General features: G+C 40.8%; 2 protein-coding genes, 3 long non-coding RNA genes and 1 pseudogene across 33 annotated transcripts; 2 read left to right on the forward strand and 4 right to left on the reverse strand.

The window, feature by feature from the left end:
• The first annotated feature begins 6,931 nt into the window (after positions 1-6,931).
• E230029C05Rik (RIKEN cDNA E230029C05 gene) lies at positions 6,932-26,844 on the forward strand. Of its 2 annotated transcripts, none has more exons than NR_110364.1 (6): positions 6,932-7,000; positions 14,652-14,790; positions 15,722-15,843; positions 18,503-18,622; positions 18,852-18,904; positions 26,468-26,844. It is a non-coding gene; the product is annotated as an RIKEN cDNA E230029C05 gene (long non-coding RNA). The 2 variants fall into 2 exon arrangements; NR_110365.1 differs by having other exon boundaries at positions 14,751-14,790; positions 15,722-15,847; positions 26,436-26,844.
• Positions 26,845-33,147: 6,303 nt separating this feature from the next.
• On the reverse strand, positions 33,148-40,903 carry Gm32164. Of its 4 annotated transcripts, none has more exons than XR_003946828.1 (4): positions 40,817-40,903; positions 40,137-40,293; positions 35,501-35,599; positions 33,148-33,758 (listed from the first exon to the last, which is right to left on the reverse strand). It is a non-coding gene; the product is annotated as a predicted gene, 32164 (long non-coding RNA). The 4 variants fall into 4 exon arrangements; XR_003946829.1 differs by having other exon boundaries at positions 40,137-40,197; positions 40,817-40,886; XR_001778213.2 differs by lacking the exon at positions 40,817-40,903 and having other exon boundaries at positions 40,137-40,700.
• On the reverse strand, positions 84,989-85,859 carry Gm5341 (predicted pseudogene 5341; annotated as a pseudogene).
• Positions 102,609-107,709, reverse strand: 2310010J17Rik (RIKEN cDNA 2310010J17 gene). Of its 2 annotated transcripts, NR_046006.1 has the most exons (4): positions 107,149-107,247; positions 105,370-105,429; positions 104,701-104,817; positions 102,609-102,805 (listed from the first exon to the last, which is right to left on the reverse strand). It is a non-coding gene; the product is annotated as an RIKEN cDNA 2310010J17 gene (long non-coding RNA). The 2 variants fall into 2 exon arrangements; NR_046007.1 differs by lacking the exons at positions 105,370-105,429; positions 107,149-107,247 and adding an exon at positions 107,645-107,709.
• A 255-nt stretch (positions 107,710-107,964) lies between these two features.
• Picalm (phosphatidylinositol binding clathrin assembly protein) lies at positions 107,965-187,220 on the forward strand. Of its 21 annotated transcripts, none has more exons than XM_006507596.4 (22): positions 107,965-108,475; positions 138,221-138,363; positions 139,033-139,108; positions 143,287-143,389; positions 146,955-147,048; positions 148,352-148,463; positions 150,007-150,113; positions 150,807-150,848; positions 152,221-152,306; positions 154,052-154,175; positions 154,432-154,568; positions 155,273-155,376; positions 160,013-160,141; positions 166,923-167,030; positions 168,914-169,045; positions 169,132-169,162; positions 169,427-169,526; positions 172,046-172,069; positions 173,428-173,487; positions 174,689-174,793; positions 183,933-184,034; positions 185,356-187,216. In XM_006507596.4, exons 1-21 carry the CDS (start codon positions 108,346-108,348, stop codon positions 184,023-184,025), a joined length of 2,040 nt encoding a protein of 679 aa, XP_006507659.1. In that variant the 5' UTR covers positions 107,965-108,345; the 3' UTR covers positions 184,026-184,034; positions 185,356-187,216. The 21 variants fall into 21 exon arrangements, with proteins under 21 accessions (XP_006507659.1, XP_006507662.1, XP_006507665.1 ...); XM_006507594.4 differs by having other exon boundaries at positions 107,967-108,475; positions 159,992-160,141; XM_006507595.4 differs by having other exon boundaries at positions 107,968-108,475; positions 159,992-160,141; positions 168,929-169,045.
• A 14,052-nt stretch (positions 187,221-201,272) lies between these two features.
• Positions 201,273-243,205, reverse strand: Ccdc83 (coiled-coil domain containing 83). Of its 4 annotated transcripts, none has more exons than XM_006508277.4 (11): positions 242,971-243,073; positions 237,203-237,319; positions 228,256-228,340; positions 224,790-224,952; positions 221,810-221,977; positions 218,019-218,110; positions 214,651-214,719; positions 207,564-207,685; positions 206,132-206,211; positions 204,373-204,560; positions 201,273-201,856 (listed from the first exon to the last, which is right to left on the reverse strand). In XM_006508277.4, the coding sequence occupies exons 2-11, from the start codon at positions 237,295-237,297 to the stop codon at positions 201,692-201,694; spliced, it is 1,227 nt and encodes a 408-aa protein (XP_006508340.1). In that variant the 5' UTR covers positions 237,298-237,319; positions 242,971-243,073; the 3' UTR covers positions 201,273-201,691. The 4 variants fall into 4 exon arrangements, 3 of the variants coding, with proteins under 3 accessions (XP_006508340.1, NP_899116.1, NP_083532.1); NM_183293.1 differs by lacking the exon at positions 242,971-243,073 and adding an exon at positions 243,097-243,205 and having other exon boundaries at positions 201,651-201,856; NR_111924.1 differs by lacking the exons at positions 201,273-201,856; positions 204,373-204,560; positions 206,132-206,211; positions 207,564-207,685; positions 242,971-243,073 and adding exons at positions 213,534-214,276; positions 243,097-243,205 and having other exon boundaries at positions 218,019-218,105.
• Positions 243,206-243,793: the final 588 nt, after the last annotated feature.

Here is a 243,793-nt window from a genome sequence, read left to right on the forward strand (position 1 = left end):
TAGCTACCTTCAGACATTCCAGAAGAGGGAGTCAGATCTCATTACGGATGGTTGTGAGCCACCATGTGGTTGCTGGAATTTGAACTCAGGACCTTCAGAAGAGCAGTCAGTGCTCTTAACTGCTGAGCCATCTCTCTTGTTTCGCTCAGCCCAAAACAAGAATCTTAAGTATATATATATCTGTGTGTGTGTGTGTGTAGATGCCATGGTGAAAAAATTATTACTTTGCATGCTAACCTAAATGGAACAAAGAATATATTCTAGGCATCTTACACCTAGTCTACCTTTAACTGGTTACATCTTAGTGTCAGTCTTTTCTTTACCAGCCATAATGTATTTTATTTCATTATTATTTTCTTTTGATAGGGTCTCACTATATAACTGGCCTGGAGCTAACTATGTAGACTAGGCTGACCTCCAACTCAGAGAGATTTGCCCCCTGGCCAATGCTCAGATCTAATGCATGTGTCCATCCAGTGAGTTTGATCCCATTCAGTCTTATATTTTGTCTAATGTTTGTTTATATACCAAATAGTCCAGATTAAATTATAGACAGCTCAAGATAATTATTGGTGTAGGATTTATTATCAGGTGATGAGCCTTCATTTTGGATATTCAAGGCTGGAGTTCAAAGGAAGGGTTAAATTGGTTCTGATCTTTGGGAAATTCAATGGAGAATATTATGACTAGATTAGATAGTGTGGCAACTTTGTCATGTCTGAACTCAGGAGGCAGACAGGCCTGGGCTACCCTATGTGTCTAATAACTCCAGACTGTGTGACTGGGCATGCTAACTCTGAGTCAAATGTTTGCAGGCCTGTATCCTGCTGGGAGATGGGAGCGCAGGCTGACTTGGAGCTGAGGCTGCAGATATTCTCGGAGGCCTCAAGGGCTTGCTGCAAGGGGGGGGGGGGGCGGAGGGGGGAGGAAGGGTGGGGCTTCCCCTGTTACTGTAACTCTACACAGATTTCTGGGAAACCTGCAATAACACAAATTTTAGGGACCAGTCTCTCAGCACTGACGACAAAAACAAACAGGGTGGAACTAACACAGCAGGAGATGAGCTTAGGCAGGAGGAAGTAGAAAGAAAAAAGAGGAAGTGGCTAGAACAAAGGAAGACAAAAGGGTAGGTTTTGTACTGCCGACTTTTATTTAAATAGAAGGTAGACAAATGAAATATTTTAAGGCTGGCTCTGCAGGAAGATAAGAATGGAATGAATGTTTTTAAAGAAACAATCCAAGAATAGAGTTAGCATGTGTTCCCCTGAGACTCATTTTTCTATTTTGCCTTGGTAAACACGACCACTCTCTGTTCAAGCCTGTGCTAGGGACATGGAAAGGGCTGGCAGAGTTCCTGATCTCAAAGTATGCTCAATGCAACAGTACAGACAGCACACACGGACACACGGACTGGCTGTGAACAGGAAATGCTGATGATGCAGTAGCTAGCGGACAGAGGAGGATCTCAAGGACTATTCACCGTGTTAAGTAAAGGTGACTTCCCAGTGCATTCCATGGGCTTTGTCATTTGAGCCTCCTGATAGTATAGGTACCATTTTATTATGCTTAATCTTCAGACATGAAAACTGAGGCTTAGAGGCTGGAGAGATGGCTCAGTGGTTAAGAGCACTGCCTGCTCTCCCAGAGATCCTAAGTTCAATTCCCAGCAACCACATGGTGGCTCACAACCATCTATACAGGGATCTGATGCCCTCTTCTGGCATGCATATATACATAAATGCATAAAATATTCATAAACATAAAGTAAATAAATAAATTTTTAAGCAAAACATAAAACAAGCTTTCACTGAAGTAAATTATGCAAGAGCATACCTATGTGATGAGATGGAAGTTTCATCACAGGAAAACCTGTGGTAGGGTTGGGAATGTAGCTCAGTGGGTAGGGTGGTCACCTAATGGGCACTAAGCCTGTGTTTGAGCTCTTGTACTTCATAAAACCAACTGGAGCAGCAAGCCAGGGGGTCAGTTCTTCTACTTAGCAGTCCTTACCCCTAGGCAGTCTGACTAATTCTTTCTGAATCTCAGCTGCTGCTTTTGCAACCTAAGTGTGCTATCTTGGTTATGGTGCTATCATGAAGAATCATATATATGAAGTTTTTGCACAGGTAGAAAGGAGTGGGGTCTCAGGTAAATGGTAGTTGGTTGTTGCTCTAAGCTCTAGACCTACTAGGAACCTGAGTAAGAAGTCTACACTTCCTTCTCTCTCTGACTTGAGTTGTGAAAGACGGTTCTGGCACAATATGGTGTTAATCTACTGGGCAAGAATAAGATCACCACCACATTTTTGAGCCAAATTTGAAATCAAACTTCATTAAATACTGGTCAGGACCATGGATGTTGCCAGGTCCACACCTGGGTTTCCCAGGGTGTGGCCCCAAATTACTTCAGCCAGGAGTTTATATAAAGGTAAACCTCACAAGGCCTTGTCCAAAAAGGGGCAAGCATACATCCTGACATACTTCCTTCTTACAATACCTCCTGCTTACGTGTGATCAAGTACATCTTGTGCAGTTGGGGCAATCAAGCTTCTTTACAAAATCAAAAACATGTGGTTTGTTATCTTACACAAACAATCGCCCTCAGCACTTTGGGAAGTTCTCATCAGTCCTTGGACAAGTGGGGCTTACAGGCCAGAGCAGTGGTTCTCAGTCTTTTTAATGCTGTGACCCCTTCATACCATTCCTCATGTGGTTATCCTCAACCATAACATGGTTTTCATTGCTACTTCACAAACTGTAATTTCGCTACAGTTATGAATTGTAATGTAAATATCTGATATGTAGATGGTCCTCTGCGGACTTCTGTGAAAGGGTCATTTGCCTTACAAAGGGGTTGGGACCACAGGTTGAATGCCAGTGCGCTAGAGGCATTTTTGTCTTGTAAATCTCTTAAGCACATCAATGAAACTTAAAACAGAACTTTAGTCATCACAATGAGTTGGTGAAAGATAAGACTAGGAGCAGAAAGACTGGGTCAGAGGTTATAGCAATGTGGCAAGCAGCGTCTAGAAAGATTATCCGTCTCATATCAGCTCTTTCCTTTTGGTAAAAGTCTCTAATACACAAGGATCATTCTCCGTAGCTATTCTTGCATCAGCAGCTCAGTCAACAACACCCCCCACCACTACCACCACCACACACACACTTTCTTAACCCTGTGCTGCTCTTCAGGCTGTCCCAGACATTTTGAACCATGAGGGTCAACAATGTTAGAGACAAGTCACATTTGATGTAGATACTTTAGAGCAATGGTTCTCGTGACCTCTTCATGGGGCAAATGACCCATACTCAGGGGTGGCCTGAGACCATCAGAAAACACAGAGAGCTAGATTACATTTTATAACATTCACAAAATTACAGTTCTGAAGTAGCGACATAAGTAATGTTATGGTTGAAGGTCACCACACCATGAGGAACTGTGCTAAAGAGTCACAGCATTAGGAAGGTTGAGAACCACTGCTTAAGAGAAAGGCCAGGAAAATCCCATTTCTGTCTGTACAGTTGCCATGAAGGCTGCCCTTCCACACTGAGTATACCTTCATTCTATGTACATATTCACCCTGTTCATTTTTATTTTGTTTTCTTTTTCTTTTTTCTTTATTTTCCTTCCTAAAGTGACAATACAACTCTAATGCATGCTTCAGTTAATGAAAACACAAATAAAACTCATATAGTAGGCTTTGGAGAAGAACCCATATACCGTTAGGGACATTTGGTGTAAGGGAGAGTTTGGAATGATTTTCTGGCTTGAAGAGATGGGGCCCACATTGCTGTCATCATAAAGGCAGAGCATATGGAAAAAAAAAAAAAAAAAGGGAGGCCTAAGGGGAAACACTGGACTTGAAGTACCCAGAGGAGTTCCTGTGGAGATGTTCAGTAAATTAGATAGTTGGAACTGGGTCTCAGGGAGGAAATTCTGAGCTTGAGATAAATATATGAAAGCGTCTGGAATTTCCCTAGAATCAGTACTTCCTCAGAAAGAGCAGGATCACAGAGGATGTCGAAATATTAAGAAGTCAGGAATGGAATTCTAAAGAATACCAATGCCAAAGAAGGAAGTGATGGGAAAAATCTCAAAGGAAAGGAGAAGGTTTGGCCAGGGAGGGAGAAGCAAAACCCGAATGAAGCAGGTGTCGGAGAAGGATGTGTCTCTAGACAGTTCAACATCCTTCGCAGCAGACCCTCTTCATCCACAGCTAGCCATCCAGTAGAACTGACCCATTCATGTGCACCCAGGGAATCTCTTGCAACTTCTTCACCTGTTTTTTTCCTTTGATCCCTGGATCTTCCTGTACCTCCTGGATTATTTGGCTCAGTGACTCAACTGGGCTATCTGATGGCCGTTAAATGTTGTAAGTCTCCCACAGCGAAAGAAAGACAAATCAAAGCAACCTACAGGTCTTTTATACAATACACCTGCATTATTAGTGCTCACAATAAGGAGGCAAAGCCTTATGTTAACAGAGGCTCCAGGGATAGAGGCGGGCACCAACGCTACTGGTGGCATCTTAAGTACAGACCACTTTTGTGCAGAGTAATCAGAGAAGCCGTATCAAACCTGGGTATCCGTTGTTTGCTTTGGAACCTACATCAAGGAAAGAGACTAAGAGCAGAAAGCAGTAAATGGGAATAATTCAGCTCCTATGGTTTATAACAGTTTGAAACTGGACAGTATCCAAAGCCCCAGCTTTAAAGCTACGATTAAACAACGGCACACCAACTGACTCAGAACACTTTGTAACCAAAAAAACCCAAAAAACAAAAAAACCCGATAATCATGTGGACATGGAAATACAACTGTGAAATAAAATGAAGCAAAAATTAAAAAATGGAATCACACCAAATCCTGTCAACAGTGTGCAGAAACTGGAATTTGTAAGCTTTCTTAGTAGGATGTAAAATGGTGACATTATCCTGGGAAACATCATGGTATTTGGTGCAGCTATGCCATTTCTATGCATAAATGCAAGTTGAAAACTACAACTCCACAAAAAACCGATATACAAACATTCATAGCAATATTTCTAAACATAATAAAAGATAACAACCCACACGCCCACTAACTGATGAGTGAGTGGAGAAATGTAAGACATGTCTCATACATATATTACATGCATCACATCCGAACACGGATGAACTTTGAAAGCATCATTATGTTTAGTAAAAAAGCAGTCATGAAGAAACATATACACATACAATATACATATTAACATATAATTATATACTATATATAAACACATAAATATATATTAATACATAACTATATATTATGTGTATGTAGGTATATACCCATTAATATTAAGTGCCCAGAATGGGGACAATTTTTAGGGATGTAAAGTGTACTAGTGGTTGCTTATGGTTGGGCATAGAAGTGAGTATGGGACAATTGGCTGGGAGTAACAGCTAAAAGATCTTTGGCTTCTTTTTGTGGTGATAGTTGTACAACTCTGATATGATGTGCTGAAAATGATGGGAGCACAGGCTTCAAGTGGGCAAGACTGCAGAGCATGTGAGTTACCCCAGTATATTCCTCACCTTACAAACTTTAAAAATCATTGCATTGTACATTTGTAAGCGGTGTAAAATACACACACACACACACACACACACACACACACACATATATGTATATATATATATATATATATTTTTTTTTTTTTTTTTTTTTTTTTTTTGAGCCAGAGGCTTGCTAAGTCACCCAGGCTTGCCTCAAACTCACTATGTCACTCATGCTGACATGGAAATTTTGGAGATCCTCTTGCCTGTCTCCCTAGTGCTGGGATTACCAACATGTCCCAGCAGTGCTGGCTCAATGGGTAGATGCCCTCTTCTTTCTTGGTGCTGGAGTTTGTGCCACCAAGCCTGGCTGATAAAGCTATTTTTAAGAAACCAAAGCATGCGGGGTACAGGGTCAGGCAGATCTCTGTGAGTTTGAGACTAGTCTAGTCTACAAAGCAAGTTCTAGGACAGCCAGGGCTACACAGAGAAACCCTGTCTCACAAACCAAAAAGAAAGACAGACAGACATACACACAGACAGAAAAGAAAGGAAGAAAGAAAGGAAGAAAGAAAAACACAACCTGGCTGTTGCTTTGAATGCATCTGTATTATTATTGTTGTTATTGTTATTATTATTATTATTTGTAAAATAATGAAGGCTGAAAGCGACTGAACATCAGGTGAGATATAAGAGCAGTGCATAAAATTTGGAGTTCAGAAACCTGGTTCCGTTCCTCATCTTTTTCTTTTTCTTTTTTTTTTTTTTTTTTTTTGGTTTTTCGAGACAGGGTTTCTCTGTATAGCCCTGGCTGTCCTGGAACTCACTTTGTAGACCAGGCTGGCCTCGAACTCAAGAGATTCACCTGCCTCTGCCTCCCGAGTGCTGGGATTAAAGGCGTGCGCCACCACGCCCGGCTTCCTCATCTTTTTCAAAAGAAATATTTTTATATTTATTTGTATGCAAAGGTGCATGCATGCCATAGCATGCCTGTTGAGGTCAGAGAACAAAGTTCAGAAGTTCATGATGCAGGTCCCAAGCATCAAACTCAGGTCATTAGGCTTAGCAAGCACCTTTATCCACGGACCCATCTCACCCGTTCACCGTTCCTCTTGCCACTGCTCACTGACCGTTTCATACTATTTTCCCATTTGCAAAGCAGGAAAATTAGCTCTACCTTACATGGGTGCTTCTGGGCACAGAATGTTTAATGGGCTCATTTTCTTGTCTTTTAGGGTTGTTTAAGCCTGAGGTTAAAACAGCATGGTGATAAAGTCCACTAATGTATGAAAGGGATTTGAAAGTTAAGTCTTCTATAGAAGATAAGCTAACATGGGTCTCAGTCACGGCTGTGTATCAGGAAGTAAAACCAGCCGAGCCTTGACCTTTAAAAGGAAGCACTACCCCTTTGTCCAAGTGCCTTATAACATGTCTTTATAACTGGCTGTGTAAGAATGAAGAAAAGCTGTCCATCTTCTGAGAAGGTATGCTGCTTATAAAGGGAATGTGCAGGTTTGGGTTGGGGGACTGGGAAGGAGGCTGACATAAAGGATCAAAGGTGTGTGGTGCCAAGTTACCATAGCAACGTGTTCTGCTGCTCCGCGCGGCTTGCAGTCTTGGGCTTGCCCCCAGATGGATGAGGCGCTTGGCAAACGCCAGAACCAAGCTTCTCTGCATGAAATTATTTTCTCCATATGCAGCTAAGAGAGGCAGATACCCTTTCCCACAAATGATGTGCAAAAGGAAGAGCCTGGGTTTTTACAAAGCAACTTCCTCTCCTTTCTTAGAATGAGACCAGAGAGTCCACGTCTCCCTCCAATGCCTGGGATGTGAAGTACTCAGTAGATAGCTGGGTCAGGAGCAAATGATCAGAATTTACGCAGACGGCCAGAGTGGCAGGGAGCATCATGGCTTATTGGCAAGAAGCGGCTCCTAAATTATATCAAGGACTCTCGGAAAGGAGAACTCAATTCACACGGCACACACTTCACTGTCTGTTGCAAGCCACACAGTGTGTTTATGTCTGGATCTGGCCTTTATTAAATTTCTTCAGCCTGTGGCACATTCCCCTCAGATATTGTGTTTATTATTCAGACAGGGCAGGGAGCTGCTCCCCACCCGTGCCCCTCAATCTTCTGTCCTGCACATATCTCAGATGTTGTAGGGACAGCGTGTGACAATGTCTGCTTAGTGGACATTCCGTTCTCAACCTTTCCGAGATCCTGATGGAAAAGGGGGCCTGCCCTGGCCAGCATCTGGGCACGTCATCTTTTCCTTATAAAGAGCAGAGACAACCTTCCTGGAGCCGGGGCAGCTGTTTTTGTAATCAGTCTCGTAGGATTGAAAAGCATCGCTTCAACCCAGGAGTGGGGCTCTCAGTTCTACCTCTGGGGACGGTGTTGAGGGGGTCTCATTGCTCACGAAACCTCTGTCTGCTTCTCCTTCTCTACAATAGTCTTGCATTTTTGGCACATCCTCTGGGACTCTGCTTTCCTGGAAGACATTTTCTTTCTGTAACTCCTCTGCCGCTTCATCAAACCTCTCGCCAAAGTGGGGAAGAGAATCATCCCCCACCCCGCAGATTATGTGAACTGCCTCAGCCTGCAAGTGGCCAACATGCTGGCAGTACCAGGAACTCTCCCCAGTTAATCCCCACAGTGGCTCTGGGAGGCGAATATTTTTCATTCCTGTTTTATCTTTGAGGAATCAGGTCTTAGGGAGATCATATTAGCAGTCCCTGGCTGGGCTATTATTTAAGTGCAGGTTCTGAGTATACACATACAGCTAAAATAGCCAAAAGCAGCAGGCTCAGTCATTAAGTTTTGCCATTGTCAAAACTTGGGGGGAGCAAAGGAAGACACAAACAGAACCCTAATAACTCTGAGGTCCTAATAATGCTAATTTTAGACCTTAACTGTAATAGCATATGTGCTGTGGTTGGTGGCAACAGGAAAGGACAGAACAGGAAATACCATGACCCAGATTCTGGCTAATGAGAAAGATTAACAAATACCAGAGCCAGCTCTGCTTTCTATGCAATCCTTCAAGACCTAGCTCCCTGTGCAAGCTCTTCCGAGAAACTGTATGATTTCTAGAAGCAATCCTTTGCTCTGTGCCTCCACTGTCTTTTGCCGCAGCCTGGTTACAGCTCTTCCTCAGCACAGGGTTAGTATGACTTTTCCTGGTTGGCTGAGCATCTTGAGCATCTCATGTCTTTGTACCCAAGACCTCGAAGACTGCCTAGCAAAGTCTCAAGTCAGTGTTGATGGTCAATAAATTGTTCCCGTTTCCTACTCTGAGTTTCCTGGTTTTCATCAGTATCTCACTTCCTTTACATCCTGTCTTGGGTGGGACTGGCATTCTTATTAGCTGCTTAGCCTATGAGCTCCCTTCTCGAATCTTGGAAAACTAGTATTTTATGACACAGGATGAGAGACTATGTCTTCTGTCTTCCACTTGTGGAAATTGGAAGAGGCCAGTCACTCTCCTGCATCACCGGCAGCTAGACCACTAGACCCAATCTCACCAAAGACCTCACGATTGGAGTGGAATGACCTAAAACTCTTGGAAAGCTTAGAATGTGTGCTAGCGGTGATACTGATGTGCACAGCACAGAGAAGTGTGAGGAGTGTTCCAACTACTGTGTTTCTGTGGTGTGATCTTGCCTGTGCCTCCTGGTCTGTATTCAAACATACTGTCTTTTCTGAGAACCTCATCATAAGCCCCCAATTGGCCCCTATTTTGATTTCAGTACCCAGAATTAATTTCTGGGTTTTGGTTGTTTTTTGTTTTTTCTTTTTAATTTTGTTTTGGTTGGTTGGTTTTGTTTTGGTTTGGTTTGGTTTTTGTTTTGTTTTGTTTTTTTTTGTTTTGTTTTTTTATTTGCAACTAAAGGCTTGTCTGATATATTTGGTTGACCCCGAAATACTTGGTCTTAGATAATGGGATCCAAAGGTCAACTCATAACTTACTCCTGGTACAAATCCAAAACAGATACATGGAATGACCAAGTCCTTTGCTGCACTTTTATCTTTTCCCACTCAGTCTCAAACCCCTAACTGCTGCAGGTGAGGCAGGCAATAAAACAAGGTTTGAAGACTGAGAAAGTAAAGTTTAGAAAATCCAAACAATCTCTCTGCAGCCTCCATGCTAATGGGAGAGGCCTCCAAACTGCCTAATTTCCAAATCTCCTGAATTTACCCTAAGGCTTTCCATAGCAAAATAATACTAAATGATTAATTTGTATTGACTTAATAAATCTATCCACAAATATTCAGTAGCCACCCATTATGTATCAGTCATTCATCAGGATAACAAACCCTACTGTGTTTTTGAGAAAGTACTCTATGATTATTGTGATAGTCAATCTCAATTGTCAAGATCTAGAATCACCTGAGAGACCAGCTGCTAGGCATGATGTGAAGGATTTCCTTGACTAGATTCATTCAGGTGAGAAGATCCACCCACTGTGAAACTGGTTTGCAAGAGTACTTTAGAAGAGTTTGGAGAAGTAGACTACAAGAAACCTAAAACTCTGTGAGCAGAGATTTATAGGCGTCTCCTACAAATCTCAGAAGCTCAGAATACCAGAATGCTATTAGAAATGTGGACCTTCTTAGGTCTAGGGAGATGACATAGAGGTTAGAGCACTGACTTCTCTTCTAGAGGAAGTGGGCTCATAACTGTCTGTAACTCCAATCCCAGGGAATCCAATACCTTCCATGGGCACCAGGTGTGCAAATGGTACACATACAAACATGAAACCAAAATACGGCAACACATAAGGAGGAGGAGGAGGAAGAGGAGGAAGAGGAGGAAGAGGAGGAGGAGAAGATGTGGACAGTAGAGATTGCACTTAGTAAAGATTCAGTCGAGACAAATTTCTGGAGGGAATTGAACTACAGGCCACGAACTTGTCTCTACTTTGTCGATGTCCTGAAACTTAATGGTAAACTAAGTTAAAAAGTGTCAGACCAATTTAATAGGAGGAATTCCATAAGAGAAGAGTATTCAAGATGTGGCACGGTTATTATTGGATGCTTTTAGCCAGATTTACAGCAAGACTCGGGAGCAAAACATATAGAAAAGTTTGAAAGAAATGTGTTTTCACTGGAAAAGGAAGCAGTTGAAATAAAGGTGTGGTATTACAGAGGTTAGTGCCTTTAAAGATACCAAGAAAAAGAAGAGGAATAGAAGGAAAATACCACTTTGCATGAGAAAATAGAAAAGATACTTTGAAGGCATGCCAGGGATTGGATAGATCCCAACCACCAGAAATTTCAGGGTGTAAAGTTGTAAGATTATGAACTCATTTGAAAGAGAGACCTTTGGGGTAGATTGCTCTCACAGGGTCATAGAGGGAAATGCTTTACTGATCTTAGCTGCCTAGGGGGGCAAAAGCAGAATGCTATGACACTGGATATGAAGTGTCCTTAGGAAGGGCTCATATAGTAAAAAAAAGGTTGCTTGAACACACTGGTAATGATAGTACTCAAGGTGGTGGCAGGAGAGTCACAGGGTTAAGTCCAGCTTTTCTCACTATCCCTACTTGCAAAGTAATGGCTGGTCCCCATTTTGGGATGTTCTGAAAACTAAAGGAGGTGAGCCCCAGCTGGCGGAAGTAGGTCCTTGGCGATATATCCCTGCACCCTTCCTGCCTGTCTCTCCTTACCATGTGAAGTGCTGCTCTACAATGCCCTCCCCATACTGCTGGAATGATGATGGAAGTCATCAATAGAAAAACCAAGCTAGACTGTGTGTAGCCAAATATACTGTCTGCCTTGCTCCTTGCATGTGGCCAGGGTCTTATCACAGCCTGTGGCCTACACCCCCAAATGCTGAGGACAGCTTAGTGAGAACACCTGGGGACCCTACCTGAACACCCTGCATGGCTTTTGTGCCAGAAAACTGAGAATGCCAAAGTCAACATCATGAAACCCAGTCCTGAAACCACAATTCCAACAAGCCTTGTCAAGAAATGGCCTGGCTGCTTCTCCTGCTGGAAATAACTCAAAGCTTATTCTTCTCTGCCTCATGTTCCTAGTTTCTGACTGGATTCTTTTCTTTTCTTTTTTTTTCTTTCTGGGATCACCTCCAAAGTAAACTACCTACACTTAACTTGTGTTCTCACGATCTGCTCCCAGGGATCCCAACAAGATGAACTTTCTCAAGGTGAACTTGGGAAAATTACTCAGATAAAGTCCTGCAAAATAAAGATATTACTTTTCTCCCAGAGACAAAATCACGCGACAGCTCAGCCTAACTGCTGACATAGAGTCAGTCCGGCGCTGAGCCCTGGTGTATGCGGGGCACTTCTGTTTCACTTCTTGTTCCACAGAGAAGCTCCTGTGACCCAGTTTCATCTCTAGTCCAGCCTCATGCCCAGTGGTCTCACCACCCTTCCTGTCTGACTCCACACCAGATGCTACCTCTTATTTTAGCCCTGCTCACCGTGACGTTTGTCACATCTCTGAAAGTGACCATCCTCTCACACATAGGTGATGCAGCACATGACAGTCTCGTTGCCTCCATACAGATCTTTCTCTTGCCTGTCAAGCCTCCCCACTCAGGTTCCCCTCTTCTGCAAGGCTTTCCTGTTCTCCCTCCTTTGTCTTTCCTGTCTAGACACACAAGTACACACAGAAGGCACGCAGGGAGGACACCTAACCCAGGGGTTTTCCTCTTTAACTGTGCATCACCTAGGACCATAATTATGTGCTTCCTTTCTCCCTCAGGAGAATGAGAACATCTGTGATTAAAGGTGTGCACCACCAAGCCCGAGAACATCTGTCTACAGCACATATCTTACTTCTTTCTGTACTTCCGGCACATATCTTAGCAGCCACTTTTTTTTTTCTTTAGAAATTTAAAGATTTATTTATGTACTTATTTTATGTATGTGAGTACACTGTCACTCTTCTCAGTCACACCAGAAGAGGGCATCAGATCCCATTATGCATCTACCATGTGGCTGCTGGGGAATTGAATCTTGAACCTCTGGAAGAGCAGTCAGTGTTCTTAACCACTGAGCCATCTCTCTAGCCCCATCAGCCAACTTTTAAAAATGTAAAAACATTTCTTATCCAAGCAGTGATGGTACACTCCTTTAATCGTAGCACTCAGGAGGCAGAGGCAGGCAAATCTCTGAGTTCCAGGTCAGCCTGGTCTATAGAGTGAGTTTCGGGACAGCCAGGGCAACACAGAAAAACCTTGTCTCAGAAAACAAACAAACAAACGAATAAAATGTAAAATTACTTTTGAAAAGTAAACAAGTTTTAAAAACACCATTGAGCCAGAAGAATCGTCCCTATTTTCCATTGAGCAAACAGAATCAGCTTTAACTGATTCTATTCAATTTAATGTAACTTATAGGTGGTAAATGAGGAACTCAGAACTGACCGTTTGACTACAAAGCAGGACATTTCTTCCACAGCAACTTAGCTGTGAGAACTGTGTGCCAAAGATGCTCACCTCGATCTCACATCCTCTTCTAAGAAAATAAATTCTGTGTATAACCTTAGAGGGAAGATAGCTTTCCATCCAAAATGGCCTAGTCTCCAGTCATGGTTGATAGTTGAAGAGGAAGTCAAGTAAGGACTTACTTGAGAATCCACAGAGAGGATCAGTTGGCCAAGAGCTCTGATCCTCTAAGGGGACAGAGACTAGGGTCACTGAGCCTGATATCCTGGATTTTCTGCTTGTAGGCCATGTGATTTGATAAGCACTAAGAATGGATCAAGGGGCTGGTGGTATAGCTCAGCGGCTAAAAGAACGTTTTGCTCTTATAGAAGACCTGGGTTAGGTTACTGAAACCCACATGGTACCTCACAACCGTCCATAACGCTAGTTTCAGGAGATCCAACGACCTCTAGGGGAAAGAGCAGGCATAACACATGATGCAGGCAAACACTCAAACACAAAAAGGAAATCTTTTTGTGTTTAATAGAGTGTAGGCTGGGCGTGGTGGCACATGCCTTTAATCCCAGAACTTGGGAGGCAGAGGCAGGCGGATTTCTGAGTTTGAGGCCAGCCTGGTCTCCAGAGTGAGTTCCAGGACAGCCAGGACTACACAGAGAAACCCTGTCTCAAAACACCAAAAAAAAAAAAAAAAAAAAAAAGAGTGGATCTAATATGAAGAACACAGACGAGGCACCAGGCTGAGTGGGAAATAGAAAGAAAGAAGGAGGGAGACAGAATGTGAGAGCAAGAGGTGAGTGGGGAGGGAAAGAAAGGCCAACTTTAGCTTTTGATAATTTCCATTGACTGTTGATCCTTAATTCTTAATAAAACGCTTCCTTTTCAGCTAATTCGGCTCATTTTTCTGTCCCACATCTATATAGAGCTGTGAGTCTCACGTGTTAGCATATTCCTAAGTGTGATTTCATGTTCACAATACATTTCCTCATATTCTACCTGCAATGAAGGTAACTGCCTATGGATGTCACAGGTTGGTTTCTTTGGAAGCAGATACTGAGGGAAATGGGATTGGTATATGTTAGGGATCAATCTATGTGAAGAAAGAAGGAAGGAAGTGGAATGGAGAAAGGAGAAAGTCAAACTTCATATAGGGTCCGAGAGAGCCGTCTCTCAGGCAAGGGCTCTGGAGCCCATGCTGTCCTCCAGAGCATCCCAACTGCATCTTTTTACTCAGCCACTGGACAGATGCTGGGGGAATCCCACAGTCTGGGAGAAACTGAGTCTCTGCAGCTAAGAGCAAGCAGAGGAACTAGAACTGAAGGCTCTCTTCGGGCCACACTCCTTATGTTTGGACAGCAAAGCCTTCCTAGAGGGACATCCCTGTTTACCTCCTTGACTGTGCCACCACGTTAACAGGGTACCATGATTTTTTTATACTGAGCATTTCATCTAGACACCTAGTATGTCTGCTGAAGGTCACATAGCAGATTTGTTGCCGAGCCACACACTAAACAAAACAGTCCTACTTTTCAATTAAGATCTTGATCTGAAGTGATCCAAGAGGCCAGGAAAGGCCTTATCTCCTGCTCCTTCTGGTCCACTTCAGCCTCTCTCTTTGGTTTTTGGAGAAAGTATTTTCCTACACAGTACATGAGGTCTGTTAGTAATAAATCAGTTTATTCACTCTCTGGAACTGCTTTCTCTATGTCCTTTGTCAAGCCCACTTCTCCACCAAGGTGCTCAGTTTTAGGAGTGGAGAACAGGGGCCACGGAAAATACATTGCTCCCCAGCTCCCAGCTCTCTTTACTTTCTCCCAGGAAGCAGCATGTGCCATCCTTCTGTCAGAAAACACCAAAGGTAAGAAATCCTGGTCACATTTGTGTTAGTCAAGGTCCTCCAGGCTTGTGTGTGTGTGTGGGGGGGGGGGGGGGGAAACAGAGACAGATAAGGAGAGACAGATAAAGAGAGACAAGGGGAAGGGTTTTCTTTTTTGTTTGATTTGTTTGTTTGTTTGTTTTTTACTGTATTTACTGGATGTTTTGCCTGGAGGTATGTCTGTATACCAGATGTGTGCCTGTGCCAGAGGGCATCGGATCACTCAAGATTAGAGTTACAACCAGTTGTCAGCCACCATGTGGGTGCTGGAAATTGAACCCAGGTCCCCTGAAATCAGTGCTCTTACCCACTGATATCTCTCCATCTCGTAGAATCAACTTGGACTTAGGCTGAGAATGTTAGACTCTGCAGGATAGCTGCAGGCCCAGGAGAGAACCGTGCTGCAGTTCGAGTCTCCAAGTCATCTGCTGAGGTTCTCTCGTGCTCAGGGGCAGCTAGTGTTTTGTTCTCTTCAGGCTTTCAATTGATTGAGTAAGGCCACTACATTATGATCTGCTTTTATTCCTAATCTGCTAATACAAATGTTAATTGACTCCAAAATGTTCTCAAAAAAAAAATATCAAGCATCATGTTTGAGCAAATATCTGGGCCCCGTGACTTAGAAAAGCTGACATTAAATTAACCATTGTAATAGTGTAAGTTGAATATATATATATTTTTTACAACCTCAGTTTACAGCAGTATTCCAAAGTAGTTGTGTGAGTGCCAGTTGCCGGAAGACCCACTGCACAGAAGGCCTGCATGGTAGTGAGCCTCACAATAGATCAGCATCAAAGTAGAGGAAAGAAATTCCAGAAAAGATGCAAAAACCACCAGGCAGACAGAAACATTAGAGTTAGAAGACGTGTTTGGCAAACACAGACTTAGCCTTAATGATTTCCTTCTGTTTCAGAGATGAAGAAATGAGAAATCCAGAAACCAAAGACCTTGCTCTTTTGTCAAACAGACTTGGTAGAGCAGAGTTGCAAAATCAGACCTTTGGGGGCTTGCGTGTTTCTCCTCTTACTCCCTGGTGTAGGTAACTGAGGCTCTGGCTTCCGCTGGGAGTGGGGGTGGGGGTGGGACAGTGACCCTTGCTGATATTTTGAAGTTCTAGATCCTTGAATTCATCTCATGAATGGCTTTGGACTTACAGACACCCCCCCCCCCCCAGTATATAGTCCTTGTACCATGTTTCTTTCCTTAGTAGGTCTGCTCAAGCTCTCTTAGACTGGTATGGAGTGAGCGAATCTTCTCTGGAAACAGTATTAGTTGCTTTGCATCACTGCAGTTACCATGCTGGTAGAAACAACTTAAGAGAGGAGGAGCTAGCTTTGACTCACAGTTTCTGAGGCTTTTCAGACTAGCATAGCAGGGACAGCATGAAAGAATGGCTCCCTCTGTGGCAGCGGGAGCTCACAGGACATTGGGCTGGGGGACAGAGAGAATGCTGATGCTTCTGAAATTCGGCCCTTAGTAACTTCGGCCTGCCAGGCCCCAATGGCATTCTCAGCTGAGGAACAAACATTGAAGTCATGAACCTGTAGGGACATTTCAGATTCAAAGCACAATAAAAAAAAACCAACTAGATAAGTTTTAATGTGTGAGAGACAGAGAGACAAAAAAATTGAGGAATCACATCCTGTGTAGGTATAGAAAAAAAAATTCTTTTTTGAGACAAGGTCTCACTAGGTAGACCAGGCTAGCCTTGAACTCAGAGATCCACCTGCCTTTACCTCTCAGATTCTGGTAAAGATGTTTTTAAAGAAAACTTGAAATTCTTATTGTAATTACAAACCATTTCCTAAGGTTTGTTTTATACATTCAGAGATTTGCATCATAGGAAAGAGTTATTTAAACTAAGTCTGTGCTTCTAAGGGGAACACGTATTGATTAGGTGACAAAACTGTATCCTGCTTGAATATAACAGAAGCGTTAGCAGAGCCTGTCTGTGGTTCCTGTGTTTTGAGGTCCCTTACAGATAGATCTGAGACAGAGACCAGCTGAGTAACCTCTCTTGGGTCCATCCTAGCTCTCAAAAGCTCCCTCTATGTGTGTCTTGAGCTGACCCAATAGCTCTGCAGCAGGGTCCCCATTGGTCACCCTCTATGGTCCCTGGATCACATGCAGGTAATAAATAACTACCCTATGTTCTTTCTTCTTTCCTGCCCCAGATTCTCTGGTCCACTTGAACCATGCCTCTTTCAAGCAGAGATTTGCTCTGTATCAGCCAACTCTCTGCAAATCAGCTGACTAATGATTTTCTATCTTTATTATAAAACAACCTAGAAAAGTTTGTAGTTTACTGAGAATCCCTCTGAGTCATATCTCAGAAAAAAAGTCCTCCACGAGCCATTCTATATGATTTTGGGTCAGAGGAGCCGCCTCTTCATTCCTAAAAGCAGCTGGCTTTTAATACCGTGGCTCTGGACCAGGAGACGGGTAGACACTCGGGCTTCCAAGGCATTGTAGAGGAGCAGTCGATGTTTGGCATGTCACTTTTGTCAGCGATTTGGTCATCCCTGTAAAGAGAAGATTATAACAACTCTGTGTGTGTATGTGTGCATGTGTGTACACACTCAGCACCCTTTGCCCCCGGGGTTGTCTACAAATCAATGAGATCATCTAAGTGAAATACTGTGTCTACTCAATCGTAAGTTCCCTTTATAACCGGATTACACTTTCCATGAGTCATCTCGTACGTCAGTTCTTGGCATAGCTGTCGTTAATCCTACCATGGTTTCTCTTTTTTCTCCTTTCTCGTTTCCTGGCAAATGATCAAGTTGGTCATATGCACATCTCCCTATGCCATATTTAATACCTTTTTGGTTCCAGTTAGGTATATAAGCTCCCCCCCCCCATCACTAGGGAGACTAGAACTCCCTCCCTCACTAGGAATCAATCAGAATGTCTTCCAGTTGACAGCTGGATATCTGACAAGTGACACACTATTGTTCAATCTCTGTGCAGTCATGGGGAAAAACCAAAGGATGAACTGAGAATCCAGAATTGTGTGCTCCAGACTCCCACTGCCGTTGATATCTAAGGGGGCTCCAGGCTGTGTCTTTAAAAAAATGTTGTCTTTGAAACCCACTCCTTCCCAAATTTCTTCCCAATTTAAAAAAAAAAAATCACCGATTTCAATTTGGGCCGATCACATAAATGTACCCAAAGGGGTATGGGTGACCTGTGAGTGGCCACCTCTCCCCCAAGAAAATTGTTTCTTCTTCCTCAGCAGTCAAGCCATTAAAAAAAAAAAAGGAAAATTCTATTCAAGCCAAGGAGTGGGAGTGGTCTACCTTTAAAAGTACTATGTTAAAGAGCAGGTCTCTTCTGACCTAGACTTGAAAGATAACTAAGTTATACAAGTCCAGGTTGAAGGAAGTACATTAAGATATGAATAGGGGCCAGGGAAACCTTTAATCCCAGCACTCAGAAGGCAAAGGCAAGTGGAGCTTTGTGAGTTCAAAGCCAGCCTGGTCTACATAGTGCACAGGTTACACTGTGAGACCCTGTCTCAAGCCAACCCTCTTCCTAAAAGTTGGGAGGTGGAGTTCATCACAGCTCTGGTGAACTTTGTATACCCTGATGGTCTGAATCACTTTTTTCACTCTGTACCCTCTCACCCGTCTCGTTTTCATAACTGACCTTCTGCCTAATTCTACTCTTCTCTCACACTTCCCTGCCTGGACAGAAGCCCTGCCTTGAACTTCAGGCTGCCTGGCTTGGATCCTGATGCTGCTTTGCTGACACAATCCATTCTCCCAGGGAACACCCAGAGTTCCACTCCAGCCCTGGCAACGCTGCAGCAGAGGTAGCCTCATTAGCTCCACATTTGCCCTGCCTCACCTCTCCCCCTCTTCCCTAGAGGCTCTAGTGCTGAGGTTCCACCAGGTTTCATCCCTAAACCCATCCCAAGTCAAACAAGACACAGATAAGCCTAATCTCGGGCTCATTTTCCTTATTTGTAGCATTGAGAGGTTGTAGTAGGTGACTTCTAAAGTAGCTCCCTTCCAACACTAACATTCTTTGTCTCTAAGTAGGCCAACTGTACGGAAAGTCTACATTGGCTCGGAACAATTGAGGCTGGGAGAGGGTGAGTCGGACTCAGCAAAATGTCAAGCTAACTGTGCAGCCAGGAGCTTAGACAGCAGCATGTCACTCGGCAGACAGCGGCTACAGACTCCTGCAAGAGATTAGCCCGCCCAGACATCAATGGACAAGATGCTGCCGTATCCAGCTTATTAGCCACATTCAGTCAAGGAATTAGCAAATGTCATTTTGTCTTTCCAAAGGAATGAGGATTCTTTTATGACCTAAAGCTATTTAGTATGGTGACTGTAACTCTGCCTTTTCCCCTGGCTGATGTCGGGGTTTTAGAGTGCAGTGTTATATCTCATTAGTAAAGTGCCTGATTCCTCACTGCTCAGGGACTAGTTCCTGAGCATCCAGTCTTACTCCTAAGCCCTTCCTAAATTCTTTTCAGATGCTTCTCAGGTTGTGCAAAACTAAGAACTCAGGACCTTGGAGGGATATGCTTGAACCCCATGGTTATTTCCTAGTTACGATTATCAGAGCCTTGAATTGCCCAGCTGTGAATGAGATAGCAAAGCCAGACTGTAGAGTTACCCCCAGGATGAGGCGACTAATACACAAAAGCTTCCCCCAAATGGGAACCCCCCCAAAGCCTTCCTGCCTTGTAAAAAATCCCTCTTGGAACATTTTTTCTTGCTTATTTGACCTTTTGCTCTCATTCTTACATAAGCCTGCAGAGCCCTGTGGGTCTACACAACTTCCTGCTTCAAGACCAGACCTACAGCACGCCGAGTCAGCATTAGCTCTTCCTGGAGTGGAGTGAACATTCTTTTTTTTTCTTTCCCTCCTTTCAGTCTTTCTTTTCCAGTCCATGCATGCGCACATATGCATGCCTCTGTGCTTATGTTAATGTGGAGGTCAGAGGACAACTTAATAGAAGTCAGCTCTTTCCTTCCAGCATGTGGGGCTCAGGGATCCAATTCAGGCCAGCAAACTTGGCAGCAAGCTCATTTATATACCCGCTGAGCTGTCTTTCTAGTCCCGTGGTGTTCTCTCTGTCTCTGTCTCTGTCTCTGTCTCTGTCTCTCTCTCTCTCTCTCTCTCTCTCTCTCTCTCTCTCTCTCGTGTGTGTGTGTGTATGTGTGTGTGTGTGTGTGCACATATGTAGAGGCCAGATGTCAGTCTCTGGTATTGATCCTCCGGCACCATTTTATTTTTCTTGTTTGTGCTCTGTTTTGCAAGAGACATGGTCTCTCACTGGCCTGAAAGTTACTATTTGGGCCTGACTGGCCAGTGAGCCCAAGCAATCCACCTCTCTCCCTGTCCCCAGTACTGATCACAATCGCAGGCAGCCATGCCTGTCATTTTAAATGGGTCCTAGGTGCAAACTGAGGCAAGCATTTTACCGACTTAACCATTTCCTCTGGCCTTTTCTTTTTCCTTGGTGTGACCACAGAGGCCCAGCTGAAGGTGCAGACAGCTCCTGGGTCTGTTCGGCACAGTATACATTTCAGTTTGGTACCATGAGTCAGCATTGCCTAAGAGCCAGTGAGGAAGGGATGAGACAGACACCGTAAGATGACGGCAAGCTGCTGAGCTGGCAACTAGCTGTGGGTTAACAGTCCCGGTTAGATCTTTACGAGATTCTAGCAGCAGGGACCATAAGACCTTAGGGAATCACTTAGCACTACCCTTTAGTACACAGATGGAGAAATGGAGGCAGCTCAGCGGAAAGGCCAGCAACTGCCCCCAAAGGTGGAACTCTAAATTCTAGGTCCTCATTTGTTTATACTATCTTATGATAAAATATTCATTATTCAGACCCAGCACACTGAGGCCAGGCATGGAAGTGACCTCTTAGGATCTCAACACTTGGCAGGTGGAGTCAGGAAGATCAGGAAATCAAGCCAACCTTGCCCACATATTAAGTTCAAGGCCAGCCTCTGCTACAAGGGACCCTATCTTAAGAAACAGAACAGAATAAAACAAAGAACTCAAACAACAGGAAACATCCCGCACATGTGGGCACTTACCAAATTTCATTATTGAATACCAGTGTGGAGATGCCGGTAAAAGGCTTTCTGCACACACAGTGTCATCCATGCATTAGTTATCATGTCCCATAAGGGAGGTACCAGATGGTAGAGGGTATGGACATTATGCTGGGATGTGGGTTCTGTTTTGTAGGCAATGCTAAGCCATCCCAGGTTTCAGACAAGAGGTCTGACATGGTCCACTTTAAAGAGCTCTTTCTGGTAGCAGAGAGAAGGGTAGACTGAAAGCTGTTGGATTGGATACCTGAAGATGTGCAAGTTTTCAGAGTAGTCCTGGCAACACAGGGCGGTGGTCATGTCAAAAATGTATTGTTTAAACAAATTGCTTTATTATATTGTGTGTGCATATATGATGTGTGAGAGTGAGGCACATTTATGTGGCGGTCAGGAACAACTTCTGGAAACTGATTTCTCCTTCGTTTTGAGCTCTGGAGCAGAACTCGAGGCACAATTCTCAGAGATAAGCAATTTTTCCTGCTGAGCCATCCTGACAGACCAGGCAATTTCTTAATTGCCACAGCCTTTGAACCTTTGGTAGTTTACTCAAGGTTACAGACGCAGCGAGTCCTCAGGATCTGTAAGCAGAAGGAGAAGTGGAGTTGAGGACAGCAGTAGGCTGGGCCTTTGGACAGACCAAGGACAACTTCTTAGGATGTTGGACTCCTGCCTACGATCCCAGAGTAATCGAGCTGGCTTCACTTGCGATAAAACATGGATTCCATGGTCACTGTCCTGGGAGGAACACATTCTGCTAAGAGCAACTAAAAGTCTCGAATAAACACTGAAAATTTGACTAAACAAGACATTTTTTCCCAGCATAGTGCAGCAAAGATCATATTTCAGGACACACAGAAAGATTATCATGTGGGAGATTTCACACATGTCTATCCCAAACAGCATTTTGTCTTAAAAACATTATTTTACTGTTGATTTCCCGAGTCACTTTAAGTCAATCCACTTAACCATTTTAGTTTCATCTGCAAAATAAATAGGCATAGATCATATGGTTTCTAAAGGCCCCATCAGTTCTAAAATAAGCACAGAGACAATATATAATTACATATTGTATTATTATGGCAGTAAGTTACACCCCTGCTATTTCTGAAGATGCCTTAAAAGCTCCCATGATTCTTAAGGACTCTTGCCTCACATCTGGCTTCCATCTGAGACTCTGATGTGTGAGCGCTCATCCAGTGGACTGTCCAGTGAAGCATATCTGGGAAGAGACAGTTGACAAACAGAAAGCTGGGATGAGGATTTGAGACACGTTGGCCCCTTGTACTTTTTAGACCAAATTCATCTCTTTACTCTGAACCATCTCATTTGTTTAATTATCTTGTCAATTTTTTTTTTTTCGAGGCATGGTTTTTGGCCCTACGTTCATCAGTTTGGCAATGTACTGAGACTGGATTAGAAAAGACCCTTGTCATGAGTGACACTTCCAGCCTGGCCCTGACATGAGCTCCCATCTTCTTCCCCACTGTTTGCTTCAGTGTCCTCTAACACAGCTGGCTCTGGGATGGTTCCATATTTTTCCTTCTCTTTCTTTCTAAAAATTATTTAAATATTTATTTCATTTTAAGCGTCTCTGTGTCTCTGTGTCTCTGTATCTCTCTGTATCTCTCTTTGTCTCTCTGTCCCTGTCTCTCTATGTGTGTGCATGCATGCACTCGCATGTGTCCACTGAGGCCTGCATAGGGCGTTGGACTCACTGGAGCTTGAGTTACAGGCCGTTGTAAGCTGCTTGATATGGGTGCTGGTAACTGAACTGTGGTCCTCTGGAAGAGCAAGTGCTCCTACTGATCCTCCTCCCCTGCCTCCATGTTCAGCCTTTTCCATCAATGTGTAGAATACAAACCTGGGTCTTCATGCATGTGCAGTAACCCACTAACCCATCTCCCGAGATTCCCTCCAGTTCTTGAGTCAGGAGGATTTGTACCTTGTCATTTTTATATTTCCTTTTGGGTTTAGAACATAGCCCACAAAATTTGGCAAGTTTTGAAAAACTTAGCTCCATATTCTTTCCTCCTTTTTGGTTATCCACAAGGTGACTTGAGCTATAAAATAGTGATTACATAGATTAAAATATCCTATTATAACTAAATGACAAATCAGGTATTAGTGTACAGTTGGTGGCATGCTTGAGTCCAGAACTCACTAGGTTGCTCAGCCTTTAGATTACATTGTCTTTACTTCCCACAGTCAGGGATCAGCCTGGCTCTGGCGAGCCACACACCATGATGGCTAAGGTCATTCTGGAGCACAGCTCACTCTGCAGGGAGCCTCTCTCATGACCCATAGACAAACCAGTGAGCAAACACGAACTAGGAGAAAACATTTGGTATCAGGTCCGCAGGACAAGGTTCAGCTGTAGTCATTTCTTTGGGTCAAGTTCAAATTCAAATCCACTTCTGAAATATTTCCAAAGCTATTTCTTACATCTCTGCAGAGACACTTCTTTGGTTTGTATTCATGGAGCTAGGCCAAATTGCAGTTTACCCAACACTGTGATTCATTTATTTGTTTCCTATAGACTGTTTGACTTTTCCCATATTTGGCCTTGGCTGAGGACTCCTAGCATATGGTATACATGGTGAGGCAATCAGACTTCTTAGGATTTTCGATCTTAGTATAAAAAATTAGATTGAAGGTCAGTTCTAATAATAAACCAGAGACTAGTCATTTCTTTTCAGTGAGTATTAACTTTAATTTACTTCTCTTTAGTGATTTCTACTGCATTAATGTTGAGGCAAAATTCGGGTCAAGTAGCACATCAATAGTACTTAGTGCATGAATAAGACTCACACAAAGTAGCACAAACCCAAAGAAAAGGACTTAGAGAAATGAGGACAGAAAGGGCCCAAGCAATTAAAGCCTGAGATGTGTCTCTTTGCTGTTCTCTGAAAGAAAGTCTTTCTCATGATTAACTCAAGACCTAGGTACTTTATGACAAGACTTCCTGGAAGGATGCATCACACGCACACACACACACGCACACATGTGCACACACACACTATCCAAGATAGGGATCCCACAATAGATCAAAGTACAGATACCATCAAACTCCAACTTCCAGTGAGTGCTATTGGGGTGGCTTAAAGGAATGTGAGTGAGGGGTTACTTACGGGAGAAGAAATGACTCAAAGACACCTGCACCACCAAAGGCCACCCCAGCATGGGTGACAGCTCACAAAAGTTGGGGACCTGGAACACAGCTTACAGGTACCTGAACAGGTTGAAGCTTGTTCCTTCCAAGTGGGATCAGTTGAGCTAAGCCTCTTCCAGGTAGTGCTATCATCTTGGCTTCTTTCCAGCAGCTGGGCTTGTCAGAGTTTTCTTTGCAGCTTGCGATATCCGAAAGTGACTCTCTGTAGGCTTTCATGCTTTCTTTGAGTGGGTGGGGGGGCTGGTGAATCTGGTCAGTTTCAGAGACTTCCTGGAGCTCTTGTTTACCTTCTGTCTTAAAGTGCTTCCCTGGAAGATGGAGCTCCATTCAAAAACTGCTACACAGAACCAGGCTGAGCAAGCCCAGGCCTTTCCTGTTGAGCAGCAGCAGAACTCTGAGCAGTTGGCTCTCCATTGGTCCCTTCTGCATGGCAGACTTACCTCTAGAATAATGTTCTTTTGATAAGAGCTTGTTCCAAAGGCTTCTGTCCATTCTTTTACAAATTCATTCATTCGTCAAATACTAACTGATGTCACCAAGTGTAGGAACTAGAGAAGAAAAATGAATAGGCCACAGAGATTCTTGTCAGATGGAAAGGCCAAAATAGAGAGATGGTTAAAATTCCACGTAGGACAAGTATCATGACAGAGCTTCATTAATGAGACTGCTAAAAGTTAGGTGGCAACAGAGACAGGAATGTCACCATAAAGAGAGTACGTGCTCAGGGGAAAAATGGTGACAGTTGTGTGCCTCACTGAAGATAAGGAGAAGAAAAACAGTTGTTGAACATAGATACTCTCATAGGACAAACACCTTAAACTATGTGATAGTCACAATGTGGAGAGAACATGGCACTCCCATTTCATTGTGTAAAAGCTATTCGAAACTGAGCCCACACATTAATAAGAGACAGGGAGATGAATGACAGTGAACTGGGAACCTGGGCACTGCCCAGGAGGCGCTGCCATGATTTCTCACTGTTGGGGAATCCTTGAGATCAGAAATGGGGTACCTTGAAGCAGAAACTAACAGAGGAGATGAGATAATGGTAGACCAATGCCACCTACTTGTTAATTTAGGGGAGAGGAGGACTGGATTTTAGTGTCATAGCCAGAGGAAAGTCATACTTTAGGCTGGGTGTAGCAATGGAAACAGACAGAGTATGAGTCCAGCTTTAGGAGTGCAAAGATGGCTCTGCTGAATTCTAATCACTGCCCCCCTGCCCTACAAACCCAGAGAGTGTACAGTGTTGGTTTAGTTTCAGGTTCCCCTGTGCCCTCTCTGACATTCAGAGTTTAGCACGGGCTCTCTGCTTCAGGTTGCTCCAACCATCTCTATCCTCGTCCAAGCTCCTGTAGTAGTAGGCACGCCCCTCTTGTTGGATTAACATTCACACCACCAGGCCTTGTCCACCAATTTTATGGCTGAATTTATTCATGAATCCTCTGAGGGCAGAATTGTCTTCCATCTCTCATGAAATCCACCAGAGACTAGACTCAAGCTCTGTCAGTATGTCCCATGGGGGGTGGGGGTGGGGATGGATGAATGACTGTCTCCAATTAAAGCTTTCATTCTCCTTGTGAATACAGACCTCAGGACGAGGACATGCAGAAAAAGTGCTGAGTGTTCTTTAAAGCAGTAGCAAACCATGGGTTTGGGTGAGTCTTGGGCTAACCCAAGTCTAACTGACCCTTTGTAGCTTTATCTTCCTGCTTATACATCCCAGTTGCTCTATACAACTTCTACACAATAGTCAGGCTTCAGAGACGTACATAAAGGAGCAAGTTAGCCAAGTTCAGTCTGAGAGCCAGGTCTAGCCGTCTTCTAGATCACTGTCTGACTTCTGAATTAAGGAATTATTTAGATAGGTTGCTTATTTCCACAGGTTCAAGGCTCCTGGCCTCCAGTCTTTCTGTTTTATACCCGTCCTACACTCAGTTATTTTCTTGGAAAAAAAAAAATTCCTGTATATGGTGTCATATAACTGGTAATCTCAGCACTTTGGAGGGAGGCTGAAACCAGTGGACTGCCAAGAGTTCAAGACTAGCCTGGGCACACACACACGCACACGCTCACATGCACATGTTCACACACACACTTTCACACGCACAGTGAATTCCTGTCTCAAAACAAAATGCACATGCACAGGCATGCACGTATGCACCCACATCAATCACGCTGTTGTTTGTTTGTCTGCCCAGCCCCCTTGTTGCCTCCAGAGCAAAGCCTGACTCTTGAGCAGGCAGGCTAGGTCCTCTGGGAACATCTTTGGCTGATCAGAGTCCATCATGTTAGTGATATGCAGCTGCTCCTTGCCCCTCCCCCCACAACGAGCTTTCATTCTTCTGTGCGTTTTCTTCATGCTCTTAAAGGTATCACAGCAATTTCCCCACATCCATTCCAGCTGGTGATTTCCTGCTTGGTCGTCTTTTAAAACCCAGCCATCTGAATCCGAGAGTTGCTTCTTCAGCAAGGCCTCCCCTGACTCCTTCAGATGTCTAAGCACCACCCCTACTCTTCTGCTGCAGCATCTCCACTTGCTTTTGTCCTTCATCTCCCTGAAATTATTTGCTTACTCATCCATCCATGTCAGTTGCAAAAGCATGACTTCCTCTAGTCCAAAGGCCATTCATGTTCAATATGTTAGCACTCGGAGCGTCTCCAGTGGTTGTTTCAAACAAGGCAAATGAGTTCAGTTGAACTTTATATGTTCTGCCCTCCGACTGTGACTGTTATTTACTTCCCTCCAAACAAAATGTAATAATAAAATGACTAACTGAACACTGCCCTTTATATTTGGTAATATCATGTGGGGTTTTTTTTTTTTTTTTGGTGTCTGACTTGCAAACCAGGCGTTCCTCTCAGTTTCTTTACAGATAAGAGAATTAGGACTGGATTGGGTAGATATCTTTTTTAAAAAATTTATCTTTAGATTTATTTTATTTTATACATATGAATGTTTGGCTGTCATATACATGTGTGCTTCATGAGTGTCCTTGGTGCCAGTGAAGGCCAGAAGAGGGCCTTGGATCCTGTGAAACTGGAGTTACAGATGGTTTTGAGACACCATGTGGGCACTGGGCATCAAGTCTGGGTCCTCCGCAAGAACAGCAAATGCTCTAAACCACGGAGCCAACTTCCTGCTCTAGCAGTATCTTTCCTAAGCATAGTAGGTGGGAGAGCAGTGTTTAAGCACAAGCTTCTCAAACATCCAAGCCAATGGCCTGCCATAATACCTGGACCTACCAGGTTCTTGCCTGGTGAATGTCTGCAAACGTCATCGAGTAGGACTGTGAAATTCAGGATTGTCTTTGGCCTGAGCACCTCCACTGCTCACCTGGGAACCCTTGGACAGCTCAATTTAATTATATTGGTTGGTACACACAAAGACAGAGCCCAGATCTTCTTGCTGGCAGGAAGCTCGTATCTTCTAGCCCACAAGAACCATCACTCTATTTCCGGGGATCAGATTGGGATTCTTCTTACAGTTCCTGGTTTTGTCCTGCTATCCAGGCAATAGCAGTCTCCTCCATGGCTCACTGGAGAATGTGAAACTGTTGGCTCCTGGAATGTTTTTCTAGTTCCTGAGTCCTCAAGGTGAAAGGTCTCTCGAAGGGATGAGAACAGACCAAATTTACCCAACTCCACATGGCGTCAGGCAGCCCTGAGCCACATTCCATTATGGCCCACAGAGCAGCTGAGGCTTACCCCATGTCTGACTCCTCGGAATAGCGGCCGTCCAAGGGCAGAGGTCTCTAGCCTCACTGTGCAGCTGTAGAATGGAAAACTCCTGTGGCAGATCTCCTTTCGGGCTGGAGACGGTGCAGGAACTTACAGAGTTTCCATTTCTCATGTTTCTGCACCTGCTGCTGAGCTTTCAGCCTACGATAGAGAAGAGAGGCTCACAGAAGGCTGTGTGCTCTTGCCCTGAAAGGAGGGACATAGGAGACAGCCAGAAGAGGAAAAGAATATGTTTATGCTTGGGAACACCAACTCTGTGATAGGCATTTTAAATACGCCTTCTCAGGCCGGGGTCAAAGCAATCGGTAAGTGATTGCCTAGAAAACAACAACAAAACTCCTCCCCACGTCCCCCAACCACAAAGGCAGGCATGGTGGCACAGATGTATAATCTCAGTGCTGGAGAAAAAGAGATAGGACAATCCCTGAGGCTCTTGGGCCAGTGAGTTCAGTAGCGAGTTCCAGGCCAGTGAGAGACCCTATCTCAAAAGCATGAAGCAGAGGGCCAGAGAGATGGTCCAATGGTTGAGCATACTTGCTGCTCCTGAGAAGGACCACAGTTCAATACCCCACACCCATCACAATTTCCTATAAGTCCCGCTCCAGGAATCCTACACACACACACACACACACACACACACACACACACGGCTACACATGTATACAGACAGACACACAACAGGCAGGTGGTAGGGGTGCATGTCTTTAATCCCAGCACACCGAGACAGAGGCATGTGGGTCTCTGTGAGTTCACGGCCATCCTGGATTACATAGTTTACACAGAGAGGCCTTGTCTCAATAAAACAAAAGAGCAAACAAACAAACAAACAAGAAACACCACCTTTTTATTTGATCACCATAAAAACCATTTTTCTCATTTTAAAGTTATGAAAACTGAAGCAGTCTCCAGGCACAAAAGTGTATTTCCTTTCATCAACCAACAGAACAATATAAAGCACTGAGCTTGGTCCCAAGCATCAGTGACAGGGACACAGCTTGTAGATGAGACGGAACACAGCCATACAGGTAGGGTCTGAGACTGTGGCATCTTGTCCCACGTGCCTCTACTGTAATCAGGAATTACTCTTGGAGCTGAAACATATAATGTTGGGGAAAGGAAGCAGCTTGGGGGCTGGAGCGATGGCTCAGAGGTTATGAACACTGGGTTCTCTTCCAGAGAACTCAGGTTTGATTCTCAGCACCCACACAGCAGCTAACAACTGTCTATAACTTCAGTACCAGGAGATCCACTATCTTTTTCTGGCCTTTTTGGGCACCAGGTATGCACATGATACACAGACAGACATGGAGGCAAAATATGAAGTTTCACCAGCATGGCTGCTTAAACATGTCGTGATCAAGGATGACCCCAACAGACATGTAACATGGATGGGGCAAATCTCATAAGGTCTCAACTCTAGACAAAGCACTAGAGGCAAGTAAGGAATGCTGGGACCAGGAGAAACAGTCTTCCCCAGGGAAGAGCATGCTGACTGGTTACCTAATGTCAAATGGACACTCCTGAAATCATATACATGCAACTAACATTATACAGACAGAGATTGTTGTATTTATGAATTTAGAAATATGTACATATCAAAAATTAAAGACAAAGAGGTCACGAATTTGAGAGAGAGTAAGGCGTGGAGGTGTTTTGGTGTTTTGTCTACATGTATGTCTGCACACTTGAAGAGGGCAGAAGACCCCGTTGTAGATGGTTATCAGCCACTGTGTGAGTGCTGGGAATTGAACTCAGGACTTCAGAAGAGCAGCTAGTGTTTCTAACCGTTCAACTCTCTAGCTCCATAGATGGGTCAGTCCTTACTCAGTATCTCTTCCATGGAACTCTGCTCATGACTGGGTAACACTGATCTCTCAGTTTTTCTCCAAGCTAAGGGAAGAGCAGTTGATTAGCAGAAGGAGCATAGAGTAGGAATTGGGTTTGAGTCTTGATTTTATCAGTTACCAACGGTGAGCTATGCACACAAGGCAATATGTCTCAGCGACCCATTCTGTGACTACTCACCTCTTGGTGTTGCCGGAGGAGTAGATGAGAGCACAGAAATGGGAATGTTTTCTCAATCCCAACGCTCTGCACTGATGAGAGCTATTTATCCAACAACATATTGTGGTTACTTGCTATGGATCAATCAGGCGTGTGCCAGGTGGCCAGGGCACAAAAGCAGTGGAAATATGATCTCCCTTAGCTGCTAGTGTGATGAGATAAACAAGTAAATGGGTAATTACACCATGTGTGAGTGCCCTATGGGAGGAGCAGGATACACAAAGTACAGAGAGCAGGTACTATGTTGCTTATGTATTGTTGCAAAACAGATTACCACCAAAACTTTGCAGCAAAAAAAAAAAAAAAAACCTTACATCATTTATGAATATGAGTCATTTGAGAATGGACAGGCTGGATAGTTATGGCTTATGACCTGTCATGTAAGTCAAGCTACTGCCTTTACAAACTAGACTTCGGGACTGGAGGGATGGCTCAGTGGTTAGGAGCACTGACTGTTCTTCCAGAGGACCTGTGTTCAATTCTCAGCACCCGCATGGCAGCTCACAATCATCTGTAATTCCAGTGTTAGAAAACTCTGATACCTTCGTGTGTCCGCTACGGGCACTGTACTCATGTGAGTACAGACGTACATGCAGGCAAAACAACACATATAAAATAAAAATAAATAAAATCTCAAAAACCAAACAAATTAAACTAGGCATAGGAAATGTATATGCTACTTCACTCTAGTGGCTGTCTATAGAGGCTTCCATTACTCTCTAAATGAGCTTCATCAACAATTTCACTCAAAATGTGCCTCTCTTTCAAAATCTGAGAGAACACACACACACACACACACACACACATACACACACACACACACACACACCGGATAGGAAATATCTATCACATCTCCCATTCCCCAAATTACCTAGTGTTGGGCAACACTGGCATGGCACACGGTGGGAAATTACCAGAAGGTGTGAGAACCAGGAGAAGGGATCATTCTGAGCCCTCGCTGTCTCCAGTACTTAATCCCCCGGGAGCAAGAAGGAGCCAGGAGAAGTTTCCTGAAACTTAGTCTTGGGTAGCATTTTGCTGCTTCTCATAGTTTCTTCTAGATGCTAGACTAGAAAAGAGAGAACTTTGTAAATTCAAATTATTCTGCTGTTCAGCAGAAATGATGCTGTAGATAAGCTAGAGCATGCTTAGAGCTAGAGCATTTCCCGAGTGCCTACACCTGGGAAAATTAGATCCCACTTGGCCTGATGTGGTTTTTCAAGTCGACCCTGCTTGGAGATGGCCACGGATAACTGCTATCTACCTCTATAGTGTACTGCTCCAAGTGGGCAGAGAACATGTCTGTTGGATAGACACCTCTGTGTATAGTATCTGACATACTCCCTAGTGTCATGCCTAAGTGTTTAACAAAATGAAAGAGACTTAAAGGAAACTCAATGAATTCAGGGAACACAGAAAATGTCATAGGGTCAAGACACAATTAATATCTAAAACATGAATATCACACACACATATTAATAAATGAATAGATGAGAATAGTCATTTCTTTTTCATTTGTGTGTGTGTGTGTGTTATCTTCCCTGGACAATACCTCCTTCCTTCTCCTCTCTTTCCAGGGCTTTCTGTCTACAGCACCAGCACTGACCATTTTGAATCAGTCTGAACAGCGTGGGTGGCAGACATGTGGATAAACTTTGACTCTCTTTTCTTTAGACTGCTCTTGGACCCTCAGTCTTCTGTTTGGACTTATCACCACACAGTGCTCCTAGATGTCAAGATACTTTCAAAACAAGAGGCCATGCCCAGGTCCACTTTATCCTGGCCATATCTACAATTAGCACCCCCACCAGAGCCATCTCAGATTTTCAGAGTGCAGTGAAGTGTGTTACAGCTTCATTGTGGCAGTGCTGTCCCCCTCAGACCCCACAGTCAGAAGGGGGATTTCTCTAAACCTTCCGAGATGCTCCCCCACCCAGAGGGGACCTCCATCAGTGTCTCCACCAGGCCCTCCAGTGGCTTTGTTTTCTACTTTCTGCCTTTTTGATGGAAAGGAATACAGTTGAGTGGCTTAGATTATGGGCTTTGTGGTTAGAGCCCTTCATTCCCTCAGCTACTTGGGCAAATTACTTATAATAAGTTATTTATGTCACAGGGTTATTGTTAGAGTTGAATCCTCAACTGCAAATGGCTTAGAACGGAGTCTGCAAATAGCACACACTTGCTAATGCTAGAGAGCAAACCAGGTTCATTTGGTCCGTCCTCTGTGTAGGGAGAGAGTGCGGGTGATGTGTTTCGATGGATGGAGAAAGAAATTCGAATTCACTGAACAGGGGACGAAGAGGGCTGAGAATGCTACTTCTCTGCACTCATGTGCTTCTACCCAGACTAAAGAGTCAAATGTAGGGGGAAAGAAACTTGCTCTACGTCATACAGCTATGACCATGTCGTTTCCTTGTTCCCCACAACACTCTGGGGCCCATTACAGCATTTGATTATTCAGTTGGCCCGCTCTGTGATGAATCCATACATTTACCTTTATTATATGATATTTATAATATATATTACATATTTATATATTATATAATAAAAGATATATATTATATCTAATATATACTTAATATATGTATTTCTCACACTTAGGACTCAAACTCTTTGTATGTTTAGTTCTTACCTCCTCCCATTCCCTTTACTGGCCTTAAGATGTTCTGAGCCCCGTTCCAGCTTCTTTTCCACTCAGCAGTCCCTCCTACCCCACCCCCAGCCTAGTTTCCTGGTAAGCTCTTTTTCTCATCTCTGGTCTTATTCCCCTCCTCCTCTCAGGTCTCAGTCATTCCATTTCCAGAGCCTGGCCTACCCTTGTTCGGGAACTGTATGTGCTAGCCTCAGCAGGATTGTTATCAGAGGCCCAGGCTACCTCTGCTGCACATCGGGCTGCAGGCAAGGAGCAGAAGGGGAAATGGGCAGTCCCGCAGGCAGACAAACAGTTCCTCAGTCTGGTGAGCACAGATGGTGTTTGGAGAGTCACTGCCATGCACTGAGAGGTCAGGAGAGTAAAAGCTGGAAGGCTCTCAGTCTGCAGCATGTTTAAAACCCACCAGAAACACTGGGTTTAAGACAGGTAAGGTGTTAGGGAGATTCAGTCCTCATAGGATCTATAGCTGCTAAGGGACTTTATTGTTTTTTACCGACAGGGCATGACCTAGACTGAACTTACCGGGTCTGTTCCGTTGGCTCACTGAAACATTAGCTCAGTGGAAATCTTGCCACCTGTCTCCTCCAGATGAGCTACAGAAATCAGCTCATCAAGTTTCACACACACATACCAAAAAAAAAAAAAAAAAAAAAAAATCGCACTGTTAATTGAGATCTTATTGTTTTAGAGATCAATTGAAGGAGAACTGACAATTTTTCAATACTGACATTCCATCCAAGAGTATGATTTATGTCTGCAGTCATTTTACGAAATATTGATCATGTTTACTATTATTTTGTATGTGTGCAGCAGCTCTGGGCTTGCGGAAGATTGGAAGATATCTCTATCTTTACATGGATGCTAGGGATGGAACTCAGGCTGTCAGTGGGTAGAGCTGCTTGCTCTACCCACTGATCCGCCTCTCCCAGCCTTCTGTATTATTTCCTGTTGGTTAGGGAAGCCAAGGTTTGATTTTTTTTTTAGCCCTAGGTTTAAGTACTTTTTTTTGCACAGTATGAATTTTTCAGTTCATATTTGTGCCAGCTTATTCCTCCCCAATACTTGCCGCGTTTTCCTCGTTTGGGGTCGATTACAGATTGATACTTTGTTTTCCACATGGGGCACTAAAACTTAATCAACAACTGTGCATCCAAATGTCTCTCTCCTCAGCACTGTTCCATGTGCGCAGTATCTTCCCTCTAGAATTTTGTGAGTGCTTGCTCCAGCAGCATAGATCCTAACATTGGAAGGAAAACAATTCTTAGGAGAAACTCTATGGGAGGCAAACGCTTTGAATCCTCAGGTTAGAAAATGATCATATTTTGCTATCTTCTTTGAATATCACTGTGGCCAGCAGAGTACATAGCTCAAAACCCCAAATTACTTTCTTTTTTTGGGACATAGATATATATGGCTCAGTGATTAAGAACACTGGTCACTCTTTTTTTTTTTAAAGATTTATTTATTTATTTTATGTATGGGAGTACACTGTGGCTGTACAGATGGTTTTGAGTCTTCATGTGGTTGCTGGGAATTGAAATATTTGTTTTAGGACCTCTGCTCACTCTGGTTGTCTCCGTGTGCTTTGGTCAACTCTGTTTTTGCTCAGTTCCTGCTCGCTCTGGCCCAAAGATTTATTTATTTATTATTATACGCTGCAGCTGTCTTTGGATGTACCAGAAGAAGACATCAGATCTCATTATGGGTGGTTGTGAGATTTGAATTCAGGACCTTCGCAAGAGCAGTCAGTACTCTTACCCGCTGAGCCATCTCGCCAGCCCTGAGCACTGGACACTCTTACAGAGGAACCTGGATTCTGTTCCCAGCACCCACATGGGAACATCACAGAGGACTTAATGCCCTCTTCTGACCTCTACAGACACCAGGAAATGTACATTGTACACACACATACACACACACACACACACACACACACACACACACACACACACCAAACTTCCACGCATAAAATAAATAATCTTAGAACAATTTTTAAAGATATTTTTCAAATTCATGTCTCATTACTACCTTCATTCAGTTATGTGAAAAATCAATCTCATTTTTCTTTTTGGTAATGTGTCTCTCTTTTCTGGATGTGTCCAAAGCTTTCTCTTTCTTAGCTTTGAAATGCCCCTAGGATTTATCTGAGAAAGGATTTTCAAGAGTTTGTCTTACCTGATATTGGGCAGGTCCGAGGGAAGCCCTGGGCCTCCTTTGGGTTGGAGTATTTTTTCCCATTACCACTCTTTGAGCCTCCTCCCTAACAGGGTTTGCTTTGCTCAGGGTACTTCCTTCAGACGGTGGCCTTTTAATGCATGCTTTGTGACTCTGCATTGTCTACTAGGGTTGTCTCAAGCAGATGCCACAGAAACAGCTCATTGAACTGGATGGTTTCAACATCACAAATGTGTTTTCTCAGAGGCTAAGAAGTCAAGTGCTATGGTGCCGACCCAGTCACTCACTGGCAGAAGTTTCTTGCTTCCAGCAATGCTTCCTTCTGGCCATATCCTCACCTAGCATGGAAAAACCAAACCAAAACCAAACCAAACTGTTTTCCCTTCCTCCTCCCCTTGTTGGATTGGACTCTACCCTAAGATCTCATTTAAGTTTTATAAACTCCACACAGCTCCTACCTCCAAATATGACATGCTACGTATATGTGTGCATGTTTTTCTGTGCATGTGTGCATGTGCATTGCTTCATCATACAAATAGAGGTATATTTGCGGCATAATTCAAAGCACTGTTATTTTTTCACATTTTTCATTTTTCCAAATTTTTTTAACTTAGTGTTTGAATCACTCCTCTCGACACCCCCCACTTGTCCTGTTAGTCACCCTCTACTTTGTTAAGTTTTACTGTTTTACTTTTCATCTCCTTTTTTTCTTTATCTGTTCTTTTCCGTATCAACTTGCACAATATCGAGTGCATCTTTAAGGATGGTTGCTTCTTACAGCAAATTGTCTCTTCAATTACCCACCTTTCCTCTGGGCTTAGCTTCCAAAGTGCTCATCTGTGTTCCTGTTGCAACAGTCGGGTTTCCTCAGATGTCTCGTAGTTCTTGGCTTCCTATCCCTACCTATGTTTGAAGGTATATTAATTAGTGGGTATACTACTCAAGTTCGCAACCCCAATGTTGAGATATTTATTTCCCTCCGGGATCCTCTGGTGAATGGAAAGTCAGTGTGGATCCTGTAAGTAGGACATCTTCTCTGTAAGATGCACATGGGCTAGAAGGCAAGCTTGAGGACCACTGTCCTCTCCACTCCTGGCCTTTACTTATGAAGCTGCAGCTTACTTAGATGATGAGTGTGATAGGCACAGCTCTTCCACCCACCTCCCCACCGTCTCTGAGTGTAGGAGAGCCAGGCTCACAGCCAATCCTCTTCCTCTTTGTTCTCAGGCACTTACATCCCAGCAGTTGCCTCACTACAGTCTTATCAATTCTTTCCCACATATGGCACATGCATGCACACACATGCACCAAAGCTCTCTGAGGTGGAGGATGGGGGAGCTGAACCTATTGCTCAGAAGGCTGTATAATACTAATGATCCTCATGATAGAGTCATGACTACTAGTCTCTGTTTTGAAAAAATGGAAAGAAACAAACGCCATCCCATTTAGTAGATGAGAGACCCAAGGTTCAGGTAGGTTAAGAGCACAGACACAAAGAAGTAGAGTAGACTCTAACACCCTTGCTCTCCTGTTTACATGACCATTCACTGTTTCCATATTTGTTTCCTCTCTTCCTGAGTGTGTTTATCATTACTTCTTTCATTAACATGTAAGTCATTGGGTGGGGTGGGGTTTTCTTGGCTGCAGACTCTTGCTTCTATTTAGCTACCCCACAATGTTCCACAAGCAGCAATCGGGTTAAAATTTGTAGACCAACTAGGTGGTGCAGTTAACTACAATTATGCTCTTATCTATAGATAATTACATATTGGAGTAGTATAAGTATTTTATTTGTTCCCTTTAAAATTTTTATTACGTCCACTAAATTAAAGATCTGGGAGAAAAATCAAGTCAGGTTGCAACTCAAAATGAAAAGTGGAGGAAAGTTCAAAGGTCAGCTGCTGGCTGGAGTTCTTCCAAACCCCAGGCAGTAAGTCTGCACAGAGACAGGAGACAATGACGCACTCTCTGCTCTCATGTTAGCTTCTGGTTCTCTACTGGCTCAGAGAAGACAACTCTCTCAAAGAGACAGAGTCATGGCTGACGTTCATAAAGATGGCACAACCCGGGGTTTATTCTTTCTGGTCCCACTTGGTTTATTCCTGCACTTTCACAACAAATACTCATTGTGTGTCTATGATACTGGTTCTCAACATGGCTGTCTAATAAAACTACTTAGGGAAGCCTTCCAAAATATCATTAGCTGCTTTCACCCCTGGAGTAATGGAACCTTGATCCTTTAAAGCTCCTCAAGTAATTACGACACACAAGATGAAAGGCACTCATCCTTGACATATGATGTCTTGTGCTAGCAAATGGGACACAAAAAGTAAGCCTGGCTTTTATTGAGGGCATACTATGTTCCAGGCACCGAGCAAAATCTTACATAAATGCACACATTTAACCCCTCAACATCCCTAGAAGTGAGACCGAGGAAGGATAGCTAGCTTGTCCAGATTGTCAACACATCTGGCAGAATGTGGTCTCCAGGACAACACTCACTGTTCTGTGGTTGGCTATAACCATCGTCCAATAAACAGTGACCTGACAGGAGAGAGGTGTCGGGAGAAGCGAGAAGTGATGGGGCAGGGCAGGAAGTAGGAGGAAGTGCTTCAATCGACCCAAACTGAGACCCAAACTGAGTGCCTCAGGCTCAGGCTTCTCACTCGGCTGTCTTCCTCCCAACGCCTTCCTATTGAAAATGCTGGAATGCCCACAATCTTCCTACCATTTCAACTGGAAGGCTGAAGTCATGCACAATTACTCATGCGAATCTCAGGACAGTGTGTTCTTTTGTATGCCTCTCATTCACATATATAAAGCTTCACTCTGTTGTCTTTTTTAAAAAAGTCTTTGTTGAAGAAACAATTTACAAATGTGCCAAACACACATTGGCTCCCCACCCTCCTCTCTCATCCCTCACTTGCCTGGGACACTAGAAAACAAGTCCCTAGCTTGCCCTGGGCGTGTGCCCGACTGCCAACTAGGCCCAGAATGGAAACTACCGTGCACTTCACACTACTGCTGGCCAAGTTCTGGCCCTAAGCTTAAGTTTGAGGTTAACCTCAAGGAGTGTTTAGCCACACCTGCAATCCCCTGTGCCTGGCCTCAGAGGCAAGCACAGACTTTGTGTGGGGGAAAGGGAAATGGTGTGATGCTGTTAATTGACTGTGGGAGGAGAGAGGAAGTCCTCTCCAGACACCAAAAGTTCCAATGAAGAACTTTATAAAAAGCAGCCTTTGTACCAGCCAGCCACATGATTCAGGCTGGCCTCCACTGGGCTTGGAGTAAAAATAACAGTTCTGGTGGTGGGCAGGGTCTTTGCATCCCCAGTGGGCACCTCAGAAGGCTGTTCGGCTGGGGAAGAGGACCTCGGGAATGTAGACAGGATTGGCAGCCCTTCCCAGAGCCTTCAGGAAACCCCACCAAGCTGCCGGGAGCTGGCATGCTTACTGGGACCGGTGAGCTGAGGAGTGAGTCTGTCCAGTAGACTCAGGACGAGAAGTCCAAACCTCTGAGGCCTGATGAGGAACTGCTTGATAGAAACTGGCATAATCTCCCTCCAGCAGGTCTGTCTCCCACCCAGTGCTTATCACAGTAGGGGCTGTTTCTCACTTTGTACATGGTACTATCTTAAACACAGAGAAGGAAGCGTCACCTCCCCAGCTGCGGGTGATCTGGAGGCTTGACTGCTGCGGGACTGAATTGAAATCTCCCCAGTCTGGGAGATTCAGTCTAATAAGGTGCTGTTGGTAAGAGTTTGTGTCCTGTGGGAACTGCTTCTGTTCATAGGCAGACGGGCAGTTGAGCCGTTTGGCTGAGACCTTAGGCAAGAGGGTGCAGACTTTGCTCGTTGACCAGCCTAGAGGGAGGAGACAGGCAATGCATTTCGATCTTAGAACTGAGGACTGAGGACTTTAGAATATGAACGCTGAAGTGTGGCGTTTACTCTTAGAAGTTCTGTCTACGGTGTATGCCTTACTTCATGGAGACGGAGACAGATTCCCAAGGCGAGGTTGCCAGAACCAGGAAGACAGGGCACTAGGGTTTCCAAGCAGGCAAGTTTCCCAGTCTCTTGCTCCAATAACATTTCTACATCTGGGCAGACAGGAGGGAATTTCCACCATTCTAGCATCAGATACTCAGGATCCCTGGCAATGCTCACCCTTCCCTTTCTTGCTTGATGTCAGTAAAGGATTTCTCGTCTATAGACTCCTGATGCATCAGAGTTGAAAAGATTTTAGAAGCTATGGAGATGGATTCTGATAGAAAACGAAACTGAACCAGGGAAATGATGGACCCAAGAGCCTGTGATTTCTAGGGTTGAAATCAAGTCCTCAGACAATACTTTTGGGTTTTTCCTCCATACAACCCCAAACTGTTTGTGACCTCTGTATAGCAGAGGCCTCTTCCCATTCCTACTTCTATTTCCTATCTCACTCTTGAACTGTACCTTATTCTTGCTCAGCTGACTTTCTTAGAAGTTTTTTACTATTTGGTATTTTAACCCAAACCAAAGACAAACAAAAAGAAAGAAAGAAGTCATTGCAACTGGAGGTTCCCAGAGAGATGAGAATGGGTTGAAAAATGTCCTAAATTCTTTAGTACTTGCCCTCAAAGCTGTACGCACCATTGGCACGAGCATCCCCAAAGGCTGCATTTTAATAAGCATCAGGGTGAACCAAAGGCACACTAACATTTCAGTAGTACTGCTTTAGAGAGAGGCTGGGCTGAATTCTTCCCTCTTCATGCCACCGAGTCTTCTGCCATCCCCTTCTTGTCCCTTCCATCCCATTTCTGCCTCTCCTTGACACATAGGGTCCTGATGAGGGGAAAGGGTGCTTTGTAAAAGAGGACTCGAAGTGGAAAATTTGAAGAAAAAATAAAATAAAGCCAACTTAAAAGATCTTCTGCAGCTCCGATGTCGTGTTGTTAATGTTGAAATATAAACATCTGCTCTGTTTATATTGGCTGGCTTCTGAAATGATCATCGTTGGTTATATTTAGGAATGCAACGGCTTGGAAAGCATGCGAAAAAACTCCGAGAACAAAAATATTTTTCCTCTTAACTTTCTGGAAAATCTGGTTGGCCCCCCCTGCCCCCCAATTCCCCAAACACATCTTTTCCTTACATTCTCTCTCTGTCTCTCTAACTCTGCCTCTCTCTGTCTGTCTCTGTCTCTCTGCCTGTCTCTGTCTCCCTTTCTGATCCATCGTGACACCTTTCTTTCAGTTACCTCTCTCTATCTTTCATTTTGTTTACATTTTTTTTTTTTAACAGCAGGGTTTTAAACCTGATGGTTTTGTTACAGAAAGTTTAGGAGTTAGCAAAGTGAATGAAAGCATAATGTGGGTCGGAGGTCAGAAAGGAAGCAAAGAACAGTCATCTTTCCACCAACAATAAAAATAACTGTAAGCATCATATAAAATCATCTCCTACCTTTTATTAATGTTTTTACATTGACGGGATGATTAAGAACATGGTGACTAGCATCGATTTCCTTTTGAATGAAATTGCAAATTATTAACTTCTTTCCATCAGCGACCACACCTCAACAGCACGATAGTCCATAGATGGACATTTAAATTCTTAAGACCTTTCACAGTAAAAAAAACAATGCTATAATCCTTGATAGCTCTTTCGTCTTAAAGAGTTATTGAATTAAACCAATCACATGAGTGCATCATTACACTTGTGGAAAGGGAAGATGTTGGCAAGTCCTTTGGGACCACCACTGGCTGCCCTGCTTTTCCTCTCTCTTCCTGCCCCTCTCTCTTCTACCTCAGCCCAGGGGATCAACTTTGACAGGCATGCATGTCGTTCAAAGTACCGCATTAGATGCTAGGAGGATTGCAGGAGGGGAGATGGTCACTACCCTGGGTTGATACAAGGACCACCCGTGGGCCAGGCACTGTGCTGCCTGGTGCAGCTTAAGGTTAAGGAAATGGAAGGAAGTCTCAGCTCCTGCCGAGAGACCATCCCTTTGCTCCACTCTCACCAGGGTTAGTTGCCTCCTGGTCTGTAATCTCTCCTTTTCAAACCGTCCAGTTTACTCCTGATTAAATAATCTCAAGGGACCACTTTAAACTATTTCTTAATCTATGGTCTAATGTACTCACTGCTCCTCCTGATCTGCCCACTCCGTGTTCCCTTATCCTTCAGCTGCTCGGGCGTTTATCTCCCCATCCTGTATCTACTGAGCGCACAGTACGGATAGGTCCTTCTAACCCTTTCTCTAACTCTTAGCTCTAGGACTCCTTTCCTGTTTCCACGCCTGCAGCGGATGCTACCTTGTTGTCATTATGCATTTGTTTTAGTTTCATGGCCTATTCCCCACTATACAGTACATTCCTAAAACACAGAGCCCTTATATTTTCTAGCCCTGCATTCTCAGCAGCCAACATAGTCCCGGGCACACAGTTGATGCTCAGTTAATGTTTGTTCTTTTGTTCAACAAAGAGAATGGGTAAATTAGTTTTCCAAAAGTCTCATGCAGGTCTCACACTAGTTTTCAGGACTGGAGGTTAATTCTCACCTAGAAAGAGAGAAGCAACTGCATCAAAGAGCTGGAGCAGCCCCCCCCCCCCCGCCCCAGATAACACTTTTACTAGGTTCTGAAAGTAGAAAAGCCAGGAATCTAACTGTTCTAAGACCTCTGACTCTACATTTAAACCAGTCTATGACTCTCTTTTCAAGGTAAGGCTAGAGAAAAGCTTAATAAAAGAGAAAGACAATTTTTTAGAAAGTTTGTGTGTTTGTTCATGTGTGCATGTATGTGCCTATGTGCATATATGTGTACATGTGTGTATACGCATGTATGTGTATATGTGTTTGCATGTGTATATGCATATGCATGTGTGCATGTGTGTTGAGCTTGCAGGTGTGTATGCATGTTTGCATGTGCGTGGGTTTGAAGTTGACGTTAAGTGTCATGAAGCTTTCCCATCATTTTCCTCTTTATTTGCTGCGGTGGTAGGGTCTCTTGGTGTGGGAACTGGCTTTCTAGCAAGCCTAGCTAGCCATCTTGTTCTGAAGGGCCCATCTCTGCCTCTGGAGTGCTGGATTTCCAAGGTGCCTGGCTTTTTCTGTGGGCACTGGTGAACAGAATTCAAGCCCTCACTCTTGCAGGGACAAGCACTTAATTCACTGAACCTCCTCCCAACCGGATGAATATATATATATATTTTGAAACACAGTCTCCCTACATATCCCTGGATGTCCCAAACTCACTATGTAGTCCAGGCGGGCCTCAAACTCACCTGCCTCTACCTCCCTAGTGCTTGCATTAAAGACACATGACACCACACTGGCTTAAGGAAGCTAATTTTAAAAAGTATCACATATATATGTGAATTTGTCAATTTTATTCACTAGGAACTAGAAGTTTGTTGCTGCTGCTGCTGTTGCTCTTTTTGAGGAGGCAAAAATCACAGTTATACAGGACCACAATCCTACAAGATAGCCTGAAACCCAAGTTATCTGAAGCTCACAGATGCCATCTTGCCTCAACTTCTACATTAATAGGACTATAGGCATATGCCACCATGTCTAGTCAGGACACGCAAGTTTTCAAGGCTCAAATCCAATCACATTGTCCCTTTTCTTAATTTCTTTTCAGTGCTGTTCTGTTAAAATTTTTCAGTTGGTCCATAAAGGCCCTGCTTGGCCTCAAATTGGCTCATCTATGTAGTTCCTTGTAGCCCTGAGGTGCTTTGGACATTCCTTTGCTCTTCAAGGGTCCCCACTTCTTTATCAATGCTGCTTAGAACACCGTGTGGTGTAACCCATATCCGACACTATGTTCCTACCCACATCACCTGATCAATTCCTTGCTTCAGGTCCCCGCTTGGTTATCACTCCTTTGGGAGACCTACTCTGAGCCTCCTGCTAGATCAGGCTACTCCATTTATATTGCATAGAATTATATTTTCACTTTCTTTCCCTTTTTTTGGTTCTCTGTATATATGTGTCTCTGCTAGGCTGTATGTCCACCACATGCACACAGGTACCCAAGGAGGCCAGAAGCAGGTGTTGGGCCTCAGCTAGTTACAGGTGTTCGCAGGCTGCCTGTTTGCTTTCCCTTCTTCGTCTCCTATCAGGAGAGTATAATCTCTCAGGGGACAGGATGTGGGTCACCTGTTCACCACTTTACTGTATTTTCTACATTATTTTATTTAGCTTTGCAATTCTGTGACATACATATCCTCACTCCTACTTGGACAGATGAGAAACCGATACTCTGATAGAACCAATAATCCGAGCGTAGGTCCTACCTGCTTAAAGAGATAGAAATGAGTTTATTTGGGTTTTGATTCCCAGACTGTCAAGTCCTGCTTTTACCATTTACTCATTTTATTATTTGATGTGAATCTCCTCATCTATACTTATTTTGTCTACTTTACAATATTTTTGAGAAGACCATGTCAAACACTAGACAGGAATGAGATAGATACCTTGTAGAACACAATGAGCTCTAAATTAAGTGAGACAGATGGTGATTTCTGTCAGACCCAAGGAACGGGCCCTGCTTATCTGGTGTGTCAGCTCTGCACATCTGTTTCTTGAGTAAACTTGTCGGTTTTGGGGGAGTTAACCCAGATGTCCAAGTATGTTACCTTGCAGAGGTCGACACCTCAGAACTTAGGTTAACAATGAACAATAAATTCTGTAACGTGGATAGCATCTATTTTCTATATAATTGTAAATAACGACACTAGATGATGTGTAATGATGTGTTAGTAACCAGCCCTCAGTCCTTGCTCTACAAGGAACAGGTAAAATGTTTAATTACGTGTAGTTAAAAATTAGCGTTAATGTCTGAGAGCTCAGAGTTGGAGTCAGCTGGATTTTAGTCCAGTTCTCCCAGATTTATGTCTACTGACAGGGAGAAAATGAACAAGTTGTTCAATGTCTCTAAACCTCATCTCTACATGTACAATATACCCAGCCCCTAGCCTCGTACAAGGATTAAGACAAAACCCACCGGTGTCTGGTGCACTGGGAACCCTCAGTACTTGTGGGTCATTGTTGAAACACTCTGGTCTGCGATTCTTCTTGGCTTTTTGATCCCTCCACACCCACTTTTTTCTAAGCATCTTCCACCCCAGTCAGAGAGGTCCTTTCAAGATGGCAAACTGGAACAGCTGGGAGGAAACTCCATCTTTCTGCATTTGCTCCAAGCGAGCCAAGCTGGGACAAGGGGGAGCTTTCTGGCATGCCCTCTGCATAGTAACTCCCACCACATTCCTATTTGTGAAGAACATCAAGTTTTTCTATCTACATGTGAACAACTACATGTCTTCAGAGAGGCACGCTAAGAATGGAATTATTCTATGTTCCCTGGCAGTGGACAAAAGGATGTGTGATTTCTAACCATAGTGGAAAGTGGATTTTTGTTTTGCCTTTGCAATGCTAGCAACACTTTGACTACATAAATTGATAAGATTCATTATTCATCGTAAAAAAGAAGGCCTTGAGCTGCTGCGATGGCTCACTGGGTAAAAGGTGCTTGCTAACAGGTTTGATGTCCTAAGTTCAATCGATCCCGAGTGATAGAGAGAACTAACTCTGCAGAGCTGTCCTCTGACCTCCACTTGTACTTTCTATTGACCACAAAAAACAGACAGACAGATGGACAGTTGTTTTTCCTCGAAGGGAAGGCCTTTCTGTAATTTTGCACAAGGAGCCAGACATCCAAGCTATAGTGTTATATTCTGTTTTGCATACATGTATCTTTGTTTTCATTTTGACTTGGAAAATGCTGGGGATTGAACCTAGACCGTATATTTTTCTTTCCTTTTCCTTCCTCCCTTCCTTCCTTCCTTCCTTCCTTCCTTCCTTCCTTCCTTCCTTCCTTCCTTCCTTCCTTTCTTTCTCTCTCTCTCTCTCTCTCTCTCTTTCTTTCTTTCTTTCTCTCTTTCTTTCTTTCTTTCTTTCTTTCTAGCATAGAATAGAGTTTATTCGGGGCATGGGGAGGGGAGTCAAGAGGGTAGTAGAAGCAGAGAAAAGCAGAGAGAGAGAGAAGGGGGAGGAAGAGGAGTAGAGAGTAGAGAAGTAGAGGCTGGCCATGAGCACGTGGAGGGAGGGGGGATGAGAGGACAGAGCAGGAGCAGGAAATTGAGCAAGAGAACAAGAGCCTGTATATTTTTTCTTAAAAACTATTTATTGAATCACTAGTGCTCTGCTCTGTGCAGAGGAATCTAATAACAAAATAAGTTGTCTCCCCTTTATAGAATTTACAAACCTCTATAGAGGACAACAGATGAGGACACAGTTAATGGATGAGACCCCACAAGCGAGGCGATGGGTTAAGAGAGTAAAAAGGCCAGAAGCTCTCTCATCACCACACTGGTCCTGAATCTTCGCAGTTAAATTGCTTTGAATGAGCCTCTTGCCCACTCTGAAGCAGCAAGCCACACACAAGCCAGACAGTGACGCGTTTACCTAGCAGATTACTGTGATGATTAACTGAGAGAATATAAAGCACCAAGTATAATGCTACGCTAATTGTACAAACCACTCGCCACTAGGGAAACCTTTAAGGGGCTGGCGAGATAGCCCAGTCAGTAAAGCACTTGCCACGCTAGCATGAGCACTTGAGTTTGGAGCCCCAGCACCCTCATAAAAAGATGGGGGTGTTGATCCACACATGTAATCTCAGCACAGAGAGAGTAGAGACAGGAAGACTCTTGGTGCTTGCTGGCCAGGCAGCCCAGCTTAGTCAGTGAATTCTCGATTCACTGAGAGACCCTGTCACAAAAATAAATTGCAGGATGATTGACTGAGGAAGACACCCAATGTTGGCCTCTGCCCTCTGCAGACCAGCATATGCATGTGCACACACACACAAACATGTACAAACATATACTCACACACAAATAAAAGTAAATTTGAAAAAGAAGTAAATATCATTAAGATCAAAACACACAGGTACACACACACAAACATAAACACAAAAACAAAACAAAAACAACCCTCCCTAAACCAAAACAAAAAAAGATCAACACATAAAGATACAGGCAATGTTAAGAAGTCTCTTCTGCATAGCGTGGGACCGGGAGGCTTACTAAAAGTGATCTTACATGTCATTCTTGCATGTTGAATGAGGAACATCTTTTCAGATAAGTCACTCTGCTTTACTGGAAAATGTAGGGTGCTTCCTGCTAAATACTTGCACACTTCTGACACAGATGGTGACATCTGTGGCCACTTCCCTCCCCCAGTCAAACACTAGGTGGTAGTTTCATGCTCTCCCCACCCAAGAGCCTGGATTGTCTGACACTGAAGAGAAACAGGAAGAATGGTGGTTTCAACCTAGAAAGGAGACTATGTAGTTTACAGTAAATAACTTCCATTTCTTGACAGACAGAGACAGAGACACAGAGAGAGACAGAGAGAGAGCTGTGCTGTGAGATGATAAGGAAGCCAAGACCCAGCTCTGGGAAAAGCTGAAAGCATCCTTGATGTTACATGCTGATTCTGTTTCCACAGCATCCTGAGCAAGATTTGAAACAATGGCTCTGGCAGACAGACAAAAGAAGGGAGCTTGGCGCTGTTCCCATAAATGCTACTGGGTCCTTTCCTCAGTGAAGTTGCTGCTCTGCAGTGGAATCTCACACTCAGCTTAAGAAAGTCAAGTGATACAGATTTGAGCCATCAATCATACTGTGGAAGCTAACTCAACTACCCAGAACTTGATTTATGGGAAAGAAAGGGTTTCCAAGACAACTTGAAACCATGGTTGATGTAATGGTTATTATGCCCCTGAAATACCAATATAGCCTTTCATCTTTTTCTGAAAGTATTATTCTCATAAGGAAATTATAACACCTAAAGGCTTCAGTGTCATTCCTATTGTTTCATTTGTCTCTGTATAATAATTATACTAGTGGGTGCCATTTTTTAATTCCTAGCTTAAGTCACAGAGACTTGACTCTAGGGCACTCCTCCACTTCTGTTCAAACTGTACAGCCCTCAGAATGTTGCTCATATTTAAGTTGTAGGCTATGTGCTCCATAAAGTTAGAGATCTCTTAATCAGGGTTGTGTTCCACCAGAAATCCAGAAGAGTGTCCAAGACACGATAGGCATCCAATCAATGCTTGGATTAACAACATTCATTATCCCTCTCAATACAATCATCCTGAAAGATCAATCTAATCAGCTCCAGTTCTGTGAATAATAAAGTTGGTCTCCTTGTTTCAAAGCTACACAAAATTATGCTGCAAAGGTAGAAAGAGTGGCTGGATAGTCACATGGGACCCAGATTTAGCATGAGAGACTCAGGGAAGTAGCCTTGGTTATGTGGAGGTTCTTTTCTTACTTCCATAGAGTTCGTGTTGCAGGGGGAGTATAGCTCTATTGTCACTTGGCTAAAGGAGGAGAGGGGGATTCAGCAGAGATGTTCAGAGATTGATGAGAGACACCAGCATCTTGGTACATCCTGTGCCCATCCAGTCCAGAAGAGAATGTCTTGTTCTGTAGAAGCCCAAAGAGCAGACTATCTGTGTGGCCTTTCCATGCCCCGTATCCTCTCTGGCTGTCATTTGGAACCGCCATTTGATATTAAAATAACGTCTTATGGATGATATCAATTATAGAGATGAGAATATGGTTGAAGTCAAGCATGTGACATAGGCCTTCAGGCCCGGCACTCAAGAGGCTTTGACTGGACCATCATGAGTTCAAGGTCAGCCTGGGATGAACTCTATCTCAAAAACAAAACAAACTAAGATAGAGATAAATTAAGGGAGATATCTAATGTTGATTTGGCCTTCATGTACACATGCATACATGTGCATGTATACCTGCACATACTTGTGAACATATATTTGAACACACACACACACACACACACACACACACACACACACACACACACACTTCCCCCAACCAAATGACCAAAGATTGTAGATTGAACTAGTTAGCAGCAATGGAAATAGAAGAGAATGCCTTCAAAACTATTTCAAAGGAGGAAGAGGAAGAAGAGGAGGAGGAGGAGGAAGAGGAACAGGACAAAGAAAGAGTAAGATAGCATGCATAGCTGGCTGGGGATGAGAAAGAGGAAAGGTACTTAGGGGTAACTCCAGATTTTTGAGGTTACCCCTACATCTGAAGCTGGGTAGAGGCAACCATCTTCAGTGAAATGGGAACCAGGCCAGAAGAGTGGCTAGGGAGGAAGCTACTGAACATCATCCGAACTCTGAAAGCTCACACACTCAGAACCCCCTGGCCTTTTGGTACATCCTACCTCTTCACACCCCTGAGCACAAACCATTGCTTAAGAGCAGTGGGTGAACTAGGTGGCTTCGAATGTGACAATGTATGCTTCCTGCTGCTAGAGTAACTCAATTCTAAATCCTGGTGTCTACATTGTTTCTTCTTAGTTGCTAAGGCGACTCAAGAAAGGCAAAGAGGGGATCAGGGACCCACAAATATAAGATTATGAAGGAAAAGAAAAGGACCAGGGAACACTTCAAGATTAGAAGCTAGTTTCCTGCCAGAGCTTCGCTTCATTTCATATAACTCGCCCACACTCTCTCCAGTTTCCAAAGACCAACTGCAGGCTCTTCTCCTGTGTCAGCCTCCAGTTCTTGGTGCTGAATAAAAAGAACTAAAAGAAGGGCGATAAGGACCAGGGGGTAGCTAGGAGCACCCAGCCGAGCAGTCAAGTGAGAGAATAACAGGCCAGGAGTCCATGAGCTATAGAACAGAGCTCCCAGCACGCCCGAGCTCTTACTCTCAGCTCAGGCTGATTGAAGCGCCGCAGGCCTGGTGTAGAGCTGACCTCTGTAGCAGCCTACTTGAGTATGGTGAGTAAATGCCATCTTATGTTGTCTTCCGGATGCTGCTGAGCAGAAAAGAGCTGTTCTTTGTACGACAAGAGCAGAGACCCAGAAGAGACAAAGGAGGGGAGAGGAAACGCAGAGTGTAAGAATTCTCTTTCCTCTTTAGGAATACATTCTATTGTTTCGGTTCATTTGTTTGTTTCTCGATACAAAAGGCAATATGGTCACAAAACAGTAGAAAAATCTGAGAAATACAGAGAATTAGAATGAGGGATTAATTATAACCCCACTAATCTGACTTGACCTTTGGTACTTTGATACTTATTGGGTATTGGGTCATGCACAATCTCAGACCTGTAACAATCCCAAAGAGTTAGGACAGTATATCTTTTCTCTTTAATTAATAAAGGAACTGACAGTTACAGGGGTTGACATTTGACTGAAAGCCCACATCTGGCTAGTGGCAGAGCCTAGGTTTGGACAAGGCTAGGTATTCTAGTTTTTGTTTTTTCAAACTCACAATGCATATCTGGTTATTTATCTTGGTGTCAAGAAGAGCCACTTCAGTAAACAACCTCAGTTTTCCAATGGGAAGTAATTCAAAGAAAAAAGAAACTAAAAAGATGTCTCAGGGGCTGGAGAGATGCTCAACGACTAAAAGCACTGGCTGCTTGCTCTTCCAGAGGTTCTGAGTTCAATTCCCAGCAACCACATGGTGGCTCACAACCATCCGTAATGGGATCTGATGCCCTCTTCTGGTGTGTCTGAAGCCAGCTACAGTGTACTCATATAGATGAAATAAATAAATCTTTTAAAAAAATGTCTGAAAAATCCCATGTTTAAATCTTGTCATATTTCTCACAATTTTGTAAACTCATCCATTGCAAAAGCGCTGTTTTAACTTTTTTTTTTCTTTCTGACAAACCGGAACAGAGAGTGACTTCCCTTCTTGTCACTCCACCAGAGGCTTTCTTTGTGACTCCCCGAGACAGGCAGCACTTGTGTCTGTCCTTAGTCTCTTCCCCCCGTTGTCTCTCTTTGAAGTAACACGCTTCCATATTTACACTATGGAAATGCTGTGACCCTCAAACCAGGCCCACAAACGACCGCTTAAAAAGCGAACCAGTGGAGCTGCAGAGATGGCTCAATATTTCAGAATACTTACTGGCTCCTCTTCCAGAGGATCTGTATTTGATTTCCAGCATCTACAAGGTGGCTCATAACCATCTGCAATGCCAGATCCAGGGATCCAGTGTCTTTTTCTGGCATCCCTGAACACATGCATGGGGTATACATACATACATACACACACACACACACACACACACACACACACACACACACACACACACACACACAAAACACCCATACACATAAAATAAAGCAAATACTAAAAATTAATGTAATTAAAAATCTTACCCCAATTCTAAGTTTCACCATCTCTCAGTCCTCTAACTACTGCCTCATTCTTAAATTTCCCATCTGATCATCACTTCATTTGAATTATGGAGAGATTCTGTACAGAACACTTGACCTTCTATAAACTGAAATTTTAATGGCTTTTATTCATAACATGAACATCGAAATATTATCAGCATGAAAATTACCTAAACATAGTGTTGTATAGCAAGTACCCGACTCCAACTACCTAGTTGTTAAAACAGAATATCTTTTACTTACTCTTTGACACTTTCAGTTTGTAAATGGTGCATCTTTATCATATGTGTCCCAGTTTCCCGCTCCCACTGCCCGCATTAAACCCATAAGGTGCCCCCTCCTCACTTTTTGTTCTCACTGACCCTTCTTTTTCGTTAGTAACTCTCTGTCCAACTGGTGTGGCCTGTTGGGATGTTGGCTGACGTCACTGACTTGATGTTGTGCATGTCATGATAGCTGCAGGGAGTTCCTGGGTACGATGGTCGAGTCATGTCCCAGAGTCAACCCTTCACAGCACTCCTCCTTCTCCTCTAGCTCTAATATTCTTTTCACCTCCCTTCTATAGTGCTTCTTGAGCCTCGGAGGCTTGACATAGATGTCCTGAACATTCAGTAGACACTTACTCTTAGCAATTGACCACTTATGAGTCCCAGTATAAACTGCTGCTCACTACAGAGACAAACTTTTCTGGCCAAGGTTGAGGGAATCACTAATCTATGGGTGTAAGATAAATATTTATAAGACAATTTGACAACATGTGGTTTAGCAAAACAACAATAGTAGGTCCTTCTCTTGGGCTTATTGCCAAGCCATGGGATTTTGAGCAGGTTGACAGCACTTGCCCTGAATTCCTTCCTGTGGATCAGGCCTCAAATCTAAAAGCAGTGAGGTGTTACCCCTATAACTCTCATGCCACTAACACACCAGTAGCCACATCTTGCCTGGTGGCTAGTATTTTATCCTGCAGGGTTGGCTACAGGAATATCACTGAAGTCTTTTCTATCCCCTGCAGCCTGCACAACACCCTTCACAGGCACGGTAAAATCTAGTTAACAAGTAGAAAGCTTTCTGGTCAGTTCCACTTTGATTTCTTTGCCCTATAACCAAAGTGTCCCACTACTCAGTTTTGCTCTTTATCTAGTCTTGTCTTGTTGGCCTTAGACACTTAGTAACTGGCCTTGACTCTTCTCAATAACTCTCCGGTTAATACCAGGTTTTCCTTGATAATAGAAACGTTTAGAACCAAGCCACCTCCAATTCTACATTTAGCATTCCCTGTATGACTTTGTGTTTGGTTTCCTTCTGTACAAAGCGGGGAGATGATACTATTTTTATGGAAGTTGTAAAGTCAAGATAATAGTTAGCAAACTTTTAGAACATATTCTGGTACATTGGAAGCATATAGCTGTTAGCTATGGGAGTCTTTGCTTATTGGGTCACTTCAAGGACAGGAATGAAAGTATATTACTATACATTTGTTTTAGATTTTAATGACTTTCCTAATTTGTTTACTGGTATTTTAGAACATTTCTTTTTTTTATTGTACATATCCTGTAAGGTACTCACAAACTCTACATTGAATAGTTTGCTTGGAACCCTAATGACATAACAACCGTTTTTACACTGACACCTCTCTACGCGTACATGCACACACAAGCACATGCTGGAGTTAGGGCCTACATAGAACTAGGTAACTGGTGTACTGTTAAAGCCAGACTCCCGGGCCTATTTTTTGGGGGGTAGATTTTTGGACAGTAACTTTTATGTAATATAGTTGATTTATTTTATAAATGTTTTTATTCTACTCATTTTCCATGTCCAATTGCTGTCTGCAAGTTTCGAACTTTATTTCCCGTGTGATAATCAGCCACAGTCCAGACTGTCTTGTAAGGAGTTTAGTTAGAGAGCAGTGTAAAGACTGTCTTGATAAAAGGATCTTGAGGCCAGGGAGGTTAGATTAGAGACTAGTAAAATAACCCATACTGAGAGTCTTGTCTATATGTGGGACAAGAAGAGACACGTGTGTGAATAATCTTAGGTCGACTGAAGAATGGAGTGGCATAAGAAATGGAGGGGAAAGATCAGATTTTTCCCATGGGTGTGGAGATGGTAAATCCACTAAGAAAGACCACTTTCTCTATTGTTTTCTAAATACAGAAGGGTTTCAAACTGTTCAAGGAGCAGCAAGAAAAATACATTGTGAAAACTCAGAATATAAGACAAGCCTCTTTTAGTTCACAATACAATCTGTGTATGCCCAAAATTTTCACACCTGAACCTAAAATTGAACAGAACTGGAATCATTAAAAAAAGAAGGCCACACAGGGCTAGTAATCGTATTCACTGAGGCTCTATTGGAGATGGTAATCAAACATGTTTAAATGTTACCTTCCAAGCAGTGGCTGCAAGTTGCTAAGTTTGTGGGCAGAACAGTCTTTCCTCTCTACAAAAGCAGAGCTCTGAAAGTGCCAAGCAAGGCCACAAGTGCTCCAACTACATCCTTTCCAAGATGCTAATGCTTTCTGCTTTCACTCAAAATTCTCAAAGCCTCTTCAGTGGGCAAAGAACAGGACAGAATAGCTGGCCTGGTCTAAGATGGCATGGGCAGCCAACCATGCAAAAAGGAGTGGTTGAGGCCACCCGCCCAGAAACAGCACACTCTCACTAAACCACACTTCTTTCCTCCCTCCGCCCAAATACTCCAGCTGGCACAGGGAGGGGCAGTTTCTGAGCCATCAGCATACAGCCTTCCTTGGTTGCATCTGGCTGCCCTGTTACCACACTTTCCAAGTTAGAATTCTAGATGTGTAACAAACAGATTTCTAGAAAGGAATCCATAGTGTGTAGTTGTTGAGGTGAAAGTACATCACTTGAAAGACTGATTCAACAAGTACTTAGGCATCACCATTTAAATGTCAGGTACCATTTTAGGTACTGGCAGACAGAGTGGTGAAGAGCAGAGGGATGTGTTATATAATAGGAATAGGTGTCATAAATAGTATGTTAGCATTTTAACATTAGCTCTAGTAAGTTATATTTATAACTCAAGGGGAGCACGGTCAGGCAGATAATTACATTGCAGGTCTTTGACATCTACTTGAATTCCAGCCATAAGAAAAGGACCAACTGGAGCTAGCTTGGCATCACTGACACAGCCTTTATCCTAGTGGGAAGGCATGGCTCCCTTTTCTGAGCTGCCCTGAACTTCTTTTGATCCTTTGAAGACCATTCCATCTTCTACAGTGTTACGATTATTTACTTATGTCTTGTCAGACTTTGTAGATTCCTTCAAAGCAAGCTGCCTTTGCTCATTGTCCAGTCCATCTCCTGATGCTGCCCCCATCTCTCCTTTCAAATTCTTCCACACACTTATTTGCTAGTTCCTGTATTTTCTGGCTTGTGCTCCTACATGCAGGTCCCTTGGATAGGATACTTTGCTCTTTATTGTCTGGAAGAGCTATGGCTCTTCTTGGAAGAATCAACTCAGAAGGAATCTAAATTAGGCCCTCTAACTTCCCTGTGCAATGTGTAATCATATGCTCCTGTCCTTGCAGGAGTCTAAGCTTATCTATTAGCTCATTGACCCCACCCACACCCCAATCATCTTGTGGGTCAAAAAGCTCTAAGACCAAGTATTCATTTTCTCATCTATAGCCTTGGGATATTGCACCTTTGTCTGAAAAAGTATCTCAGAAAAAGTGCATAGAGAAATTGATATGCCTTCTTCTGAACCAGGCAAGAGATAGCTACATGAATCAGAAGTTCTTTGGTTTTACACATATATATATCAACCACTACAACAAGATCCTTCTTTTGTCCTTGATAGAGGTTTTTCTGGTACTTAGTCTTTGGCTCAAAGGCTTTGTGACTTGTTAGAAGCCAAGCAGTGGATAGAGGCCAAGATGAAGAGCATGCACACCCACACGGATGTTCCCTGACCCACACTAGGGTTACACCTTGATCAAACCATCCCAAGATGAATATAACCAGGAAGTACGTTTAATGCATCTAACTTATTGAACAAATGTTTTATAGACAAATGGGGTGCAAAACCCATAAAACAGAATATCCCAAAATGCCACACACAACACAGTATGTTGTAGAGCAGCGGCTCTCAGCCTGTGGGTTGCGACTCTTTTGGGGATGGAGTGACACTTTCACACGGGTGTTATATCAGATATCCTGCATATCAGATGTTTAATACATTGTAATTTGTAGTGTAATGTAGGTGAGACAATGGTGATGACAAAGACTACGCTTAGTTATGCATACCTCTGGCTTCCTATCTAAATCTAAACAGTGTATTAGTGCTCCCAAGGCAGAAGATTGGTTCTTCCTGATGTGGTCACATTGAAGGAATTGCCTTATTTTGCTTCCCCTATTATTTGTTTGTTTTGTTGGTTGTTTGAGGATGGGTGGCCCAATCCTGGCTTGTTAGAGTGTTATAATGGCTCAGAGTCGAACCCAATTATTCCTATAACAATATCATGTAATTCAATTAACCCATCATCCCGTTGGACCAAGAATGTCACTCAGTGGCAGACTGTTTACTTAGCATGTATGAGACCCCGGGTTAGAGCCTCAAGCTCTGGAAAGAAACCAATACTTTTAGCTGCTGCTTCTCCAAATTGTACTGCCTTTCTCCAAGCCTGTCTTTGTTAAGAAATGGACAGTTTGAGAATTGAAGCCTGCATGACATAAGGGGTAAAGGTGGTCTGTAAATACCCTCAGAAGTCTTTCTATGCTGAAGCCAAAATCAGCCCCCACACAGTAGGTGACGTTTTACTTTATGGACTCTGAGGTTTATTTTTCTATTTTTACTCTCTCTCCCCAGACACCACATTACTAACACTGCCCACTGATGATGATGATGACGACGATGATATTATTTTTAAGTTTATTTGTTCACTTTATATCCCAATCACAGCCTCCCTCTCCTCTAAGCCCTCCCTTCACACAGCCCCTTCCCCTATCTCTCCCTTCCCTTCTCTTATGAGACAGGGGAGGCCCTCCGTGTACCAACTCACCCTGGCACAAGTCACTGCAGGACAGGGCATACCCTCTCTCACTAAGACCTGACAAGGCAGCCCAGTTATGGGAACAGGATCTATAGGCAGGCAACAGGGACAGTCCCTGCTCTAGGCATTGGACAACCCATCATGAAGACTAAGATGCACCTCTGCTACATATGTGCAGGGACCTATGCCCACTGACTATGCTGAGCTCTGTGTACTCAGTGAAACACTACAGTAGACACTATACCTTGGCTCCGTGTCTCTGTTCCCCTATTTCTGTTGTTTCTTTGTGTTGTGAGATGAGGTCTGACTGTACTGCTGGCTAGCTAGTGATCCTCCTGCCTCTGCCTCCTGGGTGCTGGGATTTCAGTTGTGTGCAACCACACCTTTGGATTACTGTTCTCTTTTAAGCGAAGATAGTGAGGTATAGCCTGCAAAGGATAAAACATTAGAACCAGATCAGTCTGGGGTTCAGCTGCTCAACTGGAATCTCGGTTTCCATCATCTGCTACCATAGCAAGATAGTACCTACTGCTTTACAGACCTTCCAACTGCATGTATCATCTCCCAGAAGCCATGGCACACCCTCCTGCAGCCCATCCCTCTTTAGGCCAAGGTGATAAGAATCCCTCCTCTCCCTTCTAGCAACTGCAAAATAAGTTCATGGTTCTACCTAGTGCCTGCCTCCCAACTCTTTGGCATGTTAGCTAGACCAGGCTAGGCCACATGGTGTGGAACATCCCTTACTCCCTGAAAACCTTTCAGTCAGAAGCTCCCATCTTACAGTACTGAAGGATCCCTCCCCTATGAGCACACTATGCTGCCTCTGTGTGATGCTGTTGTTCCTAGTATTCGTGGAGTTGAATGCTCTCTCTTCTTTCAAGCTCTTACTGAACCGTCCACTGTACAATGTCCCAACTCCCCTAATTCTCTCCTGCTTCAGGGCTTTGTCATGGCTGGCTATGGTCACGAGCCTATAACTCTTCTAACAAAGTTCTTCCACAGGGTAATGTCACATCAGCTCCTTCTTATGAACATGCAGACATTTCCAACAATGTCACATCTCCTTGTCATCCTTGATCCTCTTTCCAGCCAGGACCACGAGTTATTCTTCCTTTTATCTTGTGATGCTGATATGAAGCAGACAGCAGATACGTGCCATGTGCTACTCCACTTTATACACCGCCATCATGAAATGGGAAACATTTGTATTAAAAGGGAATCCACGGCCTGTCAAGTTCTGTGTCAGCACACACATAGCCAGTGGGACCCACTTTCTGCTTCTCTGCTACAGGAGCAGGAACAATATCTTACCTCTTTAGGGTCTTTCCTGACCCTCAAGTGCTTCACAATTGTCATCATAGCTCTCTGATAAGCCACTGTCACTAGATTATAGAAAATAATGTCTATGCACCACTCTGGTGTGAGTATCACTTGCAGCTATAAATGAAGAGACCCAGAACCTACAGAAGCTTCAGAAGGAAGAGAACTAAATTGAAAGCAGAGTTGAAAATAGACTTAGGTAGTCTCTGACTTTTAATTAATTAATTAATTAATTATTATGGGTAGCCATATGCTACTGTGCATGAGTGAAGGTCAGAAAATAACTTGGTGTTCTTGGCTTCTGTCTACTTTTATACAGGTCCTAGGGATTAACTTGGGACAGCAGGCTGTCTAACAAGTGATACAGAGATATCTCCCCTGTCCCAGTCCCTGCCTTTGGATGATTTAATTCTTTTGATTAAATTGGATGATTTTAATTCTTCTTGTAAAAGTGGCACAAACCCAGTGGAAAACATACTTTACCTTCTGTTTGTTGATTGAGTTGGTTATGTAGCCCAGGCTAGTCAAGTGCTAGGCTGGCCCCAAAGTCATGGCAATCTTCCTGCCTCACTTTCAGTAGTGCTGAGATCATAGGCCACATTTCACATTTTGAAATTTGATCCTCTCCTAGGCTAACAATAAGTTATAGGCTACTCTTTCTAGATGCCTGGGCCCGGGCTCCCAATTAGCCATGGGATTATGCTGGTAAGCAACAGAGTTTTTACCACAGTGGTTTCAGCCTTCTAAGTGATGTGACCCTTCAATACAAATTCTCATGTTTTGGTGACCCCTAACTATAAAATTATTTCATTCCTAGTTCATAACTATAATTTTACTACTGCTATAAATTGTAATTTATATCCTGCACAGGCATCTTGAAGTCTTAAATCTTAACTGGAGGCAAGCTCTCCCTCTGGCTGGTATTAGGACCTCAGCCTTCTCCTTCTCCCAGCATGAAATATCTGGGGGCATTAACATTTCTCTAGCACTATTGTTTCAACAGTTTGAAAGCTAACGGAGCGGCACATATGTCCCTTTAGAATTTAGAATTTCAAATTCCTGCCAGGACAGTCATAATACCTTGCATGTCCTGACCTTACATCGTGGCATTGTTCACTGAACACTACTTATTGGCATGACCCTGTCTGTACACTGGCAAAGTTTGGACAAGGTATTTACATTTGACACCATGATAGTTCAATACTGAGTTTTTCTAAGTAAAGAAAATTTCTAAGAAATGGCTATTAAGAATCACTCTGAAAAACATATAGTCACTAAAATGTGTACTACTTTAAAAGAAAAACAAGAGCAAAGTCCGAAGGTTCGTCTCTATTATGAACCCATTTCTTTTTTTTTTCTTTCTTTCTTTCTTTCTTTTTTCTTTTTCTTTTTCTTTTTTTTTTTTTTGTTTTTTTTTTTGTTTTTGTTTTTGAGACAGGGTTTCTCTGTGTAGCCCTGGCTGTCCTGGAACTAACTCACTCTCTAGACCAGGCTAGCCTCGAACTCACCTGCCTCTGCTTCCCAAGTGCTGGGATTAAAGGCGTGTGCCACTACCACCTGGCTGTGCACCCATTTCTAAGTTAAGCTGCAAATATTTCTATAATCTGGAGCCAACTTTCACTTGTTCAGTTCTCAGATCTCAGAGATGCTCAGTTGTGCAGATTAAAATGTCGCTTCTCTGCAGAAGAGGTGATCCTTTGCAAAGTCTCCACACATCCATGTTTTGTAAGGGTCAAAGAACTGTGGGATACTCAGTCCTTCTATGGTTTTCACAGCACTGGGGTGTCTTGTGTGTGTCCTTAAAGGAGGTGTGTCTTATCAGGCCTAGCAAACCTGGCAAGCTTCGCTCTTCATAACGGATGAGCACTGTGGAGCCTAAGGCTTTGCCATAGGCTGTTTTATGGTGAGAAAGTTGTATGCTATCTTTTTACAGCTCATTTCTTTGGGTCTCAGTTTTCACATTAGAAACACGGATATGTACCTGCATGTGTGTCACAGGCTGGCATGAGCTGAGTGACAGCACTCTGCAAAGCCATAGAACACTACACAAATGACTTTACAGCTCCCCTCCCCCTCTCCACTTGCTTCTCTCTCTATCAGTCCACAGTCAGCACCTACTTTATCTCTCCGGGTTCGTTTTCTTTAACTCAGAGACCAGGGGGATGAATTAAATGACCTCTTAATTCCCTTTCATTTCTACTCTAACCTAAAGCCATATTAGGAAATAGGGTTTTCATGAAACCAGGAACAGTTTGGATTACTAATGAAAGTTACGGATAGGAGCCAAGAAGACAGGTGTGGGGAAACACCCGCAAGAAGCAAAGGCCAGGAGAGGTTCTGGCTCTTGCAGGAGAACTGAGCGCTTTCCCTGCTGGGTGGCTCAGATGAAATAGTCACTTCCTAAGCGAACCCGTCACATTCCTTAGTGTACTCTGATCTCTTTTCACATGTTTCACAAAGGTTTGTCTCCCAGAGTGTTTTAAAACATTGCTCTTTCCATATCAGGATCAATCTGTTACAACTAAAAATGCAGGTTTGCTTAAAGACGCTGAGACAAGGTCACCCTACAGAAGAGTTTTGTTAGGTCATGGGGCCCTGAAGGAGAGAGCAGCAGCTCATCTTCCTCAAAGGAGCCTCTCTGGGGGAGATTATCCCCATGCATAGTGTGACAGAAGCCAGGAACTGCAGAGGCAGTTCTCAGAATATTAGGAAAGATTCTGCATCATAGCCATATATAACTGCAGTGGGACTCTGAAGGACACACACACTCCTTTAAATTTAAATCCAGAGAGCAGAGTGCATTCTGAGTCTTACATTTAAAAAAAAAAGATTTAATTGGTTAGTTTATGTGTACTAGTGTTTTGTCTGTCTGTCTATATGTGCCCCACATGCATGCCTGGTGTCCTTGAAAGTCAGAGAGGGCATCAGGTCCCCTGGAACTACACTTACAGATAGCTGTGAGCCAGGATGTAGGTGCTGGGAATTGAACCTAGGTCATCTACAAGAGCAACAAGTGCTCTTAACCTCTTAGATGTTTCAGGGAACTTAGGAAAGCCGCATATCACATCACCTAGCCAGCAGTCATGGAGACAAGCGCTGGGCGGGAAGACAGTTCAATGTTGCCGTTGTCCTAGGCAGCAGGGTGGGGATCTCAGGGTACCATCTCTGCCAAGTCCTGAATATGAGTGACAGGCACAGCATCGCACCTGTCAGTCCTTTGTCCTAACAGACAGACTACAGGGGAGAGCCATGGGCCAGTTTCTTGGGGACAGAAAAGTGGCCAAAGTGTCTGCGACCTAGCACACTCAATCCTTAGAGATGCCTGAGAAAGTATTTACATAGCAACTGTTGACAAGCTGCTTGCTACCCACACACTTCACTATGGAACATGCATCACCCCCACACATCCTTTTACCTCTCTTGGAGTGTTACCTGAGTTATGTTCTAAAGCACTAGGGTGCTACATAGATCCCCCTCCCACCCTTTTCTCACGTGTTCCACGTTCATAGTGATGTGTGTACGTTTGTTGATTATTAGGTCGCATGCTGCTGTCCCTCTGAGAAAAAATGCTCTTGTTTCTAGTGTGACAGAAATGGGTAAGAAGGCTCACCTGACAGGCAAGAGGGCAGATGAGTCAAGTGGACAGGAGTTGAGAGAAACTTGCTTCTCTCCCTCCTCCACACTCCTACTTGAGCATCTAAGGAGGGGCAGTAGACATCTAAACACAGAACCTACACCATATCTCTGAAGTTTTACTAGAAAGGAGAAAAGATATTGGTAGCTGGGCATGTCTGATGTCCAACAGGTGGATATAGGGCTCAAACAGAAAGCAAATGTGCTACTTATAGAACTTTCTCATCCACACATTGTCAGCCCACAACAGTAAAATAACTTACAAAAGAATGTATGACAGATCACTTTCTCATAACTACAGAGGCCCGAGGAGCACTTAGGTGTCTAGATACTCAGTACATTTTATCAAGACCTAGGAATGTAGTTGAATGTGGTGACACACATCTGTAATGCAGCACTTGGCAGGGTGAGGTAGGCAGATTGTGATGAGATCAAGGCTAGCCTGGGCTACAGAGTAAGACTTTGTTCCAAGCAAACAAACTAACTAACTAACAAACTACGAATCCTCAAATGGAGTTTCTTGTGTTAGCTTTAATTATCTTGGAGAAATTCCAAGTTTCCTGCCCCTGTGAACTTATTCAAACTTTTCTCTTGCTTGGTCTGAATGAATTGTTATATTGACCTTGTCATCCATCCCTGAAATTTGCTCTGCCTTTCTTTGTCATGTCTATTAATGACCCCCCTCCCACGTGTGTGTGTATGTGATGTGTGTGTATGATGTGTGTGTATGTGTGTGTGTGTGTGATGTGTGTATGTGTGTGTGATGTGTGTGTGTGTGTGTGATGTGTGTGTGTGTGTGTGTGTGTGTGTATGTGTGTGTGTGTGTGTGTGATGTGATGTGTGTACTGGCATTATGTGAACAGCAGAAGATGTCTCTCAGGTATCAGTTCTCTCTTTGTAACTTTATGTGGGTCCCTGGTATTGAACTCAGGTCATCAGCCTTGTGTGGCAAAGCACTTTGATCTGCCAAATCATCTCTCCAGCCTTACCGTGTGTTAAACTTTGATACACTCTTCATTTCCAGAATTCCTGTTCTGCTCTTTTTTTTTTTTTTTAAAGCCTGCCTTAGTCACTGTTATATTGCTGTGAAAAGACACCACAACCACAACAATTCATATAAAAAGCATTTAGCTGGGGACTTACTATAGTTCTGGAGGCTTAGTCCATTATCATCGTGGCAGGGAACAGAATGGCAGGCAGGCATAGTGCTGAGGCAGTAGTTGGGGGCTATATCCTGATCTGTAGATGAGAGTCTGAGCTTGGCATAGGCTTTTGAAACCTCAAAGCCCACCCTCAGTGGCACACTTCCTCCAACAGGGTCATACATCCTAATCCTTCTCAAATAGTGCCACTCCCTGGTGAGGAAGCATCAAGTGTATGGGTCTGTGAGAGGTACTCTTATTCAAACCTCAACAGAGTCAGATATTTTCTTGCTCATTTTTTTTTCTTTCTGGAACATGGTTTCTTTGCGTAGCTGTGGCTGTCCTGGAACTCACTGTGTATGTAGACGGGGCTTGCCTTGAACTCAGAGCTCTGCCTGCCTCTGCCTCTTGAGTGCTGGGATTAAAGGCGTGCACCACCACTGCCCGGCTCCTTTGTTCAGGGTTTTCTTCTATGTTTTGAATTTCTTTTCTAAGTTACTGTCTCATGCATTTAGATAACTTTCTTGTCTAGATCTTGAATTGATTTCCTAACTTTATTAGTGTCTTCTTAAGTCCTGTGTATAGGTATTCTTTTAAACGTAGGGCTTTTGAGTCTTCTTCTGGCATTTCATCTATCTATTAATCGGGGTTTACAGTGCTATGTGGTAGTCAGCTTGTGGGTGTGTCCTAGCTTGTGGGTGTATCCTAGTGGGTTGCTTCACAGCTGTGTGTGCGTTTGCACATCTGTTGGGAAGCATGAGTCCTCCTGGCGCTTAGTGGCTTTTTTCCTCTCACATTTTGTCAGTGTTCACTAGGGAGCCCTGGCTGGCCTGGAACTCACTCATGCTCCCACTCCTTTTGCTTGTTTTAGTTTATGCGAGTCCCTCTGGTGACTTATCGTCAGTGGATCTGTGTTTCCTCTCAGGAGAGGCGACTTGCAGACACAATGATTTGACAGCAAATCTATACAGTCCCTGTATAGACTTGCTGCAGACACTTCTGGATTTCACTGGTGTCCTCAGTAAGATTCAGGGATGGCAGCAGCCATGCGGGGACTGTAGTTTACAGTTCTTCTTAAAGCAAAGGTATTGATAGTTATGTAGTTAAATGAAGAGAGATTGGCAAAGGGGAAAAGAAAACGAATGAGTTTACACTGGCTAGGGGCATGAGAAGTAGAAAAACATCTTGTATAGTGCAGAGAAAAAAAACACACACCACAAAACATAAAAGCCCATGCCAGAGGAGACACAAAAAATGAGCACTTATAATGTACAAAGGTGCAAAGAAATATGTAAAACTAAAACAATCAGGAAAAATCAAAGAAAGGATTTATGAAGTCAGTCAGAATTCCTTCCTTGTTGGATTGTTTCCTCTCTCTGGATGGCCTTTTGTCTCAGGCCTCCCAGGTTGGGGGAAGATCCAGATAACACAGTCAGTGTGTCCTGCCAGATGAGAAGGATTCTTGTGACCAAAGCCTATTTTCTGCCAGAATTCCCCAGTCTGAGGCTCTCTGCTTGCAAATTACAACCTCATCTTTGGTATTTGGGGATCATTCTTTCCAACCAAGGGCTGTGTTTAGAAGGGCTGTGGAGGGCATGTAGGCCCTTTTTTCACTACAGTCAGAATATTGTGCCAAGTTTGTCAGCACACTTCCCATGATCCCATACAACAGTGTGTGTGTGTGTGTGTGTGTGTGTGTGTGTGTGTGTGTGTGTTTATGGGTGTATGCGGAGTGCCTATGTGTATGTGTTTATATGTGTTTGTAGTATGTCTCTGTATGTGTGAGCATGAAGGATGCCTTCTCTAGCAAATGTTTTCTCATGTCAGCTTCAGGGTCCTGTGCTACGTTTCTGCCTTACGCGTCTCCTTGGGCACACAGATCCAGCCTCTGGGTGCTTGGACATAGGGGGCCTTCTCTCTCTGGCACTTGCCTCTCAGTTACTGCTAACACTGGCTGGCACAGCGGCACAGTACAATGTGGTGCAGGCAGCTCGGCTGCTCCTGTGCAGAGAAATTCCTTCTCAGACTCATTTCTGTCTTCTCTAGTCTTTCACTTATGTGAATAGGACCTTTGAAAACAAGGGACAATATCTCATGTGGCTTTTAATGGCCCGGAACTTATGTAGCAAAGGGTGACCTTGAACTCCTGAACCTCCTGCCTTCACCTTCTCAGTGCTGGAACTCAACCTGATTTACTTATTATCATTATTATTATTATTATAAATCTTGTCTTCCAATTGTACTAACCATGGCTACTCATCTGCCATTTTGCCTGGAAGTCTGCATAAACATTTCTTTTCATTGCCATTTTTATTGTAAACACAGGACCCCATGCTGTGCTCCAGGCTGGTTTAGTGATCTCTATATAGCCTAAGGTGATTTCAAAATCTGGCCATCCTCCTGTTTCAACCTCCCAAGTGTTAGGATTACAGGCACACACCTCCAGGTCCTGCAGTCAATTAGTCTTTGTAATTCCTTGTGTCTAAAATCCTGCCTCACTCACTTCCTACACAAAGTTAGCATTAAAGTTTGTTCATTGTTTATTCAGCCAGAGAATATTTTCCAACATCTTCCACTATAAATTTACTGTGTGTGCTACTTAGCAATGTTAACCACAGAGAAATTATTAACAAGAATTTCAATTCAAAACAAGCAATAGACTTTTTAGATTCCCTAAGTGCAACACTTTGTAAGTTTATCCCTTCTGTGTGCTTCTCCAAGCAGCTGAACAATTTGGATAGAGTTCAACATAGTAAGCAAAAATCATGGCAGACTCTTCAAGAATCAAGAAAGATCCTATTGTATTCCCAGCGTGTGTTTTTCAGAGGGGGACAAGTTTTCAAGAAGAATGGAACCAAAGTGTTCCCTGTGTAAACACTGCATGCACAGAAAATGAATCTGCCGGTCCATTTCCTTATCTTCCCACCAGTTAGTTACAGAAGATGGAGACACGGAACAGGGGAGGCGAAAGGTTTTATCCACTTGTGTCCACACCACTTTGGAGACACGATCTCACTTAATCTGACCAGCATCCCTATTTCATGTCACAGTCACATTTGACAGGTGACAAAACTAAGTCTGAGAGGAGTCATGCGACTCACCCAAGATCACAGACCAGAAAATAGACCTAGACCCAAACTCAGGGCTTACTAATCTCAAGTTGTATCATTTGTCTGCTGTGCTATGGTACCTTTCTACAATGTCTTTACAAAATTTCAAAGCAGCTGAGAAAAATGAGTTAGATAAAACCAAAAGTTTTAAGTTTCATGTAGCATGGTGTAATAAAAACAGAAGACTGGACCAGGTGGTGGGAAAGATGTGTTCTACTGTGCTGTGATGTGATCTGCTACATGACACCAGCCAAGTCACACCGTGAGAGCATCATAAAGATCACCTGTCCCTATCTAATCCCTACCCTCCACAGTTTCTCTCTCTCTCTCTCTCTCTCTCTCTCTCTCTCTCTCTCTCTCTCTCTCTCTGTCTATGTGTGTCTGTGTGTGGTATATATCTTCACGTGTACATGTATGTTTGTCGTTGTGCATGCACAAGGAAGCCGAGATAAATTTTTGGGACAGGACCATTCCCTGAGTCCAGAGCCCACAGATTTGTTCCCATTTCAGCCAGGCTGGTTGGTCAGGAATTTCCAATGCTCTATGTCTCTCTGTCTCCCCAGTACTGAATTACAGATGTGCACTTTTAATGTGCTCTTGCCTTTTAATGTGGGTGACAGAGCTCTGTACTTAGGTCCTCATGTTTATACAGCAATCACTCAGCTTAATGAGCCACCTCTCCAGCCCCACTCTGCACCTTTTGAGACTCTGTTTAAGCTACTTGCCTACTATCAGACACAAGCCAAATAGGTGAGTAAACCCATTTAGGACTGCTTCTCCTGGGTCTCATCTCCCCTCCATGTGTGTTGCTCTTCCCTTTATAAATGCAGACCTCAAAAACAAGTGTAGTCCACTTAGATTATAATAGGCAGACACAGAGCATTTTATTTCGATCTCTTAGTCTATAATTGTAAAATATGAGTGTACTGGCTAGTTTTGTGTGAACTTGACACAGCTGGGGTTATCACAGAGAAAGGAGCTTCAGTTGAGGAAATGCCTCCATGAGATCCAACTCTAAGGCATTTTCTCAATTAGTGATCAAGGAGGAAAGGCCCCTTGTGGGTGGGACCATCTCTGGGCTGGTAGTCTTGGGTTCTATAAGAAAGCAGGCTGAGCAAGCCAGGGTAGGCAAGCCAGTAAAGAACATTCCTCCATGGCCTCTGCATCAGCTCCTGCTTTCTGACCTGCTTGAGTTCCAGTCCTGACTTCCTTGGTGATGAACAGCTTGAGTTCCAGTCCTGACTTCCTTGGTGATGAACAGCAGTATGGAAGTATAAGCCGAATAAACCCTTTCCTCCCCAACTTGCTTCTTGGTCATGATGTTTGTGCAGGAATAGAAACCCTGACTAAGGCAAATTGGTACCAGCAGAGTGGGGTATTCCTGTGACAACCTGACCATGTTTTGGGGAGGTCTGTGGAAGGACTTTGGAACTTTGGGCTTAAAGATCCATTCGTTGTTAAGAGCTCTGTCAGATGTTTTGTAGGAGCTTGGAAGATAATGTTGAGAACAGTGCAGAAGATGGAGGCCTGGCTTGTGAAATTTCAGAGGGAAAATTAAAGACTCTTTTCAGGGCCATTGCTGTTTTGATTGTGAAGATTCTGTAGTTCTGGTTAGCTGGGGCTGAAGAATCAGCTGTGATTAACAAGATACCAGAACTACTAAAGCAAAAACTTTGCATTACTGGGACTATTGATGCTGGTTAGCTGGAGCTAAGAAATTAGCGGTGATTAAGAAGAGACCAGCATCATTGAGGTGACATCTTCTGGGAAGTGTTTTCTGAGAGCACAGTGGCTGTGTTCCAGATATAGCCAAAGTTGTACCTTGTGCTGTGGCTGGACTTGGTAATGTGTAAGGGTCACCCAGGTGGTACTGGTTTTGAAGGCATGAAGGAGTTGAGCAGAGCAACTGAGGCTTGGCACTGTGAGAGGCCATGGAAGGCCATTGGTGAAAGTGCAGCCTCAGTTGCAATTGATGGCCCAGGACTGAAGGGGTCATGCAGTGTTTTGGAGATGCCAGTACCATGAGATGACCACCAAGAGCAGCAGCAGCAGTGGAGTACAGGCATCTGGAGCCTAGAGGATGACGCGTGTGCTACAAAGGGCATGGCTGAAGAAGTGACCCAAGCCCTTGGAGGAGCCCAGAAGATCGTAAGTTGGATCCCAGACATTGGACGGTTGGAGATTGACTTTTGCTTTTGATTGTGACTGTGCCCTGATATTTTCCCTCTTGAAGGAAGAAACTGTTTTAGTGGAGCCCACAGTTAAGAGACTTTTAATTGTAAAAAGACTTTGGATTTTAAAAGAGATGGATATTTTAAAGAGATTGAAAATTTAAGAATATGTAAAGACTGTGGGACTTTTAAAGTTGTTTAGATCTTGGGGATGAATAAGAATGTAAGGGTTGAGGCTTACTAGTGATGTGTTTGTGTGTCAAGTTGACAAGGGGTCAATTGTACTGGCTAGTTTTGTGTGAACTTGACACAGCTGGGGTTATCACAGAGAAAGGAGCTTCAGTTGAGGAAATGCCTCCATGAGATCCAACTCTAAGGCATTTTCTCAATTAGTGATCAAGGGGGAAAGGCCCCTTGTGGGTGGGACCATCTCTGGGCTGGTAGTCTTGGGTTCTATAAGAGAGCAGGCTGAGCAAGCCAGAGGAAGCAAGCCAGTAAGGAACATCCCTCCATGGCCTCTGCATCAGCTCCTGCTTCCTGACCTGCTTGAGTTCCAGTCCTGACTTCCTTGGTGATGAACAGCAGTATGGAAGTGTAAGCCGAATAAACCCTTTCCTCCCCAACTTGCTTCTTGGTCATGATGTTTGTGCGGGAATAGAGACCCTGACTAAGACAATGAGCAATCTCAGAGATACTGTGAGAGCAAGATTATAAAGCTCTCGAGTCTCTGTGTGGTTGTGCAGGTGTGTGTAATACAAGGAGCAGAGAAGATGAAGGGAGAGGGGAGAGGAGTTAGGCAGTAGAAAGAGGAGAGAGAGATTATAAATAAATCCACAGCCTAGGAGAAGGGCTTGAGGTACAAAATAGGAAAGTCATCAGTATACTGTAAAGTCATAGAAGTGGAGAAGCTTACTCAGTGTGGAAGTAGCTGAGGCCCAGAGTCAAATCTCAAGGCACTGATACACACTAAGAGCCAACAAAGGAGACTTTCTGCATGCTTGTGTGCATCCTGACTCTGTGAGAGGAGAAGGGGGAGGCAACCTACTCCAAATGTATATGACCTTAGAACCTTTGGCCACATAGCATCTTACAGGGCTGCGTTTGTAAGGAAAACACTCTGGGAAATCCTTTTCATTCCTTTCTAGCTCTCCTCCACTGTGGCAAAACAGATGAGCTTCTTAGGCAGCAGTTCTCAGCCTGTGGGTCATGATCCCTTTGGGGACGGGATGACCCTTCCACAGGGCTCACCTATCAGATATCCTGCATAACAGATATTTGCATTATGATTAATACCGGTAGCACAATTACAGCTATGAAGTAGCAATGAAAAGAATTTTATGGTGGGGGTCACCACAACATGAGGAACTGTACTAAAGGGTTGCAGAATTAGGAAGGTTGAGAACCACTTGTGTAAGGAGACCTAAGCAGTCTTTTCTCTGTAGATAAATGTTCCCACAAAGCCCATTCACTTCTAAGTGAAATGCTGCCTTCATGACCTAGCCCAAAACCCAGGAAGCAGGCATAGGCCAATGGTAGTGAGAACGGTTCCTTTACAGCCTTGCTGAGCATAACTTCACAGTGGCAAGCTTTTGCCAGTCTCCATATTTGCCATAGATATTTGGGTGGTGGAGGAAGGCTGATGCTCCCAAGACAGAGAAATAGTTGACCTCTTTTTTTGTTGTTGTTGTTTTTTTTTTTTTTTTTTTCTGTAACTTTTCGGATACTGACATATGAGTATGCCTACCTGCACATACTATTACCAGAACACCTTTGATTACTGTAAGGAGTTTATATTGATTTTACCCCTCTGCCCCCAATTTTCTAGTGAGAAGTTGTTTAGTTTTAAGTGCTAGAAACTACTCAGAAGTCTGTAAGTAAAAAAACCACATATCAAGGAATTATTGAAAGGGCACTCATCTGGTGCTAGGAGGTTACTGGGATCTGAGGCAGCTTTAGGAATCTCTCTCTCTCTCTCTCTCTCTCTCTCTCTCTCTCTCTCTGCCTCTCTCTCTTTCTCGTGTGTGTGTGTTAAAACCTCTTATTTGTGTAGTTATCTTGAACTTAAATAAATAACGTGTCTTTATCCTTTAAGCCTCCCTACTCTGTCCAAGCTTGGCCAATACCGCTACCATAGCAAGAAGTCATCACTGCCCTGCCCCCTCATTTACCACAGTACCCTTAGGAAGAATCCTTCTGCCCCTACCCCTCGAGGACCTGCCAGAGCCATCCACAAACACAAAGGTAAACACAAACACATCAATCATCACTTCTCAGATAAACTACTTACTGTGAGACTGTCTTAACCATTGTCATTAAAACCTTGGCCCCTAAATTCCCTTCTCACAGATCAACTAAGAGAATTTTTCTATCCTAGGTTTTTTGTTATTCCAGATGAATTTGCAGATTGGCCTTTCTAATTCTTTGAGGAATTGAGTTGGAATTTTGATGGAGAATTTTTCTTTTTCAAATGGTCTTATGTCAGAACTTTTCAAGAAGATTCCCCCTGCACATTGCTACGTCTCTGAGATCAAATCTCATCTTCCTTACGTTCATCCCTGGTTACTCAGCTGTAGACACAAAGGTTCCTTTCTCTTTCTCCAACACGTCAGACTTCTTCCTGCCAAGGCTTTGGACTTGCCACTTCCAGCAAATCTTGGCAACATCACGGCTTAAAGGCTTCACAATCCACATCAGTATTTGAAATGATCAAGTTTTCTTGTTAATCACATGTGGTGGAAATTCTACAAGGCCAGGGCTGACATTCTAGCTATCTTGTCCATCTTTTATTGAGGTTTCCTCATATCAAGCACATTACAGGTGCTCAATAAATATTTGTTGCACACATGAAGAGGCTTTAAAAGTTATATAGTGAAGAAAATTATACACATTACCTTAACACAGCACTACCAAATTATTTAAAACACATGACCCTACCCACCACTGTACAGTACCTTTATCCTTCTGGGAATAAATCCTAGAATTTACTGTGTGATTTATGCTGATATTTAGAGGGGCTGATACTTAAAGCTTACCGGTTTTAAATTTTTAAATTTGCAGCTGGGCAGTGGTGGCGCATGCCTTTAATCCCAGCACTGGAAAGGCAGAGGCAGGCGGATTTCTGAGTTCAAGGCCAGCCTGGTCTATAGAGTGAGTTCCAGGACAGCCAGGGCTACACAGAGAAACCCTGTCTCAAAAAAACAAAAAACAAAAACCAACCAAACAAACAAACAAACAAAAAGTTCTTTGTGAGTTCTGTATTAGGAGAGTACTTGTTTTTAAAGTTCTTAAAAAATTTTTTCCCGTTTGAGATATGGGTTCAAGAATTTAAGCTAGTGGCTTAAGATGGTGGGGCTCAGAGCAGGCAGAGGTCCTGGTGGGAGGAGGCGTCCTGACAGGACTCAGGGGAAATGAAGGGGTGTGGCTGCCCAAGGCTGAAGAGCTCACTGCCCAGCAAAACTTTCCTGTTTCCACTGTGATTTTTAGAAGCAGAAACCTACAGTTGGGAACATGGCTATTTTTATACTCTGTATGTTTTCTGTAATTATTTCTTTTCTGTTTCCCCTCATGTTTAGTAAAAGCTGTTCTTGAAAATACCAGCCAGGTTTGTCAAGGGAAAACATTTCTGTCCATGCAGGAGTTTTTAAAGGAGACCCACACAGACTTGAGAGAGGGTTGGGTGGGTGACAGAGTGACTTGGAGATTTTGAGACAGTCCCCGAAGTAGAGAAGAAAGTCAAGCCATACATTCAGGGAGTGGTTGGTCTTTCTAAAGTGGGAGACACTTAAGACTGATTCAATTTGTTTCTGCTGGGTTAAAACATTGAGAGGTTATGTGTTGCATCTTAATTAGTCAAGGTTACTCTACGAAACCACACAAATATACTCTACTTAGCTACACAAGCCAGTTCAAGTCAGTTTTCTAGTCACTTGAAAAACTCTAAGTAAACAAGATAAAAAGAATCTGGGTTTCTCAGAAATAACATTTAAAAATATAAAGAAACAGGGTTTCACAATGATCTGAAACATATGTAAAGAATACATACGAAGCATTGTACGTGAAATTGGAATGTTCTGAATTTGGGTCTCAGAATTTCTTCCTGCACGAGTGCACTAATGCTGGCAGCCAGAAATGGCTTTGGATCAGCTCTTGTTTTATTCTCTCAAGCATCATTTTAGGGAGGTGTCCTAAGCCTCAGGATTACTAAAACCTAGGGGAATAACCCAGATGGAAGGGCATCAGAAGAGCGGGTTGTGGCTTTTCTTCATTAGGTGAGAGGGAGAGAGTAAGAAAAGGGGGAGGGGAGAGGCACAGATATACACAGAGACAGACAGGGAGCGAGAGGCAGACAGGACGCATCCAGGGAATGAAACCCAGGGGAGATACAGAAAGAACAGGTCAGAAAAAGATGGAATGAAACCTGAGATTCTGGGCAGTGGTCTACAGGGAGCTGTCAATATAACGTACAATTTGATACAAGTTTGTTTGCCAAAAGAAGCTTTGCAACTAAATGAAGTTATCAGTATATCATACTCAGTGAAATGTACTGGCTACTGACTGGAAAATCTACTGATACAACTACTTCATAGTGGTCATTCCTGTGTTTGATCAGCTGAAAAGCACTAGAGGATTATATTAACTTTGGTAATGTTAAAAATTAAAAGGTTTATATAAACATTGACCATGTTGAAAAGTAAAGGGTATGTATTAACCTAGACAGTGTTAAAGAGTAAATGAATAGCTTTTTCCTTATTTGAGACCAAGGTTCTATTATAGCCCATGCTGGCTTCAAATTGATTCTCTCCTGAACTCAGATTACAGCTGTGTACCATGATGCTCAGCAGGGCTAAGCTCCTGCTGCCTCTGCAACAATAGCTAAGGCAAGAGTGTCGTGTGTGTGTGTGTGTGTGTGTGTGTGTGTGTGTGTGTGTCTGTATGTGTGTCTGTGTGTGTGTGTCTGTATGTGTGTCTGTGTGTGTGTGTGTGTGTGTGTGTGTGTGTGTAGCAGCAGCACAGCATCTTGCTTGCAAGAATATAATTTCGTTGAATGTCACCACAGAAGCATGTTGGCACATTGCTTCCTGAACCTTCCCTCCCCAGTGTAAGATCGCCATAGTTAGATAGGGAGCACCAGAAGGCATTAGAATGGGAGAAAGGGTGCATGAACGAAAGGAGCTGGTTCCTAGGAAGTGAGGGAGAAGGATAAGGAGGTCAAGGTCAGCCTTGACCACAAATCCTATATGAAGTCAGCCTAGGCAGCATGAGAGCCTGCTTCAAAAATTCCAAAATAAAATAAGATAAAAATAAAGAAAGGAAGGCAGGTATGTGCCACGTGCCTAACATCCCAGTAGTCTCAGAAAGTTAAAATTGCAGGATGACTTTGAGGCTAGCCTATGCTGCGTGCTTCCTGTCTCAGAGGGGGAGAGGTGAGGAAGTGAGGGAGACAGAGTTGTTCTTGCTTCAGATAAAAATTCCAATTCACTTGAAACAGTCATAATATTTGGGTTCAGATCATGAATAGTTCTAACATATCCAAATATTTAAAATGTTTCATGTGCATTGGCATTAAATTAGTACAGGATAAAGATACTGTTTAGTAGCAATCTACAAAAATATATTTCTTCAGCATCCTCACTTCATAGTCCACTTCGGAAGTCTGTGATGTCGCATCTTTCAGAGGCCTGGAAACTAGGCAGAAGGGTAAGAAATCTGACAATACTATCAACATTTTCAATCCTGAATAGTGTTAATATAATAATAAGAGTTAGTCCCTTATTCTAGGGATTTCCATTTGAAAGGCTTGCTGTTCTTCACTTTCCTTGCCTAATGCTTTATTAATTTTCATTTCCTAAGGCTGCATGCATGACTTGAATTCAAATAAAATCAAATGCTTTTCCACATATCTGAATTTACAATTTAACTCTTTTAGTAGACAGAAATATGTTTTTCCAGGAGTCTGACACAGAAGCCTTAGTTGGAGTTCCTATTGTTGTGATAAAAACACCAGGATCAAAAGCAGCTCGGGGAGGAAGGAGCTGTATTTCAGTCTGTAGCTCTCAGGTCAGAGCCCATCATTTAAGGAAATCAGGACAGGAACTCAAGGCAGGAAACTGGAGGCAGGAACTAGAGCAGAGGCCCGGGAGGAGTGCTGAATGCTAGCTTATTCACATGGTTTGCTCAGTCTGCATTCTTGTAGCATCTAGGACTACAGCTCAGCGATGGCACCGCCCACAGTGAGCCAGATCAGCCAAAAATGCACTTCAGACTTACCCACGAGACAATCTGGTTGGGGGCATTCTCTCAGTTGAGGTTCCCTCTTCTAAAATGACCATAGATTGGGGCAAGTTGACATTAAGCTAGCTAACACATACAGTAACCGTGTCCAGGCAACCACATGAGTGTTCTCATCCCCTCATCCCCTCTCCCCTTTTGTGGTTCTCTCTCTGTCTCTCTCTGTCTCTGTCTCTATCTGTCTCTGTCTCTCTCTGTCTCTGTCTCTCTCTGTCTCTGTCTCTCTCTCTCTCCAGAAGTTGGTGTCCAGTGTTTTTCCTAATTGGTCTTTACCCCCTACCTGCCAGAGGGCAGTCACCACTTATTTTGAAAGGGAGATGCATTATAGAAACCTTGGCAGGACTAGAGCTTTTCAAATGCAGATATTCAAATGTCAATGTCCCAGCTCTAATAAAAACACAATTATTATCTGATGAGACCTTGATCCCGGAGCTCACTTATTCAGCCATCCCAGCTAGCCGGCTAACTCCGGTGAACTTCCTCATGTCTCCAGCTTCTCTCTCAGTGCTAGGATCAAAGGCCCCCGACCGAGGCTGTGTCCAGCTCTGTAGCTTGTTCTGTGGTCACTGACAGGATCATGTTCAGGTCCTCATAAGTGTGGCAAGTACTTTACAGGTCCTTCTTCCCAGCCCTTGTATTTATTCCTTAGTGACAAAGAAACATGGATGCTTGAAATCTCAGAAACATCTAGAAAGGAAATCAACAATGCAAAATGGGCAATTGTTTTTTCTGGAGCAGGAGGTACGTGTGAGATGGAGTGTCCTTCTATATTAAGAATGTGTTAATATATCTTCAAGAAGAGTACAGAGCATTTCTTTCCAAAGCACTTTTTTTCTCTGATCTGGGATCATATTTATGGAATATACCATCCTTAGACCAAAGTGTTCTATAAAACAAAAATGTTATCTGAAGCCAGTTTTTTTTTCCCCAAAGAAAGCCCCAAAATGAAATAAATGGCTAGAGTGAAGATTTTGGGAATGTTTGAACAAGTTCTCATGTTCTGATGTCATTGTAGGAAAATCCCAGCACTGTGGCACAGGGCGGGTGCTTGTTTCTGGTTCCATTGCAAAACATGACAGTCTTGACTAGACTTAATCCAAGTGGACATAATTATGCAGCCCAGTTCCACATCATTAGAGAGAGTTGACGCCTCTGCCAGGATTCTGCCAACACTGTTTCTAGCCAGACATCCATTAGTAAATACTGCAGTCTTAAAATACGGCTTGGCTTCTGTGGCTGGGTTGTCTGCATAATGAAAACTAGGTCCAGACTTTTAGAAGGATCATCTTGGATACACAGAGAAATCCCTGCCGGTGAGGCAGTTGGGAATTTGGCATAAGCTTGGCTCACATCTGTAATCCCAACAATTGGTAGCTGAGGCAGGAGAAGTGGCTGTCAGACTGAGGCCAGCACAGGCTACATCATGAGTCTCACGTGAGCCTGGGCTTCAGAACGAGATCTTAATTTAAAATAAATAACTAAATAGAGATAAACTTGTTGTATATAGAGTGTAATTTTGGCAATGGTCTTTTGATTCTGTTTTTCAATGAAGTGCTTTTAGTTGAAAATTTGTCTTTTCTGTTCTTTGACAATGCTAAGTACAGAGGTAACTAGATCTCTAGTTTTTTGTCTTATTTAATGTTGCATTTTACTTTTTTTTTTTACAGAAAGAAACATAAATTAATATACTACCTCTCTTCAAACCAAATACTTGTTCTTTTTATATGGTGTTTCTAAAATATTGAAAGGTTTTGATTGAAAGTCACATTGTAAATAATTATAATGCTTGAGGCATTCTCTAAAGCCATGAACCCTTTAGTTAGTAGCTACTTCCAATTTTAAGAGCATGTCACCTTAGATTCTTGCTTCTGGTCCTTGCCAGTCCTGTGAGATGGGAAAGGTACACGGAAGAAAGCTGAAGGTCAGAGAACAGCTTGACCAGGACCACAGGCAAATTAGATGGTTTTCACTGGCAGCCTGGACCACAGGCAAATGAGATGGCTTTCACTGGCAGCCTGGGATTCTGTGACAGCCCCCTCTTGTTGCTTTCTGTTGAATGAGGAGAAAGTGACAGGTGGGCAGGTGAATCCCAAACACAGCTACCTGCCAACAAGGTCTGTGATTCAGTCTGGCTCTAGAACCCTCTGAGTGATAGCTGCCTTTGCCTCGAACAAAAGGAAAGGAAAGGAAACAAAACAAAACAAAACACATTCAGCCTAAATGTACTGCCCATGAGCAGGTAGTGAGAAGGCTCCGTCTCAGCAGCAAGCTGTGTGATCAGAAGTTACAAGACTGTTTTATAAACACGGAGTACCCAACGCGGCTACAAACCTCTTTGCTTCTGGGTGAGGAATGGCAGATTAATGAGGACAATAAGTTTCTCATAACAGCTCCAAAGTAGTGATGATCTTGATAGGCATTTGTAAGCAATGCGACTTTGGATTTGTCATGCACATCTCCTGCCTGGGCAGATCCCCAGGTACCTAAACCACTTCTTTTCTTCCAAATCCATCTCAGCAGCCCCACTGAGAATTTTCTAGACCACTTGGCCCCAGAAAAGCTGAGAATTCAAAGAGACAGGGACTGGAGGTCACTTTCTGAGTCACCGGGAGAGCTAACATTAAGAGCCGATTTCTTGCCCATGGCTTGCTTGAGGTAATCAAAGGAAAATACTTGGAGAATGAGGACATGTATGACATGCTTATCAAATATGCAGATGATTAAAGACTGAATGCTAACTTAACTCTGTGTTTAGGTAAGTTGTGCAAACTCCTTGGGCATTTACAAATGTTTTGGAGAAACAAGATAGTTGTTCTAACCTTTTTTTTTTTTTTTCAAAGCCAGAGATGGAACACAAGACCACTCACATGTTGTGTAAGCATGCTACCCCTGAGCTACAATCCCACCACAAGGCAGCTGATCAAAACCAGGTTTTTCCAATTTCGTTTCTTCTTTTACTCCTTTTTGCTTTTTTTCCTCTTTCTTATAAGTAAGTCTTAATGTTGCAAACATTTGTTCAAAAGAACACTTTTGGTGTTATAAACTTAGCTGATAAAAGTTTAGCTGCATACAATCCCATGTACTGCTTGTTGGCTCTCACCTCTTCTACTGGGTTCCTGGATGCAGCCTAAGAATCAACAGATCAGGCAATCTAAAAACTTCTTCCTGTTTGCAAAGCCACTGTTGATTGTAAGAATTAGCTCTTTGAACCACCTATAGTAGGCTGTCACACGACAGCCTTAGAATGACTAGGGATATGGCTTCATAGAAGTCCTTGCCTTTAACGCTTAGCATTGACCAAACAAATAAAAACCTACACAAGACCAACAAAAAATCCCAACCAACCAGAATAAAACAAACAACAGCAAACATAGAACCCAAACCAACCAAGCCTCAGAGTTGGAGATCTGGGTGGATCCTGCTCCATAGACTAATTACTTATGTCACTTACAGTTGCTTCATCCCTCTGTTACCTTATGTATAAAAATGGAGGAAGTAACCTTTGTCAGGCAAGAACGTTTTGCAAGCTGTAGAAGACTAGATGAATGTACAGTATCATTAGCATTCTCTCCTGTGCTCCTTGTCCTTCGCTGCGAAGAGATGGCTTTATCTTTAGAATGACTCAGAGTAACAAGTGGGTTGAACTACTCTTTGGCAAGCTTGTTTGGACTTAGAGGTGATACTTATCACATTTGGACTTCATCTTTCCTGTGAGACAGGGTAGACGGCATGGGCTATTAACATAAGTGATTAAACTATGGAAACACCATTTAAAGGGAAGAACTGTCCCCCATAATGTGGCCTTAGTAATGACCCAGCCATAATCTCTTCTCCAGAAAGCCCAGTCTTAATAATAACTATTGTTATTATTGGGTGCACATTAAATGCTAGATACTCTTTTTTATATGGTCTATCTCAACATCACAAAGGCTATCTGCAATGATGTTATTTATATTTTATAGTGAGAAATGACCTAAAGAAGTAGAGTGAGTTTTCTTTTATTCTTTTTTAGGGGATAAGTAATTTGCTGGTGTACTTACCATGGTCCCTGAAAGAGCCTGAGCTCTAAATTCAAACCTCCGAACTAGTTAGATCTGTATCTCCCAGCGGAAGGAAATTCTTTTCCTCCAACACATTGCGAGGGCACTATGCCCCATTCTTCATCATCGTCAGTCTCATCCCTCCATTTTTATTTCTTCCTCCATTTAAAAACACTTCACTAATCTTCATAAAACTCAGAAGGAGAAAGCGTGGGTTACTCAGGGATCCTTCCTCCCCCTAACCCTCCTCCTTTGCCTTCCATCAATAGTCTCCACTCAAGGGATCTCAGGGGACAGAGCAGTCTCTTCCTTTGGGGAGCGAGTCCTGTAACTAATACATCTCTGTCAGGAAGATTTTCCTCCTCTGCTTGTCTCCATCTTCGGTTTTGCATGGTTTTGCATTTGGCCCTTCTTTCTATTGGCTGACTGCTCCAGCTCTTCAGATCACGCTGCCCAGGCTCTCGGCAGTGCTCCTGCCGAGCTGCCGCAGCCACAGTAACATTCTTATTAGCATCTGGAAGATGCTTTCCACAGTGGACCATGGAAACCCTGGGCTGGGCTGAGCTCTAAATGGATAGTGAGAGAGCAGTCGGGGGGGAGGAGAGATGTGTGCACTAATCTTGAAACCTGCTTAGTCAGCAAATGACGGACTCTGGCTTGAACACTTCTCTTAGTTGCCCTTCCAATAGCAGCAGAGGTGTTTGCTGTCCAGCTTGGGGCGTTTCATTCAATTCATTTCGTTCAAGGCCGAGCTCTAACATCAGTGCCCAGGTCAAAGAAATAGTTGGAAGGTGCTGTGCCGCTGCAAGAGAAGACAGAACAGTAAAAAAGAGAGCAAGCAGTCTCTGGGATATGAAACACTTAATTTCTACCCTTATCTCACTTTTTAGCACGGCTATATGCCTTTGGTAAGTTTTAAATATCCCAATGTTCATCTTACTCACTGTGATGTGGAGAAATAACACTTACCATGGGAATTTCTGTACAAATTAAAGGCACTGGCCAGATGCACTCCACCCATAAGAAGGACTAGTTTTTGATGTTCCAAATCAACCCCCCACAACTCATTTTCTCCTAACCATGTGTCTCTAGACAGCTTGTCCTTTCCTCTTACTCCTTTCATCTTATGGTGCTACAAACCGTCCCAGTGCCTTCTCAAACTCTAGATCTGTATCAGCAGCTGCTGCTGCTCCCGTTTCCCACTGCCTAGAAAGCAAAGCTGCGTTTTAGCTTTAAGATCTACATCAACATTGATTTTGCCCTCCAGTGCTCACTTCGAGATGAACTTAGCATTGGCATGCTGAAATAAATGTGGATACTAATCTACTTTCTATTTTTTATAGCCTCTTATACAAATGTTGACAATTTCTGACCTGAATCATCTGCATGGGTCTGGTGATAAGCGCTTCATATAGAAACAAACCCCAAATTGAGCAAAACATTTCATTGAAATGCATCTCAGGTTTTTGCACGCAACCATTATCAGGGCACTGCTTGCTTGTCTCTTAGTTGACATCTATTCATTTAACAAATATGCATTGACAATCCATTTTACAATGGCCTTGGATGAACTGGGATGCACTGGTCAACAAGGCAGTCATGGGGTCACTGGAACAAATTCTCATTCTCATGTAGCTTACACTGTAGTGAGAAAAACAATAAACAGGCAAACATGTAGACAAAGAAAATAAATTCAAACAATGTCTTCAGTAGGAAAAAAAAACAGAGCTCCTTAATACTGACTAGAGAGAGTCTTTTGTTTATTTTTATATTTATTTTAATTTGCAAATAAAATCTGCATTTTTTTGAAGTCTAATGATCAGTGGAAGAAGAGGAAGGCTCCTCCAAGAAGCTGCTAATGAGCCAAGATGTGAACCATGGAGCGACAACCCTAAGGGCAATCCTTTTAAGGAGAGGGAGTAGCAGTCCAAAGGTTCTGGTGTGAAGGAGCTTCGGCAGGAAAAGAACACAACATGGCTGAGTCCACCTAAGCTAGAAAGTGAGACTGCAGAGATAGCCAGACGGAGATCATATAAAGTTTTATTGGGTATGGCAAAACTTGTTCTAATTATAGTGAGAGACTATGGACAGAGTTGGAGTGAGCAAGGAAGAGATTAGGACTTGGTGTGTGCATCATGCACAGATCCCTGTGCATGGTCATGTTTGTGTGAGTGCAGGTATGTGTGTGAGTCAGAGATCAGCCTCAGCAGCTATACAAGGTCTTGTACTGGGACCTGGAGATTCCAAATTAGGCCAGGCTTAGATATCCAGGAAACCCTAGGGATTTTTTTTCCATCTCTGCTTTCCTAGCTTTGGAGATTACAAACACACAGTGTACCCAGTTTTTATAGGTGCTAGGAATTAAACTTGGGACATCATATTGTACTCTACTACCTTCCTAGATCCCCATTTTTGTCTTTAAAAGATAGTGATTGAGCTGATGAGCTGGTGAACTGGCTCAGAGCTGGTAAAGGTGCTCTCTACCAAACCTCATGACATTAGTTCCACATGGTAAAAGGAAAAAACTGACGGACTCCCACTAACTGTCCTGTTATCTGAATAAACACAGTGTGGCACATGTAAGCCCCCACCCCACGTGCATGTACACACAACATAAGTTAATAAAGACAGTTTGCAGGGTGTGATACAAGTTCTTATTTTGTGGACCAGGCTGGCCTTGAAGTCACAGAGATCTGTCTGTCTCTGCCTCTTGACTGCTAAGTTTAGAGGTGTGAGCCACCATGAGTGGCAAGTACATGCAAAAAAGACTGTATCTTTAGATGGAGCATGGAAGCACGTGGAAACTCGTTTTTGTAGAAGTCCAGGTGAGTGACAGGTGAGTGGCTTTGGCGTATGTGATGATGATGGTGCTGATGCTGGAATTCACAATTTATTTTGGAAGGGCTGGTGATCAATTGGATTTGGGGAACCAAACAGATTGGAAGCCAGAATGAGTTTTCTTGTGACTATTTTAATGTAAATGTCCGTGGGTAAGTGACGCCATTTACAGAGATAAGAAAGGATTACAGGATTAAGACATGTTTAAGGGGTTTGATGCCTGTTTTGGTTGTGCTACCCATACAAACCTATGAAAGCCCCACATCAAGTTATAAAAGGCCGAGTTGCTTGTCTATTTCGGGGCCCTGCTACTCTTGCTCATGCTGTGCAGCCCAGTAGTTGGCTAAATAAGGGATCTGTAAGAAAAGGAAGCAGACATAGTTGCCAACTGAAATGCCTTTGTAATCATGTGTGACATTTCCTGAGAGCTAAATCCTAGACTGGAGCCCACCGTGGGCATTCCTTGGACATCTACATTACACATTACGATGTGTCTAGACACTTGTGGCTTACAGAGGAAGCAATTTCTCAGAACAGTTACATTTGTCTACAAAACACTTCCAAACTACATATTTCTATCTGTAGATCCACTTGACATAAATAGATAGTATGAAAGGCTGGAAATCTAGATGGAAAACGTTTCTCAGATGTAGACACATTTCAGATGCAAGTTCACAGATTTATAGCCCTTAGATGGAGACGACCTAAAAACAATTGATTTAGCAAGAACACAAATGCCTAAAATTATAGCAGTGTGGGGAAGGGGTTTTCTACTCAGAAAAAAATGGCCTTTCCTTCCCATCTGCAGCATTCTTCTCTGTGTATTTGTTTCCTCAAAAGCTGTTAAATATGGATGAAATTTATTAGAATAAATTTGCATATATATGTATATGTATGTGTGTGTATATATATATATATATATATATATATATATATAAACTTGCTTTCAAGTGTAAGTGACCTGGATATTTAGACAACAAAACGTTCAATAGAAAGACTTAACAGAAAGCGTAGTCATAAAAGATTTATTAAGGGCTGGAGGAATGGCTCAGCAGGTAAAAGCAGTGACTGCTCTTCCAGAGGTTCAGAGTTCAATTCTCAGCAACCACGTGGTGGCTCACAACCATCTGTAGTGGGATCTGATTGCCCTCTTCTGGTGTGTCTGAAGATAGTGACAGTGTACTCATATACATATAATAGATAAATAAATCTTTTTAAAATATTTATTAAATATGTATTTAAAATATATAATTAAATATTAGAAACTGGGCATAGAAGTACATGCCTATAATCCCTGAATTCTAAGAGTAGAGGCAGGAGAACGGAGAGTTTGAGTTTACCTTGAACCAAGCTATACCAAGCCAATATCAGATACATAGTGAGAACTTGCCTGAGTAAATAAATGAATTAAAGTCTAAAATTCATAGAGGATTATGTTAAATATGAAGCTTGAAGCTGGGCATGGTGGTTCATGCCTGGAATCTCAACATTCAAGGAGCTGAGACAGCAAAATCATGAGTTCCAAGCTAGCCTGGGCTACAATTCAAGGTCAGTCTAAATTAACTAGTAAAACCAATCCTTAAAGGTGGGGTATGATAGTACATGCCCTTAATCCCAGAACTCGAGAGGCAGAGGTAGGTGAATCTCTGTGAGTTCTAGGCCAGCCTTACTGACAAAATAGGTTCCAGGTCAGCCAGGGCTACATAGTGAGACTGTCTCAAAAGAAACAAAAAGGCAAAAGAGAAAAAGCTAGTTGTGTCTGTAAGAAAAATAATATTCTTCTGAGTTCAAATTGCTATCTTTGAAGAAGTAATTTCATTTTTTTGAAAACAAGTTTAATGAGATTTATTTTCTTTTTTGAGGCAAGGTCTCACTGTATATTCTTTTTTTTTTTTTAATTAGGTATTGTCCTCGTTTACATTTCCAATGCTATCCCAAAAGTCCCCCATACCCACCTCCCCACTCCCCTACCCACCCACTCCCCCTTTTTGGCCCTGGCGTTCCCCTGTACTGGGGCATATAAAGTTTGCAAGTCCAAAGGGCCTCTCTTTCCAGTGATGGCTGACTAGGCCATCTTTTGATACATATGCAGCTAGAGACAAGAGCTCCGGGGTACTGCTTAGTTCATAATGTTGTTCCACCTATAGGGTTGCAGTTCCCTTTAGCTCCTTGGGTACTTTCTCTAGCTCCTCCATTGGGGGCCGTGTGACCCATCCAATAGCTGACCGTGAGCATCCACTTCTGTGTTTGCTAGGCCCCGGCATAGTCTCACAAGAGACAGCTATATCTGGGTCCTTACAGCAAAATCTTGCTAGTGTATGCAATGGTGTCAGCGTTTGGAAGCTGATTATGGGATGGATCCCTGGATATGGCAATCACTCAATGGTCCATCCTTTCGTCACAGCTCCAAATTTTGTCTCTGTAACTCCTTCCATGGGTGTTTTGTTCCCATTTCTAGGAAAGGGCAAAGTGTCCACACTTTGGTCTTCACTCTTTTTGAGTTTCATGCGTTTAGCAAATTGTATCTTATATCTTGTGTATCCTAAGTTTCTGGGCTAATATCCACTTATCAGTGAGTACATATTGTGCGAGTTCTTTGTGATTGGGTTACCTCACTCAGGATGATGCCCTCCAGGTCCATCCATTTGCCTAGGAATTTCATAAATTCATTCTTTTTAATAGCTGAGTAGTACTGCATTGTGTAAATGTACCACATTTTCTGTATCCATTCCTCTGTTGAGGGGCATCTGGGTTCTTTCCAGCTTCTGGCTATTATAAACAAGGCTGCTATGAACATAGTGGACTCACTGTATATTCTTGACTGGCCTAGAACTCACCATGTAGACCAGGCTGGCCTCATACTATAGAGATCTGCCTATGTCTGCCACCCAAGTGCTGGGTTCAAAACCCTGTGCCACCACACCAGCCTCACTCTTTTGTTTATAAAAATTCCATGTGGTAACCATGGCTAAAGCCTGCCTCTTCTATATGAAGCCTTTGGTGCAGGTTTAACAGAATGCTCTGCGAATTTCTGATCAGGAGATTCTGATCTGATTCTTTCCAGAGGTTGGAGATCAGGTGAGCTAGAGGTCTTGGAGATGGCATCAAAGGTGGCCTTATTGGAGTCACCCATGTGATTGTGCTGTCCCTGGCTGAAGTGTAGCTATCATCTACAGCAGCAGTGCCCCCGTAGATAGGGAAGGAGCACACAGCATAGGCCAGTGATTTCTCAGTACAGAACAATGTGGGGGGGCTTGCTGATCTTCTTCCTCCAGTAGCATTTCTGCCTTGAGACAATAGAGATGTTGATCAAGATGGTGGCCCTCAGATGGCACGGGCTACCCGATTAACATCCAGAGAGTCAACAAATGCCTTGAACCTGGGCTCTTCATCATTGTGAATCATGTTCTGAACTGACATGATAGTTAAAACTTCATTCTCAGTGATACCTCCAGAGAAATAATCTCAGACTCCTCGATGGGTAGGGAAAACACATCTCCTGCAGAGACTCAATCTGACGCATTGATCAGCCAGCCCTATTCACTGAATACTGAACTCACTGGGGATGCTATTCACTGAATTCAGCTTTGCCTTTACCGCCTCTGTCTGGCCCAGGCAGATTGTTCTAAACCTTGTGCCGCTCTCACTGCACCTAAGTCATCTGCCATCCAGTGTCTTCTCAAGGGAGTTTTCTATTTTTAACCAAAAGAAAGTTCTTCCCAACAAAATAACGTCTACCTCGACACTAGCAGAAAAATTAATTACAACCTTTCATCTAGTTTGTGACCATCTTTAGAATATTTTTTATGACTTTTCATTTCTCACTTGGAGTATTTTATCATCAACCTACCTGTTTAACTTATTTTATCTATTCATTAATCTTTTGTGAAAAGCTGAAATGTATCTGCTGAAATTCTGCCTCCTCAGCATTGCCACCCCTTCCCCATTATTTCTGAGAGGCAAGATTTGGCAACATAGAGAAGAAAATAAAGAGTGCAGTACAATGAGCCACCAAGATGCTCTATGGGAGGCAGCACAAACTCGACAGTATGAATTCAATCCCCGTGTTCCACTATGAAGGAGGAGAACCAGATTCTGAAGGTTGTGCTCTGACCATACATGCACTGTGGTACTTAAGCGCATGTGCAAACACACACACACACTCTCTCTCTCTCTCTCTCTCTCTCTCTCTCTCTCTCTCTCTCACGTTTTTATTGCCATGACAAAACATCATGTCCAAAATGACTTACAAAAGAAAGCGTTTAATTTGGGGTTCACTGTTCCAGATGAGTAGAGTCTATGACCATCATGGAAGGAGCATGGCATAAGGCAAGCAGGCAGGCAGGCATTGTACTGAAGTAGCTGAGAGCTTATATCACAAGCATGAGGCAGAGTGTGAGTAAGCAAACTGGGTTTTTGAAACCTAAAGCACACACCCAGGGACAAATTCCTTCCTCAAGGCCATACCTCCTAAACCTTCCCTGACAACTCTATCAACTTCAACCCAAGCATTTAAATACATAAGCCTATGAGGGCCATCTCCATTCAAATCACCACACACACTAATAAAATGTGTATTTTATGTATTTTTTTCCTTCTAGGCAGGGTATTGCTACATATCTTTGGCTGTACTGGAACTCACTGGAACTAGGTTGAATAAATGTTTTTTAATTTAATTAAAGAACCACACCATCAGCAACAGTACACTGAGCATAGCCTTTGGAGGCATGTGATTGGGATCCATTAAACTTTCCTCATAGCCCAGCTATTCAACAATTCAGACTTTGCTATTATTTCTCAAGCTTTCTTAAAGAGACCCTCCCTCCCTCCCTTCCTTCCTTCTATCCTTCCTTCCTTCCTTCCTCCCTCCCTCCCTCCCTTCTTTCCTTTTTTCCTTCTTTCCTTCTTCCTTCTTTCTTCCCTCCCTCCCTCCCTCCCTCCCTCCCTCCCTCCCTCCCTCCCTCCCTCCCTCCCTCCCTCCCTCCCTTCTTTCTTTCTTTCTTTCTTTCTTTCTTTCTTTCTTTCTTTCTTTCTTTCTTTCTTTCTTTCTCTCTTTCTCTCTTTCTCTCTTTCTCTCTTTCAAGAGGGTTTCTTTGTGTAGACCAGACTGGCCTCAAACTCAGAGATTCACCTGCCTCTGCCTCCCAAGTGCTGGGATTAAAGGCGTGTGCCACCACCACGAAGATAGATAGTTCTTATGTAATTCTTTAAAAATTGTTTCTCTGCGTGTTCTTCAGACAAGCTAAATCAGAAAGGTTTAAAGGTCAAGGAAGTTAATTTTTAATAAACATTTCTTGTGATTTATATGATCACAAAGTTGTGAAGACAGTAATACAGGTCATCAATACTATGATACTCTGTAAGTAAAAATCATAATGGCGTGCAGTATCTTCATAACTTAATTTTAGTATACATAGGTTTGTTATGATCTTAGACAAGCCAGTTGTGCTGATATATATTCATATATATGTATATATACGTATATATATATACACATATATATATTTAACTAGGCAAAGAATTTTATTAACCTTTTCCAAACTTTATTCCCAGGCTTCTTCAGCTTAATTTGCTGCAAAGAATGAATTAAGTATAAGTGAAAACTGGAAAGAGCTGCAGTGTCCAGGGGGCTTGGGCTTAAAAATATTAGAGATCTAGATTTTATCAGATCCATAATAAACCAAAAAAAAATTTTTAAAGCAGTCATGATATAAAGTAGCAGCTCCTGTAACTTCTGCAAGTATCACCTTCTTCAGAAGTTGCTTCAGTTCAGTTTGCCTCATTCTCAGAAGCCTCATCAAAGTTTTCCCCCAGACCTGGAACTTCATCCTCCTCCTCCTGTCCAGTTGTAGCAAGTGGTGCTTTTCGGTCCACAGATTGTTTGGGCAGAGCTTTAGCCCGGCTCCTTAAACAAGTCAGACCGTCTGCATCAAGCTGGTTTAGGAAGCTGGGAAGCATTGTTGTCCGCTGCTTCGTCTCAGCGTGGCCTGTAATGGTGAAGGTGTTTGCTGCCAGAGACGCCTGAACTTTAGGATTGTTAAGATGGATCTCTGTTCCTTGGTTTGTAAACATGTTCACTTCTTCAGTACCAGTGATATTGTTTACTCCTAACTTCTCTAAGGAGAACTGCAGTTTCTTACCGTCTGCTGTGGCTGTTCTCTGAACCACCTTCTTCTTTCTACGAGCAGTTCCTTTCCCACCAATGCGCACTTGTGCCTGCAGTTTGGCGAGTTTTTCCTGGTTCATGATCGGTTCTTTCATCTTGTCGGAGTGGAAAAGGGGCCGCGCAGGGAACTAAGGTTCAAGCTCAGGGGGTCTCGGCTGACCAGCTGAGATAAGGAACACACACGTGGGGACGCAAGATGGCAGCTAGAGGGAGCGCTGATTTATAATTTGTCACTTTAACACAAGCCAGGGACATCTGGGAATGAAAGGTCCAGCTTTAGCTTGGAGAGGGGTTTCTGAGGAAGGGGTGTTTGGGAGCAGCAGAAGAAATGACTCAAAGTCACTCATAGAAACAAGCTGACAGTCATGTTCTGCTGAGACAGCTCTCTGCTAGAGACAGCTCTTCAGTTGCTAGAAAAAAATTCTAAAAGCTCTCTGGATAGCTCATAGGTTTTCCGGGGCCGGGGGGTGGGGGTGGGGGCAAGAAAACTTGTTAGAAAAAATTCTTTGATTTTCTGACAAAAGTCAGAAAGCCTGACAAATTCTTAAATAGAAATTATATATATATATATATATATATATATATATATATATACACACACACACACACACACACACACACACACACACACACACAGCTATTTCTTGCATACCCAAAACCCAGTCTTTTATTTACATATCAGTCCAATCATTTAACCAGGTTGCCTTTTGATCATCCCATGAATCATCATTACCACTTGACTCTTAAAAGAAGATAGCAAGTACATATTTTTTAAAAAACATGGCAAATGAATTCAGAGATCCGCCTGGCTTTGTAAGCACAAACAATAAGTTTATCTGGGTGGAATCTTGCCCTGTAATCACCACTTCCTAAAACTCCTTCCTTAATATCTTTCTGACAAGCTGGTTCATAGTGCAGTTGCCTCTGATCTTTTAGGTCCATGAAGCCCCTCATATAATTCATATTGCATCATTATATTTTGCATAGTTGAGAAATCTTGTTTATATATTTTTGAACTCATGTTTTCAGAGTTCTTTCCCACAGCCTTAAGGGCTGTTCTGATGGTCTCAGCATCACAGAAACACATTCTTGCTTCCTGGAGTCATGTTGTTCCTAATTATCATGGCGTCATTATCCTTAACAGGGAGAACATTCCCTGAAAGAGGAACATGAAACTATGCATGCTATTATACAAACACGCCTCATGCTTAGCAACTGTCAACACTTGTGGAGGCCCATACCCTGCTAGTTCTGCTTCGGGGGTGGGAATTTTGTCCTGCTGTCCCTTCTGCATGGGCATTCAGGACTTCGAATAGGAAGACAGAATCTCTGCTGTAAAAATTACTCCATCAGATTGGCCTGTTGGCAAGTCTGTGGGGGAATTTTCCTAATTAATGATTGATATGGGAGGCCCCAGCCCACTGTGGGCAATACTACCCTGGGCAGATAGTCCTGAGTTATATCAGATATCAGGCTAAGCAAGCTGAGTGTGGGTGGAAGCCTGTAAACAACGTTGTTGTGTGACTTTGAAGGGGTCCTTCAGGTGTCATATAGGGAAGTGAACCATGTGAAAAGGAAAGATAAGGATAAAAACCCAGTGCAAATTGACTTCATCAACCTGGATCAGACTTCAGGGAGGCTAATAACAAGCTGTTTATTCCCAATGTATTTAAGCCCAGTATAATGTGGAAAAAAAATTTCTTGATGTAATAAAATCCTCATTGCACAAGGAAGCATAATTACACTGAAACTCAACTAAGGGTACATGTCATTTCTTCCAAGAAGATGGGTCCTAGAGATGCACCTAAAAGCCTAAGGACCCAAGGTCTGGCATGATCTTGGTCATACAGATAGCAAGGTCATTTAGGCTATTAGCCACCCATGATCTTGGTTTTGGGAGTTTTGGGGAGCCTCTGGCTATAACGGTCATTTATATTACTAGTCATCTCTGATCCTGGTTGTAGGAGCTTGTTATGGCCTGGCCCAACAGACAATGCAGATCACCAGACTGTTAATCACTTCCAGTTCTCAGCTTTCTGGATGGAAGAACAGGTTTTTCCATCTTTCTCACCGGAAAGACAATCCTGTGTGCTTAATAGTCTTGGTTTGTCTGGAGATCTTTGGCCATAAGGACCTTCCTGTTATGCTCTCAACATGGCTTCTGCTTCTTGTGCCCCCAGGTTCCTGCCCTGTTAGAGTTCCCTGACTTCCTTGATGATGAATTGTAAGCTATAAGGTGAATAAACCCCTTCCTCCACAAGTTGATGTTGGTCATGGTCTTTATCACAGTAATAGAAACCTAAGTAAGACAACAGTAGAATATTTTAATTGGAATTCATACTAATCTTTTTTCTGTAGGTTTTATTAAAATGTCAAGTTTAATTCTGATTAGTGAATAAGAACTCTTTGGGAGCATTAACTGGCTTAGTATCAGCAGAATAAGGGCATCAAGTATTGTAAACATTTTAGTAATGTACAGTGCTACATACATGTTTATTATAATAATTATTAGGCATAATAATTATAGCTATAATGGTATAACCTTCAAGATCTGACTTGTGTGTTAACTAGCACACTGCATTTTAGTATACTGCTAGAGAATTTTTCTGAGCTTCATGGAAACAAAGCCTAAATATTATGTAAAAACAGCACAAAAATCTATTCTTGGTTGAATCCAAATTGTGATTTCTTTTCTCAGATTGACTTTTACCTGATTGAATGTTTTAGGTCATATTTTATGTTCTTGCAGATCTTGGTGCTTTTTCAGGTATCCAGACATGTATTTTGTGTTTAATGTCAGGATGACAATGTCAATGGTTGTAATGTACTTAGTACATAGTGTGTGGTAGGACCTTGAAGGAATGAGGAGTATATGAGACTTAAGAAAGGTAGATATATGCCGGGTGTGGTGGCACACGCCTTTAATCTCAGCACTTGGAAGGCAGAGGCAGGTGGATTTCTGAGTTCGAGGCCAGCCTGGTCTACAGAGTGAGTTCCAGGACAGTCAAGGCTACACAGAGAAACCCTGTCTCGAAAAATTAAAAAAAAAAAAAAAAGGTAGCTATATCTGTGGAACACCCACGGTTCTCTTCAAATGAATGACTACCATGAGGAATTTACTGGGCTCCTTAAAGGAACCATCGACTGTTCCAGTGGCTTGCACACAACTGACATTGAGTTCACTTGTTTTCAACTTTGCCTCTGAGCCCTGCAGTCAGCTGGCAGGGTGGCAATAGTGGGGGATGAATAGACACATTTCTGTTTAGAAGAGCTAAGCAAGTTAGGTGTGATGGATGAGGCTTATGGCCCCAGTAGTGAGGAGGCTGAGGCAGGAGGACCACCTACTATAGACTGAGCATGAGCTTTGAAGCAAGATTAGAGCCAATTGTTTTCTAATTCTGTTATAAATCTTTTATTTGGGGGGATGGATAAATGCATAAAAATGTTTTCGATAATAAAGTGTAAAATCAAATGTGCAGCTCTATAGCTTACATTCTGAATGGTTATTCTAGCTGTATAGAAGTTCATTGAGATTTATAGAGTTTGAGTCTGGTTTAAGTTTGGTGTATGATTTTCTTATTTGCAAGTTCTTTTTATTTGATTTATTTATTTATTTTTATTTTTATTTTTTTGAGACAGGGTTTCTCTGTATAGCCCTGGCTGTCCTGGAACTCACTTGTAGACCAGGCTGGCATCAAACTCAGAAATCCACTTGCCTCTGCCTCCCAAGTGCTGGGATTAAAGGCATGTGCCACCACTGCCAAGCTTGGTAGAACTTTCAATTCATAATTTCCTATTATTCTAAGAAGTCTTTCTACTAGGCAATGGTGGTGCATGCCTTTAATTCCAGGATTAGGAGGGCAAAAACAGGCAGATCTCTGGATTCAAGGCTAGCCTGGTATACAAAACAAGATCTAGGACAGTCAGGTACACAGAGAAATGCTGTGCAAAACAACAACCACAACTACAACAACAACAACAAAAAGTTGTCTCTCTAAGGAATGCTAAAAATTCTTCATAAGGATGTCCTTTCATGTAAGGATAGAATCTCCTGGATTACTCAATTGTCTTCAAGAAATTAGGGCGAGTACCTGTACACCCCAAACACCTAGGTGACATCAATACTTTTCTGGATATACCAACAAAGAATTCTCACTGCTTAGTTTTCAATAAGAATACCATGAATATTAAGTACTATGAGTTTTAAATGCTTTTTAATATGAGAGGCACTGCATGGTGGTTGGAAAGTCACTGGCTTGGAAACTTGGAACACAGAGTTGGAGTCCTGGTTTACAAAAGTCTAATAGCAATTATTGTCTTAGTCTTCTAGTGTTTGGAAAGGAATCATACTTTAGTTCTCTTTGGGTGCCTACAACCTGACACCCATTTTATACTCAGTTTATGCATATTTAATCAGCTCTCAATTTGAGGCAGCTTGCAATCTTTCCAGACTTCACGTTTTTCCTTATAAAACAGAGTAGTTATCTTCTGCTGTCATTTCCAGCTCTGACACTCTGACTGCATGATCTATATATCCTGAAGCCAGCTTCCCTAAGCAATCTGTCTTGTCTGGGTCATTGAGAAATGGCATAGCATTCTTGCTTTCTTGTAAGGAGCGTCTTCATTTCTGAGTCATTCTTACTGAAAGCACTTCCAAAGAGCCTGGAGCAGTACTGTATATTTAGTGGAGAACAAGTTAAAGAATTACCCATCCAATATTTGCAGAATATTTCAGAATTCCCTACTCTATAAAAGCTGCTAAGTATTCCACATAGTTTCTTATTTAAAAAAAAAAACCTTATTTTTTTTGGGGGGGGGGATATCCCCTTGGAGACAGGTGTGAGAGGAATAGGATGAAGAACTGTGGGAGGGCAGATGGGGAGGGGGGCAAAGACTGGTCTGTAAAAAAAAAATAACAGTAATAAAACATTAAAAAAATAAACCTAACAAACCAAATTTAAAAAATAGAGAGTGAGAAACTATGGGAATTTTTAAAAAAGGATTATATCCAAAGTGATTCTATTAAATCAACTATTTATGCACACACACACACACACACACACACACACACACACACACCTTATTTTCATTTTATGTGTTCAGATGTTTTGCCTGATGTATGTCTGTGTACCAAATCTGTGCCTGGTACCTGAGGAGGCCAGAAAAGGTTATTGGATCTTCTGTAACTGGAATTGTTTGGAACTGGAGTTGTGAGCCACCATGTGGGTGCTGAGAATTGAACCCTGGTCTTCTGGCAGAGCAGCAAGAGCACTGAGCACTTTTTCTAGCCCTTGTGGAGTTTCTTAGGGATATCTTAGGGATATCTTTCATCTCAAGGAATCTGTTATCAGTCTGTTTAAACAGACTTTGCTACACGTCAACAAATTTGTTTGATAAGAAGAATTTAGATGACTTGGTCAATCTTTGATTGCCTTTAAATCCTCGGGAGGTCTGTCCATTTGTAACACACTATCTTAGGACTACTATTTCAGTGATGAAACGCCATGAACAACAACAACAAAAAAAAAAAACCTTGGGGAGGAAACTTGGGGCTTACTTGTTTTACATTTCCACACAGCTGTCCATCATAAATGAAGTCAGCACAAGAACTCAAACAGGGAAGGAACCCGGAGGCAGGAGCAGATGCAGAGGCCATGGAGTGCTGTGCACTGGTTTTCCTACAACCTGATCTTATGGGAGAATTTTCTCAATTGAGGTCAATTTTCTCAATTGAGGTCAAATCTTCAATATGTCATGTTGACACAAAACTGGCCAGCAAGCGCACTGTAGCTTTTCTTTACCCATTCTTACATGAAAGAGCTTTGCTTGAAGAACAATGAAAGGATCAGAATGATGATGTCAACTTTTAAAGGCTAGAAGTGGTGGGAATTTGATGTTTGTTGTCAGAGGCCTCAGTAGTTGTGTAAAATGAGGAGAGTGGGTGAAAATTCTAATTAGATGGGAGTTGGAGTTCTTTTCCTGGAAAATTCAATCATTTTAACTAGTAACAAATACACCTTTGTTCTTACATGTTAATCGTACTGAGTAACTTTATTAAAAGTATTGGCCCTTGTCTTAATAATCTGCCCGAGACTAAATTAAAAAAATAATTGACTAATTTCTTTGGCAAAGATTTCACAGCAGCCTAAGATTGACTCTGTCATGTGGTTATTAGTAATCACTCTTATGTAAGTCTACAATGAAGAAGCAAGTGGGGAAAAAAGAAATACAAAATATATAGTTTAAGTCAGAAAGGAGCCTCTCCCTTCCCTGGGATCTGGGACTTTCTAGTGGCTGCCTTAGTTCCCCATTTCCCTCTACTACATGTTTCTATTCAATTTCCTGATCTTCTGTACTTCTTTCCTGTCCCTTCCAATACCTGCTTCTGCTCCCCTTTTCCCCCTCCCCCTCCTCTCTCCCTCCATGGTTCCTCTCTCCCTTTAGCTCCTGTAATTATTTTGTTCCCCATTCTATGTAGGATTGAAGCATCTACACTTTGGTCTTTCTTTTTTTTAAAGCCGCATATGGTTTGTGGATTATATCATGGGTATTCTGAGCTTTTGGGCTAAAATCCACTTATCAGTACATACCTTGTGTGTTCTTTTGTGTCTGAGTTACCTCACTCAGGATGATATTTTCTAGTTCCTTCCATTTGTCTAGGAATTTCATGAAATCATTGTTTTTAATGGATGAGTAGTACTCCATTGTGTAAATGTACCACAATTTTTGTATCCATTCTTCTGTTGAGAGACATCTGGGTTGTTCCCAGTTTCTGGCTATTATAAACGAGGCTGCTATAAACATAGTGGAGCATGTGTCCTTGTTGTATGTTGGAGCATCTTTTGGGTATATGCCCAGTAGTGGTGGTATATCTGGGTCTTCAGGTAGAACTCTGTCCAATTTTCTGAGGAAATGCCAGATTGATTTCCAAAGTAGTTTTACCAGCTTACAGTCCCACCAGCAATGGAGTGTTGTTCTTTCTCCACATCCTTGACAGCATCTGCTGTCGCCTGAGTTTTTGATCTTAGCCATTCTGACTGGTGTGAGGTGGAATCTCAAGGTCATTTTGATTAGCATTTGGCCATGCAAATCACTAAGGATGATGACTAAGGATGTTGAACATTTCTTTCTGTGCTTCTCAGCCATTCAAGATTCCTCAGTTGTGAAGTCTTTGTTTAGCTCTGTACCTGATTTTTAAATACGGTTATTTGGTTCTCTGGAGTCGAACTTCTTGAGTTCTTGCTATATGTTGGATATTAGCCTTCTATTGGATGTAGGGTGGGTAAAGATCTTTTCCCAATCTGTGGGTTGCCATTTTGTCTGACTGACAGTGTCTTTTGTCCTTACAGAAGCTTTTCAATTTTATGAGATCCCATTTGTCAAATGTTGATCTTAAAGCATTAGCCATTGGTGTTCTGTTCAGGAAAATTTCCCCTGGGCCAATGTGTGTCAGTCAATGGCTTTAGCCAAAATACCCAACAAAGAGGAGATACAAGCTGTAGAGACCACCTCCAATAGTTAGGCACAGCTCCCAGTTGAGGTATGGGGCCATCCACGAATCTCAAATTTTTAAACCCAGAAATGATCCTGTCCAAAGGAAAGAAAGGAACAAAAAAATAGAACAGAGACTGAAGGATAGGCCATCCAGAGACCACCTCACATAAGGATCCATCCCATCTTCAGACACCAACCTCCTACACTATTGCTGATGCCAAGAAGTGCTTGCTGACAGGAGCCTGATATGGTTGTTCCCTAAGAGGTTCTACCAGCACCTGACCAATACAAATGCAGATATTTACAGCCAACCATTGGACTGAGCCCGGGAGCCCTAATGGAAGAGCTAGGGGAAGGACTGAAGGAGCTGAAGGAGACTGCAACCCTGTAAGAAGAACAATAGCAACTAACTGGACCACCCAGAGCTCCCAGGGACTAAACCACCAATCAAAGAGTATACAGGGAGGGACCCAGGACTCCAGCTACATTTGTAGCAGAGGATGGTCTTATCTGACATCAATGGGAGGGGAGGGAGGCTTGATGCCCCAGTGTAGGGGGATGCTAGAGGGGTGAAGTGGGAGTGAGTGAATAAGCAAAGGGGATGGGGAGAAGGGGATGGGATGGGGAGTTGGTGGAGAGGTAACATTGAAGGGGGATATCATTTGAAATGTAAACAAATACAATGATTAATTTTTTAAAAAAAGAAGGAAAGGAGCAGCAGGAAATTTAATGTTGGAATCAAAGCTTGTGTTAAAAGAGATAAGATTGAAGAGAGAATGGTCATAAATGGAATAAAATAAGGGGTGCCCTCAGGGGATAACCCCACCCAGAGAAACCTCCAACTTAAGAAAAATAAAAACAGACCAAGGAGTTTTATGCTCCTAAAAAGCAACAGCAAAAAAAAAAAAAAAAAAAAAAAAAAAAAAAAAAAAAACTGCCATGGCTATGAGCCAAGGGTGCCAGGGTACACCCCAATTTTGTAGTTAACCTTGGCAGTGTTGTCCTTGTGAGTCTGGATTTACAAGTCATGAATAATATAAGAATAAAGGGGCTGTTTGAATATTCCTCCAAGACTAAGGGGAACCACTCAGGCCATGCATGCGGCAAGGAAATGCCTGCACGGAGGCCCTGAAACACCATCGGGTAAAGCTGTGAATGTGAAGCCTGGATTGCATTGGAGACCCCAAGATGTTAAAGTGCCAGAGCTGTGAAATATCTGCCAAAAAGAGCTGCATAGAAGGAACGGAACCAGCCCAAGAGAGAGATGTGTGATGCAAGCAACCAAGCGGGAAGGGCAGAGCCATCTATGCTCTTTAATATCAGACATGGAACTATATAATTGCTCTGCTGAGTTTCAGTCTTGCTTTGATCCAGTATTTCTTCATGCTGTTGTCCCCATTCCTCCCTTTGGAATGGCGATGTGTTTTCTGTGCCATTGTATGTTGGAAGAATGTGATCTGCTTTTTGATTTTGCAGGAAGTTTCAATTAACAAATTGCTCTGAGTCTCAGAGGAGACTGGACTTTTAAACGCCCGAGATTATGAAAGACTGGAAACTTTTGAGGTTGGACTAAATGCACTTTGCATTATGATATGGCCATGAGTCTCTGTGGCCAGGGAGTGGAATGTGGTGGTTTGAGTAAGGATGGCCCCCATAAGCCCATTTGCTTAAATACTTAGTTCCCAATTGATGAAATCCTTTGAAAAGGATTAGAGGCCTTGTTGGATGAGGTATGTCACTGGGGATAGACGTTGAGGTTTCAAAAGGCTTCTGGAATTCTAAGTGTTCGGTCTCAGTCTCATAGCTGTAGATCAAGTTGTGAACTCTCTAGTGTTCCTTTGCTTGGTCATTGCCTTAGGAGAATTTTATTGCTTGAAGAGACACCATGACCATGACAACTCTTTCTTATAAAGGAAAACCTTTAACTGGGACTGGCTTACATTCTCATCACGGTAGGAAACATGGCAGCATGCAGACAGACATGGTGCTAGAAGGAGCTGAGAGTATCTGGATCTGCACGCAGTAGGAAGATTATGCCCCACTGGATGTGGCTTGAGCTTCTGAGACCTCAAAACACACTTCCTCATGACACACCTCCTCCAACAAAGCCACACCTCTCCCAGGGCATGTCTACTAATAGTGCCCCTCCCTATGGGGGCCATTTTTTAAATTCAAACCACCACAGTCATCATGAATTTTAATCCTATGAAACTGTATGCCAAATTAAACACTTTTAAAAAACAAGTTGCCTTGGTTATGGTGTTTTATCACAGCAATAGAAAATTAACTAATAGAAAAGCCATAGCTTTACTGTCTAGACTACACTTCAAGTCTTTTGACCTTGAACCAGTACTTTTTGTATTATAGCATACTACAGATTAAGGACAAATGACAAAATATACATCAACATATCTTGGAGACCTGAGTTGTTAGTGGATAGGAGAGTCATATGCATTCTGGCACCTGTTGTGGGTTGCCCTGGTGCTGTTTGTATTTTGATGTTAATTCGGTTTCCTCAAGAGGGGCTGCTCCTCCACAAGGAATAGATCCTGTACTCGGGTGATCTCACTGAACCTTCTCTCCATTCTGACTGGCCAAATAAAGGCTGGAGCCGATGATTGAGCAGTGGAAAGAAAAGGAGGTCTCAGAGAGGAGGAGGAGGTAGAAGGAAGATGGATTCGAACCACATAGCCAGGAGAAGTTACAAGTAGCAAGGGGTCTCATAGCTGGGGAATGAATTAGTATAATGATAGATCTGCCCAATCTAGGCATATAGCTTATAAATATAATAACTGAGTTGTGTGTTTTTTTATACGGGCTTATTGGGATAAGACATTACTGCAACAGGCACCCAAGGATATGAATTGGCAACTCTGTACATTTCCTCCACTAATCCCACCAGTCCTGATCACTGTCTGAATAATGTACTTGTTCCACTGGGGAACATTTCTGCATACTCTTTCATGTTCTATTTTAGTAATATCAATTTGCTAATCGTGAAGACAAAATTACTATATTAGATCATAAAGAAAGCCTGCCTTTGGTTTTGTTGGTTTTGTTCCTATTGCTAGTTAAAAGGTTAAAAACCTTTTAGTATGCCTTATAAGATTGCACTTAGCCCAAACGCTTAATGTGTAAGAAAGCTTAAATATAGGCTTGTCTTGTATTAAAATAATGCAGTTTTAGTTAATGTAATAAATTAACCAGTTTGCAGTCTGAGGTTGAAAGTTACATTTGCTTTGTTGAACTCTTTGGTACTCTTAAGAAAGCACCCTAGGATCCTTTTTAAAATGCACAATCAATGAACGCTGTGAAATACAGAAAAAGTGTTTAACCTAATTTGATAGGAAAGAGCTCAAATTACCTAATTCTTCATTTTGGAAGAATATAAGCATAAAATTTGAGAAAATGTTACTACACTCATGAACTACAATAAATTCACAACGTTCTTATCCTCAAAGAAGTTGTCTCGATGTCGTTGGCTTCTAGAAGGCACAGAGAATTAGGAGAATTTGGCCTGAGTAGAAGAGGGAGATGATTAGTGAAATAAGTTCAGATTGTCCTCTTTTGCTTACCCCAGAGAATAAGCCATGAAAATCCTAATAGAGCTTCTACCTCCTGGGAATAGGTAGGTATCTAATAAGGAAGATAGACATTACATATAACCATGTTTTTGTGTGTGCGTGCTTGTGTGTATACGCCCAAAGATGAGAAAATTAGTGGTGTTCTTCAATTGCAGTTGACCTTGTTTGACAGGCTCTCTCATTGGCCTGGGTTCACCAAGTATCTTAATCTAGGTCACCAGAAGAACTCTGCCTGTCTCTGCCTCCAAAGAGCTAGGATTATAAGCACCACTAAGTACTGAGACTCCAACTTAGGTCCTTGTGCTTGCAAGGCAAGCCCTTCCTTCACCAACCGAGCTAACACTCCAGCCTCAGTAATCATGTTTTAAGATGTAAACTCATTTTTCTTTAATATAAATAGAATGAGTATTGTAGTTTACGGCCAGGAGACGGAAGTCACCAAAGATACAAACTATCTATTCAGTTGTTTTGCCATTCTCAGAATGTAGCTGTTACCTAATTTTCTCAGATCATTGTTTATACTTTAGTCATTATTAGGTAACACCAAATTCAGTTCACCCACCATTCATGCCAATTGAATAAGACTTTCCAGCCCAAATGAATGACAGAGATGCACAGAGTGCGATCATCGACCACATCACACTGCTATAATTGTTCTACTTTGCAGTGTGTGGTGCTGTGTGCTTGTAGTCCCAGATGCATGGGAGAGTAAGATGAGAAAGCCGTTTGATCCTAGTAATTTAGATCAGCCTGGCTGACAGAAAGGTCTTTTCTCAAGGGGAAATATCCTGTGGGTCTAGGGAGATAGAGCAGTGGTTGAAATGCTTGCCACACAACTATGAAGTCCTACGTTCAATGGAGTAATCTCAGCATTAGAGAGATAACAGAAGGAGCTCTGGACCTGTTGGCCAGCTAATCTAGTCAAATTGGTATGCTCCATGGTCAGTGCAAATTAAAGAATGAGACTGGATGACTCACAGTCGTCTTTCTGTGTTAAAATTTTAAACAAGTTTTCATATACTGTACATGAGCCACACTATCACCTCCTTTCTAAAACTTGTGTCAAGGACAGTTTCATGAATCCTAGCAGAATGTCTTCAACCAAACACGTTATTTGACTAACACACAGTAGTAATAGTTAATCTCATACTCCCTTATTATTACAGTTTTAGTATTTCAGACTGTCTTTCTGTTTTGTTCTCTCGAAAGCATAGACTGTCCTTTAGCACATCAATTGATATAATTTGATGTGCTGTATTTGACATCTTTTTTGGGTTCACATTTTTTCTCATGCCAATTTCTGCATTTTTCATTTCCCACAGAATCGGGACAAACTGTACATCCCCTGCAGTGACCAGGGAAGATTTGGCTAAATGTCAACTATGTTAATTGGTATAGAGAAAACAACGGCCTTATTTTTATCTGATTAAAAATCCCCACAAGCATTCCCTTATAAACTAAAGCCATGTCGGTGCAAAGTGACTTAATTATAAGTCTGGCAGATGTACCCTTCCTGCCCCTCCTTTACTGTAGCATATAGAAATGTTACTGTTTCCTGGCAACTTCCAGAATCGCAAATTTTAACTCTATTTTTGGAAGCTTATAATTTGGTACTCAAAACTTTTTTTTGAATTATCAATTAGAATAAAAATGAACTTATTTTAAAATATTTAAACAATTGATGTACTGATTAACATATAGAATTTTACATAAAAGGCAGGCTGAGAGCCTGGGGCTAATGGCTCAGTGTGTTAAGTGCTTGCTGTCCATGCTTGAGGACCGGAGTTCAGATCCCAAATACTCATATATGAAAACTAGGTGTGGCAGCCTGTGTCTTTAATCCCTGTGCTGGGGAGGCAGAGACAAGCGGACCCAGGGGCTTGTTGACTAGCCAATCTAGACACCCTATCTTAAAAAAAATAAGTGAAAGGGGAGGATATATATATATCAACCTCTGGCCTCACAGACACACACACACACACACACACACACACACACACACACACACACACACCACACCACACCAACCAGTCTGAGATACTTTATTCTACTGTTAAAAAGTCTACATCTTTTTTTAAAGCCCCAGGTTGAACAGGTTACATAATGTAATTGCTTCAGTTAATTTGGGTGTAGGAGGTGTAGGTGTAAAAGAGTAAAAGGTAATGAACTTTGATAAATTTATATGAGCAATAAGACGGTATCAGGTAAAACTTAGTTTGTACCAGAGTAGCTGTAGTCTCAGTGTTTGTTCAAAATTATATGCTGCCTCTTTAAGGTTGGGATTTCCCACGACTGTTCTGTCTTTAGCTTGCTCTCAGTTAACCTTCATAATTTCATGACTTCACCACTCATAGGCATGCTTGCGTTGTCTGACACACTAGTATCTTCAGTGGAAACCAAATGAGACTCCTTTGTTATCTCAGAGAGCTAGATCCATTTGGATGCCTGATAACCAATTAAATATCAGTATGCAAAGACTTCCAATTTCCATTTCAGCTTGGATGTACCATAGAAGTTACTACTTTATTGTAACAGATAGAATGCTAAATAAATGAGAAAAATCACTTAAGTAAAAGTTAAACAAATAAAAACGTCAACAACATATTTTGGATCAGTTAAAACAGTGAAGTCAGAGGGCAAATCAAGTAATAGTCTTCTATACAGAAACAGAAGAAACACAACCAAAAGAACGAATATACATTAAAAGGAGATTATCAGATTGGTTTCTATGAAATAGTTTGGGTAATCCAACGGTGGCTATGTTCACACTGCAGAGACTGAGAATCTGGTAGCTGCCCAATTTGTTGGGGGGGGGGAGGGGTGTCTCAGAAGTCGTAGCCTGGTACTGAAGGCCTGGGGGGTTCCAAGAGAACATCTGGAGTCTAGTATCAGTGGAGCAGAAGTAGCTAGACAGGCAGAACAGTGAGAATTTTCAGAGTAGGGAAACTATTCTGTGTACTATAAGATTCAGGTTATCATATACTCATCAAAATCTATAGAATGTGCACCACCAAGAGTGGAGCCTAATGCAAACTCTGCGTGTTGGGTAATAATGATATATCAGTGACATTTATTGTCAACATGCATATGTTGTCACAGTGGGGGAGGTTGTACAAGTGTGGGGGTACTTTTCCCCCATATAGGAAACCAGCGTTTCTTGCTCAAATTTTCTGTGAACCTAAAATGTCTTTAAAAAATCAATACAGTTTACTTGATGGGATAGACATGGGGAGCCAAAGAGGAGATGGAAAAGGGTAGGTATAATCTTCATATATTTTATTAGTGTATGAAATTACCAAAGAATTTGAAAACACGTTAATGATGGTCATGGTGGGTCACAGCTGTAATTCCAGCACTTAAGAAATACAGATAGGAATACTGTTAAAATGAGTTTCAGGCCAGCCTGGGCTATGGGGTGAGAGCCAGTGTTAATAATCTAAAAGGTAAATAAGTAAAGTTTTAATAGGTGATATTGCATGTCATGGGTGATACAAAACTGATGCATTTTGCAAATTATTAGTGTATGCTTCATTTCTTACCCTCTCTTCTTTCAGTCAATATTCTCTGCAGTCTAAAACAAGTATCATAGTGTTCTGATACACAATTAATCCAGATTTGTAGTGTTATTTGATAAGCTGCAATTGTACATTTTTTTCATGGTAGTCATCTTAACTTCTCTAAGTATCAGGCTTTCTTGTTCTTTTGGTTGGATGCTCATTTGTAAATCATCCAATGTAACATTGACTGTGCGGCATTTCTGACTGAGAAGCATACATCTGGTAACATGTTACATTATCTGTCTAGAGAGCAAGATGAAATAAGACCTTAAAAGGCATTTCAAAGCCATAACCCTATATTAAAAAGAAAGACAATAAAACTATGTGCTATAACCTATCTAAACCTTAAAAAAAAAAAGAAAGAAAGAAAAGAAAAGAAAAAGGAATCAAGGACATGTATATTTTCTCTTTTTAAAATCTGGGTAGCCATCATTTAACCTTACCAGAACCTGAAGGATTAGCCCCATGTCTAGCCAGTGTCAAGGTTACAGTCTCAGGAACACCCTGAGTTAAGGGCAACAGGGTCTATTAGCAAAGAAGGGGATTATTCCAGAGGAAGGGGATAAAATAGCCAAGATGATAGACAAGCAAGAGCAAGAGGCTAAGTATGCAAGAAGAATGTGATGCTCTGTGGGGTCTTGTTCCAACATTCTTCCATGGGAAGAACCCTCTTCATACAGTCATCACCAATAGTTCCCACTGGGCAGGTATCTATTCATATTATCTGAGTTCTCAACATGCCATATAAAGTCCTTAATATACTGGCAATATCCCTGAGGTCAACTCCTAAGATTCTATTTCTTCTTTTTCTTCTCTGGCCACACTAGTCTTCTATAATGTAAACAAGTTCAATTTGTTCTTAGCTGAAACTCTACTTATTTATTGTTCCCTTTATATGAAGTGATCATTCCTTCCCTTCCCCCAATACCTTTCCCTCTTTTGTACCCTTTTTTGCTCTTTCAGTTTTTGACAAAAACTCATTCTTTAGATGGCCTCAAACTCTTGGCAATATTCCTGCTTTTGCCTTCATGGTGGGGTTATAAGCTTGAGCCACCACAATGGGCATTCAAGTCAAGGATCACCTTAGGAAAGCTTCAAATTGGAGTCCTATTCTTCTATTTGTGTTTTAACAGATAGTATATATTTGTTGGACAACATAATGGGGTTCACTGATCCTTCTCTACACATACTGACCATGCTCACTGCTGACTACTGCTCCAATCCTCTCTGCATTTGTTTTGTAAGTGATGGACACTTGGCTGGGTATAGATGGAACCTTAGTGTACATTTTGATTTGTGCTTCTATGATGGCTAAGGATGTTAACACATTTATTTCAAATTTGTACTTTGAGAACTATGTGCTAAATTCATTTGCCAAGTTATTGATTGTACAATTTGTTACTAGTGTTTAACTAGTGATTCCTTATGTAGTCTAGATATTAATTCCACACTTGATGTACAGTTGACAAAGATCTCCCCATCTGTTAGTAATCTCTTTATTCTACTAATCAATGTAATGTGTGATGCAGAAGATTTTAAACGTGATGTGATGCCGCTGTCAATCTTGGTATTCTTTCTTGAGCAACTGAAGTACTTTTTGGTACTTGCCTGTAGGTACCTATGTGTTTTATGTGTTTTATTGCTGTGACAGAATAGCCGACAAAAGACCTTAAAGCAGGAGGGCTTTATTTGGGCTATAGTTTCATCTGCCACTGAGTCTATCACTGCAGGAACATGATGGCGACAGGAACTAGAGGCAGCTGGTCACATTGTATCCACAGTCAGGAAGCAGAGCCATGAACGCTGTTGCCATGCCCCCTTTCTGTTTTATTCAGGCAGAGACAGACCCCAGACCATGGAACCTGGCTCACATTTAGAATAGTCTTCCCCACTTCAATTAACCAATCCTAGAAACTCTTCACAGACGTGATCAGAGAATTATTTCCATGGTGATTTTAAATCTTGTCAAGTTGACAGTCAAGATTAAGTATCACAACTAGGAAAAAGCATAACCAAGGAAGACCTCTATAATAAAAACCTTTAAAGCAATGAAGAAAAAAAACTGAAGACACTAGAAGATAGATAAAAAACTCCCACGTTCTGAATTGGCAGAATTAATACTGTAAAAGCGATTCAATGAAATCTCCACCATAATTCACTGCATTATTCACAGGAAGAAGAAAAAGAAAAACCCTAAAAATCATATAAAGCACAAGGGATCCGAATAACCAAACTACAATGCAGCAAGACCAGCAGAAGCTTTGGAGCTCAAGCTAGATTACAGAGCCGAGCGTCAGACATTTTAGATAGCGGTTTGAAAGATTTCAGTCATTCTTTTTTTATTTTTATGGAAAATAGATTTCTCTCTCATACAAGTCACTCTTTAACAAAGCAAATACACTACTCTAGGTGTTCCTGGTCACACAGCTCTCCTAGGAAGCGCGTCTCCAATGACTCGTTTGTCAACCCCAGGTGTCTTCCACGTTGTGGTTTCAACTTCATAATTCTCTGAAGTCTTATTCATCTGGAAGTAGGAAAAGAATGTTGAACACATGTTAGAGGTTTTCAGGGCTCACTGCCCAAACCATCATCATTTTCTGTCTGTGTTCTTGGACAGACATCAGGCATTTGGCCCCAGCTAATCACGACGGTGGCCAGGAAACAGTCTAACTGTGTGCTTAAGGGAAGAAAGAAACCATTTGGTCATCAGATGTTTGTATCCTTGAAGTCATGAAGCTGGTTCAGAGTGAAGGAGATAATGCATGTTACATGCTTGGCACAGAACAAGTAATCAACACTCGAATGTTATTATTACCATCACAAATATGAATGCCGAGAGCTTGAATTAGTCTCCTTCAATTGAACCACAGTCCTTGCTGGAGTTCTCTGTTACAAAGAAAAGTAGGTTATATAAGGCAATCTCTTACTCATTTGGCTGCATCATTAAGTAGAAGCAGCAGCTAAAGATAAGGGAGGAATGAGTTGCTGGATGTTCAGATCAACACAGTGCCACAGGGTTCTGATTTAGACAACAATGTCTGAGGAGAGTGAGAACAGGGAAGAAGTAGACTCTCCTTGCACCTCGAGATAGGTTTAAATGAAGTAGCAACTACACAAAACCTGGTCATTTCTTTCCACGGTCTTTTCCGTTCACTCTCTTTTTGACACAGGGTCTATGCAGGTCAGACTGACCTTGAGCTCTTAATTCCCAAGCTCTGGAATTACAGGCAAGTGCCACCATGCCAGGCCCACTTTCTTACTTTTAAGTCATAGACATTATCAGGAGCCTCAGGTCAAGCACACATTTTAATTCCCACTTATTTTCTCCTCTCTTCCTACTTCAAGATTTTTTTAAGGTCTAAGAACAGGCCAGGGATGATGGTACATGTCTGTAATCTTAACACTAAGAAGTCTGGAGCTAGAGGAACATGAGTTTGTGGCTAGCCTGGGCTAAATAGTAAGTTTAAGGCCATGTTGGGCTACAGAATAAGAGCTTATCTCAAAATAAGATCACAAAACATGGAAGCCTACAAATACAATCCTATCCTACCAGAGTCTAAGAATAGAAACCATGCTTATCGTGTACATTATAATATTATAATATCCAACACGACCTAGAATGCTGTCTACAGAGAAGATCTATTTGTTGAGTGAATTTAATTTATATTGTCAGTTGCTTCAATTATTGACTAAATGGTCTATATATAGTAATAGAAAAAAAATGAGTTCCTAAATCTTGTTTCTGACACTTAGAATCTGTGGAACTTAGGGAGGTTACTTTATTGGGCTTGTTTGTATTGCTGTATTAGATAAGTACAATACGTTTTGCAATTATTATAAGAATTACATGAAAAAGTTTTGTTGTATTTGTAGTTGATAGAAGGCATTAAACACTGTTTATTCTTCCTCCTGGACTCCAGGACTCTCTCCAACACACAAACACACACACACACACACACACACACACATTTATATTTAGTGGGGACTAACATATGCTATTTACACAGTTTGGGGACTGTTCATTGTAAATCAAACTTGCCTTCAAGTTGGACTGAAATAGAGAACTGATAGTTTGTACAGAACTATTGAGTTCATCATTAGACCAGGATAGAGCATTTAAATTTGTGCCTGACCCACAGTAAATGTTCAATACATAGTTTTTGAAAGAATGGATTAATAAAATACTGAGTAAGGATGATGCCTCAGACAGATATTATAGGATAATTATACAATGGACACAATATATTAATAGAAACTCGGGAAGATTTTATCAAATGGAAGATTTGCAGTGATGGTCTATTTAAATAAGTTGTGTTTTCATTCATGCACCCAACTATCATTACGCTGTAAATTTGATGTAACGAGGATATGTATCAGTTGCTTTTTTTATCACTAAGACAAAATACCCGACTGAAGTACCTCATAAAAGGACTGTCGTTCCTGGTTTCAGCATGTCTCAGCCCATTCATCAGTAGTGGGGAGATACGTAGAGTGGCACTGTGTTCGTGGGAACATGTAGCAGAGCTCGTAACATGACTGATCAAACAGAAAGCACACAGCAGGACCAGAAGGAGTAGGTTAGGTTATAACCCTCAAAGGAATACCTCCTAGGGCCTACCTCCATCATACAGGCCCCATAACCTCCCAAAATAGTACTACCAATTCAGGACCAGGTATTTATTTATTTTAAAAAGTTTATAATTTAAAAATTATTTATAGGGACCCATGTGTCTGTGTGTGTGTGTGTGTGTGTATATATATATATATATATATATATATATATATATATATATATATATGCATTTGTCTTCAAAGGCCAGGAGAGAACACTACATCCCCTGGAGCTGGAATTTGAGATGGCTATGATTTAACCCAGTTCCTGGGAACTGAACTCAGGTTCGCAGCAAGAACAGCAAATGTTCTTAACACTGGGCCCTCTCTACAGCCCCAGGAATAGGCACATGATTCTGTAGGAGGCAGTCTAGATTGAAACCACAAGCCTCTCTTTTTTCCCTCCCCATGTTAGTGCAGTAAAGCAATTGAAGAAGTAAATACAGAATACAATCAGTAGCAAAAGGAGATTCATACCCATTAGGATGTACACCAAAATGGTATTTCTAAGTGTAGTAGGCAGCATACAGTAGGAAACTAGAAAGAGATGAGGTCCAGTAAGTAGTTAGGTCAGGGGTAGATCCTAAAGAGTCCTGTTTCCATGGCACAGAGACCTGAAGCTTCTAGGACAGTGACAGTGGAGCTTGCTTTACTTTTTGTTGCTATAGCAGAAGACTGCAGATTGGATAATTTTTGTTTGTTTTTTGAGACACGGTATCCTTACATAGCCCTGGCTCTCCTGAAACTATGTTCAGGCTGGCTTCAACCTCACAGAGACCCACCTGTCTCTGCCTTCTAAGCACTGGACTTAAAGGTGCATTATCACCACCATAACCACCACCATCACCCCCATCAACACTACCACCACCACCACCATCACCACCATCATCACCACCTCCATTACCACTACCCATTACCATCACCATCACAACTACCACCACAACCAGCACCAGCTCTGACTGGGTAACTTTTTTGTTTTTGTTTTTCAAGACAGGGTTTCTCTGTGTAGATCAGGCTGGCCTCAAATTCAGAGATCAGCCTTCCTCTGCCTCCCAAGTGTTATAATTAAAGGCAAGTGCTGCTGCCACCACAACCCACAGAACTGGTTAATTTTTAATAAGCATACATTGATCAATTCTGGAGGCTAGGAGGTCCCCGAAATCAAGAGCTTGGTTATTTTAGAGCACAAGGCAAAGAGAAAGAGAAAAGAGTAGGAACTTCAAATACTTTTATAGTTAGTATTAATCCGTGTATGATTTAAATGCTTCCCATTAGGCCACATCTTAACACTCTTGAGGATTAAAATTCAACATATTAATTGGTGGTATGGGGGTAGGGCATGGGTGGGCACATTGTGGAGACACAATCTTTAGAGAGTTACTAGACAATTTTAGTGCAAAAACAATCCCACTATAGGTTCAGAAAATATTAACTGGATAGTTGGTTAAACAATGATAAAGAAATTAGCTAAGAAATTAGTAGAATAGTTTGAGAATAAAAGAAATTATAATGGATTAAAACTTGCACACACATGTGGGTCACGTGAACATGCATACATGAGTACACACCACAGACAAAAACCAACCAAACAAAAATTCCCGGTCATTCCACTGCCTGATAAACACAGGGTACCAAATTACAAATGGAATGCAGATGCACCAAAGGGAGTTTTACAGTTTTGTGAATTCTCAAGCTGGTGTGACAAGAATGAAACCTGCAGCCTTAATAAGAATTGTGAGTTCTTGCCAAAATCACCGTGCTTCAGAATGGCGTGTGAGATAGAAAGGGAATGTGAAGAGACCACAGAATTCCTCATACCACACACAATTTTAAACATCTATTAGCTTTTCATCCGTTGAGAGTTAACAGATTTAAGCGCAATATTCTAGATTTGGTTGGCAGATGGTGTACACAGATTTTGAGTACGCTCGAATCTCATTTGAAACTAGCAAGATTACATAGAACCATGATGGTAACTTAACATTCACAGAGAATTTAAAATTTATCCCTAACTCTTGAGTTAAATGTGGAGCACTAGTAACATTTAAAAAGGCTTTGTTCATAGATCTTCTGGATTTCATAGATCTAAGTCTCGGGATGTAATACTGGTCTAAAATGCCTACAGGGCAGAGTCAATATCTTTCCATGGAAATCTGGCTCACACAAGAGGAGAAAAGAGGCCAAAGGGAAGAAAGGCTAAACCAGGGGAGATCGCAGGTACTGATGTCTGACTCTGAATGGGACTTCTCCTTTTACCGAGCTGTCTCACTTCCTTCTATGGTGTGGACCTTTAATCTCGCTGGTTGTCAGCCTTGTAGGGTCAAGTTAATCACTGTTGACATCACCCTACTACTTCCCTTTTCAAATTCCACTGAAGCTATGTGTTTCCTGTCGTATTTGACACCGCAGAGAATGAATACCGGGCTGGCTTCTATCTAAATTTAGACTGGCAGGAACGTGGCGACTCTTAGTAAGTCGAGATAAACAAAACTAGGTGACGTTTCCAACACTCTCAAAGAAGACGAGGGGGTGAAAAAAAAAAAAAAAGCCCCAAAGCCCTGTTACTAAAAGGGAGAGCGGGGTGCATTTGAAGAGGCCTGTGTGTAGGCTCAGAAAGAGACTGGCTGGAGCCGTTTTCTTTAAGGCAGGAGGAGGGCCGTGGGGTCGGCGCCAAATTGAGCGAGGCGAAGCCCCGGAGCCCAGGCACCTCCAGTTCGGGGTGAAAACTACGCACAGGCAGCAGCTGCCTCACCTCTTTGTCAAGCCCACGGCGTCAGCCTCTGACACGAGGGCGGGCGTCCTCGCCTCCGGGGTGAAAGAGGGGCGCAGCGGGCCGCCCCTCCCCCCCGCCCCCCTACGACACGCGGGGCCCTGCCTCGGGCGACCTGTTGGCAGGGCGCGTCACGTGACGCGGCGGGCCGCGCCGTCCCCCGCGGGCGGGCCTCCTGTTGCGCCCGCCGGGCGGGTTCCACCACGTAGCGCGCGGGCGCCGCCCCGCTCTTCCCTCGCCGGAGCGAGGGAGGGGGGCGCGCCGGAGAGGAAAGGGAAGGGAGAAGGGGCGGGAGGAAGCGAGCAGGGGGCGGAACCCGAGTCACGTGACCTAGGGGCAGCCCGGAAAGCTCCGAGGAGGAGCCTGGCGCCGCCATTTTCCTGCAGCTGCCTGGCCCTCTTACCCGGTCGGGCTCCAGCTGACCAGGGAAGGGGTGGGCCGAGGCTGAGGCGCGGGACCCGGGAGTGGCCCCGACTTGGTGTGGGAGCCCGCCGGGGGAACACGCGAGCCGGGGCTCTCGGAGCGGGTGGCGGCGCGCGGCCCTGAGCCCCGCCCCAGGCCGGCAGGCGGGCGGGGAGCCGGTGGGGGTAGGGGGTGCGGTGGGGGGTGGGGACCCTCGGGCGCTTGGGGGTCCCAGGCCCCGCCGGCTGCGGAGCGGAAGGGGTGGCGGACGAGCCGCAGAGATGTCTGGCCAGAGCCTGACGGACCGAATCACCGCGGCCCAGCACAGTGTCACTGGCTCCGCGGTATCTAAGACAGTATGCAAGGCCACGACCCACGAGATCATGGGCCCCAAGAAAAAGCACCTGGACTGTGAGTGAAGACCCCCCGCATCCTCTCCCGACCCCTCTCCATCGTCCTCCTCTCTCTCTTGGGCTGCCTCTTCCCTCCCTGCGTCTTATCTGCACGATGGCTCCTGTGCCTGGTCGAGCTGTGTGTTCTTTTCTGCTCCCATCACACCTGCCTTTAACGGCCTCTGCTCTTCTCTCAAAAGAGAGAAAAAAAATGTGACAATCCATTGCGCCCCCAGAGATCCCCTGAGACCCTCGCCTCCTAGCCCCCGGCACCACCAAGCCCATCGCGCTCCACCAACTTGCCTCCCACCCAGCTCCTCACTCAGACTCCTCTCCCAGCTACTGCAGCCCCTTTTGCCCTTCCATCCCACCCGTCCCGTACCTCCTAGCAGCCGTCCGCTCAGTGATTCCCCGGCTAATGTCTCCAGGACTCAGGCTCACCGCCCCATTGTTCCATTAGCTTTTTAAAATTCCCTTTCCTTTCTTTTTTTTTTTTTTTTTTTTTTTCGTATTTCCGTACTAACTCTGCTTGGTGGGACCAGATTTCTGTCACTTCTCAGCTCTTGAAGTGTTTTTCCCCTCCTCCCATTTCTTTGTGGTTTCCTTTTCTACCTTTCTATCTACCTTTTCGGTCATCTTTGCCATTCTAGCTTCCGTTAAGTTCCTTTGACTTCTTGTCACCTCCTTCTTTCAATACTATGCCCAGTTACTCGGCTTTTATTCCATTTACGCTTGTGGGGAGTAGAAACAAAGGGATTCAGTGTGGTGTGGGGAAGGCTTTGTGGGAAGTTACTATTTTTATTTGCCATCATTATATTGTCTGAGTTTTGAAGTTGTGTGTTGTGCATGTTCTACCCCCCCCCCCCTTTTGTAATCCATATGAGGATATGGATAAGGGCTTTGCTGGTTTTGGTATCAGTTCCTGGAACTGTTAACATTGGTGGTTTGAATTTAGAAGCTTGAGTGTGATGTGTAGCGGTTCGAAATGGATCAATATATTTAAGTACAAATAATCAGGTTTGGAAACGTTTTAATTTATGCTAGCTGTATTTTGGATAACTATCTTGCTTAAGCGGCATAATGTAACTCCAGCATAAACTTAGGTACAGTTAATAGAGCGGACTCCTCCCAGTTGCTTTCTAACCTAGGAGCCACCTGTAAAACCACCTCCTTTTTCTTGTTGCTCCTTTGCCCTAGGGTACAAAGCTCAGTGGATCACTCAGTCCTTGAGTCAGTGGAATGTTTCAGGAAAAAATAGGGATATAGCAAGGATAGTAAATTCTCTTTTTAAATGACTCCCGGACACATTAGCCAAACTGACTTTCATCATACATGAAAGTTGCTTTGCCCTGTGAAGCAAGAGCGAGCTTGTCCTGAAAGGGAATTCGCTGTAAGGAATCTTGTTTCTCACTTGGACTTTGGCTGTGAGGTTTGCACTTGAAGAAAAAAAAAATACGGCGGTGTGAATTCTAAGACCCACTGGTCATGAAGTGCTGTTAGAACAAGTTGTTGCCACAGACAAAACCCATTATTCGTTGCGATTTGTTCCCTGGCTGTGGACGTTTCATAGAAGCCATCCTTTGGTTGGCTGTGGTACTTAGACAGGCTGCTTTTTAACTGACCCGATGTAGGAAAGTGGAAGGGATATTTAAATGGTGACTCCACTATAAACATTCTGTAGGGGATTGTGAATAAATTATAAATGGGTTTTGAAAAATATATACTTGGAGAGATGCTTTTGTTTACATTCTTTTGAAAGACTACCCATGGGATTCTTTTTTCCATGGTTCCGATTCCAGACTTGTGTCAAATTTGTCTGTGTAGCCCAAGCTGGCCTTGAACTTGGGACAGAGACCATAGTTCTTCCTCAGCCCTCCACAATGCTGGGTTGGTTCTGTGGTACAAAACCCTACTCTACTGTTTTTGTGTCAGTGCTGTTTGTGGGTTTTCATTTGTTTTTGTTGGTGTGAAGGGGGCGGAAGATACTTGGTAATCTGTGAAATGTTCTTTAACTCAAAGTGGTAAATCGCAGCAGAAACAGCATTGAAATGTTCTTTATAAGGGCTTCTCCAGCTGCAGCAATGCTTATCGAGAAGTGTTGCTAGAATGGGGGAGAACGTAGAAGATAGGTTGTTGGTTCTTTTTTTTTTTTTCTTCCTTTTTTCCCTTTTTTAGGTTAGAAGCAAAGGTGGTTTTTATCTAGTTAGTGACCTTTGTCAATATTATAGATTGGAACTAGTTGGTATTTAAGGATAACCTAACTTTTTCTCTGCTGTCTACAAACTCCCATACTTGTAGAGCTTGAGTATACTTGGTAATGTTTTTTAATATATGTTTAATATGTTTTTTAATATTAAAAATAAGGTGCCTCTTGTCTTTTTCTTAATGAGGTTTTTAAACGAACAATGATACTATTTTTCTTCTATTGTAAGCTGTTTTTCTCTAATACTTTAGAAAAATCTCATTGATGAATGGGTTCCAACCCTCCCTTCACACTTCAGCATGTTTTGAAAAGTTACCTAGAGACAAGTTTTGGTGTTAATCTCAGGCTATATGTAATAGAGAAATGCATCATTTCAAGTAATTTTTGCTCCTTTGAATAATTTTTGGCTCTTTAAGAATTTTTCTTAGTTTTGAAAGTTAGTTTTCTTATGCCTTTTAATATCTTCAACTACTAACGTCTCCTTCTTTGAACTGAGTAAGAAACAATTTCATCTTTAAAATGGTAGCATTTAACAAAAATATGCCTAGTAATTTGTCTCTCTCATCAATCCTTTAGCATGTGGAAGTGGCTTTTGTGTACTTCTGACAAGATTTTTCCATATTAGGAAGTGATTATTGTCCATAAATTTTGAGTCAATTCATATTACATTTAATGCTTACTGAAGACTTTTTGCTTATAAGTATTAATGCGTAACAGTATTTTAATGTTCCTACTGTTAAACTTGACAGATTTTCATTTAAATTCAGGCTTCTAATGGCCATTTATAATCAAGATAGAAGAGCACAACCCTTAAAATTTCAGATACAGCTATCTTCCCACCCAGATCCATAGCTGTTCAGATCCTTTGTATAAAGTGTATAGTGTTAGCACACAATCTACACACCCTCCCATATATCTTAAAAGCATTTCCACATTACTTTATACCTGTATGATGTAAATGCTCTGTAAACAGTTGTAGTGTATTGTCCAGGGAACAATGACAATAAAATGAGTAATTGAGATGTTTTTGATCTGATGTTGTGGGACCCATGTAAACAGAGGGCCAACTGTACTACCTGTATTAAAAGAAGAGAGCTGACATTCATCCTTTGTAGCGAGCTGTTCTGTTTGTAGTTAACCAAATGAATTCTAAAACGCTTTTTAAAAAGTGATTATATTTAAGGAGTGCTTTAATAACACAGTTGGTCACGCTGGGCACGCCTTTAATCCCAGCACTCTGGAGGCAGAGGCAGGCGGATTTCTGAGTTCAAGGCCAGCCTGGTCTACAGAGTGAGTTCCAGGACAGCCAGGGCTATACAGAGAAATCCTGTCTTGAAAAACCAACAAAACAAGACAAAACAAAAAACATAGTTGGTCAATCATGTTTTCTTAAGTTTGCTGTATATCTCTCTTATGTGGATAATTTTGGAAAGCATCTTTTAGTTTAAAGGTGAGAAATGAAACACTTCATGGTGACTAGGCTATTTTCTCATGTTTTGAACGCTTAGGTTGGCCTGGAAAACTATGTATCCTGTGTTGGCCTTGAACCCACAGTCTTGCCTGAGATGGGATTGATGACAAGCATGTACCTCCATGACTGCTTGCAGAACATTTTCATGAAATACATTGATATCTGAAAATACTTTGTAAAAATTTTAGTTATCAAAATTGATTTAATTTACAATAAAAGGGATCGAGTCTAGGGCCTTATACATGCTGGGCAAATGTTCTACCACTGAGTTATATACTCAGCTCTTTTCTTTCTTTCTTTTTTTTCTTGAGACAGGATGGTCTTGAATTTTCTCTGTATCAAGACCTTGAACTTGATTCTGCCTTAGCTTTCTGTGTATTATGACCATAGGCCTGTGGCACCAGGCCCAGTGTTTTGCTGTAGTTTAAAAGTGTTTACTTTGATATTGACCATTATTTAGAATAGTAAAATGAAAGTTTACAATAATTCATAGAAAGTTGCACATTTATTTAGCTTCAAAGTGCTTAAGTTCACTTTTGTTTGTTTGTTTTTAGAAATCAAACAAGAAATAAAGCCTAAACGTTTCTTGGGGAGGAGTCCTTAGACTCCTGCTCCTTTGGTGGTTAAAGCGGCATTTCCGTTACTTTGTGTTCTGTTTCATTGTGTTCCTAGTTGAAGTGCTTTATATATTTCTTTAGAGAATTGGAATTTTGAGTATGACCTTTTAGAATTTTCTATGTTCATTATGTATATTGTTCTTTTCATGAAGAATTGTTCACTTTGTTTTGACTAGTGAATTTATTTAAAAACACATCCTGTCGTGCATTTGATATGTGTTTCATTCTGGATTTGTCCACCCTTTAGGTGGGTGGTAGGGTTCATGAACCGAAACTTTTGCATTAAAAATTAAATTTAGAGTTGTGATTTGCTGGATTTTTTTTGTCGTCATGCTAAGGATTTCTCATATATTTGTATGTAGTTGGTGGATAGTTTTTGGGCTTATGCCTTGTTTTTTTTATTCTTATTATTTTGAAACAGGGTCTCAGGTAGACCAGGCTAGCCTCAAGCTCACAATGTAAACTGGTGATGACCTTAACCTTCTAGTCCTCCTGCCTGTACTTCTCAAGTGCTAGGATTATGGGCATGTGCCACCATGACCTTAACTGATTTTCTTTTTTTGATGAATATTTTGGGTTTATTGTATGCTGGAGACATTTACATTTATTAACTACTATTTTGCTTTTAATAACTTAATGTGAGAGGCTTTGTTTCTGTACAAGCTCTCAGCCAGGAAGTGGTAGACTGGACATTGAGCTCAAGTCTAGGATTAGAGTATGCTAAGGTTTCAGTGACTTTTTACATAATTTTCTATCCCAGGAAATGAGTATTTCTTAGAGCACTATTCAGTTCATAGGGTCAAAGATTTCTCATATAGTTACATATTCCCACATGTCTTTTATTATCAAAAACTCTATTTAAATAAAGTGCTACTTGTGTATAAATGATAAACCTATTTTAATACATCACCCAAAGGAAGCAGTAACATTAGGATTCATTTTTGCTTTTGTACATTCTATAGGTTTGGGCAAATATCTGCATATATCCACTATTACATCGTCATAAAAAGTTAATTTGACTGTCCTGAAAAGTTTTGTGGTTTTCCAAAACCCCTTGAAGCCTCTGATCTTTTCTGTCTTCTCAGCTTTCCTGGTTTCAGAAGCCTTGTGATTGGATCTTCCATACACTAGTCTGTAACATTCCTAAAAGTCAGATTGTTTTCTTACTGCATTTTAAGAGGTGATTTTTGTTTTTGTTATTTGTATATTTTGGATAGTTGACTTTTCTCACATCTTTTCCAAATACTGTATCTGTGTCTAGTCTTTTTTGTCACTTGACAGTGTCTTCCAGAAAGCAGAAAACTTTAGTTTCAATGTAGTCTAGAGCAGCAGTTCTCACCTGTGGGTTGTGACCCCTTTAGGGGTTTGAATGATTTTCCCATAGGGGTCACATATCAGATATCCAGTATATCAGATATTTACATTATAATTAGTAACAGTATCAAAATTACAGTTATGAAGTAGTAATGAAGTAATTTATGGTTGGAGGTTACCACACCATGAGGAACTGTATTAAAGGGTTGTATGCAGCTTTAGAAAGGTTGGGAACCATTGGTCTAGACCATCACTCCTTGGATTATTCCTTTAGTGTTGTTTCTAAAATGTAATCACCAAACCCAAAGTCATTTGGATTACTCCCCATATTGTCTTCCCAAAACCTTGTTTTGTATTTTCCATCTGGTTTTGTAATAGTTTTGTGCATATTTCTGTGAAAGGTGTAAGGCCTGTGTCATTCAGTGGGCTCCTTTACATAGGTATGTTCACCTTTTCTCATTGCATAGACCTGGGCTCCTTTGTTAGCACCGATTCTTCAGGTATGAGCCAAGGACACCTGTGAATATCTATAACCTTCAGCAGGTTTGTGAGGTCAAAATTGAGTATCCATATTTTAAGGTACAACTTCCCTTCCCTATTCTGAGTTTCCCAGAAGCTTTGTGCTGTGTGATTATTGCAACAGGTTGAGTGTATTAGCAAACCATAAGAGCTTGACTCTTGTGGCTGGTGAGATCACTCAGCAGGTGAGAGCACTGACTGCTCTTCGGAAGGTCCTGAGTTCAAATCCCAGCAACCACATGGTGGCTCACAACCACCTGTAATGAGATCTGACGCCCTCTTCTGGTGTGTTTGAAGGCAGCTACAGTGTACTTATGTAGAATAATAAATCTTTGGGCTGGAGCAAGCAGGAACTGAGTGAGCGGAGTCAACTGGAGCGAGCAGAGGTCCTAAAAATTCAATTCCCAGCAACCACATGAAGGCTCTCAACCTTGAAGCTACAGTATACTCACATACAACCTGTACACAGCTACAGTGTACTTATACATAAAAGAAATACATAAATTTTTAAAGAAAAAAAAAAAAGAACTTGACCCTCTGTCAAAGACTTACAGAAACCAGTCTCTTCTGGTGCTGTTCTTCTAGATTTTAAATATAATTTTCATAAAACCTGTTAATACAATGAGTAGAGTTTGTTGTTTCTAAATGAATAAATTTAAAACTCAGTTTTAAGTTCTGACAGTAAATACTGACAGAAATCTCATAAAAAAATGTTGTTTAGAGTCCCAGTTTTTATGAGTTAAAGTACCAAGACTAAAAGACATACTTCTGGGAAGGCTATTAGGGAGGAGTAAAGGTTATTTCAGGAGGAACTTGATGTGCAAAAGATTTTTTAAAAAGATTTGTTATTTTTATTTATGTATGTCTGGGTCTGAATATAAATGCAGTGCCACAGAGGCCAGAGGCTTTGATTTCCTATTGAAGTCATGGTAATTGTAAGATGTCTGGAACTCTTACTGCTCTGAAAGAGCAATAAGCACTTTCTTTTTTTCTTTTAATTTTTTTTAATTAGGTATTTTCTTCATTTACGTTTCCAGTGCTATCTCAAAAGTCCCCCATACCCTCCCACCCCATACCCTCCCACCCCACTCCCACTTCTTGGCCCTGGTGTTCCCCTATACTGAGGCATATAAAGTCTGCAAGACCATTGGGCCTCTCTTTCCAGTGATGGCCGACTAGGCCATCTTCTGATACATATGCAGCTAGAGACACGAGCTCTGGGGTATTGGTTAGTTCATAATGTTGTTGCCCCTACAGGGTTGCAGATCCTTTCAGCTCCTTGGGTACTTTCTCTAGCTCCTCCAGTGGGGGCCCTGTGATCCATCCAATAGCTAACTAGCACTTTCTTTTTTAAAAACTATTTTACCACATATATTTTTTTTGTGGAATCTAAGCTCAGAATCTCATGTAAATGTTTCACCAAGTAAGCACTCTTAATCACTGAGCCAGCCATCTCTCCAACACATTTACTACCATTTATAAAACTTATGTTAGGGCAGACATAATTGTGTGGTTTATTTGAAAAGTTTTCTTTGTAGACTAGGGATTTCTGTTTCATTTTTGTGTCTTGGCTTTTTTGTATCCCTTCAGTAACATACTCAGCAGCTCTCTGAGTGTTCAGTAAATAGCGAGTGAGCATATATTTTCCTTTATAGATCAGACTAAATCATGAAAAGTCTGAGGAAACAGCAGAGAGATCTGTTTCAACACTCTGAGAGCGTTTCCTTATGACAGTTTACTTGTAGTAAAGTCAATTGTAGTTCTCTGATGGAACATCATTAAGACACTGTAACATCCTGCTGTGGGTTTCTTTGACCTCAGAAGCCCTTAAGAGAATTGTTTTAGTTTAGTTGTTGGTTGATGATGACAGAGTAACACTGTAGTTAGGAAAACTTTGATTATGACCGTTCAGTTTGAAGGCGGTATTAAAATGCATATCTTGAAGGCTGTTCTTGAAAGTAGAAGTGCAATTCTAACTATAAATAAAGTAGGACCTGATGTTTGAGTCTCTTCAAGGAGGTACTGATCACATTGGCCTCCAAGGTAACAACTATGTGGCAATGTCTCATCTATCTGCCTACCTATTAATTTATTTGATATAACAAAGGAGAAATAAACAGTTGTCAGATAGAAATGAAATAATTGTTTTAGAGTGAAATTTGAGGTAAGGATTAGGAGAGGTAGTGATGTTAGTAAAAATATCACTCTATCTGTAACCTTAAGTGTTTGCCAGGGATTGATGAAAAGTTTTCTCTGAAATCTGGGAATTCTAATCTTAGAAATGTGCTAGAAACTGTAGCAACAACTTATTACTTGAAAGAGTTGTAGGGGCCAAATATTCCTCAAGAATAGTTCTTCCAAGGAGTAGGTGAAGAAGAGAGGCATGTTTTGCAGTTGACTTTCCTTTCTACAGATCGCAGGTTTGCTTTGCAGGCGTCTTCACAGGATATGGTCAGTTGTTCTATTTTAGTGTATACTTGTATTGATTATGGATCTTACGTGACTATAATGGCAGTGTGTGTGTGTGTGTGTGTGTGTGGGTGGGTGGGTGGGTGGGTGGGTGGGAGAGAGAGAGAGAGAGAGAGAGAGAGAGAGAGAAAGATGGGGTGGGGAGAGAGGAATTAGATATAGTACTTCAAATAGTAGGGAATGTTTATATAGAGTATTGATAAAATTTTGATATACTTCAGGTATTTATTTAAAAAAATTTCATTTACTCATTAAGTAATTTAAAGTTATGTTTATATATAAATAGTTCTAAGGTGGCATGAAGGGGATTGTGAAGCAGTATGCTTCCCCCCAACCCCCACACCGTATGTATATATTTATGTTTCAGATATTGTATTTACGCATTTTAAGTTGAGAGAGAATTTTGTAACGGTTAAATTGAGACACAGTTCACATTGCCTACTGCTTACTGTTTCAAAGTGTTCAGTGGTGTGTGCTGTGTATTCATGATATGTAGGTGCCCATCACTATTATCTAGCTCTACAACATTTTCCATTCCCCTACTAAAAAAAATGTTAATAGTCATTCCAAGTTTCTTCAGCCCTCCCACAGCCAGGAATCTGTGTGTCTGCTCTAGGCATTTCATGTTAGTCACATCATAGTGTATGATCGCTTTGAAGGCTCATCCGTGCTATAGTAGTGACAGATTAAGAGAATCTAAAGAAGGTTGAAGGTCTTTTCTTTTCTTTTTTTTTTTTTTAAACTACCTTTTGTGCTCAACATAAAGTCCAGTTATACTACCTCAGTGTAATATGGAAATAGAATTTTTTTATGTTAACCTATAGTACTGGTTATAGTTTTTTGATGGATGAATGGAAATTATTTGTCTCAAGCATTCTATTCTCTCAGTTGGATGGATCACTTGATCAGTATGTTTTTAGATTGAGTTATGTTTTTTTTTAATTGCCTGGAGGTAAAACATCAATAAATAATGGTTTTGGTCATACAGAAATGTCTTGTACTGCCCTCTAATGATAACTTTTCATATCAAGGTTTGTTTTTGTTTTTTAGTAGTTCTTGTAATTATATGTATGGAAAGGATCCCCGTGTATCTTCTTTAAACATGTGAAATGTTTAAAATGCAGCATGGGACAAATAAGCAATAAAAGATGCTGACTGGGTCAAGTCAGGGTGAGGGTTTCCCTGAAGTAATAGTCAGTAGTGCTTTCGGATCTTACGAAATGAAGAGAGAGATTGCTAAAAGTAATAGTGTTTGCTCTGTTAATGATTTGTTTAAACAGTTTCTTTTCAGACTCAAGTACATTTTTTTTTCTTTTTTTTTTTCCATTTTTTATTAGGTATTTAGCTCATTTACATTTCCAATGCTATACCAAAAGTCCCCCATACCCACCCACCCCCACTCCCCTTAAGTACATTTTTATTCTGCTTTGAGAGTAAAGGAATGATGGAAACAGGGAAATAAATATTTGGATTTAGTTCATGGAAAACTAGGGCAGTTTGACACAAAAGTATTTATTCCAGAGTCTGCCTTTTGCTGGTGTATTTGATTTTAAACAGTTTGTCAGTAAAGTCCTTCAGCTTTCCTGCTTTCTAGGATTATGGGCTTATCTAGTTGTTAAAAATGGATTCTAGATAGTCACTGGTTTTAAATTTTTGGTTCTTTCCAATAGTTTGTATCTTGTGGTAGGATATAAGACTTTATTTACTAAATGCTTGTGTGCTGTGATATAAAGTATTAGTAAAAACATTTAAAGTGTAAAAGTACTAGAAGAACTGAAGGCTAGACCCTCAATATGCTGCTGTGAGTGGTGGTGGGAGTCTTCTGACTGCCTCAGCTGTATCCTTCCTCTCCTGATCTCCATGCTGGCTTAGAAGGCAGACTTGTGGGTTCATCCTTGAATGAGAGTATTTTTCCTGAAGAAGGGTCAGATGACAAAATGAGACTTATTTAGTGGCATTTTAATGAAAGTTTCTAGAAACGTTGATACTGAAAGAAAAAAGTTTTCTTTTGTGCACCGTTTTACTGTATCCTAGGCTGACCTGGAACCCAGCAGTCTTTCTCACCTCTTGGGATTACAGGTGTGAACTACTGCGCCTACCTTTGAGTTAATATTGAGCAGGACTTATGCCAGTCTTGAATAGAATGGGGGTGATCAAGGTTTAGGAAAGAGCATAGCAATGTGACTTTTTCCTTACCTTAAAAGGACCACGAGTGCTAAACAGTCAAGTAATTGAGGTACATGCATATAATTTGTGTGTGAAATTTCAAAGTAAGAGGTAGGAATTAAATCTAAAGGAGGTTGGTGACACACAGAGGAGGGGACCAGAACTTAAAGGATATATAGTGATTTTGCAGAAGGATAGAAAGTTCTTTTTAAACTAGCATATGCAGTGACATGAAGGTAAGAAAGAGCTTTATAGTGCTGGGGGAGGGTGGTAACTTACCTGGTACAAAGTCCTGGGTTTGGAGAAGTTGCTAGATGAGGCTGGATAGGAGCCCTTAAAGGTCTTGTTACTTTGGTAGGCTTTGTCTTCAACCTTCACTTCACAGACCTTCATCTTAGAGCGCCTCTCCCTTTACTGTTATTAGATGCCAGTGCCATGAAGCCAGGGAATGCTTTTGGGGGGCCTCTAAATTTATGAATGGATATAAACTCAATAGATGATAGTAAATTTTAAAGATTTTAGGAGGTTTTCTTTGATTTGATTTAACTATTTAGATACATTTGTAAACGGTCAGTCATTCTTAATGTTTTAAGAGCTGAGTCTAACAAATGAGGCTTATAGTTTGGTAGGAGTTAATAAACTTCTTAGTAATTATATATTGACTGTCTACTATTTATATGCCCAGGTTACTCTGTGGAGATTATTGGCAAATCTAGAAGTGAAATTGCTGACTGGGTCCTTAATATAGTAAGGAAAATGACATATACACATAATAGTATTACCAGGCAATCAAAGATAGATACTAATTCAGTGATACTTAGAATCAGAGGGGAGGCATTGCTTTTAATAGGTGAGGCAACTGGGCCTTCAGTGATGAGTAATGAGGAACAATAGGAATTCCGTGCAGCAGAAAAGAAGGTATAGACATGTAGGTAGGAAAACTGCAGCAGTGTTTATGTTAACAGGTGCTTTGTTGAGAAGTGGGATTCTAAGGGTCAAAATATAGCTGAAGTCATTGACTTAAGGCCAGATTGTGGAAGGAGTTGAATTTTAACAACACACTTTTCGTCAGAGGTTATTGCTCAGGAGTTTTGGTCAGATTGCACTGTTGTTGGAGCTACTGTGTCTTCTCTTTTGCCAGTCTGAAGATGGGAGCAGAAGGCTTTGCTTGCTTTGAAAGCTAAATGTTATCTTCTACTTTTGCTTACTACAAGTGTAAGCTACTAGATTGTGACCTCGAGCCTTCGTTTTTTGTTTCTTTGAGACAGAACTATGTAGCTGAAGTTGGCCTGCTAATTTTTATATTTAGCCCAGTCTGGCCTCAGACTCCTGAATATTGGAATTATAGGTGGCTCCTCTAAGCTAGACTATTTCGTTTTTAGACAGAGTTTTTCACTGTTTGCCCAAGCGGGTCTCAAATTTGGGATTTCCCCTTCCTCAGCCTTCCAACTGGTAGAATAACTATCACAACTCTGGGCCAGACTTTTAAATTTTGAGTAGTTCCAATGTCTGTATTTATATAGTATTATTTTATTACATTATTGTACTATAAACTATCATTTAAATTTTTATGTTACTTTATTACTATAGATTATTATTAATAATACAGTGATAAGTACTCAGGTTTGAGGGGTATTTGTCTTTCAGGTGAATGGGATCATTGAAGAAGAACAACAAAAGGCTTAATATCTATCTAATTTTGACCTAAATGTAGATCCCTCCCTTTCTTCCTTCTGGTTTGGTTTTTTTTTTTTTTTTTTTTTTTTTTTTTGACTAGGTTTTAGTATGTAGCCCACATACCTGTTTCCTGAGTGCTGAGTTTAAAGGCATGTACCACTATGTCAAGCTAAAAGTTTGTTAAAAGTTTAAGAAAACTTCAATATTACACAGAGTTGGATGAAATTAATTTAGTTAGGATACAGTGTACACAGAGTTGGAGAATAACTTAGATTTGGGTTGTTATTTCTTGTGTTTTGCATTGACATGTAGTAGCATATTTATAAAAACCTCTAAAAAATCTGTTTAATAATCTTGTTCTGGTTTATAAAGGTGGCACATGCCTTTAATCCCAGCGCCCAGGAGGCAGAGGCAGTCAGATTTTTAGGAGTTCAAGGCCATCCTGGTCTAGAGGTCCAGGACATTGACAGCTATATAGTTAGACCTTGTCTCAACTCCTCACTCTTAAAAAAGGAAAGAATATGTGGACATTTATCCATTTAATTTGCTTATCTTGCAGTGCTGGGGTTTGAACCCAGAGCCTCATTGCATACTAGGCAAGCATTCCTACTTCCATGATATATCCCTAGCCTTAACTTTTTTATTTTTGGTCAGAGTACATTTACTTTCAGATGATAATAAAGAACCTTGCCTGGGAGTCTGGAGAAACCCCTTATCTAGCTCACAGAAAACTTTCAGAGACTGGGGAATAGAGGACTTCCCAACAAATAATGATTTCTATAAGTATGTAAAGTTCTATTTGGGAATAGCAACTTCAAGAGGGAACTCACCTTGTGGAGTATTGGTGCTAGCCTTCTCTCTGCATGACCTTAGAAAATCAGCTTGCTTGTTTTCTAAATTGCCTTTTTCTCTGCTATTCTGTGATGCTAAATTTGTGCTCCTTTAGCTTTTCGTTATTGGCTTTGGCAATTACCATCATAACCTTTGAAAACTACAGTCAAGAAACTGTTTGTCTACTTAGCTCTTCCTTTATTTCCCACAAGTTTTCAGTCCCATGTACTAATATATTATTACTTAAAAAAACAATGAGAGCTTGTATGTCATGCAGCTGTTGACATTCTTTTATGTGATTTTGTTTTTAGGAAAAAATGGCTAACAAAATGTGAAATTTCTTGTACCTTTATTGAAAATATGTAACGAATATAAATATATATGATAAAAGGCTTCCGATCAGTCTCTTCAAATATATGTCATGTTTGCTTTCAAAGTTTTCACTTCAGGTTTGTCACAGGATCTCTTTATTTGTGCATTAGGTTGGAAGCCTTTGTTCAGTGAAGCACAGCTGTCTAGGTGGGACACACTTGAGCAGCCATGAGTAGCAACTGCAATAAGGTTGCTCCCCATGCTTCTACTGGAAGAGTTTTATTTTTATTTTATACTCATGGCACCTATTCCTGAAAATAGGGACTGTTTTGTTTGCTTCTGTATCTCTTGAACTGAGAATATTAATGCCTGTTGTATAAAAGTAATTTTTGTGAATTTTTTTGAGATTAATGCCTGTTGTATAAAAGTATTTTTTGTAAATTTTTTTTTTTTGTTGTTTTGTTTTTCGAGACAGGGTTTCTCTGTTTAGCCCTGGCTGTCCTGGATTTAATGTGTTTTATGTTGCACTTTGGTTTTGATAAAGGTCCTCATGTAGTTGAGGCTAACATTGAACCCCTCATCTTCCTGGTTTTGCATCTTGAATGTTGCTATTACAGGAGTGCTCTACTACATCTGCTTTTAATGTGCCTTTGATGACGACAGTGGGTTTAGTGTACTAGGCTAGTGAACCTTTCGGTGAACAGTTTTTAAGTGTTAACTTGTTCTTGAATAAAATTAATGTTTTAATGTTGAAAACATTTAATGTGATATTGATCTTAAGTTGGTTCACTTGTCAGTTCAGAGAACTTATACCAGAATTAGTTTAGTTTTTAATTAGGAAAAGGTAAAGGGTGTTAGTAGCAGTGCTCGTAACTATTTTCCTAGACGAGGTGAGGTGCAGTAAGTAATTTTCCTGTATTTTTGGCTTTATCATAATAGAACAGTTGAGAATGTTATCAGAAGTGTCATTAACCAGTTACTCTGTACTGTTTCTAAGAAAGTAACATCTTAGAATAGTTAAATGATGAATTATAGGTTCTTGCCATAGCCTTATTTTATGTTTCATTTTGCTTAACACAACTATAGGAATATTACATTTTTTACTATTAAGAATTTTTAGTTGCTTGTTGAAAGGACTGCTGCTTTTGTGTGTGTGTTTATACATTTTCTTCTTAATGGTAGAATTCTACAGTAGATCAGGGCTGCATTTAGAAAGTATGTAATTGTATGTATAGGTTTGGACTGAAATCTCTGTGTAGCTGGGATAACTGCTAGTAGAAGATGAAAGGAGTTTGTGTTTACTTGCAGTGAATGATTTACTAGTTCTTGTGAGACTCCCATGCTGCCTGTGGTGTTAAGAAGTAAATTGTACAGCTAGGTTAGTTGATTTGGTATTTCCCCTTCCCTTTGGTTTTTGTTTGTTTTTGGTCCTCTAAGTGATTGACAATTAAATAGAAAACTTACTGGTATAGTTTGTATAATCTTTAATCATGTTCAGTTTGTAGTTATACTTAGAAAATTTGCCTTTTAACATTTGCTTGCTTCCAGTTTGTTTTTAGATTACATCTTTGGGAAGGAAGGGGAGGAATTTGGTAGCATTTCTGTGAGGTTAGTAGAATAGGAAACTGATTTCAAATGGTAGTTGCTAATGTTATTTCAGGTGAGCAGCCTACGGGGATTTGGGCTTTTATTTATAAGGCCAGTGAGTACACTGGACGTTACTTTCCTTTTCTTTTTTCTTGAGATGGAGTCTCATGTCGTTCAGGTTTGCTCATTTGGGGCTTGAGACACAGTCTTACAATGTAGACCATGCTGGTCTGGAACTCACTGTGTAACACAGGTGACCTTCAACTCTTTGGCAGTGTTCCCTACTCAGCAGCCTAAGCCCTAGGATTGCAGGTTTGTGCTCGCATTTCTGGCCAAAACTAATAAAAAGAAGAAACTAAATGGCTGAGATAGCTGAAACACAATGATCAAGAATGAATTTAGAATTTATTTCTAGATCCTTTACTCATTTGTTAGGTTACAGACCTGTTACATCGTAGTACAGTCGTGTCCCATGGAGCTGAATGACATGTGCTTGAGAGAGCCAGGAAACCCTAAGCTGAACTTTAAGAGTGGAGAAATTATGTCTTCATTACTACTGAAGCAGAGATGGAGTAGCACTTAGGACAAACTATTAAGAGAGTGAAGCTCACTAGTGAGACTCCAAAGACTGCTTGCTAACAGGGACAGATGAACTTTAAAGGATGATGTAATAGGAAGGTCTAAAAATAGACAGTTTCTCACTTGCCAGTCATAGTCATTCTAAAAGGTGGTGTCCAACAGCAGCAGTGAAAAGATAAGCTGGTTCATGTGCTCCAGTGTCTGTTAAGTTTAAGGAAGGCTCAACTAGAAAAGTAATATTTCCCGTAGTAGCATATTAGTTGAGCATAAGATTTATTTGAGGATTCTTTGATAAAATTACACTGGAAGTTAAATATTGACATTGTAAAACGACAGTAGAAAGGTAGTTAAAGTTTTTTAAAGGTGGCTAGCTCTCTGTACTACTTAAGGTTTACATTATTTCCTCATGATAAGCCAACAAAAACCATAATATCCTTTCAGAAATTTAACAGACTTTTCAAATATCATCCATAGATTGAATTTAGTTTTTGAAACTATCATGTGACATCTATTTGGTTACAGATACTTAAATGAAAGAAACAACTGCTTTTAGTCTTGAGGTTTTTATTATTAGCATTACTGCAGTTGTTAACTGTGGTTGGTACACATGTGAGCCAAATTAAAGTACAGTGAGGCATTAAGTATGATGTATTCTTAAGCTATCTTCCTTTCCTCTCTCCCTCCTTCCTTCCCTCCTTCTCTCTCTCCTCTCTTCCCTCCCTCTCCTCCCAGCCTCCTTACCTACCGTCCCTCACTCTTTCCTTCCCTCCTCTCTCTTTACCTCCTCTTACTCCTTCCTCCCCTCCCCTCCCTTCTTCTTTCCTTCCCGTTCCTCCTTTCTTGACCGAGCCTTATTATGTTGTCCTGGCTAGCATATGCTCACTCTGTAGACCAGAGTGGCTATTATAGATACTTGCCTGCTCTGCCTCTCAAGGGCTGGAATTAAGGTGTGTCCCTGTTCCCTGCACTTATTTTCATATTTTTTCAGTAGCAGAAGCATGCTTATGAAGATTCCTTGTATTGAGGTATACTTGACGCCTACGAGCCCATAATTAACAGTCGATGGGTAAAATGCTACTGTCTTTCAAATTTTAATAGAAGAAGTCATCTAATACTGCTTTTAAAAACATATTAAGTCCTGTAATTTCTTATTCTAGTATATTGGGTTGATGGGTTGATAGTTTTTACATAGTGAATTGAATAAATAACATTATTTTCAGTGATCAAATTTTATTTGTATATATTTTGAAATAGTGTGGTGTCCTTCCTCCCACACAAACTATTTTTGGAGGGTAATGTTTGAAGATCTCTTGTAGCCCAGGCTACCTTTGAATTTGTTTTGTAACTAAACCTGGCTTCCAACTTTTTGATCCTTCTGCCTCCACTTTCAGAGTGCTGGTATTACAGATGTGCACCATTGTCTAGTTTATGTGGTGCTAGAGTTTGAAGCCAGAGCTTTGTGCATAATAAATAAAGGTAGTTTTGCTTTCTTAGTGGTCTTCGTGCCTGTTTGCCACAGGATAGTAATGCTTGATGAAGTGTTTTAAGTGGGTGATGTTGATTTTGACTCACTTAAGGTTCACTAAATGTGTGGCAAATACTGAGATTCTACTGTTTGTATTTACAGTTTGAAATCTAGAGGCATTGTAAAATCATGTAGAGAAGATACAGTTCAGGGTCATTTATTTCACTTTGGCAAAGATGGGATGCCTCCATACTAACTGCTCTATGAAGTTGACTTTCATAGGCACGGCCCACTAGTACGTGCTGAGATAGCTTTATCTACTTTTTATCTAGGACTCTCTTCATTACTGTCATGTGAAAATAAAAACCTCCTCCAGATAAACCCCATCTCTGTACTATGTAACTAGCAAATACTGCCAGCTGCCTGTATTTGTTTCTCTCCACTATTCCATAAACTCCTGATTATCTCCCCATACCCATGTATACTACACTGAGGTGGAGGTTTTGTTTGTTAACTCTTCTGTAGTCCTAAGAAATTGGTCAGTTATTCCATATTGTGAATATATTATATGTAGAATAAACGGGATTTCTGTTTCTTCTGAGGTTTGCAAAGCTTTTGGGAGGTAGACCATAAAGATTTTCCTTTTCCTAGTTGGACTGGGGTTGGGGGTATGGACTGGTGTTTGTGTTTTCTCAGTGAGGAAGATAGGCAGAGAATTGAATTAATCCAGTATTCTTTCTGAATAGGCAAAATAAATCATTAGATGTGGGAAGTCCTGTGAATTTCTGCTTACCTTGGCTTGGTGGTTAAAAAATAACAGTGACCTGGGCACAGGGAAGAAGCCTTCACTGGCTCTGCTCGTTCTGCTTGGAACTCAAAAGTGGAGAGGTGGGCTTGGCTTCACCTCTGAACCCAAATATATTTATATCATCATATCAGCACATCTACTAGATACAGTGTTCACATTGTGCAACATAAATTCCAGAAATGCAGTTAACAGAGAAGAATGCCTCTGACTTATTAAAATAAAACAGTCTGTGTATAGTTTCTTGTGGGTTTTGTTGTATATTTCAGGCTGGTTTGGAACCTGCAATAATCCTACTTCTGCCCAACAAGTGTTTATGGTCTTTTTTTTTTTTAAGGTGTAAAAATTTTTGGACATAAATATAAAAAATTCTAATATTTCCAACTCCCCAAAGACCTAACGTTGATTTTTCTGAGAAGAAATGGGACTTTGTTGAAGATAAATTAGATGGTTTTCCAAGAGTACGTGAGACATAAGGTGAAATCTCCTGATGAGATGAAAGGACCCAGTGGCTAGAAGAGAAGAATCATGTAAGTGCTTTAGGAAGGCTAGTGAAACCCCACAACGCAGCACTCCAAGACAGAACTACAAACAACCCAGGGCGGGTTGGTGGTGCATCAGCTCCTTAGCTACTTGTGATCTTTCTCTAGGTTAAGTGATAACTAAGGTGACATAATTTTTATCCAAATTGGCTCACTTGTAAGTGAAAAGGTAGCACGGGGACAGGTAGAAACCAGGACACTTGGTTATTCACACTTTAGAACATGGTTTTCTCTAAATTGACCCAATTTCAACGAACATATTCAGGTGCTTTTTAAAATTTTACAGTAATCTGCTCTGCAGAGATTCTCAAACTTGGCTTCCCTTTTATTGTTCTTGGTGGGATTTGGAGAATTCTTTTAATTTATTTTTTCTATATGATACACCCTGGACTTACAGATTTAGTGGAGGTAAGGATAGTACTCATAATATATGTTTTAATGGGATATTTTTATTGTATATGTTTTGAGAATTTTATACAATGTATTTGAATCATATTACTGTCCTCCAACTTCCTCTCTAATTCCTCCCAGATTCATTCCTACCTCTCTACCCACCCCCAACCTCATGTCTTCTCTTTCTTTTAAATAACCAAACGAGTCCAGTTTGTGCTGCCCATAAACTTCTGGGTGTGGGCATCTCCTGGAGACTGGTCATCATACAAGGGGTTAATAATATATTGCCTAGGAGTTGGTTTTTGTAAATTCTTGTTTTTATATGGGACTGCTTTTTAGAATACTGAGAATTAGTATCTCTGTCATCAGGTAGAGTAATTTGGTGAGATTTTAGAATATAAACTTTGTAATTTGGCATATAAAATTTGAATTTCATACTGCTTGATACTTAAAATGTTTTCTTTCCTATAGGACAGATTGTAATTCTGAAACTTCAAATCTTCAAAGAAGAGAGGAAAACACCTTTTGTTTTATCATGGATTTATTATTATCCTCTGATCTTATGTTAATGCTTTCATTTTGGTTTTCTTATTCCATTTAAATAAATATTTTTAAATTCTTAAATTAGGTGATGGGTTTTTATTCTATTAACATTTTGATTTTGCATTTTCTGATAAATTGAAAACTAGCATAGAAATCTTTTGAGGCAATACTTGTAAAAAATAATGTTTCTGTGTATTTCTTATTTGTAATTTGTGTCAGGGTATGTAGGTTTGGAAATCATTACTCTAAAGGACAATGAAAATAGAGCCCTAACCTCCAAGTTAAAGAGCCTGAACTCTTCTTGCCAGTGTCTGCCACCCAGTGGTAGGCGTGCAGAGTCCAGCAGAACACAGAGGAGAAAGAAGCTCTGTGTCAAGAGTGCTCACACAGTCATCAGAGGCAATTTGATAGTGTGAGGATTGGGGCTCTGACTTGAGCCTATAGTCAATACTTGATACTTGATATTTTGAAAGTATATATTATTCTATATAGCGTCTTCATAACAAACCTTAGCTTTTGTTGTAAGATTTTTTTTAATTTATGATAGATTAGTAGGTGAAAAAAAGACCAACAAAATAATAGATAATTTTAAGAGACAGTAAGTTAACCTGATTTGAAGAAATAGTTTTTTATTTCAATTTTAAAAGGAAAGGCAATTACAAAATGGCTTTCCATTAACTTAAATAATTTATCTTTACTTTTACATTGAAGTATGAAGTTCTATAGATTTGTCTGTGCCTAGCTGTGATCGGCCAGCTCTTAGTGTATAATATCTCAGGGTGGCTTTTTGTACCTTTTCTCCATGTAGACATATCTTTAACTATTCCTATTTGACTTTTTCTGCTCAAAATGAAAGGGAGATCAGTTATTTCTCAGCTAGCTAGACATCTTTTTTGGGAGCACTTCTTGTCCTAGTATTGAGACACAGGCTTTGTGATTACAGTGTTTGATACTGTGTCACTGTAGTGACTCTGGGAATGTGGAGTATTGTAAACATGACACAATGATTGCGAAGTTGTTAACAGGGTTCTTTCAGATCATCACTGCACCAGACCTTAGACTACTTAGATAGAATATTGCTACTTTCTGCACACATCTTCATTTATTGAATTGTTGGAGATTGAATGCAGGGAGGGCTTCACGTGTACGAGGCAAGCAACCACTCTGACTATACTGCAACCCTCATACATTAATTTCTCCTTCAGGACATATTGTGTTTGATGCTGGTAACACAGTGGAGAAGATAGTGCTGCTCTGGTAAGATCAGAGGAAGTCACATATACTCCACTAATTTTAATGAAATGTGTTCAAGTGCTACAGTTGTGATGAAGGGAAAACACCCTGATAACCTCTTGCTCCTGGATTCTGTTTGAGCCCCATACATTTAGATGCCAATGACTATAATGCCAGACTTTATTTTTTAAAAACGTCATTTAGAGAGAAATTATAAATTCTTTACTTTGTAGACATAGCTGTTTGCTATTAAGCTCATGCATTCTCTCTCTCTCTCTCTCTCTCTCTCTCTCTCTCTCTCTCTCTCTCTCTCTCTCTCTCTCTCACACACACACACACACACACACACACACACACACACACAATGTAATTGAAAATTCCTGGGGCACAACCATCATTCTTCTAACATTGAGATTTTTTTCTTTAATCCTCATGTATGGCCTCAGTCTCTTCAAGGTAACTAATTTTATTGCCTTAAAGAAAGTTTCTGTGATCCTTACTACTTGGAGTTTTGTAGTGTATTTCCAGAAATATTTACTGCTCCTGCATTCAGTCTTTAAAATTATTTTTCTAGAATAATTTTCTTTAAGTTGCCTTTATTATATTCTAAAAGCTGGAACTTGCATTGATGGAGGTCTTTTTTTTAAAAAGACCTTCTTTTTAAAAAGACAAAGTAAACCAGGTAAGAGAATTTGCAGAGATTTCACAGCAGTTTTTCTTTTTTTTTGGGGGGGGGCGGGGGAAGGTTACTTCTATATAGTAACAACAATTAGTTAAAAGGGTTGAGAAAGTTTATTAATTAGGATAAATATAGTATCTTGTGATGCATATGTAGAATTACTTTTTTTGGTTTTTTCAAGACAGGGTTTCTCTGTATAGCCCTGGCTGTCCTGGAACTCACTCTGTAGACCAGGCTGGCCTGGAACTCAGAAATCCGCCTGCCTCTGCCTCTCAAGTGCTGGGATTAAAGGCGAGCGCCACCACCGCCTAGCTGTAGAATTATTTCTTAATGTTTCTTTTCCTGTTCATTTTGTGAACACAGTGACAGAAATAGCATACCAACTTTATGCTAACAGACTGGTCCTCTGCCTAGGATTGACAGAACTACCTTAGTTTAATTTTGGTATTTAGAGATTCCTTAGGGCTTCCATTGAGAAAACTGAATTAAGTCCAATACTTAGCTAGTCATTGAATAGTATACTTGAGATTCTGTGCTGATAACTTGCTTGGCACTGGATCTTTATGCAGTTCTGGCCGTCCTGTAGCTTGCTCTAGACCAGACGGGCTTCAGATGCATCTGCCGCTGCCTTCTGCATCCTGGGATTAAAGGCATGCACCATGACATTGGACTAAATTCTAAGCTCTTAAACAATGGAAATAACAATGCTGCCTTTGCCTCACAGGCTGTTTCCTGTTAAGCTTGTTGTTCTTTTGGCCATTGGACTTAAGTTTCAAAGAGTCTTGTCTAAGTAGTACAGCATTGCTATGTATGTGTGACTGAGGAGTGCTTGTCATAGTCCCAGAATCACACAGGTACTGGCATAGCTTTTTTGTATATCAACCCGACCCACTGTGCCAAAACTATAGAGGTCAGTACTTTTGTGTCTCTGTATTTGGGCAAATACAGTGTGTGCCAGCAAATACAGAACTAAAGTATGCACTCTTACTTTAAGTATGCATATGAGTCTGTTTCTTCTCTGTGGCTTTTGCTCAACAGTAGGTAACTATTTCTTCCTAGTCAGCTTTTACTTTGTCATGTTTTTAATAGTCTCGCATTATACCTTTTAGCCAACTAATTCTGAATTATTAGGCATGTCCACTTATAGTGTGAGTTAGGATCTTTACCTTCCTGGGTTGTTTTTTTTTTTTTTTTTTCCTTTCCCCTGAGTCATCTGATTATTTTGTCTTTTAATACCTCAGATAGTCCTTTTCCATCTCAGGTTAGCTCAGTCACTACCCTGTAATGGGCACTGTATATTTTACCTTTTCAAAAAGCTGTTTCCCTGTTACTACCCTAAAGTCTGTTTGGTAGATGTTAAATTTCTTTCCTAAGGTACAAGTATGACTCTATAAGTACTGTTTTTGCGTTTGAGACAGGTCTCATGTGTAGTCGGGGTTCTCCTTGATCTTCTGTCTAGCTCAGGCTAGCCTCAAGTAATAAACCTCCTGTTCTGGTGGCCAGAGTAATTGAGTTACACGTGTGTGACATCATGCCAGACTTTTAACAAGTATACATTTGAATCTTTTTTTTTTCTTTTTTTTTTCCATTTTTTATTAGGTATTTAGCTCATTTACATTTCCAATGCTATACCACAAGTCCCCCATACCCACCCACCCCCACTCCCCTACCCACCCACTCCCCCTTTTTGGCCCTGGCATTCCCCTGTACTGGGGCATACAAAGTTTACGTGTCCAATGGGCCTCTCTTTCCAGTGATGGCCGATTAGGCCATCTTTTGTTACATATGCAGCTAGAGTCAAGAGCTCCGGGGTACTGGTTAGTTCATAATGTTGTTCCACCTATAGGGTTGCAGATCCCTTTAGCTCCTTGGGTTCTTTCTCTAGCTCCTCCATTGGGAGCCATCCATTAGCTGACTGAGCATCCACTTCTGTGTTTGCTAGGCCCCGGCATAGTCTCACAAGAGATAGCTACATCTGGGTCCTTTCAATAAAATCTTGCTAGGGTATGCAATGGTGTCAGCGTTTGGATGCTGATTATGGGGTGGATCCCTGGATATGGCAGTCTCTACATGGTCCATCCTTTCATCTCAGCTCCAAACTTTGTCTCTGTAACTCCTTCCATGGGTGTTTTGTTCCCAATTCTAAGGAGGGGCATAGTGTCCACACTTCAGTCTTCATTCTTCTTGAGTTTCATGTGTTTAGCAAATTGTACCTTATATCTTAATGGAAGTTTTATAAAAATACAGCCTTATGTTCTTGTATGAAATTCCCAGCTTTAAACATAATGTTTTAGCAGTTACACCTTTGTGACCCCTTACAAAGAGAGGAAGAAACAATCATTTGACGCTTAAGACTAGGGTAGATGACTTTGGTTTAAGTCTGGTTGCAGCTACCATATTCACTAAATACATGTATTTTCTTGCTATGTGATAAAACGTTCTGCTACTTTGTGCCAGAACCTCTGAAGCTGTCTTCTTACCCACAAGTGACTATTGCTGAGCATTGCTCCATTTACTTGTACTCCATCCATGAAAAGACCCAAGGTTTTGAGATATGAAGTGCTGTTTAATTGACCACTTGATTTTTCTCCTAGCAACAAACAGAAACCTGAAGTAACAAAGATGTTGTCTTTTTTTTAATTAGATATTTTCTTCATTTACATTTCAAATGCTATCCTTCAAGCCCCCGTACCCTCCCCCCACCCTGCTCCCCAGCCCACCCACTCCCACTTCTTGGCCCTGGCATTCCCCTGTACTGAGTCATATAAAGTTTGCACGACCAATGGGCCTTTCTTTCCAATGATGGCCGACTAGGCCATCTTTTGATACATATGCAGCTAGAGACACGAGCTCCGGGGTACTGGTTAGTTCATATTGTTGTTCCACCTATAGGATTGCAGACCCCTTTAGCTCCTTGAGTACTTTCTCTAGCTCCTTCATTAGGGGCCCTGTGATCCATCCAATAGATGACTGTGAGCATCCATTTTGATGTTGTCTTTCAAACAACTCTTGTGAAAGAGATAATTTGCTTAATGATTATTTTAATACCACTCCTAAAAAGTTTATGTTTTTGGTGAAGCTTATATGTGTTAGAAAAATCCTGTTTGCCAGAAGTCTACTGAGTGGCCATTTTTACATGGGAATTTGAGACCTTTGCATTTCAGTTTCGGATGCCACTGATTGGCATTACTTAGCTGCTATACATACTGTATATGTGGATACTAAATGTTTTTGCTTAAGTTTCTGAAGTTGTTGAAGTTGGTTTAACTATAGAGGTTTACTTATGGTTATAAGATAAACCATTTGGTGACTGTTAAAATTTTTTTGTACATTCTAAAAAAATTTCCTATGGATACAGGCTGTTGTGTTTATCCTATTTTTCTTATTATGTTTATTATTACTTATTCACAATTTAGGACTTGCTTTAAATTGGACAGTTGCTTCTGGGTATGATGATACAAACCTGGTACTTAGGATGCTGAGGCAAGACTGAGTTTAAGGTTCACCTGAGTTTAAGGTTTCCCTGTCTTTTAAAGTACTTGGGCATCCTTTTTTATAAGTTTTTAAGTGTCTTTATCCTTTACAACGATTTAGTTCTAGACATGAATCTGTCACATAGTAGTGAGTCCTGTGACCTCTTTACCTTTCAGAAAGAGCCATGTGTATATAAATAGAAATAATATCTGGTTTCTCAGATTCTAATTCTAGTTACATAGTTGTTGAGAGGATATATTAATAATAAAAGCAGGAACATTTTGTTTGGTGGCTGAGGTTCCCAGTAACTGTGTAAGGGCAGTGATGCTCACTGTTGTGAGTGTTCTTCCTGACACTAAACTCTAGAAAGTCTCATTATTTAGTTTGGGGTTTGGGAATTGTTAATAAAATGTTGATGAAGAACTTTAGTGTTTATATTCTCGAGGTAAGTAATTATTAAACATTTTGACATGTGCATGTCAACTTCGTAACAGAGTTTTTGCTTTTAAGAAATAATGTCTCCTGGTTGGTCATGGTTGACAAATGCCTTTAATTTCAACACTTGGGAGGCAGAGGAAGGTATATTTCTGGGATTTTCAGGTCAGCCTGATTTACATAGTAAATTCTATACCAGCCAGGGGCACACATACACAGCCACTCACTTTATCCTGGATTCAGAGTGGGACAAGTAATAGCCATTGAAATTCTTGTAAATGAAAGTTTTATTTAGAAGTTTGCTTTTGATTAGTTACATGTGGGAAAAAAGCATTTTCCTTTCAACATTGTAAGCATTTTAAGTTGCTATTATGGTAGAATTTTCACACATAGGAAAAATTACCTTCATGAAGAGAGCGACTGGCTGAATTAAAGAAGTGTGGGGAAATACACACAGCAGAGTTCATACAGTTTCTTACCCTAGTAATATTTGTGTAACGGTAGTTTGGCATTTGGTTTGGTCTAGTACATAGTCCTATCCTGAATTCATTTTTCTTGTTGTATGTGAAGCCTCCGGAGTTACCCATTTTTTTCCTTTGATTGTTTCTAACCTAACCAGAGTTCTTAAGGGTTTAGATGTCCTTTAACTTGAGATTTGAAAATTGCACATTATGGATTTGGGTTTGTTTTTCAAAATTTTAAGACGAGCAAATAGTTGTAGCATGCTGATTTAGTATAGCTAAGAGAAACCATTTTTGATGGATGGATTTATCCTCATTTGCTTCATTATGTGCCTCTTCCTCTTTTCTCCCTTTCCTCTCTCCCTACTTTTTTATTTTGGGGGATAGGGTCTCACTAGCTCAGACTGGTCTTAACTTCTCTTTGTACCCAGCCTAGGCATTGTGGTAGACTCCTGCCTGTACTGCGGTGCGCAGCTGGGTGCTTTAAGTGTAACCTATGCACTCAGCATAGGCCTGTAATTCCCAGTGCTTGGGAGACAGGCAGGAAGTTGGAATTTCAGGGAGGTCCGGGGCCAAATAGGTACATATGTCTTCAAAAAGGAATGTGAAAAAAATACATATCAAAATGAATAGTTTATTTAAGAAATAGTAATGACCATTGTATGTGTGGCATTGTTTCAGGCCTCTGAGGAAATAGTGGAGAACAAAACAACTCTGTGCACACATAAACTAAGTTTGGAGACAGACAGTAAGATGAGCTAAGTAGTAACAAGTACACAATGGAGTAGCTAATGATGGCGTAGTTAACCAAAGTACCCTAAGGATTTGTGAATACAAATTGATATTCAAAGACGAGTCTCTGGTACATGTGACATTTCAGCAAAGATCTATAGGAAGAAAGTGAGAACGCAAGTATTAGGAGAAAGCATCCAGTTAGAAGGAACAGCACTGTCAGAAACATCTGAGGTAAAACAGTGTTTGGCATTTGTGAAGTGTTGTAAAGGAAGATATTGGGATGACTAAAATATGTGCAGGGGGAAAGCAGAGTGTAAGGGGCACAGTATAATGTAAGTAGTGTCTATGCGTATACATGTACATGTAACTCAGTGTTTTTGCACACCCATTGTGTACTTGTGTATAGTGTAGTTGAACCTGGAATGCATTCTACTGAAAAACTAGGCTTTTTGTTTAACCTTATCTATTTATCTTGATGGATAAAGAAATGTAGCACCTTTTATGGTGATTAGTAGAACAAAATGATTTGGAAATCAATACAGTTTAGAAGAAAGTTCTGTAATATAGAATTATTATGTAGCAGTTTCAGTGACTTTGTAGATTAGTTTGTAGAAGGGAAATCTTCATTTAAAAACATAATGTTTTCAATAATGATCTTGAATGGAAAGATTCAGGTATGAAATAGCAAACTATACCACACAACATTGCAATGATGTTCTGTTGGAGGGTCAGTAAGATGCAAGAAGAAAGATAGCAGAGGTTCAGCGACTTGTCCCATGCTGTCGGTAAGGACAGTATTTAGGCTGGATAGTGATAGATAGTGTTGCTTTGTAGAACACTCTTCTGGGAGGTATTGTGGGGTAGGTGAGATCCCAAGTCAGCTATTACCAAAAATAAAGGAACTGATCTGATTAGTGTTTTGAACCCTTGACAGTCCTGTTTGTTTGTTTGTTTGTTTTCTGAGGCGTCTCACAGTATGGCCTTGACTGGCCTTATGTTCACTATAACACGTGCCAAGTGGCAATTCTCTTGCCCCACTGCTTGGATTACAGCATGTACTGCTGTGCCCAGTTCAAGGTGGGTGTTTTGGAGATTTAGGAGGCATGATGAGAAAGCTTTGGTTAATGATATATAGAATGTATTTCTGTACTAACATGTAGAGAGAAGTAGGAGGAACACTGTTTTGGCAGTTTGATGGCAGGTTCAGCTTTGGAAGTACATGCCAAAGAGGTTGGGGAAATGGCTCAGTTGGTAAAGTGATTGCTGTACTAGGATGAGGGCCTGAATTTGGATCCCTAGCACTCATGTAAACCACCGGGCACAGGGGCCAGCACCTTTTATCCCAGTCTGTCTCAAAAAACATGGAGAGCAATAGCTAAGAGACACCTGGCATTGATCTCTGGCCTATGTGTATGCGCACATGTATGCACATTGTACACATATGCTCATATATCCACATGAGTATGTACTCAAATCACATATAACACCAAACAAAAAAATTAACGGTATTTTTAGGGAGTGGTTTTCTGTACTCTAGAACTTCAGTAATTTTCTTAAGATATCTTCTGGAAGGGTAAGAAGAAAAGTCTAGGGCTGTAAAGCCGAGTGGGAAGTAAGAGTTTAGTTGCTTACAACTAAGAATCAGGTCAGACTAGGAAGATCATGATTCAGAGCCAGCCTGGCGATAGGGACACCCAGTTTTTAAACAAAAAAGTAACAACTTTGCCCTCTTCAGATTTTATTTGGAATAAAGCAAGCAGCAGACATCCAAGCCAGTAGAACTTTAGCTATAAAGTAGTATGAAGATTCAAAGATGGTAGATTGGACTCCTTCCCTTTTTAAAATTTTGTCAATACATCCCCAAGTTAAATTTATTGTTTTGTTACAATTGATCCGAATTTTGAAAGCTTTTGTTATTCTGATGTTGTATGTACTTTTTATTACAATGTTTGGTGCTTTATTCTTAAAGCAGTATTGGCTTAAATCAGGGTTAGGGTTAGGGTTAGCTACTTGTCTAAATTCAGTTGCTTAGCAAATGTTACCAGCTGGATCTACTAAAGCAAGTATTTTAAAGTTTATTGCAAGTATATAACTATTCTTAGTTATATTGTCATTTCTTGTAAGGAGTCAAGGCCAAGTTAGGTTTTCTGAATTTCTATTTAGTCATTTTCAACGAAACAGTAAAAGTGAAAACATTACTAATTTTGTTATAATCATAATAACTGATATGTTTGTACATCATATTTGATACACATGTTGAAAGTAAAAGATGTCTAGATCTACCTCTCTAGTCTCTAGATTGGATCATAGTTTGGATTTCCTATATTGAATTTACCACTAAAATTTTTAAAGCAGATTGTAAGTAAAATTCGGAGGTCTGCTAATTTTCTTTCTTTCTTTCTTTTTTCAGTCAAACAGTTGTGTGCTAGACTATTTGACTATTTTATAATAATGCCTTTGGGTTTGAACTAAATCAGACTGGAATTTAGGCCAGGCTTGGTGGCACATGCCTTAATCTCAGCACACAGGCAGGTGAATTCTCTGTGAGTTGGAGGCCAGCCTGGTCTACATAGTGAGTTCCAGGATAGCCATAGCTACATAGAGAGATCCTGCCTCAAAATCAAAGAAAGGAAAGCAAGGAAGGGAGGAAGGAAGGAGAGAAAAATCGATAGAGACCCTATCTCAAAATAAATAAGTAAATAAGGTTGGAATTTAGATATATCTTTAGCAGTATTAATAACTTTTAATTTGGTAACTTAAATCTGATTTCAGTTTTGTTTGTCAGAATTAGCTAGTGGATCTTCTAACCAGTGGGTCTGAGTTAACTAGGAGAATTGAGGGGGACAAGAGTGAGCCATAGTTTACATAAGCTAAGATTTCCCCTGTCACAGACTTGTCACTGCTCCTTTCCTGTTAGTGCAGACATTCCTACAAGTGGCCGGCCTACTTCCTGCTCAAGCATCTTTATGTGTAATTTCTTTTGAAAGGTGTGTGTGTGTGTGTGTGTGTGTGTGTGTGTGTGTGTGTGTTTAGGTCCCCCACACCTTCTGGGTCCTGAGTATTGATTGATCTTTGGTCATCAGTCTTGGTAACAAGTACCTACTGAGCCATCTTGCCAACCCTCTTGGAAGAGTTTTAAAAGTTTGTCCAAACTATTACTCTACTTACATTTTTTATAGTTATTACTCTTCAAATCTGGCACTAGTAGTAAATTACAACCGAAGAATAAACTAATCTTTCTTTTTAAATTACAGACTTAATTCAGTGTACAAATGAGATGAATGTGAACATCCCACAGTTGGCGGACAGTTTGTTTGAAAGAACTACTAACAGTAGTTGGGTGGTGGTCTTCAAATCACTCATTACAACTCATCATTTGATGGTGTATGGAAATGAGGTAAGAATAACTTTTTAAAAAGTTTTATTATTGTGTGGGATGAATGGTTGGGCTTCAGGGGTCAAATTCAAGTCACCAAGCTTGCAGGCTAAGCATCTTTACACACTGAGACATCTTGCCAGCCTAGGAAAAACTTAGGAAGGTGTATCGTTGTGATTACTGATTAACTTTGATGATAACTCCTTCAGCTGAATGTCTATAAAAGGGTAAGTTCAGCCGGTGAAGCCGCTTGCTGCCGAGCCTGAGATCTCAGTTTGATCTTTAGACCCTACATGGTGGAAGAATGGAACTCATTTCTAAAAGTTGTCCTCTGACCTCCAGTATGTGCCATACAAAAACAGAATAGATAGAGTACTTTGGAAGTGCAGATATGACCTGATTATACTTAATCCGTGTCCCACTATGCTATATAGTAAAGACAGTTCTTGATTGTAGTTAAGTGCTTAATTCATTTAATTATCTTGACTTTAGTATTGTAGTTGATCATTAAGTTGTAATAAATGTCTACTAGTAAAAACTATTACGTTTCTATGTTTGGTAACTAATGAGAGTGAGGATGGAAGATTGCAATACGCTTAGTGAAATAAGTTAACCAGTACTTTCCTCCTACTTTCAGATTATGTTTGTAAGATGACAGCACCATGACTTATTGTAAGTTTTGTTTTCCAGCGTTTCATTCAGTATTTGGCTTCAAGAAACACATTGTTTAACTTAAGCAATTTTTTGGATAAAAGTGGATTGCAAGGTAAAGACAATTTATTCTTTTTCTAGAAAATCAAGAGTAGCCCCACATAATGATTATTGCAGCATTCAGCTATATTAACATATTGATGCTTCACATCACTGTTCAGTGAGTCTTTTGATTTGAAATTCAGATTTCAAACCTAGCACCCAATCTGAAAGACAATACAGGGTAGTTATTTTCAAATATGGATTCTGGAACTCGACTGCCTGGACTTGAATTTACTCTTTACCACTTAACAACTATATAGACTTGATCAAGTTTACTTTACCTCTGTGTTGCTGTCTGTAAAATTAGGAATGATGATAGTCCCTGCTCAGTTGTTGTTATGTGGCCTAATGTAGTTAGTAACTAACCCTAATGTGTTCAGAATAATGCCTGCCACATAGGAAACACTAAACAAATACTGCCTTAATTTCTATTGCCGCTTTTTCATTTTGTTTTATTGTAAGAAATATAGTTGACATTATACATTATAGGGACAAAGTTGAGTCCAGTGGTAATGACATAGCATGTCTGTTGCTGTTTAAATTAACTTTACAAGGTTTTTAAAATTGTATATATTCCTTATCTGTGTTACTGTGTTACATAAGAACACTTTACCCAAGTATAGATTGTGAATTGAGCACTCCAATCAAATAACTCCTGTGCTTCTCTTTTTAACAGTTTCCCTTTTCACTTTGAATCTTGTCACTTTGAATTGTCATGTTTCGGTTACAGATGTCGTGTTCTTCTGTCTAAATGGGGTCCGTTGTATTTAGTTCCAAAATTAGGCCATTAATATTATAGACTGTCACAGCTGGGAAGGACCACATAAAGGATTGCAAAGCTATTTGGAAACATTAACAGTGAGGTTAAGTCTGGGAAATATTTCAGAGAAGGTGAGACCTACTGTGCGGGGCTTTGAGAGGTGGAAGAGATTACTTACTTTAGCACAATTGTACAAATGTCCAAGGTGTGAAGGGACATGAAGTAGTTAAGGCTGATAGGAAGAATGGTTATGAACTTGATGTATGCACGGCACACTGGAGAACATGTAGTTGTACACAGTTCTTAAGAAGCTACTTAAAGCCAAATCACACATAGAAGAATTTGGTGGGGTTAAATTTTATAATGTAGTAGGAAAACTGGCAAAGGCTTTCTTGTGTCTTTGGGGAAGAGAGGGAAGTATGTATTATAAGGAAAGGAGTAGCCTAAGGTGAACTTGGAGTAGAGTACACTGATTTTGTTTGTTTGTTTGTTTGTTTGTTTGTTTGTTTTGAAGCTATCGAGATTATTCTAGTTATACTTCTGTCCTAGTAGCAAGTTAGTGAGGGCTTGGCCATGGTTCTTACAAAGGCAGAAATGATAGAATTGAATGTAGTTAGTGCAGTGCTTGATTCCTTTACTAAGTGGAAGTGACTTTGCATGAACACATGCACTGCTGTGAATGAATCTCTGTAAGTGCAGAGGACCCAGTGATACAGAATTTGATTAATTGATAATAGTTAATTTTAAAAGACTTACTTATTTATGTGTATCTGCATGTTTGTATGCACACATATGTGCAGGTTTCCTTGGTAGCCAGAAGAGGGCAGAGGGTATCAGATCCATGAAGCTGGAGGTGATTGTGAGCCACTAAATATGAGTGCTGGAAACTTGTGGTCCTAAGAACAGCAAGTAATCCTAACCTCTGAGCCATCTCTCTAACCCCTCATATTCAATTTATTTTAATAGTAGAAACATATTAAGAGGGAAAATCATCAATAAACCCCTTTTGCGATAAAAATATTAAAACAGATTGATAGGAAGATAGAAACTACTTGCTTGTCATATTCTCCCCTTATTTTTTGTTGCTTTTGTTTTTGTTTTTATTTTTGATGCATGGTCTCTGTAGCTCAGGCTGACTTGGACATCATTCATGGCAGTCCTGTGCTTTGCCTCCCATGCTTGGGGATTATAGCCGTGACCCATCACATCTACTTTGCTTGCAGATCTTTTTATTGCTGCTCTTAAACTTTTACTTTTAAGTCTTGGGGGGGGGCTATCTAGTTTTTTGTTTGTTTGTTTGGATTTTGGTCTCAGTTACTAATTTTCATTTCTTTAAGTTAAAAATTAAATTTCCTTTAATTTTTTAACTTGTATTTTGATTTGATGTGTAATGGGTTTTGCCTGATTGTGAGACTTTTCTGTACCACATGCTTGCAGCTACCTTGTAGGTGCTGGGGTTCTTAGCCACTGAGCCATTTCTCTAAACCTGGAGGTTAAGTAGATTGAGTGTTACAAAATTTTAGCGTTTTATTCCTTTTACAAAGAGGTAGATGAGTTATAGAACATATTCTTGGTGAGATGGCCAAGTAGGTAAAGGTGTTTTTTGCCAAACCCAACCGCCAGTTTGATTCCCAGACCCACATGATGAAAAGAAGAGTTCCACAAGTTATCCTTTGGTCTTCACATGCATACAGTGGCCAGGAATCTCTCTCTTATCTATATGTTTTTAAAACATATATTTTAGCTGGGTGGTGGCGGCACATCCTTTGTTCCCAGCAGTTGGGAGGCAGAAACAGCCGGATCTCCGAGTTTGAGGACAGCCAGGGCTACACAGAAACCAATAAAGTGTCTGCATATATGTATGTGTGAGGGTCAGATCTTAGAGTTGTAGACAGTTGCGATGATCTGCCATGTGGATACAAGGATTTGAACCTGGGTCCTCTGGAAGAGCGGGTGGTGCTTTTAATTTATGAACCATCTCTCCAGCCCCTAAAGGTTTTTTTTTTTTTTAACAATAAGATTAAATAATAGTTAACATGTAGTCACTGAGGTTTTTGCAAAGTAATTTTTTATCAGTGATGGTACTGTGTCTTGTTAGACCCTGTTATCTGATATAAAAACTTTAAACTAGTCAGTAGGGTGGACCTGCTTTATAACTAGTAGCTACCAGTTATACCTGGAAAGAATATTGGAGCATGAAAAGTTAGAGTATTTTTAAATAAGTTGATTGAGGCTTAAAGAGCTAGGGATATTTTCCCTTTCAAGATAAGAAAAACTAGTGGGGAACAACGTGAACAAACCAAGGAGTGTGTGTGTACTTTATATTATGTTAACAGGTATGAGACTGGGTAGTGGCTGTAATTCCTCTTTTTCCCCCCCTTATCTCTTTTGTTCTGATTTTTACTAGGCAGCTGGGTAAGCATTTGCAAATTGATAAGTATTAATGCCAAATCTTAGTTTTATGTGTGTATATCTGTGTGTGAGTGTATATGTATGTTATAAAGTGTAAGATCAAGTCAAATCTGCTTGGTGAAGCCAAATTAAAAGAAACCCATTCATTTTTCATTGAGGAGCAAAAATTTATAGACCTTTGACCCAGTCAATAGCTAAAATATAAGGTTTCTGGTATCTTAAAAAGCAATACCGATGAGATTTTATGTTGTTGCGGCTGCTGCTGCTGAAGCACTGTTCAGAGTAATTTACATTACTTTACAAGGTTTTATTGAAAATATTTAAAAACTGTTTTGGTTGTTCCCTCAGCATACATATTGCTGTTTTATTGGACGGTGCTTTTATATTTCTTTCAAGATTGGCACATATGAGATACACTTGTCCTAAATATTATGCAGCTACAGGTTTTACAAGTATAACAATAGCAATTTCATTTGATTTGAGGGAATTTATGGTTCTATTATTTGTGCTTGAGTTCTGAGATATGCCTTCCCCCCCCCCCCCCACACACACACACACACACAATTTTTAACCTAAAACCAGAGTTTCTCTTTAGTCCTGGCTGTCCTGGAATTTACTCTATAGACCAGGGTGACCTTGAAACTCAGAGATCTGAATGCCTATGCCTCCCAAGTGTTAGAATTAAAAGGTGTGTACCACCACTTCCTGGTGAGTTCTGAGATTCTGGCTGTGAAAGAAACATTTTTATAACTCCTGAAAAGTAATGAATAGGCACATGTGTCAGAAGAAGCAAAATAGACTTATTTTTAGACTCATAGCTGGAATTTTAAGGGAAAAGATTTTAAAGCTGCATATGATATACCTGACTTTAAAAATTTTGAAGAATTTAGTGTGGAACTTATTAGTTATTTAATTTGTATCACTGAATGTAATTGGGATATCATATTTTTGCTATTAAATAATAAAGTTTTATAGATAACCTTTGGATTTTAATCATTTATGAAAGCTTTCTTTTACAGGATATGATATGTCTACATTTATTAGACGGTATAGTAGATACTTAAATGAAAAAGCAGTTTCATACAGACAAGTTGCATTCGATTTCACAAAAGTGAAGAGAGGGTGAGTTAAGTTTTCATTTCTAATTCAAATATCAAATGGTGTAAAACAGGAATTTTTACCTTGTGAACTACAGAACTTTATTCAGTTTTACAAACTTTATTTTGTTTGAAGAAATGCCATATATACTTTCTGTAGTAAGATTTTTAAAAGTTAAATTATCTTTATAACAACTTTATTGTTATAATTCTCATGATTAAAATTCATTTTTTTAAACTAAACACTTTTTAGTATGTTTACAAATTTATGTGACATAACCCTACTTATGCTTTCATTTCCTATAATCTCTTCCTTTAGCCCCAATATCTGTCCTGTACTCTACTCAGTTAATTATGTTTACCTTCTGGTTACTTTGAAATTCTATACGAGTTTTAGGATCAACATATCAGTTTTGGTAGAAAAACAGCCAAGAATTTTAATTAGTTTGTTTGGTTACAGGCAGGGTGTAACTCATGTTTTCCTAGCTGATCTTGAATTCTCAAGAGATCTGTCTGCCTACTAAGGCCTAGCTTGGCTTTCTAATAAACATAGGATATCTTGCTTGTTCATTCCTTCCCTTTTTTTTTTGTAGCCAGTTGTGGTAACACATGCTTATCATCCAAGGATTGAGAAAAGGCATGGAAACCACAAGTTCTCCCTCCCCTCCCCTCCCCTCCCCTCCCTTCCCCTCCCCATTATCTTTCTTTCTGTTCACCTATCTGTCCTCCCTCTCTCCTTTCTGAAGAAAAGGTTCCATCATAGTACAGGTATTGAATGAGAAAGTATGGATGCAACAGATACTTTAATTGCATTGTGTGGCAGTTTTGATGGTTGTCTTAAATAGGCCAAAGGTGCCACCAATATGCATCATGGTTTTCCCATTGCTGCCTGTCATCAGCTCTGGAAAAGGTGCTGAAGAACATCCTGGCTTCCTTTAGTGCTCACAGTGCAGCTTATGACAGAACCCAACTTGGTGTAGTTTAAGTGGCTAGGCTGTGATGCCTGTTAGTGATCCACTTATGTTGCTCCCCCTTCTCTCCCCCCTAGCCCCCATAGCAAAACCTAGGCAAAGCTAGACAGAAACCAAAGGGTCCTTGTGGCACAGGGGAAAGCATGGGCTCACTTTCAGAGCACTTATTCAGGAGCATAGCGCTGAGTACTGCAGGCCCTTTGGATCATAGGCCCTCCCATTGGGAACATGGAGCCATATGGAGGTAGATAGCTTTGGACGTGACTTTAGCTCCAAGGCCAGGTCCCATAGTGTCAACATCTTTTTTCAAAAATTATTTATCATCATGTGTGTGCATGGAGAGGTGGGAGCACTTGTGTGGAGATCAGAAGACAGTTTCAAGGAATTGGGTCTCTTTTTCTACCCTTATGTGTGTGCTGAGGATTGAAATTAGGTAACCTTTCCCAGACATCATGCATATAAAGGGTGAGTTTAATTTTATTGCATTCTGAGTATTGATCATCTTAGCACAAGAACTAATCACACAGATAATGTGACCAGTACTTTGATCTCTGTAGTGTCTTCTGCAGCTTTTTTCCCCGCAGGCTGAATTATGATAGCTCAGGAAAGAGCCAAAGGAGCAGTAAGTGTGAGCCATGTGCAGACAGACATTCCTGGTGAATGCCCTTCCAGGAAACTGCCCTGCAGCTTCCACATCTTAGAGATCTAGACACTTGCTGGGTGTGGGCGTCAGCTTGCTCTTTAAATTATAAAATAGTTACTGAAGTAGTTTTTGAGACAGGCTTTCTCTGGGTAGCCTTGGGTGTCCTGAAACTCACTCTGTCAACCAGACTGGCCTTAAACCCAGAGATCTGCCTGCCTCTGCCCACTGTGCCACCATCTGGCCTGCAGTGGAAATCTTAAAAATATAGACATATACAAGGTGAATAAAAAATGAAATAAAGTCTTTTTCTATAAACTTTCTTTCAATCATGGAGAGTTGATGGTTTTACCAAACTAACTTCTACAGATTTCATGTTACATATGTAGACAGTCTGTACAAGATTGCAGTAGAGAGGTTCGTATCAGGAGTCTACTTTCTTACTTCCCTGTTCAATAAACTGTTTTCTATGTGGACTATTCCTGAATCATTTTGAGAGTTAATGATCTGAGAGTATGGGATGGTAGGTGTTGCGGCCGACCAGCAGCTCACAACGAACGGTTCAACTGAGATGGCAACTCAGGCTGCAAGAGAGGAACTAGACGGGCGGAAGAAAGAACGGAGCCAAGTCAAAGTCACTCTGATCAAAGCTCCATTTTTACTGTTCCGACACTCAGTTATGAAGGAAGGGGGAAGGGACCCGATTCCCGCCAAATAATCTCGGGGTCCAGTAGCAGGGTGAGCACGTGTGTGGCTCCAAACAGCAAAGCAGCAGGGTCCAGCAGTGGGCGTGGCAGAACGAATGAGCAGGAAGCTCCACCCCTGAGCAAGCAGGTTTCAGGCTGGGGAAGGGGAATCTACAGGTAGGCTAGGTCACAGAAGTAGAGGGAGGTTTGAAGGTGCTTTGGAGTTCTGTAGAAAAGACTAAGGATTTGTGGACTTCTTTACTACCTATGTGAAGTAGATAATCATGAATTTATGTGTCTGCCAGCTTGCGTAGTATAGTATTTAAAAACCAAAGGATTTATTGTACATAAAAGACTAATACTGACTCATTGACTATATCTCCTGTGTGGGGTTTTTTTTTTTTTTTATTTTTTAATTTGTATATGTATGGATGTGAGTGAATTATTTTTTCACCCAGGATTGTGAATTTGCTAGGAGACTGACTGCAAGGGAGAAAGGTGTAAGAAAATTGTTTGCAAAAGAATGTCTACGATAGTAACAATTTTGACCTTTTTCATTTGGGGGCTAAGAGGCTGCTCACTTTTAAGATAAAGAAGTTGAGTTGTTCATTTAGATGTTGAGCTAAACAAAGAAGACTGAGACAACATTCAAGACATCTGTGATGGAGAAATGTCCAGAAAGTAAAAAATGACATCAGCAAGAAGGGATTAGATGAAAAATGATGGTTCTAGGAAGAAAGTATGATAACTGAAAATGAGGACAAGTTGCAAAGAGGAATTGTGTCCTCTCAGATTCCAGCAGTGTGTTTGTTACCTGAGAGAAAACAATGTTGAACATTTGATGGGTACATTATCTAAAAGCTAATCAAAACTGGCTGATGCAGACAGTATTTGTTTCATTAAACTCTGTGGAATCCCCATAAGGCAATATGGTTACTTTTTGAAACTAGTTGACAGTGTTCTTAGTATGGCTTAAATTAGAGTGACTTGATAAAAATTATATTTTGTAAAACTGATTTTCTTTCAAAAGTCTTTGATATTTGACTCAAATATTGTTCCGCCCTTCCCTCCTGTTGGGGATTGTGTTTAGGATATGTGTTAGACAAGCACTCGGCTGCTGAGTTACCATGCTAGAACATTTTTATCGTATAATTTTATCTATTGTTATTGTTGTGTGAGCGCCATTATGCATGTGCTATGGTGTGTGTGGAGTTCATCATAGTCTTGTTATTTATGTAGAGAACCAAATGGGAGATTTAATAAGGAATTGCTTATGATTTGTTTTCTTAATAGAGCTGATGGAGTTATGAGAACAATGAACACAGAAAAACTCTTAAAAACTGTACCAATTATCCAAAATCAAATGGATGCACTTCTTGATTTTAATGTAAGTTGATATGTTTTTGTAATTCAAGATTTCTAAACATTAGATAATCATAACTGGTTAGCTCTAGCCTCAGGTTTTCATAGTTTTGTCCATTTTATAATACTCTTTGGTTAACAGTATGGATTTTCTCTAGTGCTAAAATTTAGGTTATACAGACTAAAGCAAGCAAGTGATGGGTAAAGTGCTTAATTGAAACTTCAGAGGAGTTTCAGATTAAAAGTGTAAGGATTTCTTTGGCCTTCTTAATGTTTCACTTATGCTTGGTAGGACTCAAAGCATGATAAGCATTTAGAAAGAAGGAGGTTCAAATCTCATTTTTGATAGATTGCTATGTATTGCACAGTGACATTGCATCCCCTGGATTTTTAAAATGATGTTATTTGGGTAGTAAGCGTTGACTGGAAAGTGTCAGACTATAGTGACTAGTGACTTGAGAATCCTTACCATTTTTCTATTTTTTATATAGTCGAAAAGTTTTTTTGTGTGTGTTATGTGAAAATTTTATGAAATTAAAATTTCAGTGTCTACAATAGCACTAGTGGTACAAGACTCTGTTCTTGGTTGGTTTGTATACTGCTCTGACTGTTTTTGTGTTACATTGGTAGTTTTTGACTAACTACAGAAGAGAACATAATTCCCAGTGCCTAAAAGTCTGCCCACTCATAAACAAAGAAGAAAAGCACTTGGTTAAAGACTGTGGCCCTGGAAGACACAGAAAGCTGTTGTGTTTATTAGTATTATTTTGGCTCTATGGATGTGCAGAAGGTTTTTCACTTAATACATTGTTTGGGCTCTCTGTAAAATTATCTACTTGTTTTAGTGTCTGTATATAGAAAAATTTACTGGATCTTACTTAGAGGTTCTTAGCTTTTCTAGCCAGACACCCTAAATAGGTGTTTATATATATGTGTGCGTGTATGTGCCCTTTGTGAACTTAGAGCATTGTAATAAAGTTATAATTAAGAGACTTGAGATGTTAAACTTGAAAGTTAAAAGATAAATGACATTTTTATTTGCAGTCATAATTGTAAACTAGAAGGAATGTTTAAAGGATGTTTTTGCTGTTTGCTTGCTTCTGGATTTTCTTACTTAAGAGTTCTACAGTGTTTGCATGTAATTCTGAAGGTGAGAAATCAGGCAACTCCCGTATTGGAAAACTTACTTGTAATGTATCTCATAAGGGAAAGTAAGCCCCCTTTTCCTAACGAGCTGACGTGCTTTCATTGAATTTTAGAGAAGAATCATTTTGTTAGTGTCATTTAAAATATGAAATGAGCTAATCTTATTTACCATTTTTCCCTAGGTTAATAGTAATGAACTTACAAATGGGGTAATAAATGCTGCCTTCATGCTCCTCTTCAAAGATGCCATTAGACTATTTGCAGCATACAATGAAGGAATTATTAATTTATTGGGTAAGTACTAAAATATTATTGATAACTTTTCTTATTTCATGTTGTACGGATTAGTGATACTGATAGTAGTTGCTTAAACTGCTGTGAAGTCCACTATGACTCACGTTCATTCTGAAAATTTATTTGAAAAAATATTTTTTACCTCTATACACACACACACACACACACACACACACACAACCACACGTGAATAAATTCTCATTTTTATAAATGGAATATTTTAGCTAGTTATACCTTATTTTTTGATATAATAGTATTTTTTTGGATTGTTTGTAGTTTTTAGAAATACTTAAAATCTGTAAAGTTAGATGGGAAAAGCCTTTTATTTTCTTTTTCTCAGAAAAAGTGTATTTCCTCAGTATGTCTTCTACAGTAAACCTTATGAAAGTAGTATATGTGTGTGTGTGTGTGTGTGTATATATATATAATTTTTTCTCCACAATTTGAGGTACATGTGTGTGGTCCTGGGTAGTAAGTCTGGGGTTTCTTGAATGTTGAGATTGTGCTTTGGCACTGAGCTGTATGCTTAGTCCCTAAACTTAATTTTGAAGTTAGGAATTTTTTTAAAGCCAGGCACTATTGGGGGGACTTTTTACTTTGGGGGAGTTTTACAATTTGTGATATTGTCTTACATGCCAAGATGTATTTGAAATTGTTTTGTGTAGAAATGCTTCTTTTAAAGATTCCACTTGTTTAATTTTTATGTTTATTAATGGGTTTGTTTGTGTGGCTCTCCGTGTGTGTTCAGGTGTTTGTGGAGGGTAGCTGCATCTCCTGGAGCTGGAGGGTCAGATAGTTGTGAGCTGCTTGACATGGGTGCTGGGAACTGAACTCTGGTCCTCCCAAAGAGCAGCGAGTGCTCTTAACCTCTAAGCTACTTCTTCAGCTCCTCCCCACCTCTTTTTTAAATTTTTAAAAATTTTTATTGAGGTTTTCAAGGACTAGAAAAGGAATAATAAAAAGTGCCAAGTTATTATCAGATGCCGAGTGTATTTACTCTAGTATGCCCCTCCTCTTAGACAGTTTATTTATTTAAATGTGGTTTTCATAGACTGAGACAAGACAAATATATAGAGGGGTAATTTATAACTGAACAAATAAGGCTGTGGAAGTGATAGCCTTTGACTTCATGATTGATAAATGTGGTGCTCCATATTTCTGTATACAAATTAAGGGAGCTTTTGAAGTAACATTGGATAAAGTTGAAATTTTAGAATGTTAATACTGGTATAGTAAAATATTTATAAACAGATTTTAGTGTTTTAAGTGTTGTATTCTGTGTGTTTACTTGCAAATATATACTTGGAGAATTGTGAGCAAAGCAGTATTGTGAATAAAATAGTAATGTGAATACCTTCAAGCAGTTTTTCTCCTTTTAACGTTCTAGGACCTCAGTTCTAATTTGCTTTAAGTATCCAAACTAATAGCACAAATTTTTGTTGTAGAGTAAGTCCTTTGAGAAAATTTCAATCTTTTTCCTGTCTCAGGAAACTTTTAGTTTTTTTTAATGTAAATAAGAATATTTTCATATTTCTTTGGGCAGAAAAATATTTTGATATGAAAAAGAACCAGTGCAAAGAAGGTCTTGACATCTATAAGAAGTTTCTGACTAGGATGACAAGAATCTCAGAGTTTCTGAAAGTTGCAGAGGTAAGCTATCTTCAGAGGCTATAGACTTTTTAAAAATATGTATGGATTTTGAAGAAATCATTAAGATTTTTTGTATGCTGGTGACAGTGATGGCTTTGTTTAGAATTAGCCATTCAGTTTTGATGGCTTACTCTGTTGGTGCTGGTCAGAACTGCTCAGTGTCAGCCTAAGCGCTTCCTCCAGACAAGCCTGCAGCTGGAGCTGCATACTTCAGTGTTCATAGTGTAGTTCACAATACATAATACATACATGAATTAAAATTCATTTCTTACTATGAGAAGGTTATATGGTAATCTAATTTTATAAATCCTTAAAAGTGTTTGTTTTGAAGGTGGTACAGAAGGCAGTTGTGTTTGTAGGCATCCTGTCTGTTAGCAGAGACAGTTCATAAAGATTTCCCCCTTCCTTTATCCTCTGTCCATCGTTACTAGAATTACCCCTCTTCAGGATATTTTGATCACTTATATAGTTTTTCTTAAATTTTTTTATTATTTAAATGCATTTTATACATCAAACATAGTAATAACATTGAGTATTTTGATAATCAAATAATACATAAAAATTTGTTCAACTTTTATATTCGTATCCTTTCATACCCTAAAAATATCATTATGAACATTTAATACTATCCAGAAGAGGTAGCATTCATATTATTATAATTTCATGTGTTAAATGTAGCATTTCTTTTTGCAGCAAGTTGGAATTGACAGAGGAGATATTCCAGATCTTTCACAGGTGAGTAGATTGATAAAGCATGAAGTCACTGTCATGTGTGCTGCAGTGCCAAGATGACCAGTGCTATAGCAACACCTCTTAAGAGTCGTGTGCTTTTCCTTCTGTATTTTAACATTGCAATGCATTATTGAAGAGGGTTGGTTGTTTTTTCATTGTGACACAATGAATGAATGGTCAATTGATCTCTTCTCTGGTGGGTCTTTCCAAGTGCTATCCAGTTGCACCATGGAAAAGCTCACCCCTGCATGTGTAATAAATGACCCATGCAAATTGTATCTCTGAAATTTTCTATCCAGCTTTCAGGCAGTCTCACTTAGAGTCTCAACTTTCCTAATAGATTCTCACTAGTTATATAGCCCTAAGGATGGGCCTTAAGAACCTTCTAATATTTATGAGTCTTGCACGTTTTCCTTCTCCCTTCAGGAGGGAATTATTTAGTTTTGAAAGTACTCATGCACTCCTTAGGGTACTCTTAAACACACAAATACATATTTAAATCTATATTCCACATATGGCAGATAATATGGTATTTGAGTCTTGCATGTTTTAGCTTGATCGTTTCTACTTACATCTATTCTACTAGTAGTATCATTTCTTTTCACTACAATTCAGTAAAATTTCACTATGTATGTATACTATTTGTTTCTTAATCCATTCACATACTGATGGAGATCTAGACATTATAGTAATTGTTAGTAGTTAGAACTAAGCATGGCTGAGCAAGTCTCTCTGGTATGTTTATTTAGTATCATAGGTGGGTCATTTGGTAGTTTTATTATTATAAAATATTTTGTTTTATTTATATGTGTTATGTGAATATATAGCCTGTGTGTGCAGGGAGGCCAGAAAAGGGTGCTGAATCCCCTGGAGATATGTGGGCAGCATTTGTGACTGCAGGCAAACATACACCACAACACATTTCTGGAAGTCAGAGGACTACTTTCAATTCTCTATTCTTACTGCAAGTGACATTACCCCCTGAAGAACTAGTTTTCAAGCCCTGAAATCCATTATCTAATATGCAAATTAAAATAAGTATGTGCTATATTGTTAATAATATGTTTTTACTAAAATTTTATACGTATTAAATATTTAGAAACTTTAGGTTTTTATAAGTTTCTTAGGCTTTATGGTTATCTTTAGTTCTTAACATTTTTGGTGATGATTATTAGTAACTTCAACTAGTTTGTGTTCCAGTAATAGTAGTTGTAATATAATAATAAAAGATTATAATTTTGGTAGCTAAAAAATGCCCACCAGTAATTAGTACATGAGGAGTATGTATTTCTGATTTCTTATGTGAGATGACATTTGATTTATCTTGTTAAGTAGGGTAATAGTTATGAAATTCTTAATATTTGTGTTATTTCAGGCCCCCAGCAGTCTTCTTGATGCTTTAGAACAACATTTAGCTTCCTTGGAAGGAAAGAAAATCAAAGATTCCACAGCTGCAAGCAGGTATATATTTATATATTTGTATTTTTTAACAGTTGAAGATGGGAGTTATTTTTTCAGAAGGAGTAGATAAAACCAGCTGAAGTTCAAACTGTAGTTTCTCTATCTTGACTTGGTTATCTGTTAGATAGGTTTAAGTAATATGAGTGTCACTGTCACTAGTAATTAGTTACATTAGAATTAGTAACAGGATTCCATGGGGTTAATTTTAGTTCTTGGTTTAGTTCTTGATATCAGTAAGTATTGACATTTTAAGATGATATAAAAGATAATTTTGTATTAACTTGCTCAACTTTTATAATATCCTTGCGGTAGATGCACTAGTAATACCAGGATTCAAGCCTTGAATGCCTGGTATATTTTAATTTTTGTGCCTTTTGATGGGATTGATTATTGTCATGTTCTATTTTAATCAGTTCAACTTTTGGGCTAATTCCCCAGTTTATCTATCGAATTAGCAATAATAGAAATTATCTCTTGATCCTTTAATAAAATTTTTTGTTTGGGTGTAGTAATTGAATAATTACCCTTTTATGAAGATTTTTCCTCTTTATTTAAAATAATAAAATAATATATGAAATAGACAGTAAGGCTTCCTTTGGTTCTTTTTTATTTTTAATTCATATTGTGTTGATTTCTCCCTTTTTTAGTAATAGATTTTAAGCAATGTCAGGTACAGTGACTCTTCTCTATAATCCCAGAATGTGGAAAGTTGAGTTAGGAGGAAGTCAATGAATTTTGTGTTTACTTTGGGCTGTATATAGTAAGCTAAGGCCGGTCTGCCCTCCATTTCCCCTTCCCCAATTCCAAAGGGGAAAGTCCACTAATGAGTTGTTAAATAATACTTTGTGCAAGATTTTTATTTTATAGTAGGTTCTTAGAAGTAGTATAGTCACCAAATGTTTGACTAGTTCATTATAGGACAGTAATGAAAACAATCTAGACACATGCCTTAGGACTTATCTTGATGTGGTTAGCATCTTTATTTCTGTCATAATTACATGGCTTCCATTGAGTCAAGGTGCAGTTCTTTCCCCTAGAATTTAATGTTGGTTCATGGCTTAGTATGGATGAATGCTTACAAAGTGGGAATGTGAGATGTAATCAACTGTGCGTGTGTAATAGGTTTGAAAAGAGGATGCTGGCTTGTCAAAATAGCAGCCAGTACATAGAAAGAGGGTGCCACACAGACTGATGACTGAATGGAAGTCAGTATTCCTTTTCAAGGGACCTGGCATCCATTGGGGAATAGGTTTTGTGAGTGTTATTGTAGACAGCTCCTATGCCAATTAACACCCTGGCTCTTGACAGGTCTACCACACGAACACACCAAAACTTGAGCACCAGCAATGAGTCATCCTCTTCTAGGCTTGCTTGTGTGGTAGACCTGTCAAGAGCTGACTCTGAGAAACTAAATCAGTTTTGTTGTTGTTTTTGTATTAGGACTCTTCTAGGAATGTGAAGTCTCTTTCCTGTTGCTTCTTTGTCTTGGGAGAAGCTGTGTGTTCAGTGCTGTACACTTTTACTAGAGTCTGATATTTAACTCCGAAAGCCACACATTTGCATTTTAGTTCACATTGTTAAAATTGTTGACTTTTCTAGGTCATTGAGTAGAAGGGTCTATCTGAAGTACTAATTTTAAGTCCATATACTTGTTTTAGTTTGTCAAAAGTAGGGTCACTTCATTTTATGTTCTAGATATGAAGTGCTTAGCATGAAGCCAAATTACTTTTATCCCCTTATCCTAGGGCTACAACACTTTCCAATGCAGTCTCTTCTTTGGCAAGCACTGGCCTATCTCTGACCAAAGTGGATGAAAGGGAAAAACAGGCAGCATTAGAGGAAGAACAGGCTCGTTTAAAAGCATTAAAGGTAAGTAAGTATGGGCATTTTGTTTGGAAGAACAAGTAGGGGATCATTATATAAATGAACCTCTTAGGTTTTAAATGTGTTAGTAGTCCTACAGGCTGAAACTCAGTTTATTTTTCATACTTACATGGGATGCTTGGTGAAAAGTCAGGGAGTACCCTTCAGCTTTTAAAGCAGACTTAGAAGATGTCCATTTTCAGAGTCTGAACCAAAACAGATCTGGTTTTCGATTCCTTATGCTTAGTTCCTTTTTCAACAGGAACAGCGTCTAAAAGAACTTGCAAAGAAACCGCATACCTCTCTAACAACTGCAGCCTCTCCGGTGTCCACCTCAGCAGGGGGAATAATGACTGCACCAGCCATTGACATATTTTCTACCCCTAGTTCTTCTAACAGGTACAACAGGCAATAAGGATGTCTGAGTATTTAGTGTAAGATAGTCTTCAAATTATATGTTTATAGGTTCTGTGAGTTTGCTTTGATTTATGATTTTGTATTCACAAATTAATACTAAAGGTGTAAAATAACACAATTGGTATACTATCTAAATATAAATGAATAAGGTTAGGGTTATATTTTGTATGCTTGGGAATTAGAATATGGCTAAATTGCTAATTATTAATTAGAATATAATATAATGAAATGGATATTTTTATTGAGGGGTACTTATTAAGTCTTTCCAGAAAAGTTGACTCAAATTCAATAGAAATTTAAGACGTGATGCTCAAATATTTTTCTGGGCCTCTTTAGAATTAGGTTAAACGAGGAACATGGCACTGTTAGCTGGCTACAATTGTTCTTTTTAGGCTTATAGTGACTCTTTTCACTTTCAAAAAAAATTTTTTTTTAATTTGCCCTTTTATGACTTATGTATAGACTATACACATGAGATTATGGTTTGTTATTCATATCATGCACGTAACAGCAAACTGATTACAAGTAAACTAGTTAACTTGGCCTAAGTTTATTTTATTCATAATAAACTTTTACATTTTTTATTTTATGTTATGTTATTTTTTTGAGGTGGAGGGGGGCAGGTGACAAACTAATATAGCAAACTTCATCTAGAAATAAAATTGATTTTCAAAATCTTTCCCTAGCACATCTAAGCTGCCAAATGACCTGCTTGACTTGCAGCAGCCAACCTTTCACCCGTCTGTCCACGCCATGTCGGCTGCTCCTCAGGGAGCGAGTACATGGGGAGGTGAGTGTCACTGTCTTCTGGGTACTGTGTGGGCAGCTTCCCTTGCAGTAAGCAGCTTTCTTTCTGGTAGAGGTTTTGCTTATACTTGATGCATGGGAATTTGAGAAATAATAAAATGACAGTAAACTGATTTTTATCTCCTGATGAAAATTTATGATAAGTGAAATACTAAATTCATAGTTAATTATGGAATAAGGTTTAATGAAGATGAAATTAAATATAAGAGTAAGAGCCACTTTCTTACGGATGAGGTCACGCCTGTAATGCGGATGTTAAGTGTACAGTAGTTACTGTGTTTGCGGTAGGAAACATTTCATAGTGGGCAATATGATAAGGCTCTAGTAAAACGCACATTGTTATCAACCGGTGAAGCATAGTGTGGCCAGAGATCACATGGTAATTCTTGTATTTTTTTAAATTGTATTTTACTTTTATTTATTTATATAATTAACTTATTTTATGTTAAATGTTGGTTAGACTTGTAACAGGAATGTCCTTCAGTAGGTTTTTAGTTCTAAGATGATCATGGTTTAACACCTTTAAAGCAGATTGGTAATGTATGTCTATTATACAGCTTTAGTTGATTTAACATCATCACCTTTGCATGGTTTTGTTGTGTGTGTATTTATATACACATATATATGTATGTATATATGTATATGTGTATTATGTGTATTATATAGTCACCAAAAATTGCTGGAAAGAGATTATCAGAAAAATGATACTAAGAAGAAAACTATAAAATATGTTGAAATTTGTATTTGCTTTCATATAACATTTGAATTATTAAATTTTTACAGCACATGAAATAGATTTTCATCTTTAATCATTTGAATTAACAATATAGTTTGGATGCTTCTTTCCTTTCTCCCTCTCCCTTACCATCCTCTCCAAGGCTCCTTTGTGTTTTTCTTTTTTTGGTGTGGTATTTTTGTGAGTATTGAATCCAGGGCATTGCACACACTAGGCAAATGCTCTGCCATTGAGCTTCATCACCAGCCCAAAGACGCTGTTTTGTATACAAGAATCTAAGCTCGGTGAAGGCAAGGGTTATCTATCATAGAGAACATTTTGTGATGGTTGTTGTGGGGGCTTGCTTGTGTGTCAAGATGCACATGTGGAGGTCAGAGAACGACTTTGTGGTATCATTTCTTTCCATTGACCTTATGTAGGTTCTAAGGATCCAACTCAGGTCTCTACTCTGAGCTCTGTTGTTTTCTCACACTGTAGCCCAAGCTGGTCTCAAACTCGTGGCAGTCCTTCTGCCTCAGCCTCTAAGTGTTAGGATAGTAGGGTTGGAACCATCACGCCCAGCTCTAGAGTACTTCTTGTTATATGTAGCTATAAATATAAATGAGGCAGAAGCAGGTAGATCCTTTGTAAAATTGAGGCCAGCTTGGTCTACAAAAAAAGACTCTGTCTCAAAACAAACAAAATGGAACTAACTCAGTCTGAAGAGGAGGAATAAAAATCTCAGTTTCTTTTCCAAAACCTTAGTTACATGTAAGAAAAGGGATGTAGTCTTTACTATAATTCCTTTAATTTACACAGAATTAAATCCCTACCTTCTCATAAAAATATTTAACTTCTGAATTGGTAATAGTTTCGGTGTTTTGGTTTATGCATGACGAAGTAGCTGAAGTATTTAAAGGACTTCAGTCAGTACAGGAAATTGTTGAGTTATTGTTCATATCCTTGATGTTCAGGTTAGGATTTGTTTTCGTTTTTTAATTGAGGCCAATTTACAATAAAAAATCTTACATATAAGAAAATTTCATAAATAGTAAAAAGACAAAACAAAACTTTTTCTGGTTTTTTTTCCCCCCAATAATGTGACTGCAGCCCAGACCCTCAAGCATAGCAGGCAAATGCTTTACCACTGAGTTGAAGTTTGAAGCTTGCCTGGGTAACATGAGGCCTTGTTTAAGACAAAAGTAAATATAATGGACAAGATTATTTTTCCAAAGTTTTAAGGGTGCTAGGGACATCCCTCAAGTCCTTGCTGCTGAGAAAGCCAGAGGTGGCAAATTTGGGTCCTTGGAACCCATGTAAATGTCAGGTAGTTATGGAGCCCTACTGGTCATATTTCAGAGTTTAGATGCTAACTGGAAACACCATCTTATGAGTAAGCTTGCTAGACTGACTAGCAAACCTAGCCTGGAGAGATTAAAGGGACAGGTGTCTGCTTCAGGCTGCTATGCTATGGACTCACAAGTGCACTTCATACACACGAGAGAAAGGTGAAGACAGTCTTGAGATTTGCCAGTCTAGGAGCTGCTTTAAGTTAGGATAGCCAGAATATCATCATATTTAATAGTTTGCACTTACACTATTTTGTCTACTGATTAGCACTGCCTAGATTAATAGGACAAATGCTCGATATTGTCTGAATGGTCAGCCATGAGTGCATATGCACATTTTTGCGTATTCTCTATTATTTGCTCAGCAAAGTAAAATGCACTTTAAAACTATACATCAGGCATACTTTTAATCCGAGCATTTGGAAGGCAGAAGCACACAGATCTGTGAGTTTGAGGCCAGCCTGATCTACAGAGTGAGTTTTACGTTGACCAGGGCTACACAGAGAAACCCTGTCTCAAAAAACAACAAACCTCTACATCATCAAGTATTTTCAAAGGATACTTCCAACTCTGTTAGTCAGCTCTAAACCCAGATGTCCTTATTATACAAGGGACTAACTACAATGGGGAGACAGCATTAATATAAGCACCAGTGCTTACTTACCAAACCAGGCTCTCTGATATGGTTAGTGGAAATGAAAACCAGGCCAGGCTGGAGGGCTCTCAACAACACTAAGGCTGTGACAGGTTTATTCTAAGCAGTCAGACCTTTATACACTTACAAAAACAGACTGTAATGGTGGCTGCTATGATATAATGGTGGTTGCAGTCTAGACAGGGTGTGCAGCATATAAAACTAGCATATATAAATCTAATCTAACTAGCATATAAATATAATATATATTTATATATATTTTTATGTATTTATATAATATATATTTATAAATATAATAATCTAACTAGCATATAAAACTAGCATATATAAATCTAATCGTTCAGCCAAACTGATACATACTTCCCTGACTTCTAAGGGACACAGAATCAAAGGTGGTTTGAATGCTTTACTGCCTAAAGGAGTGCCTTGGTTTCTCAGGAACTAAAAGCACACAGAGCCACAGGAGCCATGGACTCTAACCTGAAAAATCTATATCACATGCCTTTCAAGGCAGCTAGTCCAGGCCATCTGCATGAGTCTGCACATTGCATTGTGGCTTTCCTACCAAAGTCAACTTCATGTATCTATCTGACTGGTTGATTTCTGAATTGTTTTTTTTGTTACTTTGCCATCTCCCCCTCCCCCCACTGCTGCATGCATGAGAAGGATGTTAAAGTATCATTTAAGTTTGAGTAGTTAATTACTATATTTTGGGTTTCAAAATGATTTTTAGTGTGAGTTGATAATCTATAGGAATATTTACTTCCTGGATAAGTACTTAGGATAAAAAAATTAAAAATGTTATTTAAAGATGCTTTGTAATTAAACCTGTAACTGTTATTTTCTTGTGTGTGTGTTTTCTGAATTTTTAAGTCGTTACATTTAGAGTTAATAAATGCTTGCCTTGATTTGATTGACTCTTGATTTGATTGAAGTGTACCTGTTATAGTGGTATCTAGCTGGCCCTTAGTTCTTTGTGTGGTTATTGTTGATTTTTGTAGTCTTAAAGCAGCAATAGATTAAAGAGGTGGCTTTTTGAAGGTATAGATAGAACCATCTTCTTGATTTTAGTTGTTGCAAAGAAAAGTATGATGCTATATATTTGCTATTCTTCTTTTTTTCTTTTTTCCTTTAGTTAACTGTTTAAATCTTAAGAAAAGGCTTTCATCACTAGAACAGCTATCTTAAATGAGGCATAGGAACAGGAAATATCTAATTCAAGAATAACTTTAGATCGAAAATTTGAAGGAGAAAAGCTTGTTAGTTATATGATGGGAACATCTGTTATCCTGTAGGACATTTAAAGTTGTCCCCAGACTGGAAAGTCTTCTTTGTTCTTAGTTGTAAGTAGGTCCTTTCCCTTTCATTAAATCTTTTATTCATTTTATTTTAGTTTCTTGACTGTTGAACTTAAGCAGGAGTTTTACAAATGTTAGAATCAGTTTCTTACCTTAATTTGAAGTGACTTTTTATATTTCTGCAAATTTACTCATACTACACCTTTACCAATGTTTATTTCAATGATTGGAGTAAACAGATTAAGCCATTAAAACCAGTGTTCTCAGCTAGAGCAGGTGCAAGGTGAGTGGCCCTTATATTTTGGTGGTTATTCTCTTATTTAACTATGTGACTATTGACTTTCTCACGTGGGAGAGGACGCCTGTAATGTTCTGCTGTGATTGTTAATGGAGACAATTCTTCCCTAAGGGTTTCTGTGTGCTAGATACAAGTCTTTCATCTTAGTGATTACGATATATATTTGTGTGCAAAATTAATAATAATATAACTACTACTTTTCACTTTGCATCTTTTGACTAATGACAATACTAATATATTACTTCCTTTCTTCATTTTGCTGTAATTCACTGGGACTGCACAGATCCTTTCTCTGCTACTCTAGATGCTGTTGAGGATGCCATTCCAAGCTTAAACCCTTTCCTCACAAAAAGTAGTGGTGATGTTCACCTGCCCATTGCTTCAGATGTATCCACTTTTACTACTAGGACACCTACTCATGAGATGTTTGTTGGTAAAGTACCATTTAACCTTTTCTTCCCCATTCAAGTCTGTGCTGAGGTTTGGGGTCTGTTTGTTTGTTTGTTTGTTTGTTTGTTTATGTGTTAGTTAGATTTAAAGTCCCGCAATAATTACTTTGGATTTTAACATCAGATTTTTAAATTAATTGAAATGATCATATCCTAAGATTCTTCAAATACTCCTGGTTATATTCACTGTAGGATTTAGGAAACAGATTTCTTTGAGTGTATTTTCTGTGTCTTGTTGTCTGCTATAGTTTAATATCTTGTGTAGTATCCTGTTAATTAGTTCACAGAATTAATTTAAAAAGTAGCATCTACATTTATATGTTTATATGTGTTTGTATTTTTACTTTTGTATACTGGAAGGAGAGGAGTTATTAAAACTATTGCAAATCATAATTCCATATTGCCCTAAATGATACCTATCCTTAGTCCCCTTTGTAAGGGTATCTCTTCATTACTTGTCTGAAAAAAGAAAAAAGTATGAGTGACATTTAAGTGACAAATTAGAAAAATGATTGGACTAACCCATTGTTGTAGTATATGAAAAGCCAAATTTACTTGAGTTAATTAGGAAGTAGTAAGTTTTAAAGTAAGAAAAAAAATGTTACAATTTTTGTCTAGGTCTGCTTTATCTGATTTGTTTTAATTCCTTTGGTTCCTCCATCCCCAGTTCTTCCTTTTCTCTTTCTTCTTGTGTCCCTTGCTTATGTGCCTTGTCAGAATTTTCTTGGTACTCAAGCTTACCCTAATACTGCTCTTTTTTTTTTTTTAAACATAGTGTCTTTTTTTATTATTATTAGATATTTTCTTTATTTACATTTCAAATGTTATCTCCTTTCCTAGTTTCCCCTCCGAAAATCCTCTATCTCCTCCTCCCTCCCCCTGCTCCCCAACCCACCCACTCCCATTCCCAGTCCTGGCATTCCCCTATACTAGGGCATAGAACCTTCACAGGATCTAGGGCCTCTCCTCTCATTGGTGACCATCTAGGTCATCCTCATCTACATATACAGCTAGAGCCACATGTCCCACTATGTGTTTTCTTTGATTGGTGCTTTAGTTCCAAGGAGCTCTGGGGTACTGGTTAGTTCATATTGATGTTCCTCCTATGGGGCTTCAGAACCCTTCAGCTCCTTGGGTACTTTCTCTAGCTCCTTCATTGGGGGACCTTATGCTCTTATATGTCATGAGCCTTCTATTGTTGTTGACTTACTTTGTTGATTATTACATAAGAGAAGTTTCTGTTTTTCTCCCTGTAAAGTAAGTTTTCATAACCTCCTTTCCTTCTCCATGATGTAGGTCTTACTGTGTATCTTTGGCTGTTTTGGAAAACTCAGTATGTAGACCAGGCTATCCTTGAACTCATGGAGATCTGCCTGCCTCTACCTCCTAAGTACTGAGTTTAAAAATGTATTCTTCCACAGCTGACTTAATTTTCATAAACTTGTTAAGAATAAATAGGCCTGCTCCCCTATCTCTTCACCCTCCCTTCATCTCCCCTGACCTACTCTGGTACTGAAGATTTAACCTAAGAACTTGGGCACTCTCTGCAGATTATACCACTGAGCTATATCTCAGTCCTTACTTGATTTTTTAAAATTGCATCCCCTCCCTTTCTATTCTTATTTTCCTTATTTTTCTTTTAGTACATTATGATTTTATAAGTAGATACCTTATTATACCTTTTAATCTGTACTTAGATATTTTCATGAGTATATTTTACCTTTAATATTACTGGCTTGTAGAATTTAAAGCTCTATGTATTCATTGATTTCTTTTCAACTATGGTGGGGGTTTCTTATTTATTCATTTGTGTGTATGTGTATTTCTGTGTGTGAGTATATGTAGCATGTGTAGGTGATTGCTCTTGATAGCCGTAAAAGAGGATTAGTTATCCTGGAGGCAATAGTGATCCACTTGATTTGGATGCTGGGAATTGAATTCTGATCCTCTGGAAGAGCTGCAAATACTCTTAACCATTGATTCATCTTTGCAGCTCTTCCAGTTTTTTTTTTGTTTGTTTGTTTGTTTTGTTTTTTTGCCAGTGTACTACAATTAAAAATAAGCCCAGATAATTTTGTATATTTATGCACAGTACTTGATTCCCTTAAATTGTCATTAAATATATATATACATATACATACATGCATAGTCTGGGAATGGTTGGTGTATGCCTTTAATCCCAGCACTTGGGAAGCAGAGAGGTGGATCTCTACTATTGCGGCCAGGGTGGTCTATACAGCAAGAACGTGTCTCAAAGAAAAAAACAAAGCAATAAATGTATATATACAGCACAAATGACATCTTAAAAGGGAATTAATGAGGACATTTGATAGGAAAATGTTTGGACTCCTGCAAATTTTTGTTTGAATTCAAGTTCTACTTTAAACATTTAGTCTTTGTGAGTCTATGAAAGTTGATATATTCTTGTGGAACAGTCAGGAGTTTATATGAGAATGCTTAATACCTAACACTATGCCAAACATTTATAAATATTACAAAACTATCATGAAAAGCAATCTTGTATATTTCTTACCTAAGTTATTTAAGCATCTTTAAGACTGATTATTTGCATTGCTTTTATTTGTAGAATTGTTGAGTCATTTGTGTTGGGGGTCCAGAAGTAGCAACAAAAGTTCAAGTTCATAAAAATGATTTACTTTTAGTTAATAAAAACTGGAAAGGATAAATGGCTCAGCAGTGAAGAGCACTTGCTACTTTCCCAGGTGACTTGATCCAGTTTCCAGCACCCATATGGTATCTCACATACGGTTGTAAGGATCCAGTGCCCTCTTCTGTCTTCCAGGGACACAAGTCAGGCAGGCATTCATTGCACGCACATGCAAGCAAAGCACCCATACATGTAAAACAAGTAAATATATATATTTTTTTCTCCTGTTTATATAAAGTGAATACACACACACACTCTGTGTGTGTGTGTGTGTGTGTGTGTGTGTGTGTGTGTGTGTGTGTGTAGGATAGACCTCAATAGTATTCTGGTATCAACTAACTGGATATTCAAGTGTTAATAAGTCTTTGGCCTTAGATGAAATTGTTTAATCTATTCAGTTTGCCAACCCAGCCAGTTTCTCTTTTAAATTTTTTGTTTGTTTGTTTGTTTGTTTGTTTTTAGTGTTTGTGTGTAGGTGTGTGGGTGTTGCAGTCATTAATTAACCTCTCCTCAAATTGCCTCAGTGTAGTATGGCATAGATTCCTCACTACCTACTCCACAATGTTCTGGGTTCTGAAGACACACACACACACACACCATTATATTTTAGCCTTAAACAGCTCAGTAGCTGGGCCACTCTCAAACCTACATGCTGCCAACACCTCCCCTCTGATACTCCTGAGTTATTACTTACTAAAATCTATATTCCATCTGCCCTAGACCTAATTGGGTCTTTTCCCACTCTTATATGATTGGTATGCCCTCTCTTCTGTACCTCTCAGGCTTGGACCTTATTTCTTTCCTAGCATGGCGGTTGTTTTTCCTTCTTCCTCTCCTAATCCCCTTGCTCGCAAATCCTAAAGTCCTACCTCTGTCTCCCTGCCCAGCCATTGTCCACTGGCAACTTTATTAACCAGTCAGAACCAACTGGGAGCAGAGACCCTTCATATCTTATGTTGATTCTCCGGCAATTTTGGGAACCCAATTAAGTTAATACAAGAGTTAGACAAAATCTAGCCCAGGTGTGGGTGTATGTGTGTAAGCACCACAGCTTACATGTGGAAGTCAGGGGACAACTTGTTGCAGTTAGTGTACTCATTCCACCATGTGGGTTCTGGGATTGAACTAAGGTCATTAGGCTTGATGCTTTTACCAATTGAACTGTCTTGCTGGCCTGATTTCAAAGATGTTGGGATGCTTTTCTGTCCCAGTGCTAGTTATTTTGTGTCTCAGTTCATTTATTATGTCTTTATGAGATTGGCCAGAAATACTGTCTGTCGATTGGTGCCAACCAAGAACAGTTTTCTCTGGGTCTTAGGAAAAGTAGGAGTAGATTTTCTCTTTCCCTTCCCTCTTTTCCTTCCCTTCTTTCCCTTCCTCTATCTCTTCCTCCTTCCTTTTCTTCTCTCCTCTCTGTCTCCTTTCCTCTTTCCCTTTAAAGTGTATCTTTTGAAGTAGTGCTATTAGTTGGATTTGTTGTTGCTTGCTTATTGTTTGTTTAAGTAGGGTTTCACCATGTGGCCCAGATTGGCCCCAGATACAGATGCCTCCTGCTTCTACTCTCTGAAGGTGTTTTTGTTCTTACAGTTTTCCCCAGTGTTATCTACCTATATGTGTATACGATGTGTTTGTGTGGTGTGTGTGTGCTATGTCCTGACATGGAGGTTAGAAGATAGCTTTGTGGAGTTGGTTGTCTTTTATCTGGTATGGAGTTCTGGTGATTGGTCTACCTACTCCTGAGATTTCCGTGGCATGCTCAGCCATCTTGTTGGCTCAACCTTAAGGTTTTGTATTTCTGTTTTAAGTAGCTTTTAAAATTTAAAAGTTGATAATCCTGATAAGTGACTGAAAAAAAAAGTGACAGGAGAGTGTTAGACTAATCATATTTACTGAAATAGTAAACAAAATCTGTACCTTGAATGCATGTGTGTTTGTGTTTGCATGTGTGTGTACATGCACAGTGGTATACAGAAAGGATGATTACCTTAGAAATATGTTGCTTGCGTCCCCAGACATTACAAATTATTTGAAATTACATTTTTGTCTATGTAGGATTAAAAGAAAAAAAACCCCAACTTGAGGTACATGTTTTGGATTACATTTTTCCTTTTTAGCCTTTCTTTTTGCACTTGCAGCTAATTATTTTTTAATTATTCAATTAATCACCTTAAAGACTTCAGAAGATGGTTTCCCTATAATAGGAAATAATGGAGTTGTTCTAAGATTGCTATAAAGGGTAGAAAGAGGGCATTTGTACTATGTATTTGTTCTTCATCCTGAGACCAGTGTTTCTGATGTAAAAGTAATTTAAGGGTTAGAACAAGGTCAAACTTTAAACATTCTTAAAACCTATGGATCTTAAATACTCATAACTCCAGATACTAGTTTAAAGTAGGGTCACTATTATGCATACCACTTTGTAAGGAATGGTGTCACAAACCATTGCTGGGGCTGAAGAGCTGAGATAGCTGAAGGGTCGAGCACTGGCTGCCTTTCCAGAGGACCCAGGTTCAATTCTCAGCATCACATGGCAGGTTCACAGTTGTTTGTAACTTTTAGTTCCAGGGAGATCTGATGCCCTTTTTTGCTCTACAGGATCCTGCCTGTGTAAGGGGCACATAAGCTCACACAGTCAGTCACACACGCACATGTGCACACCACACACACGAGAAAGAGTGAAAAACAAAAACTTATTCTTGGGGATTTGAAGTGAGGTTTTGAAGATGGATCTCCTCTCTAGGAGGAAGAGAATCTGTGTAGAACTTCAGAAATTCCCTTGTTGATATAAATGATAACCTCATAAAATCAGGTGCTTTTATTTATGTGTTTTCATTCTGACTTGATAGAACCTAGGAAGCAAGAGATTTTAGAAGCAAGTGACTACCACCTCATATATATCGTAAGACTCTCTTTTTGTGATCCTTTGCAAACTATTTACCTAAATAGTTTCAGTGATTCAAAGTTCCTCAAGTCATGCAACAGACCTAACATTTTTAGATGTTTTTAAATTATTTTTAGCTTCTGCAATTTTACACACTGAACTTTAGAAAAATATAACCTGAGAATTAAAGCATTTATGTTAACTCAGCCTTAGCAGGCCTCAGAGACTCAATCTTGGTACTTGTTATGTTAACACTATTAGCTCCAGAATAAAATAAGAAAGAGTAAGGGTGTCTTGTATGGGTGTGTGTTTCAGGCTAGTTCTAGACTAATTAGCATACTTGGCCCCTTACTCGTCATTCCTAGTGTTAAAAATGTTAAGTTGAATTGAAAGAGTGGATGGGAGTTGAAAGAAGAAAATCATTTTTCTTTAGTGTTTTTAAAACAGGCAGAAACATTTGTGAGATTGCAATTTTTAGAATCCTAGCAGTTCTCAGATTTATCTTACACCATGTAATTTCTCAGCCAGTGATATGGCTCAGTGGGTTAAAGGTGCTGTCTGCCAAGCAGTGAGACCTGAATTTGTATCCCAAACTCACATGGTGGAGGAAAGGAACTAACACTCAGAAGTTGACTTCTGACTTCCACACATACACTGTAGCACATGCATGCCCACAAGCATATACCCAGGCACACACAAAAAACTTTTTTTTTAATGTGTGACAGTTGGGGTGAAGTAGGGAAAGGGAAAGTAGGTAGGAGAAATTCAGAGTACAGAAGGTCGTAGGTAGAGAGACAGCGTGGGGTTTTAGATGACTTCAAGTTTTAAGAAATTATCAGATGCAAAATTAAGATAAAATATAAGAATAGGTTTCATTTATGTAATGAAGTAAAGTCAGGAATAAATGTATGTTGTTTATTCTGAGTTTTTTTAGTGGGTGATTTTAATGGAAATGTAGCTGGTGTTGATGGTTCATACCTTTAATCTTCACACTTGGGCTGAGGATCACTTGGACAACAATGTGATAGTATATCTTAAAAAACAGGAATGTGATATAATGAAGAGAACTTTTGCTTTAGAACTAGGTTTCTTGTTAAGCAATGTATTACTTTCCCATTCTATTCCCATTCTTAAAGATAACTTACAGTTACTCTGTAACTGATGAGACAGTGAGTGGAGAACTGAACATGTGTGTGTTGTGTTTGCTTCCTCTTAGGATTCAGTCCTTCTCCAGTTGCACAGCCACATTCTTCAGCTGGCCTTAATGTTGACTTTGAATCTGTGTTTGGAAATAAATCTACGAATGTTGCTGTAGATTCTGGTGGTAAGAGGAGAGTTTTTGTTGTTTTTATTTAAAATATGATAGGTGACATGTTAATGTCGATCCTCTATAGGAAACATGCTGCTTTTAACATTTATAAATTAGAGAAATTGATCTTCTTCCCCCAAATCACTTGATGAGAACTTAAAAGAGTATTAATTTTACCTTTTTCTTGGTAGCATTTTAGAGTTTAGGGGAACTTTTGTTTGTTCCACTATATAATAAGAAAACAATTTCTTGGTAAAGTGCTAAATTGTTAGTGACTATTTGGAAAGTACTATAGCTTTTGGTCATGACAGTTTTTCTTCTACTGAAATGAACAGTGACCAGTTGGTCTTACAGTGTGTGAGATTATTTTTAAACTGAAGACATAGTGCGTGGTACCTGGTTTATTTAGATAGTTTCTATATAACTTAAGTAGAGTATGTTAAAGGGTTTATGGCTACAGGCTTTAAAAAGTCATTTTAGTACTGATTATTATTAAGGTGCACCTACTAATTTATATTTTGAAAACTATAAAACTCTAGAATGAGGATTGTACTTTATGCTTCTTGTTAGCTTGAAGTTTATAAAGTACACATGTTCTAATTTTATTCCTACACGGAGATGATCACTGACTTTGACTAACAATTACATTTTAACTTTAAAACATGTTGGGGTATTTTTAGTTACATAATGTTTAATTAGTTATCCAAAAAGTAAGAAGCAAGCTTGTTTGGACTAGGAATTTATTTAGTGTATACGAATAGGTTTTGTATTTGAAAGCTCATTTGCATGTGCATGTAGGCCCATTTTGGAGGTTGGAAAAGAGGGCATTGGATTCCCTAGAACTAGAGTTATAGGCAGTTGTAAGCCACCGTGTGTATAAATGGAACTAAGCCTGGCTCCTCTGACAGAGCAACCAGTGCTCTTAACCACTGGTCCAGCTCCCCAGCCTCTGACGTAGGTTCTTAAATTCCCAAATATGAGAAGTGTGAGAAGCTCTCTAATATATGCCTTCTAGGGCTTGTGAGATAGCTCGGTGCTAAGGGCACTCACTTATCTGCAAAGCCTTAGAACCTTAGTTCAAGCCCCAGGATTCACATTGGAGAGAATCAACTCCTACGGATTTTCTTTTGAAACAGACAGACAGACAGACAGACAGACAGACAGACAGACAGACAGACAGACACACACGCACACACACTTTTAGAAGAACGGTTTGTTGTGACTGAAGCATGTTGGCATATACCTTTACTTCCACCACTAGGAAAGCAAAGATTGGTGGATCTCTGTGAAGTTGACGTCAGCCTGGTCTACGTAGACATTCTGGCCCAGTTAGCGCTGTGCAGTAAGGACCTGTCAAAAACGATTTTTAGTTGTTATTTTTTAAGTTAAAAGATTTAATTTTTTTAAATTATGTGTCTGGAGGTGGGTAGGTATGTACACATGAGTGCAGGTACCTGCAGAGGCCAGAGACACTGGACACCCTGGGCTCAAGTTACAGGTGCTTCCCACCTGACATGCGTACTGAGAACTGCTCAGCCATTTCTTCAGCTCCAATATAAGACATTATAAAATATTCTTTCTCAACATAAAAAAGGACTTTATCCTAAAGTGTTTAGAAAAAATTTGCTGGAATAGGGAGAGACGTCCCCCTCCCCTTTTATAGCGCTTTATTATCACCCCCTTAAATTTGGGTATAATTTTGTTATTAAATTTTAGACACACAGTTTCTGTTAAGTTCAGTTAAAGGTGGCAGATTTTTCTTTCCACGTGAGGGCATTTCCCATGTCCTGGGAAAACTTGCAGTGAGCAAACAAGGAGAGAAGGGAGAGAATTCCTTTAGAAAGCCGTAGCCCGTGAGGTTCCTTACGCGTCCCATTTCATCTGTTTGTAACTTTAAGGCTTTGATGAACTAGGTGGACTTCTCAAACCAACAGTGGCCTCCCAGAACCAGAGTCTTCCTGTTGCCAAACTTCCGCCTAACAAATTAGTGTCTGACGACTTGGATTCATCTTTAGCCAACCTTGTGGGCAGTAAGTAGTCCTTTGAGTCTCCAGTCATTTTTAAGCTTAAATTGTTAAAATGAGTCTAGTTTGTAAAGACTTTTCTCTTTTCCTAGATCTTGGCATTGGAAATGGAACCACTAAGAAGTAAGTGCCTTTTTTTTCATTTTTTTATTAGATATTTTCTTCATTTACATTTCAAATGCTATCCTGAAAGTCCCCTATACCCTCCTCCCACCCTGCTCCCCTACCCACCCACTAAGAAGTGTCTTGTTTGTATTACTTAAATATCATATAGAACCTATTCTGACTTTCACTTCAGAAGTACATATAGAGATGTCACCTTGGTACAATAAATGTTCAGTATGTTCATACAGTTCAGAAACATTGTATGTTTATGTTTATTTAAAGTGATGTAAGTTGGAGTCAACCAGGTGAAAAGAAGTTAACTGGAGGATCTAACTGGCAACCAAAGGTTGCACCAACAACTGCCTGGAGCGCTGCAACAATGGTGAGTTGGGGAAGCTTATATATACCTGAATGTTTTAACTAAATGTATAACAAATATAACATAGTAGACATAAGTGGAAACATTATTACTAAGTTTTATTTAGTACTTCATTGTTTCTTTAAAGATGATTGACTGTCTTTGTCAGGCACATTTTTAACTCCTAACATGTATTTAAAATGATTCCATGATAGATATCAATCTAATGAATAATGTGTGGCTGTGGTAGCAGCTATTATTTTCTCCCACTTAGTACATGCACAGTTACTAAGAAGTGCAACAGTATTGCAGAGTTCTTGAGTAATGGGATGTATTCTTAGTATTGTTGCTCTCAAATTTATTATTTATTTTTTGTAACCTTAAGTCCTATATCCTTTAGACCTGATGATGAGTAAACAAGTTATTTTCTTAGGTCTTCTAAGTATTATATAGTTCCTCATTATTTGTGGCCATTCAATACTTGATTTAAGTCCCCCTGATAACTGAATTAGTGAGTCATTGCTAGGGAAAACATTCATTTGTATATTTTATATTGTAATTTCACATCCTGAAAAAAGCCTCATTCTAAGCCAGACATACTGGTGCATGGCCTATAATTTCAAAAATTGCAGGGACAACCTCTAATTTATTCCATCTTACTGAGGAAGGAACTGTTGCATGTTACAATTTATATACCTCTGCACATGTGCATGAAAGTACTGTGAATACTGAATTTGGGGATTATAAAGTTTACTAACAGCAAGCAGATAATTGTGTGCTAGTTAAGTAGCAGCTAGAACCAAAGAGATTATATTGATGTTCTTAATTACTGTATTAATTGTATTGTGGCCCAGAATAGCTTATGGCTACTTTCCTGTCTTTTCCTGCTTTATCTTAATCTGCCAAGTTTCTTCTCTCTCAGTTAGGGAAAAACATACTCCTTTCTTTCAGTGGGGATGATAACAGGGTTTTGATCACTTAGGTATATATAGTATAGCTTCCCCAACTGTTAATAGGAAGCTCCATTGTGCTTAATAAAGTCCCTTATGAAACATTACTGTTTGGGTTGCTTATATGATATGCTAAAATTGTGGGCTGAGGCTAAATCTGTGTAAAAGTTTTGACTTTTTTTTTTCTTTTTTAAGATTTATTTATTTAAGTAGGTGAGTGCACTGCAGCTGTCTTCAGACACACCAGATGGTTGTGAGCCACCCTGTGGTTGCTGGGAGTTGAACTTAGGATGTCTAAAAGACCAGTCTGTACTCTTAACTGCCCTTGACTACTTTTTATAAAATGAAAGACTCAAGTTTAATTTTGTTGTTTTGAGGATGCAGGTGTGAGCCTGTGCAAAACTTATGTGATATACCCCATACTGATTCTGAATTTACTAAGTGGTCCAGATCAGCTTCAAATGTACCATCCTTCTCCCTTGGCCTCCCAAGTGCTGGAATTTCAGGTTTCTAACATGTCTAGCTTCATAGTTTAGGTTTTTACATACAAACACAGCATATACAGTAAGTGTAAGAGTACAGTACTCTCTCAGGAGAGTTGGAGTACATATATCACTTTGAAGTACAATGTTATCTGTGCTGCTGTTTTAGAGCCCCTTATGAAAAGCAGTTAAACAGCTGATTTAAGTTGAAACCTGATTCTGAATGTAGTGTTTTTCCTTTATAACATACTTCAGTGACTAAAACTGCTGGCAGCAGTTAAGTTAGTGGGCTTTCTGACTGCAGATAGGATTATTCATTAAAAATGTCTGTGTGATGCTGTAAGTACTACAACTAATATGAAGTCACAGTGGGTATTTGTGTATTTAATCTTAAGTCAGTATTCATCCGAAAGCTTTCGATAATATTTACCTTAAGATTGACTACTAGAATGTAGTAAACACCTAACCATCTAGCATTGTATGTAAGTTGTCAAAATAACAGTGTATTATATATGTTAGTATGGGTCATCTCTTATGATATCTTACTTAAGATATTTGTGTGTATATGATAGTTTATTTTTTGATGACTAACGTGTGGGGCCTGTGATGTGACTCACTAAGAATAAACTGCTGCTTATGGTGTTTTGTTTTTTTTTATATTTCTAACCTTTTGATTAATTCTTAAACACTGTCAAGGTTTTTAATTTTTTAAATTGTAAATAAATACACTTATTTTATCAAAATATTTGTTATGCCACAACCTCTTTTCAATGATGGTCCTGCCCTGGTGGTAGACATGTGGTGTCATGTTATTTTGAGGATGCCCTTGAATTTTCCTTACTAATGTCACTATGTATTTTGTTTTAAATACATTTGTAAATAGTAAAGCATTGCATATATAAAGGGGGGGGTAGCTAAAAGTCCCTTCCCCTTATCAACCTTGATAGTGTTTTGGTAATAGATGTTCTTTTATTAGATATAGAAAATACCCAGAGTTTTAGGTAGTGAATGTACATGTAAACTAAAATGCTCTCTGTGTATTTTGTTGTGTAAGTACTTGCTCTAATCCAGTGTTATTGCATTATGTAATTGTTCTCCCTGGGAAAAACAGAATGGCATGCATTTTCCACAATACGTAAGTGACCAAAAACTAGCCTCTTTTTTTTTTTTTTTTTTGCAATAAATTGGCATGCTATTAACCACCGCTGCAGCAGAATCTCATAACCTTCCAGCTATTCTTTGTTTCCACATCAGATTTTCAGTGTGCCAGAAATTATTCCTAGCATCTACTGATTTTCATGGGTGTGTTGCAGAATTGATTCTCATGGTGGCATGGGAAATACCAATTTTTCTTTCTTGCTTAATATTCCGCCATTTGCTGCCAGATGGCTGGGTGTCTGTGTGTGTATCTGTGCTGCCACCGTGCACTTGATGACTTTTGAATGAAGGGAATTGTTGATTGTGGTAATGTTTAAAATAACAATTGCATGTAATCTTCCAGGCTTCTGCTGTACTTGGCAGTTTGTCTTACTGCTCTTGTAGATCTTGGTTTTGAAGTAGGGAGAGACCAATACGCCCTACATGCTCACCTAAATACTAAACTTCACTCTTTAGTGTTATTTTTAAAGTTATGCTTTATTTAACCTCATGCATATGTTAAAACTGTTGTATAATTTCATGTTTTCAAACATACTTTAGCTGTGTTGGTCTTTCACCTGTATTCAGTTTTAGCTTTTTATGAGAGAGGGAATATTGTTAAGACAGCAGCCATACCTAAAATATTATGTTTCTAGTATGTTTACAAGTCATCAATAAAAGAAGTAGGAAACGGGGGTCCTCACTAATATATAACTTAGAACATGCTTGTTCCTCTTAAGTAATTGATAGTTTTGGAACAAATTAGAAAGCTAACATGTAGCTACTTATGTGAAAGCTGTGATCATAGGAGTAGTCACTCGAGGTCTTCCTGTGGTTTTTTTGAACATCAGGTTCCTAATTGATGTAGAATCATAAGGTTTTTCTTTTCCCTTCTAGTACTAAAGAAACATATTAAGAAACAGTCCATATTATGTTCTTCTTGATAAACATTTTTTATGAAAATGATGGGCTTTAAAGTTTGGAACTTTTGGATATTTTTAAATACCTGAAGACTTTTTAATTTGTTTTCTTATTTGGTGGAGCTATGGATAGGACAAGCACTCTGTCTCAGTCTTTGAAAGCTATATGCTATAAAGTATGTTATGGTCTTAGACTGTGGTCGAGTCTAAGCTTAAGTGGGTTTTTTTTTTTTTTTTCCTTTTGACAATTTTGCTTTTCTGCTAATTTTGAGATTTTCCTCACTGAGTGTTAATTCATAGTTACCAGTAATCATAAATGTCACTTAATCATAGCTGTCTTAGCAATTGGTTTTAAAATAGAAATCTGACAGTCCTTTAAAATCATGAGGTGCAGGAATTAACATTTCCTGTTTTATTTTTTCTTTTGCCGTATCAGGCGCCCCCTGTAATGGCCTATCCTGCTACTACACCAACGGGCATGATAGGATATGGAATTGTAAGTATATTTCTAAATATAATTTTTGGAAAGTAGAGTAATTTATTCTTAACATGATTTATTTCAACCTTAGTGTTTTTTTTAAAGTAGTGCCCTATAGCTTAAGAACCTAACCATTGCTTCCATAAGTATCTTTTAGAATATTTGTTGTAAAATAGGAATTATGATTGGTGTGCCCAGTGTTAATAATTTGTTTTTCGACTCATAACTTTGCTGTATATGTTGTTTTTCATTACAAAATGACTTAAATGTTAATGTTAGCTTCAAGCTATTTTGTTACAAGTAGTGAGGTGATACCACCTTAGTACTGTGGAATTGAATAATTGAGTTAATTAGGGGTAAATTTAGTGTGGTATAGGCCAGAATGATTTTCCTCTGACAGTGACTGTTGGAGTACAAAACCAGTCTTTGAACCATTCACCATTCCCACAATGTATATTCTGTTACCATCAGTGACATGAGGTTGATCTCTGAACTCCACACTTGTATTTGCACCTACCTATACATACACATGTATGTATACACACATACAATCAGCCATCATTTATGATCGTTTACATAGTGACATAAAACTTGATTTGATACTCAAAGCAATTGGGTTGCTTTGAGTATGTTACTGTTTAGCTGTAGAGCCTACAGGCTTTCTCTGTATGTGGACCCTGAGGACTTGGGTACTTGGGAAACCTTTCTCTGCCATTATCTTCTCCCCTTCCTCTTCTCCCATCCACCCCCTTTTTTTTTCTTTTTGGTCAGAAATATTTTTGTTTTACTATAATACAGTTTAAGTTTGGCAAACCCACTGGATAGGAAAGCTAGGCTTTATTTGCTACTTTTTTGTTTGTTTTGTTTTTGAGACAGGATTTCTCTGTGTAGCTTAACTAGCTATCCTTGAATTTGTTCTGTAGACCATTCTAGCCTCGAGCTCTAGAGATCCACCTGCCTCTGCCTCCTGAGTGCTGGGGTTAAAGGTGTGCTGCCACCACCACCTGTCTATTTTCTACTTTTTAAGAGTGAACTCTATATGAAAGTAGTACTTCTTTTAAAAGTACATATTACTCTTACTTGCATGCAGAATAATTTGTCCTTATTGTCTGAGCAAAGGTACTCTTAACCTTGCATTCCTGTTAGTTAGCCTTGTTTACTTCCTCCAGAATAATGAATATGTAAACCAGAATTTCTTAATTTTATTCTATCTTTTTAGCCTCCTCAGATGGGAAGTGTACCTGTAATGACACAACCAACCTTAATATACAGCCAGCCTGTCATGAGACCACCAAACCCCTTTGGCCCTGTATCAGGAGCACAGGTACTAATGATGTGCATAACTGTTGCAATATGCTGAGTTGGAAGGGCTCTATAACATTATCAATTTCTCTCATTCAAGAAAGACGTCAAACTTTGCTTTTTGTCATGGATATTACTTAGTACTTGCTTTTTTATCTTCCTGGTTCAAGTACTTTTCAGAATATTGATTAGTTCCAGAGACGTGACAAGTAGATTATAGGTTTTATAGGTGGGAACTTCTTATAACTTCATGCTTATGGCTGAGGATCCTTGTTTCTTTATAATCCTTGCATTTAGACCCTCAATGCATCAGAGCTTTGCCTTGCCTCAGAGCATCAGATCATACTTAATGGCTTGGTATTTGCTTTAAGTGTTGCTTTGGAGATGTTCACAGACTCTTAGAAAGCCTACAAAAAGTTTGATTGTTATTTGTTCATTAGGTAAGTTTTTTTCACTAAAAATTATGGTAAAAGCAAACAAACAAACAAACAAAAGGGACAAAGCATTAGGACGGCCATGCTGACTTAGGTTCTTTAAAGGAGACTTCTTATACTCTCCTGTCCTGAGAGTTAGGTTAAATGTTCTTATATTATACTCTCCTGTCCTGAGAGTTAGGTTAAATGTACTTATATTATACTCTCCTGTCCTGAGAGTTAGGTTAAATGTTCTTAATTTTATTCTTTTGGGGTTGGGGAGGGCACATTAGAGCAGTCTGGATTTTGTTTATTATATGCTATTTGATAGGGCCCTTATGAAGTACAGGGTAACTTATCCTTCTATGTGGCTCTGCTCGTTACATATAATTATTAATGTATACCTTGGTTTCCTAGATGGTTTTCAAAGTCAAAAGGTTGGTAGACTATAAATTTGAAGCTTATTTGAAAACAATATTCAGCAGTTAACTTGTATTTCTTTTCCATTTCCATACCTAGTAGGCTTAGGAGGATATATAGTGTTATAAAGATAGTGTATGTTCAATTTGAATCTAGTCTCTATTTGATACGTAGCAGTGAATAGGAGACCATTTCATATTTGATCTTTTTGGGTATTAAAATCATTGATTAATGTTCTTAAATATGCTGAACATAAGCTTTGCTACTGAGCTACATCCCAGTCAAGTCCCACTGCCTTCCTTTGTTTTGGTGCATGTTCATCATTCAGTACCTTTTAGAGATTGTCACTTGTTTATCTTACTTATAAAAGGGAGTATTAAGGTCTTGGTTTTGCATTTTCCCAGATGTTTATGTAGAAAAAGCTGGGTCCTCATAGGTTTGTTTTTGTTTTGTTTTCTTTCTTTCTTTCTTTCTTTCTTTCTTTCTTTCTTTCTTTCTTTCTTTCTTTCTTTCTTTCTTTCTTTCTTTCTTTCTTTCTGTGCTTGTTCATGAGTTTGTTAATTTGTTGAGAATGGGGTTTTATATTCTGTTTTAATTTGAACTTTAAATACACTTTCCTGATCTTTTATATAGAGTGTTCACTGATGAAGAGTAGCTTGTAAGTTCCTTGTTTGCCATGTATAAGTATTATGTCACTTAAGCAGGAAGACAGTTAAACCTAGTATTCGTCTTCTTTTCAAAGATGCTGTGATAGGAATGAAGTTTTTAATGGGTCTTTACATGGTGATGGCTTTAGAGGTTGTTGAAGCTTTTTGATGATGGCAAAGGTTGGTATGCTTGCCACATTCTCTCCACTTGTATATATGTTAAAGCACAAAATTAAATGAGTGTTTTCATTTAAAAAATAAGATTATTTTAAGAGTTTCCTTGGTTCATTAACTAGGCTTCTTTTTTTAATGGAGTACTGCTAGTTTTGTCTAGGGAGGATATGTGTTTTTATTGTGTTGGCAGTGGACATTTTTATGCAAGTCTGACATCATTTAGGTGTCTGAAAGGAAACTGACTTGTGAATGCAGTTTCTGCAATAAATAAGCACTGCTGCCTTTAGATGCTGGCTTAATTCAAGTCCTGAGAATGCGTGGGGCTAATGACTTTCTTGTAGGAAGCAATGACACTTTGCTTTTAGGCTTCATGTGGGGTTTTTAAATTCATTTTCTGGTGTCTTGGCTTCCAACCAATCTTGGATGTTGATAGTGATAGTTCTCAACTGATTTGTCTAGCAGAATCTTCATGAATAATGTTGTTTGGATTTTCAGCAGTACTTTATGCTCATTTATCTTTTCCTACTTATTATTATATAATATTATGAGAAAATTTACTTTGGGAATCAGATTTGGTACCATAAATGAAAAATTGATTCTGTAGCCCTTATTATATACCAGTTAATCATATAAAAAAATATTAGGAGTCTCATCTCTAACCTCTGTTGCTAATAAAACAAGTGTAGCGGAAGGCCTTACTTTCTAGGTTTTCTTTTTTAAAACCTTTATTTCTTGTCTTGTAGCCAGAAAGCATTAATAAAGTCTTGGGTGGCCAAAGTTTTACAATGTCGTCATAGTGAACTTCAGAAGCTCTGAGTGTATAGAAAGTGTGAGACTACATTTGTTTTATAGTGTATGCTAGAAAAGTTTGTAACTTTTTTTCCAAACCTTACTTTCAATGATGGTTCTTAAACGCTTTAACCTCCCTTGTAGCCCACCACCCACCAGAGGTAGTGGGAAAGGAAGGATATGGGGAAGTGAGTGGGCCTGTTTAGAAACATTCTTTGGAGCAGCTCCCGTCTGTGCTGTCTGGAAATTGGCAGTTCAGTTCACAGGTTAGCAGCAGTAGATCAATCCATTCCCAAACATTTCGTGGATCTGCCCGCAGTCTAGTTCGGTAGATTCGGGTCAGCAACAGCGGTGACACGACTTAGCAGACACAGCCAGACCTTGTCACAAGCCTGAGCTTGTCAGTGGGAGAGACCAGCAGGAACATCAGGAGAAGTTCTGTGTTGTGCCTCTCAGGAAAGTGAAGATCAGCTAAGATGTGATCTTTACAGCATTGCATGGCTAACTGTACCAGCAGGCCAAGCTCTGTCATTCTGTATACCCTCCAAACATCATGTATCTTCTGTGTGCCTTGCCTCAGCAGGGATCTTGCTTCAGCACATGCATTCAGTCAATCTAGAGTCCTCAAGTCCCAACAAAGGGAGCTTAATGTTAGCAAAGAATTCTTCATTACACATCCTTTCACATGTTTCTTTAGCCATCCTCTCTCCTGTGTCTGTTTCAGTGAAATGTTCCTTCAGGAGTCTACCTTAGTCTTTCACCTGTATCCATTTATTCTTTCATATGTTTGCCTCAGCAAAACACTATCCAACTGCTTTCCAAAGAACGCTTAAGTTACCACTTCAAAAGTTCCTTTGAAAGTTTCATAATCTCATTTAAAATATATTGTATTATGTCCGGGTATATTGCCTGAGTGTCTATCCATGTTCCTGCCTGATGCTTACAAAGGCCCAAAGAGGGCACCAGATCCCTGGAACTAGAGTTACACAGGTGTGAGTCATCATGTACGATGCCAAGCTGAGAATCTAACCGCAGTCCTCAGGAAGAACAGCAAGTGCTGGTTAACATTGAGCAATCACTTCAGCTCTGATAGCACTTAAACTTCTTTCTATAAGTTAAATATCATGATAGAATTGAGTTGAAATAAATAGGAATTTAAATTTAATTTTAAGAACCAAAAAGTTAACAGCCTTAGAGCCCGAAATATGTGCATTAAGAGTCTATTAGTTTCCAAGGGCAGCAGTAACAAAATATGGCAAGCTCTGTGGATTAATACAGCAGCAGAGTATTTACTTTCTGTCCCAGAGGCTGGAATTCTGAAGCTGTCCTCACATGGTGTCCTCTAGAAGAGTACTTATCCTTGCCTCTTGCTTCTCATAGAGGCAACCAAAGAATGGGACTGCCTTTAATAGAAAACTAATGGCATACAACACAGTATAGTATGTGTGTATTCCCATCTAGTAAGTAGATTTGGATGTGCCACTAGTGATCTGGCTGTGCTCTAAACACCCTGAGACAACTTACGGTTTCTGAGGCTGATTCTCTGGGATCTTGGAATAGTACTGTCTGTTATCGCTAAATATTTCTTGATGACATCAGCTTTAAGAGGATGTGTTTTATTAGTGTTACTATATAAAACACACAAGCTGAGTAATGTGCAGTGAATTGAAATTCGTTTCAATGGGAAATCCAGTGTCAGGCTGCCAGCATGTAGCTAAAGCTTTCTTGGTGCAGTAGAAGGGCAGTGATCATGAACACACAGCCTGAGGGAAGTTCCTATAATAATGAATGAACACACTGGTGTGTGTGTGTGTGTGTGTGTGTGTGTGTGTTCACGTAGAAAATGGTTGGTTGATTTAGGTGCTGAGAATACAGTCCAGTGGTCCAGCACTTGCCTAGCACTCTTAATTGTGAAAGGAAGGAAAGAAGAGAGGGTTAGACAGAAGGAATGGGTAGAACTATTAGTATCAGAATGTAGAACTCTTAAATTCCAACTACATGAACTAGACAAAAGGGCAATGGGTTCATTATTATAGAACTGGATTTGTTCTGTGTGTTCATGGTTTCTCCCCCCCCCCCCCCCAAACCCAACAACAGTTAATTACTTTCTGTTCCAGAGGGGTAAGGGGTGTGTGTATGTGAGAGAGACAGACAGACAGACAGGCAGGTGTCATGCACTGAAACAGCAGCAAAGCATATAACCTTTCATATTTCTATAGGTTGGATTAGTATGTTTCTACACTAATAAACATTAGGTGTAAAAGTAAATTTAAGATGTTAAATTTTAAAATTAGAGACGTTCTAATTTTCTCTTATCTGAATTTGGAGGCAAGTCTGTACAAAGGATTTTATCAACAAACACATTTTAATACATTTTGGAATGATCATAATATGTAAGTCCCTGGTGATAACTGAATAAGTGGTAAAATAATGTTGCCTTCACCTGAGGAACCTTAAGGTGAGTGCCATTTGGAAGCACAAATGAATGAGTGGTAAAGTGAGCTTCTCTAAGAGGGATCATGGTACAGATACAGCAGACAACCAAGAGCTACACAGATGCAGGGGCTTCTGACGAGAGCCTCCGTATGCATAGGGGAATGTGTGATGGTCAGTGCTAAGTAGTGAATGAGCTCATTTGAATTCCTGATTTCTGCCAGGCAGGATGCAGAGTATTTACAGCCACTCAACCTTTATGACTACCATTTACCATAAACATTGGGTTTCAGGTATTAAGGGCTTAAGTGCTCTAGATCCCAGATTATAAATGAGGCTGAATCCAGTTCAATTTGTCTTTCTATAAATACCTGGTGAGTCATTCCAGAAGAAGCAAGGCCCAGTTTTCTCTTGAGTTCCTGTCTGTGTTTGTAGAAAAGTCTGTTTTTTTAGAAAAGAGTCTATAAGATTGACTCTTACTATCCAGTCCTTTGAGTTACTGGAGAGTGTAAATGTAAAGATATAAGGAAGTATTTCCTTAGTTATAGGCATCTATATTTTTGTTTTTGTTAATGTTTTGGTTTTAATTTTGAGAAGGGGTCTCAAAATAGCCTACTCAGTTTATTTCGTACCTTAAACTTCTGATCTTCTTGCCTTGATTATAGGCCAGTGTTGATGAACCCAGATTTTCCCTAAGAACTTAAGAACAAAGCTACTAATAATGTCTTAGAAATTTTATTTTCATAAACTTTTTTTGTGGTGCTGGACATGGAACCCAGAGTCTCCTTCAGGCTAAGTTTTCTGTCCCTGAGCTATAGCTCTCTTAGTTATTTGTAGATTCTGAGACAGTTCCACTAAGTGTCTTGATCTGGCCTGAAAATTAGAATTCTTGGGAGACTCTCTGGTTTACAAACTAGTCCCTCAGCTTCTCATAAGGCTGTTGGAGCCTGGCTCGCTGAGCCTACTGCTAGTTTCTTGTTCTAACCTGCAGTTTTTAATTTGGTAGTAAACAAGAATAAGGAAACAACTATTTTTATTTTGTGAAGTTTAATTTGTCAACTTCTTGAAGTATATTATCAAGTGCGTTTTAAAATATTTTTCTTTTGTTAATTTGTGATTTCACTATTCAGTCTCTACTGAGCGCAGTATAACCAAAACAGGAAAAGATAAACCAGACAGCTCTGCTCTAAAGCAAAGAGCTTTCTGGAAATGTTGATGGTTTTCTCATTTTTGCATGTATTTTTATTAAAATGTATTGTGCATATGTGTGCATGGGGACGGATATATGCTGGGGCAGATGTATGGAAGGCAGAGGATCTCCTGAGGACAGCCTGGGGACATTGGTTTTCTCTGCACCTGCGCATGCAGCATTCTGGGGTCAGTGCGCTTTCCGGGCACACAGCGGTGCTTTCTACTGCGAAGCCGCCTCACCGTTCCTGCTCCTCCACAGTGATGCGCGTGCGTGGCAGGAGGATTTCAGCCAGCAGCTACCACCATTGATTACTCATAAATCTCAGTAGTTTTCTGCATATGATGTTCTTTGCAGTATTTCATTTTCCTGTTCTTTAAAAAAAGTATGTCTGTGTTAGATCAGTAAGGAGGTATCTTTAATTATGAAATAAGTCACTTTGATTTGAGCTGACTCATGACTATATTAACTCTTAGTACTGGAACCTCAAGTTAGAGATTGTTATTGGAAATGTGGATTGAGACATTTTCTGTTGTAATTTTGTTTGTTACACATTTTTGTGATGGTATATTTGTAATAGTTAATTATTTTATACCAGTTTATAAATTTGATTTTATGATGAATTTGACAAGTTGAGTTTTTAAAAAATTCCTTTTCCTCCAATATATTAACTTTGCGGTTTTGGTGTTCCTGGGCAATTTTAAGCTAGGTTCTTTAATTTACTCAAAAAAAAAAAAAAGATAAATAAAAGAGGGTCATCACTTTATCTTTGGTGACTTCTTCAGACTTGAAATCATGCTGCATCTTAACCACCTTGAGTGTTCTTGCCCCTCCATCCCTTTTCTTCCTGCTTTCTTTGAGTGGTAATGTGGGCAGCATGTCCTGTTCTGTCCTTCCTTATTCCCCCTCCATCTGACTACCTTCCTACCAGTGCAGGCTTTGTTTATGCTTTTTGCTGGTGAAGGGAAAGGATGGGAGTAGGTGCTTATAACCACTGGGCATTCCAGGCCCTGGAGTAGTACAGTAGCCAGGCTGCTCTGGGACGTGGTTTTGCCTGTTTCAGCAGGATAAGGCTAAGAAACATAGTGTGGAGATAGATACTGATACTGAGTTTTGTTTTTTGACTGGTGGCCTCAAACATTTAATTTTCTGCGTATACATATAAGACAGCTGTGTGTCTTTAAGACTTTGAAAGACTAGAAGGAGTTTTGGATAAGACAATATCCAAGGTAGATTGACCCCTTTCAATGCCGAGTGTAAAACTCTAGGACTCCTGGCAGCATGCTCATGTTTTAAGAATGATGGTGTCCCTTTTGTGTTCTTCGGGGACATTTTCTTCTGATGCTATCAGGTCTTCAAACTGCTACCCACCTGAAAACATGATTTAAGGAGACATTTTAGTATAGGGCCCTTGTAAGAAAGTGTCATTTAGATACAGTGTAAAATGAACAGGTTGGTTTGTAAGTGAAGTTAAGAGTGGAAGGAAATACTAAAGTTTGCCCCACATCTCAATGATTAATGAGTATTTGAAACCCTTGCCTTCTGAACAGTCATCTGTCCATGGTCCCAGGAAGAAGGCTGGGGCATCTTTCCAGCTAGGTTCTACTTTACGCTGCCCTTAGAGTGGCGGGTATTGTAACACATTGCCCTGTCCTCCTGTCTATAGCTGCGTGTACAAGTCCATTATCCTTCTATTGTCTCTTCTTACTGTCTTTGAACACGTATTTCTAAAACAGTATGTGGATTGGGAAACAATCTTGGTGACCAGAATAACAAAAGATGATTTTCAGATTTGTAAGTTGGTTATAATGCCCTGAATGGCAAATTACTTACACTGGTGAGATAGTATTTTTTGAAACTCATTGCCTAATCATTCTTTATGGTGTTTTTCTTTAAAACAAAGCAAAACAGAAGCAAAGAAGCAAACGTAAAAGCAAAACTTAAAAAGCGATGAAATAGGCTGTAGTGATCATACCTTTAATCCCAGAACTTGGGAAGCAGAGGCAAGCAAATCTCTTGTGTTTGAGGCTAACCTGGTCTACAGAGTGAGTTCCAGGACATGCAGGGCAACACAGAGTAACCGTGTTTTGAAAAACCAGGGTGGGAAGCGGGGGGACAGTAATTTTTAAACCAGCAAAGAGATTTTCATTTTGTGACTTCAAATTATTCATCTGATTTAAGGGTTGGGAATATGAATTGAAGTTGTTTTACTTAATTTTAATTTAATGCTTTACTAAATATCCCTAAACACAATTCTTTTCATAATGACTCTGTAATTGCAAACTCCTCTATGATCCTATAGTGAGGGAGAAACAGAATAAAACTTTTTTTCAAACTAAAAGTTGCTTATGTTGAGTTTTAAATGCTTGTAGATCAGCTTGGTGAAACACTTGGACATGTGCACAAGTAACATCTTAATTATTCAGAAAAACTCTTGTCTTTGGTAGTAAAGATAGTGTTACTTGGTGCAGTGGTCAGTTTCCTCTTCAAAGTAAAAGAAGGGGCAAATTCTGAAAGCATGATGAATAAGTATTTTCAGACTGGAAACAAAGCAGAGGCCTGTTTCCCTTATTCAGAGATTTCTTCGCTTAGTTCCCATTGTGTGGGCCCCTGCCGCAGGGTAGAGACCCAAGGGCAGGACTTTGTGCCCAGTGGGAAGAAGGCAGGAAGGAATATTGCATTTGGAAATGTGGGATCCGAACAGAAGTCAGTTTGGACTGACTGTGGACAGATGTCTGAAAACAGGAAACTAGCTTCAATTTGTTTTTTCAGATCACAGTTATGCATCCTTTCTCCTGTACTCCCTCTCCTCCCTGATGCTGACAGTCTTGACTTAAGTCAGTGTATATCAGCTTTTACAGATAAAGACTTTCATTTCATGTTTCAGAGGCATGCATTCGTTCTCTGGAAAACCATGCCATTGAATATCTTTTAACTTGACATGCAGTAGCATTTTTTTAAAACCCATTTTCTACAGAGGCTACTTTTATATTTACTAAAGGTGACAAAACCCCTCTTCCTTCATTACACTTTCTGCTCTCATGTTCTGTCATTCTGAGATCTTTTTCTTCCCTGTCTCTGTCTTCTTTCCCCCAGCTGTCGGCAGCATCCAGCCCCTCCAGGCACAGTCCTCACAGAGCTGCAGGAAAGGACCCCTTTGCAGAGCTCTCTCTGGAGGACTTCTTATAAGTCACTTAGGTATTGCTGCGTGTGGGGGCGATGGGGATGTGGATACTTAAGCCAAGATTGCCAACACTGAAACCATGCACCTTCTCCTTTGTTTATTTAAAGGAGTCTGCATTCCTTCTGCACCTCAGCTGCCTCCTCCTCTTCTGTTCTTTATGTGGAGAATAAAAACAGTTTGAGATAGGACAAAAGAAGAAACCACCTTGGAACATAGCTTTAACATAGTTAAAATCAGTGAGAGGGGGGACCATCTTAACACAAGCATCCACTGCTCACAGCCACTGGGTGTGGTCAAATATCACCCTTAAAAATAAGGTGTTTGTCATTCTTACAAGAACTGTAGAAAATGCCTGCCCCACTTTTACATCTTGGTTAGAAGTAGCTTAAGTTTTAAAGAGTTGAATTTTATGTGTTCCCTTTGTTCAAGATAGTAACTTTTAAAAATTATTTATTTATTTATTTGATTTTTTTGTTTGTTTGTTTGTTTGGTTTGGTTTTACTTTAGTTTAGTTTTGTTTTGTTTTGTTTTATTTTGTTTTAGACAGGGTCTGTATGTAGTACTGACTGTCCTAGAACTCATTCTGTAGATCAGGCTAGCCTCAAACTCACAAGAGATCTACCTACCTCTGCTTCCCAGCTACAACTTGGTTTTTACTTAAGGGCAGGAGAATACCTAACCCTTTGACTACAAGGATATGATCTACACCACATTTATCTTCTGGGAGACAGTTTAATTTGTTCTTCTTGATGCCCCAGGCCCAGGGTACATTTACCATCTAGGTCTTTGGCAGTTTGACTCTTACTTGGCAGGTACATCCACCTCAGATTTAGCTGCCTCAGGTTAAGCAGTTGAAGATAAATGAGCGAGGCATTTTTTGAGTGAACAGTGACTCCTGACTGAAAAGTTTCTTTATAAATTCCTCAGATTTTTCATTGTATTAGCAAAGAGTTGAATCAGTGCAATGTTACTTTTTACTTTATTCTCTAATTATGTATTTGGAAATAATTTATATTTTGCTTTCCCGGATAAGTTACATAGGACATTTGTGCTTATGCGTAAATATTTTTAACTTAAAAAAAAGTTTATTGGTCTTCTCCCCTCATCTTCACTATTTCTTGCTTTTTAGTAGCTAGGAAAATAATTAGAATACCTACCATATGCTGCACTGATTAAGTTCCGCCATATTGGGAGCTGGTGGTACTTTGGTGCCATCGGAGTCTGTCATAAGCATGTTATCTCTGGGCTGGTTAAATGGTAAAGGCATAGAGTGTTTTTATCTGTGAGAATAATGCGGTGAATTAACTAATTTATACTATGACTTTCTTTCTCCAGATACAGTTTATGTAACTAGATGGAAGAGAATGGAATTACTCCAAGAATACAAGTGCACAGGCGGCAACTCCTTACTTCCAGCAAAATTGAAACTGCTGTCTCTGAAACTCTTCCTCCATTAGAGCGCTCCAGTAACCCATGAAGGCCCACAGCGGGATGGGACTAGTTTATAGGAGAGCGTTGTCAATACCACTTATAAAGCCAAGAATTGCCATGATTTAAGACTAAGATCTGTCTTTTTGGTGACTAACACTTCAGTTCTTTCAACTCCTATTAATACCCATAATCAGTAACCTACCAAGAAAAGCCCGTATTTGGAAAGTGTGGAGTTTGTGTTGGAAAAGCTGCCTGGAGAGAAGAGTTGTGTCCTTTACCATAGCAACAGGATTCATTGGGGGATCAAAATCATAATTTTAAATTATGCATTATATTTCTTTTCTCCACTCCTCACATATACAGAAACCATAATTGAAGTTAACTTTTCTTTTTAAAAAAAATTTATATTCAGTTTGCAGTAGACATTCCTTAAGTATTTGTATTTATTTATGATTATCAATTTTACATAACATTAATATTATATCAGACCTCCTTAAGAAAATGAGTATGGATGTTCACAGTATGTTTGATTTTTATCCACAAGAATGAATCTGATTCAGAATGCTTTTCAGCTGACATACAGAGCACTAAATACTTTACGGCAAATCCATAGGTCTGAATCTCTTAAGAATTCTCAGTCTCTCTGGGATGTAGGGCGCATTATAAATGCATTAATCCTTATAGTCAATCCTGTGCCTAGGATTTTGCAAGGGAACAGTTCACTGACTAGGAAAAGCACTACATTTAAAACTCAGCATTAGTGCATTGGGAAGGATCTTTACTGCTTTGTGCTTGGCATGTCGTTATTTTCCATTTGACATTAGGGCCTTTCCAAATGAATGTGAGGAGTTGCTTTCACTTCAAGACTGTCCTTCTTTTCAGTAAAACTTTAGGAGATGTTATGGGGAAAGGGAGGGAACAGAAATCCTTGAACTTTTTATTTGGCGTGTGCCATGTTATGATCATGTACCTTTTCAATAAGGGGAGATAGTATCTTTAAAGTCAATGTCTAGCCAAGAGTTTAGTTAATGAAGAATTAAACTGCACTGTTGATCGGTGCTTTCTGTAAATACATCTTATCGCTTGGGTTGAGAGGGGCCTTAAGAAGGACAGTTCATTGTAGGAAAGCAATTCTGTACATGAGTTAAGCATACTTGTTGCATTGTCTCTGCAGATTCTATTTTTGTTTACAATATTAAAATGTATGTTAGCAAATGGGTGGATTTTCAAATAAAATGCAGCTTCCACAAAACATGTTACGGTGTTCTGGTTTGAGGTGTGTTCTCCTTTTTCCTTCCTTTTTTTTTTTTTTTTTTTTTTTTATTATTATTATTATCAGTCTCATCAGTTTTTTGCTAATAAAATTATGCCCAGGAGGTTATTATATCGACTGGTCAAATAAAATGTAAAATTTGTTTAACTATACAAAAAGAATAATGTCTGAATTCTTGTTACCGTCTGGACTCGCTTAGACACATTACTTGCACTTGTTCACTTTCCTTCCTGAGGGGACGCCGTCAGTCAGGTAAGTTAAGGGAGAAAGTACTTGCTCGTCAGTGCGTAAGACTGTGTTTGCTAAAGAATGTCTGTATCATATAGTGTAGTGGATAATAAACGAGCATCAGAGTGCATCAAAGAGAGATCAAAAGCTGTATACTGCTAAGTGTTTGTTCTGGTATGGAAAAAAATCACAGTTTTTAGCCATTGTGTTTTTGTTAATGACTGATTTTCAAATTTCGCTATTATTAAAATGTTTCCATATGAACTGAGAAATTGTGTTTTAAATTAAGAATCCTTAAATTAGTAAATATTGATTTATTTTGGTTTTTTGAATGGGTATTTTAAGGTATGTGGCTTAAATTCTTTCATGACCTTTTTTGATAGTGTGTGCATATGAAGTGCTTTATAACCATCTCCATTTTATTGCTTAAATACTTCTGGGGTCTGTTGGGTAAGAATTGCTCACATCCGGTGTTGGTCCAGGGAGTTAAATTAGCAGGTAGAATAGGTGGCTAGACAGTGGCATGGTTCCTTGGCTTGCTGTCTGTCATTCATTCACAACTGAATGGGCATCATACCCCTGCAGTCTAGACTGTTGGCCACTTTTGACTCCCTGAGGATCTTCTGTGAAGCACATTTCCTGCTGCTTTCCCTTAAGTCTGACAGAGTTGATAGGGAGGAATATAAAATATAAATCTATAACATTAATCAAAATACAATGTGCAGAGTAAATCAGCAGTTTGAATTCGAAGATCAGCTGCCTTAGATGTGTAAGTCACTATGACAAGGACTGCTTGTAGTCTCAGGTTTGTGACCACACAGGAGTGTTGGGTATGGGTTCCTTCTCATGAGTGGGTTTGCCCAAGTCAGACACTGATTGGTGACTCCCACAAGCTTTGTGTCACTATTGCCCTAGCAGATCTTGCAAGCAGGACACTATTGGAGATGACAAAGGTTTTGTGTGGCTGGCTTGGTGTTTACATTTCTCCTTTGGTAGTGTTCAGAGTACCTTCCAGTAACAAAGACCTAGACTATAGGGTGAAGGCTCTGTGTAGGCACCAGCTCAACTTCTCCATGTTCTGTGAGTTGTGTAGGTGTTGTCTTCAGCAGTGGAGCCTTGCCAACAGTTGGGAAATCAACCTATAATCTGGGCAACAGCCTGGGTTGTTGATCCCTTGGGACCCCTTTGGCCAACAACTCAATTAAATGTAACCCAATCCTAGTACTGGAAGGTGACAAAAAATGGCCGTTGAGGCTCTGTTTTCCCCATTATTTAGTGATTTCATTTAGACCGCCTTTTTATGTGTACATATATTGGTAAGCTTCTGTTTTAGGTTTCAATACTATCCCTCAAATGGCCCTTAATTTTAGCATGTCTCTCTATTTCCTCCCTGCCCCACTTTTTCTCCCCCTCTCCACTTGATCTTCCCGTCCCAGCCCTCCCCATCCATCCATAACTATATTATTTCCCTTCCCTAGGGAGATATATCGCTCCTCCTAGTCCCTTACTCCGTACCTAATCTCTGTGATTCTTTAGACTTCAGTTTGGTTATCATTGACTTAAAAGTTAATATACACATATATGAAAATACGTGTTATAATTGTCCTTTGGGGTCGGGGTTACCACACTGCATGATTTTTGTTTTCTTGTTCCACCTGTTTGTGATTTTATTTTTTAAACATCTGAGTGATGTTCCATTGTGTGAGGATATTCCATCCTCATTTTCTGTATCTGTTTTAGTTAATTTGAACTGCTGTGAACAGATACTATGACCAAGGACAACATTTAATTGGGGCTGGCTTACAGGTCCACAGGTTCAGTCCATCATCTTCAAGGTGGGAACATGCAGTAACTAGCAGGAATGGGGCAGGCAGAACAGTTCTACATCTTCCATCTGAAGACTGCTAGTGGAAGACAAAGCAGCTAGGATGAGGCTCTTAAGCCCACATCCACAGTGACACACCTACTCCAACAGGCCACACCTATTGATAGTGCCACTCCCTGGGCCAAGCATATACAGACCATCACAGTATCCATTCTGTTGAGGGACATCTAGGTGGTTTTCAATTTCTATTAGGAATAGAGCAGCAATGAACAACTGAGCAGTGCCTTTGTGGTTGGATGAAGTGTCCTTTTGAATGTATGCAATACTTATAGAGCTGGATCTTGAGGTAGATTGATTCCCATCTTCCTGAAGAGCTACCACACCCATTCCCACCACACTGACCACAAGTTTGCGCTCCCAGCAACAATGCATGAGTGTGCCTCTTACTCTGTATCCTTGCCAGCATGGGCTGTCACTTTTGTTGTTCATAGCCATTCTGGCAGGTGTAAGATGAACTCTCCAAGTTGTCTTGACTTGCATTTTCCTGATGACTGAGGATGTTGAACATGTCTTTAAGTGTGTCTCAGTCGTCTGAGTTTCAGCTTTTGAGAATTCTCTTTAGATTTCTACCCCATTTTTTAATTCAGTTGTTTTCTTGCTAATTTTTTTTGTTGTTTTTTGGGGGTTTTTTTTGTTTTTTTTGTTTTTTTTTATATTTTGGATATTTGCCTCAGACTTTTTTTTTTTTTTATTTCGAGGTTAGAATACTTGTTTCAAGGTGTTGGAGAGATGAGCCTGCAGTTACAAGCACATACTGCTCTGCAGAAGAGTAGAGTCAGGAGTCAGTTTGATTCCTAGCACTCTCGAGAGTTGGAATCTCATAACTGATTAAATTTCCAGGGGAATCTGATGCCCTCTTCTATCCTCCATGAGCTCCTACATTCGTGTGTATATACCTGCCATAGGCACACATACATATAATTAAAGACCTTTTTAACTTTTTCATACAATATATTTTGATAATGTTTTCCTCCTCCCTCAACCCCTCCCATATCTTTCCCACTTCCCTTAGCCACCCAACTTTGTTCTCTCCCTTAAAAAAAAAAAGAAAGAGAGAAAACAAGAAACAAAACCTCCACAAAGAACAAAAATGAAAATCAGATAACAGAGTAAATATTCTTGCTTGATAATTTCTTACCTAAAAGTAGCTTCTGGAAAAGGGGATAACCTGCCCTGTGGTGGCCTTGGGTATTTGGTTAGTTCTAGCTTGTAGATCTTGTGACTTCCCTGTTGGACTCCAGTGTATCTGTGTGGGATATTGCTTTTCAAATGTTTGATCTTTTCCATAATTGTGACCTTTCTCAAGTCTCAATTCTTGGGTCTTCTATTGAGGTTAACCCATTTTCTCTCCCTTGATACAGTTCTGGAATATCTGTTTCATTGTATTTCTGTTTTGCCTGTTATACTTTACTATTCCTGGGAGGGAACTCTATCATCTCCACTTACTGTAAGAGGCAGTTAAAAAAAAAAAAAAAAACAGAAATTGATAAAAAAAAATATTTTTCTTTTGCATTGCTTTGCAAGTCTAAAGTCCAAAATTTGGGAAAGAGTGCAAAATAATATTCATGGTGGCTGAGATTAACAAAGGATCTCTTCCGTGTCAGTATAAGGAATGGCCAAACCAAGGACGAGTCTCATTAAAGCACCGCCATTAGTCAGGGGGGTACACGGAACCCAAGAGTGAGCCATCAGGACTGAAGGAGAACCAGGGGAGAGGCATTAAGGACTTCACTGAAGCAGAGAATGGTAAGCATGAGTGAAGTATAGCCCCCCCCACCCTCCCGTTGAGTCTGGCATTTGATCATTAGCTCTACAGCAGAGGCAGAAGTCCTATTACTCAGGTTTGAGAAAGGAAAACATGGAGGTATACTTAGTTGAGAACCAAGTTTGGTCAGGGACAACCAGTGTACAGGCTGGCCAATGAAGTTTCCAGTGAAGTAGATTCACGAGTCATTGACCTACTAAGCATACCGCATGCTCTCCGTGTGCCAGTACTTAGTTGTAGGGATGAGAGGCAACGTTGGCAATGTACCTCAGAGATGAGTGTTTGAGAAGTCACTCAAGGGAAGAAGTGCTGCTACCAGCTGAGCATGGTGGCATTTGGATGGGTAAAAGGAAGTGAAGGGGTGAGGTGGGGAGAACAATGCTTCCAGATGTACACAAGCAGAGGAAGGTAAACATCTGAAAGGGTTGGTGGTGGTCTTTTCCGACAAGCATCAAGGTTGCCAGTAAGGCCAGCACACCATAAGCTAGCTAGCTGCAGGAGCTCAGTGGATGCTGAGGTCTGAATGGACCAGGACTTAAGCAGAGACTTGGACTTCTTCCTGAGCTGGAAAAACAAAACTAGAAATGCTGGAAATTACTATGATGTTTTGTTTAAAAGGATTGATTGCTCTAATAGGAGAGAAAAGAAAAAATAGAAATATATAAGCCAGTTAAAAGGCCATTGTACTAGTGAGAGAAATAAACCTAGGGTTTAGAGCTGGTCCAAAGGCAAGAAACTACAAAACCTATGGGCGAGATGGGATGGATGCTTAGTTTTGCCTGGGGAGAAGATGCAGCAAATGGGAGGAGGGCAAATAAAATCTGGAAGATGCACCAGTAGGGCAGAGTGGAGAGATCCCTGTCTCGTGGAGAACAGTCCTTTTCATTTCAGAGTCTCTCCTGAGAGTACTCATTTCTTGATGAGCCAGTGAAATCTAACAGTGATGGACTCCATAGTCCTTGGACCTCGGTTTCTTTATCTATTAAGTTAGGCACAGTAGTGTCTTCCTCATAAGAGTGTTGTATTTACTGAGTTAATAAGACATTTATAATAGCCTGGCACATGATAAAAGCTTTCATACCTAGCTTATTCCTACAGGGATGTTCTACAGCATGGAGTCTAGAGCCATCTGGAAGAAAAGTGCCTAGTTTTTCTAACTAGCGTGACGACTTTAGAAAGTAGCTAAACTTGCTCGTAGCCTGTTTCAGTTCTAGCCCCTACCTCAGGGTTCTAAATGCAGGTGATAAAAGGGCCTGCCTACACATACTTAAGTGTTTGCTGCTGTTAGCATTTCTTCAACCTTAAAGTTCAGACCTCAGCATGTCCGTCCACTCAGCTCTTTTGCGTCATTAACAATAGTCCCGTGAGCCGCTTCCCACAAAGCGTAATACTGAACCTTCTTGACAGCACATGCTCTTGTGAAAGCTGAGTCCTTGGGATTCTGAGGCAGAGGGGTTTTGTTTGGTTGGTTGGTTTTGTTCTGTTTTTTTGTTTGTTTGGTTCTCTGGGAATGGAACTTAGAGCCTTGTACTTGGTAGGCAAGGGCTCTAACCATTTAGCTCCAGGCCTAATATTATATTTTAGTGAGCTTTAAAATAACATTTTGGGGGTGGGGCTGGGATATAACCCAGTGACGATCTTTCCAAACATGCCCTGGGTTCCATAGCCAGTACTGGAAACACTTGAAAACAGCCAGGTTCATACATACAATATAATTAAGATGGTAGTCTGAGATGCCCAAAGGCACTTGGTCAAAAAGAATACTTTCTAATGTGTAGTTTAACCTCCCTCCCCTCTTTTTCTCTCTTTAACAATAAAGAACTGAGGATCTAAAGTCTTAAAGACACATTTTGTTATGAAACCGTTTTTTCTGGATAACATTTTAGCCTCTATAGTTGGACTTATTTCTTCAACAGAAAACAACGATGATGAGTCAAACAGATTAGATTCACTTTCATATGTGACACTTGACTGGCACTCTGTAGCTTTGCTCCTACAAGATTGTTCTGTGTGCATTGTTCAGTATGTTCTGTTGCATGGTCCTTAAGGTGTGTGTATATCTGTATCTGTCTCTCCTTCCCCATCTAAGACCAGCGGAATGAACACATTCTTACGGAACAAGGCATAGAATAGACTCAAATGCAAGCTAGGCCCTACTATTCAGTCATGCAGCTTGTATCAAATCATCCATTTTTTGAAGTTTTTTTTCTGATGGATGTCTTTAAAACCTTATCCTATAGTATAGCTTCCATTTTATAAATAAAGTTAGTGCTAGCATTGAAATAAATATTTTAGTGAAAAAACAAAAGTTTTTAAATGAGAAAATTAGTGTTTCCATTGCTGTAAAAAGACACCATGACCAAGCCAATTCCTATAATAGAAAACAATTAGTTGGGGCTGGCTTAAAGTTTCAAAGGTTTAGTCTATCATCATCATAGTGGGAAGCATGACAGCATGCAGCAGACATGGTGCTGGAGGAGCTGAGAGTTCTACATCTTGATCCAAAGGCAGCCAGGAGGAGACTGATTCCACACTGGGCAGAACTTGAGAATAGGAGACCTCAAAGCCCACTTACACAGTGGTGCACTTCCTCCAACAAGGCCACACCTACTCCAACAAGGCCACACCTCCCAATAGTGCCACCCTCTGTGGCCAAGCATTGAAATGCATGGGGACCATACCTGTTCCAACGACCATCACAAACATACAATACTAAGCCAGATGAATATCATATGCTGTGTTAAAAATGTGTATCTCAGGGACTATAGAGATGGGTCAGTGGTTAAGAGCACCGGCTGCTCTTGTAAAGGGTCTGGGTTCAATTCCCAGCACCTACATGGCAGCTCATAGCAGTCTATAATTCCTATTCCAGGGGTTCTGACACCTTCACACAGACACATGCAGGCAAAACACCCATGTATATAAAGTACAGATAAATAATTTTTAAAAGTGTGTATCTTTTTTAAAAACCAGATATTAGACCTAGCTCTATTCCACATTGACATTTTTACATAAGTAGTACCAAAGTTAACACTTTTTAAAAAGTGACTAAGAGAAAACTTGTGGTGTAAAAGTTTAACTTTCACAGCGTATCATAGATACCAAGTTAATACCAAGCTTAGAAGCTTTCTCTCTAACCTCAGGTGTGCCTTGTGTCAACAGCCCTCCTCACTCTGGAGTCTTGAGGTAGAAGCAGTCTTACAGAGGATCTAGCGTCCTTCCTTTCCTGTTATGAGGGAAATGTTGCAAAGGCTAGCACATTTTTATAGCTGAGACTATACAAAAAGACAGCACTAACCCTCCAAGACAAGGACAGCAAGTTGCATCCAGGATTGAGGGCAATGCTGACGAAGCTTGATACCAAAAGTCTGTGTAGATGTCTGAATCTGCACTTACTGTAACCCTTGCTTGTTACTACTCAGGATGTCTGAAAACATTTCTACTCAAAGAGGTTTTTTGTTGTTGTTTTTTTGTTTTGTATCTTGACTTTTTAAAAAGCATCTTTTTCATATTATATAACACAGTAACCTAAAACTTAAAAAGTCACAGTAAAAAAGAAAGAAAGAAAGAAAAAAAAAGCTTTTTGGGAATTGAGTCCTAGGAATGGGAACTGCAGAGGCTTAATCTAGTTAAAGCCACTAATATTTAGAAAGCTTCTATTGCTTGAGGGCACCCTTTCTTGCCATTAATGCAAATACCTGTTTATTCCAAGAAAAATACAGAGAACTGTTGTGTTGAGGTCTAGTGAAACCCACTAGGACCAAGCGGACTGTTAACAAGCAAGCCTTTATTGCTTCAAAAATGCCCTAGCTGGCTTCCCCATGCCCTGAATTGCCCCAGTGTCTAACTAACTACAGAGAACAAAGGGAACAGAAAGCTCTATGCATCCCGTGTCTTGCACTCATTAACATTTAGGAACTAGCCTCACTCCTTGGGCTGGTAAACATGTGCAGGTCCAGCGTGTGGCCTCTTGGGCCCACCGGGGCAGGCTGGCCCCTCACACCAGCGGTGCCTGATGACTGACTCGCTCGCACTGTTCCTCCATAGCAATGGGTGCAGCCCCATCGTCTCTAGAGGCTGGTTTGTGACTCCCCTTCCAGTAGCTAGGGCAAGATACTGCTCTATGTTACCAGAAGAAGCCAAACATTTTTGGCTTGGTTTCCAGAACATAAAAATTATTGTAGAAAGGTTAGTCATTTCAGCTGTGACGTAAAGCTGGTCTGTGAAGTACAGCAAACTAGGCTTTAAAAAGGTTCTGTAGCTGCCAGAGTCCAAATTTTAGCTAGTCTCAACAAACTGTTTTTTAAAACTCTGTCTATGTCTTAATTTCTTCAAATCTTTATAACTTCTGGGCCAACAGAAGTGAGTTCTGAGTCTGAGGCTAACCCTGCCACCTCATGGTCTTCATTCCCCAAATCTGTAATGACAAAATGCAAACATACGCGATTCTGAGAACTGAAATGTACATCAAAGCCATCAGATTCATAGGGATTGAAATCCTTTCCCAAACGTATCGCTAATCGTGAAACTAGGATAATTCTACTTAAACACAGATATTAAGTGGACACTCACTCACTTAACAGCTTGTCCTGTGGGCTCCTTCTGCTGTGTGCTAATGTTTGGTTGCTTTCTATCGAAGCAGATAATACCTAAGGTGACTCAACCTTTAACTGGGCCGTGAGATGATCTTCCCATCTGTTAACCCTCACGCACAGTGTCAGGCTGGAAGGTTTATACCATGAAGGACCAAGGAATTGGATGAAGGACTCTATGAGTTCAGTGGCCTAGTGATTTTACTGATGTGTGTAATGTAGCCATCTAACAAACAAAAACAAAAACAAAACACACACACACCAAAAAACCCAAAACAAACAAATAAAAACCCACCATAGATTTGTTTTCGAAGCTGTCCTATTCTAAAGTTGAAGTACAGGAAATTATATCACCAGTAGGCAAAGGCAGATGCCAAATGATGCTTTTGGCAGTGTTGGGTATCGGACTCTCCCCCTGTGTATGCTAAGCAAGCTCTCTCCACGGAGCTAGATCCACATGATGCTTTTCTACTCTGACATGTCGAAAGCACGCCGTTGTCTATTTTCTTTGATTGTGAAGTTAAATCCAGAAAAATGAGCCGGACCTTTGGCATGTTAAATCACACACTCTGAACTTTCCCAGTGTGTCACAGAAACAGTGTTAAGGCAAATATTTATTGACTTTCCTGTCTATGTTTCCAATCACTGGACAGAAGCCAGGCCTTCCCATGTTGTCACCTTGGGGAATGGGTTAGAATATGGGGATCTAGGGACAGTGTTTCCACAGTGTTTTGAAGTATAAAATATATGCATGTACTTAACCTACCTTATCTAATATGATGAGTAAATGTTTAATGAAGTTCACACACCCACGATAGCCACCACTTAGTTCAAGATCTACAGAAAGTTCATACCACATTCTAGGTATCACCCACCGCAAATGTAACCACGCCTCCTTCTCCACCCAGGAGGTATGCTGGCTTCTGATTTTTCTCCTTATAAGGGAACGCTGATGCTTGTGTTGTGATAATATTGGCCTTGGCGAGTGATGAAGAGTTTCCTTTCCCCTGGTGAGTTTGTGTATGGTTGGTGTAATTCCTTTCCAAGATGATTGAAATAGTTCCCAGTGGAGTTATAGGGTTTGAATTGTGTGTGTGTGCACAAAACTTTCAAGCCAGACTTGATATCTCTTAACAAATTTTCAGAATCTTTGTTTTTTCCTGATTTTTCAAGAAGGTATTTAAAAAATGTTTTCATTTTATCAATATTGTCAGATTTTTTGGGAAGGTATTTTTGCTTAGGTTTGGTAATATTGACTATATTATCCATAGTGATATTTCATTTTTTATGCATTTTCTTTCTTGGCTCTTCAAAGAACCAACTTTGGCTTTCTGGTTTTTAATAGGTTTTTGCATTTTATTTTTTTCTACGTTATATTTTGGAATCCTCTTCCCCTAATTTAAAAAAGGTAAAAACCTAGATTGCTGATATTTTTCTACCTTTCTGTGCTTTTTAATTAGTGAGTTAAAACTACCACATTCCTCATAAACAATAAAGCTGCTTATGTGCTTGATGGGCGGCATGTGGCATGTGGCATGTGGCTTGACTTCTAAGCCTTCCATGTGCACATTAAGGGAGTGTATATTCTACAGCAATTCAGCCTTTTATAGCCTTGAGTTTTTCATCTAGTTGGCCCATTAACACGTTATAGTACTTTTGTGTGTATGGGTTGGTGGGTGGGTGCACAGGTGTGGGGATGCATGAAGCAGTCAGAGACCAACCTTGGTGTTGTCCCTTAGATGTCTCATACCTTATGTTTTGAGACATGACCTTGCTGTGTTGTCCAGGTTGAGTGTCCAGGGAGCTCCTGTCTTTTCCATCCCAGTGCTAGGATTACAGCCATGTCCCATCATGCACAGATTTGTAAGGTTGTTTCTGGGGATCAAACTGAGACCTGCATTTTACAGACTGAGCTAGCTGCCTTGGTCTACCATTTACTGAGAAGTGTGGTAAGACTGTTAAGTCAATGAATTTGTATATATCTCTTTGTTTTCCCCTTCTCTGCAAGATTTGCTATTTTCTTTTTTTAAAAAACAGTTTAATTACTTTGGAGTTTTTGAGACCATGCGTGTTGCATAGAGGCAAATCCAGGAGTATTAAGTAGTCTTCATGGATTGACCCATTATTATCAAATACTTTTTTTCAGTTCCTCTCGGGACTTACTAAAGTCTACCTTGTTTGATGTTAGGTCCTACTACCCTGATTTACAATGTGTAAACGTTTTGTGTGCTGGTTCGTTCAATGTCAACTTGACACAAGCTAGAGTCATCTGGAAGGAAGGAGTCTTGATGGAGAGAATGCCTCCATAAGATCCAGCTGGAGGGCACTTTCTCATTTGGTGATCAAGGGGGGAGGGCCCAGTCCATTATAGGTGGTTCCATCCCTGGCCTGGTAGTCCTGGGTTCTGTAAGAAAACAGGCTAAACAAGCCAGTAAGCACCACCCCTCCATGGCCTCTGCATCAGCCCTTGCCTCCAGGTTCCTGCCCTGCTTGAGTTCCTGGCCCGACTTCCTTCACTGATGGACTGCAATGTGGAGAGTAGGCCAAATAAAGCTTTCCTCCTCCACTTGCTTTTAGTCGTGGTGTTTCTTCAACAGAAGTAGTAACCCTAACCAAGACACTTTATCCATTACTCTTTTGTTTTCAAAATGGTACTAGGTGTGAACGAAAAGGAAAGAGCTTTCCCAATGTTCCCACAAATCACAATGGGCAAGAACCAAACAGTTTGGATCAGTGGTTCAAAGTGCAGATATTTTTTTGCATCGAGATACAATTTCATCTCCACTGGTTTTTGTTTTGTTTTATTTGTTTTGAGACAGGGTTTCTCTAGGTAGCCCTGGCCACCCTAGAACTATGTAGACCAGGCTGGAGACCCAAACTGACAGAGATCCACCTGCCTTGACCTCCCAAGTGCTGGAGTTAAAGGCATGTGCCACCACACCTGGCATCCCTGCAGTTTCTAAAATGATCCTTGAAAATAGGCCATCTTGTGAGAAACCTCTTTCAGGTGCCTTTTGACTCAAAAAGCTGGTGGTTATGTAGAGTAATGTAGGCATTCTACAGATTCTTGCCAAATATACAGTAAACCTTACATGTCCATATATATGTGTGTGTGTATATGTATATATATATATATATCCTTTCATGTATTATAACTATGTGAGAAATATTTTGTATTCTTCATGAACCTTGGGCAGCACAGTGCCAGGTTGCTTATTAAATGACATTAGAATTTACTTTTATCCATAATTGGGGTTTCAGACATTTGTCCTTCCTGTGCACTGTGGCAGGTGGCCACACTCTAGGCCCACGCTTCTTATTCTCATTCCGTGAAATCTACTGCATCAATCTTCTGACTTCTTATGAGGGGTCAAGACCATATATTTAAATAGATTACTATTTAAAAATAAACATGTTTGAGGCTGGAGAGATAGATCAGTGGTTCTATCCAGCACTTGCTACTTTTCCAGAGGACCGGAGTTCAGTTCCCACCACCCACGTTGCATGACTCACAACTGTCTATAATTTGAGCTCCAGGGGATCTAATGTTCCCTTCTGACCTCCACAGGTACTTAGGTGTATACACACATGCAAGAGATAAAATATATACAGTTAAAATACATACATGCACTGTCATCTTCCAGTTAGAGGATTACATTCACACTATAACAACTGTTCCTGACTAAATACACCGGCTTGAGTACTTCTTAATGTTTCATTTAATCTCACTTTACCTTAGTAAACTTATTGTGGGCAGCCCTCACAGATAGCACCAGGGAAGCCAGTAATGTTAAACATGTAGGACTGCCTCTTCAAAGGAAAAGATGGACACCCTGTTTTCTTCCCAGAAGACTGGGAATGGAGGTTGCTAAGAGCCTAGGTAACTCCTGTGCTGTCTGTAGGGCCAGGCAACACACATGTGCCACCCACAAATTACCTAAGCTATCTACAATGTATTTCATCTCCAACAGTTTAGATATACGTTGCTTTTATTTATGTGCATGTGCATGTGTGTGAGGCTGCGTCTGTGCGTAGCCCAGGTGCAGCTCCCTGGAGCTGGAGTTACAGGCAGTTATGTTACCTGGTGTGGGTGCTGGGAACAGAACCTGAGACTTCTGTAAGAACAGTAACTGCTCTTAACTAAGGAGCCATCCCTGCATCTTCCTATATTCAAGAACCCTCTCTGTGTATAGAATTCCAGAGGCTCAGAGGTAAATCACTCCAGTTGGCCAGGACTTAGTTGGGGGTCAGGGCTAGTTGTCAGTCTTTTTTTTTTTTTTTTTTTTTTTTTTTTTTTAGATTTATTGTAAGTACACTGTAGCTGTCTTCAGACACTCCAGAAGAGGGCATCGGATCTCATTACAGATGGTTGTGAGCCATCATGTGGTTGCTGTGATTTGAACTCAGGACCTTCTGAGAGCAGTCAGTACTCTTAACCACCAAGCCATCTCTCTAGCCCGAGTTGTCAGTCTTATCTAGACTTAGTCCACCTGTGTTTAAAGTCTCTTGAGTCTGATACCTTCTTGTTTCAGACTCCACTTCCACAAGACAGAGCATCCCAGCTCTATCCTTGGAGCCCATTTCTGCTGACACTCAACCCCTTCAGTTGTGCTTATAGTTTGCTAAATTTTTCTTGCATGTTAATTATTTTATTTGTTCTTCTCTCATATATTATACCCTGACTGAACCCTCCTTCTACTCGTCCCACCCCCTCCTCCCGATTCCCCTCCCTGGCAGATCCACTCCCCCTCTGTTTCCTTTCAGAATGTGGCACAGCTTGGTTTCAAACTCACTACCTAGAGCTTTCTGGCTGTGCTCTCTAAATCCTCTTGCCCTAACTTCTCAAATTCCGGATTTTATGTGTGCATCACCACATCTGACTTTTCTGTAATGGTTGCTAGCATTTGTTTTGTTTGCTTGAAATATCAATGAATAGAGTGAATAGATAGTAATAAGGTTGACTTTTGAATAGTCACATTGGACCTCGAATCCCTGCAGAGTTATGTAGAGATATTTTGTGAATTATTTGTGTTTTTCTGCATACTCCAAAATGTCCCGTGTATGCACAGTGGTAAAGATGCTTACCATTCATTTGATGATCTCAATTAAATTCCAGAGATTCAGATGGTGGCAGGGCGGAAGCAACTCTGGCAAACTCAGCCTATGGACCTGCATAGATGTGCCATGACTCCTGTGCACACTTCTGTGTATTCACACATTCTTGTCGTCAGGGTGGCTTTGAATTTACAGTCTTCCTGCTTCAGCATCCCGAGTGTTGGAGATTACAGGCTTTCTTTTGAACTCAGTTGAGTGGCTTGTGAAGGAAAACACCACACAATGTTAGTTTAGAATCTACAAGTAACACAATCATTGGGCATAGCAACTAGCATCTTAATTTGTAAACTATCCTAAGTTATAAATCCTCTGGTAGACCCAGGCAGATCTGCCACCTGAACGGGGGGCCTTCCCCACATACATTGTGTCCTCCATGATCTTTTCTGTCCAAAAGCCTAGTGGAATTTTTTTTTTTAATTAATGAATATACTACTACTACTACTGTTATTATTATTATTATTATTATAGTGCTATCATGTGATGGTTAGTGCTGTCAACTTGAGAGGCTCTAGAATCACCTAGGAGACAAGTCTCTAGGGAAACCTGGGAGAGACCATGAGCCTCAGGGCATCCTATGAGGGATTCTCTTGATTAGGTTAGTGGGGTGAGAAGGCTTGGGGACTGGGCTGTTTAGAATCTATGGAGTCAGTTTGGCATTCACTTTCTGTTCCGTGAGTTCAGATACAATGCTACCAGCTTCCTCAAGTTGCAGCTGCTGCAGTCAGGGCTCACACACACTCAGCCCTTCTCCCTAAGTAAGCTCTTACCCCTGAGCCCCACCCCACTCCCTACCCCTCTCCTCTTTCCCCTAACCCTTAACCGCTAGCCACACACTCCAACCCTGACTAACCCTCTGCTAGTCCCACCCCTGCCCCTAACTCCCACCCCTGCTGGCATGATGGACTTACCTTCAAGATGTGTGCCAAAATAAACCCTGTCTCCTTTAAGTTCCTACTGTCGGGGCCTTTTATCTCAACAAGAGATAAACTAATTCACATTATAAATAGGATAAAAGATAGGTTTACATTACAGTGATCATCATTTAGTACTCAGAGGGGGAAGTAGACAATGATGTACATACCCTAAAATGTCTTAAAAACATTTCTAACAATGACTCCATATTGGGTTCATGAGTGATTCCATGAACTTTCAAATGAGAAGGATTTGAAATCCTAAATATATAAGTACAGAAAGCAGTGTGTTTTCTGTCACTCATGATGGGCAGGTATATCAAATAGCTTGATACCTGAAGCCAGAATTTTAAAGGTAATTACAACCATCAGAAACACGAGTTTTGCTAACGGACGGCTGTGTGAGGAAAGTGAACAACTTGGGCCGTTTAATTCTCAAAGAATTTATAAAGAAAGGTGTGGCTCCCAGGCCTAAATAAATGTCTTCATCAGCTTATGTGTGATATGGCTCTCAGGGTTCCTCTGCATGTCTTCATAAACTTCAGCTGGAATTTCCTTTTCTTGAAAATGAATGGGCATTTTCTTGCCCTGTACAGTCATTAGCTTCAATGCCAGTGGGCCCAAGTTTACGTATTCCTGTGGCAAAGAGACAGAAGGAGATGTCGTTGGCAAGTGTGTGTGACAAATGAGATGCTCTTCCCTGGGTTGGCCTTCACCCGATAGAGCTCATTGCCATACTCGTCGTGTGACTGTAGTATCATAAATGGAATAGAAAATCCAGAGCAGAATTTAAAAATGTGCTTTTCAAGTTTATATTCCCTGAGGGCTATAGTAGACAGATCTCCCAGTGACCAGGAGGGCAGACCAGAGGTCTTACAGGGCGTTGAGGTGGGTAGGGTCCTGGCTAGTGGGGATGTTGGGGGCTGCTTTGATGATGAAGGATGTATATAGTCCCTGACTTGCCAAGGCATAGCCACAGCACATTATTATTATTCAAAAGTAGTTGGGAGGATCCTGCAAGGACTACTTAGACTAGATAATGCAATCCTTGAGCAACTTGTCCAAGAATTTAGATCTTTTCACACACTCTCTAGCTAGTGTATACTAAACTTATCCCATTGTGCCATAGTACAGTCAGTCAATGAAAAGAACTGGAAAGTTACTTCCTGTAAAATCCTCTAGGCATCCACAAACTCTCAGGCCCCTCCTGGGAAGACTTGTAAGCAATAATTCAAAACACGGCGCGTGCGCGCGCGCGCACACACACACACACCATCAAATCTTTCTGAAATGCTCCCTTTGCCTATGGAGGGCTGGGCTGCTATGATAAACAGTGTTGGTGAGGGACAGTATAAATTATGTTATATGGTAATTGTTGATTTGTTTCTGTAATGCCTCCTTTGAGACTTTAGCTCCCCATTCTCTTGAAATTTCCAAGCATAATGGGTACCCGGTGTGTTGCAGGGTGCCCAGGATTTATGGGAACTTAAAAGAGTGAGAAGAGGAGGCAATGCCTTGTCTTTCAAACTACTTGCCATTGGGTGTAGTTTTCAAAGGAACACAAAGTTGAATGGAAGCGTACATGCTCTACGCTATGGCCACCACAGCTCCTCCATCAATGCTCACAGAACACCTTGCATTAACCCCGGGGGCATACGACTTGAGCTCTGCTGTCTACAGATTGGCCAGATGTCAGCATGATGGGCCAGGACTCAGGATTCCAGGCAAGTGGTGGTGTTTGGGCATTTAAATGGCAAAACACTAGAACATCCATCCTTTTTCTTTTTTCTTTTTTTCCCAATGCTGGGAACCAAACCAAGAGCCTTCCACACACTTAGCAAGCTTCCTAGGAGCTGTATTGTTACCCCAGGTTTTATGGTCACTTGAAGCGATACAGCTCAGTGGTGGAGTGCTTGACTAGTATGTGAGAGGCCTTGGGTTCAGTCTACAAGAAAACCAAGATGGGTTACAATTGGAGTTGTCCTTTGATTGTATTTGATGAACCCTCAATCCTACAAGAATTGGAAATTCAGTGAAGCTTTAAAAAAGAAATTCTGCAAATTCCTAGCACTCAGGATACAGAAGCACGTGGATGGCCATGAGTCTGAGGCTATCCTGGAAGGAATCTCTAAACCTTGAGGCTAGCCTGGGCTACGGAGGGTGAGTCTATCTTAAGTAAAGAAATAATTATTTGATGGTAGCTGGAGTGAATTATTAGTTAATGTGACTTATTCCATTTTTTCCTTTTCTTTTTCTTTTCTTTTTTTTTTAAACAGCCTTTACTCTCCTACCAGACTTTAAGTTTTAGAACCTTTAAGGTCTGGTCAGTATGAGAAGAGGAAAGGGTAGATATGTACAAAAGAGAGTCTTCTAAATGGTAGAGTGGCTACTCTGGGCATCCCGTGGCGGAGGGCGTTTTACACTGATGGCCTGATGTATATCCAACTCCACTGGGGTTCCCGAGTCTTTTCACCTTCACACACTCTTCCATCAAGATGCAGGAGCTACACTGTTCATGCTCGATTAGATCAACCAGTAGAATATATGATGAAAGTGACAGCATGTGGCCTCCAAGCAACAGAGCTGTTCTCCTTTGTCACTGGGATTGCTCGCCCTGAGAAGTCAGACACTGTCCTTTAACAGAGAGACGCTCAAGGCACCCTCTGGAGAGACTCATGTGAAGAGAAACCAAGGCCTTGGGGTAGCCATCATCAACTTGCATGACGTAGGAGTATCATGCCCACCCTTTTGAGGTGGGCCTTCTGCCCCAATCCCAGCTTCAGATGAGGGTGGCCCTAGTGAGCACTGGGCTGTGACTGCCCAGGTGAGAACCCAGGGGAGCCATTCCCCAAATCCCAGTAATGGAAGCCTAAAAGTAAATACAAAGTATTGTTTTAGACCACCATGTCTCCGGATAGTTTACTATGTACCATAAGACAAGTAAGCAGCACCTTAGTAACAAAGGTCTATAAATGAACTTTGTAGCTAGTGAGAGTGAACACTACCCCAGGAGACGCTAATAGGAAGCTGCTTTTGGGAAGAATTGCAAATCAAAGTTTCAGGATTTGCAGTTCGACCCCCACCCCACTCCACCCCCGCCAGCACTGAAGACACTGATACTCTAGTCGGAACTGTGGTCTCCTGATGCTCACCTTGAAATCCTGTTCATCTTCATGCAGTAAGTGCTGGGTGATGGAGCTCTCCATCTCTGGGTTGGAGCCGTCTTTACTCACTGTCTTCTTGGGCTGAATCTCTGGGCTGCTAGTGCCATGGTTGCTCCCCAGTAATAGGTCCAACATGTCTTCACTCCCCTCTTTGGAGGGCAGCTGCAAATTCTCCTCTGGGATTAAGGCATAGAAATAAATAGATAACATTTTGAGCAGATGACAAAATACAATGCTGTCATTGGTCATGTTTTGTTTTGTTTTGTTTTGTTTTGTTTTGTTCTTTGAGACAGGGTTTCTCTGTGTAGCCCTGGCTGTCCTGGAACTCACTCTGTAGACCAGGCTGGCCTCCAACTCAGAAATCCACCTGCCTCTGCCTCCCGAGTGCTGGGATTAAAGGTGTGCGACACCACTGCCCAGCTGGTCATGTCTTTTATTTGAAAGAACTTTGAACTGAGGAATGTAAAATTTAGGGCTAAAGGGATGGCTTCCTTTAATCAATACCACGATTCCGAAGCATCCCTAGTCTCAGGCCCTAGTGCTGCTACCACAAAACCCAAAGTGTTTAAAGGGGGGGAAGTATGGAATAAAATAACAATAAATAAAATAATAATCAAAGAGGCAGAGGCAGGTGGATTTCTGAGTCTGATCTACAGAGTGAGTTCCAGGATAGCCAGGGCTACACAGAGAAACCCTGTTTTGAAAAACCAAATAAATAAATAGATAAATAAGTAAATAAAATAAAAGTAAGAGGTGGCTCCATTTTAGGAAACAATTCTATGTCCTTCTTCTAGTTAACATTAACCATAAACACTTGGGAATTAAGGGGTACTGTGGAGAGCTTTTGGGAATTAAGGGGTACTGTGGAGAGCTTTTGGGAATTAAGGGGTACTGTGGAGAGCTTTTGGGAATTAAGGGGTACTGTGGAGAGCTTTTGGTGCTGCTTCTAGGAATTTGGCATTTGTCCCTGGGCTTGGACAAGGAAGTAGGCTCAGATAGGAATATTAGAAACAGTGACCGCGGGGCTTAGCTCCCTATCTTACGTGCTCGCCTGCCTGATCCCTGTGCTCACTACTTTGGTTGTTTTCTTGTGTGATCTTCTTGTTCGCTTGATCACTTTGTCTTTGATTTGAGAACTGACCATAGTTTTTGGATATACCTAGAATGATATAAAAGCAGGCCAGAGAGAAAGAAAACGGCTTCAGCCTCAGTACGGGCTGGAGTCGTGTTATAATTTTGTCCAATAGTTTTTCTTCTTTTCCGATCCTCACTCCCTCACTTGAGACCCTGTTGACTGACTGAGCTGACATTTTGTTTGTTAAAAATATGACACTATGACAGTGTAGGCAATACCCCATTCCTCTCTACAAGCATCTACCTAATTCATTATAAAACACGACAAGCTTGATAGAAAAGGGGATTAAAACTCAGGTCCAGCAGTGCGTGTCAGTAATGCCAGCATTTGGGAGTTGGAAGCAGGCAGATGATGTATTTGAGGTCAGCCTGCACTATTTGGCGGTACCTTAAAAAGGAGAAAAGTGTGGCAGAAAATGAAGGGAGGGGAAGAGAAAGGAAAGGGATGAAAAAGAGAAGGGAAGAGCCAACAGACAGGAGACAAGAGGAGGACAGGTGCTGCGGGAGGAGGATGGAGAGGAGCCAAGCACTGCATGAGGGATGCCTACCCATAGCAGGTGCTCAGGCTGTGGTGCTTTAAGGCAAGGGTAACCTCACCACAAGGAAATTGTACCTGTGTCTGCTTCTGCCAAATTTAAAGATTCGTCTTCGGGTGTCACTTGTAGCCCAGCTGCTTGAGTAATGTACAGTTTCCTAAAAGTACAAATAGCAGTTTGTCAGTTAATAAATATTGCGTCATGTGTTAACCAGTGCCTATTCCTCCCCTGAGTATGGAGACAGAATGGGAAACTGAGACCCGCTTTTTCAGGCTTGTTGAAATGATAAACTACTACAGAATTCCAAAGTGACAGTTCTTAGCGAGATGTGTAATGAATAGGGTGCAAATTCTGGGAGTCAGGAAAAACCACCCCTTGAGATAGTCTGGGGACAAGGAAGGTTTTCCTGAGGAGATAAACTCGGAATAGAGTCTTGTAGAACCAGGAGTTTCCCAGGAAGAGTACGAGGGGAGGGAATGTTCCAGAAAGACAGTAGGAATGATACCAAATTAGATCACTGTGGATTCTCAGTAAGAAGATTCGTAAGAAATACCGTCGGGGTGTAGCTCAGTGTTAGAGGTCTTGCCTGGCATGTATAAGGTCCTGGGTTCAATGTGAAGAGGAGGATTGTGGGAAAGAGGGAGAGGAAGAGAAAAAAATACATATAAGCTATTTAAAGCACATGCACACAGTGTTTCTACATATTTGTAGCTGCTGTGCATGCTACTACTGTTTGTTAATGTTTTTGAATTATTTATTTTTACTTGTAAGTTACCTGCATACATGTGTGCAGTACCTACAGAGGCCAGAAGAGGGCATCAGCCTCCCTGGCACTAGAGGTACATATGGTTGTGAGCCACAGTGTGTGTGTGTGTGTGTGTGTGTGTGTGTGTGTGTGTGTTGGGCTCTGAGGTACATATGGTTGTGAGCCACAGTGTGTGTGTGTGTGTGTGTGTGTGTGTGTGTGTGTGTGTTGGGCCCTGAGGTACATATGGTTGTGAGCCACAGTGTGTGTGTGTGTGTGTGTGTGTGTGTGTGTGTGTGTTGGGCCCTGAGGTACATATGGTTGTGAGCCACAGTGTGTGTGTGTGTGTGTGTGTGTGGCCCTGAATCCAGGTCCTCTGGAAAAGCAGCCAGTGCTTTTCAATTGGGCCATCTCCCCAGAGTTCCTTGATTTTTGACTACTTCCATCTAGTGAAAGCACTGAAGAACTATGTATTTCTTTTTCAGAGCATTACTCTGTAGCCCATACTGGCCAAGAACTATGTATCCCATGTTGGCCTTGTATTTATAGGAATCCCTTTGTGTTAGCTTCCTAAGTACGAGGATGACAAGTGCCGTCTGGATAAATGACCTTTCTAAAACAAAACAAACAAACAAACAAACAAATCCCACCAACTTTTTACAGATATAATGTCTACAAAACACTTTCTAGAAATTTAACAACTTTGACCAGGGCATTCTGGTCGCACCAAATGCTAACTGCTATGGCACCAGGGAGCGTCTCACTTGGGTATTTTGAGATCCACAAGTCTGCAGTTAATTAACTGGTCAATAAGCAGCAAATTTTCCTCTTCTAGTAGATGGATAGAAGCTTCCAGTTCTTCAACTTCCTTCTTGTGAATTGTGATCTGTTGGTGGAAGAGGGGGATGGGTGTCAGTACTTGCTGGCTTCATTCAGTGACTCCTTCCTTCTTTAGCAAACTCAACTCCTGAAAGGACGTTTGCCTGAGGGAAGGGCTATCATTTACTGTTTATTATGGGGTTTGCCTGGTCCTTCTGTGGCTAAGAAGGAATGATGGGACTGTTTTCTGGGTCACTGACAGGCGTGGCAGGCAATTATTACAGAGTGGTCGCTGTCCTTTGCAAGACTCCTGAGGCATGGCTGAACTTAGAAATAAGCAGAGGCAGACATAGGAAAACAAAATTCACTTTAGCAGTATGGCACATTGGCCAGTGAATGGGGATTGCTCTAAAGGCAACAATAAATAAGATAATGAGAACATACTGCAATAACTGGTATGTATGGTGGTACTTTAAAAAAATGACTAAAAGCCCTTTCTACTAGCACCTATATTAGAATTATATTCTTTAAACTAGGGCAGAATTGGTTCCAGGATCATTGGGTATTGCTCTGACAGACATGCTGTTTTGTGGAAGATTGTGGAAGGACTTTGGAACATTGAATTAAAAAGCCATTGAGTATTTGTAGCTTGGTGATCCGTTCGAAGGGAACTTGGAAGATAAGAATGGTGAGAGCGGGGTTGGAGAGATGGCTCAGTGGTTAAGAGCACTGACTGCTCTTCCAGAGGTCCTGAGTTCAATTCCTAGCAACCACATGGTGGCTCACAACCATCTATAATGGGATCCAATGCCCTCTTCTGGGGTGCCTGAAGACAGCTACAGTGAACTCGTGTAAATAAAGTAAAGTCTTAAAAGAAGAAAAAAGGATATTGAGAGCAACGCAGAAGATGGAGGCCTGACTTGCGAAGTTCCAGAGGGAAGGTTGGAAGCCCTGAAAATACTCTATCACAGCTGTTGCATATTTTGAGTTAAAAATCTGTGCTCTGGGTGAGGGTTGGGGGTGGGGAGAGATGTCTGGCTGCTCTTCCAGAGGATCCAGATTCAATTTCAAGCACCTACATGACAGCTCACAGCTGTCTGTGCCTCTAGTTCCAGAGGATCTGACACCCTCACACAGATATACATGCAGGCAAAACACCAATGTACATAAAAGAAAAATAAAATTCTAATTAAAAAAAAAAAAGAATCTGTGTTCTGGTTAGCTGGGGCTGAAGAATCAGCTATGGCTAACAAGAGTCCGGAACCGTGAAAGTAAACCTTTTACTTTAACTGGGACAATTGATGCTAGCCAGCTGGAGCTAAGAAATTAACAGTGATGAAGAAGAGACCAGCATCACTGAGGAGAAATCTGAATAGCGCTTCCTCAGGAACAGCACAATATAGGACACAAAGGTGAACAAGATTCAACCTTTCCCCCCAAAGACCCAGTCAACTCAGTCAACAAAGCCAGAGCTAATTAGAGAGCCTTGTGGTGTCATTGCTCAGCCTGCAGGCAGCTTCGAGCTGGAAAGGAAGACAAAACAAATGTTACTCACCTGTCTCAACCCTTCTAAGTCTATAATAAGCCCGTGGTTGGTGTTTAGGCTCAGAGATAATTAACTTGATTACAAGTTTGGATGCCTTAGATGCCTTAAAGAAAAGTTTGTTTTCAAAGGATGAGAAACACACCAGAGAGGCTGTGCAGAGAGGAAAGTGAAAGACGCAAGGCTGTGGGCTGGGCATGCGTGGGAGGTAGCACGTCGTTCTCCAGCTTTTTCCAAAGTTGGCACCATGACACCTGCGCAGGGCTTAGGCTATCTTATGACATCACTTCCCTCTTCAGAGTGCACAGCAATGTTTGCATTAATTGCTGAATCCTCTTGGCTTTTGAAGTACTAGGGAAACAAAGCCCGTAGCTTCTCATAATCGTCTTAGCGTTCTGGAGTAAGGAGCATGAAGGGAAGAAAAGGTGGGGAACCAGGCTTCTCTAAATACCTACGAAGTTCTGCTGGAGATGAGGACAGACAAGTCACACTCCGTCACCCAGGGACCTAGGGGCCTGACTAAAGTGGACGCAAGTCCCCTTGAGCCCTAAGAGATTAGAAGCCCTTTCTGAGAGTAGGAGTCTCCCCTTGTCCTGTTTCTCTGAGAGAGTGAACGTCATTTGAAAAATTCAATTGTCTTCCTTTTCCTAATGAGCATGCCAAATGAAAACACACAGCAAAAGCAATGCACCAAGCTGCTCTGAATCTTCACACACATCAATGCTCTGGGTTTTTTTGCGGAGAGAAGATGAGTGGGTGGTTCCCCGAGGTGACCGCTTAGCAACGCTTTTCAAGCCATGAGATACCTTCCTCAAGGAAATGAATCACCTTAGGTGTGTTTCTGGGCAACCCTTGGATGTAGTGATAGAACTTACAATAAGAAGTGGTTTTCATTCATTTTTTGAGGAAATTTAACCATGCCAAAATGAATATTTATTGTAATAGAAATATTAAACCTATTGAATTTCTTTAAAATGCTTTGCCCTTTTCCTCCAAGTTCTGTGAGTTAAACTTGACACTTCCCCCTTTTTTTTCCAGTGAATTATAAGAATTAAAAAAAACAAAACAAAACAAAACAAAACAACTAAATGAAACCAAACATTTGAAGCTTCATCAGGGCAACCTTTCTTATTGTCAAATATACATCTTTTTAAGTCATTTTCCTTAAATCTAAGATCTGTGACATCTTATAAATCCAGAGTTAAATAGTTATATAGGATTATACTATTATATTTAGTAAAATAATAATAAATTCCCCTAACATTATATTATTAACCCACCTTGAGTTTTAAATTATTGATTCCTTGTTTTAGCTTTATTTATTTATTTATATTTTTATTTTTTAGATAACGTCTTGTGTAGACAGGGCTAGCCTTGAACTCGCTGTATAGCCAAAGATGACCCTTAACTTCTGATCCCTGACCTCCATCTCAAAGTCTTGTGTAAATAGGAAATTCATTCTAATTATTCAGGAGTAATGGTACGAGCCCTTATTAACATGACTTTACAAAGTTAATTTGACAATTGTCAGGCTGGCACTGGTGGCACAGTCCTGCAATCCTAGCTACTCAAGAGGCTGAGGCAGGGTTTAGGTGAATGCAGAACCCAGAGCAAGTTCAAAGGTAGCCTGGCCAATGGGAAACCTTGTCTTCAAACAACAGGGGCTGGGGCTGCAGTTCTTGCCGACTATGCACAAGGCTCTGGGCTCAGTAACCAACACAGCAAAAAATCAGGTAAAATCTAAAGGAAAAGGGAAAAGGCCAGGGCTGGGGCCAGGGGGCCGAACCCTTGCCTAGTGTGCACAAGGCCCAGTTTGCTCCCTTAACACCCATCTCATACACAGTAAAGCTACTTGACAATATTGCTGAAACAGTATAGAAATTGTCTCCTAGTTTTCTAGACCCTTACTCTACTCCGACAGATGGGGGACAGGGAAGAGAATGGGACAAGCTTTAAAGTGGCGTTCTTGTTGGTTCTTATTAGTGTTTCTGGATGGATGAGGAATTTAATATTCCACAGTGGACATGTTGACTTGGGTGCCTTTAGGATATGTATGGCTCATTGTTTGAAGATCCAAGTGGCTTGGGGTTGTCATGGTTAGGTTGGCATGGCAGCAGGCCCATGGAGCAGTGGGTCACACTGCATTGTAGTCAGGAAGGCTGGGCAATGGACGCTGGTGTGCTCGGCTTGCTTACTCTTGTTTTATTCAGACTAGGACCCTAGGCCATGAAATAGTGCCCACATTCTGGATGTGTCTTCCCACCTTATATATCCCCAGGGTTATGTCTTCCAGAACATTCCAGATTTTGTCAAGTTGACGCTATTACCCATCATAATTCCAAACCTGTCAATGTGGTACACAATGTGTGTCCAGCCTACATCGCTAGAAGACCTCTGTAGAGGGGAAAGGGGAAGGAAGAGTCTGGCTTAAGGGCAGGAAAGCCAGGAAGGCATCACTTACAGAAGGGATGTGGCTAATGTGGGCCTGGAGTAGGGCAGAGGCAGACCAGCAAGCAGTGCTTAAAGACAGGACTTAGAGCCTTTCTGGATTTGGAGACTGAAAAAGACATTTCTTCAGGACTCCTAAAATCCCTTCTTGGGTGACTACATAACTGTGGTGGGGTCCTTAAGTGGGACAGGCAGAACATGGGACCAGAAGCAGTTTCAGGGAAAGAGGCAGCTGTTGTCAATTCAGGAGTTGGAGATGCCTGTGGTGAGCTTCCATGGAGTTGCAGCTGGCTGATGGGTGCGTGGGTTTGGAGCCTGGAAATGACATCATCCCTAATCTGGATGCCTTTTGGGCCTGCAATGCAATTATCCTCAGGCATTTCTTCCCTGGAGTTTAGGGGAGGCCAGCGTTTCCTGTTTCCTTCTTTTTTTCTCTGTATACTAGCTTGTGTTGTTACGTATGATGTTAGGTAAATTCCCGAGGATGATTGAGAAGTAAATGTCCCAGCCCTTGAAATTCTGGGAATAGGTTTTTTTTGTTGTTGTTGTTGTTTTTTTTTTTTTTTTGCTTTTGCTTTTGCTTTGTTTTTGCCCTTTAGTCTAGTTGAGTGGAGTATAGAATTCCAAGTTCAAAAACATTCTCCACTGAATGTCCTTACTGACGCCAGTGCCGGCTTCCTGCTCATCCGTTCCGCCTTCCTTTGTTTGCCATTTTAAAAGAACAGGGATTTTTTTTCCCCCCTAGTGTCCTGCTGATGTTTGTTTCTGCGTTATCTTTTTAGAGTTAATATTGCTTGGGTGCTGTGCCTCCTACATTAGTGATGTGTCTTGTCCTGCTCCGAGAGAGTGCATTCTGCATTCTATTTTATATTTGATTATTTTGGCCTTGAGGGATCCTGTTTTCTAAATAAACTGGCTCTCACAATTTTTTGGTATTAATAAAAGCTCCTTTTCAAATTTCTGAATTTCCCACCGGCGTCTTTCAGCAGTGGCTTTGATTAGTAGGAGCGGTGTGCACTTCTATTCTCCAGCTTGCCTGGCTTTCTCTTCAGATTTGTCCGGTCGTTCTTAGTAACCCATATCTGGTCCTGTTAGCAAGGGTCAGTGGGATGGTGGTATTGTCTCCACCACTGCATACGTAGGACTGTTTCCACTCCAAGTTTCTCCTGTGGCTGAAAGAGTAAGCTGAAGTCTGTAAATAGGCACGGCAGGGCAGGAGGAGTATTTTGAGTTGAGAAAGCAAGGGCTTACATTGTGATCTCATGAATGCCATAATTAGAAATATATACCTTTTTTTGCATATAATTGTCTCACATCTATGCTAGCAACTGTGTATCATCAGATGATTTCAGCGTTCTTGGGAGAGAGCCTGCAAGCTCCTAGGTGGAGGATAACTGCTTTGTTCTGTGTAAGGGAAATCCCAGGGATGCTTCTTATTGATGGAGACGGTGGCAATACTTGTTTTCTGCTCCTCTTGCATCCCTATGCTCTACAGCATACACAGACCCTGAGCAAAGGGTCCCCAAGGCTTCCCAAACAGTGTGCACTATCCATGGAACATCTGGACAAATGGTATCGCCAGTTTCACCCAACAGCTTGCAGCTGGATCTCACACCTGTCTGTCTTGTGTGTGTGTGTGTGTGTGCGTGTGTGCGTGTGTGTGTGTGTGTGTGTGTGTGTGTGTGTGTGAGCTAATTGTTGAAACCTCACCTACTAGTTCCACTATACCTGTTATCTTTGCAGACAGTCTCTTTACTGTATTTGTATAATTTTATTTCTCCCTTAGAACAAGATGCAGTTTGCCATCTTGAGACACATTATAATTCAGTTTAATATAAATGCTTGAAATTAAAATGAAATGCTTGTATATGTGTGTGTGTATGATTCGTCCCCTCAACGAGTAAGTATATCTATACTCATAGACATTCCTCAACATTCATTCATTTAATAGCTCTTTTTCATAAACAAAGATTGTTTTTCAGGCACTGTAGACAAACAGTTAAAAATATATAGCCCACTTTGTGTATTAAGGACACAGATCATGAACAGAGTTTCAACGTATTTAACATTTCTAGCAATGCAAGAAAATACTGGGAAAGGAGTTCTCGGGATACCCTGAGAGCATTATGAAATGATTCATAGGTCATGAAAGTCTGCCCCTAAAGGAAGAGTTAGAGTTTTCCTGGAAGCAAGAGTAAGGAAGGACTAGAGGTCAGGACAGAGTAGTTATTCCAACCAAGACAATGATAGCACAGAGGAGAAGAGGGCCTTCTCTAGAAGTCCTTCCATGACCATACCCAGCAAACCCCATGTGACCCTGGCCCAGGGAAGAGGTCCCGGCTCAGGAGTTCCCTGGATTTCTTGTACAGATGTGAGGGGATCAGGGTAGAGAGAGACAAAGATGCTTCAGGGCCGTCTTGGTCACGGGCAAATAGCCATGCTGTTTGTTTGTCCTGGTCCAAAACTCCATATTATGCAGACTGGATCAGGGGTTACCAGTGTGGGGAGAAGACCAGAGAGCTTGCTCCAGAGCTGCAGTGCAAAGGGAGCCAGGATCCTAAGGGAACCTCTGCTTTGACCACTGCTTACACAAGGTTCTGCCGTGTGCAGGTCAGGGGGAAGGAAGTCCAGAAGGCTGAGCACATTTCCAAAGGATGCTGTGTCACCCTGAGGGTAATTTACATCAGGAGCTGAAGTGATCCTTTAGCCTTGCCGGCCACCCAGCAGGAGGCAGGCTCATGAGGCACACTAGCTTGGTTTGAGGACACAAAGAAACTTGGCACATTTGAGTGTACAGTGTTGATTAAGCCCCTAGATTATTTCTGGCGATTATTGAGATTATTTATGGCATTTGTTGAGTAACAATATAATAGGATTAGGTCTTTCTTTGACAATTCTTTATGTCAGTTAAAATTCCAGGCTTGCCCTATGACTTCATCTTTATAATTATAGGTCATTATAATTATAATGAGCCTGCCTCCTGCTGGGTGGCCAGTTTCAAAAAAAAAGAAAAAATAATTATTTCGATACATTCCACTTACTTCTTTTTTTAGCCAGTCATTTTCCCAGATCTCTCGATAGTTGTTCTTGTCAATGAACCTTACAGCGTGCTGAAAGGAAAGTATTGTATGAAAAACAGTTGTCATAAGGGAACACATGATATCAGCGCTGGTCCGATAGGCTCTATCGTCACCTTCACTTTAATTCTACTTTGAACCACCATATCAACATCTGATACTTACAATCTCACCCACAATACTTAGATAGCGGATGGCACTGTGTTTCTTAGTGAGGTGGTGTTATATGACTATCACGTGTCTAATCAGTTACTAGAAGACAAAAACCTCTTTTTAAAATAAATTAGTTAAAAATTTTAATTTATTTATTTTATGATTTCATGTGTATGAGTATTTTTCCTTTCACATATGCATGTGCACCACATGCCTGCTTGTTGCCCACAGAAGTCAGAAGAGGGCATCAAGATTCCTGGGACTGAAGTCAGATGGCTTTGAGCTATCATGTGGGTTCTGGATTTGAACTTGAGTCCTCTGGAAGAGCAACGAGTACACCCAACCATTGAGCCAACTCTCCAGTCCAACGTGTGGTTAAACTTAATAAAGGGGAGAATCTAAAAGAACACAGCAAAACCAAACACAAGAAACAGGGGCTGGGGAAATAGCCCGTTGTACTCTTTGCAGTACAAGCACGAGGTTCTGAGTTCGAATCCTAGCATTCATGTAAAAAAGCCTGACATCTGTGCAAGCTTGCTTGGTGGGTAAAAAGCACACAGCCTATGGCGTTTTACAACCTGGGTTCCATCCCCAGAACCAACAGTGGGAGACACCCAAATCCCAAAAGTTGTCTTCTGACCTCTATATGTGTGCCATGGCAGATGTGCACTCATACACACATGACTTTTTAAAAAAAAGTTAGACATGGTGGTGTGCTGTCACCCCAGTACTGGGGAGACGGGGACAAGTGAGGGATCCCAGGGTTCACTGCACACAGCCCAACCAAATCTGTGAGCGCTACGACAGTGGGAGCTTGGTAGACAGCTCCTGAGGAGCGATGCCTGAGCTTTGGTCTCTGGCTTCCATCTGGTGTACACACATGTAAGAATTTGTATGCACATAAAAAAAGAAAAATATTCTCCATTGGACAGAAATAATTTAATAGCATGTTAAAGTTCATCTTGATTTAAGTTCATCTTGATTTAAGATTTAAGGCTTAAATTGACTTAAGTTCATCTTGATTTAAGATTTAAGGCTTAAACTGACTTAAGTTTTTTAAAGTAGAGAATTTTCAATGAAAAAACTTTAGATCATGCTTAGTAAATTAAGATGAGACATGCATTTCCTAGGAATGTTTATATTTCAGCTATAAGTAAAATCTTGCATTTTCATTGCCATAATATATCATTACCTTTTAATTTAATTTAATTTAATTCAATGTGTATTGATGTTTTGTCAGCCTATGTGTATGTACACCATGTGTGTGCCTGGAGCCCAAGGAGGTTGGAAGAGGGGACAGGATCCCTTGGAATTAGAGTAATGGATGGTTGTGAGTTACTACGTGGGAGCTGGAAATCAAACCCAGGTCCTCTGTAAGAGCAACAAGTGCTTTTAACAGCTGAGCTAGCTCTCTGGACACGTCTGCTTCCCCTCCCCCAAATATCATCTGAACTAAATCTATAGGCGGTCCTAGCTGAGATTATTTGGTTTGTTACTTAATTCACTAACAGTGGGGCAATGGTTTTAACTTTAGTTATATACCAGAACTTAGTGAAAACTGTAAAATCCATAAGCCAGGAAAATATCCTGGAGCAATTACATTAACATCTCTGTGGGTGGGACCCAGGCACCTCCAGGGTGACACTGATCTGCACCAGTAGTTAAGGTGGCCAGCGCAGAATACAGGAAGCTACAAAAGGCAGCTAATAGGCTGAAAACTCACTGAAGCACTCATGGGGTGGGGTGGGATTTACATAGTGATTCAGATATGAAATGACTTCAAAGAGCTCCACACTGAATCTGGACCCCTCCATTTGCTCCGTGCGGGTCACTGTTCTGTAGGCCATCATCCTATTAGCAAGTCTCTACAGCTTTCAGGATTGCCCAGAGATTTAAAGTCCTTGAGATGAACACTTGGCATTGTAAGTTTGCTTCGTTTCATTTTGTCATGTGATATCCGCATAGGCATTTCCTGTCATTTAAACTGTAGTCAGATCACTTCATGGTGGAATTCACCATTTAGTCAGACTCGTCACAAGGTGACCCAACAGCATGGACAGATACACCAGAGATTGATTTCCATGACTCCTGCAGGCACACCAGGGATCAATTCCCATGACCTCTGCAGACAGACCAGGGATCAGCTCCCATGACCCCCACAGACACACCAGGGATCTGTTTCCATGACCTCTGCAGAAGCACCTGGGATCAGTTCTTATGGCCCTGCATCTTTGTATATCTGAACCGCTGATGGAATTTTTAAAAAAATATTAGAAGCATAGGGCTCTGAAGAAAGGGTGTGCTGTATACAGGAATTCCCTTTATTAGAAGCACTGTGTGTGTTTGTTTACTGTAAAATAAAGTAATTAGAAAACAGACATGACTGGGAATTTCACCTTGAAACATAATTTGTTAGCTGCCCATCCCCTTTCTCCCCCCTTTTTGAGGCATGGTCTCTTCGTAGTCCTAATCCTCTTGGAACGTGATATGTAGACCAGGCTGTCCTTTAACTCAGAGATTCGTCTGCTTCTGCTTCCCAAGTGCTGGAATTAAATGCAAGTACCTGTCTCTGTAGCCCAAAAATTTAAAACAAAGGAATGTAGAGTATATTCTCCCAGGCTTAGATATGTTAAAAAAAAAACTTTTAGACAAATTATATTTCATTTAACACACTTATTTTTAATATTTTACTATATCCACATGATACTTTTATAATAACTGAAGAGTAGGTTACTTGCTCCTTGTGAGGTAAGATACTACTTAAATATTCTCATTTTATCCTTACACATTATCATTAAGGTACATCTAATGGTCTCTGCTCTGTACATCAGAGCACAGAAGTCCAGGGAAGTGAAGTAATGGGTCCAGTTGCACAGCTCGTGAGTGCTGGAACCGTACTGTAAACTACATGGCTGCAGGACTTTTCTTCTGTGGTGATGATGCTGTTTTTATGTGGATAGTGCTACGGATCAAACCCAGTACCTGCTAGGCACACATTCTGTCACTATGCCACTTGCTGACTTCCCTTCCTGAGACAGACTCTGGCTATTTAGATCATGATCCTCCTGCCTCAGCCTTCAGAGTGTTGGGTTTACAGGCATTTACCACCACACCTCTCAATGATAAACCACATGGAAGAATAAGAAGTTTTGCTTTGTGTGAAAAGGGTTGGCACGTACCTGTGTGGCCCATTCTTTCCTCTGTTTCAGTTGGATCATTGTTTCTCTGGATATCCTCTTTTTTTCATCTTCCAGGGTGACTTTATACTGTTCTTTAAGAGGAAATCACACACCTTAGTGGGGTTGATCTGAGGTAAGATGGTGACGTTTATAAAGTTCATGTCTCATCACTTTCCCTCCTCTCTACATACTTTCCACCCCACCCCCCAACTCTCAAGAGTATATTTTCCTGAAACATCTATTTCTTCTCATCAGAAGAATTGCTCCCATAATTTGCTAACACCTTAGTCTGAATTTATTTAGGGTTTCCAATAATGTTTGTATTTTCAAAGGATTCTCTTTCTGAGGAAAATTCAAAAACAATATTGGTAAAGCAATCTATCCTTTGGTTCACCCAGATTATGAGTTCACAGCCTCATTATGTACATCTGACTCCGGCTAACTAGATTGCCAATGTTCCAGCACGTGATTCCCTGCGCAAGGAAGACACAGCGAGGAGAGGGAGACTTTGCTGGAAGCAGCAGCCCTGAGCCCATACTGAGCTCTCAGTGAGGCAGGGGCAGAGATTAAATGCAGTATTCCCTATTCTCTTGGATTTTCTTTCCTTCATGTCTCAGCATATGTGTGGAGGTCAGAGGATAACTCATGCAATGTTGGTATCCTTCCACTTTGTTTTTGAAGCAGGGTCTCTTGTTTCTGCCACTATGCATAGGTGGCAATCCTCCTGTCTCAGCCTCTCTTCTCCCTTAAGTAGGAATGCCAGGATTACAAATACATGCCGCTGCATCCAGATTTTTAGGTGAGTTCCAGGGATCGAACTGAGGTCCCATGTTTGTGTGGCCAGTACTTTTCTTATGGGCTATTTCTCCGCTCCTCTTTTCATGTTTTTCTTATGCCTATATACGTCATTAGTGACACAGTGGAGATGAAAAGCTACTTAGGGACTATGTAACCAATACCCCCTTAAAAGGAAAATGGAGGACAACTGCCTCAAGTCTGCCTCGTAGAGTGGAGAGGAACGGAGCTGGGTAAAGGAGGCCAGTCTCCCCCCAACTCCCAACCCCCAACTGTTATCCAGCCCTTTAATCAAGATGCTGTTGAAGATACTGGGATGTTACTGATTAAACCAGGCAAAGATGTCTGCCCTTAGCCATGTTCATCCTCTGGGGGAAGCCAGACTTCAAGTAAGGACATTACCTTTTCAGGGGGTGGTGTGTGTGGTAAAGTCAAACTCTCTGTTTCAGATAAGAGGAATTATTTGGGCAAGGTCTAGCCAAGGTGATGTAGAGAGCAATGAGGTCCCTGTGCCTCTCCAGAAATTTAATGTGGTGCTAGTCTAAGTTAGTTGTTTATCACAGTGCCGGTGGCATGTGTCCCCATCAGCTGCATTTTAGTTATGCCATGTGCAAGATGATTGTTTGAAAGTCAAGGTGTGTTTTCTCATACAGAAAATATTAAAAATACATGTGTGCTGGATTTGTGGACACATCCTTATAGCCTTATTTAACTTAATCTCTAACTAAACAAAAATACCACACTGAGACTGCTGTAGGCCCTACCTGCCATTCAGAGCTCCTTTTCAAGGGATGGAGGACTTGCTTTTGTGTTGCTGCGTGAAAAGTCTTTATTTTCTGGGGGAAAAAGCTTTCCAGCAAAATATAAAACATTTTATCTTTGAAACCTAGACAATCTTTTTACTCTCATACAATTTAAAAAAATGCTTTAAACTGAAATAGAATTACTTCCCTTCTCTTTCCTTCCTCAAGCCTGCCAGCCTATCTTCCCTAAAGCCTCTCATACCCAGACTCTCAAGCTCATAGCTTCTTTTTCTTTGATTTTATTTTGTTCACAAACACACTCACGTTCTCTCTCTCTCTCTCCCCCTCCTCCCCCCTCTCCCTCTCTCTCCCTCTCCTGCTAAGTACATTTTCTTTTTTTTTTTTTTTTTTTTTTTTTTTTTTTTGTTGGTGTGTATATGGTTTCAAGACTGACCACTCTGCATCGGACAACCAATGGGGGAGGGGTTATCCCTGGGAGATGCTAATTCTCCTTCTCCCATCAATAGTTGCCTGAATAGTTGTCTATAGGTGGATCCCTGTGAAATTGGAAGAATTTTCTTAACAGACCAGGGCAGCTACAGCAGAACTCTGGGATCTTGATCTCATAGGATGGTAATGGTGGGTCTAGTCTTCCAATAGCCAAGCTAAGGATGCTACTAGGGGACTAGGGAGTTGAGCAAGCTTTGCCACCCTCATCTGTGCTGAAAGTGAAATGACTCTCAGACATTGTGTGTGTGTGTGTGTGTGTGTGTGTGTGTGTGTGTTACTAGTCCCCTGACACAAAAAAAATATTTTGGAGAAAACTGAATGTGGCCAACAGCCAGTCATTGGTGGGCAGTGGTCTGAGGCCTGAGGCTTCATTGTGGCAGCCAATAAAGGCTCTTCAGGGGCAACTAATGTAGACAAGGGAGTGAAGATAGTAAGCGACAGGGCAGGACAGGGGTCAGGAATAAAATTGTGTGGGGGATAAAAGAAAAGAGAGTTAAGCAGGTTTGGGGAGCTGGTATAGCTTGACAGTTGGAAAGGGAGAAACAGAGGTCTATGTCATTTTAGATGACGGATGCGCATTCACACGGCCTGTCTTTCCTCACTGTCATTTGGAGTGTCATGACGATTCAACCATTCCAGTCCATCTAAGGAAATGTCTTTCTTTGATTCAGGCCCTGGCCCAAAAGGTTAGTGCTAATTATTTATATAATCTTCAAACACAATCATTTAAAAGTTGCTGAGGGTCAGAACTTTAGCTGTAATTTTTTTTTCATTCTTAGCATTAAAAAAAGAAAAAAAAAAGAAATCACAAAACCTGGAATTGGATAACATGGCAATTACTTGCTGTAAATTACCCAAAGTGGATAACTGAGTATATCCTGAAGGTCTAGCTCCATTGCTGTATTAATACTGAAAGGTGATATGAACACTTTATCTTGTTCTAAGCTCCACATGGCATCCTTTGGATTGCCTTTTCTTAAAAAAAAAAAAAATAGAGTAGTGTGCACAGCACAGGGCTATTGCGAAACTCTCATGGCTGCCCCGTGTGATTCAGTTGGTGGCTTCTGTAGCCACGATGCTTACTAACCACTCGTGTGTCGAAGACAGCCAAAGAAAGCAGAGGTATGCAGCCATCTCTTTGGAAATGTTTGAGACACTACAAGCAAGAGTTTGGGAGATGGCGATGTTTGTGCTTCAAGACTCTTGGCTGTTTGAGCTGTCCAATCTAAGGTGCTCTCTTTGAAGAAGTTAACCCCTTGCAGGCTAATGCTTGTTGGCCAACATTTTACATCCCGGCTGTCTCTAGCTCTGCTTTGGTTTTTCTCACCCACTGCCTGTGGAAACCGTGAGGTGGTCTTTTCCTCATTTGACCGATCCTATCTCAAGTTCATGTCCAAATCCTGGTCCTCATTCTAAGCTGACTCTCCTGTCATGAGGAGTGCCTGTACACGTTCTTTAGAAGACTGCCTCCCCCCCTTTTCCTGTGGTGCTGCGTCTAAAGTCCTTTGACGCAGGAAACACATTGTCCATTGAAATTGATAACAATTTTCCTTTGGCCCTTGGTCCTCACCCACCCTCTCTGGATCCAACTGAAACACAGTATCTGTTTTTTGTGGGCTCACAGATGGTTGTCCCATTTTGATAACGAATGGTTTGGGGGGAGTGCCTGGCTTTTTGTCTACTAAACACAGCCCTTCTGCTCATCATTTTTACTGAATTTGAACTAATTCTGTCACAACAGACCTGACATTTTCTCTGCATTTTCTTTAACTGTGTCGATGTCATTTTGTAAGGAAACAATGAGTTGAGCGTGCTGAGCGCTCCCTACATTCTTGTACTCTTCCCAATATTCCTTTTCACTGAGTTTTTCAAGAAATAGCTTCTCAGCCTCATTTATTTGTATGCGCATTTCTGTTGGAAAGAAAAACAAGCCATGCGTCATTTCCATCGTCCTTAGAACCATTGTACGGTACAGTATGGTTTACAAAGTTAAAATCTGGTGCTAAACTGTGAGTAACTCATAAATACTGTGGTGCCTTGAATAGGTATTGCCACCATAGACTCGTGTGTTTGAATGCTTGGCCTATAAGAAGGACACTATGAGGACATATGGCCTTGTTGGAAAGGGTGTGACCTTGTTGGAGGAAGTGTGTCACTGTGGGGTTGGGCTGTGAGGTTTTCTATGCTCAAGCTACACCCATTGTGGCACACAGTCTCCTTCTGCTGCCTGTGGATCAAGATGTAGAACTCTCAGCTCCTTTTCCAGCACTTTGTCTACTTGGAAGCTGCCATGTTTTCCACCATGATGACAATGGACTACACAAACCGGCCTCAATTAAATGTTGTCCTTTATAAGAGTTGCTGTGATCATGGTGTCTCTTCACAACAATAAAATCCTAACTAAGACAAATGCAGTATGTGTAATTTTTGGAAATCTAAACTATTCAAATTATTAGATATTTTTCATGATAACCCTAAGTATAATTAAACTTTCAACTCTAAAGTAGAATCATGGTTTAGGACTATGTAACTGAAAGGTTACATATGTCTAGGAATGCACAAACTAAAATCTATGACTGTTTCAGAAGGGTCCCTATTTGCTCAGTTGTTCATGGCTTATAATGACTTTGTAAAAAAAATAATTTATTTTAATTGTTTATTACATGTGTATGGGTGTTTTTGCCTGCATGTATGTATGTGTACCACATGTATACCTGGTACCTGAGGAAGCCAAAGATGGCCTCAGATCCTTTGGGACTACAGTTATGGATGGTTGTAAGCCACCATGTTGGTGTTAGAAACTAAATCTGAGTCCTCTTTAAAAACAGTCAGTGTTCTTAACTACTGAGCCAACTCTCCAGCCCTCTACAGTTTCTTATACAGAGTGGGTTTTTCCCAGTCATTTCACCTCTGGAGAAACATGATTTTAACCTCTGTTCCTTTTCATGATCCTGGCTCTAAGTGCTGGGATTACAGGCATGCTGTCATGATTAACCGTGACAACCATTTTCATTAGTCAGTTGTTTGATTCAGCCATTGACAATTTGTTTTTTGGCTTTTCTTTGAGAAATGATAGAATGGACAGTCAGAAACATGTCTTCTATTCTCCCACATTATAAGTCTGCAGAGTGAAAGATGAGTTCTCTGATTAAATCCTCACAAATACTGAACTATTTCAAACCTATAACCTCTTGGCCTGCTCTGGAGTACCTACTGAGTGTGATGTCTTATTCAGTTCATAAGCCTAAGTATAATATTGCGGAATGTCCTTAAACATGAAGCACTGCTCGGAGCCACATACAGTGAGCCTCACAGTCACCTGACTCACTCCTGTGATACTCACTTCTCACACTAGTCAGTTTGAGAGTCCCTTAAAGGCAACACTATATTAACCATCTCCATAAATCCAGCCTTCATAGAGCTGGTAATTAACTGATTGGTTTAATAGATGTTTATTTAAGGGATGCCCTTTAGTCTAGAGGTCTAAGGAATCCACGGCATGGTTTCCCCATCCACCTAAAGATAGACACAAGACCATACAATACCCTAAAATGATGCTTGTTAATGTTCTCAATCAGTTGTGAAAACCAGATGGGCAACTGTCCTCTCATTTGGCAGAAGAGCGACTGTCTGAGTCCTGAGCTGCAGTTAGCTCTTTAGGGGATGACCGGTAGATGTCATGGGAGTTTTAAAGAGAGTCTGATGAACATACCAATTGGCTTATTTTGATGACCTTGTCATCATCTGCTGTCTTCCTTAGTCTCTGTGGCAAAAACTCTTTGGAAGTGTCACATGTCTTGCCTTACCTTCTACTAAGTCATCCAACTTGGTCACCATTTAACATGTATCCTGATTGCTCCTTTTGTCAACTTGACATAACACAGAGTCATTTTGGAAGTAGGAACTTTAGTTGAGAAAATGCCCCCTGACCCCCATCAGATTGACCTGTGGGAAAGCCTGGGCTGCATTTTCTTAATTGGCAATTGATGAAGAAAGGCCCACCTCCCTGTGGCTGGTGTCAGCCCTGGGCCAGTGCTCCTGAGAGGTATGAGTAAGCTATGGGGGAAGTGGCAAGTCAGTGAACAGTGGTCCTCCATGGCCTCTGTTCCATTTCCTGCCTTGAATTCCTGCCCTGACATCCCTCAGTGACGGACTGTGACCTGAGCGTTGCAAGTTGGAACAAACACTTTCTCCTCAAGTTGCTTTTGGTCATCATGTTTTATCACAGCCATAGAAACCCCTTGATAACGTGGCATTTTTGTGCTCAGTCCCTCCATGCTAACAGGTGCACCTCAACAGGAACCATTGCCAGAAAGTGATTTAGCCAGAGTACTCGGCCATTCTTTAAGATGGCATTCCTAGTGGATGGATGGCCCTAGTCCTCCTCACTGTCACTGTCCTAGTCCTCCTCACCTTCACTGTACTAATCCTTCTCACTGTCACTGTCCCAGTCCTCACTGTCACTGCCCCAGTCTCCCCCCCCCTCAACTTGTCATTGTCCTAGTCTTCACCCTCACTTCTTTCCAGGGCCTCTGCTTCCTTCCTTCCTTCCTTCCTTCCTTCCTTCCTTCCTTCCTTCCTTCCTTCCTTCTTCTGTCTTCATACCAATATGGATTGTGGAACAGATGATATAATCTGATATAGAGTCATGCATTGGAAGGCAAAGGCAGTAACTCACAAATGAATATAACACTGGTGACAATTTTCTAAGTTCCTAGCTCACCTTTCAAGCTTGCCTCCTGTTGTCTTTCAAACTCCCATTTTTCCTTCATTGCCTCCTCCACTTCCTCTCTTGTTACTATTGGTGCCTCATCCAAATTCTTCTCTTTCAGTTCTTTTATAAGATTCTTTATGTGCCAATTCTGTTCCTCCTTCAAGCGTCTATTCTGCCATAGAAACCAACAGTTAGACACATCTGCTCAACTCTTCACACTTTTTACCTAGAACACAGGCACACGCTGAGCCTTGCAAGTACTACCTTTGGTAGCTTAGAGAACATGTAAGATTCAAAACAAAATAAAATCAGTGCAGTAGCCATCAATAGAATGTTATATTTTTAAAGACTATGTTATCAACTTACCAGTCTATCACCCTCCCACAGGCTCCATGAACATGGTGCTAATTTTTTGAACCTCCCATTAACCCTGCTTTTGTCTAGACTCCCTAACTTAGTCATCTACCATGTGTAAAGTCAGATGCTAGACACCAAAATGATATCTATTAGCAAAACAGAGAAAAGGCTTTTATTGAACTACCATTATCATTTGCTTTCATCACAGATGACATAATTAATAATCTTGCTTTAGGATGGTGTTCACTCACCATTCCAAACTTTTCAATTGAAATAAAAAGCAAGTTATTCTTTGTGGATGTCTGATCCATGCTTTTAAGATGCATATTTTTAACTGACTTGAAGTTTATTCTTGCCATTGCTGTCTTACTGTGTGTATCAGGGAATCCAAACTGAGAGAACAAGTCATGCCCCAAGCTGCCCTTCGGTAGTTACCAATGGGAGTTTTTTACGGTGATGTCAGTGGTCCCAGCCAATGACTTGAATTCATGAGAAAACACAAGAGCAGCAACAGAAGCAACTGCATGGGTAAATCTGAAAGTTATGTACTTAGACTTTCTGTAATTATTTTATGTGAAAAAATATCAGTGTGGAGCAATAAACACAGACCTACGCTTCATTACCAATAAGTCAGTCCCAATTTATAAAGTGCGTTTTATGTGAGAATGCAAATGAGGAGGGGTGCAACTGAGATCGAGTTGGTATTGGTCTTAATTAGATTACTATAGATTAGGATGTTGATTAGAGTCCTCACGGAAGTCACTGAGAAAATAACTAAGATGGGATAAAGGAAATGATAGTTAAAAGGGTACACAAGAAAGAGTGTAACACAAAAGAAAATAATGGAAGAATAAAAGTAAAACAAACACGAGACACAGACAACAGGGATGGAAAGGTGCGTGTGGCGGGACACACCTGTCATCCCAGCACGTGGAAGGTAGAGGTCGCAAAGCGACATCTTAATCCTGCCCTGCTGTGCTTCCCTCAACCATACCTGACTAGGAGTGCCAGTGCTGACCACTGGAGCATGTGCTGTAGCCCCTTTGAAGGCAGCTTCCTCTTCTTTCACACTTTAATCATACTGTGTGGAGTCTCAAGGACATTGACAAGGCTTCTTTTTCACTCTTACTCTTCACCTGTGCCTACTTTAATTTTTGTTACAAATACTGCCACTCTGACAACCCCAGAGTCACAGGCATATTGCCAAGAGATTGTCAAGAGCCACGGATCCCTGCGGAATGGACAAGAGCTGCCATTTTACAAGAGGGAAACTGAGGCTGCAGGGGCCTGGGAATCACTGCACAAACCACCCAGACACCGATCTCAGTCAAACAGAGATGGTTTATTGAATACCACATCCCAAGACTGGTTGATCAGGGCTGCCGGGGAGACTCGGGAGCTGAACTTCACTATCTAGCTAGAATCCTACAGAGCTTTTAAGTCTGAGAGCCACAAACATCTGTGCCGAGTTATTTCACCATCAGGACTTAGGAACGTGTCTCTATTGTACATTTATCCTGCTCCCATTGGTTGGGGTATTCAACTGTGACAGGGGACTTGACTAATCTAACATTCATGTTTTAACTTGTCTACCAGGATGTCAGTTACCCATGTCCACGTCTCTCTCTGCAAAGAGGATGCCAACTCCCAGTGAGGTCTTTGGAACTTAAACTCTACTCAAAATGGAAGTCTTACTCCAAATAGCATTTTATGTTGGTGCAGGTGTCTCTCTTACGTTGGGGTCCATCCCAGGGGCAGCTTATAAAAGCAAAACCGTAAAAGCTTATACATATGTGCAGGAAGAGCTGCCTGGCAGTTGGTTCGGGTTCAAGCTTACTGTGGCTAACTATACAAAGCAGTTCTAACTGACTTCTGCTATGCTTGGTTTTCAAGAGCACAGAACATAGCAGAATATGCAATCAACTTGAACGCGAGACAGATTCCTAGTAACAGCAGTGGCAGCATGCGAGAAAGTTTCCTTATAACATCAGTAACAGCACAGAAATGGCAGGCTAGATAGGTCACAGTGACCCAGGCCTTAACATTCTACCTAGGCCTTACCATTCCACCTAGGCCTTAACAAGGCTGGTGCCAAGTTTTGCCAGAAAGCTGTCACTAGAAAGTTGAATAGTCAGGATGGAATGCAAACCCATTGTGACTCCAGATCCCATTAAAATGTAAAGACACAGTCTTTAAACACACAAGTTGAGCTAGGTATGATGCACATGTGTAATCCCGGCATTCAGGAGGCTGGGAGGGAGAAGTATGAGTTCAAGGCTAGACTGGTATAGTAAGATCCTGTACTGCAGTGGACATGGCAAACAAAAAAGCCAAATAAAACAGTCAACTTCGGAAGTTTCCATCCTATACAGAGTAAATCAGTTGACTGTCTTAGTATGTCCTTGCGAATGTGATGCCTGAGGGTATAAATTGGTTTCATTAATATTCACTGCTCACGGACTTTATTCTGTTGTAGTGGACATAGCCACCATCACCTTGATATTCACATTCATCTTATTTTTAAACGTTTTAATTATCGTGTATGTATGTAGGTGTGTGCATGGACACATGCCACAGATCATATGTGCAGATCTGAGGACCATCTTCTTTCCTTCACCATGTGGGTTCTGCAAATCAAACTGGGGATTGCTGAGTTTGGTAGTAGGTGGTTTTATGTACTGAGCTGGTGGCCCTTAACCTGATTTTTACAAGATAAACTTTAAGCTTCCCATTAGTTATTTTAACAACTGAGAGTATACTGTTCTACATGCATTTACATATATGCAGACTCCTGGAAAAGCTGAAACAAAGATTCAGAGAGAGAAGAGAGAGGCGGTGATCCATTGTGGAAGTAGACAGGAAGTCAGAAGATAAACATGATTTCCGGGGTATCCGTCCTCATGATCTAAGTAACACGACTGAACTGGCTTTCCCTGATATCCTCAATACCATGGAGACAGTAGTGCTGGCTTGCCCCCAGTGTGTGAAGAAAACTAGTAAATTATAAGTCAGCTGATTCCAAGCACCAAAGAGCATGCTTCCTAGGGTAACGAGCCATCAGGAGCTGACGTCACTCTTACTGTGCGCATGCTCTGAGCCTGTGCAGTCCAGCACTCACCCTCTCTTGGTACTTTTGATTCTTTTCCCTCAGCTTCTTGATATGGAACATGAATCGCTCCACCGCATTCTCCTTTATTTCACGACTGAGGAGAAACAAGGATGTTCGGGTTAGTTTCCTCAGAGAAGGGTACTGAGGCCACCTTTTCATTTAAACTAAACTGAAACCAAGCAAGACAGAGGGCAAGTGGACCGTGGAGCGCAAGTGGACTAGGGGAACCTGGGCATGCCCACAAGTCTGCGCTCTTATTGCACGTTCTCTTCCAAAGGTTAACGCTTCCCCATCGCAGACGGTTCTTTAACATATAGCAAGGGTAGGTCTGATGACCATCCATCCATAGGAGAAACAGAAAGAGCCGGAAGCTCAGGTACAGGGCAATTGGTGGCTATATGAAGGTCTTGTGTACTCGGCATTTCTAAAAGGGGGTAAATCTTGGAACTCTAGGTCTGAGATTGAAGCAAGGTTACAGAGATCGCTTCACCCAAACTCCCTTATTTAGCTAACGATAAAGTGCTCAGTTTTAAATTTTGCTCTTTACGATTTCTTGCCTCCTCGGTTGCAGGCAAATCAAATCTCGGGACCTAGAACTCCAGGCTGTCAGATAAGCCTCACCTAGCTCTATGTTTTATTATGTGGAGTAAAATAAGAATTTGCACGTGAAGGGTGCCCTCGAGAGGGCTCGTCAATTCTTGTTGAATATGAATTGCTACCAGGACTCTCTCTAAAACCTCATTTCTATTTATGACCTTGTGTTCTTACGAGAGGGAAAATTGAGGCTCCTTCCTTCCACAAGATGAGGAAATGCAAAACGATGTAAACAAATCACACTGTGGCATGCCTCAAAAGGAAGGCGATTTGAGCACCAAGAATGCTGAGTTAGTTCTGCACACACACACACACACACACACACACACAGAGTGCACACATTCAGACATGCAGCAAATGAATGTTTAAACAAAAATCCAAGAAGATGAGTTTCAGAGCTCATCGGTTTCAAACCTCCACCATTTGTTAGCCAGGACTCCCTTCATGAAGTCGCAGACTCAATGGCTGCCACTTGGCCCCATACTGCTTTGGGGACCACAGGGATGGGTTAGAACAAGACCTTCGTGATCCTTGCCTTCAGGGAGTACAGTTTCCTAGATTCAGAGTAAGTGATGATGCAAATACTGTTTACATACTGTGATGGGCGCTATGGGGGACTATGGGGTGGGAAGGGAAGAAGGTGGAAGGGTTGCTGTTCTGCAGGGCAGGAAAAACGGGTCTCTGAATAAGCAAAGCTTTACTTCCAATTAAAGAAGTAACTTCTCTGTACCCCTTGCCTCCTGGTGTGTGTGTGTGTGTGTGTGTGTGTGTGTGTGTAGCACCTAAACACAGGGCCTCATTCATATCACACAAATGTTCTACCTCTGAGCTGTATCTCCACCCTCTAGCTCTCTTTTTTATGGATAAGAAATGAAGATATTATATAAGTTATCTGAACAGTGCAGCTCCTCGCAGAATCTCTGTAACGGAGCGTGGGACATAAACCAGGCCAGGAAGCTTGCTAAGGTAGAGCAGGTCGAGACCCAGAGATTCGGTGGGCACACACTTGAGGCTTAGGGGACAGTCAGCTTCCTGCCAGACTCCTAACTTGAAACATGTGCCATTCTTCTCAGATAAAAGAAACGTGTTCTATGGTTACATAGGCTCAAGACAGAGTTCTCCATGGAAGTACCTAGAGGTTGGGAGAGCTTAGCCAATAAGCTTCCCTTCCCAGACATTCCTCCCCGCACAAGGTATAATCTCAGGGCCACCCTGAGAAGTGAGGTATGGTTTTATGTATCCATTTTCCACCATGACAATAAACTGTTTAGAACTATGGATTGTCTCTTTCATCAAGATCTGCTGTGAGGAACCTGGGGAGCCTTGTCTACAGGGCGGCAGTTTAATTTTCCCACAGAAGACCTCTCTGTGCTCCCAGCCTGCCTCCTCCAAGCCAAGGACAATCATCCCTGCTGGGCTGGACAAGCCAGGGCTCCCTTTTCCCCCTACCCCGGCCCCAGGCTAGATGCTGGGCACCCAACTCCATTCTCGGCTCTTCAGAGACTTCCAGTGGCGCCTGGATGTCCAAGAGTAAAAAAAAAACCTCCATGGCTCCTGCCTCTTTGAAGATACAGTGACCCCCCCCCCCCCAACCAGATCTGGCTTTCTCAGACTGTGCTTTCCCACCCCAGGAGTGGTGCCATAGTGCTTCCCGATGGCCCAGCACGGCACGGAATAAGTGCAGTCAAACTCCCTGCGTTCTGACTCCCCAAGAGGCTGAGCCCTGTGGCAGAGCAGACTCAACCGTGGGACTAGGCAAATCTCAAATATGTTGTCTCCATCTGTTGAGTTGAGACTTTGATGGACAGAATAGAGTGGCTTCCTCAATACAGCCAAGAACTTTTCTTTGGAATACCTGTCCACCGAAACCCAAGTCTGTCATATGATGTACATATTCTAAAGCTGTTCGCTGTTCATCTGAAATTCTACTTTGGTTGTTCAGCTTCTATTTCTATTCGTTACATTCGAAGAAGCCTACAGCTGCTAACCTGTGAGTGGTTAGGAGCAAATGGCTTGGTCTCAGGCTCATCCTACAGTGAGCCATGTCTGGCAGTTCTTGGAGAATTCTGAACTGTTTCCGGCCTCCCTGGCCCCCTTGTGGAAATCATGGCAATTGAAGGTTTAATTTTTGACTTTCCGTGGCTTCCTGAAGAGGTGGACTTGCCTAGGAGCACTGGAGCTGAACTTCAGAACTCCACACTCTTGCCTGTTACATGGAATTGTCTTCATTGTGCCCTTTTATATGTGCCCCATCAATGCCTTAGTATCCTCTATGTCATGCTGAGGGCTGAAGGAGGTGGGATGATAAACCCAGATATATTACAGTGATTTTGTGTTTTTTTTCAAGAAAGGGTTTCTTTATGTGGCTCTGATTGTCCTGGAATTCACTCTGTAGAACAGGCTGGCCTCAAACTCAGAGATTCATCTGCCCCTGACTCCAGAGTGTTGGGAGTAAAGACATAGCCCTACGTCTGGCTCTTGCAATGATCTTAAAAGGGTCTAGTGCTCTTACAAAGCATAGCATTACCATGTGACATTAGACCACTTCCTGCCCATACTTTCAAAATGTTACTTATATACAAATTTCCCCTTCCATGAAATATCATTGGAAATTTGAGGCTGAAAACACACTTAGAATGTTTATTTTATGTGCATGTCTGTGTACTACTTGTGAGTCTGGTACCCATGAAGGTCAGAAGAGGGGAGTGGGTCCCCTGGAGCTGGAGTTACAGATGGTCATGAGTCACCATTTGTGTGCCAGGAATTGAATCCAGGTTCTCTGGAAGAACAGCAAGTGTTCTTAACCCCAGAGCCATCTCTCCAGCCCTAAGAAAAATAACTTTTTAGAAATATGAGTATTTTTATTGTATGTCTCATCCAAGGTGTATTTAAAAATTAGTGCATAGAAATGAACAATTTAGAATTCAATAAACACATCATTTTACTAATCTAATAAATCAGAAGATGTATTTGAACTTAAAAACATTCTCTTCTTTTCTAAACCTATATCCAGCTACCTATATTGTGGAAAGCCAAAGAAGAAGTATAAAGGATAAGATAAAAACCATCGTTAGAAGAAATCACTTATGGCATCTCCAGTATCAGCTCTTCAAAAAGTAACCTTCTGGAGAGGTTCCTGGCCTTCTTTTCTTGTAGGAGAGTCCCTGTGTGCATGGCAGTGCCTGACCAAAAGACTGGGCTGTGGTAAGCACTACTGTTAGTGTATACTCACCAGTGGGTGAGACAACATTGGATGCATGGCAAGCATTTCAACACCCAGATAAACTCTGTAAATTTGTATCTCCTACACCCATGAGTGAAACGGTATCTTAGTCTTATCTTTGTAAGTTTGATTCTGCACTCAGCCAGGACTCAACAGCGAAAGAAAGAGACCCCGAGTTTACACTATGTACCAGCCACGCTAGGCACTGCAGAGACAGACATGAAATCCAGTGCTCAGAGTTTGTTGAGGAAGAACCAAGCAGAAAGCACATCTGGTGTTCCCCTTCATCTCAGCTCTAAGTGGTTTTGAAGTGGGGACTTAAGGGTTCTTTGGGAAGTCAACTGTGTTGGATTGGACTTTTGCTGGGGTAAACATGCGAAGGAATATTTCACTGAAGCAGACACAGGGGAAAGGATGCTCTCTGCTAAAGCAAGCACGTGAAAGGACACATGATGAAGACTTCTTTGTTAAGGACACGCATGTATTGGTCCACCTTACATTGCACAGTTGAGCTCCATTTGTCAGGACTCCATAGAGAGAAACGCACCAAAAAAACAAAAACAAAACAAAACAACAAAACAACAACTACAACAACAACAAAAAACTGGTGGTGTGCTGCGGCTTCTTGCCACTTCCACGGACTTAGGCTGATTGGTAGAGTGATGTCAGCTGAGACAGACTCGTGGAGTTTTGCTAAGACAGACTCACAAGCTGAGGCAAGACAGGTGGTGAGGCAAGACTTGTGGAAGCCATGTGATGTCTTGAGGGAATATAAATAGGTCTGAACAGACAGTGATGGAGGCTGAACGTGGCTTGCTGGTACAGCTAGCCACGCAAAGCGTGTGGGTCTCTCATCTTCACTGACCTTCACTTTGATGAGAAAGGCACAGTGAAGAACTTCTCCTGACATCCTCCTGGTCCCTCCTGATAATTTGTGCGGAGTCCAAGGTCTGGCTGTCTCTGCCAGGCAGTGCCACCACTGCTGATTCGTGTTTGCTATCCCGACTCTCCTGAACTAGACTGCTGGTGTATCCATGAAGTGCTTGCGAGCGGATTGAGCTGCCGCTGCTAACCTGTGAACTGAACGGCCAATTTCCTGACAACACTTATGGGAGTTGCTCTAAAGAACCATTTCTTTTTTTTTTTAATTTTTTATTAGGTATTTTCCTCATTTACATTTTCAATGCTATCCCAAAGGTCCCCCATACCCACCCCCCCAATCCCCTACCCACCCACTCCCCCTTTTTGGCCCTGGCGTTCCCCTGTACTGGGGCATATAAAGTTTGCAAGTCCAATGGGCCTCTCTTCCCAATGATGGCCGACTAGGCCATCTTTTGATACATATGCAGCTAAAGACAAGAGCTCCGGGGTACTGGTTAGTTCATATTGTTGTTCCACCTATAGGGTTGCAGTTCCCTATAGCTCCTTGGGTACTTTCTCTAGCTCCTCCATTAGGGGCCGTGTGACCCATCCAACAGCTGACTATGATCATCCACTTCTGTGAGATGACAAGAGAGAGCTATAACTGGGTCCTTTCAGCGAAATCTTGCTAGTGTATGCAATGGTGTCAGCATTTGGAAGCTGATTATGGGATGGATCCCTGCATATGGCAGTCACTAGATGGTCCATCCTTTCCTCACAGCTCCAAATTTTGTCTCTGTAACTCCTTCTATGGGTGTTTTGTTCCCATTTCTAAGAAAGGGTAAAGTGTCCACACTTTGGTCTTCGTTCTTCTTGAATTTCATGCATTTGGCAAGTTGTATCTTATATCTTGGGTATCCTAAGTTTCTGGGCTAATATCCACTTATCAGTGAGTACATATTGTGCGAGTTCCTTTGTGATTGGGTTACTTCACTCAGGATGATACCCTCCAGGTCCATCCATTTGCCTAGGAATTTCATAAATTCATTTTTTAAATAGCTGAGTAGTATTCCATTGTGTAAATGTACCACATTTTCTGTATCCATTCCTCTGTTGAGGGGCATCTGGGTTCTTTCCAGCTTCTGGCTATTATAAACAAGGCTGCTATGAACATAGTGTTCATAGCATGTGTTCTTCTTACCGGTTGGGACATCTTCTGGATATATGCCCAGGAGAGGTATTGCGGGATCCTCCGGTAGTACTATGTCCAATTTTCTGAGGAACTGCCAGACTGATTTCCAGAGTGGTTGTACAAGCTTGCAATCCCACCAACAATGGAGGAGTGTTCCCCTTTCTCCACATCCTCGCCAACATCTGCTGTCACCTGAGTTTTTGATCTTAGCCATTCTGACTGGAGTGAAGTGGAATCTCAGTGTTGTTTTGATTTGCATTTCCCTGATGATTAAGGATGTTGAACATTTTTTCAGGTGTTTCTCTGCCATTCGGTATTCCTCAGGTGAGAATTCTTTGTTCAGCTCTGAGCCCCATTTTTTAATGGGGTTATTTGATTTTCTGGAGTCCACCTTCTTGAGTTCTTTATATATATTGGATATTAGTCCCCTATCCGATTTGGGATAGGTAAAGATCCTTTCCCAATCTGTTGGTGGCCTTTTTGTCTTATTGACGGTGTCTTTTGCTTTGCAGAAGCTTTGCAATTTTATGAGGTCCCATTTATCGATTCTCGATCTTACAGCACAAGCCATTGCTGTTCTATTCAGGAATTTTTCCCCTGTACCCATATCTTCGAGGCTTTTCCCTACTTTCTCCTCTATAAGTTTCAGTGTCTCTGGTTTTATGTGGAGTTCCTTAATCCACTTAGATTTGACCTTAGTACAAGGAGATAGAAATGGATCAATTCGCATTCTTCTACACGATAACCGCCAGTTGTGCCAGCACCATTTGTTGAAAATGCTGTCTTTTTTCCACTGGATGGTTTTAGCTCCCTTGTCAAAGATCAAGTGACCATAGGTGTGTGGGTTCGTCTCTGGGTCTTCAATTCTGTTCCATTGGTCTACTTGTCTGTCACTATACCAGTACCATGCAGTTTTGATCACAATTGCTCTGTAGTACAGTTTTAGGTCTGGCATGGTGATTCCACCAGAGTAAAGAACCATTTCTAAACAGGCCCACTTCCCCCATCCTTTCTTTTCCACTACCCCTGGTGCGTGGTGGGCTAGAAGGGAAGTTAAAGCGTTTCAGAACCCTCGCTAAAAATAGGCTTTGAAAAATAAATTAAAGGTACATTTTTTAACTACTTGCTTCATATGAAAACAAACCCATGAACTACTACCCATCCAAATAATCTTTGGTTTCAGAATCTTTATTTGCACTTTCTATTTTTAAAATCTACAACCAAGTACATACCCATCTCTATCTATTCTCAGTGTAGGAAAGCTGGGTATAAAGGAGAAAACAGGAATCATTACTGAGAGATGATAGCTACATAGATGAACAAAGATGCTAAGAATCATTTTTATACAAACAAAAAACCCTCATAGTCTCATTTTCTTTGGAAGTTTTTTTTTTTTTAATTTTTTTTTTGAAGTTCAGTTCTTCAGAAACCATGAATCACTATCCACTGGGGGCTTACTGCTTTATGACCACATGGAACAGAATGAGAAATACAAGATGCTGCCCAGGCAGTCGTCCTTTAGCTGCTGAGAGAGGGTCCATGGCTACTTGCCATGTGACAGAAGTTCTGTTATGGAGGAAACCCAGAGTAAGTGAATGGTCATTGGCAGAGCATGGGCCAGCAAGTCTTTGGCTCTTGTTGTCTGTCAGATTATTAGTGTATTTTAAACAAATGACAGAGAACACAGACATAGGAATTATCACTTTCTGTGGATCACCAGCTCCTGAGAAACCCGAGTGTTTGCCTCTGTAAACCTCTGGTAAAGAGGGAAGAGACTGGCCTTTGTCAACCACAAGGAGAATCAACTGTAATGATGTCATCACAAAACCACCGAGCAAGCGAGAGTCCAGCCTGTGTTCATAGAGCCTGGGTTTTCTGCACTGCTTCCAAGAGAAGAAAGATTCCAGTTATATGGGAAATGCATGCAAATATTACTTTGCTGATACTTAAGGGTAGCTCAAGTAAGAGCTCTCCCAGTGGCTCTTTTTTTTTTTTTTTTTTTTTGCTAGAATTCTGACCCTTTACTCCCTGCCTTCTAAACAAGATGTGAACACAAGTGAGAGTTTCTCTAGGAGAAGAGAATTTTCCTTGTCCGTTGATAAGACAATTTTCTTATTACAGATGTAGTCACTAGCACCACATCCCTGTAATAAATAATTTCTCTTTCCTAGTCCCAGCGTTCATTGCTTGCTCCAGCACTTACACCGCCAGAATCTGCCCTCTGTCCTTCACTCTGGTGCCTGCCATTTCCTGAACTATGGTATACCTTTTCATATGTCTTTCCATATTCTTCCACTTTCTCTATAATTGTCTTCATCCAGAGATCAACTTGCACAGCTTCTCCACCCTAGCTTTTCCAAACCCTCTGACTAGAGACTAGGTCAAGTCAGTTTCTCCTTCTTTACATGTCCGTCTGCTAGGCTTCAAGGCTATAGGAACCATGTGGTCCTGCTCACAGCTGTATTCTGGCTCAGCACTTGTCCTGAACATGATAACTATACAAATATTTGTTGAATGAAAACATGAATGATTTCATTCTTATTTGGAAATGTACTAACACTTGTCCACTAGTTCCCTAAAAATTACACATTGGAACACCTACCCAGTGCCAAGAGTTGACGTTCTCAAGCCCTCAAGAGGCTATTTGTTGAAATAAGACATCTCCAGCTCCTAGGAGTGAGACATTATGAAATGCTCTTATTATTAAAAAATAATTCTTAAGTCAGAAGTTGTGGCACATGGCTATAATTCCAGAACTTAAATGACTGAGGCAGGAAGATCGTCAAGAGTTCAAGGCTAACGATTGCCTAGAAAGAGAAAAACAAAAACAAAAAACAAAAAAAACAAAAACAAAAACAAACCAAGGTAGACAGTGCTTGAGTAATGACAGCCAAGGTTATATCTCACACACACACACACACACACACACACACACACACACACATTGCGCGGCCTGTGCGCACAGCACAGCGGCACGATGTCTCTAGTCCATCTTGTTTTCTTGGCAGTGCTTAGCTACATCACTCCAGTCTTAGCAATGACTGCATCTGCATGGGGCTGTTCTCAGGTTCAGGCTGCAGACTTACTGATAGTCCAGAAGGGCCTCACTGACAGGCAGCTTCGAGTCTTTTGGTGGTCCATCAGGGGCATCCTTTTTGCTTCCTTTGGCCGAGCTGTCCATGGCTCTGGTTGGCCACTAAGACCTAAGGGCCAAACACATACAGGGAAAGTGAATCAGCCCCATCTTGACCCTGCTACCTGTGCTGACTCTGGAAAATCACCCCTGGGGCTTAAGACTGACTATTTTATCCCGGATCTAACATCATCCACAAGGTGGGAGCACCATTAAACGGATGGATTCTTTAGTCTGGTGAGTTCTGTGCTTAGCCCAGATAGAGCATCTCTGCACACCCCAATTCACCTGGAACTGTGTAAGGCATGAGTACTGTTAAGTTATCCATCATTCTTCTCCATGACCAAAGGCCATTGCTTCTTAAGCTGTTTATTTCTCCACAGTGTTTGGCAATGTGCACTGTGTGTAGCAGCATCTCAATAAATGTCTATTTAAAAAATACTGTGTGTGTGTGTGTGTGTGTGTGTGTGTGTGTGTGTGTGTGTGTGTAAATATTGTAAGAGTCAGGGGTCAGGTAGGACTGGGGTAAGATGGTGACAGGTCCACCCCGGGAACCAATGAGATGTGGTTTCTTATGAAGATCAAGCTAGTCAACCTTCTAGCCTGGGTGGTGAAGATACTCATGACCCCTCATCCCAGATAAGGAGCTACTGACAGTTGGTGGCTACTAGGGGAGGAAGCCTCCTGTGCACCATTGGATGGCTCCACTCGTGTGACCAAGGGCAGCACAAATTGTACTCAGTGGGTCATAAGAAAAAGAAAAGGATGTTGGAGGTGGGGAGTGGGAGTGGGAAGGGAGGGATGGACCAGGGAGAAGTTGTAAAATATGACCAAAATACACTGTATGCAAAGAATAAAGAATATGCACTGTATTGTATACAATGAATTTTAAAAAACATATTAAAAAGGTTTTTTTTTTTTTTTTTTGGTTTTTGAATCAACACTTGAGGGCCTGAAAGAATTTCATTTGGGCAGAGTTGTTAGAGAAATCACAAATAAAAGCTTACTTTGACGTATTTTTTAAACAGCTAAGAGGTTTACAAATGCAACTAACTATAATAAGGATGTTGTTTCATTAACTTTTTATAAACCATAAATTGCCTTCACATAAAATAATTAAATTGTCAATAGTATTTTTAAAGGAAGGAAAATCAAGACCCACTACTGGCTGATGGTTGCACGAAGCAGGAATCCCTCATGGGTTTGGCTTAGGAATCAAAACATACTTTTCAGAGTATGGCTTTCTCCAGACGATTCTTAACTCACTTCATTGCTGTCCTGCGCTCAAGGGTCTGTCCTCTTACCAATGCATCTGAGGTTTGCTTTGGGAAACATCTTGGGAATTGTTTACATGATTGGAAACTTTTTACTGCAAGCATGTGATAATTCTTGGGCAACGCTGTTTCTCTCCCTCCAACAGACACAATTATTATCGAATAAATACTTGGGTAGGTGGGACAATCAGGCAGGTTTTAATCTTAGACCCTATCACTGGCTTTTTGTGTGATCTTCAGAGAGTTACTTAATCTGTTTGTACTTTAGATTCCTCATCTCTTGAACAGCTGAGAAGGATGGCAACCTTACTGTAAGAGCTGTGATGAGCTTAGAGTATATAAAGTGCTGGCCTAGTGTCTCACATGTACAATGTTTCATAAGCCATATGTCTCTTCTACTCTGTCTTCACTTTCAGATACGCATTATTTTTCTTTAAATTGCAGGCACTGTACAGCAGGGGTCTTCATGCTCTAGACTCCAGTCCTCAGGGCTCACTGTGGCCTGGCTTCACCATTGACTTGGATAACCTAACAGGGAGTCCACGGACGTGTATGGATCATCTAGATCCGCTGACGTGGAACCACACTTCTCTCTATAGACTTGCTCCTCATGCACCCATAATTTCAGTGATGCTTTCTTTGTATCCAAGAGTTTTCTAGACAAATATGCACCCATCTTAAAAAAAAATCATTAACATGGTGTCTTTTTTTTCCCCCTTTTGAGACAAGGTCTTACTTTGTAGCCCTGGCTAGTCTGGAACCTATGGAAACCCTCCTACCTTAGCTTCTTGGGTGCTGAGCTTACAAGTGTGAGCAGCCCACCATACTTGTCTTCTTAAATAGGACACTTATTCGCAATTCAGTAAGTTCCACACCAAAACCTATCATTATTTCACATAGTCCATAAAAAATTTTCAGCAAAGAAACATTGTTTCTCTTTGTTTCTGATACCATGCTGAATTGTTACACTGTTTCCTACTTCAGAATATGAATTGTTATCTTTATAAAAAAAAGCATGCTAATGTTTCATTTAAAAACAATAACTTACTATTCTATTTTTTTTTTACTCTACTATATTTTATTTAAAAGTCGAGACAAATGTCAAGACTAATATCTTTCTGAGTCAGATGGGAAAGATCAAGTGTGCTGGGCTCCTCCAGCATTCCCCATCTGGTGCTGCAGAAAACAGGACCTCATCTAGTTCAATTACCTCAGCTGTGTGACTGCTATGCCTTTACCTCTCTGAATGCATAATTAGTTACTTAACAGCAAGCTTACCACAAAGGATTTTAATAAAATATGAAGCCACTAAAGCATGAATAATTCATGCACAAACAGCAATGTGTGTTGTCATTGTTTTGAAGGCTTTCAAGAAAATTAGCAAGACAATTGAACTGCGAATGGCAGTACCCCAAAAGGTAGGTAATGATGCCCAGTAGACGGTAGGACGTTCACAAACACAACCGCTGACCTTCTGAGTATGACTACCTCAGTGAAGGGTGAAAGACCATTTACAAAGCGAATGCTATCTTCAGGAAGGCTTCATCTGGTATAATTCCTGACAAATGAATGTCGAATCTGCTTGCAGTGACTGCAGACATGTATTTGGTGCATGCTCTGTGGCTAGAATGCTTCCTGGTACTGTACAACGGAGCAGAAGCAAGATGGAAACTCAAAGTTATCAGGAGATGCACACAGCAGCAGACCTTACACAAAACACTGAGGGACCTGAGAGAGGGAGAGGGGGAGGGGGAGGGGAAGGTGGAAGGGGAAGGGGAAGAGATGGAGAGTGAGGAGGAGGGGAGGGAGAGGAAGGGGGAGGAGAAGGGAGACTAGAGAAGTTATTCAAGTGCTGCTCTCTCTTTAGAAGGTCATTAAAATATGATGGCTCTTGTGCCTTTGTGCATGTGCGCTCTTTCTTGCCCGGTGAGTTTGGGCAGTTTAATAACTTACTTCGAGGTGTGAGCTGAGAACAGCCTGGCTCCTAAGAATTCTCCAGGTTTTCCTGGGCCAGGAGTTTCCTCTGCCACAACTGTTTTTTTCCTGTCAGAAAGTGTTTCAAAACAGTATTCTCAGCGCTTTCTCAGTGAAAAATGAAGTTTATGAAGTAAAAGTGGAAGTATGATTATCTTCTCGTGGACCAATATCCCACAAGCCTCTAGCTTTTAAAGCCATCAATAGATGCAGAATGGATTCCTGTCTGCGCAGTCTCGGCGGTGGGGCCTGGCACCTGGACAGTGTCTCGCACCTCATTTTCTGTCTCCTTTCGGCCCTAACACCTTTCTGGACATATGAAATGGCTCCTGATGTTGCTTGACTTGTTTCCCATCAACACAGATTGAAATGAAAGATACTGACCTAATTATTAGCAGTGACAACAGTTCTGAATGAGTCCATCGGGAGGAAAAAAAAAACATGTAATTAAAAGATGTTGGTTAGAGGTGACAATTGTCGTAACGTTTAATTTGCAAGAAAAGTGAGAGGTAAGCAGAAATAACTTTTCCTCCCTTTTCTGTTCTGTAACTTCCATGGTTTCTTTCCCTTCTATTTCCACAGCTGAATCTTAGTGCCCCTCCTCCTTTGGCTCTTCCCTTCCAGCTATGAATTTGCCAGCTAGAACGTCTTAATAGAAATGTTTAATATACCCCTTCAATTCTCTGTCATTAAAAAGGGTGGGGCGGGGGAGGTATTTTAGAGACAGCTCTGGCTCTGTCAGCAGTTCGCTCCAAACTCAAAGCTATCTGTAGTAACAGGAGCAACAGTGCGGTACGTCCAGGAGCCTGGCTAAGTAAGGTGCAGTTCAAAGGCCCAGAAGTCATTATAATACTGGTTGCGAAGCAACATGCACATGTAAAAATATTCATAGTACTCATCTCAATAAACTATAGTTCATTTGGGAAGTCATCAACTTCAGCAAGCTCATGTTTTTGTGAATTCAAAAATATATGCTGGCCCATAACCCGGGTACATCCTGGATGTTCAATACACACTGTTGTGAATGAGTTGCCTGCAAACACCCATATATGGCCTCACTTCATGGCTAACAATGTGGATGCAATGTAACAATTCGTAAAGGAGAATTGTTTCAATATCTTATCTTTTTAGAAATTATTATTTTGTAGGGCTGCTAATAATTAGCTCAGTGGTTGAAAGCACTGGACCTGGGTTCACTTCCCAGCACCCAAGTGGCATCTCACAGCTCTCTGTAACTCCAGTTCCATGGCTTCTGACACCCTCAGACAGACATCTGTGCAGGCCAAACACCAAAGGATATAAAATAAAAATAAATTATATATAGAAGAAATATTATTTTGCTTGTGTGTGTAAGCATGGTGTGCATGTGTTTGCATGTGTGTAGACATGTGTGGGAGCAGGTGCATGTGTACAGGTCGACAGTGGATGTTTTCTTTAACTGCCCTCTGCAGTGTATGTTGAGGCAAGGTCTCACACTTGGACCTATAGCTTGCTAACTCAGCGAGTCCAGCTAGTCAGTGGGTTCTGGGATCCATCTCTGCCTCCCAGACACTGCGATTCCACCATGCCCACCGTCCCAACGTTTCTATGGGCACTGGGGATCTAGAACCTGGTCTATATACTCACACAGCTCACATTTCCCCACTGAGTCATCTCCCCATCCCAGCAAAATTCTTTGGAATTCAAGTGTTCATTTATGCCAGGAACGCTTTTTGACCTAGAGAAGGTTTTCTGTCTCACTAGAATGCACTGTTAACAGAATCAGAAATGCACTCCAGCGTTAAAACAAAATGAAGTTGATTTACTTAAGTCCTTTTACAAGTGGTAATTCCATCTAAAATTACTTTAAAATCCTTCACACGTCTTTTCATATAGACTATATATATGTACATAGTCCCAAATAGTGTGAAAATGCAAAGCTTATTCATTTTAGAAAAGTACCATTAAAACCGTTTGTTGAGATCTATGTGTTTAGAAACATGTAGATGAATGACATTGTCACACATCTTTTGGAGGTATCAAGCTTTCCTCAGCTTGGGAACCACTGGGGACACTAGGAGAAGGAAGGAGAAGTGGAACCTCTGATTCCCCACTAAGTCAGTTCAGCACAGGTTTTGGTCCTGTCTGACCCCCAGTTTCTTTCTCCATCTTTTCCATCTCGTTTCAGAACTGTTAAGAGTATTCATAAAGCTTTGAGGAAATTGTGGAGTGGTAGACAGCAACACAAAGGTCTACTTATTCTGTGAGGTTGGGACTCCAAGACACCAAAGGGATGCTTGAGTCTTGGGATACTACCAATCATTATAGATGCCATCACAGCCTCCGCCCCCTTCCGTACTGTGTACCTATAAACCTGTAACAAAACTTAGTATAAATTAAAGATTAATAATACTGGAATAGAACAGTTATCAGATATGACAAACGTTACTTAAACAAAAATGCTTATTTCAGGCATTTTCCATTTAATACCCACCCCTTAAGCCCATCCATCACAAAGATCCTCAGGTACCTGAAACTGATAAAGGGGGACTACTGCATCAGAGGGCTGGGCATCTACTGAGTTAAGAGACTGCGCTAGGACACCCTGAAGGTTACAAACCTTTAAGTTTAGGGCGGCTAAAACCAGGCAGGTATCCCTGTCTCCAGAGTGGTGAAAGAGGGGCACGGCTTGGAGAACCCTTCTCAACAGTTCTTAACCGCTCAGGAACAACGCTCCGAGGGAAAAACCAGAGGGCGCGACCCCAGGCCCATCTCGTGTCAGGGCAAATCAAGAGGAGGGCGTGTCCGCTGTAGTGGGGGAGGGTTCCTATAAAGTTTTGGGGGCAGACTGAAGAAGTCAGAGGTCACACAAGGATGTTAGCTTTCTCCCAGTATCGTCTCCAGCGTTTTCAGGTGAGAATTCCGGGTTGTGGGCTGGTGGTTCTCAAGTACAAATAGCCCAAAGCACTCTCCCTCCCTCCCTTCCAACCCCATCCGGGTCACTTCCCGCTGTTTTCAAAGCGACTGGCATCTTCATCTACTATCCCATTCTGGTTTAGGCACCATGGCGATTCGCGCGCGCCACCTGGCGGGCATATGAGGAATAGTGCGGGTGAGGGAGTGCATGCAGAGGTTAGGGCAGTGGTCCAGTCCTTTCTTCTTTTCCCCCAAGGCCTCTCTCTCCTCTTTTCGAATTCTCTGTGCTTGGAAGGTGGTGTATGTAAATAGGACTCCAGCTTTGTGCGCATGCCTCGCTCGGGTCATTGCAAGCTTATATTTGCTGATATAAAATGACTCCTCTGTGATTTCAAAACAAC

The sequence above is a fragment of the Mus musculus genome, chromosome 7 (assembly GCF_000001635.26).
Source record: "Mus musculus strain C57BL/6J chromosome 7, GRCm38.p6 C57BL/6J".
In the NCBI taxonomy this organism is placed as follows: domain Eukaryota; kingdom Metazoa; phylum Chordata; class Mammalia; order Rodentia; family Muridae; genus Mus; species Mus musculus.

What these genes read in the sequence shown, in the direction of transcription:
- Picalm (XM_006507594.4), top strand. Translation starts at nt 108,346, where the DNA reads ATGTCTGGCCAGAGCCTGACGGACCGAATCACCGCGGCCCAGCACAGT. An exon ending in TTCACAAAAGTGAAGAGAGG is followed by an intron (nt 143,390 to 146,954) that starts GTGAGTTAAGTT and finishes TTTTCTTAATAG; the next exon opens with AGCTGATGGAGTTATGAGAA. An exon ending in GCATGATAGGATATGGAATT is followed by an intron (nt 173,488 to 174,688) that starts GTAAGTATATTT and finishes CTATCTTTTTAG; the next exon opens with CCTCCTCAGATGGGAAGTGT.
- Ccdc83 (XM_006508277.4), bottom strand. Translation starts at nt 237,297, where the DNA reads ATGGACAGCTCGGCCAAAGGAAGCAAAAAGGATGCCCCTGATGGACCA. An exon ending in GAGGCCCTTCTGGACTATCA is followed by an intron (nt 228,341 to 237,202) that starts GTAAGTCTGCAG and finishes GTTTCTCCTCAG; the next exon opens with TCGTGAAATAAAGGAGAATG. An exon ending in TTTGGCAGAAGCAGACACAG is followed by an intron (nt 204,561 to 206,131) that starts GTACAATTTCCT and finishes CCTTAATCCCAG; the next exon opens with AGGAGAATTTGCAGCTGCCC.